At 36.2% G+C, this 211,487-nt stretch overlaps 2 protein-coding genes across 3 annotated transcripts; one reads left to right on the top strand and one right to left on the bottom strand.

The window, feature by feature from the left end:
• Positions 1–38,528: 38,528 nt before the first annotated feature.
• EIF3M (eukaryotic translation initiation factor 3 subunit M) lies at positions 38,529–62,060 on the top strand. Its single transcript, XM_042904671.1, has 11 exons — positions 38,529–38,655; positions 41,354–41,486; positions 42,640–42,778; positions 43,061–43,184; positions 43,345–43,439; positions 53,990–54,073; positions 55,050–55,149; positions 55,753–55,834; positions 60,300–60,443; positions 61,348–61,408; positions 61,866–62,060. Exons 1-11 carry the CDS (start codon positions 38,614–38,616, stop codon positions 61,984–61,986), a joined length of 1,125 nt encoding a protein of 374 aa, XP_042760605.1. The 5' UTR covers positions 38,529–38,613; the 3' UTR covers positions 61,987–62,060.
• A 103-nt stretch (positions 62,061–62,163) lies between these two features.
• CCDC73 (coiled-coil domain containing 73) lies at positions 62,164–204,046 on the bottom strand. 2 transcript variants are annotated; one of them, XM_042904669.1, is made up of 18 exons: positions 203,967–204,046; positions 188,642–188,794; positions 158,536–158,607; positions 148,036–148,107; positions 146,360–146,395; positions 145,401–145,475; positions 129,744–129,782; positions 119,537–119,672; positions 118,987–119,066; positions 95,520–95,648; positions 94,958–95,017; positions 93,712–93,816; positions 85,055–85,165; positions 80,728–80,862; positions 71,131–71,308; positions 68,126–69,622; positions 66,033–66,166; positions 62,164–62,678 (listed from the first exon to the last, which is right to left on the bottom strand). In XM_042904669.1, exons 1-18 carry the CDS (start codon positions 203,967–203,969, stop codon positions 62,457–62,459), a joined length of 3,237 nt encoding a protein of 1,078 aa, XP_042760603.1. In that variant the 5' UTR covers positions 203,970–204,046; the 3' UTR covers positions 62,164–62,456. The 2 variants fall into 2 exon arrangements, with proteins under 2 accessions (XP_042760603.1, XP_042760604.1); XM_042904670.1 differs by lacking the exons at positions 118,987–119,066; positions 119,537–119,672; positions 129,744–129,782; ... (4 more) ...; positions 188,642–188,794; positions 203,967–204,046 and adding an exon at positions 97,039–97,076.
• Positions 204,047–211,487: the final 7,441 nt, after the last annotated feature.

The following is a 211,487-nucleotide window of genomic DNA, read 5'->3' on the forward strand; positions in this document are numbered from 1 at the left end:
TTCCCAAACTAAAAGTGAATAGACAGTTAAGATTATTTTATCATGCATTTAAAAATATCATTGTGTTATCAATGCTTAGTAGAATTTTGTGCCATCTTACCATTATCCTCAAAGTTGGTGAGTTATATCATTACTGAGCTATCTGAAGTCTCAAACTCCTCAACTCCATCCACTGTTAATATTCATCACTTAAATATCAAAGATCTGCATTTGCCAGATATCAATAGAGTTCACTTTCAGAGACTCGATAAAAAATGGACTGGGTCTTTCTTAATTAACATCACTCTGGAAACGGTGAAGACATAACAAATTTTTCTCACTGGCTTTATACCAAAATTGAAAACAAAAGCAAAAAAAAAAAAAAAAGTTCTTCTGGCTTACAAAATGTTTTATGAGCCCAATGTTCCCTGAAAAGATTCTTAGGGAATAAATAAAATTAGAAGTCTTTAGCAGTTTGCTTGGCATACATCATTACTTCCAGTGGGTAAAAAATATTTGCAATTCTAAAATACATTTTCTTATGACTATAGTAATAAAGATCCTCCTTGTTTAGGGATAAAGGAGAATGAGAGGGTTACCCTGTTAAGGGGAGCAGCTATGTTTTAAAGAATTCATCTACCATGAAATCAATAGATTATTACATCAGCACTACAAACATGACATTTCTTTTTTTCAAGTTTTTATTTAAATTCCAGTTAGCTAACATACAGTGTAATATTAGTTTCAGATGTAGAATTTAGTGCTTATCACTTATATATGGCACCCGGTGCTCATCACAAGAGGTGCCCTCTTTAATCACCATCACCCATCCCCCCCCCCCCCGCCCCCCGACCTCCCCTCTGGTAACCATCAGTTTGTTCTCTATAGTTAGGAGTTTCAAACAAGACATTTCTTACCTTATTCAGGATCCACATCACTATCAGTAGGGGTTAGGGTTAGCAATTTACATAAAATATTACTAGAGGTAAGTTTTTTTTTTTTCTTAATGGCTTCAAGGTTAAAGTTGAAAATACCAACTTGAGGTTGTACAGAGATGTGGCCATGTTGAATGTCATTTCCACGTTTTCCAGTAAATCATTTCATTATCCATAATAATAATCTTCACCAGCTTTACAAAAAATTGCTTTGCTAAACTTAAAGGAAGTCTGATTTTAATTTGCTATCTACATCTACATTCTCATATTCTTTTTATAGATTTTTAACAAGTTATCAGTAGAATCTTCCTTCACTCAAACATAAGTGAAAGTTTTATCTATCTTGAGATATCACCAAAATAATTTATTGCAGGGGAAACAAAACCTTTTGTCTCAAAATATATTTCTTCCCGACAGCTGTGGTATTTCAGGGAAAGCACCAAAGCTATGATGGTCTGGACTGCAATCAACCGTTCTTAATAGGAAATTTTACAGACTTTTAATAAGATATCCTCAAATAATTTATGGGGAGAGGTTTTGAAGTGAAGAGGCATTGTTTGGCAATATGTTCTTCCTCTAATCTCAGGAAATTTAAATAAAAGAGTGCTCATTTCCTCTGAACTCAGCAGTTCTCCTTAAAAAAAAAAAAAAGATTAAGAAAAACACCTGCTACAATAGTCCTAAAAGCGTGGCTTACTTGCTTCAAACAAAATTGTGCTAAAACAAACAAATAAACAAATACTTCAGTACTACTGGAGACTTCTCTTGTAGACTTCCTGGTCTATTACAGGTTAGGAATTTCCACAAGCAAATCCACAAGGCCAGGGTTGTTTGAAAATCATCAGAGAAGTGTCCCTTGTTTACTAAATGTCTAGAGTAATCCCTAGGTCAGCCTGCTCCCTTGGACCAATGGTTCCAATCTGTCCCAAATCATGGCCCCCACTGCCCAGTTGGTTTTGTTGCTGTTGTTTTTGTTTATTTGGTTGGTTTTGGTGTTACCTTGATGCTACTCTTAATTCTTCCCATTAAAGTCATACATTACATTTATCTTCTTTGATTTCCCACCATTTTGTTGGTTTTGTTTGGTTGATTTTGGCTTAAAATTTTGTTGTTTTCCCACTTAAAAATGGAAATTTGAAGTGTCTTTACCTGTCATTATAATGATAATTTCACCATCTTAGGATTTGCCAACATTCACTCTATTTGGTTCCTGCATGGGTTAGGAGATGGACTAGATCCATGTCCCTCATGCTTTAGTGTACACACAAGTCACTTAAGTATTCTGTTAGAAAGGTAGTTCTGCAAACTGGTGGTTACCAGAGGGGAGATGGGTAGGGGAATGGATGAAATAGGTAGAGGGGATTAAGGGTGCACTTATTCTAATAGGTGTATGGAATTGTTGAATCACTATATTGTATGCCTGAAACTAATATAACACTGTATGTTAATTATACTGGAATTTAAAAAATAAATGAAAATTTATTAATTACTTTCTTTAAAAAGGTAGTTCTCACTTAGTAGATCTAAAGCGGGGCATCTCTGACAAGTCCCCCCAGATGATGCTAATGCTACTGGCCCTTGATCCACACTTTGAGTAGCAAAGATGATATTAAAGGTCTCTTCCAACTTTAATGCCATATCATGGGAGTTCCAGTGGGGTTCCTGGAAGGTCACTGAAGAGTCTATGAAATGACTCAAAATCCTGATCAGAAAATTTTTGAAAATTTGAAAGCCACATATATTGCCCTTCTTCAAGAAATCCAACCAAGAGAATAAAAATAAACCTACATTAGCAGATTAGCAGCAAGTGTGATGTTGAACTTATCTTTGTCTTGGGTCAAGAGAAAATTACTTTATTCGTTCTCTTGCTATCTCTGTCTCCTCCCCTCTCTCTTTTCTTCCAATAACCTTGACCTCCCTCCCACACATGCATTCAGTTGGGTAGCTCCTGTACTTACATAAAATTTGCTTTCATTCATCAACCATCCTCCGGAAACTCACAACTATACTGTTAAAAGAAAAGAAGAAAAGATACCAAGATATGCCTCTGATAAGATATACACAAATTTACTCAAAGCATAGTTGTGTTCTCAAGGAAGGATGGGAGGAAATGTGGATTCATCATATATGCTCTTAAGATATCCTGAGGCTTTAGCCACTAATCCAAGAGACTTCTTTCTCCAAGACCAGCTCATTTTTATATCATTCATACTGTATATGTAGCTAGAGATGGATGATTCTTAAACTTTCAGCCAAGATATAAATCAAAATTCACCCCAAGCTTAAAAAGTCATTGACTAGCATAGAATCTATTGTTGTGGACTGGATTTCGTGGATTTTTCTTCTTTACTCTTTAGAGTAAGAGATATCTAATTTAGAAAAATGAAAGTGTCTCGGTTTTCTTTGTTTCTGTTTTCTGTATTTTTTAAAATTGTAGATCAAGGGTGATAACTTCAATTTTTCACTTAACTTTGTACATAAGTACCCAACTAAATGAAAGGAAAAACTTTAGGAACATTCATGCTATATTGGATAAATGTTAAGTGGAAAGAATTGTTAAATCTTTCAAGAAATTACCTTTTATAAAATTTACAAATGTATTTGTGTATGATAAACCTTAGAGGTCAGTTGTTTGAGCTATTCAGAGACCAAAACAACTAAGATCTGACATAAATTCAAAGGCTTTCATCAAAAGAGCAAAGCAAACAAACAAAACGTTGGAGGATGGGGCAAGGGACAAGGAAGGGAAGAGCAGGCAAGAACTGAAATGGCTGTCTCTCCTTGGGAAGATTTCTCTTTGGAGAACATTTAGATCTATGAGGGGGGAAGGAAATATCAGCTTAGCCAGTATAATCAACCCAAGGGATCAACAGTATAGCAGATTATGCAGACAGATGATCTTCAGTTTCAGTTATTTATTGCTGTGTAACAAGCGATCCTGATATTTAGTGGCTTAAAACAATAGCTCTTCTTAATGTATCTTGTAATTTTGTGCTCAGGTTTTTGAGAAAGGTTTGACTGTTCCATGTGGTGTCAACAGAAGTCACTTAGGGGTATTTATCTGGTGGATGGGCTCATCTGTAGGATCCAAGATGGCTTCACTCCCACATCTGGTGACTGATAGGAATGGCTGTAAGGCTAGGCTCAGCTGGCACTGTTAACCAGAATGACTTCATGAGGTTTCTCCAGCATGGCAGTTTGAGGGGTCAGACTTCTTACAAAAGCCAGTGTCCAAGTGAACAAGGTGGAATCTGCATGGTCTTTTATGACCCAGTTTTGGAAGTGTACTTTTTTTGTCAAGACAGTCATAAGCCTGCCTACTTTCAGAGAAAGGGAACATAAGCCCTAACTCTTGAAGGGAGAAGTGCCAAAGAATTTGTGACCATCTTTAAAAACTGCTACACCCTCAAATCCATGAAATACTTCTAGAAATGGTAGAGGTCAGTATTTAACTACTGGTTACCATAGTGAATGCAAACTCAAACAAATGTGCCTTTTTCTCAGTGTATGTATAAAAGGATGCATTTGAAATGAAAGCTGTATTTCCTTATTCACATTATATTCACGTGTATGAAGTCAATCTTCTGAAACTTTATTACTCATTTTGGCAATAACTCAGTTGCTATTTTTTTAAATATTTTACTTTTAAGTTTCCTCTACACCCATTCAGGGGCTTGAACTCCACAATCCTGAGATCAATAGTCACATGCTCTACCAAGTGAGCCGGCCAAGAACCTCACCAGTTACTATTTTTTACATTACCCATTACTGGTATTGTATTCTATTGCTGCCTACTGTGTAAAAAGCATGCAGATATTGGTATCCATTGTCAACTACAAGAAAATTAAATTGTAGCTCTTGATAATAATAATACACTATCAGTATATTATAAGGTATTTTTTACATTAGGGTTTTACTCAATTCTGAAAAACAGATAATCAATGGTTTGCAAAGTCTTCTTTTTTCTAATTGAAGTATAGTTGACATACAGTGTTACATTAGATTCAGGTACACAATATAGTGTCAATAAGTCTATACATTGTGATAAAATCTTTTGATATCTATGAATTAAATATTATATGAGGACATAAATTATTATTGGTAGTAATGTGAAAATTAATAAAAGAAAATCTTGTTTGGAATGGGAGGCTGACAGGGGGAGCTCTCAGCCTCTCAATTGCAGACCCCACAAGAAGCCAGGGACCTTGCCTTGAATACTGCTTCACTACCCCAGCAGGAAGAAGAAAAGTCTTTTCCTCCTTGCCCTGGCAACAGCCCAGCCAATGAGAGACAGTCACAACTCAGCCAATGAAAAGCCATTATACTTTGAACTGCCAGTTTACTCCAATGGACCTTTTGTTTATAATAGTCCCTCCCCCTTTCCTCTATAAAAGGAGAGTTCTCGCCTTTGTTTTGCAGTCTTGCCTATGATTTTGTCGTGGCTTGCTTATGAGGAAATGTGTTTCTGTGCTATTCCCAAAGAAACCAATTTTTGCTAGTAAAATAATTAGCGGTTTTATTTTTTAAAGTTAATGGTAACAATAGTCATAGTTTATTTAGTGGCTCTGTGCCAGATAATATTTTAGATCATTTACCTACAATTTCCAAATTGCTGCCCACAAATTTGTAAGTAGATTATTACAGTTTTATTAGTAGTAGTAACTAATAAGATAAATAAAATCCAGGGAAATATTTTTAAGGGAGTGATATAAAATGATATGTAAAACTTTTTTCAAGCTGCTCGTTATCTCACACTTTTAATTCTTCACTGTACACTTTCTCTGTATTGGCAACAGCTGAGATTTGCATGCAGTTAAAAAAAATTAAATTGGCAAGAATCTGAAAAACCAAGGGCCTGGCACAAGCTAACTTATCAGAGAAAGTGGCACCCTCACAGGATTTAATTTTTTTTTTTAACATTTATTCATTTTTGAGAGACAGAGCTGGAGCAGGGGAGGGGCAGAGAGCGAGGGAGACACAGAATCTGAAGAAGGATCCAGGCTATCAGCACAGAGCCCACGCAGGGCTCAGACCCACGAACCATGAGAGCATGACCTGAGCCAAGGTCAGATGCTTAACCGACTGAGCCACCCAGGCACCCCACCCTCACACCATTTTAAAGGTATGTCTTAAGCACCTGATTCTAATAGATAATGTATTCCTGAACAACCTCTCTTATTTGTAAGTTAATTAAATATAACTACACTTGGGGAATTACTGCTAATGGGTAGTGGTGATGGTTGCACAAACTTTTGGGGGGGAAAACCCCCCACTGAACTGTACATTTTAAAACGGTGAATTTTACAGCATGTGCATTGTGTTTCAACAAAAATATAAATATACTACTAACAATATATGATCCTTATAGAAAAATTAGGGAAAGGAATATTGTTAACAACTGAAAACCTTAAAAAAAACCCTTAATTAGCAAGTGAAGTTATTGTATACAAGATATTGTAGAGCCTAATCTAATTTATATTTCCTATCATTGTGTTGACAGCCCCAGTGGTGTATTAAATTCTGCAGGCAGGCAAAATGAATAGTGAGTTAATCTTTGCCACTTGTCCCCACTTACTATTACCATACCAGCCACACTCCCTAAACTGCTCATTAAAATGTCATGGAAAGAATGTGACCCATCCTTTTCAGCCTGGCTCTAAGAAGACTATTAGGGCTACCAAATCAATATGTAAACTCACTCCATTTGATCAGCTATCCAAAGTAATGTTTACTTTGTAATTCATTTGAAGCCAACCCACCAAAAAACCCCCACCAAACTGAAAATTGCTACTCATGGTTATGAGGGTTTGTTTGTTTGTTTGTTTATTTGATATGGACATCTTCTCCACTTAATTGGTTTTATCCCTTATTCAGGCTCACACTATGTGAAAAATGCAGTTTTCATTTGATCCTTTATTCTAAGAAAAGGACCCAAAATACTTGCCAATAACTAGTACTTAGTGAGCATGACAGTGGTACTAAAGTACTAAGATACTACACACAAAATGTCTTTTAAATTTCAGGTATAAATTGGTAAAGAAAAATTCTTGCATGAAGTCACCAAATACTAGGGTTGCAGGTACAATTCAACAGCCCCCACCATATTCTCCTGCAATAAAAATATTGTCCTGGATTTTTGCTCCTGGAGATCAGTATGATGGATTTGGCTCTGAAAATAGCCACTGTGCTGATTGGGCACAGAGAGAGTAGATCAAAGTCCTAACAGAGCAGAAAAGAGAGCGTCAGCAAACACCTCCCTCTGAGTTCCGGGGTGCAAGACACTCAAGCAGTGAAGTCATCTGGAGCATGTTGTCCTTGGCAGTGTCTCCTCTCCTGGGCTTCGCAGGCCCCTGTTGGCCCTGAGGGCCCTTGTGATGCCTGCAGCTCTCTGGTGCATCTTTCCACTCCAGCTGTCACCTCTGACCATGCCCTCTGCTCCCAAATTAGTCCTCCCATATCTCTCCATCAGAGCTCCTATTTCCTCCCTGATCTTTCCTCATAGATGTTAGAAAAATTATATGGAATATCACAAGATGATGCTTTGAAAACTGCAGAGCACTATAGAAAGGACTTTGTTATTATAACTCAGTATGGTGTATTTGTATATTAACAGAGGCTGCTTGTGGTGATACTTTGGCCCAAGGTAATGGTAGAATGGAAAATGGGAGGAATGTTTTGGGAGATAGGTTTCTCATCCATCCATCCATCCATCCATCCATCCATCCATCCATTACATTGTATAGCTGTTATCTACTCTGTGATATTACTAAACATATAGGGTTTCTGAATTTCTCAATAGAGACTGAACTTTACATCTTTAATGCTAAATTTCTTATTGTATGTTTACAATCCATACGGCTGAGAAAATGTGAATCACTCACTTCACTGAGTTTCTATGTTTATCAAAAGCTTATCATTACACCAGGAGGTTCATTGTCCCAGGGGGTGCCTTCTACTCTGGCCATTTAAGTTGCCTAACCCCCCAGGCACCACACCTTAGCTCTTCCTGAAAAGAAGATACAAACAGCCTGCTGGACCCCCATGAGGACCTTTTCCCAGTTTCTTTCATCACTATGTTGTTCCTCTACAGTCTCAGATTCCTGGCTCTACACCCTTACTTCAGAATGTGCTACTCCCCTTTCTTGAAGACCCACCATGCTCTTTCCTGGCTTTTTGAACTTTGAATTTTCACTACATTCTAGACTCTGCTCCCTCTCCCAGTTTTGGTATCCCACTTAATTTCAGATGAGAACCTTCACCTGCATAGAATCTGACAGGGACCAGTTCAGTCTCCCAGCAAAGCGGTGGTTGAATTCCTACCTTCAACACTAGTAATTGCTGTGTAAGATAATAATTTGTTGTAGAATGGCTTACTTAGATTCAGTTTTGCTGGGACAAGCTGAGAAAAATGATTCTTTTATTTTGTAAGACTACAAACCCCATTTAACCAACTTTAGATAATGCTAGAAACATGACATATTCTTGCATGTCTTAAATAGAATGTTTCTTCCATGGCATGGTATTCTATGCCTCACACTTAACTTCAGGAGCCATATTGTCATGTGCCATCAAAGGTTGCTGTGCATACAACAGTAGAAATGAAAATTACCCAAGTTTTTGTTTTGCTTTGTTTTGTTTCTGTTTTTACAAAAATGAGATACCTTCTGATGCTTCATAAATCAAGATAAATTTGGCCAGTTTAGACTTGGCCCAAAAATCTTTAAACAGGCAACATTTTTTTAAATTAAATTAAATTTTATTTATTTATTTTTTTGGAAATATTCGATTTCTTAAAAATTTTTTTTTAACATTTATTCATTGTTGAGAGACAGAGAGAGACAGAGCAAGAGCAGGGAAGGGGCAGACAGAGAGGGAGACACAGAATCTTACACAGGCGCCAGGCTCTGAGCTGTCAGCACAGAGCCCAATGCGGGGCTTGAACCCACAGATTGCGAGATCATGACCTGAGCCAAAGTCAGACGCTTAACCAACTGAGCCACCCAGGTGCCCCACAACATTTTTTTTTGAAAGGGAGGACATTGCTCTTGGCATTGTACTTTATGTGTGTTTAGTTGGTATGGATTTATTTAAAGACATATACATGGAGGCTGGATCTGTAGACTTGTATTTTTTGGGGGTTTTTTTGGGTTTTTTAAATTTACAAATATTGATTTATTTATTCCACACGCGAAGCATAAGATGAACTTACTCTTATTATCCACTCTAAAAATAAGGGAACCAGGGGCACTTGGGTGGCTCAGTTGGTTAAACATCTGACTCTTGATCTCAGTTCAGATCTTGATCTCAGGGTCATGGGTTTGGGCCCTGCGTTGGGCTCCACGCTGACTTTTAAATGTAAATAAACTGATTTGAATTTAGGTATCACCAAACAGACATGCTCAGAAGAAATCTTTGTTCTACGGTGATCCATGTAATTTCTATTTCCAAAGGGTAAACATGGTAGTTAGCACTCGGCATCCATCCACCCTCCTTCTGGTAGTGTTCTTATATGGCAGAGGCTGGAAAGCTGAGGAGAAGGACACTTCTTAGAGTCACTTGAAGCTAGGCATATTATTTCCTAGGGTTGCCATAACAAATTACCACAAATTAGATGGCTTAAAACAACAGAAATGTATTTCTCACAGTTCTGGAGGCCAGAAGTCCAAACTCAAGGAGTTGGCAAAGCTGTGCTTCCTTGAGGCTTAGGGGAGAACCCCTCTTCCAGATTCTGATGGCTCCAGGCCTTCCTTGGTTTGTGGTGGCATCACTCACTCCCATCTCTGCCTTCATCTTCATGTGGCCATCTCTTCTCTCTGTGTCTTCTCCTCTCTGTCTCTTATAAGGACTTGTCATTGACTTCAGGGCCCATCCAGGATAATCTCAAGATTCTTAACATAATCATTTCTGCAAAAACCCTTTTTCCAAATAATGTAACATCCTCAAGTTCTGGGTGGACATATCTCTGGGGGAGCCCCCAGTCAATCCATTATGCAAGAGTTTCTGGATGTGAACTAGGTTAGATGCACTTTGTGGAAGTTGGAATGCAGAAGTGAGGAAGGAGCCATCTTTCCACTTCTTTGGCTGACGCTGTTGGTAATCACAGTTATGAACGTCTTAGGATTTACTGCAACAAATTGACAGGAGGCAGCCTTTAAATTTGTGAAGATCACGACAGTTGCTGTACAGTGGCTTCCTGATCTCTAGTGAGCAGCTCCAGCCTTGTATTCTTGAAGTCAACAAGAAGGAAGGTGATTCCCACTTTCCCAACTGGGGCAGAGGTAACAGTACTCCAGATGGGTCAGCTTTTTGGTGGTTGTTCTGGGAGTAATTCTGGGTGTCCAACCTATAACCTTATATTAAATTACTTTCTGCTTCAAATAGTAATTTAGGCAACTAAACTCCACCAATACATTCCTGTTTGGTCAATACATTCCTACACACTTTTGGAAAAGAAGATTTTAATATTTAAAACAGTACCATTTGAGATTGAACCCCATACTATCTACTATCTTTAATGTCTGGGTCATGGTAACTAGACTACAAAGTCATTTGAACAGTGAAGCACAAGGCATTTTTTTTTTTTTAGGGCAGTGAACTAGTCTGTTTGATATAGTAGTGGTGAATAACTGATTCTTTTAAAAAAATTTTTTTAATGTTTTATTTATTTTTGAGAGACAGTGAGAGACAGAGCATAAGTGGGAGAGGGGTAGAGAGAGAGGGAGACACAGAATCTGAAGCAGGCTCCAGGCTCTGAGCTATCAGCACATAGCCCAATGTGGGGCTTGGACCCAAGAACCATGAAATCATGACCTGAGCTGAAGTTGGATGCTTAACTGACTGAGCCACCCAGGTGCCCTGTGAATAACTGATTCTATACATTTGCCAAACCCCATAGAACTTCACAACACAAAGAGTGAACCCTAATATATGCAAATTTTAAGACTCATTTAGGAAGCTAGGGGATCCTTCTGAAGAATGTGAGAAAATTATCAACTCTAATACAATTGTATGAAACAACCTCAACAAAGGAGTTGGGGAGAAACGTGCTGACCCCAGTAAACTCTGGAAGTGAGTGGTCTAGAAGATTAAAGGCCAAAAGACCTTTTTAAAAAACATCACTTAAGTGATTATTTTCCTTCTTCAGCTACATAAAATAGGGTCTTCTGTATAGAAGATACAAGAGAATCCCGGCCTTTTCTCATAAATAACCTGCATATTCTCAAAAATGTGAAATTTGTTCTAAGCTAATGCAAAAGATGTAAAATGGTGGCTCAAGGGCCAGATGCAGCCTACAGACACACTTTGTTCAGTCTTTGCAATGTTTTAAGAATACTGGAATTAGTTGTTTACATTTCAAAATCAGGAGATTGCATATAAAAATATGGATTTCTGGCTTTTTAAAAAACTTCAGAAGCTCTAGCAAGACTAAGCCCATATTTGCATCTGACCATGTGCATGGTGACAATGGGCTGGAGCTAAGAAGATGTCCAGCTTCTTTACACAAACCTATTATCATTTCCCATGGTCATCACCACTCACTTATGCTACCTTGTGATGTAAGATGCCCCACTGACATCGGAGTTTGCAACTCCTGAGATAATGGAAAGATTGGGGGCAACCCTTTAAAATACTGTGAACAGGATTAAGTTTGTCCTTTCAGCTAACCTCATTTCCCCTTTCCACACTTTTCCCCATCTTTCAGCCTCTTTTCATCCCTACCTGCAAGGCTTCCTAACTGCCTCCTGTTCTCCCAGAGAAAAGTAATCTGACCATGTGTGACTTAACCTAGCACCCTTTGCATTTGCAGAGAAGAGAATCTAGAAAAGACTGATTTTAACTGAAAGCAGTTCATCTTTTTTTTTTTAATGTTTTTATTTATTTTTGAGACAGAGAGAGATAGAGCATGAATAGGGGAGGGGCAGAGAGAGAGGGAGACACAGAATCCGAAGCAGGATCCAGGCTCTGAGCTGTCAGCACAGAGCCCGACGCGGGGCCTGAACTCACGGACTGTGAGATCATGACCTGAGCTGAAGTCAGAGGCTTAACCAACTGAGCCACCCAGGCGCCCCTAAAGCAGTTCATCTTTAATCACAATATTCTAGGCACCATGAGGCATATATTTGCCAAAGCCTTTACATCAGTGTTTTACCTTTTCATAAAAGAGATCTTGAGCACATTCTTTGTATTAAAGCTTGGGGGGGTATGTCAATTAGAATTGAGATTCTTTTGTGGTTTTTTAAACATGGACACAGTAGCAGTGAAACATAACAAGCTAGTGAGTCTGTAGTGTTGAAAACTACTCATTAAATTTATTGGTTCTTTGATGTCCCATTTATGGCAAACTCTCATGGTTATTTTGCCAAAGATGTCAAAGTCATCAAATCAAACACATCAAGTTGTGTTTTTTAATGGGGATTGATACACTTTTATGAAAGGGACTTTGTGGAATTTTAAAAGGACATCCATTTCCCTTCTTCCTAAATACAGTAACCTTGTGATGGCCCCTTGAGACTACTCACCACCAGCATGAATTTGCTGCTCTTTCATGAATTTCACAACCGATCCAACAAAATGTTCTGACTTTTTCACCTAAGTATCAAAAACTTTCAGTTAGGCAAGAGAAGAAAACATCATTATCAAAAGCCTTTCTCATACTTGATTCTCTGGAAACCACTGACCATATATAGGAAAAATAGCAGGCAGCCAAAGTTTATATTGGGGCATTCATCTTCCCTTTGTGATAAAAAGTTAGGCTGGTGACTCGGGAACTCGCTGCACGCTTCATTGGCAGAAATGCTCTCTTTCTGCTTGAAAGCGTGGGTACTTCAGAAGTGCCTCCCCTCCCCAGGATGAGTAAAAACAATATCATTTTCCCTGATAGCTGCTGAATTGAAGTGAAGCATTATCTATTTAAACTTTTGAAGCATGAAGCAAAATGCAGCCAGTATGCACCGTGTCCGTCCTAGAAACCATAAGTCAGAGGGAAGAGTTTACGAAGCGTTTGGTCAGCAGGGTGATTCCCACTTTCTCGTGTAAACCACACATGCAGTACCAGCCTCTGAACGCCCATTAAAACAAAAGCGATAGTTTAGCTTCTTAGTTCCTACTACTGCACAATCCTATTACTTCTTCTTTCCTCACAAAAATATGTTTTGAATTATTCCACTGCTGATGGGTGATGAAAAGCTCTTTTATTGCTTGCTAACAGTCACTGTTATTACCAAGAACCATGAGTCTGAAAGCCTTTGCTATCCCTGCCTCCCATCCTGCTGCCAGCCCCAAGGAACACCATGGGTTTGCCAAATCCCATCGTGTTAGCACCTAATTGCTCCTGTGAGTTCTACAGGCTCCTTAAACCTGGCCAGTGGCTACCTGCAATTAGACCTCCTGCCCTGGGGCCTCCAAACACCTCTCCAGAGCTGTATGTTTGAGTTGATGAAACAGATGTGGAAGGTGAAGTTTAACAACTGCCCTGTTAACTAGCCCTTTTACTTTCATCTAAACACAAGCCCTTCCCCAGATCCTAGAGGCCCCCTAAGGCTTGCAACTTTTCTGATTTTCTTTTACACTTCAAAATATATGGTCTTACTTCCAATCTCATTTTCGGACGAGGCTCTGTGTTTGTTTCCTATTGTTGCTCTAACAAATAACTGCAAAGTCAGCGGCTAAAAAAAAAACAAAAACAAAAAAACCACACACAGAAATTATTCTCACAATTCTGGAAGATCAGTGTCAGGAAGGCCAATTCTTTCTGGAGGCTCCAGAAAAGAATCTATTACTTGCCTTTTCCAGCTTCTGGTGGCTCCTGGCATTCTTTGGCTTATGGCCACATCACTCCCATCTCACTTTTGTTGTCGTTTAGCCGTTTTCTCTTCTGTAGTCAAATCTCCCTTTGTCTCCCTCTTGTAAGGACACTTGGGATTACAGTCAGGGCCTACCTAGATAATCTGGAATAATCTCCCATCTCAAGATCTTTAATTACAGCAACAAAGTTTCTTTTGTCATATAAAGTAACATGCAGAGGTTCCAGGGATTAGGACACTGGCATCTTTGGGGAAGCACACCCATTCAATTTACCATAGACCCCAACTGTGAGTTAAAGACATTGTTATTATTTGCTTCTAGGTAGTATGTTTTCTTTCTAAATTTAGATGTTCTGACAATGCAGTGCTTGTCAAAATCATAACTCTTTAAGGGGAAAAATCTTAAGGAAGCTTGTGCTGCTTTAAATGGGTGGTACTTTAAATATTCAAAGGGTTTTGGTATTTGGATCTACAAAATTGTTGTTGTTGTTTTTAAATTCAAAGAAGTCCTGGGGCACCTGGGTGGCTCAGTCGGCTGGGCGTCCGACTTCAGGCTCTGTGCCAACAACTCAGAGCCTGGAGCCTGCTTCAGATTCTGTGTCTCCCTCTCTCTCTGCCCCTCCCCTGCTCATGCTCTGTCTCTCTCTGTGTCAAAAATAAATTAAAACATCAAAAAAATTTTTAAAAAAGATAACAACAACAAAAAAATTCAAAGAAGTCCTATTCCCCAGACTGTGGTTTCTAAATACCATTTCCCTGCGAGGTGACTTAGAGGTCCTTGGAAAAATAGTTGATGCCAGGTCTAGGGGACAAAATCTTCTAGATGAGCCTGAAACATTTCAGAGAAAAGCTAGAAAAGACTCCTGGAAAGGAGTCAAGGGACATTTTGCCAACGATCCCACTGGCCCCTAATCACAATGGATTGAAATATATCAAAGATACATAAATCCATGAGTTTAAACTGTTAAAAAATATCTCCTTTGTCATCATTGGAGGATCTAGGGAATCAACGTTCTGTTTTAAAATCTGATAAATAAAAGCAAAGAAGGATTTGTCCTGCTTTTCTTATGTGAGCTATATCCTAAGGTAATCAAATAGTTGATCAGAGAAACTTTCCCTTTATAGGATTATTTCATCTGATAAATAATGAAGGAATTTTAGAATTAGAAAAATCAGGGTAACCCCTAAGGAGTTAGTGAATTGTGCACCCCCTAAAGAATTAATGGATCTATGTAATGATGATCCTTGGTTGCTAACATCACGAAGACTAAAATAACCAAGTATAAATGCCTGCTGATAGAACATACTCATAAACCACTACTTATATCCCGCCAAAATGAGTCTAATCAAAACTCTAGATCTAATAACCATTTCACTGGAAATGGAAGGACAAAAAAAAAACCCATGTTAAACAATACTAGGTTAGATGTAATTTATAAAATCTACATGTGAGCTACTCTACAAAACCAAAATCACAAGATAAAAAACGATGGAGGGGATCCTGTAACTTGAGGGACTAGACTGCCATGTCGGTCAATCACAAGGTATAGAATCTAGTCGCATCCTTATTCAAGCACACTACAAAAATCAGACAATAATAAGGGAAGCTTGAACTCTGAATAGATATTTGGTGATGTTAAAAAATGATGATTAATATTTTAGGTGTGGTAAGTTTAAAAACGAAGTTCTTCTGGGGGTGCCTGGGTGTCTCAGTCAGTTAAGCAACTGACTCTTAATTTTGGCTCCGGTCATGATCTCACGGCTTCATGAATTGGAACCCTGCATTGGGCTCTGTGCACTGACCTCGAGGAGACAGAGAGATTCTCCCTGTCTCCCTCTGTCTCTCTGCCCTCCCCCGCTCACACTCTCTGTCTCTCTCAAAATAAATGAGTGAACTTCAAAATAAATTAATTAAAAATAAAAAAGAAGTTCTCATTTAGAGCTATATACTGAAATATTTATAGCCAAATGACAAGTGGGATTTGCTTTGAAATAATCTGGGGTAGAGTGAAGACCAATGGATGAAACAAGATTGGTCACAAATTAATAACTGTTGAAACTGAATGATAGGTGTATAAGAATTCATCATACTCCTCTCTCCACTTTTGTGTAGGTGTGAATTTGTTCCATAATTGCCTTTTGGTTTTGAGGTAAAATCTTGCTTTTGCTCTTGGCTTTAACCTAACAACAATAGCAATAACAATAATACTAAACACAGATTATTTAGGGTATCTTATTTTAAGTTAAACACAGTCAAATGTCTTCAGCTATAGTTGCTTAGTAGTCCAAAACTCCCCATGGACTTGTTAGTAAGGAACATAAGTTCCAAGTTCAGACACTGGGGCACTGGCTAGCCATTCTATGCACCTAGCATCCTACATGAATTTTTCTTGAATGTCCCACTGTGTTTTGTTATATATCAAGGCTAGACACAAGATTTAGACATGCTATAAATCCTACCAAGTTCATAGATTGCTCTTATTACTTGTTCTCAAATATCTTGATAATATTCAAGGCTGTAAATCTCATATTGGTTTCTGCCCTATTGCACCTTGCCACTTGAGAGAAAATTACAAGCAAAATTCAGCCTACCTTCTAAGGCAGACTTTTCTAGGGGGAAAGGATGAGAAATATACAAACTTTTAATAATAATAGCATGGTTATTAGTCTGTAAATATCTTCTAACTAAAGAGTTAGCGATCTCTCAAGAGCTACACAATTCTCTCGGTAAACCAGGCTCAACACTTTGGAGTCATCATTGATGTATCCCATGTGCTCTTTTGGGTGGATCCTATATGCAGGGAACCATGCTTGGCACTGAGGATTCAGGGGAAATACAACACATTCTTGTCCATGAAGAAATCAGCCTGGTAGGTGGGAGAGAATGAACATGAATGAACATATCTGGTAAATGCTCTGATGGAAGTCCTCAAGTTCTCCAGCTTTTGTGTGTCCTCTTTCCCTTCAGTTCCCAAAGTACTGTGCCTGAACCAGCATCCTGTGTGACTGTAGATGGCCTGGTCCCTTTCTAATGTTCAGGAGACGTTAGAGTTCAATGGTTAAGAGCACAGACCCAGCTGCCAAACTGCCTGGGCTTGAGTCCTAGTTCCACTGCTTCCTAGAAGTTTTGGAGGTATTAAGCTGCTCTGTCCCTCTGTTTCCTCATCCATAAACAAGGGTAATAACGTTGTTGCAAGGATTAAAGGAGTTAATGTCTATAGAAGTCTCAGAATAGTAGTACCTGGTATAATAAGCACCATATCCACTTAAGTGTCTTATCCACCTCTTCAGATTGCTATTTTTCCCATCCATCTATAGCACTTCCAGCAGTCATAACTGCTTCCCTTAATTCCACAAAACACTGCTAATAGGTAGTCTAGTGTTTATGAGAACATTGCTAGAACTTAGGGTCTGTTAATGATGCCCCTTTCTGGGAAGTCACTTACAGTACATCTCTCTGCTCAGTTGCCAGCCTGTTGTTAGGTTATAGCAGGCAGCTCTTCAACCTCAAGACAGATGTCCTCTATAGCCTGTCCTCAGCCCCCACCCAAGTCAAGCACCTCAACATCTCTCCCTTGGCCCCAGCAAACAAAAGCCCTGTTTAAATAATAATTTCTATAGCAACGCTCCCTGCTCAGTGAGACTATATTTTATATTATTCTGTAAAGTAAGCTACTCATCCTGAACGGCTCTACCACAAAGCAGGACTTGCTTTTACTTTTGTGAAACTTAAAAGGAACATAAGTTCCTTTCCTTGCAAGTAAACAAGGAATCTTCCCTTAAAGAAGAATTCTGCATGTGTATAAAATATTATAAGCACAGAGGACGTATCCTGCATGGAAATCCAAAAGGGCTTCCCAGAAGAGGTGATCTGTAAGCTTTAAATCATCTTTGTCTCAGTATTCTCCCCCAATACCTATGAGGGTAATGAATGTGGAGGGACTCAGAAGAAATATGGCAAGACGTAAGCAATGAGTATCTCAGGGGGAAGGACTTTGGGCAATTATTTTCTCCTTTATATTTGTATACTTCCCAAATTGCTATAATGCATGTGTTGCAGTTGGTATAAGAGGACAAAATGGTATCTCATATCTGGTTTTTGCTTTCCCTTTCCATTGTCGCTACCAGCTCCGTGATCTGTCACTTTTCTCTGGGCTCTCCCCAGCTCAAGACCTAACAGTGGCTTCCTCCTACTTTCTCCTCAAGCCCACTTAACTCTGCAAGGCTTTCAAGATTGTCCATAATTCATCCTACCGTACCTGCCTCATATACTTCCCCACTACACCCTCTCATCACCCAAGGATATAATCCTACCTTTCAGCAGGAAAATGATCGCTTTTCCCCTGTTTCTGAGGGCTCTCAGGAAAATACCTCACAATGGCTAACAACCCTTTCTTGGGTAGATGGTAAGAAATAGAACTAAACACAAAGATGTTGGCCTGCATATCTTCTTTCTAGGAATTGTTACTGTTTACAAGAGTCCTGATTGCTACTATTAATAGCTGCATTTCATAGATGGGGTTAAGTAATTGGCCCATGGTCATAGACTAAAAGGTATGAGAGACTGGTTAGGACCCAGGTCAGCTGGATGCCAAAGCTACACTCTTTCCATTACACCACGCCTTTGGCAAGGAGGACTAGTCATACTTTCATCCACTAGCGGTTGTACACATTGATACATCGCTGTGGAACAAAAAAATTGTTTTTAGCCAAGCTAATTCACTCCTGTAGGTCTTTTAGCTTGTGGCTCATAATTTTGCACATTTTATTCTGTATTTTTATTGTTTCTTTTTAAATGTTTATTTACTTTGAGAGAGAAAGTGTGCACACATGAGCAGGGGAGGGGCAGAAGGAGAGGGAGAGAATACCAAGCAGGCTCTGTCTGTTAGCATGAAGCCTGACGTGGGACTTGATCTCACGAACTGCAAGAGCATGACCTGAGCTGAAATCCAGAGTCTGATGCTTAACCGACTGAGCCACCCAGGCGCCATGCTAATTGTTTTTTGTGTATAAATCTTGTCTCCTTAACCAGATCATTGTTTTAAGGAGGTGGTGACCATGTGCTAAGCATATACTAAGTACATACTAAGAATTCACAGGGTAAGAACTTCATTTCAGTTGAAAGCTTGCTTTATCAAAATAGTATCTTGGGGCTCCTGGCTGACTCGGTCAGTAGAGCATGTGACTTTTGATCTCAGGGTTGTAAATTCGAGCCCCACATTGGGTGTAGAAATTATTTGAAAATAAAATCTTAAAAAAAATAGTATCTTAAAGATTATATAATTCCTAACTAAAAACCTTGAGTAAAAGGATAATTTACCAATGAATCCCTTATTAAGCTATTTATTATATCATCCTATCTCCATCTGTCCCAATCTTTCTGCCACTCTTACAAAGATATATACATTGTCATTTTACAATCTACAAAAGAAAATACAGATGGAGATAAAAATTTTAAATGCTGTATATTTATGGAACAGTGGAGGCTAGCTGGAGATAAAAAAGATACCACTCTAAATGGGTGAAACCAACTCAAACTTGCATTCAAGAAGGAGCCTAAAGAGGGGTGCCTGGGTGGCTCAGTCAGTTGAGCGTCCAACTTCTGCTCAGATCATGATCTCATGATTTGTGAGTTCAAGCCCCACGTGAGGCTCTGTGCTGACAGCTCAGAGCCTAGAGCCTGCTTCAGATTCTGTATCTCCCTCACTGTCTGCCCCTCCAGCACTCACGTTCTGTCTCTCTTTCTCAAAACTAAATCAACATTAAACAAAAATTATTTTAAAGAAAAAGAAGGCGCCTAGAGAAATAATTTAATATGCCTAGGATCTGTTTTTACCCAATAAATATCTGAGAAGGGAAAAGCACTTGGTAGACTGACCCAAGATATTTCTGTAACGAGGCTTACTGTGTTTGTTACCAAGTAACTCATAATTTTAAAAATGTCAAAATGTAATAATTTTTTTATTAGTGTTGCTGTTTAGAACAATAGGTTGCATGCTGCAACCAAATATGAAATAAAATTTCTACCTTGGTAAATAGTTTCCTGTTTCCTCTACCCATTTTGCCTCATAAGAGGGAGTGGAGTGACAGATGTGCTATGTTATTAGCAAATCATCATCTCCATTAAGACAAATTTCATGACTGCCTTTTCTTGTAGGGAGTCTCAACTCCTTCAATCTCTGCTCCCTTTCAGCATTTTCCTTTTGGATTGGATCATATTTTCTTCATGTACTTGTTTTCATTTCCTAGAAGTATTACGTCCCTCCAGGTAGATTATATGCTCTCCAGGGTTGATTTTCTCTATATTCTATAACCCCCCTTAGCCCTTTGTAGTGGAGTGCTGAAATAGGCATTCAACAAATTAGAGCATTATTGGATTTTATTCTTGAAGGGAGACAGAAGTGGGGTCATCCCTCTGCTTTGCTCCTTAATTCTTTGGGCTTCTCTAAAACCACATTTCCAAACACAGCACAGCTGAAATAACAACAGCATCAGCTTGCATTTTTACAATACCATATACTTATCAAAGTGTTTTCACATCTCTTATCTATTTCTCACCCAAATCCTAGGAGGTAAGAAGAGCAGATATGGCTCATCTCACTTGATAGATGGTAAAACAGAGGAAGAGGGAGGTTAAGTGACTTGCCCAGACTCTCACCACTCCAGTACATCTGCCAGAATTATCTTTTTAAAAATAAATATAAACATGACATTCCCCTGCATAAAATCATCAACAGGACCCCGGCTGTCTACAGGGTAAAGTGCAAACTCCTTAGCGGGGCATGCGAGTCCCTTCACATCCTGGCCCCATGCTCCTCACCAGCTTCATCTTCCACTGCTTGGGCCGGGCACTCCACACTCCTCGAACCACCCAGAGCTGCCCCCCACACACATACACATCAGCAGCACTCAAGACTGCATGCCTTTGGACATGTGGCTTCCGCTGCCTGGATTGCCCTTTTGGGTTTAAACCTCTCACTACCACCTTCCAGCCTGAGAAATTCCTATTCAGTCCCCTACGTGTAGGTCCAATGAGACCTCTTTTACAATTTTATTTCTGGCTTCCTTTCTGTTGGGTAAGTTGGCCACCCATTTACGAGTCACCAGCCCCTACCTGGTTGCTTCCTTTTATCCTACTCTATTTTTTTTTCTTTTTATCCTCAAGAACTTGTTACCTTCAAGCATACTGTGTGATTTGGTTATTTATTAAGTCTTTCTGTCTGTCTGCCTCTGCTAGAATGCACACTCCGCTAGGGCAGGGACCTTTGCTGATTTTCTTCACTGTTCTGTATGCCAAGCACCCAGAACAGAATCTGACACATATAAGTGCACAGGAGATTCTGGAAGCATTAATTAAGGGAACACTGTTCTGACACTGAGGCCACAGAGATGAAACACAGTCCCTAGTCTAGGAGAAAGAAAAGTGAACTTCAGCATTACAGTGTGCAGGCTGGGAAGTGCAGTGATGGTGGTATGTGCTGGGTGAGATGAGAACACAGATAAGGGGCAGCCAATGAAGCAGGGGCCTGGCAGGTGTAGATGAAAGCTGCAGACAGGAAAGGCTTAGGAAAGGCTTCATCCAGTGGGTGATACATAAAGAGAGCCTTGACAGCCACATGCAAGTTCACCAAGTTCAGAAGGAGGTGGGGAGAATCTTTGCAGTTGAGAAATTACAAGTCATTTTTTATAGCTTGATCTTAGGGTGCATATAGGAGTAGGATATAAGGCCAAAGAAGTAATAATTGTGGAGAAGAGACACAGAGCGTTCAAACATAAAGAACCCCATCTTTGCCTCACATTCAAATGCAACTAGGTTGTTTATACCTTCAAAACAACTATGTTTCAGAAGCACCCTTTTTCTGCAGTGAAAAATTGCCAGACATTATTAATTCTGAAGTTAATAGTTTAGAGAGGAAAATAGCCTGGAGTCTGGGCATTTCACCTCCATCTCCTGAGACTTTAAGAAGAAAATTCTAGAGTGTACACCTTGAAATATTAATCCTGCTCATTCACAGAGCTTCCGTATCAGCAGAAATTTGATATATTTTTCTTTATTAAGTCTTTTCTTTTGCCCTGTCAGAGTTTGAAAAGAATTTTTGTAGCTAGAGTATATCTAGTTACAGATGAGTTGTGGTGCTTGGCTTCATTTCAAGAGAGTAATATTTTTATTCTTTGAGTGGCTCAGTGTTTTAAAACATCCAATGAGTATCAAGCACTGTGCTAGGCCCTTTGCTACAAAGGCTAATAACGTAGGGTAACAACTTTTAAGGCGTTCATAGACTGGTAGGGATAGGTGGACTTACAATATTGTAGAGATCAAATATGGAAGTTTGTGTGAGATACAGAGGTCAGACAAAGAAGAGAGGGCTTTTTTTCTCTAGGGAGAGAGTGAGGGGAAGTGAGCATACAAGATTTCTCAAAAGAGATGATGCTTGATCAGTTTTGAAAGTTAGTGTGTGTTCATCAGTGGACATTGGACAATGGACATTCACGGCAAATGGAGAGGCATAAACAAAGGCTTGAGGATATGAAATAGGCTGGCAAGTTCAGGGAAATACAAACAGTTCAATATATCTGAACCTGGGCTGTGTGTGTGTGTGTGTGTGTGTGTGTGTGTGTGTGTGTGTGTGTAAGTTTTATAGTCAATGAGGCATATGATTCTTTATATGCCCTGGGAAGGACTTGGGGTTTCATTCAGTAGGCCAATGTTTCTCAAACTGTGATCCAAGGAATACCAGTCTTGGACTTTTCTGAGCTTCCTCATTAAAATGCAAATCCCTGGGCTCTAATGATTCAGAATCTTAAGAAGAATGATGGTTGATGTTGGAAAGACCCAAGAATCTGAAAACTCTCTAGGTGATTCCTATGTACAATAAAGTTTGAGGACTGCTATTATACGTATGTTGATCATTCATTCTCATGGCATATGATACAGTGGGAGACATTCAAAGGTTATAAACAAAGGACAATCAGACTTGTTTTCAGAAAGATTTTGTTGTTGTTGTTGTTAAGTAGTATCATGGAAGATCCTAAACACAGGAGCTTACATGTACTAAGCATGTGAAATCAGTGACTCAAGCAGGCCAATTGTAACAACAGGGAATAGTAGGACCTGTGGCAAACCCAGGAACATAAACCTTGGTTAAAGGTTCAGCCAAGGTGCAGTTTCAGTCAGTTGTTGACAAGTAGGAATTTTAACCCAATGCTGTCAGACTGTTCACTTTTCAAATAAACTGGATCACCTGTATTTTGATGTAAAATCCCCTAGTGTTTAAATGGCAACTATATCAATAAGGTCCTTAACTGCAAGGAGCTGAAACTGATTCTAGGTGAAAAGGAAGGAAATGTTTTTTTCAAAAAGATATTTAACACAGTAAAGCCACTTTGGAAAATACCTTGTGTTCCAACAAACCTCTTCCCTAGATATATACCTAACTGAAATGTGTAGGTATGTTTCCCAAAAGACACCTACTAGGATATTCATAGTAGCTCTATGAATCTAAGAAAAGATGGATATTACTCCAATGCCCACTAACACTAGAAAGGCTATTAGAGTGTAATATGTTTACACAATGGGATACTACGTACAGTGAAAATGAATGATCTGCAACCACGTGCAGCAATATGGATAAATCTTACAAACATAATGTTGAGGAAAGAAGCCAGAAACCAAGAGTACATATGGTGTGATTCCATTTATATTTAGCACAGAAACAGGCAAAACTAATCCATGCTGCCTCAAGTCAGAGTAGTGGTTACCCTTGGGAAAGAGTGTTGTTATTGGAGGGAACACAACAGGTTGAGGTTCTCAAAATATTGTCTTTTTATCTGATTCTGGATACACTGGTATGTTCAGTTTGTGAAGATTTATTGGGCCATACATGTATGATATGTGCAGGGGGGTCCCTAGCATATTTATTTTCCAACACCTTCCTCCTCTGCATGACAAAATAATTTTTAATAATGGTCATGAAATAAAACTAAAATAATAATGTCTATAAAAGAAACATAGACCATGAAACCTTTTGAAGTTAAATTTTATGTATGTTTGTGGGGGGGGGTATATGGGTGTATATGCACATACACATTTTATATAAATTTTTAAATAATTGTGATACTGTGATTTATAATAAGAAATACATGTCTTGGTCTTCACCTTCCCTTCTGGCACAGAGCTCCTAAAACTCTAGGAATTTCCCTTGATTAGAGGGATAAAGGTATCTCTTGTTACATTAATGAGGTGGCCCAGTGGCTAAGGGCTGGTTGCTCAGAGAACAAACCAAGTGATTAGATTGGAACTTCAGTGCCTCCACCCCCCTCACCTTCTGGGAGAGGAGAGGGGCTGGAGATTGAGTTAAATAACCAATGGCCAGTGGTGTAATCAATCTTGACTTTGTAATGAAGCTTCCAAAAAACCCCAAAAGGACTGTGTTCAGAGAGCTTCCGGGTTGATAAACACCCGGTGATGCTTGGAGAGTGTACCTTGCCCTATGCACGTCTTCATCTGGCTGCTCCTGAGTTATATTCTTTTATACTAAACCAGTGATGTGGTAAGTAAAATGTGTCTCTGAGTTCTGTGAACCTCTGTAGCAAATTGATCAAACCTGAGGAGGTGGCCCCTGGAAACTCCAGTCTTATGGCTGGTTCCTCAGCAGCAGAGGTGGCAACTTGGACTTGGAATTGCCATCTGGGGTGGGGGGGGGGAGGGCAGTCCTATGGGACTGAGCTCTTAACCTGAGGAATCTGATGCTGTCTCTGGGTAGGTGATTGGTGTCCAAGAATTGCTTGTTGGTATGGGGAAACCACACCCTCCACACACACACACACACACACACACACACACACACACCACACCACACCACACCCCACACCACACACACTGGAAATTGCTATCTGAATTCCATTAATAATTAATAATTTTTTCAAAAGAAATTTCAGTTTTAAAGATATTCAAATTCAGTAAAATATATTATGTATAAAGTAATATTTGGAAAGTAAAAATTTTTATGAAAGTATCCTGCAGTTCCCTTGGTTTTACAATTCAAATTTTGAATACAAAATAAAACTTGCAGTATTCATCTAGATTGACAAGATTGAAGTGATTTAAGTTCTGTTTCTTTGTCTTTACTATCACCACACTGTCAGTTGGTTTTTTTCAAACCCCTTACTTAAACACAGAAATATGTAGGACCCCAGGGGTTAGAAACACAATCTGTGTGGACAGCCAGCTCAAAAGATTTCAGAACTTTAAGAGTTACTTTTGAGATGTACACACATAGCTGAGTTCACATGTGTCAGGGCTCAACTGTATAATTGGATGACATCCGAGTTAAATTCTTTATAGACTATAATGCTTATTAAAAGATAAGAAATAGGGATGCCTGGGTGACTTAGTCGATTAAGTGTCCGACTCTTGATTTCACTCAGGTAGTGATCTTGATTCGTGAAATCAAGTCCTGCTTCAGGCTCTGTGCTGACAGTGCACAGCCTGCTTGGGGTTCTCTCTCTCTCCCCCTCTCCCTTCTCCCACACACACACGTGCTCCTGCTCTCTCTCTCTCTCTCTCAAAATAAATAAACATTAAAAAAGATAAGAAAAGTGTGCTAATTTGATTCTCATATATATGACATATACATATGATATATATTTATTTAACATATTAGCATCAGAATAATATGTGAATGTGTTTATATATAAATTAATAGTTAGTTATAAGTATATAAGATAGCATTGGTTTCCACAGGCTACTACATGTAAAATATATATTTTATATATTTAAAAATATTCTGTAGGCAGAATATTTATATATATATTTAATTGAGTAGTAACTGCACTGTTGTTTAAAACTTAACCATCATCTTGGGGCACCTGGGTGGCGCGGTCGGTTAAGCGTCCGACTTCAGCCAGGTCACGATCTCGCGGTCCGTGAGTTCGAGCCCCGCGTCAGGCTCTGGGCTGATGGCTCGGAGCCTGGAGCCTGTTTCCGATTCTGTGTCTCCCTCTCTCTCTGCCCCTCCCCCGTTCATGCTCTGTCTCTCTCTGTCCCAAAAATAAATAAAAAACGTTGAAAAAAAAATTAAAAAATAAATAAAAAAATAAAACTTAACCATCAAAAGATTTTTTAAGAAAGGACTATTCTATCCTTGACATTATTTAGAAGTAATTGTGCATGGTGGTAACAAAAAACAGAATCAGCTTTATTATTGTTTTTAAATGATCTACAGACGATGCACCTCCTTACTGTTTGCACCTGGGGGTAGATTGCTCCCACTACCCCACCCTTGGTGTGCCACCAAATATGTGTCCTTCCTTATGCATATTACATTTCAATAAAAAAGTAAAAAGAAATCAAAGGGATATCTGGGGCAGCTGACAGAAATGTTGAGTGCACTGGACAAATGGGCTTGAGACACCCCAGACTACATGGCCCACCTGGCCTATCAAAGCCATTACTGCTGCTGCTGCCCCAGGGAACATATGAGGACATGCCACTGGCCAAGCTGCCCTGAAAGCTAGAGCCCTCGGCCGCCACCTTTGCCCAGCAAAGAGATTATGCACAGTTTTCTTCTTGAAGTTGCTCGTTTGCAAATATTAGCTTCAAGTGGGTCTATTTAACTGATGGAGCCTAAGGTCAAATGTTGGGGAATTTGTTTCCTGAATTCCCCCTCAGGGGAGATGGCAATCAGAAGGCTGGAAATCACAAGGATGTCCAAAAAGTGATAAATAGCCAAAAAATATGAGAAAGTCCACTACAACATATTTCTTAGCTATTTAATATCGATACATCCTTGTTCTATACTAAATAACAACACATGAACAATCACAATAAAATTCTCCTAAGGAATATAATGCAAATATCTCTCATGCAAATAAACATGCTACCTCTCTGTCCAAAAGGGATAGAATCTTAAAAAAAAAAAACAACAAAACAGCAACAACAAAATTTCATCAAAGTACTGCATACAGTTCAGAATCTTAGCTCTGGATGATGTTCAGTTCCAGATGTGTCTCCTCAGGGCCCAGTGACCTTAGGACTAAAAGATATGGTGACTGCCTCCAATGCACTGAATATGCCATAGGGAAAGATCAGGATTTTGGTAACAACTTCATTTCAGGAAAGATGGGAATGGGAAACATACGGCAGTCAGAGCAAATATCAAACACTGTATCTGGCAGTGAGATTGAGGACTTTTTTGCCTTGGTGGTGGTAGAAGATCTTGGTTAGTACATCTAATAGCCTCTGTTTCTGTCTTCTGGAGAAATCCTAGCCCATTATTATCCATGACATCATGTGAGAAGAGCTTTGGAAAGGACACCTTCCCTTGGGGTTTCACAGAACTTCATAGCACACTTCTATCTAGTAGGTGTGAGTTTAAGGGCCTGGGGTGGCCTTAGGGGCTCAACAATTAGAGGCTGTTGCCAGACAAGTCTGGAGTTTCTTTGGCAATATACTGTTGTGAAACGGTTTTCTTTGGGGTCCTTGCATCTGACACGTCTTGTATGCAGAAGCACCGATGGCCTTTACTTTTCAACTATCTCTTCAAGGATGTTTGTGTAGAAAACAGCCATGGAAGAAAGCAATAGTGTTTCCCTCCAGAACAAAGTTCAAGCATGCTTACAGTCCCCTATAAAATATTTGGGTTCCTTAGGCTTGGGGCTCCTTTCCTGTGACATGCACATCTGACCTGGGCCCATCCATTAGTCTGAATTTGTAATGCCCCCGATTTCGAATCCGAGAGACCACCAAGGAGCCGATACTGATGCAAACACACGAGGGTTTATTTGCAAGCTCGAGCTTGGGCCCAAGTATACCCGACACAGCAGAGCAGGGACTTGGACCCCTAGGTTAAAAGGCATAGCAGTTTTATAGGGGCCAGTGGCCAATGAGATTGTAACACACACAGAAAGTTGCATAGTCATGTCAGTCCACACGCAGGTGGCCAATTGAATTACAATTTACCCTATAGTAACTGTTTGAACTAGCCTATCACTCTGGTCAGAATTGGCACGCAAGTTTGGCGGGCAAAAGGCAGGGTTTACATTCTTTGGTGGTTAGGGGTTCCGCATTCCTAAATGAGCTGGTTTCCAGTAAGGGTGTCCTCAGCGGCTTGACTAGGGTGGGGGAGTGTCTTAAGCAATAAGCAGGTCATGTGGGGGTTATACATGAGATGGTGGGTGTAGCACAAAATGGAGTTAGTCTTGCTCTGCTTGTCCAGGGGTAGGGGATTTTTGATAAATTCCTTGGGTCCCACAAATTCACTCCTATCCTTTAGATCTTTGCTGAAAATGGCAAGACGTAACCAGAATATGTCAACATGAATTATAGCTACTCTTTTCTCTAACACAACAACAACATAAAATACCAGGGTTTATGTCCCAAGGAACAAAAGGAGAGAGTTCTCCATGAAGAATGTTTCGACATCATGTAATAAGGCTCCTGCTCTTTCTAGCCTGCAAAATCTGTGTCCTCATTGTCAAAGCCTTCTTTCTGTAAGCCATTACCATATTTTAGGTTCTCTTAGTTGAAGCACTCTACTTCTGATACCAAATCTGTTGGTATCTGTTGGGTTAGATTGGCTCCAAGTAATAAACTAAAACGGCCATATAATGGCTTAGACACATAAAGGGTGAATTTCACTCACGAAACTAGAAATCTAGAGGTAATTTTCCCAGGGCTGAAACAGTGGCTCCATAATGAATCAGAACCCCGGTTTCCTCTAGCTGTCTCACCCAGCCTTTTTGGCATGTGGAATTCATCCTTGACTTGTCACCTTGGGGTTGCAAAGTGGTTGCTCTGCCTTCAGCTACATGTCTATAACCAAGGTAGCAAGAAGGCGAAAAACAAAAAGATAAAGGCTCCTGCTAGTTAGGTATGCCTCCATTTAAAGAGCTTTTGAGAAAGTCCCACATAGTAACTTTCATCTCATCTTATCAGCCGAAAGATGTCACATGCCCCCCTCCTCACCCCGAGCTGCACATAGTAGCTGGAAAACAAAATTCTTTAGGTGGCCATGATGTCATCTAAAGCAGGGTTCTGCTAGTAAAGTAAAAAGAGAAAACAAATATTGGATAAGTTACCAGCAGTGTCTGCCACAGCAATTTATTGAAGAAAATTTAATGCTATATAGGACAAAATATATCTTAAGCTATATCTATTCTGCAGACTCTCTTGAGTACAATCTTATGAGTGGCAAGACAATGAAATGGATATAGGGAGAAAGGAGATGCCTTCGATAATCTAGACAAGATATAATAAGGGTCTGACTAGAGATGTAAATAAAAAGGATAGAAAAGCTGTTCAGAATTGGGGGAGAGCATCCATCCGTAGGCCTGATGTTTCCTTCCAAGTGAAGAGAACTCTACAAAGGGTCCCCTTTGACACTCTGGTCTCTGCATATCTTCATGTCCCTCTGCCCAATGAGGAGTGGAGTGATTTTTCTCTGATCAGTGCATGTGGAAAGAACAAGAGGCTCATTTCACATCTCCCGTTTTCCACTTGGGTGTGGGCCCCCTGTGACATGCAACATTGTGCTGGGAAATGGGAGGTTTCTTTCCCCACTGGTCCTGCATAGTAAGGAACCAATCTACCACTGCTTATTTTTCCTCTTGGGCAAGCTGGCCACAAGAGCGTAAGTTCAATGCTCCCCCGTGGTGTAAGTCTTAGCATGTCTGAGGCCTCCCTATTTGGCCTTGCCTGCAGCCAGGTGGGTAAATCTGCCTAATTCTAGAGTTAAGGTTTACCCAAAATATTTAGTTAACAGGTCAAAAGCCATAGGACCTGCCTCTATCAGGAATGAAGATGCTGTTTGGTCCCCTATCTGCCTCTCCTGTGCATTATTTATTTCTTTTTAAAAAACAACTCTGTTGATATAATTCACATACCATATAATTCACCCATGTAAAGTATATATTTCAATGGGTTTTAGCATATATATTCACAGAGTTGTGCAGCCAATATCATAATTTGGGAACACTTCCATCACCCCACAAAGAAACATTTACCTTTAGTTATCACTCCCCATTCTCCCCCTACCCCTACCAAGGAGTCATACAATATGTGCTGTTTCTGGTTTCTTTCACTTAGCATAAGATTTTCAATGTATATTCATGTTGGAGCATGTATCAGTCATTCATTCCTTGTTACTGCCAAATAATGTTCCATTGTATAACACATTTGGTTTATCCATTCATCAGCTGATGATTGTTTGGCTATTATGAATGTTTTTGGTATTACAAATAATGCTGCCATGAACATTTGTAGACATGTTTTCATATGGACATACATTTTCAATTCTTGGCATACATACCTAGGAGTGGAATTGTTAAGTCCTATGATAACTCTTTGTTTAGCCTTTTTTTTTTTAATGAAATTGCCAGACTGTTTTCCAAAATGGCTGTGCCATTTTACATTCTCAGTGTATAAGAGTTCCAAATTCTCTATATCCTCATCAACCCTTGTTACTATCTTTTTTATCTTAGCCATTCTAGTGGATGTGCAAGGATATCTCATTTTGGTTTTGATTTGCATTTACCAGATGGATAATGAATGCTCTTTTGTTCACCTGGTTGGTGGTTACATGTGTATGTTCACTGGGATAATTCATCACAATGTGCACTTATGAATGGTATATTTTTCTGAGCATAATATACTTCAATTCATAAGTTTATTTAAAAGTACATATTCCACATCAGGTAAGGACTTCTTACATTTTGTTTTAAAAATGAAATCATAGCCAACCAACAAAAAAAGAAGAGATAAGAGCAGTGGGTTTTAAGTGAGAAAGACTCGGATAGGAATCCATGCTGGTTGATGCTGTGTCTCCTGGAAAAACTTCCTAACTCCTCTGGACCTCTGTTACTTCATCTTTAAATAATTTTGTTAATGATAATACTCCACAGGGTTGTGTTTAGTGTGGTTCATGTAGGAGCTCAAAATAAAAAGGTTTTTCTGGAAACATAACACTTAATCGCTCATAAAGCTAATCTTACATTTGCATTGTTTGTAGCTGATAAATCTCTTGACTAGTGAGTGCATTTTTCCCCCTCTGGTATAGACATGTCTTTCTGAAGTCATCAAGAAACATAAATGATGAATGTGTTTTCCTTAGAAACAGATTTATGAAAGTTTCGATAATTGGCTATGTCATGTGAAGTGAAGAAGTTAACCTCATGAGTTTTCTCTTACTACAAACACTAATGGGAAGATTAATGTTTTCTAATGGTCAAAGTGTTTGATATTTAAGGCATTTTATTTGTTTTATTGCTCAATCTACAGCTCAGGTGCAATATGTTCCAGCAAGTCACCACTCAACTGGCTTAAAAGATTGTTTCACCTATAAAGTCACTATAATCATACATTGCATCACTAGCATAAAATTTAATTATTAGCTGTAAATCTCCGAGATCCTAAGTTGATAGTTGCTTTGTAAATTCAGTGTTACACCACAACAGCACTAGAAGAGATTCCAAGATTCCCACCATAAATACACATTATAAAAATTTGTTAACTTGCACTTATATAAACTTTTTAGTTACAAAATTATGGCTTTGGATTTTTTATTTTTCTCTCTGTGTCAATCAGGACTAGGTTCAGCTGCATGTAAGAGAAATCCAATATAATGGAGGATTAAATAAGTTGGAGGTTTATTTTTCTCTTAAGTAAAACAAGTCCAGAGGTAGGCAGTCATGAGCAGGCACCACATCTTCCTGATGTTATGGGGGATATGGACTCCTTGCATCTTTACTTTCCATCATCATGGCTTCCATCATTAAGGCCACATCATGGTTTTAGTTTGTTTACTGCAGCTCCCACCATCAAGTTCATGTTTTAGGCAGCAAGAAGGAGAAAGGGGTAAGGGTAAAAGAATCAGCTTCCAGGCCAAGTTTGCTCCTTTATTAGGGCTTTCCAAAAAGGTCTTCTCAAAATTCCCACTTATATCTCATTAGCTATCCCTAGCCATAATAAGGCTGATACGCTTAGTTGCATAAAAGGGTACATTGCAGCGCCTATGCTATAGGGGGGAGGCCTTTACTACCAAAGAATAAGAAAATGGATAGCAGGTTGACAATAAGTAGTCTCTGCCACACTTCTTTTTATTTTTTTAACTCTTTTCCCTGTCTTTCTAGAATGTTATAATCATCTATTTTTCATTCAAGACTAAAATTTAAAGCAAGTATCAGATTAGTTAAATCCGTTTAGTTACCTTTTATAGTATCATTCACTAATGTAATAAATATTTATTGAATTTTCTTTGTATCTGACACTTTGATAAGTGAAGAGATGCAAGAATGAACACATCTCACCTCCTTAGAGGTCATTGTACATTGATTCAGTAAAAGGATGATGATTATTAATTTAAATGATGCCCATTTCAAATGGGTTACCCTTTATAATATATCATTACTATTTAGGTAATCAACTACATGTACTATTTTAACATAAAAAATATACTTTCCCTTATGAGATGAATAATTCCATAGTGTTGAGATTCCTGATACAGACTTGAAGAAAAATTTTAGGTATCAATATGCAAAGCATTCTCCTTACAGAAAAATTATAGTTTTGGCCCAATAATAAAATTTCAAGTGAATATACTAATATGGCTATTGCAAATAGAATAATTAAAAATATAACTCAAACCATGCTTTCCAGAATGTTTAATCAGAAAGAACAAAGAGATGGCACTAGAGGGAAAGCAGATAAACAATAAAGAAAAATTATAAATAATTGGTTGTATTTTTTTAAGTAAAAAATAAGCTAGGAGAATATTGTCTTGCAGAAGATTGGAGTCTTGTTCAGCTTCTTGGCAATTCATTTTTTGAAAGTTCTTAAGTATGCTTTTAAGAAACTCTGAAGAATATGGTAATGCAAGCTGGTGAAGCCACTCTGGAAAACAGTATGGAGGTTCCTCAAAAAACTAAAAATAGAACTACCCTATGACCCAGCAATTGCACTACTAGGTATTTATCCAAGGGATACAGGTGTGCTGTTTTGAAGGGACACATGCACCCCCGTGTTTATAGCAGCACTACCAACAATAGCCAAAGTATGGAAAGAGCCCAAATGTCCATCGATGGATGAATGGATAAAGAAAATGTGGTATATATATATACAATGGAGTATTACTCAGCAATCAAAAAGAATGAAATCTTGCCATTTGCAACTACGTGGATGGAACTGGAGGGTATTATGCTAAGTGAAATTAGTCAGAGAAAGACAAAAATCATATGACTTTACTCATATGAGGACTTTAAGAGACAAAACAGATGAACATAAGGGAAGGGAAACAAAAATAATATAAAAACAGGGAGGGTGACAAAGCGTAAGAGACTCATAAATATGGAGAACAAACAGAGGGTTAGTGGAGGGGTTGTGGGAGGGGGGATGGGCTAAATGGGTAAGGGGCATTAAGGAATCTACTCCTGAAATCATTGTTGCACTATATGCTAACTAATTTGGATGAAAATTAAAAACAATAAAATTAAAAAAAATTAAAGAAAGAGATGCAAACCAGAAAGAAAAAAAAAAAGAAAAAGAAACTCTGAAGAATATGATATAATAATAACATGTTGTTATTGTGGTGGTATAAATGACAACTCTTATTTTGTTGCCTTTGACACACTAGTGACTTGTATTTTATTTTGGGCATAGGATCAAGTTGAAATCAGCCAGCTGCAATTTGCACCGGCTGCAAATGTCTTCAATTTGCTCCAAATTTCTTTACCTTAAGTATTTGGAACATATGGAACATGCCATAGATAGAAAAATAGACAATATTTCTTGTACCCCTTGTCTAAGTTAAGGAGACTTAGGTGAAAAAGAAAAAAAAAGTCCATAAATACTTATTTTATTGAACAAAAATAAAGCTAAAAAATTTTCAATTCCTTTAAAAATTAATTTGACCTGAGATATAATTTTTTAGGTTTATTTATTTATTTTGAGAGAGAGAGAGAGAAAGAGAAGAAGAAGAAGAAGAAGAAGAAGAAGAAGAAGAAGGAGGAGGAGGAGGAGGAGGAGGAGGAGGAGGAGGAGGAGGAGGAGGAGGGGAAGGAGAAGAAGAAGAAAGAGAGGATGAGTGGGAGAGGGGCAGAGAGAGAGGGAGGGAGAGAATCCCAAGCAGGCTCCTCACTGTCTGTGCAGAGCCTGACACAGGGCTCCATCTTGCCACTGTGAGATCATGACCTGAGCTGAAATCAAGGGTCAGATGCTTAACTTACTGAGCCACCCAGGCACCCCATGACCTGAGATATTATTTTAAGTGACTATAAAGCATAGGAATATAAAATATATACTTTTCTCATGACGCTGGTTTTTATCACCCACTTGAAAGTAGTTCTCCTACCCAGTAGCTATTAGGAATGGAACCTAATTTCTTGTTTTGAAAATTAGCAGGCGGTGGGGGGGGCGGTGGGCACCTGGGTGGCTCAGTCGGTTAAGCGTCTGACTTCAGCTCAGGACATGATATCACAGTTCATGGGTTTGAGCCCCGTGCAGGGCTCTGTGCTGACAGCTCAGAGTCTGGAGCCCACTTCAGATTCTGTGTCTCCCTCTCTCTGCCCTTCCCCTGCTCACAATCTGTCTCTTTCTCTCTCTCTCTCTCTCTCTCTCAAAAATAAACAGTAAAAAATATATTTTGAAAATTAGGAGAAAAGTTTAGAAAAAATGGATTTCAAGCTGAGGCACATAAGCATCCTATCCCCATTCAAGATAGTTTATTTTTATTCTTTCTGGTATCCCAAGTACCTAAACAGTACCTGGCACATAATTCAGATAAATATGTATGAATGAATGAGTGAGTGAAAGGTTAAAGTTTCAAATAATTTTGTCCATATCCTTCCACCATCTCCCTTTCAAGAACTTCCATTGAAAGGATGTTCTTTTACTTCACAAGGACTGTAGAATGAAGAAAAGTAACAAAAAGGATAAGACTTTTAAATGTTTGGTGAAATGGTACGTGTATTCTTAGTACTTCTTAGTCTGCATTCTTAGAACTTTGCTATAATAAGGTGTCTTTGGCAGGGAGGAACTCAGGTATTGTTCCTTCAGGACGAACTGATATCTACTGACTGCCTGCTGGGTGCTGGGCACTGAGGTGGCTACAAGGAATGCAGTGTAAACATGACACATAATTTCCCTGCCTTCAGGTTCAGTGTCTACATCATCAAGGATATTCCATGCAAGAATGAATCCTTTTAAGTTTGGTCTAGCCAAATGTTTTCTGCACTTCAGCCCTCCTTTTTTTTTTCTCCTTCACCTGCCGTTTTAAAATATTGAGATATAGGGGCGCCTGGGTGGCTCAGTCGGTTGGGCGGCCGACTTCGGCTCAGGTCATGATCTTGCGGTCCGTGGGTTCGGGCCCCGCCTCGGGCCCCGCCTCGGGCTCTGTGCTGACGGCTCGGAGCCTGGAGCCTGTTTCGGATTCTGTGTCTCCCTCTCTCTGACCCTCCCCCGTTCATGCTCTGTCTCTCTCTGTCTCAAAAATAAATAAACGTTAAAAAAATTTTTAAAAAATATTGAGATATAATCATGATATCAGCAAACTGCACATTTTTCAAGTGTGCAACTTGGTAAATCTTGTATATGCTTACAACCATGACACAATCACTACAATCGAGAGAATGAACATAACCATAATCCCCCAAAGCTTCCTTATGCCCTTTGGTAATTCTTCTCTTCCTCTCCTTGCCTAGTCTGCCACACCCAGGCAATAATAATCTACAGTGCTGCCACTTTAGTTTGTGTTATCTAGAATTTTATATAAATGGAATCACATAGTCTGGCTTCTTTCATGTAGCACACTTATTCTTAGATTCATCCATGTTGTATATATCAATAGTTCATTTTTTTCTAATTGCAGAGTAGTTTTCTGTTACATCAATATATAATAATTTTTTTAATCTATTCAGCTGTTTAGGAACATTTATGTTGTTCCCCATTTTTGGTTGTTACATGTAATACTGCTGCCTTTTTGGAAACTAACTCCCCAAAAAGCTAAACATAGGGGCACCCAGGTGGCTCAGTCAGTAAGCATCCAGCTCAGGTTGTGATCTCATGGTTTGTGGGTTCAAGCCCTGCAGAGGGCTCTGTGCTGACAGCTTAGAGCCTGGAGCTGTTTTGAGTTCTGTGTCTCCCTCTCTCTGTCCTTCCCCCACTTGCACTCTGTCTCTCTCTCTCTCTCTCTCTCTCTCTCAAAAATACACATTTAAAAAATTAAAACAAAAAAAAACTAAACTAAATATAATTACCATATAACCTAGCGTTCCACTCCTAGGTATTTTCCCAAGACAGATACAAACATACATCCACAAATATTCTTGTGCATGAGTGTTCATAGAAGCATTATTCATAATGGCCAAAAAATGCAAACAACCTAAATATGCATCCCCTGATAAACAGAGAAACAAAATATGGTATATTCATAACAATGACATATTGTTAAACAATAAAAAGCAATGAATGACTGATACATACTACCACTTTGAAAGCATTATGCTAAAAGAAAGAAGCCAGATATATGGCACAGAAGGCCATATATCACATGATTCCATTTTTATGAAATGCCCAAAACAGACAAATTCAGAGACAGAGAATAGAGTGGTAGTTGCCAAGGGCAATTGTTCCAGCACTGTTTGCTTAAAAGACTAAAATGCCTTTGCATCTTTGTCAAAAGTCAATTGACCATGTGTGAGTCTGTTTCTATGTTCTCTATTCTTTTCCTTTCATCTATTTGTCTATCTTGATGTTAATACTACACTGTCTTGATTACTCTTACCATTCTGCATTCGTATCAGCAAGTCATTAGAGTTCAAGTTGCTGCTTCACATCCTTATAGAGCTTGGTATTTTCAGTTTTTTTCTTTTAACTAGCTATTATAGTAAGTATGTAGCAGTATCTCCTCATGTTTTTAATTTGCATTGAAATTGGGTTGTTCTTTTACTTATTGATCCTCCCATCATTAAAAAAAAATTAATTTCCCTTGTTTCCTAAAAAATTACCAGCTCTGGTGGGTGGCCTCTTTGTGTTTTCTTGCATTTTCAAGTAAGAGGATAATTTGCCCCAGAATAACGGAAGGCACTGGCTTGAATTCAGGACAAAACTTTGGAGTCACCTTGAATTTCTCTTTCTCTCACACCCCACATCTGATCTGTCATTAAATCTTACCAGTTTTATCACTAAAACATTTAGAATTCAGTTTCTCACCACCACTGCACCATTTTCTCTCACTCCACTTTCTGTAATAACTTCCTAACTGGCATCACTACTTTGACCCTGGTCCAACTTACCTCAAATTGCCATACACCTGCCAGAGTGATCCTTTACAAAAAACGTTAAGTTTGCTCAAAACATCTCAAAGTCTTGTCAATTCACTAAGAGTCAAAGCCAAAATTCTTGTTATGGCCAAGGAGACCATGACCTGGCCATGGCTATTTCATTTGTTCTCTCCTCTCCTCCGAGATCCAGCCCACCTGCCTGCTTGCCCCTACCTTGCATCCTTTCCTTGCCGTTGTTATGAATGAAACGCTTTCCTGCAGGAAAGTTTCTTCATTCATACTTTGCTTATTTCCTTCAGTTCTCAATATGAATTGAGCAATTTTCTTCCATCGCTCTATCTAAAAAGGCATGCACACACCTCGTTACACACACCACCCTTTTTCCCTACTTTGTTTTTTCTTCCCCTCCCCCTTCTACTTTTACCTTGTTGGTAGTGCTAGTTAACGTGTTACAGGAATTACGTATTTAGTAATAGTTAATACATTCAGTGCTCACTATGTTTTAAGTGCTTTATATATTAAGTTACTTAATCCTCACAACACCATAAGTACTTAATTGTTCTTTAATTTTTTTAATGTTTTGTTTATTTTGAGAGAGCATGAGCAGAGGAGAGGCGGAGAGGGGGGGGGGGGGGAGAGAGAGAGAATCCCAAGCAGGTTCCACACTGTCAGTGCAGAGCCTGATGCAGGGCTCTAACTCAGGAACCTGAGCTGAAATCAGAAGTCAGATGCTTAACCTATTGAGTCAGACGCTTAACCTATTGAGACATCCAGGAGCCGCAGTACTTAATTGTTCTCATTTTTCCAAAAGGAATCTGAAAACACATGTTTTCTAATGTTAAGCAATTGCCCCAAATCATACGTACGTGAAATGGTGCAGCAGGGGATTCCATCCCTAGGAATTCTACTCTGGAGGCCATGAGGTAAAATACGATGCCATCCAGGGCTGCCTTTCTAATTACTTTGAAATGTTTACGTTCTGGGCGCCCGCTGGAATGTAAGCTGCATGAGGGCGCTTCTTCTGGAAGCTACTGTTTATCCCCAGCTTAGAGAACACAGCCTGCTAGCAAGTCCCTCAATACGCTCTGAAAAGTGGGATAAATTTTAACTCGAAAAAAACTGTCGGGCTCGGCAAAAAAACTTAAAACTTGAAGCCTCTTTAGGACTGCCAAGAGCCAAGTCTTGGTGGCTGGAGGGAGCAAAACGCGAGGCACCCTTCAGTGAGGTCTGGGAGACTGGCTGGCAGAGGGGAGTGGCTGCAAAAGAACGACTATTTTGAGCACAAGTTTTATTGACCGAATAGATTTCAAAAAGGAGATGCGCTAAGGCGCAAGAGGGAGTTAACGCGAAGGGTAACAGGCGACACCATCCTAGAGGTTAGAAGCAAGGGCGCCGGGACGAAGACCGCGGGAGCGTGCCTATGAAACCCGCCCCAACGCGACTGCTTCGCCCCCAGAGTGCCATGGGATTGGCCCCGTAGCCCCGCCCATTCGGGTGATCCCGCCTCATAAGATCAGCGCAGGGTAACCCGGAAGCGGTTGTGAGGCGCCTCAGCGCGCTGCAGTTCCCTTTTCCGGTCGGCGTGGTTTTGTGAGCGGAGCCACCGTGGTGCCTGGGCCTTCACCATGAGCGTCCCGGCCTTCATTGATATCAGTGAGGAAGATCAGGTGTGCTCCCGGGCCGCGACCGCCGTCAGGGTGGGGTTGGGGGAGTCCTCAAGGATGTGAGGGGCTGAGTCAGGGCTGAGTCGGGGCTGAGCCGGGACCAGGCGGGTGGGACGCCGCCCCGCGGTGTCGCCGCGGAGCTGAGAGCCGCACATCACATCACACACGCGAATAGGGAGGCCGTGAGGCAAGGCGCTAATTTGTGGCCTGGAGTAGCATTAGCACGCCGGCCGCCCGTTCCAGCGCTTGGCCCGAGACTTTACACCCAGCTAGCTTCCTGGTTGGCGTCGGGACATTTCCAATCCGAGTCACTTCTGACGACACTACCTTTTGACTGACTGGGAATGGTGTCTGCTTCCGCCTCCCAAATGCAGCCACATCCGGAGTGGGAGGTGGCGAATCTTTAGACAGCATAAGCAGTCTAGAGTAAAGTAATTTTGTACTAAAGGTGAAAATGGTTTTATTATGCGATCACAGAGGCACAGGTGACCCTACTTTTATACATAGGCCGTATCTTTCTTGTGCAGGAGTGAGAGTTATGAAAGCTGAAAATAGAACGTCAGTTTCACCCTCACATCTGGTGAACCATCCTAATATTTAAAAATTTCCTATTTCGGGCTTGGTCTTTTGTATGCATGACTTAACATTTCTCAGTTTTTTTCCATAACAAAAGTTAAACTTTAGTTGGTGGGAGTTAAAATATACATGAAACGTATTTTCACGAAGTTGATTTTGTAGAACTGAAAACCGTATTCTGTGAAATCGCAAGTGTTTTGTATTTTTTGCTACTCCACTTAAATGGAAATTTCGTTTCCATAGAAGAAAACGCCATTACTGCCCTAAGATATCTCGTGGAATTACAGATGGGATTCCCACTCCCTCCCCCATGGTAAAAGCACATTCTCAGCCCTGAAGAGCAAAGAAAGGGGGAGAGGAGAAAAGACTAGGGAGGGAGTTGAGCACTTAGAAAGGAAAATGTAGAAGACCATGAAAAAAACCATATATGGATATTAATGGAGTGATATTAGCAACAAATTGGCTATTAGATTACCCATAAAAAGTATTTGATTTTAACATAGGAGGGAATTTGTAGCAGGGAACAGGAAGTTCTTGTCATTGCCCACATTTCAGTTTTAAAGTGTTTCTACTTAGGTTATGCTACTCTTGTAATACAACAGTTTGACACCAGCTATTCTTTTCAGGTAGCTAATGTGATTGCTTCAGAAATTTAACTTCAAATTCTATGTTTGATTAGAGTTCAGAAATGTAGTTCAGAATTTTGTCGTTCACTTGTACTTCTCTACAGCCACTTGGAGCCGGTGAGCATGACAGATAAAAACAATAAGCTGTTGATTGAACGATTCTTAGAAAAAATTTGCTTTGTATCAACAAAGCAGAAGCTGAACGAATGCTTTTTTTTTTTTTCTATTTTTTTGGACAGTTTCCTTCATAGAAAACATGTTCCCCAGTGGTGTTTTTGTGTTCTGTGGTGACATTTGTTTCATGAAATCTTGTTTATAATAGCAACTCACAGGTGAAGTTACTATGTTGTTATCTGAAAGGGTAGCACCATCAGACCTACAGATAAAATGTACTTTTCTTAGGCAGCCAAACATGTTTGTGGGCTTAGAAAATGTGATACCTATACATTTACTAATGGTATTCTTTCATCTCCCTGTTTCAGTTTTTCATTTTATTATTTTAAATACCGTCTACATTCATGTTTGGCTGCCATAAATACCAAGGCCTCAAAAGAACAACTTACTAAATATTATATGCATTAGAATAGAAAATGTCTGAATACCTGAATGCGAAACTGTAGTTCTGTTTTTTAGGTCCAGAGGTGCTCTCTGATCCAGATATGTATTTTGCATTCTAAAAGATTAGTTATAAAGTAGATCCAGTTTGAAAAGTATTATATTCGGGGCGCCTGGGTGGCTCAGTCGGTTAAGCAGCTGACTTCAGCTCAGGTCATGATCTCATGGTCCGTGAGTTTGAGCCCCACGTTGGGCTCTGTGCTGACAGCTCAGAGCCTGGAACCGGTTTCAGATTCTGTGTCTCCCTCTCTCTGACCCTCCCCCGTTCATGCTCTGTCTCAAAAATAAATAAACGTTAAAAAAAAAAAAAGAAAAGAAAAGTAGTATATTCAAGACATCATTCAAAGGCATCATGCTTTTATCTTTGTGTCTCCCAAAATGGTGGTCTCAGGTTCTCAGACGTTTTATTGACACTTGATTACCTACTTGCCAAGGTAATGGCAAATGTCTACCTTTTTAAGATAGCTGTATTATGTAGCAATAAAATTGCATTTCTTTAAAACAAGTTGAATTTTTACCACGTCAGATTAATTCTCCTCCACATACAGAACCCTCCTCAAAACAGCTCCTCAAAAAAGAAGTTTTTTATGCACTGGAAGTTCAACAGCATATAGGTGATAGAGAAATTCTGAAGGTGATCCATGTGGGCCATAGTGGGTTTGTGTAGTCTCTTGGGTTTGTCGAAAATCTGTGGCTCCTGTGGGGTTGTGATGAGGGCTAAGGTGGGGGAGAGGCACTTCAGCATAATAATTTAAAGTCATCATTAAGTATAGTATTTACATCCCCTCCCCCCCGCCCCCCCCCCCGAAAAAGAATGGTTTGGGATTTTGCATTTTGGCATTGCCGGTTTTATAGATGTTTATCAGTCTTACTTGATTCAATAGGCTGCTGAACTTCGAGCTTATCTGAAATCTAAAGGAGCTGAAATTTCAGAAGAGAATGCAGAAGGTGGACTTCATGTAGATTTGGCTCAGATTATTGAGGCTTGTGATGTATGTCTGAAGGAAGATGATAAAGGTTTGTTTTTAATTTTTTGTAATATTTCTTACTGATCATAAAGGATCTACTTTTAAATTTTTCTTGTAAGTTGTATTTGTTGTAGAACTGTTAAGCCTTGTTTGTTTTTAATCTTCTCTTTGCATATACTTTCGGTTTATTTTAATCTGTATACTTATGAAGTCGGCTATATTGATAAAACATCTTTTTTACATCAGTTGTGTATTTTGAATGTTAGGTGCATACACTCAATACTGATAATTTCAGGGTGAACTGAAGAAAAATGAAGCTCTTCTTTCCTTTTTATAGGTTTATATTAATATCAAATCGGATAGGGGCACCTGGGTGGCTCTGTCAGTTAAGCATCCAGCTTTGGTTTGGATTATGATCTCAGGGTTTGTGAGTTCAAGCCCTGCGTTGGGCTCTGTGCTGACAGCTCAAAGCCTGGAGCCTTCTTCAGATTCTGGGTCTCCCTTTCTCTCTGCCCCTCCCCTACTTGTACTCTTGTCTCTCACAAAAATAAATAAAACGTTGAAAATTTTAAATATCAAATGGGATATAATTTCAAGTAATCTAAAAGACATTTACTTAATTGGCTAGTTCCCTGTTTATTGACATAAATGGGAAATTTTGAACATTGGGAATTTTGTGATCTTTAGTTAAGGTTTGAGATTAAACTTGGTATATAGTCAGTATCTTACACTCAAAAATCAATGACTCAGGAAGTTGACAGGTTTCATTTCTTAAATAATTTTCTGTTTATATGTAAAAGTTTTTTTCAGTTGGGAAAGCATTCTAGCCTAAGACCTAACCAATAACTTCTAAATTATTGAATATTTTGTCAATAAAAATTGACGCCATATATTTGACATGTAAATCAGTCTTCTACTGGTTGAAAACCAAACCTTACATAATAATTTCTTTTTTCTTTAATAAAATGTACAAATTGCTTTCTGGATGTTAGCTATATAACAGAATTGGTTTCATTTGAATTCACATATAATATATTTTTAGTATAATGCACATTATTGAACTGTTTTACAGTAGCCAGGTCCATCTTCCTAAAGTGTCTTATGTTTAATGGTCTTTGGTGTTTTAAAACACTGGAAATATATATTTAATTAGACATGTTAAGTATGATAGCATTGCTACTGTGTTATCCATACATGTATAGATGTTGAAAGTGTGATGAACAGCGTGGTATCGCTTCTATTGATCCTGGAACCGGACAAGCAAGAAGCTCTGATTGAAAGCCTATGTGAAAAGCTGGTCAAATTTCGGGAAGGTGAACGCCCGTCTCTGAGACTGCAATTGTAAGTTAAGAACTGAAAGAGGGTTGGTTTTTCAAGGGTCTCTTTTTATGTCACTATCATTTAATGGTTGAAAGCAAGAATTCTGGAACTTGGCTGTCAGCTGTGACTCTTAATTAGTGTAACCTTGGACAAGTCATTTAACCTTCTGGGCCCCATTTCCCTCCTTGTAATGTGAAGTATTAATAGTATTTGTCTTAGATTTGTCCTGAGAGCAAATAATCTCAGCTTAATCATCATAATTGCTGATCTCAAACACTGTTTTATTATTTGTTTGTTAACCAGGCTAAGCAACCTTTTCCATGGGATGGATAAGAATACTCCTGTAAGATATACAGTATATTGCAGCCTCATTAAAGTGGCAGCATCTTGTGGGGCCATCCAGTATATTCCAACTGAGCTGGATCAGGTAAGTTATTATGTGGAATACTTGTTCTGCATATATGAAGTATAGATTTAATTTATAGCTAAAGTAAATAGCAAATATGTATGTTCTGAAGTTATCTTTTAAATGGTGAAAGTATGTTCAGCTGTGTTCACTAAATTTCCTGCTTTTGTCAATCTTGTAGGTTAGAAAATGGATTTCTGATTGGAACCTCACCACTGAAAAGAAACATACCCTTTTAAGGCTCCTTTATGAGGCACTTGTGGATTGTAAGAAAAGGTACTCAGAATTGGTGTACTAACTTAAAACTTCACAGGCTATATAGCAGTCGAGGCTGTTTTTAAAAACAAGTAGGGTGATTTTGCTCTATTTTATTCTTCACAGAGTTGCTGTAAATGTATTTCTGTAAATTTCATCTAAGTTAAACGTAACTGCAAAGTTTAAAAGTTTTTCCCGTCTTTCAGCTTTTTAAAAAGCAAAACTTGCTTTTGTTCCAAAAAATGGTACAGCTGTTCATCTGAAAGCTGTATATAACTTTAGACTAAGGTGTTTAATGATGCTTTGATGTCTTAGTATGGGATGTAGTGCTCCCACTTCTGTTTAATGATAGTGAGGGTTTATCAAAGTTTCCACAAAGTCTCTTAAATAAACAGTACTTCCGAGATCAAATTTTGCAATAGACTCTACTAAATGAGTACCTATTTAAATGGCTTCTGCAAGGTCTTGGGTTTCTAAGGCTTGTAATTCAGCCTAGCTAATTGCATGCCCAAAGTACTTATTCTATATACCCAGCTTTGGGATGCTTACCAAATGATAGGTTTGGCTCAGTTTTCAGAACTAATGTTGAAAGATAATCTTACTTTTTTGACTTAGCTTTTCAATTTCTCTTTTCACATAGTGGTTAAATACTTTTAGAAAAAGTAAACAGCCTTCCCTTTAGTTTTATTGCACAGTTTTTATACTGGCTTTTAGTGCTGGGTATTTAGTATATTAGAGAGGGTAAACAAGGTTTCTCTTATGTTAAGTAATGTAAACTTTTTGTAGTTTTTGTTAAATTTAACAATATAGAAGGAAATTTTTGTTGTGAAAGTTGGAACATTGTATAAAAGAAGAGAAGCAGGGGATCTTGCATTAATAGGCTGTTTCATTCTGATCAGTGACTACTGTCTGTTATATGTTCTCACACTTATGGCAGGATTCTAGCCTGTAGTCAGTAAAATGTTAAGAGTAAATAGTTAATAACAAACACCATTTCAAATGGAGAGAACATTAAAAGCTGTTAGAGAAAGTCTTTATTTTCATTCACATTTCAAATGTGCGGGCTGTGGAGCAAGACTACTAGGATTCAAGTCTTGGCTTTTCTACTTGTATGATTCTAAATAAATTACCTAATATCTCTGTACCTCAGTTTCCAGTTTCAAAGTGGAAATAGTAGAAGTACTTAATGTCTCGTGGGGTTGCTGAAAAGATAATAACATATCTAAAGTGCTTATTGAGGCAACACTCATTGAAAGTTGGATATTATTCTTCTCTCCTTTTCCTTTTTCAAGCTCACCTTTAAGAAGGTAGTCTTTTTTCTGGTAGAGTAATTTAAAATGATGAGTGTTAACAGTTTCCCTCTGAATGTCTAGCGCTTATCAGAGACGATGACTACTCACTGGATGATTTCTCTGATTGCTGTTCAGAAGGTCTTTAGTCTGTTATATGTAGAAGGGAAGTGACTAAGGTTCTAAGGAATTCCAAACTTAATTTTCAGAGACATTGAAATAGGACATATATGCTCCACTAGACTTGTCCCAGCGTTAACATACTAGAGAATACCTGCAGCATTTGTCAGAGATGATCATTCTTTCCTTTTGAAACACTGTCTTCAGTTGGTTTTTGAGGCTTCCTTCCTTCTTCCTTCCCGCTCTTTATTGAAGTGTAGGTGACATACCATATATTAATTTCAGGTGTACAACATAGTGATTCTACATTTATCTACAAGGGGCTCCTCTCTCTTGATTCTTCTCTTCGTTCACAACTTGTTTATGGGTTCCTTCTTCTCTAAACATTAGGATAACTTATTCCTGGGACTTTTTCTTTTCAGTTACATTCATTCCCCGTGCATGTTGTTTCTGATTTTGCTGTGATTTTGGGGGAGGCTGAGTACCAAATGTATTTTGAGTGAAACAGTTTTTGTGTTGCTAGGTTGTTAACATTCAGAGCAAGGCATTTCACAACCCTGGCCTCACCTACTAATATGCTAGTGGTGTCTCCTAGTCCTTAGAACAGCTGTAGTAGCTCCCATGCACTTGCAAATGCTTTGGAGGGCACCTGGTGGAGAAAGCAGCTGTGGCCTGAGTGCTCTCATTCAGTTGCATGCCTTTATTTTTACTTTTTTTTTTAAGTTTGTTTATCCTGAGAGAGAGAATGTGGGGATGGGGCAGAGAGAGAGAGAGGGAGAGAGAGAATCCCAAGCAGGCTCTGTGCCTTCAGCGCAGAGCCTGATGCGGGGCTCAATCCCACAAACTATGAGATCATGACCTGAGCTGAAATCAGGAGCTGGATGCCTAACCAACTGAGCCGCCCAGGTGCCCGTACATGCCTTTAAATACTGTATATATACTGGTGATTTTCACATTTATCTCCTCTATTTCTTCTCTGAACTCCAGATATCTATTCCTGTTAACAGCTTCATTTAGATACCCAAAAGACATCTCAAACAACATCTGCAAAAGTGAGCTATTGATTTTTCTTTCTAAATCTGTTTTTATTTTCTCCAACTCAGGAAATGCCATTTCTGTACTTCCAGTTGCTCAAAACACAAAGCTGGAATTTCTTCATGATTCTTCTTTTTGTCTTATACTCCATATCTGATCCAATATCAAATCCTGTCAGCCCTGATAAATCTAAAGTCAGACCCACTTCTCACTACTTCCATTGTTACCTTATGGTCCAAGCTACCATTATTTCTTACTTAGATTATTGAAGTAGCCTCTCAAATGGTCTCTCTTTGGGGTCTTGTCCCCCTACAGCCTTTTCTTAATACAGCTGCCAGAAAGTTTTGTTTAAAAAAAAATTTTTTTTTTTTAATGTTTATTTTTGAGAGAGAGAGAGACACACACACACACACACACAGTGCAAGTAGGGGAGGGCCAGAGAGAGAGGGAGACACGGAGTCAGAAGCAGGCTCCAGGCTCTGTGCTGTCAGTACACAGCCCGATGCGGGGCTCAAACCCACAAACCATGAGATCATGACCTGAGCTGAAGTCTGGCGCTCAACTGACTGAGCCACCCAGGCGCCCCTCGTTTACTTTCTAAATTAGTCTTTATGTTCCTAAGTGAGACATTTTGAAGTGTAATCTTTTTATTTTCTCCAGTCTGTAACCATGATTTTGTGAAACACAACTTCCAGCACATTTTCTTCAGGGTACATTACAAAATTCATAGGCATGCAAAACCTTTCTGACCTGGGCTCCTATCTGCTGAGGTAATTTGGGGCTGGTGGCATGCTATTTTTGTATGGTGCAATGACATACAAAAACTGTGCTTTGTTGATAGGGATATTCCCTCCTTGCATTTACCCCCAGCACGGCCTTCTTCTTGGTTATCACACCCGAGACCTAGTGAACCTGTGTCAACTGCAGAAGCACCTTTCTCTTTTGTAGTCTGGACCAGGGGCTGGCACCTTTTTTTTTTATGGTCCCCAAGCTAAAAATGGTTTTTATAGTTTTAAAATGGTTAAGAAAGAAAACCAAAGGGAAAATAATATTTTATAACATATGAACATTATACAAAATTCAAATGCCAGTGTCCATAAAATTTTAATGGAACATAGCCATACTAACTCATTTACATATTTCTTCAGTTGCTTTTGCAAAGACTTGAGTAGTTGCAGCAGAGACCATATAGCCTACAAAACCTAAAATATTTACTGTCTGTCCTTTCACAGAAAGTTTGCCTGCTCTTGGTCTAGACCTATACTCCACTTTGTTCCTCTGCCTAAAACACTACTGTCATATTTAGGTTAGGTGCCTTTCTTCTATAGCACCCTCTACTTTTATCATGGCATGTAACACCCTTTGTTGAAAGGTTTGTGAGGTTGTATACTCACTGAAAGCTAGGAACCTTATTTGTCAACCATTGTGTATTCCCCAGGTGTTTGGCACATTATGGGCATTGGATAGATAAATAGTACTCACCCTAAGGAAGGACAAGAGGATGGCCATTTTATTTAAACACAAAGTTTCTGTCACACTGCTCTTTTAAATTTTAAGATTTGGGTTTTGCCCAATACACGTAAAATGTAATTTTTTTTTCCTGCTTCTGAATTAGAATTCTTAGATTCACCTTGCCCTTTTATTTATATTGGTGGTTGATGAGTGCAAATCATGTAACATTTCTTGAGTCCTTATATGTCAGATACTATGTACTTTAAATGGATTATTTTATCTGATATTTGTGAAATTAGATTTCTTTAGCTGGTAAGATATATTAGATTGAAGTATACTGTGACTACTAAAACTGGAAAATGAAATGCACATGTGCTTATAGAGTGTCACAAAATAATGAACGAGTCGAATGCAATTTTTCTTTAAAATTTTCTTTGAATTCTTACAGTTCTTTCACTATATTTAAGATGCTGGTTACCATTTAACTACTTTTATATTTACACTTGTATGACTTAATAAACCTTAGGTTTGTAGGAAGTTTTAAAATACCATTTAACTTTCAAAAAAATAAAAATACCATTTAACTTTTTAAAATAAATGATACAGCTCCTACTGATTGTACCCAAGTTGAATCCAGATGTGTGGAAGTGTTTTTAGAAAACAAAGAAAAAAAAAAATGACTTTTCCCAATTAGCTTTCTATAACTGTCTGAAAATTCATCGGTTTAAAGGAAGAAATGAAGGGTGAAGATAAACATTTTCCAAGACTTCAAATTGAATGAATGCATTTTGTGCTTTTCACTGCAGTTAAAATTGCACAGTTTTAGGGATAATTTAATTGGAAGGCTATTTTTAGTAAAGTTACTTGAATATATGGTGTTGGCTCTACTACAGCTATGCTTTCCTAACAGTTTTGAGGGCATAAAACTTTTTTTCCACCTAGGGACTTTATACTGTACTTGGTCTTCCCTTTGCCTGAAAAATTATCTAACCCTCCACCTCCAGCACTTTTCATGGCCAATTATTTTATATCCTTTAGATTTCAGCTTCTGTATCAATCCTTCAGAGAGAGACTTTCCCTGTGTACTTTCCTGTCTCTGCTGTGTTGTTACTTTTACATCACCATTTATTTCCTTCATAGCACGTGTGTGTGTGTTCTGTCAATTTATGTTTTTTTTCATCATGGTAAGTGTACTCTTCAATCCTCACCCCCTATTTTCACCCATCCTTCTACCCACCTCCCCTCTGGTAATCATCAGTTTGTCTGTAGTTAAGAGTCTGTTTCTTGGTTTCTCTCTCTCTTTCCCTTTGCTCATTTGTTTTGTTTCTTAAATTCTGCATGTACATGAGATCATATGGTATTTGTCTTTCTCTGACTTACTTTACATAGTATTATTATACTCTAGCTCTATCCATGTCATTGCAGATGGCAAGATTTCATTCTTTTTTATGGCTGAATAATGTTCGATTGTGTGTGTATTATTTATATAACACACAATCGAACAGTATTCTATTATACACACATATGTATATGTAATATATCGTACACACACATGCATACACATATATCTTCTTTATCCATTCATCAGTTGATGGACACGGGCTGCTTCCATAGTTTGTCTGTTGTAAATAATGCTGCTATAAATATCCAGGTGCATGTATCCTTTGAATTAATGTTTTTGTATTCTTTGGGTAGATACCCAGTAGTGCGATTGCTAGAACATAGGGTAGTTCTCTTTTTAACCTCTTGAGGAACCTCCATACCGTTTTTCCACAGTGACTGCTGCACCAAGTTTGCATTCCCATCAGCAGTGCACAAGGGTTCTTTTTTTCTCCACATCCTCGCCAACACTTGTTTTTTGGCTTTTTATTTTAGCCATTCTGATGGGTATGAGGTAACACTTCATTGTAGTTTTGATTTGCATTTCCCTGATGATGTGTGATACTGAGCATGTGTTGGTTGCCATCTGTATGTCTTCTTTGGAGAAAGCCTTTTACCATTTTTTAATGGGATTTGTTTTTTGGGTTGTCGAGTTGTATCAGTTCTTCATATATTTTGGATACTAACCATTTAAAAGATAGGTCATTTGCAAGTATCTTCTCCCATTCCATAGATTGTCTTTTCGTTTTGTTGATTGTTTCTTTTGCTGTTAAGAAGCTTTTTATTTTGATGTAGTCCCATCAGTTTATTTTTGTTTTTATTTCTCTTGCCTCAGGAGACGTATCTTAAAAAATGTTGCTACAGTCACTGTCAGAAATTCCTTCCAGCGGTCCCCTCTAGTATTAGGGTTTCAGGTCTCACATTTAGACTTTTAATCCAATTTGAGTTTATTTTTGTGTATGGTTTTAAGAAAGTGGTCCAGTTTCATTCTTTTGCATGTAGCTCTTTTCCACAACACCATTTGTTGAAGAGACTGTCTTTTTCCCTATTGGTTATTCTTTACTCCTTTGTTGAAGATTAATAGACCATATAATTGTGGGTTTATTTGGTTATTCTTTACTCCTTTGTTGAAGATTAATTGACCATATAATTGTGGGTTTATTTGTCAGTTTCTGTTTCATTGATCTATGTGTCTATGCCAGTACCATACGGTTTTATTTTTTTATCATTTTTTCCCAATACCATACTGTTTTAATTCTTACCACCTTGTAATATAACTTGAAATCTGGAATTGTGATACCTCTAGTTTCCTTTTAATTTTTTTTTTTTTTTAACGTTTATTTTTGAGACAGAGAGACAGAGCATGAACGGGGGAGGGGCAGAGAGAGAGGGAGACACAGAATCGGAAGCAGGCTCCAGGCTCTGAGCCATCAGCCCAGAGCCCAACGCGGGGCTCGAACTCACGGACAGCGAGATCGTGACCTGAGCTGAAGTCGGACGCTTAACCGACTGAGCCACCCAGGCGCCCCACCTCTAGTTTCCTTTTAAAGATTGCTTTGGTTACTCAGGGTTTTTTGTGGTTCCATACAAATTGTAGAATTGTTCTAGTTCTGTAAAAAAAAATTTTTTCTGTAAAAAATGTTAGTATTTTGATAGGGATTACATTAAATGTGGGGATTGGTTTGGGTTGTATACATTTTAACAGTGTTTGTTCTTCTAACCCATGAGCATGTAATGTCTTTTCTATATCTTTGCATCATCTTGAATTTCTTTGTCAGTATTTTATAGTTTTCAGAATACAGATTTTTCACCTAACTTTATTCCTAGATATTTTAGTGTTTTTTGTATGATTGTAAATTGTTTTCTTAATTTCTCTTTCTGCTGCATCATTATTAGTATATATGAAAGCAATAGATATCTGTTCATTGATTTTGTTTCCTGTGGCTTTCCTGAATTTATTTATCCATCTGATAGTTTTTTCAGAGTCTTGTGTTTTCTATATATAGTGTCTGTCATCTGCAAATGAGTTTTATTCCTTCCTTACCAATTTGGATCCCTTTTATTTTTTATGTTGTCTGATTACTGTGGCTAGGGCTTCTAGTACTATGTTGAATAAAAGTGGTGAGAGTGGACATCCTTGTCTTGTTCCTGGCCTTAAGGGAAAATCTCTCAGTTTAAGTATGATGTTGGCTGTGGGTTTTTCATATAAGGCCTTGATTATGTTGAGTTACGTTCCCTCTGGATCTGCTTTGCAGAGGGTTTTCATGATGAATGGATGTTGTATTTTGTTAAATGCTTTTTCTGCATCTGTTGAAATGATCATATGGTCCTTATCCTTTCTCTTATTGATGTGATGTATCAGATTGATTTGCAAATATGAACCACCCTTGCATTTCTGGAATGTATCCCACTTGATCACGGAGTATGAGTTTTTTGTTTGTTTATTTTGAGAAAGAGTATGTGCATGCATGCACACGTGACCAGGGGAGGGGCAGAGAGAGGAGTGAGAAGCTCAAGCAAGGTCTGCACTGTCAGCATAGAGCCCTGTGTGGGGCTCAATCTCACAACTGTGAAATCATGACCTGTGCTGAAATCAAGAGTCAGGCACTTAACTGAGCCACCCAGGCACCCCCGGAGTGTGATTTTTTTAAATGTATTGTTGGATTCAGTTTGCTAATACTTTGTTGAGGATTTTTGCATCTATAGTCATGAGCAATATTGGCCTGTAGTTTTCTTTTTTGTATATGTGATGTCTTTATTGGTTTTGGTATCAAGCCCATAGAATAAATTTGGAAGTTTTCCTTTTTCTATTTTTTGGAATAGCTTGAGAAGAATAGGTATTAATACTTCTTTAAATGTTCAGTAGAATTCACCTGGGCCTGGATTTTTTGGTTTTTTGGGAGTTTTAAAATTACTGGTTCAGTTTCATTTCTGGTGATTGGTCTTATTCAAATTTTGTTTAGTTTTGGTAGGTTATATGTTTCTAGGAATTTATCCATTTCTTCAGTTATTCAATTTGTTGGCATGCAGGTTTTTATACTATTCTGTTACAGTTGTTTATTTCTGTGGTGTTGGTTGCTATGTCTCCTCTTAGTGATTTTGTTTGGATCCTCTCTTTTTTTTTTTTTTTTTTTAATGTGTCTTGCTAGATATTTATCAATTTTGTTGATCTTTTCTGAAAACCAACTCCTGGTTTCATTAATCTGTTTTTTTAGTTTCTGTATCCTTTTTTTTTTAAGTTTATTTATTTATTTTGAGAGAGCAAGTAGGAGAGGGGCAGAGAAAGGGGGAGAGAGAGAATCACAAGCAGGCTCCATGCTGTCTGTGCAGAGCCTGATGTGGGGCTTGAACTCGTGAACCGTGAGATCATGACCTGAGCCAAAATCAAGAGTTGGATGCTTAATCTGAGCCCACCAGGTGCCCCTATATCATTTATTTCTGCTCTGATCTTTATTATTTCCTTCCTTTTGCTGGGTTTGGGTTTTATTCTTTTTCTAGCTCCTTTAGTTATAAAATTAGCTTGTTTGAAATTTTTCTTGCTTTTGAGGTGGTAGGTCTGTTTTACTATAAACTTCTCTCTAAAACCACTTTTGCTGTATCCCAGAGATTTTGGACTGTTGTGTTTTCATTTTTGATTGTTTCCATGTAATTTTTGATTTCTTTGATTTCTTGGTTGACTGATTCATTGTTTAGTAGCATGTTATTTAGCCTCTATGTATTTGTGCTCTTCCCAGATTTTTTCTTACGGTTGATTTCTAGTTTCACAGTGTTGTGGTCAGAAAAAAATGCATGGTATGGCTTCGACTTCTTTTTAATTTAATTTGTTGAGACTTGTTTTGTGGTCTATTCTGTGATCTATTCTGGAGAATGTTTTGTGTGCACTTGAAAAGAATGTGTATTCTGCTGTTTTAGGATGGAATGTTCTGAATATGTCTGTTAAATCCATCTGGCCCAGTGTGTCATTCAAAGCCACTGTGTCCTTGTTGGTTTTCTGTTTGGATGATCTTTTCCTCGATGTAAGTGCAGTGTTGAAGTCCCCTGCTATCATTATTATTGTATTACTATCGATTCTTTCTTTTATGTTTGTTATTAATGGTTTCATCTATTTGGTTGCTCCCATGTTGGGTGCATACATATTAATAATTATTATATCCTCTTGTTGGAGTGTCCCATTTATGATTATGTAGTGTCCTTTGTGTCTTGTACAGTCTTTGTTTTTATTTTTTTTTTAATGTTTATTTATTTATTTACTTATTTATTTATTTAGAGAGGGAGAGACAGAGCGTGAGCAGGGGAGGGGCAGAGAGAGAGGGAAACAGAATCCGAAGCAGGCTCTAGGCTCTGAGCTGTCAGCACGTGGGGCTCGAACTCGCAAACCATGAGATCATGACCTGAACCATAGTCGGACGTTCAGCTGACTGAGCCACGCAGGCTCCCCCAGTCTTTGTTTTTAAAGACTTCTGTCTGGGGGTGCCTGGGTGGCTCAGTCGGTTGAGCGTCCGACTTCGGCTCAGGTCATGATCTCACGGTCCCATCCGTAAGTTCAAGCCCCGCGTCAGGCTCTGTGCTGACCGCTCAGAGCCTGGAGCCTGTTTCGGATTCTGTGTCTCCCTCTCTCTCTGACCCTCCCCCGTTCATGCTCTGTCTCTCTCTGTCTCAAAAATAAATAAATGTTAAAAAAAAAAAAAAAATTAAAGACTTCTGTCTGATGCTACCTTGGTTTTCTCTTGACATCCATTTGCATGTTAAAGGTTTTTCCATCCCCTTTCAGTCTGCAAGCCCTTGTGATCTGAAATGAGTCTCTTATAGGCAGCATATAGATGGGTCCTGTTTTGTTTGTTTTTTTAATCCACTGTGTCACCTTGTGTCTTTTGATTGGCTTGTTTAGTCCATTTACATTCAAAGTAATTATTGATGAATATGTATATATTGCCAATTTGTTATTTTCTGGTGGTTTCTACAGATTTTCTCTGGTCCTTGTTCTTTCATGGTTTGTTGGCTTTCTTCAGTGATCTACTTGGATTCCTTTTTCTTTACTCTTTGCGTATCTGTTACTGTTTCTTTGTTGTTTGTTTGTTTTGTGGTTACCATCATAGCACTTGTAATTTTTCCTTAGTTTTTGGTCTTTCCTACCAGAAGGAAAGTTGCATGATTTTTCCCATAGAGAGAGGGACCATGTCTCTGGGGCACCATTGTATTTATCATCAGCATAGTACTTGGCACATAGTAAATATTTTTGAGTGAATGGATGACAGTAAGATATTCTGAAATTCCTAAAGCAGTATTTCTTTTTAGTGATGCTGCTTCAAAAGTCATGGTGGAATTGCTGGGAAGTTACACGGAGGACAACGCTTCCCAGGCTCGAGTTGATGCCCACAGGTAATGTTAAACACATTCTGATGGGGGCTGCCTGGAGCTTGGAGGTTGAGCATCCGTGTTTTTCATACAGCAGAAATCATGTTTGCGTCTCTCAGCGATCCAGAGCCATTTGGTACTGTGTGCTCTGTGGTGATTCCACCAGAGCTACCAAAATTCATGGTTTGGTATTGGAATAACCATAGATCGCATGTGGAATAGCCACATGGTGTTTTCTGTTTAGGGTATGGCTGGTATGGGTGTCATCACCCCAACCTGAGAAGTAGAATTTAACCTAAGGTTTACCTTAATATTAAGGTCTGTAGATGAGGAAAAGTTGGTGGCTTGCTAAAAGTTAGCCCATTGCTAATGAGAATAAGGGCTTCAAACAATCCTAGGTCTATTTAGTAGCAATAATAATGGGATCAGTTTCTTAAATCTAGAAAACGGAAATAGCTTCTTTATAGTGTGTGGCTTCACAGGGATCTGTGCATGATAGGTATTGCTAGAAAGTATAGTTTGTGGATGAGATCTCTAACTGAGGTTAAGACTGCCTACATTCAAATACTCCATCTCTTAATGAGTACTTATTGGGTAATTTCTTTCTGAGCCTGTTTCATCATTGATAAAATGGGCATGATAATACTGTCTGCCGGGGTGTTGTGAGGATCAAGTGAGGTAATGCATGTAAAGCACTTAACTCAGTGTCTGGCACATGGTAAGATGCCACTGCTGTTTTGCTTACTCTTTGATTACTTTGGCCATGCTTTCTCTCCAGCTACATTTTTGTCTGCAACTACTTTATTATTTTTTTTTGTTAAAACAGATATACCTGATAAATAGATTTATTGGCCGGTTTTAATCCCAATCCGGTAACTTTTTTATGCTGTGTGTATATTGAACTCTTAGATATTTTACTGAATTAAATATATTTTGCAGTCTGTTGGCAAAAAGTTCCTGAATCTCAGGACTGAGCTTGTATTTTTGTTTTATAATTAAGGTGTATTGTACGAGCATTGAAAGATCCAAATGCATTTCTTTTTGACCATCTTCTCACTTTAAAACCAGTCAAATTTTTGGAAGGCGAGCTTATTCATGATGTAAGTACTTTAATATGGAAAATATTCTTTTCTAAATGTAACATACTAAAGCGGAGCTCTTTTTCCTTGTATTCATGAGCATGACTGTTAGATCTGGGAAGACAATTGTTTATTCTTTTTATATCAGGAACAGAATGAAATTTAGGACCAGCCTTTTTTTCCAATCACTGAATGTACCTGTTCTTTCTCCCTTTCCTTCATCTCCTTACTTGCCTGTTATGAACTTAAATAATACAAATTTCTTCTTGTATGTGGTGTCAGCCAGCCCCAGTTAGGAGCATAAATCTGATATTTAAACACACATGAACACACTTTTCAAGTACAAGTATAAATAAAGACAGTTTGGGTTAGTTTCCATTTATACTATGCCTTTACTACTCAGGGTAAATCACTTAGAGCTCACTGAATTTACTGATTCTTTCATCTAAGTGTGTCTTAATGAAAGCAAATGGTTTAAATGGTAATTTTATCAAATAGATTGATATTTCTGCACTAAAAGAAGCATATAGAGAGTTTTATTGCTGAGATTTAGTGCCTTAAAAATATCTTGAGTATAAATCTTGATTCTGTATTGAATATTATATCTTTATTTTCTGTCTGTAGCTTTTAACCATTTTTGTGAGTGCTAAGTTGGCATCGTATGTCAAATTTTATCAGAATAATAAAGACTTCATTGATTCACTTGGTAAGTTTTGGAGTTTATTCTTGGGAGGGGTATAAAGAAAAATGGGAACATGCTATTCTTGAGCTCACATATACGGTGAGATCCAGCAGATACGACTGTGGCCTTTTGTATAGATTATCCTAACCATGTATAATAGAACAGCAACAAACCTAGGTGGACAGTTTAAAAGATTACTCAGAATGAATTGGGAATTGGAAACCAAGGAGGTGTAAAGGGTAGCATTTGTGGTGGAAAGAACATGAAACTAGGAATCCGAGAACCTGGGCCTTTTTTTCTCTCCATAAGAACTTGTTGGACTTTAGGCCTTTCTTCTAGATCTACTAGACCAGCCTGCTTTGAGATAAAGTTCTAGCAAGAAGCAGGTGCTTAGAGGAGATTCAAATAGAAGTAGTTCCATTGATATATGTGTTTGTAAATGGTGGATGGGGATGGAGCAGAAAAGCAACTTCAGGGATCACCATTAGTTTGATCATAATGGCAACTTTTAGATGTACTCATTTTAATAGCTGACAAAATTTTGATGACTAAAGCTGCTTTATTTAAAATCAAATTATTTGTTTGTAAACGACCTTTTATTCCTTACATTTTGGGGGCTTTTTTAAAAAGAAGCCATAGTTACATAATTGAAACAAATGGGTCCCCCCCCCTCCCCCCCCGTCTAATATATTGTATGCTTGGTGCACACCCCCCCCCCCCCCCCCCCCCATTAACAAATTCTAGAAGTGTATGGTATTGTTAGGCAGATCTAAGTGAAGCTGTAGATGGAATTGGAAATGAAGTTACATGATGGGAGAAACTTTCTTTAACTACAGCTTGTTGAAGACAGCATAGTCTTAGCTTTATATGATTTTAATCTTTGAGTTTTCTTTCTAGATAATCAGAGCTTAGTGTTTGGTAAGTTGAATTGAATCTTACCCTCACTGAGCAAATTCTATATACATTCAGTATTTTATTTCCTTCTGGAGCATGATTTTAACATACTAAAATTCAAAGAGAAAAATTAGAAAATCTGTAGTTGAACAGATTTATATTGTTTTAAAATGACCATTTTTTGGAGAGTGAAGTCAACTATGAAACTAAGGTACTTTGTTTTTCTACTAGGCAATAATCAGAATACTTTAGAGGTTGGTTATAGTTTCCATGTTAATATTGAATTGTTAGTTTCCTGGTTTGGGACATAGATGAAAAATACATTTATAATTTATTTTGATTATATTATTAGTCCTCAATTTGGTAATCATTAATTTCTATCCCTTGTACATTTTTCTGCAGTCATTGGAATTGGGGAAGATTGAATTATTCCGAACATAATAAGGCATTTGAAATACACCAAGATAAAGTAGATGCAAGTGTGTTTGTGTAGAATGCTTTGCCAGGTGCACTAGACCCAGAAAACCACATTCTGTCCCAGTTAATTTGTTTTGTGGCATGAAGCTATGTGATGGAATGTTAATGTCAGCAACCTCTTTATTTACGCACCAAGGAAAAAGGAGTAGTAATTAACACTTTGACACTCCCCCATTGATGTGTAATTGACTGTTTCAAAGGAGCACTGGTTCATAAGCTATTGCATGCATTAAAATTACGTTTTCTATATTGCAGCATTTTAAGACAAGGGTCAGTGACAATGCAGAAATTGCTCAATGATGCACATTTTTTTATTACTGCATTAAGGTTTTGACATATTAGTAATGAATAAATGTTTCCATAAAATTAGATTTTTTTATAACTTTAAAATTGAAATATGACACAGAACACTGTGACTTCCTCTTCAAAGGTAATGTTCTAGTTTCATGAAACAAAGCACAGCTTTCTACAAGTCTTTAACTCATACTTCACTGGCTTAATAGTTTTGATTTTGAGAACAAGAGTTCTAATGGCTTTAAGTTTGGGTCTTGTTTTAAAGTATCATCAATTTGATATGTTTTTAAATGCCAGTTTCCACGTGTAAGACAGATCAGGTTTTACATAATTCACTCTAGAAATAATCTTCATTTATCTGATAAATGTTTAAATATATGGCAAGCTTGTAACTACACAGAGGGTAGCAGAAAAGAGTTATTTATATGTATATTTATGTCAAAAGATTTTAGAAACTTTAGGAGTGTCTATCATTTTATCATACTAAAAGAGAACTGTGTGTACCCAGAGAACTGGGAATGTTAAAGAATTTTCTTGTACTTGAAAATATTTAGTAGTAGTTCTCTGTGATAGGAAGAACATAGAGTAACGTTTCTAATTTATGGTGCCAACTCGAAATCAAATTCTCCATTTTGCCGTTAGTTTCTTGAACACATCTGCAAATTAGCGATCTTTTATTAGAAATTTGTAAAAGATACTTTAGGCAAAACATCTTATTAAATGTGTATTTTTGGTTTTACATGTATTACTAACATTTATTGCAAATCAGAGTCTGGTTACGAATATCTGGATTCTACAGGTGGCATCAGTTTATCAAAAACACTTTGTTTTATTAACACTGACAACTTGGGCCAACAGTAAGCATTATCTTGTGTCAACTGAATTGCCCTAACATGTCTACATGTAATCCGGTGTTACACAGTTGCTACCTTCTTGCTTCAGAAAGTTAATCAGCATCTAATTTGCATTTGTTAATTAGGGTTAATGTGCACTAATTGATTTTTTGATGCTTGTAGATTTCCATTAAACCCGGTTAGCAATACTTACTTGGATACCTCATTCATTTGAGTTATGATGATCATGTTTTTGTTGAATCTGTGCCAGATAGAAAGCCTGCATCATAATTACAGCTAATTAACAGATGATTATGTCCTATATTAATGGGCTTCCCTTGTCTTCTGCTAATATATGTTATAAATTTCAAGTTTATTTATGGAGTGCTTAGAACTTTTTTAACAATAGAAACTTGAGGCTCTTAATTATTAGAGGGTACATGATTGATCATTTGCTCAGTTTACATTATTTGAAATTTTAGAGAAAAGGAATGTGTAATTTTAGATTAATTTAGGAAGCTCGTTTTATATAATAAATTAGCATCAAATCAGCAAAGTAGGATATTGTGTTATAATTCCGCTTTTTCCACTTAGGAGCAGGTAATAATTAGAATATTCAGGATTTGTAAATATTTATTTGCTTATTAGTTGTTTATGTTATAAGCGAATGTATTTTTTAAGCCTAGTACTGTCACTTTGACTATACGTTAGTCATTTAATCTCTTCGCTTTTCACATTTTCTTGTTTTTTAAAGTGAAAGCATCAGGACTAGGTAATTTGTTAAGTTTCCTTTTGGGTTTCGCAGTTGTTTGTGATCTGAATAATTGTAACAGCAGGTTTCATTAGAAATTATAAGGCAGAATTTGAATTATTTGTACAGTTTTCTACTTCAAGTATCCTTGTTAATGGTACTGTTCCATTTCATCTAGTACTAATCAGTGTAGCCTGTAATTGTTTTTTTTTTTTTTTTAATTTTTTTTTTTAATGTTTTTATTTATTTTTGAGACAGAGAGAGGCAGAGCATGAGCAGGGGAGGGGCAGAGAGAGAGGGAGACACAGAATCTGAAGCAGGCTCCAGGCTCTGCGCTATCAGCACAGAGCCCGACGCGGGGCTCGAACTCATGGACTGTGAGATCATGACCTGAGCTGAAGCCGGACGCTTAACCGACTGAGCCACCCAGGCGCCCCAGCCTGTAATTGTTAAATGATAAACACACTTTTGCAGTTTTGACTTAAGTGTTAAATCCAAAGTGACCTAAAGGGAAATGGAATGTTTTTTGTAACTGAGTGTATATGAAAATATTTTAAGGCTTCATGTTTACTAGTAATACTGACAAAAAGTAGATAAGGAATCCTGTGTTTAAATAGAGAACAAAGAATAAAAATAAGTTTAAGTAAAAATGTTCTTATGAAATGAACTTTGTACATTTTATCTCCTAAAATGTATAACTAAAACGTGTAAAATGTGCAGAACTTTAAGGGCTTAAAAAATACCATTTTATAGCCCATTCTTTTTTTTTTTAATGTTTATTTTATTCTTGAGAGAGAGAAGACAGAGCATGAGCGGGGCAGGGGCAGAGAGAGAAGGAGATACAGAATCCTAAGCAGCTACAGGCTGTCCGCACAGAGCCCAACGCAGGGCTCGAACTCACGAGCCGTGAGATCATGACCTGGCCAAAGTCGGGCGCTTAACCAACTGAGCCACTCAGGTGCCCCTGTAGCCCATAACTTTGTTCCTATCCAAAGTTCTTAACTTTGAACCTATCACCTGTGGCAGTGTAGTAGTAAAGAAATGTGGTTCTAGAAAAATAATTGTAATATTCCACAATTTATTTATGGGGTCAGTTTATGGTTTGCAGATATAAGCAGCTTTGTCAGAATTACTCTGTAAGTGCTCTCACAGTGACTTCCACAAGAGTTTGATACAATAGTTGTGATTCTTCAGATCTTTAGTGTGGATATTCATCAGGCTTTACCCCTGTGTTATTCAGGTCTATTACATGAACAGAATATGGCAAAAATGAGACTGCTTACTTTTATGGGAATGGCAGTGGAAAATAAAGAAATTTCTTTTGATACAATGCAGCAAGAACTTCAGATTGGAGCCGATGATGTTGAAGCATTTGTTATTGATGGTAAGGCAGAACATTTTCATTTTTTTCCTAGAATTTCTCTTCTACCTTGCGGAATAGAAGAGTTTGTATCTTGAAACTGAGTCATATGCTAACAAAGCTAGAGTCTCTTACAGCAGATGTGTATGTTTTGCAGACTATTTTTGCAGCAGGGTGAAAATTCACTGGAAATACAAATTGCTATGTGATTTTTGGTGTTCTGTCCCTTGAAATCATACAGAATAAAGGCCTTTAGGCAGTATACTACAGTGGTTAAGAGCCTAGATTTTAAGTATCAGACCTAGTTTGAGGGCCAAGTCTTCTGTGAAACAGAAAAGTAGGAGTTACTACGTAGTTGTGAGGATTAAATGAATGAATACAGGTAAAGCACTTAGCCCAATGCTTGGCACATAGTAAATGATCTGTAAATATTGATCATTATCAGTTTTTTACAAATGGCCAGAAATAATTGCATTATAAAGTGATTTAATTGTTAGAAATTTCTTTCTGGGCTTTTTAAATTTGAAAGTTAGGGGAATTGTACGGTCAGGATTAATAAAACGTACAGAAGTGTTGACATGGTTTCTTTTTAATGCTCTAAGTCTCAAATGGTCCAAAAAGAAGTAATATTAGGTAGGAAATTAGTATTCCCCCCCCATATGTGATTGTAGGGGAGAACACTTAGAATTTGTAATAAAAACTGTACGTGATATTCAGTGTAGATTTGCCTGCCCAGCAACCATAGGACAAATGCATGACCTTCCTCTTGGTTCCATCACATTGCTGTGCTTGTTATTAGATTGAAAGAGTCAGTTTGTAAAATATTTGAAAATTGTAAGGTTTTATTGTGGTTTACTTAGTTTTATATCTTAGCTGTTTTTCTTGGGAATTTTCCATATAACATATCATGTAAACCATCTTTTTTCAGCGGTAAGAACTAAAATGGTTTACTGCAAAATTGATCAAACCCAGAGGAAAGTAGTTGTGAGGTAAGACACTTAAGATTTTGCAGCATTTTGTAGAACAATTTAGTTTGTTCTCATTATTTCAACTTAAATGTTTAGAGAATGAAGGTGGTGTTCTTACCAGTTGACTGTAGTTAAATAGTTGCTATTTATCATAATTTTATTAAAGTTCAGACTGAATGTGATTAGCTTATTTAATGAAAGAGTCCTATTTTCCAGCACATTTCATTTAATGGCTCAGCATTGGCTAGAATACTAATGACTTTTGTGTCTGGTGTATGTAGTTCAGGAAAATAGAACGTTTAGCATCAATATGGTAAAGATTTTTAAAAAATAATTTAGAAGCGTAAGAGAATTAGAAGCTTATGCCTTTTATGTATATTTAACCTTGTTTTTGGCTAGATACAAGTGTGTAGTATTGTAAAAGAATGCCAGAAGGATAAAAGATTAACAACTTTGTTTTTAATTTTTCAATTTTTAGTCACAGTACACATCGGACATTTGGAAAACAGCAGTGGCAACAACTGTATGACACACTTAATGCCTGGAAACAAAACTTGAACAAAGTGAAAAACAGCCTTTTGAGTCTTTCTGATACATGAATTTTTATGCTATATAGAAAATTTTGTTCTTTTTGGAAAAAATCCAAATCATAGTAAAAAAAACTTCAATTTGACTACAGTCTGGACATTTATTGTCTTAAAAGAAATGTAAAAAGTCACAAATTTCAGAGAATACAAAGTAATAAGTTACAAAGGGTCACCACCTATCTTGTATAATACGGAAGTTGTGTTCTGCAAGGAAAGGGGTTGAAGGTGCAACAAGAGCTTTTTGCTAAAAGGATGTACAGAGGAGAGCACATTTTCTTAAGGGGAATTGGATGCTACCAAGCAATCTTAGCTACCTTAGATGAAGCATTTGCAAAAAAACATAATTTCATCACATGAAAAGAAATTGGAAAAGTGTGTATAACTGTAAAGCTTGAAGTGTAACATTCTGTTCTAGTCAAAACCATATGATTGATATTTCAATTAAGTCCATTCACTACTTGAAAGCATTTATCAAAGTCCTTTTACTCTGTCATTTTTTCCAGCATCTCTTCTGTTTTTCTTTTCTTAGGGTGGTTGTCATTTTCTAAGCTTAGGAACTTTTCGATTTCATTAACTTGATTTGTTTCCAGGCTCTGCCAGTCCTCTTCACCAGGAGATGATGCAGCCACATTGGTAGTATCTTTAATCTTGATTGCCTGAAAATGGCTTTGTGGCAGAGTTGATTTCAGAGGCTTTATTTTCACCTAGGAAAGACCAAACTTATTTTACTTAGTGTTGAAATTACTCATTTTTTAAAGTCACCAACAAGAGTTAAAATCCTTAAGGCTGTGCAATTACGACTATGTGATAAAGCCATCATTTTTCTTGGCTAATTTTCAGCAACTACCTTAATTTGGCACAAAAAAACAATAAAATGTGAATGTGGAGGCTTAGGTCTATGTAGTAGCTCCTTAAGATCTCTAATAGAGCCCAGTACTACCATGAACCTTTTCTAAAAGGTCTTAAGCTTACACTGAAAGAAGATACTTAAAACAATTACAGATAAAAATCTGTTTTGTCTGCTACTCCCCTTCCCTTCCCAAACATGTCTATGTTTTGTATCTTCTATCAAAACCAGGAGAAAATTAAAAATGCTAACAGAGGTAGACTGCCTTATAAAAACTGCCTTTTACTTCATGTTTCCTCTCATGCTTCAGAGCACCACTGTTGGACAAACAGGAAAGAACAGTGAGGTATTTGGAAGTTGGCATGTTTCCAAGGCACTGCATTGGATCATACTTCTAATACTGTGTTTAAAAATTATGTAAGTTTTTAATTGTAAGATGTTTTTTCTGATAATTATTGGAAGTTTAGAAAATAGAGGAAAAAGTATAAAGAAATCAAATTCATTAGTAATCTATCCAGGGAGACCAGTCAACACATTTTGGTATTGTTTGCTACTATCTTTTTTCTATTTTTAGTGTATTTGATCATTCTATAGAATTTTAGATCTTGGTTTTTCCCTCGTGGGCTATTTCCTCAGTCTTTAAAATTTCTCATAAACCATTGTCAGTGGCTGCACAAAAATAAATTTGAGTTAATTTCCTGAAGAAAAATAAATCTTTGATGGTCTTCTTGGATTCCAGATAAAATCTTCTGATAAAAAGTCACATATTTTAGAAATGAAGAACAGGATAAGAATGACATTAAAATTACCTAAAATCCCAAGTACCATTAAACATTTTGATGTAAATATTCTGATCTCTCTTCTGTGTATATATACACTTTTAAAATCTGGATCATATTTCTGTCTTTTTCTGTTTTGTGTTAAAAATATTTTTAGTATTTTTCTCTGCTCTTAAAAGGTTAACAACATCGCTCCATTATATTCCATGTTCCATAATTTAATATGTTGAACATTTAAGTTGGTGGGAAAAGCTCAGTTATAAATTAGGCTATAATGAATGTCATTTGTTCATAGATCTTTGTGAAGATCTTCGAGTACTGCCTTACATTAAAATCTCCCACTTTGACTGGAAAAGGTGGCATATGCATAACGTTTTCAAAGCAAGATTACAGAGTAATAATTCTTAAATGAGCTTAACTGTTTACATTTAACCTCCCTTTCCCAAGAGTTGCTCCTTCTGGATGGGTCTGTTTGGCCCCTGAGAATTCTACAGTCAGCCACCAGTCCCCTTGTAATCTTAGCCTTTGTTCCTTGCAGTGACGCTATGTCATAGTTTGATTGCCTATGTTTTTATGAAATAACATATGAAAACAAAAGTATCAGCACAGGACTGCCAGGAGACCACAGGCAAGTCATTTAAGTTTTGTGGCCTCACTCTTAGCACCATTTAGTTGCAAAATGCTACTGTAGAGTAACTGGTAATGGATAAAAAAAATGTACATAAATGTGTATTTCTGATAATGTCTTGAATGTAAAAGTGCCCAACATATGTCATTTAGCTCACAGGGCCAAAATGACTGTAGGTCATCCATGCAATACAGAGAATAGATGCAGAGAAAGCAATCAAATTTAAATTTAGTTGCTGATGTTGAGATAAACTCACTGATGGTACCTAATTTTAACCTGTTCTTGCCATCACAGTGTGATGCAGTTTGGTGCATTTGTCATCAAGTATAAATTACCTGATTTTCGTTATTCTTTGACTTTTTATCTTGATGATGGAGAGGAAAAAGACATTTACACATAACTACTTTAGTTTCTTTCCCCTTAACTGCCTACTTGGTGGGAGGGGCAGGAGCAGGGATAGGCTGGAGAAGCAAGATGGAGCGTAAAGTTTACATTTAGCAAAACTTGTCCGAATTTGACTTACAGAGGTTTTGCAGCCTATAGCAGTAATTCTAGTTCCAGAGATGTTGCTACATATCTTTACTCCTTCCTTTCCTAAAAAATCATTACCTTTTTACCTCCTCTTTCTGCCTAAAAGATCTACTCTTAGGCCTAAAATTGCCCTGAGCCAGATTACTAGCCGCCTTTTTCAGCCTGGGCTCACTTTTTAAAATTTAAATAATTTAATTAAAAAAGGAAAGTAAGGGGCCCCTGGGTTGCTCAGTCAGTTGAGCATCCACCTCTTGATTTTGACTCAGGTCGTGATCCCAGGGTTGCAGGATTGAGCCCTGAGTAGGGCTCCTCTCTGAGCATGGAGCCTGCTTAAGATTCTCTCTCTCTACCCCTCATGTGCGCACTTTCCCTATTTAAAATAAAAAATAAAATACATTGTTAAAAGTTGTTACTTGTTAATGCTGTGTTAGTACTACAATTTTTAGTTTATAGGTGCTAAAGAGAAAGTTATTTAATATGTACTTCTAAAATTAAAAAATACACGATGGTTTTAAAATCTGTCCCCATGTAGTTGATTTTTTTCTGTAAGTGATCTTGCCAAACCTTTTTACGTTATACTTTTTAGGGGTTAACACCTAGAATTGCCTGTTTTTTTAGATTTTGAACAATACAGCCTTTTTCATGCTAAAGTTTTGTACTCTGAGATAATAGTAACTTAAAAATTTTGCCCCAAAACTGGTCAGCTGTGCTTGCTTTTCATATGACAAATGGACTCTTGGAGCCATGTAATGTCTACAAATGTATACGCATACACACACATACATATTCCTATTTGATATTATATATTAAGGATATTTGATCCTTTCTCCTACTGTCTTCTAACCGAAGTAATTTAAAAGAAATTCCTTTGCAGTAGTTTCTCAAAATGATGTAATTACTTAAGCAGTGTCAAGAACAATTGAATTTAATTGATTGGATTATTTTAAGGCATCTTTTATTAAGAAAATTTTAAATGCTCAAATGCCACTACTCCTAAATTTAGGTGACTAAAAAAATAGAAGTAGATACATAATACACTACCTCACACTGTCCTTCCCCAAACAGGCTGGATTATATCTATTTGATTTATGCACTGTGACTTTTTCCTGCTGTTTTCCATCAACCTTAATTGTGAAAAATGGTGCCATGTTGCCCTCTTGATATTATTTTGGAGATCAGTTAGGTCTTAAAGCATCCAGATGCATACAGTTCTACACATATCTGTAGAATTAGCTCACTAAGGTCTGCTCAGCAATATTTTTAATTGACTTACGTGTTCTGTGGGAAAAGAAGAATCGTAAAAAGTCTTTGCAATTGCATTCCTCTCTTTGCTGGGCTCTCCCTTGGGATCTGGATGGATACTTGAGCTATTCAAAGTGTCAGCAACTCTGTTAATGCTGGTAGTATCTGGTTGACAAAGAGGAAATGGCAACAACTGAATTTTATTCTCCAGACACTCGTTTTAGTGACTGAACTTGTTTTTCTCTGATCCTATCTATGCTTTTGTATTTAAAAAGTAACTATTTCTATTTTGTTTTTATTTTTAACATTTTATAGTTTACATTGACTTTGCTGTTAATACACATAGGCATTTCATTTCAGAAAACATTTTTTATTGCTGCTTTCTAAAACCTGATTTCATGTTAAAATGTGTGAAATGGCATAAATACCTTCTAACATAACTCACATAAAACGTTATCCTTCTTCCACTGGTTATTGCATTGCCACAGAGGTAAACATTTATATGAAGTGAGCATCTTACAATTCAGATTAATGGGAAAAGTCTGAATCAACTAAAAGTCGTATTTATGAAATATATTTAAAGAAATGAGCCACAGTAAGAAGCCCAACAAAGGGCTGTCTAGTAGGGATCACTGGAATTTAATAAATAGGTAAAAATGATTTAGAGAGACATGTCAGCTTTGAAGGTTAAAAGACACTTGTATCTTTTATGAGTGGACATTTTACAAGCTGAATTTCTACAGAATTTTAGATCTCTCCCATTCCATCCTTATTGATATCACAGAGATTGAAGATTAGCCCCTTCACTAACAGCACTTGACTAATTGCAGCATTCAACAGATTCAAAATTAATGGAATCTGAAGTTACTACATTTTATTAGGAAAGTAGGAAGTGTTTACAGTTTTTGGTGTTTTCTGTTTTTCCCTACATTACTTCTCCATTTATGCTGGTAAACCTGATACACTTCATTTTGCTTTTAATTCCCAATTTTTCTTCAAAGTTCTATCAGTTGTCTTTTTAAAAGAAGCCTATTAGCTAGCTCTGAGGGCCATTCAGAGCTTTCCTTGTAATCTGCATTACTTTAATGGGTCTAAATGCATACTGTTAAACCAGCAAATAAATTAGTTTATATTTACAAATAATTCTGAGAATATCTTTAACAACCTCCGTAACTTTGATTGTGAGATTGCTGTTAGCAAAAGATTTTTTTTCATAATCTTAAACTATCGTTCAAATTACATTTGTACAGTACTTATACATGATATGTGGTATATTTCTATTTTTAAATATTTTTAGTGGGAAGAATTTCAGATACACAAAAAGAGTATGAACCTCGTACCATCACCCGGCTCCCAACACCCGTCACTATTAAGTCATATGTAGTTCATCTACCTCTCCCCTATTTTTTTATTCTAGAATATTTTTATAAAGCAAGACTTGGACATAATGTTATTTCATGTGGTGGTTAGAATACACTATTCTCTGAAATAACGTTTGAATGTTTTAATATTGGTACATAATTAAGGGATTCCATTTAAAGTGTTTCAGTGACAAATATCAATGATCTGAAATGTATTAATGTTATACCTCAACAATACTTGTAAAATGAAGACAAAGCTGGATTCTAGTACTAGTGAAAGGACAGCTAAAAGAAAAATTAAGGAAAGCAGTAGAAAATTCGGGGAAGCAAGCGAGGGAAGGAAGTTTTTTCAGTATAGAATGAAAAGGAATAAACATGCCCACTGGCAGAAGCCTTAGGAACAACTTGACTCCAATTAGGTAGTTGTTCCTAATTTAAAATTAATGACCAGGGCCTGTGTTCATTTCTGCTGTTTCCAGTTCCTTGAGGACATTTTTTTTTTAATCTGCAATATGTGTGTGCACCTCAGTACCTGTTGATACTAGTGGCTCAGATTTAGGTGAAAAGTCCCACTTATGTTTAAGGAAAACCTTTCCCACTTTTACCTATATACATATATGGAGTATTCTGTATTTTAGGTTTAGGCAGTTTTTAAACGAAATGGTTTCATTTGAAACATAATGGTTTGGAGACTATCAAGGATAAGGAGTAGAAATTCAAATTTTAAGAGAAAACCTAAACTTTTTTTTTTTTTTTTTTTTACCTGGGCCAGTATCCTTCCTGATATCATCAACATTTTTGCAAGGTGTCACTGAAACCATATTTTTGTTTTCTGATGGGCCTGTTGGTCTCTCCTGCAGCAACAAAGGAATGCTAGAGGTTGAAGTGCTCAGTGTTTGACTTTCAATTTGATTTACTTTTGACCAAGGACTGGGGTCTAAAAAATTCACATATACTGGAATTTTCTCAGTTTTTTTATCTGAAGTTGAAAGATCAAAGGCTGACCTTCCACTTCTGTTTACTAAATCTCCAGATGGCTTTATGTGAAATGAACATGATTCTTCCAGCTGTCCTTCACTGTAAATTTCTCCTGAAACGATGTCATTTAATGACTCTGTTTTCTCTGTATTATTTAACAATGTATGCTGTCTTTCATTAACATTCACAAAAAGGAAGAGGTCATTTTTTGTGGCTTCAGTTATCTGATTCTCATCAATCTGACTCTCTTTATTGGAAAACTGTATTTCTGTGGAAGTTTTTGTAGGAATAGCCGTTTTCATGTCTTTGGCTTGTGAAGTATGTACGTTCTCATTGTTAATCTGGAGATGGGAAATGGTGACACTGTTTTCTAAACATCCCAAACAGTTCTTTAGTTGACTAGTGTCCATATCGTTCAGATTTTTCCATACAGTTCTTTCCCTAGGGCTTGAGTTGGGTTTCACCAATGTAGGCATAATATTAACATTTTTATTTGCATTCTTAAGTACTTTCAAATTATCACTGAAAGCAGATGAAATGGGGTGGTTAACTGCTGTATCAAAGGAAATATGTAGTTCTGGTTTCTCTGAGGTATCATTACAGATTTGCCGAAAAACTGAAGTTTGTTTAAATGGCAATACACTGCACTCACTTTTTTTACTTAACAGTTGCATTTGGTTTATTTTACATTGTTTATCATCTAACATAACATTACTTGAATCCTGCAAACTGTATTTCTGACACTGAACAGGATTTTTTACATTTAGAGATGAATCCAGATCTGCTCCGGTTTGGTCACTATTTGGAATTTCCTTCTCCGTGGCATTTTCTTGAATCCCTGGAAGCAATATGAATTGTTTGAATGGTTCATCTTCAGAACCATCTTTCTTTTGATTTGTATGGTGAGACATCTCATTTAAGATATTGTTAGATGATGTTCTGGTATTTTCAACCTCCAGGTGGATGTCTGCATAGTGAAGATCAGATCTTTCAGTTCTTTCTAGGTGTATCTTTTCTGTTTCTGTCGATCTATCTGCCATTAAACATGAATTGTTTGGTGACTTAAATTCTGTACAATCATTGTCTTTTTCCAAATGCACCTTGTCTTTTTTTTCTGAAGTAACTGCTTTTCTAAGGTCTGTAACATTTAAGGTTTGTCCTTGACTGATTAGTTCTTTTTCTATGCAGAGGGTTTTGCTTAGGGAGACTTCACTTTGATTTTCATCCTGAGGTATAGCAGGATCACTTTCATTCTTGGAGCTTTTTTCAAAAAGCTGTAAATCTGTCATGATGAGAATACAGTAAATTTTTATATTACACACTAAAGCCTGCTTTTATAAGACAAAATGTATGACCTATTTTTATAAAAACATATTTAGTCTTAAATATTTCATTGGCCATTACACAAAACACCAGTTTTACCTAAATGTTGAGTTATCTTTGTCATATATTTAGCATGCTAAATATTTTCGGCTCTCCTCATATTAAATTTTTATTTCATAACAACAAAAGCATTTTTGGTTTAAAAAGGGGCAAGTAGGTTGAGGATATTACAAAATGGTTTTTAGTTCTCTAGTCTATTACACTTCCTTTTGAGCATACAGTACAATTCCATGTACACACAGCTGAGTCGATAAAAATGAATTTATCCTAACAAGTTAGACTCTAATTTCTATTACTACTGTCAAACAAAAATTTAACCAAGGAAGTCTGAAGATCTAACTGGCTTCATTAAATGATCCATTCAATCAGCATTCCACCTAGCAAATAGAAGCCCCACTGAGCTATAGAAAAGGAAAGGTTTTAAAAGAGAATGAGTGGAAAAAAGAAAATTATTACCAAAGAATCCATTGTTTTAGGCAAAGTCACTCTCCTAATGGCAAAGGGGCCTACCAGATTTCTTATTGCTGACCAGGAAATTCCAGGTTAACTGGTTAAAGGTTATATTCCTGGGGGTTGAAACCACAGTTTGCTTAGGTACTGAAGGCTTGCTGACATTGGGTTCTTAATACAAGTGATTCCATTTTAGGCCTGTGGTTTTCTTTTTATCACTATCTACGATCCAGAATTGCTAGCTGATTTCTTCAAGACTGTCAGTTGTCACTTGATCATTACCTTCTAAGTATTTAAAAATTTTTGGATACTTTTGGGCAAATGTTGAGAATACTTATTTTATTCATCTGGGTTTTAACCATAGATTTTAAATTTTCTGTATAGTTAAAATAACCTAGAATACAAAATTCAGGATTTGAAGGATTTTAGTCCATTCATTCTCTCTACAACATCTCCACCAAGTGGTTGTTCAGCCTAGGTTTGAACATGTTCATACAGTAAGTTTATGGTCTTTAAACAACTCTTTTTCAAGACAGACAAATTAGTAAATTACTTCAATGGTTACAGAAAGGTCTTTTGAACTAAGGAAAGTGTTCCAGGTCTGATTATCAGAAGGTTATGGGTAGCCCAGAGAACACACTCCCCAAGGCAGTGAAGGCAGAAACCATAATGCAAAACGCCATGGAGTAAGTGATTAAGGAAGACAGGAATGTAATTTCCCCCCAAAATATTGACTGTAAATGACATCTCAAAAGAAGCCTGTCTTAAGACCTACACAAATGAAAAAGTATTTCTTCAGATACAGTACAAGATCCTCAAAGACTATACAACTGATGTTCCCCTAAATTCCATACATGGCCTAGCACAGCACTTTGACAGATCCTTTATTTGTAGGAGAAAAGGTGGGGGTGGGGCTCTCAATACATCAAATTAGAAAATAGCAATGTGTTAGGTTACCTTCTATTATTTCTATAAATGTGTCTTCTTTCTTCTCCTCTTCTCTGTAGTTAGTATCTGAACAAAAACTCATAGTGTCTGTCTTTATTTCTTGTCCAGAATTACATTTCTGTATGATAGTATTTTCTGGTTTTTCCATTGACATTTCACTGTTTTTAGTATTTACTTCTGGAAGATTCTAAAGTAACATGGAAAAAATACCTCTAATGTAAAAAACATATTGTTAAAAAGTATAAGACATTTGAACAAATTTTGCTGGTAAAAGTGGAATCTGTTTCAAGTCAACCATTCAGCAATTTCTATTTAAAAGCCAAATTATTTTTTTTACTAAGTTTAATATACTACTTTTTAATTTTTTTTAATGTTTATTTTTGAGAGAGAGAGCACGTGTGCGGGAGCGCAAGAAAGCAGGGGAGGGGCAAACAGGGAGACACAGAATCTAAAGCAGGCTTCAGGCTCTGAATTGTCAGCACAGTGCGTGACGCAGGGCTTGAACTCACCAGCCTTAGAGATCATGACCTGAGCTGAAGTCAGACACTTACTTAACTGAGCCACCCAGACGCCCCAATAATACTCTTTGTAACAAGATCACTTTAACTACATTTTGTATGGTCTATCATATTTAAACAAAATTGAGACCCTTTGATGTTTTCAAACATGCATTCCACATTATTATGAAATTTCACATATATAATAAAAGAACCACTCTTATTAAAAGCAAAGTAGTCATGGCAAGCAAATTGTTTTGAGTGTTTGGTATTTTTATGCATCTTTAAAATAATGAATCAATTCAACCCCCTGTATATTCAGCACTTGTTCCATGGAAGCACTGCACTAGGCTTTGGGATACAATGATGAACAACATAGTCCCTAGCTTCAAAAAACTCACAATCCAGTGGGGAAGATAGGAAAAGAAATAATGTAGATGGGAATAAGAAGGCACTCCAGGGAAAACATGGCATACACAGATGCTTAAAAGCAAGCAAGAGTATAGTCTTTACATGGAACTACTCATGATTTACTTCAGCTAGAGCTTGGACACTGGGAGAATGGAGAGAAATGAGGCTTGGGATGTTATGCCCAGGTCATTAAGGGCCAAATATAGGATGCTGAGGAGTTTTAGGAAGACAACTGAATGGTTTTAGACAAGTAACATCTGACTGGAAAGACCATTCTGGCTGCAGCATCAAGAATAATGTTTCAAACTCATTGATTAAAACCTGCAATGAGAAATAAATGTTTTACAACAGCAAGCACACCAAGTAATGTCTACTCTTAATGTGATGCATTATGTTTCATATGCACTTTATTTCATTTTTTAAAGAGTACTGGCCACAAATCACTAATTTCCATGACCACTAGTAGGCTGTGCATAGAAGTCTGAAAAATACTGAATTAAAGGGAGACAACATGAGACAGAGATGCATCAGAAGAGTGTCATAGTGTCACAGTCCATGTGATAGCAGTAAAGATGAAGAACTGAATAGATACAAGAAGTATTTACAAGCTAATCAATAGGACTTGATGAATGATAAGAAGGAGAGTCCAGATTGATTTACAGAGTTCAGGTTACAGAATTCAGATTCACCATAGGTGAATGGATGTTATTTACTCAGCTAGAAAACAGGAGTTAGTAGCAGATTTGGAGGAAAATATCATGGGTTGTTTGAACCTGCTGAGTTTGAAGGGTTAGGAAGATATTAAAGTAGGGAAGTCTAATGAACATTTAGATACATGTATCTGGAGTTTATGAAAGAAAATTTACCTGGAAGTGTATATTTGAAAATCATGGATAGACAGATGGCAACAGAAGATGTACAAGTTGATGAAACTAATAAGAGTATATTTTGAGGGGGAAAAAGGGTATAGGATAAAATGCTAATGAAAACCATTGCAGGAAAAATCAGCAAAGGAGATTGACAAAAAACAATATGGTAGTTAGGAGAATAAATTCAATTCTGTTTATAAAGCATATAACTCATGGTTGCTTAATTAATGGTAAGAATATTATTTCCACTTTAAAGAGAAGCTTGAGAGGGAGAAACAGAGGAGTAAAATATGGTAGAAGAAAAGGAGAACGGGTATTCAAGAAGGAGACCGTATCAATGTATTATCAAAAGGACTGAAAAATGTCCATTGGAAGTAGTGTCCATCCATTGGATGGGGTGGGAGGGGTGAAGCCAGATTGCCCTATGTTGAAGGATGAATAAATAGGAAGGAAGGAACTAAAGGGTATGAGTTTAGACCACTCTTTGAAGAAACTTGACTCTACAGGGGAAAACAGACTTGTATTTAGAGATGGACATAGGATCAAAAAGTTTTTTTGTGTGTACTTGTAAATGGGAATATATACACTAGTAACTCAAATGTAACTGACACACATGAAAATATGTTTAATAAAAATGTAAATAAAAACTGATAAAAGTAACAGGGCACCTGGGTTGCTCAGTGGGTTAAGCATCTGACTCTTGATTTTGGCTTAGGTCATGATCTGACAGTTTGTGAGTCTGAGCCCTGCATTGGGCTCTGCACTGTCAGTGCTGAGCCTGCTTGGGATCCTCTTTCTGTCTCTCTGTCTCTCTCTCCCTTCTCCCCCCCTCCCCAAATAAATTAAAAACAATTTTTTTTAACTGATAAAAGTATTCGAGTTTGGGTACACAGGTACTTTTATATGTGGTTGGTGGGAGTATAAATTGGTATAATCTTTCTGGAAGGCAATATGTGTCAAAACTATAAGTAAACAAGCTCTTTGACCCAGCAAAACTGTTTCTGGAAATTTATCCTAACGAAATAATTGCAAAAGTACAGAAAATTTGTACAAGGATGTCCTACAGTAAAGGGCTGTATAAATTAATTATGGCACAGGAACTGTGATATGTCAATTTCAACTGACTTAGAAAGACATCCACTCTTTGAGTTAAAACAAGGCAGTTCCTCAAAATGTTTATTATAGAATTGCCATATGACTCAGCAAATCCACTCCTAGATATATACCCCCCAAAACTGAAAACAGAGACTCAGATGGTTGTACGTCAGTGTTCAAAAGAGTGTTATTCACAATAGCCAAAAGGTGAAAACCCAAGTGTCATTAACAGATGAATGAATAAACAAAACATCGTGTATCCATACAAGGGAATATTATTCTGCTGTAAAAGGAATAAAGTTCTAATACATGCTGCAACACGGGTCAACTCTGAGAACTTTATGCTAGGTGAAATAAGTCAGACAAAAAGGAAAAGTATTACACAATTACACTTACATAAAATATACAGAATAGGCAAATTCATAGAGTTGGAAAGTAAACTAGAGGTTATTAGGAGCTGGGGAGAGAGGGAAGTTGGGAGTCACTGGTTAATGGTTACACAGTTTCGGTTTGGGATGATGATAAAATCCTGGAAATGGTGAAGATTGCACAACTCTATACTTGTAATTAATGCCACTGAGTTGTAATTTTAAATGTCAACAGAAACAAATGACAGAGATGATGGATTTAGCAAACAAAATTTTAAACTATTATAAATGTTCAAGGATTTAAAGGACAACAACATGAATATAATAAAAAATATATACCCCCCCCCACACACAAAAGAAGTGGAAATTCTAGAGATGATATATACAGTATCTGAAATAAAAACTCACTGGATAGGCTTAACAACAGATTAAACAAAATAGAACAAAAGATAATTGGACTTCAGGACACAGAAAAAATAGAAAACCCCAATCGAAGAAGTGAGAGAAAAAAGACAAAAAGATGTGCAGTACCTGGTAACCTGTGGGATGTTTATCCTGCTAGTTTAACATGTGTAGTTGAAGTCCCATGAAAGGAAAGGAAGGGGACAGAAAAAAAATCTGAAGTAATGACCAAAAATCCTCTAAATTTAATGAAAACTATAAATCTACAGATTCAAGAATTCATTCCATAAATCCCAAACAAAATAACCAAACCAAGGTACTACATCAGAGATAAAAAAAACAAAAACACTTACAAAGAGGATGTGAATATAATAACTGTAGACTTCTTGCCAGATGCAACGTAAGCAAGAAAATAGTGCAACAGCATCTTCAAATTAATGAAAGAAAAGTATTGTCCATCTAGAATTTTATATCCAGTGAAAATACCCTTTAAAGATTAAGGAGAAATAAACATTTTTCCAGACAAAAGCTGTGAAAATTCCTCACCCAGATGCACCTATGCACGCACACACAAACAGACACATACACACACACACACACACAATTAAAGGAAGTTCTTCAAACTTAAGCAATAGGATACCAGGTAGAAACCTGGATCTACAGAAGTGAATAAAGAGGGCCGGGAATGGCAAATATGAGTGAATATAAAAGATATTTTCTCTGATTTTTTGGGTGCCTGGCTGGCTTAGTGAAGCAGTGACTCTTGATCTCTCAGGGTCGTGGAGCCTACTTAATTAAAAAAAACAAAAAGACATTTTCTAATTCTTAATTTTCTTAACCAGGTAATTAACAATTAAAAATGAAATAACAGGGCTGTGTGGGTCAGTCGGTTAAGCATCTGACTTTGGCTCAGGTCATGATCTCACTATTCATGGGTTCAAGCCCCACATCAGGCTCTGTGTTGACAGCTCTGAGCTGGGAGCCTGCTTCAGATTCTGTCTCTCTCTCTCTCTGCCCCTCCCCTGCTCACACTCTGTCTCTCTCTCTCTCTCTCTCAACAATAAACATTAAAAAAAAATTGGGGCACCTGGGTGGCTCAGTTGGTTAAGCGTCTGACTTTGGCTCAGGTCATGATCTCATGGTCCGTGAGTTCAAGCCCCGCATCAGGCTCTGCTGACAGGTCAGAGCCTGGAGCCTGCTGCTTCAGAATCTGCATCTCCTTCTCTCTCTGCCCCTCCCCAACTCGCATTCTGTCTCTGTCTCTTTCTCAAAAGTAAATAAACATGAAAAAACAATTTTTTAATTAAAAAAATAAAATTAAACTAAATAAAATAATATATGGTGGAGTTGATAACATACATAAAAGTGTATTATAAAAATAACACAAAGACTGAGTAAAAGAAAATGAGAATACAGTATTGTAAACTTCTTACTAACCAAAGAATTTAACATAATTTTGAAAACAGACTATGTTCAATTAAGCTCTAGAAAAGTAGTTGACAAACTATGGCCAGTGGGCCAAATCTGGCCTACTGTTTTTGGAAATATAATTTATTAGTACACAACCATGCCCATGCCTATTTATTTATGAACTTAATGCCACTGAACTGCACACATATAGTTTTAGTAAATTTTATGTATATTTTACCACAATAAATATATATATATATATACATATATATATATATATATATATATATATATATATATATATGAAACAGTTCTCAAAAAGAAAATATAAAAATTCCTCATGTTGATTTTTTTTTTTAATGTTTATTCACTTTTTGAGAGAGAGTGTGAGCAGGGCAGGGGCAGAGAGAGAGAGGGAGACACAGAATCTGAAGCAGGCTCCAGGCTCTGAGCTGTCAGCACAGAGCCTGATGTGGGGCTTCAACTCACAAACTGTGAGATCATGAACTGAGCCGAAGTCGGACACTTAACCAACTGAGCCACTCAGGCACCCCAGACTTTCTCATGTTATTACTCAACATAAAGAAATTATGAATATTCCCACTGAAAAAGTAACAGGATGAAAAGGATATATAATGCAAACACTACCCATAAAAGATGGAACAGCTGCATTAATATTATACAAAATAGACTTCAAGATAAGAAATATTACTAGGATAAAGATGGATCAGTTAATCAAGAAATAACAATCATAAATGTATATACACCTAATAATAGAGCTTAAAAACACACAAAGTAAAAACTGACAGTACTAAAAATGGAAAGATAAATTCACAAAGATTTCAATAGTCTTCTCCCACTAATTGATAGAAGTACACAAAAAAGATCAGGACAGAAAAGACTTGAACATCATCATCAACCAGCCTGATCTGACATTTATAAAACATTCAACTGACAAATAACAGAATATGCATTCTTTTCAAGAGCACATGAAATATTCACCAAGATAGGCAATATGCTTGGCTAACAAGTCTTTTGAAAAAGGATATTTATATTTAAAAGGATATATTTATATTGAAAAGGATAAAAGTCTTACAGAAAATGCTCTCTGACTACAACTATATTATATTTGAAAACATTAACAGAAAGATACTTGGAACATTCTCAAATACTTGGAAATTAAACAACAGTTATAGGTCATACCCATACCATGGTTCATACCCATTCCCACGGATCAAGGAAGACCTCACAAAAGGAATTTTAAAATATGAATAAGAATGATACCACTACAGGGGCACCTGGGTGGTTAAGTGTCCGACTCTTGGTTTCAACTCAGGTCATGAGGTCTCATGGTTTCATGAGTTCAAGCCCTGCATTGGGTTCTGCGCTGGCAGTCCAGAGCCTGCTTGGGATTCTCTCTCTCCCTCTCTCTCTCTGCCTCTCCCCCACTTGTGCTATCTTTGTCTCTCTCAAAATAAACCAATAAACTTAAAAAAAGTTAGAATGAAACCACTACATATCAGAATTTGTGGGACAAAGCTGTAACAATGTTTAGAGGATAGTTTATAGCTTTAAATGCTGATACTAGAAAAGAAGAAAGGCCAATAATCAATGATCTAAGTGTCCATGTTAAAGAGCTGAAAAAACCACATCAAATCCAAAGTAAGTAGAATGTAAGTAAGGCTCCATAATAAAGTTAACAGCAAAAGCCAATGAAATAGTAAATGAACAAACATGAGACGGATATCAATGAAGTCAAAACCTGGTTCTTTGGAAAGGCAAATAAAGCTGAGAGTCTAGCTAAATTGACGAGAGAGAGGAAGAAGAAGAGGAGATGGAATGGGAGGAAGGGAAAGGTGGGACGCACAAATGAAAGAGAGGACATCAGTATAGATCTGATAGAGAAAGGGAACAGTAAAGGAATATTATGAGCAACGCTTTGCCAATAAATTTGACAACTTAGATGAAAAGGACAAGTTCCTTGAAAGACAAAAATTACCAAAAATGATTGTGTTGTAAGTCTCCAAGACTACCCCCAGGTTCCATGATTTGCTAGGAAGACTCACAGGACTCAGTATACAGTTGTGTAGTAGGGTCTCCTCCCTAAGGAAAGGAAAGGAGAGGGAAGGGGAGGGAGAAGAAAGAAAGAAAGAAAGAAAGAAAGAAAGAAAGAAAGAAAGAAAGAAAGAAAGAAAGAAAGAAAGAAAGAAAGAAAAGAGAGAAAAGAAAGAAGAGAGAGAAAGGAAGAAAGAAAGAAAGGAAAGAAAGAAAAAAGAAAGAAAAAAAGAAAGACCTCAAGGTATGCATACATGACAATATCCCTCACGACCTTGTAACCTAACACCACTTAATCAGACTACATGTTAATGTGTGACCATATATGGGAGACAAAGAAGTAAAAATATATAAAAAAACTATGCCACTTGGCGTTCAAGGCTCAGTTCTTTGGGAATGAACCAAACTGAGAGGTGCCCACACGAATAAAGTTGCTTCCTGGAAAGAAAAGCCTCAGTGTCACAACTCTCTGTGTGAGAATCCTGCTACAATTGTACTAATGACTAAGACTTACTACAGCAAAAGAATACACAGCAAAAAAACATCACAAGGAAATATCAACGTGAAGTCTGGAGCAAACCAACAAATTCTATCTAATATTTAGTAAAGAAATAAAACCAATTCTACACAATACTCTTTCAGGAGGAGAGAACACATTCTAGCTCATGAAGCCAGTATTACTCTAATACAAAAACCAGACCAAAAGAATACAAAGAAAAAATAAGCAAAATATACAAATCAGTATTCCTAATCAATGCAAAATCCTTAATATACCATTAGCAAATCACATCCAGCCATATATAAAAATATAATACATATTTCAGGAAAGCATATGAGGGAGGGAGACACAGAATCTGAAGCAGGCTCTAGGCTTTGAGCTGTCAGCACAGACCCTGATGAGGGGCTTGAACTTACGAACAGTGAGATCATGACCTGAGCTGAAGTGGAATGCTTAACTGACTGAGCCAACCAGGTGGCCCAGGAATGCAAGGTTATTTTAACTTTGGAAATCAATTAATATAATTAATTGGTTAATATTAACATATTGACAGAATAAAGAAAAAATATGATTATCTCAACAGATACAGAAAAAGCATTTCTCAAAATTTAATACTGATTCATTATAAAAACTCAGCAAACTAGGAAGAAAAGGAAACTTCCTCAATCAGATAAAGAACACGTACAAAAAACCTATAGCTAACATTATATGAAATGGTGAAAGACTAAAAATTCTCCATCTGAGATAAAGCAAGTCCACTGTCATGACTTTTTTTTTTTTTTTAGTGTTACTTATTTTGAGAGAGAGAAGAAGAGAGAGAGAGAGAGCACATGCATGAGTTGGGGAGGGGCAGAGAGAGAGGGAGAGAGAGAATCCCAAGTGGGCTCCAAGCTGTCAGCACAGAGCCCAACACAGGGCTCAATCCCACAAACCTGAGCCAAAATCAAGAGCTGGACGCTTAATGGGCTGAGTCACCGAGGCACCCCCACTGTCACCACTTTTATTCTACATTGTACTAGAAGGTCTTAACTACTGCAATAAATTGAGAAAAAAATAAAATTCATACAAAGCAGAAGGAAAGAAAAAAATATCCTTAAATTCACAGATGACATAATGTACGCAGAAAACCCAAAAATTAGGTTTGGGTTTATTGTAACTACCATTACAATAAATTTAAAAGGTAATAGGATACAAGGTCAATGCACAAAAATCAAATTTTATTTCTATATACTAGCAAGAAACAATTAGAAAATTAATTTTTAAAATACTGTTTATAATAGGATCCTAGAACATGAATTATTCAGGGATAAATTTCACCAAACATTTTAAAGATCTACACAATGAAAATGACAAAGCATTCCTGCGGGGTATTAAAGAATGTCTAAATAAATATAAACATATGCCATGTTCATGAATTGGAGGACTCAATAGTTAAGATGTCAATTTTTCACAAATTAATCTATAGATTCAACACAATACAAAGTCCCACAGACTTGTTTTTTAGAAAATGACAAACTGATTCTAAAAATTATATGGAAAGCAAAGAACTCAGAAGAGCCAAAACAATTTTGAAAAAAAAAAAATTGAAGGATTTGCACTACCACATTTTAAAACTTCTTACAAAGCTATACTAACAAAGGCAGGGTTGCATATTGACTTAATGATGAACATATAATCAATGGAACATAATAAGGCATTCAGAAATAGATCTATACATATATTAGATCAATTAACTTTCAAAGAACATACCAATGTAAAATGAGAGAAAAAAAATGTCTTTTCAAAAAATGTACATGTTGGAACTGGAAATCCATGTCCAAAAAAATGACCCTCAATCCTTATGTCATACTGTACACAAAAATTAACTGAAAATGTATTATAGACCACATGCTTATACTATTTTAAAATTTGAGACACTTAAAATATAAAGCAGGAAGAAAACCATCAGTGATGGTCCTAATTTCTTTCAGTTTTGTAACGACAAAACACTTGAATTTTACCTGAAAGTTCTCGTTTTCCTCAAACTTCTTCTGATGACGTAATTCATTGTAATGTTCTTGTAACTTAATATGAGTTTCTTTAAGTGATGATAACTCATTTTTAATCTCATTAATTTCTCCAATAAGTTCTTCAACCTAATATAAAATTTAACCAAAAATAGTTGTATAAGTGTGTTTTATATGAGAATGTTTTATTAACACAAGTTTTTGGAAAAAGTAAAAAATAAAAAAGATGACAAAAGTAATTAATATCAAGAGCTACCATTTATTGAATTGTGCTGAGTACTTAATAAACATAATTTTATACTTATAAAAATCCCCAATTTACAGGTGAGAAATGTAAAGCTCATAGATGTTTAAGTAATTTGCCTAGATCAAGTGGATATAGTCAGGATCCAAACCCAAAGCTAAATCTAGGGTTTGTATTCTTAACTACTATATTAAACTACCTCTTGTTACAAATGAAAAAGTATTATTCTTAATCATAAAAGCTCTATAAAAGTTATGCCTTTATTGCTTTTTCGAAGTTTTATTTTATTGTTGCAAATTAGACATACAGATTTTAACTCTACTGAAGAGTACTGAGCATTAGTACAACAATAACTGACACTTCAGCCTAATATTTACATCTATAAACTGGGCTTTCACTAGCTATTTAAAATGTCATAATCTTTTTCTTGGGGGAATACTCTTTCATGGGAACCTCAAATATAAGACAAAGTAAGTGCCACTGAGTCCCTACAGAAGCTAACAGACATGAACTCACCTATTACTTTCCCTTCGTCTCATCTGTTGTTAACCTTTTAAAAATCTATCTGTGCAAGGTACTTCTCTTCCAAGGCTCAACTCTCCATGAGTTCTTTATCCCATCCTTTCCAATCTCCCTCAGAGCCTACCTCCAGCACTAATCTCCTCTCTGCTGCTTATTTACAATCCTTCCCAATATGCCAGCATGTTCTCCTCAGCCCACAAATATGCTCTTCTCACATTCCTAATTTATTTTTATCCTTGACCCATTTACTGTCTCTCTCACTTCTTAAAATAAAAATCCACACTTGCTACTTTCAAATTCTAACCTCCCATACTCCTTAACAACCTGACTTCTATCCTCATTGGTCTATAGATCCCTCCCCCCAGCCCCCGCTAGCAGATATCACCTGCAAATTAGCAAAAGGATTTTTCCCAAGTTTCATACCATTTAACAGCTCTGTAGCAGGACTACGTTGCCTACTTGTTCTTGGAACAGCCTCTTTTGTTTTCATGGTACTATTCTTCCTCTTTCCTCCAACGTTGCTCACTGTTCTTACCAGGCTCCCCGTCCCGCCCTGCCCCAACACACACCCACCCTACTCTTTCTTCCATAGGATTCGTCACAAGTCCTCCACTCCTTCCATAGATGATTAGAACCATACCTTCAAATTTCATCTTCATGCTAATAAATCTTAAGTCTGTATCTCATCTCCCAACCCCTCTCCTTAGATTCAAGTTTTCTAAATGCATGGTATGCATTTCAGGCTAGATGTCCTGCAGGCAGTATAAATTCAGCAGCTTCCAAATTAAACTCATTTTCATCTACAAATCTTCTTCTCCTTCCACCTTCCTTATGTCAATGACATTATCATTCTACTAGTTATACTAATCACAGAGTCATGTTTGACTCCTTTCCCCTTCTAATACTTGTATGTAAAATGTCACTTAACTCTGCCAATTCCACTTTTAAATGCTTTTCGCATCTACTCCTCTTCTCTGTTCTCACTACTGTTGTCCTCACTGACACCATCATAGGCTCAAGGTTAGATTATTTACAGTGTTCCTCTTACTGGCCTCTTTCCATAAAGCCATCTTCCATTCTGTTGCAAGAGTTATTTTCCTAAAAGATCTATGTCGCTTCTCTGCTTTAATATTCTCAATGGCTTCCCTTTACTTACAAAATTCAACCTCCTTAGTAAGGAGCCTTTTGAAAGATGATCTCAACCTATTTTCCAATGTCACATTTCACATATCCTATGCTTTATTCAAATCAGATTACTCATCACCCTTGAAGATACAGTTTCACACCTCCATGATTTTTCCCATTCTTTACTAAGTGGAATGCCAGCAGGATGGAAAGAGAAGTGTAGGAAATGGACACATATTGTGTGGTGAAACCCTATTTATCTTTCCAGGCCAAACTCTAGGTGTCATCTTTTCTCTAAAACTTTCTCCAACCTAGCTAAGTGATATGATTTATTTTGTACTTTCACAGTAATTTGTTAATACTACTTAAACTACTCCATGTTACTGTGGTTAATTTCATAGTTATCTGTCCCTTTTAGAGTGTGAGCTCTTTATTAATCTAAATTTATTTTGGGCATTTCTGAAAATCCAGTACCTGGAATGGTACCTAACACAGTAGATGCTCAACAAATGTTGTGAATTGAATTCCTTTTATAACCAACCCCTTCCACTAAGTATTTTCTGAACAACCTCATTAATTGTCTTTTGTCTATGTATATCCATTAACTATATAACTAGTCAAATGCAAACAGATGCATACAACATGTTCTTTATAAATTTCAATGAATTTTAACTGTACTATCTAATAATAGTCACAAAGTTTTATTTGTACGGTATTTCTTTTACTGTTGTTGTTTTGGAGAGGGGTGGAAATAGCAGTTTATATGATTCCATCTTATTTTTGCCAGTATCTTTTTAAGTTTTTAAAAACCCATCTTGATACAATCCTCTAGCAACACCTGCACTGTCCTTCACTCAAGAATGGTGAAAAACTTACAAAGAGATAGAAATACAATTAAAGAGTAGATCTGACCTCCCACTCAAGAAAACTCTTATATAGAACCATAGCAGCTTTTTCTTATTTAACTATGTTTTGTTTAGTACTAAAGCATATGGAAGTGAAATGATTGTAGAAACTAAAGAATCTTAAGACAAAACCAATTTTATACAAATTTACAGATGGAGGCCTCACCTTATTGAAACTGCTTATTTTTTGGAATTCAATTGATTTTTCCCTGTGAGAAGGGCATGGTTATAGTTTCAGGGAAAAGGAATGTCTTATTTTCTTAGGGCAACTAATCTTTTTGCGGGGGGAGGGGTGTGGTTGACATAGTTAAGTATATTCTCTTTTCACTTTACAGTTTTCCTTATCCCAACGGTATCATTTCCAAGGTTTCTAAACATCAGGAATAATAAGGAAGTGTTAAGATGAAATGTGAATTCGCTTAAGCTAAAATGAATGTTACTATGCTTCTTGCTTAACAGTAAACTTTACTTGTACAGAGAGCAAGCATTTTTTAGTATTCTGATACAACTAACTACAAATACTTTTTGAGATTTGGATAAACCTTATTAAATTCATCAGTGAAGACTTGATCTCTCCAAAATACAAATTAAGAGAACATGTTAGCTGCAAATGAATTGAAAAATCAAGAGTTACTTATATAACAATTTATATCAAAATCTATAAAATGTTTATCAACCTGGTACTCAGATATATATATATATATATATATATATATATATATATATATATGTTAGTATAAAATATATTACATTATTATAGTATTAGAAAAGTATAGTGTAATTAGTATAATAGTACAAAACATAATCTTTCTTTCCCAAAATATAGTTTCCATAAACTCATCATGACTTTCTATTGTGTGAATTCTTTTGAAAGAATTGAATGGAAATGAAAATACATATTAAAATAGAATCATCAGTTTTGGGGCCCACCAATATTTAAAGTGAACCTTTATATTTTACAATTTTAATTTATACCATTTCATACTTTTATTATCTACTTTACTAAAATGAAAATTTAGTGTAAAATAAATGGATGTGGTTTAAGGAAATATCTATGTTTATAACATATCAATTCTTTATGATAAAATGTTAATACTATAGAACTCAAATACTGTACACGTTCTAAACATGGTTTTAATACATCTCAACAAAACTGCTACTAATAATAGTACCTATATAATTATTTTAATAATTTACTAAAATACTATGCAATTATTTTATGAAAAGGTAATTAATTTTTCTCTGTCACATATGGGAAGTCAAATTATATATATCAATATTTATATATATATAAATATACACACATGTATATGTGTGGTTTTTCAGGCATGAAAGCATTACAGGAAATTTTATTAAATTTAGCTTTTCAACAGCATTCACTTCTTGGAAATACAAGTGCAAGAAGAACATGTGTCTGATTTTATTCCTATATGATTTTTGCAATATTTTCTTAGTATTTAATAGTTATTTTAAATGTCTACAACTATTTAAAATATTTTAATATTTTACTATTTAATAAACCTACATGCTTTTTCCAAGTTCCCAGTGCTTTCTCATGCTCATTTTGAAGATTAAGGAACTTTTCTTCATTTTCTTTTACCTTCTCCCTTTGCAGCTCATTATCTCTTTCAAGGGTCTGCAATAAAATTAATTATCCAAAAAATAATCAATACCACATTAATGAATTTTGATGTGTTTTATGTTGCTTGGACCTTTGCTTCTAACATGCTGAAAGTGCCATACAGATCAGTGATAATGTGCTATCTCAACAATAATTTTCATAAATTAACAGAAAGGTGCTTATAGTTTAGTTAACAGGAAATAGGGGGAGGTTATGAAAAAGAAATGGCTATAAAAGGGTATAAAAACATTGCCATTATTCAGTTTCACTGCATAAGTTTTAATGTACTGAAAAAGTAATATAAAGTACAGCACTGAAAAATATGAAATGTAGCATAATCCAGCCCAACTCTACTACAAAATTTTAACTACCACAGAACATTTTTTCCATATCTATTTATTTTAGAAATTAACTAGCTAAAAAACCCTTAAATACAATTTTAATTTTTAATTTAAAATTAACACATTTTTAGTACAGCTTCAATATTTACCATATGAACTCATTACTTCATAAATTAACATTAATATAATCACTACACCCCCTCCAAAAAAACCTTTAAGACTAAAAAATACTGTTTTCTAAGACAAGGATTTGAAACGTATTAAATTATTGTCACCAATATTATTAGGTTTCTTCAATGTCTGCTGATAATCCAAGTAAACTTCTGTTAAAAAAAAATAGTTAAGAACTCTACCTACATGTCTAATACATCTGGAATTTTTAAGTTTATTTATCATTAGGAAAGCTATGTATGTTCAAAGTAAACATTTCAAGCCACACAAAGGATATAGAAAGAAAAGGTAAAGTATTCCTCTATCAGCTCTCCAATTCTCCTCCCCAGAGGTAACCACTCTAGCAGTTTTTTGCGTTGCCTTCCAGAAGTTGTCTCTAAGCATACTAGTACATAAAATATGTCTTTTCAAATACAGATGAGACCATACCATACATACTGTGTTCTTCTGCAATCTGTTTTTTCTTAAAAAATGAATATTTCTTGCTTACTTTCCATGCCATAAAGTACAGATCTATCTCATTTTAAAGGCTTCACAGTATTCTATTTAAATGGTATCCACCTGTTCTCAGTTGCATCTAGAGTATCAATACACAATGACATTATTATGCAAAATTATGGAAATAGCTAATAAAAAGCATTTTACAGTTTAAACATCAAAATTCTCCTTTAGCACATAAAGAGCATAACTGCACTTTAATAACTTTCAATGAATACCTATTTTGACTGCCTCTACCTCAGGCTACTGTAAATATATATATTTTTAAAGGTTTATTTTTTATTTTTGAGACAGAGAGAAAGAGAGTGTGTGCCTATATGCAGGGGAGGGGCAGAGAGGAGGGTACAGAGGATCTGAAATGGACTCTGTGCTGACAGCGGAAAGCCCGATACAGGGTTCTAAGTCACAAACGGTGAGATCATGACCTGAGCCAGTCAGACATTTAACCGACTGAGCCACCCAGGAGCCCCGATAATGTAAATATTTTTATAGAAGTCATGTGTTCCTCTTAATTTACATGGAACATAATAATAGAACAGTTTCTGAATATTTACAATGCATATATTTAATAGATGCTTACTATTTTAACATTCTGACAAATACAGTATCTATATTGATAACTTTCAACCAGCTTTTTAATACTTCATTCTTAATATGAATATGTAGTTAAGGATCACTGGGCACTTGAAGAAAGTGATATTTTAGAAGATATACAAATCAAAGTTTAGAAGAGATGTGAGAGGAGATACTACAGTATCTATCCTAATAATAATAAATGACCAAGAGCATTATGTTCTTAAAACAGTGTATTACATATGTCAATCATTTCTTGTCCCGACCCATACCCTCATCTAAAAGAAACTACCTATATCAGATATTTTCTCGGTTTCCACTCTTTGGAGACTTTCCATTCTTTCATTACAATTTGGACCTATTGCTCTTTCAGTCCACTACACTGATCAGGTGATCACTGAGGATTTCCTTCTCTCTTCTGGGATGGGTCTCCAGTTTCCTAGATCCTATTGTTTCCTCTTTCCTGGTTTATTCTCTTGTCTTGGTAAAGAAACTTTCCATTACTTCTTGATAAGGGAGATACAGGATGCTTCTTTTGTTGAGGACTTAAATGTCTGAAAATATCTTTATTCTACCAATACATAGTGATTTGTTTGGCTGAATACAGTACAATTCTGCTTTAGAAATCAATTTCTCTCCAACCACTGAAGACATGGTTCTATTATCTTCTATCTTTCAGCACCGCCAGTGAGAAGTCTAAAGTCATTATGTTGCCATTCCTAGTCTTAATCCTTTGTATATGACCTACTTCTTTTTTCCACAAAGAGTTTTAGAATCTTCTAAGTGTGTATTCAATTTCATAATGATAGGTATTGGTGTTGAGCAAAACAAACTCAAATTCTTCAGTTCTAGGTTACATTCTAGTAATTACTTCTTTGGTCATCCCTTCTTCATTTTCTCTGTTCTCTCTCAAACTCACTAAATCTCAGGGACTGAACCCCTAATATTCTTTCCTTCCTGTTTTCCATCTTCTTGTCTTTTGGTTCTACTTTCTAGAAGATTATCTCAATATTATCCTCCAAACTTTGCACTATACTTTTTATGTCTCCTAAAATATTTATTTTAAGGGTTCTCTTTTATTCTATCAGTGTTTCTTTATAGACTCCTAATTCTTGTTTTGTGGATTAACAAATATATTTCTCTTTACTGAGTAAATTTTCTTAGTTTCTCCAAGTTTTTTTCTTTTGTTTTGTTTTCTTTTTTTTCCATCTCCCTGTTTGTTTTGCCTGATTTGCATGGTGGAGACTTTCTTCACTATGCCTAGTGATCCTTAACTGCATGTTCGTATTAAGAATGAAGTACTGGGGTGCCTGGGTGGCTTGGTCGGTTGGGCGTCCGACTTCAGCTTAGGTCATGATCTCACGGTCCGTGGGTTCGAGCCCCGCATCGGGCTCTGTGCTGACAGCTCAGAGCCTGGAGCCTGTTTCAGATTCTGTGTCTCCCTCTCTCTGTGACCTCCCCCGTTCATGCTCTGTCTCTGTCTCAAAAATAAATAAACGTTAAAAAAAAATTAAAAAAAAAAAAAAAAAGAATGAAGTACTAAAAAGCTGGTTGAAAGTTTTGCCAAATGATGGGCTTCACTGTAGGTTGATCTGGCCGAGCTAGTTCACTGGGAGAGCTTAACTGCAGTAGCTACAGTCTTTTCTCTTGAGCAAGTTAGTTTCCCAAGAAAGGAATCTTCCATTCTCCTGCCTGGAAGTGATAAGGCTAGCTGTCCTCTAAATGGGGAAACAGAGCAGGGAGGGCTCAGATATCAGTATTTAGACTTCCCACTCTGTTCTCAATATAACAGTCTCAGTAGCATATTGGTACAGCATTTGGCACTTTTAAATATTCCCACCACGGGCAGATTCAAAACTACCATTAGTTTAACAAGCAGCTCACAAATGACAACAGCTCTGACAACCAGCAATCCCTACTATAAGCGGTCACCAGCAAACCACTGGATTTCCCAACCTGTTGTCCCTCAAACTCTCCAGTGTAAATCTCCAATCTTCTGTCAAGCAGGAGACAGGCAGTGCCTTTTTGGGCAAGGTAGGAAAGAGAATTTGGAGGTATGATAGCTTCTAGCTTCTTATATAGAAGCCTTTGGCTTCGGGTGCACACCAGTTTCTAGAGGCACACGATGCTTGCAATTCCTTAGCATTTTTGCACCTTTGCCTTGGGTTTCTACTTTCTTTCCTTTGCTAGGTAAATTACAAATTTTCCATCTGGTTCCAACTTTCTTTTTAAATTTTTTTTTTTTAACGTTTATTTATTTTTGAGACAGAGAGACACAGAGCATGAACGGGGGAGGGTCAGAGAGAGGGAGACACAGAATCTGAAACAGGCTCCAGGCTCTGAGCTGTCAGCACAGAGCCTGACACGGGGCTCGAACTCATGGACCGCGAGATCATGACCTGAGCTGAAGTCGGCCGCTTAACCGACTGAGCCACCCAGGCGCCCCTGGTTCCAACTTTCAAACCTTAATTTTTATTGTTTCCTTATATACTTGTCCTTGTGGATTTACTGTCATTTTATTTCAGTTTTAGAAGGAAATAGAAGTGAATGTGTGGGTTCAATTCAACATGTTTAACCAGAAGCCTGGATCTGGCAATATCTGAACTTACAAAGATTCTGAATTTATTCATTGTTAATCATTCATTAATTTAATAAAATTTAATGAGCTCCTACTCTGTGCCAGATACTCTTTTAGCTCTTATGCTAAATGCATGAAAATGTTACTGTTCTCATGGAATTTACTCTTTCAGAAAATTATTTGTTATTATTTGCACCTGGATTAACAAATCTGAAAAACATTTTGAAAAACTCGATATTGTGGAAAGTCAAAATAAACCATCTGTTAATATTTTACTATACCAAAAACTAAGTAACTTATTCTGGTTAATACTACGACTATAGGAGCAAACTAAGTAAACTATTCTTGTTAACGCTAGGCCTATAGCAGTATAACTAGACTCATATCTAGACTAAACTATGATTAAATTATAGTAGGAAATATTGTCTATCATGGGAATTCAGGTCTCTATGCTCCAAGCTACTATTAAAAAATGAGACAGATGACAGCATGATTGCAGAGCACTGAAAAACAGTAGGCCATTATGAAGAGTAATGATCCCTTTTAATACAGGTGGAATTAGAATGCTCCTTGAGAAAACACTTGAGATATCTATGCAGCATAATCTGCAGCAACAGTTCAACATTAATATTTTGTTATACTATATATCAGTGGTTCTCCAACACCAGTCTGCAAACAAGTACTGACCCATGACAAAATGTCACTAGTTTATGGCAAAAAAAAAAAAAAAAAAAGTCTTTATAAATCATCAAATGTCTTTTCCTATAAAAGATGATCTTTATTCTGAGATCATATCCTTAATATGTGGTGTAAAAATATTCTTTTTTATAAAATGAAAGTGATGGTAGATGGTGTTTATTTTTAATATTGTTACTTATAAAAATAAAAAGCTGACAATTCTATCCTGTTCTTACCAATACTTTGCATGAAATTTCTGTATGACATCTAGTTTCTCTACATACTATCAAGGCTCAAATAATAATGGTACTAGTTACAGAGAGAGGCACCTGGATTATCTAAGATATTAGCACTTATAGTTAAAAGATCTTGGAACTATAGTTAAGGTCATGATTAATTCAGTGTATATATATAAAAATATATTAGTATATATTCACATGTTTCTTATACACACACACACACACACATACATATACACTTCACACCCAACAAAATTAAGCAACACAAAAACATTGCATTTAGAACTCATGAACAGCAATTTAAAAGTTGTAGTTTTCAAATAACTGATCTAACAAAAGTGGCAGCTCTCATTGATCTAGGAAGAATACATTAACAATGTAATGTAGAGATAGTGCTGGAGCAGAACTCGGACAAAAATTTAAATTGAAGATTGCCACTAATTAAGAAGCCTTGAACTATATTGCTTACACTTTCCGGACCTCTAGTTCATCATGAAATGAAATGATTGGATTGGCTGATTACTAATATTTTGTTCATTCTAAAAATCTGTTTCAACTCCTCTAAATGGACTAGAAAACAGTCCTGGTAACTGCTACTCATAAAGAATTTGGGTAAATTCTATCCCATGTTTCTTGCGATAAGGTTTAAAATACTAGAGAAAGTCCCAGCTATCTATCTGTAGATAAGTAAAGGAGGTGGGGGATACTTGCTTATAGCTGGACTTTCAGAGATTTTTCACTAGTCTTACTGGAAGAGGTAAAGAGGTTACGAGGAAGGAGGAGTTTGACTCTGGCATACCTCTTCCCTCTCTCTCTTCCAGGTCTAAATTGTTTTTGTTTTTGTTTTAAGTTAATTTATTTTGAGGAGGGAGAGGTGCAGAGAGAAAGAGAGAGAGAATCCCAACCAGGCTCCGTGCTGTCAGCTCAGAGTCCTGCAAGGGGGCTCAATCTCATGACTGTGAGATCATGACCTGAGCCAAAATTAAGAGTTGGATGCTTAACCGACTGAGCCACCCAGGCGTCCCTCCAGGTCTAAGTTTTATAATATTAGGGGCAGGCAAGAGAAATAAAAAAGCCAAAACTCTCTTTACATAATTAGTCATAGAACATCGATGAGGAGACAACTCTGGCATTGTTCAGGTTAAGTCTGGCTCCAGTCAATGATGATGAATTCAACATACTTTGTGGGGCCCAGTGCAAAATTTAAAAAGCACAGAAAAGGTGCTATTGAAGATACGAAAATACAAAACTTTTTCCTTCCTTCATGGTCACTCCCCCTTTCTCTCTCTCCCTATGAGCTTATCATGTCATCGTGCTTTTTACTTTCTATTTAATGTCATGGGCCCCTGGGCAAAGGGGTACTCATAGGGCAAATTCAGATCCTCACAGATGCCTGAGGGCCACACCATACAACTCAACACTAGTAGATCCACCAGCTACTGGGTTCTACCTCCTGCAAGCTGCTGGACCCATGTATGTCCTGGCTGGGGGTGAGGAAGTCAATCTTCCTGTCCCATGGGACCTCTGCCCCAACTCATGGCAGATGGGTAACCCCCAACAGATTGCAAATGCCAGGCAGGGATACATCTCAGTACCTGGATTGAGGACTCACCCCCTGCCAAGTCACCTACCTAATGTGCCAAGGTATTGCCAACCTGAGACAGATGATGCTGCAGACATATGCAATGGACCCAGACCCTCCCTGCTATATTTAGCCCTCCACCAAACATAAAGAGCAACAGTAGAACACAAACCTCTCCCCAGGAACGTGACCACAACAGTGGTGGAACAGAAGCAGAGAGGATGAGGCCAGGCAGGGCCTAGCATACCAAAGTATGGCAGAACCAGCAGCCAAAAATTCATCCTGAGAGGCAGTAGGAGACACAGCAAAGCCTGAGCTGAGGCTCCAAGACTCCAGTGCATGCTCCATTTTCCCATCAGACTTAATTTACAAAACATAAATTTAAAGATGAAAATTTCAAGACAGTGAACACAGAACATTAAACCTGAAGCAAAAAGCCCTTCTGAGTATGGATCCCTATGCAACTGCACTGCTTATATACCCAGGAAGTTGGCCTTGGCCTCTGCTGATGGTGGTCTTTCCATGGGAAGTGATTGTAGTTTTCTCTTTTTTTTTTTTTTTAAGCTTATTTTTAAGAGAGAGAGAGAGAGAGAGAGAGAGAGAGAGAGAGTGAGAGAGGAGGGGCAGAGAGAGAGAGAATGAGAGAGAGAGAGAGAGAGAGAGAGAGAGAGAATCCCAAATAGGTTATGCACAGGGCTGGAACCCACAAACCGTGAGATCATGACCTGAGCCCAAATCGAGTCAGATGCCCAACTGACTGAGCCACCCAGGTACCCTGTGATTGTAGTTTTCTTGAAAAATGTTCAGCTTTACCTTCATTTCCAAGATTTCCTTCAGAGGAACACAAATATCTTCCACTGGCCACCCCAGTGGAACATGTCCTCACCTCCTTCTCTTGACTTAGACATCCAATCACTTGGCCAGGGGGACACAGAGCAATTTCTGCCCTTCCACTAACCTCCATGTTCCTTCATGTGGAACCAAGAAACCACCAAATGTCTCTCTTCTGCACCCTTACTGGGCCATACAGTATTGGAACAAGCATAATACACTTCAAGCCCCATTGGTAAAGATCACTTCAAAAACTTTCCTCCTTGAAATTTCTGGAACATAACTGTGCACTAGTCTATATGCTCTTGGTATAATTCCAAACTTCAAAAAACATATGCCAGTTCTTCCACATGAACTTATCACATTTTATTCTACTGCCAACACCAGAGTGAACCTTCAAGTTTTTACAGCATCTCAAGCATCCATCCACAAAACAAGATGGCACTTTCCCCTTTTTGTACCCCAATCTTTACATGATTTTCACATAGACTCCTTCACTTAGCTTATTAGGGGAAATGTATGACCCCTCCCAACTAGGGATGTAATAGAAAAGCCTCTCTTATGGAACTGTTACTCCCAAAACATCAGTGACCATAATTTCTTCCTCTCTCCATTTTTTTTAAAAATATGGAAATAAGATGATGGTGTGATTGCTGTGATAACAGGGCCAGTTCTACCTAAACCCATGAAGAGGGGTCTGCCTCAATTTCTGGGAGTTCACTGACTGTTCTCTTAGAATATGGTGACACTTATCACCTTCTATTTTCAGTTTTGGTCTTTGCCACAATTCTAAGACAAAGAAAAAAAATCTCATCCAATCTGTTACAAAATTAAGTCAGATACTTGATAAAACTTAACACTTAACTAGTGACTTAAATTTAAAGAAATATATATATACACACATATATTCATTACTTTAGACATTGATACCAAGTTGGTGAAGAAGGCCGTATCTTACCCCTAAAATTCAAAATGATCCCAGATAAAGTTGGGCAGATAAATGCAACTAAACAGGTAAAGCTCATTAGATATAAATATACTATATCTATATCTATATATCTATATACAACCTCATTATTTTCTTTTAACACCTTCAACTCTGCTTCCAGTTCAGTATTAACTTCAGTTTGATGCTGAAGTAACTGCTGCATATGTTGGAAAGAAGTGATGATATCCTTTAAAAGAGTATAAATATATTAGTTGAAAAAATTTTGTAGGTATGTTTCTAAATTCATTCTTAAAGTACTTTTTCTAATTTCTTAACTTATTATCTTTATAGTTTAATTTAAATACCATAACAAGATACTGAAATAAACTAATAGCATATTTTACTAACTTAATATCTAAAATAACTTGTATAATTTCTTACAAAGTACTATTTCCAAGAGTTCTTCAAATAATTAACAAAGTTTTTTGAAATGGACCATGGATTATGAGACACTACTGAAAAATGTGAAGAATTCAAAACAAAAATTATTGTTGGCTTGTCTTAAAAAAGGTAAACATATCACTACTAAAATGTCATACTGCCAACGGGCTAAAATGTCATGATATGCATTCATAATGAAATGGAAGAAAAGCAGAAAAGAAAAAAAAGAAACAGAACTTTTCTTTCATGGACATTTTTTTTAAATAGAAAAATTATAAATATCAAATAGATTTAAATGAGAGTATAACATCCTGTAAATGTATGCTCTAAGCATACACACATTTCAGTAATTACCTGCTAGGGTACCAATGGTCTAAACTATCAAGGAAAAAACTGATTTATTTTTATCCTTTTTATTAATTAAATATTGTAATATTTTCCCAACTTTATTAAGATATAATTGACACATAACATTGTGTAAACTTAAGTTGTATAACATGATGATCTGATACACGTATATAGTGCTAAATAATTACCATAAGATTAATTAACATCTCTACCACTTCACGTAATTCCTATTTGTGTGTGTGTGTGGTGAGAACACTTAAGATCTACTCTCTTAACAACTTTCAAGTATGTAATACAGTACTGTTAACTAAAATCATCATGCTGTACATTAAACCCCAAGAACTTGCTCATACTATAATTGGAAGCTTGTCCCCTATGACAAACATCTTCCCATTTCTCTGATTTGTTTTTTAATGGGAGCATATGTGAGACCTGATTATAAAGGTTCACATGTATCCATTCAAATGACCCTGAGTGCTTACTATGTGCTAGCAACTGACCTACACATGATTCCATTTGTTACTGAACTTGTTTATTTCTCATGTTATATCAGTTTTAAAAATATTTACTGGCTTCCAAAATATCTTATGATTGCTTGCCTGTTTTTCTTCTTGAATATGTGTAATCTCTTCATTAATCTTCTTATTTAATTCCAATTCCTTTAAAAAATTGAGTAATTTTAAAGTTATGACATAAAATTCAGAGAATTCTACATTTAATTCAGTGCTCAACAAGTTTAGGAGTGTCATGACCCCTTACCACCCCAGAGTACCAACATTTGTTTGCTGGGGAAGTAGTGGTTCTAGTGAAATAAAGACTGTATTAGACACCCAATACAGGCTGGTGTACAAATTTATAAATATTAATGCTAAAAAAACTACAAAATTTCTGATCTCCAAAAGCTTTTCTGGAGACACCACTGTACCATAAGATTACCTGACACTACATTAAAGTGGAAATAAAATGGTTATAGACAAATTTTATTGTCTTAAATTCTTGCTGATAATGGCAAAAATTACCTAGAGTGAAAAATAATTCATAATACCTTTTTTTTACTAGATATATTAACTTTACAAAGGAATGCTTTTATATTATAATCCTGAAATTCTCATAAATTTTACAAAAACAATTATATAAACATGAATGCATTTAATTAAATACCATGTTGAATCTTTCTTGAAGTTCTTGAAATTTTTGTTCTTTAATTGTTAAATGGATGTTTTCTTCTCCTATCTCTTGTTGACATGTGACCTTGGACTTTATCAAGTCTGAGGTAACTTTTTTAAGTTCCTTAACATAAGAAATATAAACAGAAAATTCAGTATAAACATTTCATCACAGCAAGGTACTTTTCTGACAGTTTTGAAGACCATTTTAAACCTATCATTTAAGACAATATTACTGGTCCATCAAGGTCTATTTCCCCTAGTTCTGTTGCAAGATAATTAGCCAAGGTGGGAATGCTATTTTGTGGCTATGACCATAGACACAATGATACAAGGATAGAATGCAGGATTTTTTCCTCTTAAAAAGAGCACACAAACCAAATGAACTAACCAACCGGAAGTACGGTGTTTTTATTTATTACTTATTTAACAAAAATCTTCTGAGATAAAAAAAGGAAATAAAAGATTATCAGTTTCCAAGTTTGTTAGCATCTAATAAAAGTTTCTGTAAGAAATAATCACAATATGACGTGATGATTGCTAAAGTATAGGAATGCACAGAAACATAAAGAAAGAAGGAGTTTGGTTGAGGGCATCAAGAAGGCACTATTAGGAAAAGCGGTTTCTGAATGGAGTCTTCAAAGATGAATTTGCAAAGAAGGCAAAAAAGGAGTACACATTCTAGACAAAAAGATTCTACACGTACAAACATGCAGAAACATAAAAGATCATGGTATTTTTCAGGGAACCAGAATAGGATATAGTTGGAGCTTATATGTTATGGGTAAGGGGGTGGGGTAGAGTATTTGTGATTGTGGCTAGAAATTTGACAAGATTCAAATTTTGAAAGGGATTTGTGGGCCAAGATAAAAAGTTTTAATTTTATCCTCTAGTCAATGAGGTAATAATTGAAGGATTTGGGGGCACCTGGGTGGCTCAGTCAGTTAAGTGTCTGACTCTTGATTTGGGCTCAGGTTATGATCTCAGGGTCATGAGATCTAGCCCCATGTTGGGCTCCATGATGGGCATGGAGCCTGCTTAAGATTCTCTCTCTCCCTCTCCCTTTGCCCCTCCTCCCTCTCAAAAAAAAAAAAAAATTGAAGGATTCTGAGTAGGAGAAAGACATAAGATTTGTAATTCAAAAAAATAACTCTAGCATCACTGCAGATTATTAGAATCGCAGGGGATATAAAAGAAGTCTTCATTTGTGAAGTTACATATCCATTGAGCTTAACAGATATCATCCAAACACATTATAATTCTGAAATACCAACTTCTGAATTGGTGTATAATTTGTTATACTGCTGTTCTGTGTATACTCACTATATTAAAACACTCAAGAATGTGATTTTCACATTCTTAACTACACAGTATCTGAACTCCCTTTGAATTCTGGAGGAATTCTACAAGAGTCCACATGAAGCCAGACATGGCAGATACTAGCTTTATGAGCATGAGGCCAGACTGTGCTAATCAGATACACCTGTCCTGGATATTGGATCAGAAACTAATACCACAAAGAACAAGAACTGTTGCAAATCCATCTGTTGGCAGTCTGCAGGGGCAATGCTAGTAACATCAAGTTTCCATGGGCAACAATGACACCACAGTAGCGTAGCAGCATCATTACAGTCAATAGTGACAACATACAATACTCAGGACTGGAAGTTGATTTTATGGCATGCTCTTCAATACTGCATAGGTTCCCTTTCTGACCATTTTCTAAGTCTGAGATGACCAACATCTAAATTCCTTTGCTGGGGCAACTGGGTGGCTCAGTCGCTTGAGGAGCTGACTTTGGCTCAGGTCATGAGCTTGCACTTCGTGGGTTTGAGCCCCACATCAGACTCTGTGCTGACAACTCAGAGCCTGGAGCCTGATTTGGATTCTGTGTCTCCCTCTCTCTCTGCCCCTTCTCCACTCACTTGCATGCGCATGCTCTCTCTCTCTCCTCTCTCTCTCAAAAATAACCATTTAAAAAAGTTTTAAATTCTTTTGCTGACAAAATCAACTTACAGTTAAGAATCCTAATACACTTCAACTTTTAAAAGATGGCATGTAATGAAAAATGCTCACCATCACTCATCATCAGGGAAATACAAATCAAAACCATAATGAGATATCACCTCACACCTATCAGAATGGCTAAACTCAGGCAACAACAGATGTTGGCTAGGATGCAGAGAAAGAGGAGCCTTTTGCACTGCTGGTGGGAATGCAAACTGGTGCAGCCACTCTGGAAAACCGTATGGAGATTACTCAAAAAAATAAAAATAGGACTGCCCTATGACCCAGCAATTGCATTACTAGGTATTTATCCAAAGGACACAAAAACACTGATTCAAAGGGATATGTGCACCCCAATGTTTACAGCAGCACTATTGACAATAGCCAAAGTATGGAAAATCCCAAATGTCCATTGACTGATGAATGGATAAAGAAGATGTGATACATACACACACACACACAATGGAGTGTTACTAGGTTATCAAAAAAAATGAAATCTTGCTATTTACAACAACATGGATGCAACTAGAGTGTATTATACTAAGCAAAGTAAAAGAAAGACAAATATATGATTTCACTCATATGTGGAATTTAAGAAACAAAACAAATGAACATAGGGGAAGGGAAGCAAAAATAAGATAAAAACAGAGAGGGAGACAAACCATAAGAGACTCTTAAATACAGAGAACAAACTAAGGTTGCTGGAGGGGTGTTGGATGGGGTGATGGGCTAAATAGGCGATGGGCATTAAGGAGGACACTTGTTGGGATGAGCAGTCAGTGTTGTATGTAAGTGATGAACCACTAAATTCTATGCCTGAAATCATTATTACACTATATGTTAAGTAACTTTGATTTAAATTAAAAAAAAAGAATTTGTTAAAAAAAATTAAAAAACAAAAGACTGTAAGAACTGAATAAATAATAACAACTCTTCTGAAGGGAAAAAAAAGTTCATTAGGGTGGTAAGACTACAGGAAATTTTTATTTTCTTCATTGTACTGATTAGTATTTTTTTCAAAATAAACACATTTCTCACATATCAGAGTACAGTATATACATATATGTAGTATAATATAGTATATAATAGAATACAAAGCCATGGAAACAGGTGCAATCACTTAGAGTTATTAGTTAGAAGACAGAAGATGGCAAATGACTGAGTCCTAAAGAACTCCAACACTCATGGATTAGAGAAGAAGCTAATATTAGAAGGAAGTACAGTCAGCTGAGGTAGGTGGAAAATCAAGAGTGTAATATCAAGGAAGCTGAAAAAGGAACAGCAGAAAATAGTGCTGCCAAAACTTCCAGAGTTCTTCATGTTATAGCTTCAGCTGCCCAGAGAAAACTTCACCCAATCATAACTCAATACCTAGTTCAAAATCCAGAAGAAAGGATTAACTGGTCTTAGTTCACATGTCCCTTTTAGATATGTGCACTGCCTAAAATGACTGCTAAAGTAAAACATGGGTCAAGAGGGGCGCCTGGGTGGCTCAGTCGGTTGGGCGGCCGACTTTGGCTCAGGTCATGATCTCGTGGTCCGTGAGCTCGAGCCCCACGTCGGGCTCTGTGCTGACAGCTCAGAGCCTGGAGCCTGTTTTGGATTCTGTGTCTCCCTCTCTCTGACCCTCCCCTGTTCATGCTCTGTCTCTGTCTCAAAAATAAATAAATGTTTATAAATAAATAAAAAAATTTTTTTTTTAAAACATGGGTCAAGAGACAGGACTTCATGCTTAGAAAAGCAGGCAAATTAATGGCTGGTACAAAGAGAACAATCAGCATATACTGAATAATGAAAGAAGTCTGAACAAAGAAGGCAGGCCTTGAAGAATGAGTAATATACTGGATTTTCTCCATTTGTCTCTCCTGACTCACTCTCCACCCTTTCCCCATACTGCTCTGTCCCCTGTGTGCTGATATCTGTGGATGTAGCAGTTTTTCTTGCTTCTGGCTGGGTTCAATCTCTGGAAGGCACCAGTAAATCAGTATCCTGGGAAGACAGACAGATAGAGGTATTTCCCCAGTTTTCTCCCTATATGGCCACGAAATGACAATAGCTCTGTACCTTTGCCAAAGGTCACAGCTTCTGAATTCAGCTTTCTTCTACAGCTGTGCCTATAGCTCTCTCCAGGTTCCCAGTAGCTGCTTCCTTCCCTTTCCCCTGGGGTTTATGTGGTATAATCATTCCCCCACTGCTTCTATCGCTGTGGTGATTCATTATCCCTGTTGGTTCCCCTGAACCCTGCCCATAACTTTGTAAACAGCTTCTTCATCAAACTTTTCTCTTTTACCTATTCCAATGTGCCATCTGTTTCCTGACTCAATCCTGTTTAATACAAGTAAACTGAGAGAAGGCATTTCGAGTGTGGACAGGAGAAATGGAGGGGAGCAAAGGCAAAAAAAGAAAGGCATAGTGAGGAATTATAATAATTGCAACAAAGATTTTTTGCATTAAATAGAACAGAAGATGCTTAATAAATAGTAGGAAACAATGCTGAAGATGTAGAATGTGGCCAGACTTTGGAAGTTCTGGAAGGTCAATTAAAGAAGTATGGGACTAAATCATATGTTGTACACTTATACTTACATAATGTTATATGTCAATTTGTCTCAATAAAGTAGAAAAAATTTGGGACTTGATTCATTAGGCAAAAGAGAAGTTATTCAATCTATCGTTCCTTCTATATATACTAAATATCTAGCATGTCCAGCACATAGAAGCAATGCATTACACTAGTAACCTAATAAAGTTAGTTTGACAACAAAAGTGAATAAAAACCAGATAAAAGAACTTTGGCTAAGGGGCTGTTTTATTAATCCAGGCATGAGATGATAAATGTCTATATTACTGAGAAATGGAGAATGGAATATATGAGATATTTTAAGATATAATTGAGTAGACAAAGGGAATGAAGGGAAAAAATTATTCCAGAATATCTAGGTGAAGCTAGGAGAAATGAAAATAAAAACCATAAAATGTGGAAGAGAAAGCATGAAAATGGAAAAGAAATGGGAAGTCTACTTCACTGATGAAATAGATGAAAATGTATTTAAGACAAGAAACAAGAGGTTAACGATCTGAGACTATCAAGCAAGCGAAAAAAGCACAAATCACTAAGCCTGAGCCAGAGGTTATTATTTATATTGATATCTTTATATCTATATATAGATATAGATATAAAAGTCTTTCATTCATGTTTTTTTTTTCAAATTATAAAAGGCTACCCATGATAAATTCCCCGAAATGAAGTTCCAATGTCCTAGCAATGGTTCATCTTCACTGTCAGCAAGAAGATTTCCTTTGAAAGGAGAGTTGTATGAATTTGGGGGATGGCCGGGGCAGAGAGGAGGGATGTTGAGAATGAAGAATCAATCCAATATGTACTCTGCTGACCCTGAATTTACAATAAGTCATAGAAGGAGATGACCCTTCAGGTAGCTGAAAATATAGAACTGATATTAAGGGAAATGTGAGGCTGGAAACGTAAAGTCATCTGCATGAAGTGAATCACTGAATCACAGAATATGAGCTAACTCAAAGAGATAATACGAGAAAAGAATAACAGAAACCTTAAGATAGAACTTTGGAGGAATGGAAGAAAAACGATGATCAGGGAGCCAAAGGCATTTGTAAAGAACTTTAAAGGGCACCTGGGTGGCTCAGTTGGTTGACTGTCCAACTCTTGATTTCAGCTCAGGTCATAATCCCAGGGTCATGAGACTAAACCCCACATTGGGCTCTGAGCTGAGCATGGAACCTGCTTAAAATTCTCTCTCTCCCTCTGCCCTTCTCCCCAGCTTGCATTCTCTCTAAAATAAAAATAAATAAATAATTCTTTTAAAAAAGACACTTAAAAAGTGAGTTTATCACACAGATGATATAAAATGAACCCATTTTACATTTTAGACATCCAATATTTTGCAAAACACAATATTCTGTAATTAAAACACAAAGTGTCAGCGGTATCAATTAGGATGCTTTGGTTACAGGTATCAGAAAACCATATTTAAACCATCAAATACTAAGGACATTTATTCTTCCACATAACAGGGAGTCCAAAGTTGAGCAGGTTCTTCACTTTTATTCAACATAGTACTGGAAGTCCTAGTCCCAGCAATTATACAACAAAAAGAAATAAAAGGGATCCAAATTTGTAAGGAAGAAATAAAACTCTCACCATTTGCAGATGACATGATGCTATACATAGAAAATCCTAAAGACTCTACCAAAAAACTACTAGAACTGATAAATGAATTCAGTAAGGTCACAGGATACAAAACAAAAACAGACACAGAAATCTGCTGCATTCCTATACACTAACAATAAAGCAGCAGAACGTGAAATAAAGAAAACAATCCCATCTAGGTGCATCTGGGTGGCTCAGCTGGTTGAGCATCCAACTTCAGGTCATGATCTTGCAGTTTATGGGTTCAAGCCCCACATTGGGCCCTGTGCTGATAGCTCAGAGCCTGGAGCCTGCTTCAGATTCTGTGTCTCCCTCTGCCGCACCCCTGCTCACACTCTGCCTCTTTCTCTCTCAAAAAAATAAATGTTTAAAAAAAAAAAAAAAAAAGAACAATCCCATCTACAATTATACCAAACACAGGGGCACCTGAGTGGCTCAGTTGGTTAAGCGCCTGAGTCTCGATTTCAGCTCAGGTCATGATCCCAGGGTGGTGGGATGAAGCCCATGTTGGGTTCTGCACTGACAGTGCAGAGCCTGCTTGGGATTCTCTCCCCCTCTCTCTGCTACTCCCCCACTCCTGTCTGTCTGTCTGTCTCTCTCTCAATAAATAACAACTTTAAAAAAATAGACACATAGATCAATGGAACAGAACAGAAAACCCAGAAATAATTATATGGTTAAGGGGCTCTTGGGTGGCTCAGTCAGTTAAGCGTCTGACTTCGGCTCAGGTCATGATCTCACAGTTCGTGGGTCCAAACCCCATGTTGGACTCTGCACTGAAGGCTCAGAACCTAGAGCCTGCTTTGGATTCTCTGTCCCCCTCTCTCTCTCTCTGCCCCTCCCCCACTTGTTCTCTCTCTCTCAAAAATAAATATTAAAAAAATAAAAAATATATGGTCAAGTAATATTTGACAAAGCAGGAAAGAACATCCAATGAGAAAAGTCTCTTCAAAAAATGGTGCTGAGAAAACTGGACAGATACATGCAAAAGAATGCAACTGGACCACTTTCTTACACCATACACAAAAATAAAATCAAAATGGATTAAAGACCTAAATGTGAGACCTGAAACCATAAAAATCCTAGAAGAGACCACAGGCAGTAATGTCTCTGACATCAGTTTTAGCAACATTTTTCTAGATATATCCCCTGAGGCAAGGGAAATAAAAGCAAAAATAAACTATTGGAACTACATCAAAATAAAAAGCTTCTGCACAGCAAAGGAAACAATCAACAAAATTAAAAGCCAACCTACAGAATGGGAGAAAATATTTGCAAGTGACATAATTGATAAAGGGTGAGTATCCAAAATATATAAAGAACTTATAAAACTCAACACTCAAAAACCAAATAATCCAATTAAAAAATAGGCAGAAGACATGAACAGACATTTCTCTGAAGAGAAATTTAGATGGCAAACAGACACATAAAAAGATATTCAATATCTCTCATCATCAGGGAAATGCAAATCAAAACTACAATGAGCTATCACCTCAGGCCTGTCAGAATGGCTAAAATCAAAAACTCAAGAAACAACAAGTGTTGGCGAGGATATGCAGAAAAGAGAACAGTAACCATTGTTGGTGGGAAAGCAAACTGGTGCAGCCACTGTGGAAAAGAGGCGGGGGGTGGGGGGAGGGAGGGGGAGAGAGAGAAAGAGAGAGAGAGAGAAACTAAGAAACAGACTCTTAACTATAGAGAACTGATGGTTACCAGAGGAGAGTTGGATGGGGGGATGAGGATGGGGATAGGTGATGGGGGATTAAAGAATGCACGTATGATGAGCACTAAGTAATGTGTATAACTGCTGAATCACTATATTCCTGAAATATGACACTGTGTAGTTAACTGGAATTAAAATTAAAAACTTATTTAAAAAAATTAAAAAACTAAAAGTTGGGCAGGTTCTTGTGTTGGTTGATTCAGGGACTCAATGACTAGGATATTTATTAAAGACTAGGTATTATCAAAGACTAGGATATTTTTATTTCTCCACTTTCCATTCCTGGGACTGTCCTCATTGTTCCACTGTTGAGACTATAGGAAGAGGCCAATATAGGTACTGCATAGCAACTGTGTCTTCCTGGAACCCCTGAAGAGTAAGAAAATTTTTCTTTGAACCACTTCCTGCTGGCCAGAACTAGATCACAAGCTCATTCGTGAACCAAACACTGGCATGGAAAATGGAGAGTATATTAAGTGCCTTAGAGACAGACTGATCATATAAGGTGGACTGGATATTGGGGGAATTGTCACAATGTCCACTACAAGAAAAATTTCAGCTACATTGTAAAATATACAGGTTGTTTAGACTATTACTTACTACAAACATTACATAGTACAATAGAGGATAAATGGAGAGTATTTTTTACAAGCTGATTGACCTTAAGTAATTCACCTACTCCCTTGAGGTTTTGGTTCCCTTTCCAAAAAAAGGAGAGATTGGATCCAGTTAATGGCTTTTAAATTGTGCTCTGAGAAGTCCTAGAGGTTCCATGGAGACCCTTCATGGCTACTAATAGAGGAGAAAGAGCCCCTGGTATATGTCCAGTGTTCCTCCAATGCTTCCTTCAATCACAACAGCTCTACCTTATTTATCTTAATATTGATCTTCCACATCTCGCACTGAGGGTTCTGCAGCTCAAATAACGACAAAAACCAGATTAGATGATCCATATGATTCCATGAAATTTAGAGACGATCTGAAGAAGATAGTCTGGAGAGAACCAGATGTTATAGAAATAGAAAATAGTTCAAGTGTGAAGGGAGAAAGAACAGTTGATGAGTCAGAAGGAATTTCAGACTTTATTATCTGATAAAGGAACTTAGAGGCGAATGATGCTGTGTTTCAGTGGTCTTGAAAGGCTATCCAAATAAACCACCTATAGTTTGTAGTACAAAAAAGCTGGATCCGTCAAAACTGTCTTAATCCTTACCAAGTAACAATAATCCCATAAATTTCTATGGTGTGTTGGACTTTCTGAAGTGTTTTACCATGCATTTATTGTTTTATATTTATTTCACATATATAAAATAAGAAAGGCAGAAATCATTATGCTCATATTTAAAAACGAGAAAATAAAAGGGGGAAAGAGAAAAGCAACACCCATCCATATACATCTGGGTCAAGTACCTCTTTGAAATGACTATAGTTGAAAGGTATAGTTTTTTTTTTAATTTTATTTTAACGTTTATTTATTTTTGAGACAGGAAGAGACAGAGCATGAACAGGGGAGGGTCAGAGAGAGGGCGACACAGAATCTGAAGCAGGCTCCAGGCTCTGAGCTGTCAGCACAGAGCCCAACCTGGGGCTAGAACTCATGGATCGCAAGATCATGACCTGAGCCGAAGTCAGCTGCTTAACCGACTGAGCCACCCAGGCGCCCCGAAAGGTATAGTTTTAAAGAAAAAGATAATATGATGAATAAAGATAAATAGAATAAATGAGAAATATTATGCAGGGTATTATGTGTTGGCAGGAGGAGACAAATGGACTGGGTGAGGTAGTGAGGACTGAAGGACTAGAGGTAAAGAGAACAACTTTGAGAGTGTAATAGTACAGATGATAGAAAACAATGCTCTGACTGGAGAAAGAGGAGGGCCAAATGAAAGAGCCCAAAGGAAGCAGTATTTAATGATAAAGTTTCAAGGTAAGGACATACAGGTCTATAGATCTTTATAGTCAAGGCATATAAGGAGCTGGTATTTCAGGAGTATTAATAGTTAACAATTTCCTCTTTTAACAAATATATGATTTCTAACGGGGAATAAGAAAGCGAAGAAACTTATGTGAATAAATTGCTTATACTGCCATTACTATCAGTAAAATGGTTCTAATTGTACATTCTGTAGCCAAACAGGTTCCAATCCTGGCTTTAGGTAACTTATTTAACTTCCTTCTGTATCAAGTTCCTCATCTGTAAACTGGGAATATAATTTTTTAAAAACTAACAAAGTGCCTGGTATGTAATACTCCATGCAATGTGTACGTTGAGTAGCTACTCTGTGCTAGACACTGTTACCTATTATTACTACTAAGGTGAATCTAAAGGATTCTAGGATTATTTTCTCTACTTTTAAAATAGTCTGAATTCTTAATAATGGTATAATTAAATATCTTTTTATTTATTTAAAGAATTAAGGTTCCTTCTTTCACAGCTAAAAACAATAAGAATTTTCCTGTAGACCATGAGCTCCTCAAGGAAAGGTGCCATGTTTTATACTTATCCCATAGCAGCTTAATACATTCAGGAATCTAAAGGGAACTAAACAGGGGCACCTGGGTGGCTCAGTCAGTTAACTACCTGACTTCAGCTCAGGTCATTATCTCGTGGTCCATGATTTCAAGCCCTGTATCAGGCTCTGTGCTGACAGCTCAGAGCCTGGAGCCTGTTTTGGATTCTGTGTCTGTCTGTCTGTCTGTCTGTCTCTCTCTCTCTCTGCCCCTCCCCCACTGTGCTCTCTCAAAAATGAATAAATGTTAAAAAAATTTTTTTTAAATAAATAAAAGGAACTAAACATTATAATGACTCTAATAAGAAAAAAGTGATAAACATGATTATGAAAAAATTGTGACTTATCTTTACCTAAAATAAGATTTAATGAAATCAAATGGGATCAGATGGGATTGAGCCCTGCATCAGGCTCCTGGAGCCTTTAGCCTGCTTAAGATTCTTGTTCTCTCTCCCTCTGCCCCAGTGTATTTTTTTGGCTAGAAAATAACCTTGACTGCTGTAATCAACAGCCCTAAATTTGTGACCTTAAAATAGGTTAATTCTTCACTATAAGTACAGATCCAAGAATACGCTAGAAAACAACAATTAAAGAAATAAGATGGTATAATAAAACATTACTCTAGAACTAGAGGGTCTTTGACTTAACAAACTTATTGAACAAAACAATGTATTGCTCTTATTATTTCCACCCTGGATAAACATTTAAAAACAAGGGTTGGGAGCTAAACTGACTATGGTTACTGAAGGGTATTAAAAAAAAAAATCTAGTAATTTCAGCAATTAATTTAATTTCTTAAAAATTTATGGGATGCCTGAGTTAAGCATCTGATTTCGGCTCAGGTCATAATCTCACAGTTTGTGAGTTCAAGTCCCGCATCGGGCTTTGCACTGACAGCTCACAGCCTGGAGCCTGCTTCGGATTCTGTGTCTTCCTTTCTCTCTCTCTGCCCCTCCCCCACTTGTGCTCGCTTGCTCACTCTCTATCAAAAATAAATAAACATTTAAAAAAATTAGGAGATTAATTCAAAGGAAAATATCTGTTAGAGGACCTTAAAGTTTTAATCTCAATTCAGATTTACAGGATATTTGGCTAATTTTTATATTGTTACTCAGTATTTAGTCAAATATCATCTGAATGTTAAAAGCAAATCTTTTGGGGCATCTAAGTGGCTCAGTCGGTTAAGCACCCAACTCTTAATTTCCACTCGTGTCATGATCCCAGGGTCATGAGATCAAACCCCAGGTCAGGCTCCCTGCCAAGTGTGGAGCCTGCCTGAGATTCCCTCTCCCTCCCTCTGCCCCTCTCCCTGCTTGCACCCTCCCTCTCTCTCTGAAATAAAAATTAAATAAAATTAAATAAATACAAAATAAAAACAAATCTTTTGTGCTCAATTGATTCTTTTTAAAAAAGCCACCAATAATACTGGATTTAAAATAAGGTACATCTTTACAAAATGGTGTTTTTAAAAACTTGCTTTCAAGCTGCTTTTTTTGGTGCACTAAAATGATAATTTTTAAAATTTGAAACAATTTTTTAACTTTTAATTTTTTATATTGTATTTTCCTAAAGCAAGACACACTTATAAGAAGTAAACAAACATTCTAATAACTTAGAAAGTAAATTATTGGATGCCTTTTAATGCTAGTTTCACACTAATGATCTAGTCTAGTTTTACTCCTAAGACACAACGTTCTACTGATAAAAGTATAATTAAACTGAAGTGTATGTCACTAAAACTTATATTCACATGAAGTGGCTTACAATTATCTGAATTAATAAAGGAAAATCCTTTTTCTACAAATTATTTCTTCTGTCAAGGTTATAAAGTGCAACAAACTCCTATGGCTTTCTACGCTTTTCAACTGAAAACATAGAGCTGTTGTAATTAGCTAAGTTTTATAGGAGATACTCTAAAATGCATCAATTCCTATTACAATAATTGTTCTGAAACAAGAAAGTGGGAAAGGGGAGGGTAAGAGTGAAAATCCAGTATATGGCTGACAAAAGTAAAAGCTAATCATTTCTTATGTCTTTCTTTTTCTTATATTAATTACTTAATCTTAAGAACATAATAAATTAAAATCAGAGACCTCCACGAAACGATTTTCCACTGAAAATATGCTTTTGATTTTATAGCCTTTATAGCTTTTAAATATCCTGAACTTTTAGTACATTGTCTGTTTTCTAACCATTTTATTCAAAGCTGTTAGCACAGCGAATAAACAGCACAAGCTTTGATCTCATTAAATTACAACTTATAGTTCCTAGAGTCATAAATATTGTGCTCTTTTTTCCTTTACCCCTCCTTTTCTGGTACAGGGTAGTCTGTTAAATATCACTATCTCCTTGAGTGCTCTGACGTTTACTCAGACAAATACCAGAGGTTATGAATGCTGCTCATAGATAGTATCAGGAATTCTTCATGATTGCCATAATAGTGAACCCAGCATTCAAAACTGTAATATCTAGTTTAATCTAACAGCTAAGTTTGGTCTATTTAACTTTGCTTCCCCCCCAAAAAAAAATCCATCTCGTCACAAACCAATAGCTTAACTGTTCTAAATAAAATCATAAAACAGAATAAAAAAATAAAAATTATCTTTGGGAAAATGATTAAAAGTTTTAAGTGAGTGATATAGCCAATGTTACCAGACTTGATTAGCTTCTGAAAAAGAAAATAAAAAATGAAAAAGCTTTTCTGAAAGTTAAAAATTAAGACTACATAAAAAATACAAAATTCTTATACCTAGAATGTCTGAAATATTACAAATGGCTATTAAAATGTATTTTTAAATTTTTACTCTTTCAGCTACTCAGACTTAAAACTCTCAATGTACAAAAATCCTCTCACTTTACCCGTTTGTACACTCTCTCTTCCAAGAACTAGTAGGTACAACAGCATGGTCACTGACTGTAATGCTCTCTAGAGAGATAGGCCACCACTGCAGGACACATCAGTACATTTAGTTAGCCCTGGTAGGGCTCCAAGACCTGGGAAAAATGGGTAAGTGTGGTCATGAGCAACTCTATTCTACCTGTGCAAAGAAAGAGACATTCTCTTTAACCTAATCCGCCAATGGTTTTACAAGAGCCTCGTCTCCATCTACAGGCCAGTCTTAAACTATATGTTAGAAATATATTATTATTATGCTATAATGAAACATTTGTCCTTATTTAATGAAAAAAATGCATATAACTTAATACAGAAACTTATGAGGTATAATGTAGTAATGTAAATAATGTAAAAACTGAACAAAAGCATATGAATATTTTAATATAATCACTAAATTAATGTGATTAATCAATTAACTCACTGAGAAAAATATTAAAATATAAATGAATCAAAGAGACATCACCAAAAATGTGCTTATGCACAAGTAGTCAGTATTTAGTTATTTATATTTATTTGCATTCGCAATTAATATTGACAAAAATGAATGGTCCTTTTAACAATCCTCTGATTTGAGACTACAAATTTTTAAATTACATATTTTCTCCTTATATTAAAAAAGCCATCTTTAATATTCTAGGATGTGACTGAAAATAAATGTTCTTTACATAAAAACTGTCTAGTTTTCTAGATAGACTTAAAACTTTCAAGGGCTAGGAACATACGCTTCTAATGTTTTATACTGAGCTACACTATGCGCTTCCTTTCTGATGCTTCAGGTATAAGGATAGAATCCAGGGAATATAAAACCATTTTCTTGGCTTATAAGAAAGTTGTAAGACCAAAGAACTAGATACAATAGTGTTACAAATATTAATGGCCCTTGGGCTCTGACTTAGCATTTAGAATCCACTTCAATCTTTATTTTAAGTAATCCTGCTTTCCTTGAAATGATGCTAAAACAGAAAGTAACAAAATTTCCTGATTTCTTGAGTTATGCTTTAAACTATATGTTATTTATCTCACAGCACAAAACACTCCTCTTCAAAACTTAGGTCTGTCACTCTAGGCTTAGTTTTAATTTCAGTAAAATTAAAACTAAGTCCGTCAGTAAAAACGGAGGGCTTCTTATTTCCAGTCAAACAAGTAAGGAGTTTAAACTTCATCCCGACAACTTTATCCTGACAACAAATAAAAGCTGAACAAACTGAAAATCAACAACTCTTCTTAGATCTGTCAGAGAAATGAGGTCATAAAGGAAACAGCTACCTCAATGATTGGAGAGACAGACGGGTGAATATGGAGAATTATAAACTACCAGAGCAGAAATCCACAAACAGAAACCTCTGCAAGAACTAATGCCAGTACAGGAAAAGCTGAACTGTGACTGACTGACTACCAGAGGCCCAGTGTGGAAAACCCTGAGAGTTAAAACAAAAAAAAATTTAGGGGGACACAGTCATGGGGGAACCCCCGGCCCAAACACTTTTATGAATTTCACTTCCAAGTCTTCTCACAGTGAATATCAGAAAAAAATAATTCCTCCTGCTTCCAGGAGGAGGAGGGGAGAAGGAACCATTGTGAAATATGCCAGGGCATTCTGTTCTTCTAACAAGGGCTGACCTCAGGAGAAGCTACTGGACCTGAGCCTAAACTACCTAGGGAAAGGGTAATACCCAAATCCAGCCCCCTCCAACCATCCTGTACCACTCGAAAGAAAAAACTGAGAAGTACTGTGAAGTTCACAGTCCAGTAAACTGTATAGACCACTGCATCCAAAAACAGCAGATTACAAATCCTTCTCAAGCTTACATAGAACATTCACCAGTCTGGACTGTAAAACACACCTTCAAAAATTTAAAAGACAAAAATTATATAATGTCTGCTCTTAGACTACAATAAAATTAAACTAGAAATCAATAAATGGTAGCTTGAAAATACTTGGAGCTTAAACAGCACACTTCTGAATAACACATGGGTCAAAGAAGAAATCTCAGGAGAAATTTTAAAATATTTTAAGCTAAACGAAAATACAACTAAACAAAATTTGTGGAATGCAATGGAAGCAATGGTTACAGGGAAGTGGATAGCATTGAATGCAGATGTTAGAAAAGAAAAAATACCAAAATGTGGAAGGAACCGAAGTGTCCAATGACAGATGAATGGATAAAGATGTGATATATATACACAACGGAATATTAGTCAGCCATAAAAAGGATAACACCTTGCCATGTGCAAAAACACAATGGGCCTAGAAGGTATTATGCTAAGAGAAATATGTCAAAAGAGAAAGATAAATACCAGAAGATTTCACGTATATGTGGAATCTAAAAAAATAAATAAATAAAAAGCAGAAACAGACCCATAAATACTGAGAACAAACTAATGGTCACCAGAGGAGTCGGGTTAGGGTATGGACAAAATAGATGAAGGGGAGTAGGGGATGCAGGCTTCCAGTTTTGGAATAAATAAGTCACGGGGATAAAACAAACGGCATAGCGAATATAGTCCATGGTCTTGTAGTAGCATTGTATGGTGACAGAGAGTAGCTACAGTTGTGGTGAGCAGAGCACAGTGTATAGACTTATTGAATCACTATGTTTTATACCTGAAACTAATGTAACATTATATGTCAAATACAATTTTAGAAAAAGAAAAAATCTAAAACATCTAAACTTTAAACTTAGGAAACTAGAAAAAGCAAAGTAAAATCAAAGTAAACAGAATAAGTAATAAAAATTAGAGAGAAATAAATGAAAATGAAAATGAAAACAATACATCAATAGAGAAAATCAAGGAAACCAAAGGCTGATTCTTTGAAACAATCAATAAAATTGATAAACCTCCAACCAGGTTAAGAAAAAAAAGGGACACAAATTACTAATATCAGAAATGAAAAATTGGACGTAACTATAGATCCCATGGACATTAAAGGGAAAAAAATTTTTAAATACTATAAACAACTCTATGCTCACAAGTTTGATAACCTAGATGAAATGGACTAATTCCTTGACACAATCTGCCAAAACTCACACAAGAAGAAATAGACAATCTAAATAGACCTAAATCCATTAAAGAAATTGCATCAATAAGAATCTTACAACAGAAAGGACCATGCCCAAATGGGTTCACTGGTGAATTCTACCAAACATTTAAGGAGGAAGTTATACCAATTCTGTATAATCTCTTTCAAAATATGGATATAGAAAGAATACTTTGAACTCATTCTACAAGGCCAGCATTATTCTAATAACAAAACAAGAATAGGACATTATAAGAAAACTACAGACTAGTATTTTTCATGAGCATAGATACAAAAATCCTCAACAAAATAACAGTAAATTAAATCCAACATTATATAAAAATAATTATATACCATGACCAAGTGGGATTTATCACAGTTATGCAAGGCTGGTTCAACATTCAAAAATTAATGTAATCCAGTATATCAACAGGCAAAAGAAAAAAATCACACGATATCAATAGATGTGGAAAAAGCATTTGATAAAATCCAACACCTACTTATGATAATAACTCTTAACAAACTGGGAATAGAGGGTAACCTCCTTGATAAAGAACTAGGAATAGAGGGGAACCAACTTGCTAAAGAACATCTAAAAAAAATCCTACAGATAACATCATACTTAATGATGAGAAACTTCACACTTTCCCACTAAGATTATGAACAAGCCAAGGATATCCCCTCTTACTAAAACTTTTCAACACCATACTGGAAGCCCTAGCTAGTACAATAAGAAAAGGAAATTAAAAAAAAAAAAAAAAAAGGTACACAGATTTAAGGAAGAAATAAAACTATCTTTGTTCACAGATGACATAATTGACTATGTAGAAAATGTGAAAGAATCAACAAAAACCTCCTGGAACTAATAAGTGATTATAATAAGGTTGTAGGATATAACATTAATATACAAAAGTCAATCACTTTCTGTACTGGAAAAACCTACAGTTCTTCCCTCTGGTACAGGGAAAAACCCAGTTCTTCCTCCTGTGTTTTTTTCCTGTGTGTCTCCTTTACACAGAACACTTCACTTCTGATGCTTCTGGTCACCAAGGGTTTGAGGGTGTTCCCCCCCTGCCCGGCCCCAGGCAATTCTCTGCAACATCAATTGAGTGTCCTACAATTTAATTCACTTCTGACACTATCTACTTGAAGGCTGTGTCAGATCCTGTAAGTGAAGAGCTCAGTCCCATAAGACAGCTCCCATCCCACTTCAGATGCCAATCTCAAGGCCAGGTGTTTCTGACTAATTGACTATAAATAGAGGTCCCACTATCCCCTCTTAGGTTCCATTAATTTGCCACACCAGCTCACAGAACTCAGAGAAATACTTAAGTTTACCAGTTTATTAACAGATGTGATAAAGGATATAGATGAATAGCCAGATAAAGATATCCAAAGTGCAAGATCTGGGAGGGTCCCAAGCATAGGGGATTCTGCCCTGGTGGAGTTGAGGTGTGTCACCCTCCCTCTGAGATGGGCACTACTGGGATTTTATGGAGACTTCCTCATGAAGGCATGATCAATTGCTAATGCCATTTCCAGCCCCTCTTCCCTTTTTGGTGTAGAGGGAGGTGGGAAAGAAGCAGGGCTGAAAATTTTAAGCTTCTAATCATGGCTTGCTCTTTCTGGTCACCAGCCCCCATTCAGGAGCCCATCCAGAGTAACATTATTAGAACAAATGATGCACCTAGTGCTTTTATCACTTAGGAATTTATAAGGGTTTTAGCAGCCCAGTGTCAGGGGCAGGGTGAAAGACCAAATATTAGAACAAGAGATGTTTTGGGGCACCTGGATGGCTCAGTCGGTTAAGTGTTCAACTCTTGATCTCAACTCAGGTGTTGATCTCAGGGTCATGAGTTCTAGCCCCACACTGGGTTCCATGCTGGGTGTGAAGCCAACTTAAATTATACAGATAGATAGATAGATAGATAGATAGATAGATAGATAGATAGATAGAGACAGAGAAATAGATGATATAGATACAGATATATCTTAAAACAAGAGATGTTGTTAGTGCTTTTATCACTTAGGAAATCACGAGTGATTGAAAATGGGAGTAGATAATATTTTCTATGATCTCACAATTTGCTATACACTAGCAATGAACAAATATAATTTGAAAATAAAAACATGTTACCATTTACATTAGTACCCCCCAAAATTAAATCTTTAGGTAAGAATCTAACAAACTATATAAAAGATCTATGTGAGAAGAAATACAAAACTCTGATGAAAGATATCAAAGAAGAACTAAACAAATGGAGAGATATTCCACATTCATGAATAGGGAAACCCAGTATTTTCAAGATGTCAGTTCTTCCTAACTTGATCTTAGATTCATTACAATCTAAATCAAAACCTCAGCAAGTTACTTTGTGAGTGTCAGCAAAGTGATTCTATGGAGAGACAAAAGACCCAGAATAGCTAATTCAAAATAAAGTCAAGGACCTTCAGTGCCCAACTCTAGGACTTACTATAAAGCTACAGTAATCAATACAGTGTGGTATTGGTGAAAGAATGGACAATTAGATCAGTGGAACAGAAATGAGAGCCCAGGAAAAAACCCACTGATAGTTGACATGGAAGCAAAAGTAATCTTTTCAACAAATAGTGATGGAACAACTGGACATTCACATGCAAAAAAAAAAAAAAAAAAAAAAAAAAAAAAAAAAAAAAAACCACATCAACAAAAGCACAACTATAGACCAAGACCTTAGATCCTTCACAAATTAACTCAAATGGATCACAGACCGAAATGTAAAATGCAAAACTATAAAGCTGCTAGAAAATAAGACAGATAGAGAAAATCCAGCTGACACTGTGTATGGCAATGACTTTTTAAGTACAATGCCAAAGTTAAAATCCACATACTCAAAAAATTGATAAGTGCACTTCATTAAAATTAAAACCTTCTGCTCTCTCTTCTGCTTTGGATATTTATCTCCAAAATATCAAGAACATGAGAAGTCAAACCACAGACTGGAAGAAAATATTTTATTTATTTATTTATTTATTTATTTTTAATGTTTATTTTTGAGAGAAACAGTGCAAACAGGGGACAGGCAGAGAAAGAGAGGGAGATACAGAATCTGAAGCAGGCTCCAGGCTCCAAGCGGTCACCACAGTGCCCCATGTGGGGTTTGAACCCATGAACCGTGAGATTCAGACACTTAACAACTGAGCTACCCAGGTGTCCCTGGGAGAAAGCACTTTAAAAAGATACATCTGATAAGACTGTTATCCAAATTATACACAGAACTACTAAAAGCCAACAATAAATGAACAACCAAATTAAAAAATGGATAAAAGGTCTGAACAGCCACCTCACCAAAGAAGATATACAGATGGGAGGTAAACGTATAAAAAGATGCTCAACATCATATGTCATTAGGGAATTATAAATAAGAACAACAGAGAGATACCACCACACAACCACGTAGAATGTGCGATTGCTGGTGGACATGCAAAATGATACAGTCACTTTGGAATATGGTTTGGCAGTTTCTACAAAATGAAACATACTCTTATCATACAATCCAAACAATCATGCTCCTTTGTATTAATCCAAAAAAGTTTTAAACACGTGCACACAAAATCTGTACACAGATATTTATAGTAGCTTTATTCATAACTGCCAAAACTTGCAAGCAACCAAAATGTCCTTCAACAGGAGGATGGATAGAGTTTGCGGTACATCTAGCCAATGGAATATTATTCAGTGCTAAAAAAAATAAAAATTAAAAAAATAAAAGAGCTACCACGCCATGAAAAGACATTAGACAAAACTTAATGCACACTACTAATAAAGCCAATCTGAAAAGACTACATTCTATATGATTCCAACTCTATAACAGTTTGGAAAAGGCAACACTATGGTGATAGTAGGAAGATTAGTGGTTGCCAAGGGTTATAGGAAGGGACAGATGAAAAAACAGAGCACAGAGGATTTTCAGGGCAGTAAAACTACTCTGTATGATACTACAATGGTGGTTACAGGTCATTAAACATTTGTCCAAATCCAGATAAAGTACAAAACCAAGAGTGAATCCTGATGTAAATAATGGAATTTGGATGATACTGATGTGTCAATGTAGGTGCATCAATTGTAACAAATGCACCATTCTGGTATAGAATGTTGACAGTGAGAGAGACTGTACATGTGTGGGTCAAGGAGTATATGAGAACTCTCTATACTTTCCATTAAATTTTGCTATGAAGCTAAAAATGCTCTAAAAAAAATAAAGTTCATTTTATTTTTTTTAGAGAGACAGAGCATGTGCAAAGCAGCAGGAGAAGAGCAGAGAGAGAGGGAGAGAATTGCAAGCAGGCTCCACACTCAGCACGGAGCCCAGGGCAGGGCTCAAGCTTACAACCATGAAATCATGACCTGATCTGAAATTAAGAGTCAAGCTTAACAGGCTGAGCCACCCAGGCACCCCTTTAAAAAATAAAGTTTATTAATTTAAATCAATAAATAAAAATAGTGAAATTCAATGTATACATATAGCTATAAATGCTTGGGGTATTTTTCTTCCCTTTTAAAAGCAGAATCCATTTAAAACCGAGATGAAACACTGACCCAGGGGCACCAGTCGGTTGAGCGTCTGACTTCTGCCCAGGTAATGATCTCATGGTTTGTGAGTTCAAGCCCCACGTTGGGCTCTGTGCTGACAGCTTGGAGCCTGGAGCTTGCTTCGCATTCTGTGTCTCCCTGTCTCTCTGGCTCTCCCCAGCTCATGCTCACACTCTATCTCCGTCAAAAATAAATAAACTTAAAAAAACAACAACAACAACACTGACCCAAAATTTAAAATTTCCTCAAAAGTAATGAAGTATCTGGATAATATCATCCATATTCATTTATTTATTGAGTCCAAAATATGTACTGCAAAAATGATTTATTGAGGTTTGGGGTATAATCCTTGTAAAAAAGAAATTTCTTTGTACTAAATCAACCAATCAGCTTATACAGAAACTGAATTGGGGAGCTTGGCCTCACTAATGTTAACACTCTGACCAAGTGTATAATCAGTATCCCAACAAGAAACAGATGGTACACATAAATCAGGATAATTTGAAGATGATTTATTCACAAAACTGTAGACACAATATAAAGGAGCCATAAAATATGGCGCAAGTTCTAGGGGCCAGCAGCAATGGAGATGTCACTACACTGGACCCAAAAAACAACAAAAAGGTAAGTTACTGGAACCCAGAAAGAGAGCATTACACAGAGTAGGCCAGTTTAAGAGAACTAGTGATATACTGAGGGACAAGGCCACACTAAAGTGACCTCACATAGAGGGAATTCCCTCTAATTCATTCTCTTTCCTCCTATCTCCTGTCCAGGCTGCTTTCCACTGGCCTAACTCAACAGGAAGCCAGAAGATATGGGAACACTGATGCAATGCACATAGGTAAGCCTTACAAGGAGAAAAGGATGGATACATCTGAATCTGGAGGGACAAATGGAAGGTATTTTGCACATTGATAAATAATTACAAAGTGTAACTTACTAGTAAATATTTAAGTGACACTCAGTAAAAGTTTAGAGCATTTACCGAGCGTCAGTAAAGATAGGTATCTCTCTCTGTCTGTCTCTCTCTCTCTCTACACACACACACACACACACACACACACACAAAATATAATACTCTCAGGGATAGGGAGGTGGTCCAAAGTGGCATTATTTCAGATGGGGCTTTGAAGGCAGTAGGGAAAGGAAACAAGAGGTCATTTGCTGAGAAAATAAGAATAAGACCTTCCTACTTCTCCCTCCTCTCATACCAGTCTTACCTTGTATGAGTGAAGGTATTTTTAGTTGCAAATAATGGAAAATTAAACTGGTCCAAACCAAACTAACTTAAATAATAATGGGGATTTATTGATTCACATAACTGAAAAGTCTAGAGGTACAGAATGGTAGGGTTGGTGGATCCAAGGACTCAAAAATGTCATCAAAGAACAGGTTTCTTTACTTCACACCAGTCTGACATCCACATTGTCAGGTTCCTCCTTTTTGGTTTCTCATGTAGAGAAATGACTGAGAGCCACAGTGAGGGTTACATTCTTATTGGTTTATAGCCACTAGCTAAGGTCATCTGTCCACTTCTGAGCCAATGACTGTGATATGAGGAATAAAATATGTTTATGGCTTTATGCCAATTTAGAGTTCAATGTTCAAGTACTCCTTCACTCATGATACTCCAGCCATACCAGACTTCTCCAGTCCTTCACATATACTAAACTCTTTCCTATACCTAATCCTAGCCAAAAGTCTGAGAAGCTATTACTAAAAATCTTCCCTGTCTCAGGGCTTTTGCATATGCTATTCTCCTTGCCTGAAACATTTTTCTTTTCTCTCCCCTACCCCTTTACCACCAACATAATAAATTCACCTATTATAATGTCATCACATCCTTTACTTTTTCTTCATATCATTTATAACAGTTTTAAATTGATCTGTGTGATTATGTATTTTGTGTCTAATTCCTCCATTGGACTATAAACCTCAAAAAAGCAGCAAAATGTGTTATTTTCTTCAGACTTGTACCCGTAGTGCTACATTACATAGACTTGACACAATCAAATACTAAAGAATGAATGAATAAATGGTGCTGAGATTGACATATAGTAAATGTTTATTGGCTACTCATGTCACCATAAAAATGCATGCAACTGGTGAGAGTCAAACAATATTTTTTTAAGTTTATTTACTTTGAGAGAGAGAGCATGAACAGGGGAAGGGCAGAGAGAGAGAGGGCAAGAGAATCCCAAACAGGCTCTGCACTGTCAGTGCGGCCCCAATGCAGGCCTTGAACTCACTCACAAACTGCAGGACTGGAGCTCACAAATCATGAGATCATGACCTGAGATGAAACCAACTGATGCTTAATCAGCTGAGCCACCCAGCCGCCCCAAGGAACAATATTTTGAATGGTTTAGAACAAACTCATTCATTACATTTACAGGAATCATAACTCATAGTTTATGAATCTATATTTAAAACATTTTATTTTTCTTACATCAAAAAATATCTACCCAACTTTTTCTAGTAATATTTCATAAAACTAATTATTTTACACTGTAATTCTAATACTATGCAACTGTATCAATCATACCTTCTTTAAACTGCATATTTCAGATTCTTGTTTTTTATTTAAAGCTGAAAGTCTGTTGTTTAATTGTATTGCTTCCTGTACTGCAATATGAAAAACATTTAGAAAATATTATATTCAACATACATTTTAAGGAAAGTATCACTACAATGGACAGGGAAAGCAGCCTCAATGCAATATATATAATTATTGTTGAACATAAATAATATTTATTAAAATGTTATTTACTATTACCAGTAGCAGATAATTTCAATTTCCTCATTATAAGTAAGCCCTTTTAATCACTCCTATTAAAACTATAAGTTTAGGGGCTCAGTCGGTTGAGCTTCCTACTTCGGCTCAGGTCACAATCTCACCGTCTGTGAGTTCGAGCCCCGCGTCGGGCTCTGTGCTGACAGCTCAGAGCCTGGAGCCTGCTTCGGATTCTGTGTCTCCCTCTCTCTCTAACCCTCCCCTGCTCATGCTCTGTCTCTGTCTCAAAAATAAAATAAAACATTAAAAAAAAATTTTTTTTAATAAAAAAAAAAATAAGTTTAAATAAGGTAACACCTACCATTTTGTTCTAATTTTCCATGATTCTCTTTTACCAATCCAAATTGACCTGTTATTGTGGCATAATATTTCTCAATTTCATTCAGTTGCTTCTGATGATCTTCTTTAGCCAGAAGATGTAACTGGATTTTTTGTTCCTATTTTGAAGTTATTTTAAATGTTATAAACCTATAATACACCCACACATAAAAATGTACTGTTTTTAGTAACTATTGTTATGAAATAGGCCATGAAAAAGTGCTGAGAACACAACAAGGAGGAAATGTTAGGAGATATTTCTAAACCTGTGTAAAATTAAAGCACATTTTTTTTTCTTGTAACAAAATGGTCACTTAAATTTATGCTGCCCCTATTTACAATTTCTTTTTTAAAAAGCAACTGGTTTCACTTATAGAAAAGATAATCAGTCCAAGCCAGCACTAAGCAAAATCACGAGAATATTAATACTCTTTATAATTAAGGAAAAGAATTTGTTTTTCTAAATTTGGGGGCATAATTATGAGTGCATTATCAAAACTCAAGTATTTTTAATTTTAATGAGTATAGCACCTTCTCACTGCATTAAAAAATTGAATGATGAGGAGAGTCTGGGTGGTTCAGTTGGTTGAGTGTCTGACTCTTGGATTTGGTTCAGGTCATGATCTCACAGTTCATGAGTTTGAGTCCCACGTAGGGCTCGTGCTGATGGTATGTGACCTGCTTGGGATTCTCTATCTGCCTCTCTCTCTCTCTCTCTCAAAACTAAACTTAAAAAATTGAATGATGAGGATAATATCTATCAGAGGCAGGGAGGCAATACAGTATAGTAGAAAGTCTACTTAGCTGAGAGACACAATTGGCAAAAATTGGACCCAAGGTATAATATGGGCCTTTACTACTTTCAGCTAAAGATTGTTTTGTCACACTTAGAAATATGACTTTAAATTTTAAAAAGAGGGATTGCCTGGCTGGCTGGCTCAGTCAGTAGAGCATATGCCTCTTAATCTCAGAGTTGTGAGTTCAAGCCCCACATTGGGTGTGGAGTCTACTAAAAAAAAAAAAAAAAAGGTCATTAATAAATTTTAAAAAGAAATATAAGGTTAATAGAATGAATAACATTTTTTAAAGGTTTTGATCTTGACTTGGTACTAGTAGACTCACTGATTGGTTTCACAACTTTCCTTCATTTATGTCACATGCTTCAGCACCTATGATGATAAGCAGTGATAAAAACCAGTGTATGTCTATGGATGACACTCAGTAATTGTTTTATGAGTGAATTGTTGTTGTCCTCTGGGGCTCCAACAGTGAAAATTTGTTAGATATACCTGGCCAGTAGCTGTTTTCCCTATCCAATATTATCACAATTTCAAGTATTTACTTCAAATATTTCTTCCTCATTATAATCTAGGAGGATTAAAATTTGCAGGTTCTCTTCTCCCCTAGTCAAGTGAAGGGCATATTGCTCAAAATAAACCAACTGATTTCTACCTTTTTGGAATCTGAAACTCGAGCAAAAAGGACTATAAAACTAAAGTTTGGCAGTGATCCTATCCAGCTGATAAGACTTCTGTCCTGGGTTCCTACATCCTGCTTCACAAACTCTGGAATTTCCCTGATCCCTGCTCTTTCTCAAACCCATTCTTCACTCTCTGATTGATTATGAATGCCTCCACTAAATTCTCTTTCGCATAAAATAAAGAGCCATTTCCTACTGCTTTAAAATCAAAGTACAGGCAGTATAGTAGTCAAAAGCTAGTTGGCCTGTGTTTAAATCCTGCCTCTGTAATTTAGTTGCTGTGTGACCTTGGGAAATCTACCCTATCTTTAAAATAAAGATTCTAAAAGTATCTCCCAGAGAGGGTTGCTGTGAGGATAAAATGAAATAATACAAATAAAACACAAAGAACAACGCCTGTCACTGAATAAGTACAATATGTTTTGTTATTACTCCTTAACCAATAAAAGTGCCTTCAATAGTTTTATTTGGAATAATATTAGCCCTCATATTAATAGAGAATACATACATAAGTTGTACCTAACTATATTATCTTGGCAAATTTGATAATAATCTTAACTTTTTCAAAGATACCTTTTAATGATTTAAAAAAATTTTTTTTAAATGTTTATTTATTTTTGAGAGAGACAGAGACAGAATGCAAGTAGGTTAGGGGCAGAGAGAGAGGGAGACACAGAATCTGAAGCAGGCTCCAGGCTCTGAGCTGTCAGCACTGAGTCCAATGCGGGGCTCAAACTCATGAGTTGTGACATCATGACCTGAGCCGAAGTCAGACGCTCAACCGACTGAGCCACCCAGGCACCCCACTTTTTAATGATTTTAAGCAAAGTGATAATATCATTGGTAATGATCACAACGGATCAATTGAAAGTTTCTTATGCACTTCTATGGGCTCTTCAAATTCACTATGGAGTCATCTGAATTAATCACATAGCATTTATTAACGCAAAAAGCTGACAAGTATACTTACCCCAGAGATCTTATGTCTATCTGGGTAGTTACTATGATTAATAACTAAATAATGAACAATAATAAACCAAATTCCATTACTCTAAAATATCACTTAATTGGGGCCCCTGGGTGGTTCAGTCAGTTAAGCATCTGACTTTGGCTCAGGTCATGATCTCATGGTTTGTGAGTTCGAGCCCTGCATTGGGCTCTGTGCTGACAGCTCAGAGCCTGGAGCCTGCTAAAGATTCTGTGTATCCCTCTCTCTCTGCCCCTCCCCCACTTGGGATCTGTTTCTTCTCTCTCTCTCTCTCTCTCAAAAAAAAAAATAAACATTAAAAAAAATTTTTTTTAAAGACACCACTTAATTCTCTAATGTAGAGAATTATATTTGCTTTCAGAAGATGGGTAGAAACCTAATACAATTTCACTAAAATTAGTCTAAAAGCATTATTTTAATTCAAGGAATTTTTCTTTAAGTTTTTACTTTAATTTCAGTTAGTTAACATACAGTGTAACATTAGTTTCAGGTGTACAATACAGTCACTCAACAATTCCATACATCACCTGATGCTCATCACAAGTGCATGCCTTAATCCATATCACTATTTCACCCATCCGCCCTACCCACCTCCCATCTTGTAACCATCAATTTGTTCTCTATAGTTAAGAGTCAGTTTTTTGGTTTGTCTTTTTCCTATGTTCATTTTATTTCTTAAATTCCACATATGAGTGAAATCATACAGTATTTGTCTTTTTCTGGCTTATTTTGCTTAGCATTATATTCCCTAGCTCCATTCATGTTGTTGGAAATGGTAAGATTTCATTCTTTCCTACGACTGAATAATATTCCACTGTGTGTATACACACAGACACATAAATATATACACACACACATTTTTTTCTTTATCCATTCACCTATTGGTGGACATTTGGGTTACTTCCATAATTTGGCTATTATAAATAATGCTGCTATAAATATACAGGTGCATATTTCCCTTTGACTTTGGGGGATAAATAGCCAGTAGTGCAATTGCTGGGTCATACAGTAGTTCTCTTTTTAACTTTTGAGGAACCTCTGTACTCTTTTCCACAGTGGCTGCACCAGTTTGCATTCCCACCAACAGTGCATGAGTGTTCCCTTTTCACCACATCCTCACCAACACTTGTTTCCTTTGTTTTTGATTTTAGCCATTCTGACAGGTGTGAGTTGATATCACTGTAACTAGCATTTCTCTGATGATGAGTGATGCTGAGCATCTTTTCATGTGTCTGTTGGCCTTCTAAATATCCTCTTTGGAGAAATGTCTGTTCATGTCTTCTGCCCATTTTTTAATTGGATTATTTGGCTTTTGAGTATTGAGATTTAGAAGTTCTTTATGAATTTTGGATACTCACCCTTTATCAGATGTATCATTTGCAAATATCTTCTCCCATTCTGTAGGATGCCTTTTAGTTTTGTTGATTGTTTCCTTTGTTGTGCAGAAGTACTTTTATTTTGATGTAGTCCCAATAGTTTATTTTTGCTTTTATTTCTCTTGCCTCAGGAGACAGATCTAAAAAAAATGTTGCTACAGCTGGTATCAGAGAAATTACTGCCTGTGGTCTCCTCTAGGATTCTTATGGTTTCAAGTCTCACATTCAAGTCTTTAATCCATTTTGAATTTATTTTTGTGTATGGTGTAAGAAAGTGATTCATTTCTTTCTTTTACATGTTGTACAGATTTCGGAACACCATTTGCTGAAGAAACTGTCCTTTTCCCATTTTCCCTGCTTTTATGCCAGTAACATACTGTTTTGAGTACTACTGCTTTGTAATAAAACTTAAAGTCTGGAATTGTGATGCCTCCGGCTTTTTCTTTTTCAAAATTGCTTTGGCTATTCAGGGTTTTCTGTGGTTCCATACACGTTTATAATTATTTGTTCTAGTTCTGTGAAAAATGCTGTTGGTATTTTGATAGGGTTACATTAAATCTGTAGACTTCTTTGGATAGTATAGACATTTTAATAAAATTTGTTCTGGGGTATCTGGGTGGCTCAGTTGGTTAAGTAAGTATCTGACTTTGGCTCAGGTCATGATTTCATTGTTCATGGGTTCGAGCCCTGCATTGGACTCTGCACTGACAGCTCAGAGCCTGGAGCCTGCTCTCTATTCTGTGTCTCCCACCCTCCCTCCCTCAAAAATAAGTAAACGTTACGTATTTCTTCTTCTAATCCATGACCACGGAAATGTTTTTCCATTTCTTTGTGTCATCTTCAATTCCATTCATCAGTGTTTTATAGTTTTCAGAGTATAAGTCTTTCATCTCTTTGGTTGGGTTTGTTCCTAGGGATCTTACTATTATTTGTGCAATTGTAAATGGGGTTGTTTTCTTAATTTCTTTCTGCTGCTTCATTATTGGTATATAGAAATGCAACACACATTGATTTTCTATTTTGTGACTTTACTGAATTCATTTATCAGTTCTAGCAGATTTTTGGTGGAGTCTTTCAAGTTTCTACATATGGTACCCTGTCATATGCAAATAGTGACGGTTTTACTCCTTCCTTACCAATCTGGATGCCTTTTCTTTTTGTTGTCTGACTGCTGTGGCTAGGACATCCCACACTATGTTGAAGCAAAGTAGTGAGAGTGGACATCCTTGTCTTGTTCTTGACCTTAGGGGGAAAGCTCTCAGTTTTTCCCCATTGAGGATGATGTTAGCTGTGGGTTTTTCATATATGGTCTTTACTATGTTTAGATATCTCTTTAAGCCTAACTGTTGAAGTTTTTTTTTTTTTTTTTTATCATGAATGGATATTATACTTTGTCAAATGCTTTTTCTGCATCTATTGAAATGGTCATTATCCTTTCTCTTACTGATGTATCATGTTGATTGATTTGCAAATATTAAACCACCCTTGCAATGCAGGAATAAATCCCACTTGATCATGGTGAATGATTTTTTTTAATGTATTGTTGAATTCAGTTTGCTAATATTTCATTGATTTTTGCATCTGTGTTCATGAGGGATATTGACCTGTAGTCATCTTTTTTTGTGGTGTCTTTATCTGGTTTTGGTATCAGAATAAGGCTGGCTTCATAGAATGAATCTGAAAGTATTCCTTCCTTTTCTATTTTCTGAAATAGTTTGAAAATAGGTATTAACTTTTCTCTAAATATTTGGTAGAATTCACCTGTGAAGCCATCTAGTGCTGGACTTTTGTTTGTTCAGAGTTTAATTACTTATTCATTTGCTGGTTATTAATCTATTCAAATTTTCTATTTCTGATTTAAATGTTTTGGTAGTTTATATGTTTCTATGAATTTGTCCATTTCTTCTAGGGTGGCACATAGTTTTTCATAATATCTAATTGTATTTCTGCGGTGTTGGTTGTCACTTCTCATCTCATTTGTGGTTTTATGAGTCCTTTCTCTTTTTTTCTTGATAGGTCTAGCTAGAGGTCTATCAATTTTATTGATTCTTTTCACAGAACCAGTTTCTGATTTCATTGATCTGTTTTATTGTTTTTTGTTTGTTTTTAGTTTCTAGATCATTTATTTCTGTTCTAAAATTTATTATTTCCTTCATTCTGCTGGTTTCAGGTTTTGTTTGTTCTTTTTCTAGCTTCTTTAGGTATGAGGTTAGGTTGTTTGAGATTTTTATTTCTTGAGGTAGTCCTGTATTGCTATAAACTTCCCTCTTGGAACTGCTTTTGCTGCATCCAAAAGGTTTCTGACCATTGTATTTTCATTTTCATTTGTTTCCATGTACTTTTTAATTTCTTATTGACCCATTAATTGTTTAGTATCATGGTATTTAACCTCCATGTATTTGTGGTCTTTCCAGATTTTTTTCTTGTGGTTGACTTTTAGTTTCATAGCATTGTTGACCAGGAATTTTTCAATTTTTCAGTTTAGATCTATTTTTATATAGCCTTTATGACTACTGTCCACTACATAATATAGGTTTCCTCAATCTTTCAGTTAAAAAGTCATAATAGGCTGTCAATGCCTGCAAAAATTAACAATCCTGATAACTAAAACTAGAGCAAAGATTAAAGTGATTTCATAGGTTTTCTCTACATAAAATAATTTGTGATATACTCTAATCCAACATCCTTTGCTTGAAGCCAAAGTCAATTCAAGTAAAATGCAGTTTCATTTGTTTGCATGACGTAATTTCCAAATATATTAGCCTATTCAGTTGCTGTGATAAATACTACAAAGACTTTCAAATTACATGAGCACCTACAGCTCATTAGCCCACACAGGCCCATATGGGACTGTTCATATGAACCTAGTTGGCTGCTCTGATTTAGTTTTGATAATCAGATGAAGAAACCAGTTGTCAAGTTTGTCACTGATTGCATGCCAGCAAATAGCTTAAATTCTTTGGGAAGCAACAACAAAAACAGATTGGTGACACTTGCATGAGAAACCCAAGAATAGAATTACTCTGTTTAAAGACTAATATAAATAACTTTATAGTCTTATTATTAAAACTTTAGGGGCGCCTGGGTGGCTCAGTCGGTTAAGCATCCAACTTCGGCTGAGGTCATGATCTTGCGGTTTGTGAGTTCAAGCCCCGTGTCGGGCTCTGTGCTGACAGCTCAGAACCTGAAGCCTGTTTCAGATTCTGTGTCTCCCTCTCTCTCTGACCCTCCCCTGTTCATTCTCTGTCTCTCTCTGTCTCAAAAATAAATAAGCATTAAAAAAAAAAATTAAAAAAAAAAACTTTAATGTTACACATGATATAATAAATAAAGATAATTTTATTGAGATGATTAAGAAATAGTTAAGAACATACTGTTTTTGGTTTTTGGGTTTTTTTTAACTCTGTGAATTGATTCAAGCTATTTTCTTCTTTAACACAATTTTACTACTAAATTCAAGGACTGTGTCCCTAAGAAAATGTTAGGATTCACTGCTTTCCAAATACAAACTTAAATTTTAACAAACTTAATCTATGAATATCAAGATTAGAGGAAAAAAAGACAGCTCCTGCATAATTAAGAGCATGTGTGCGTGTGTGGTCTAAAAGATTACTTTGAAGCCTCAAGACATTTAAAATAGGAATAATTAAAAAATAGTATTTATACAACTGTCTTTACTAATTACAACTTTTTACAACTATATTTACTAATTAAAAGCATAATTGCTCATTTTCCCCCTTTCTTATTTCCTTATGAAGACCAACTTGAAAACCTTTATAAAAACAATTTCCCTTAAAATAATTAACTTTAAGTTAATTTTAGGGAAAAAGATAAAAACACAAAAATAAACTTCATACATTCTTCAAAACTATTTTGCAACTTACCTTTCAATTTCTTCAATATGAACCCAAAATAAATCAATTTGGGGTTATAAAACTCATTTTTTAAACATTTTAAAAGATATTTTTACCTTTTTTAGTCACAAAGAGAAGGTATATACTACTTTAAAAAACTAACTTAGGGGTGCCTGGGTGGCTCAGTCAGTTGAGCGTCTGACTTCAGCTCAGGTCACGATATCACAGTTTGTGAGTTCAAGCCCCGCATCGGGCTCTGTGCTGACAGCTCAGAGCTTGGAGCCTGCTTCGGATTCTGTGTCTCCTCTCTCTGTCCCTCCCCTGCTCATGCTGTCTCTCTCTCTCTCTCAAAAATAAATAAACATGAAAAAAAAAACTAACTTAAAGTTACAATAATACTTTGTGTGTACAGATATACATAATATTTATAATTTTTCCAGATAAGTCTTCATTCTAAAAACATTCTACTATGAAAGAAAAAAATGTAGTAATTTTAAATCATATGAAACCTTCAGTATGTAAACTATAATTTAATAAAGAAAAAGAAATCTTTCTTATAAGTCTTTTCTTTAAAGGAAAGCAATACACAAAAAAATAAAACATAAATAAGAGCCAGCTAGGTAAGTTCTTACTTCATTTACTAAGTCCTATTAGCTACTCGTTATACAACATAGTCACCTAACGATAAGAACACAACCGGAAAGATTTTCACCAATGATCAAATTACAATAACAGTTAATTTGATGTTCTACAGTTTACTTTTATTATTTTTTGTTGCATTCTTTCTATTCGTAATGATCAATGTGATCACTTGCTCCACAGAAGGCTAGGGTACTTGTAGAGATAGGTAAATCTTTCAATTCATAATTGTGTTAATTTATCTAGAGACATATCACCACCTCTACCACCTATACACAAATCAACTTATTGAATTCCTAAAAGAAATTAGGAATTAAGTTACATAATAACACAGAGTTAAGTTACATAAAAGAAAAATGATTTGAATAAAATAAGATTAAGTTAATTACCGAATACAGTACTTTGAATACAGATCATCTGAATCATATAAAAATAATGTAAAAAGAATAATGTAAGAATGCTTATAAAAAAAGATTATTTTAAACTCTTTAATCAATTATCTAAAATACATTTAATACTCTGCCAGAATGGACATAAAATATTAAATGTATGTATCAATATATAAAATTACTTTAATGCAAAATTATTTAATGCTTTGAACTGTTAGAAAATAACATTATAACTATAACTCAAATATCATTTTAAAAGGTTCTTAAGAGGTTGTCATTCATATTCACAAAATACTCAGAAATTACTAAAAACTTGTTTCCATTTTTTCTAAGACTATAAGTATCTGATGAAATTTTCAAGTGGAATAAAATAAATACATTTTATGTTGCCTTTGATCTTTAACTTGTAGCCTTATCTCCCAGGTCAGAGTGCACATTATTCAATTTCACTATATTTTGTGTAAAACCACTGTAGCGTTGAAGATGACTTTCAGTACAAATGTCATGGTACTTAAAGCTAAACTGGAATCTAGTTTTTCAGCTTCTTAATTAAAATCATAGTTTAAAATAGTCTGACAATATTATCTTTATTCTTTCCAGTTGAACAGCGACAGAATTTTCACATCTTTTATTCAATCAAGCTTAGCAATCTTTCTATGCTTTTTTTTTATTTTCTAACACACCAAAAACATTTTCAAGAAGCAAAACAGTTACTTTATTTTTCTGTATTTAATAAGGAGTGATATCTCATTTCTTACTTCTCATATATATAATATATAAACCTTACTCAAAAATTACTTTACTTGCCTTACAGTCTGCTCCAAAGATGACAACTGAAATAGCATAAGCCTATCCAAAAGCCCTCAGAAGATTTCAGTGGATATGGGAGAATTTTGCTTAATCAAAAATACAGGAAAAAAGTCCTTCTGAATCAAAGAGGGATAGAGAGAGTATCAACTAAATATTCCATAAAATACTATGCTGTAAAAATACAAATATGAATTTTTAATATATAGAAGAGAAATATGTGAAAAACACTTGTTGAAGAGTAAAGAATGAGTACCATAGCCCAAGTGTTGTATTCAAATGTTACTTCATATTATTTTTTCAGGCAATCGTTAATAATTATGTTTGTATAAATATCTAGAAAAAAAATAAAATAAGAGGTTTTGTTATTCTTATTTCCTTGTTGTTTGATATTGAAATAAGACCTCTATTAGTAATCTGGGACTGGGTTAAATTTATTTTATAATATATAAACAATTTATGTAATCTGGAAATAAATTTGTGAAATACATTAATTTAAGCTATATTTGAAATTGTAATTCAGTTCTTTAAATGGGATATTAATATCCAATTGCAAATACTTTTTTTTACTATAAATGCCACATTTATATTGACAAAAATACAACACATATGATGTGCTAATCTGGAGAGTGGGTGTATATTCTATAATTTCCTTACCATTTCACTTACTTTCTTCTGTAAAGAATATTTAGAAACCTTGAAAAAACAAAGAGAAAATTCATTATAAATCTTTATCTATTTTAAATTCTGCCTGAAATTAAAATTGTATGCCATTGGGTGCCTAGGTGGCTCAGTCAGTTAAGTGTCTGACTCTTGATTTTGGCTTAGGTCATGATCTCACAGTTGGTGAGATCAAGCCCCATGACAGGCTCTACAGACAGTGCGGAGCCTGCTTGGAATTCTCTCTCTCCCTCTGTCCCTCCCCCACTCATACATCACTCTCTCTCTCTCAAAATAAATAAGTAAACTTTAAAAAAATAAAATAAATAAAACCGTATGCTATAAAATGTGGTGTTCATTTCCCATGCAGTATTTTTTTCTTAGGACATTTTTTTCAAGATGATATTTACCATAGCTTTCTTCCTTAAAACAAAACCAATACATTCATTAATTATTCAACACATATTTATGGAGCACTTACTATATACAAGCCACTTTCCTAGCACTCTGGGATACAGCACTGAACAAGACAAAGTCCCTACCCTTTAGAATTTGTCTAGTGGGGGTAATGGTGAGATAGTCAATAAAATATAAGTAAAAAGTACAGAAGTTAGAGAGTGACAACTCTGAAGAAAAATAAAGCAAGCAGGATAGCAACAGCATTTCTAGGAGAGTTTCCTTTTTAGTATCAGATCTTTGTTGAAAATCTGATAAAATGGAAAAGCATAGGGAAAAAGCTGTTTTAAAAAAAATCATCTCAGAAACCAGAAATAACAATCATTAATACTTTGGTACTTCAGTTATTTTGCTATGCATTTACACCTTAAAAGAGGGTGAGTGGGGAGTGGAATAACAATATATGAACTATTTTGTAGCCCATTTTTTCCTAATATATAACAAATACCTTTCTATGAGTTAATCTACAACACAACTTTTTAATGGTTACATAGTATTCCACTTTACCAAATCACTCTCATTTTTGTAGGTTTACCCAGTTTACAGTTTTATGACACTACTATAAGATAAACATGTTTGTACTAAGAACTGTAGTTATGTATTTTAGCACAATAAATTCCAATAAGCAGAATTCCTAATATTTGTTCCTTTTTATAGACTTTTAACAATTCTTACATAGTCCTCTAGAATGTCTGACCAAGCTAAATTCCAACCAGCTGTGTATGAGTACTTATTTTTCTTAAACTGTTTATATTTGTTAAATTTTAAGCAAAAATAAATTACTTCACATTTCCTATGAAATCAATTTTTTAGCATGCTGCCTTGAATAAGCTGATAATTTTATTTCTTTTTTTTTTGGAAGAGGTTATGTGTGATTTATTTCTTCAACAAATATTGAATGCATACTATAAGTAAATAATTAATGTACACACAGGGGGTATAATATTGAACCCCCCAAAAAAAATCTCATCCAGCTTAAATTCTGGATATTGTAGAAAATAAGTAATATAAATAAGTTAAAATATAAGTTCTATTAAATATTGATAAGCAGTAAAGAAAAATAATAAATCAAGGAAAGAGATTACATGAGATACGCAAGAAAATTCTTTCTAGGTTGACATTTTTTGAGTCCAGATTTGACAGGAATGAGGAAGAGTATTTCGGCAAGTGCAAAGGCCCTAAGGTGGGGAAAACATCTGGTGTGTTCAAACCACAAGAAAGTGTGGCTGGAAGTGAATAAGCAAAGAGAAGAACAGCAATAGAGGAGTTCAGAGAAAAGTAAGAGTGGGGAGAAGGCCAATTCATTGTAGGTCTTGTAATGCAGGATATAGACTTAGGTTTTTATATTAAATGAGACAGGAAGACATTGAAAAGTTCTAAGCACAAGTATAACATAGCCTGACTTACTTTTTTAAAGGATCAGTCTGAGTGTTAACACTAACACGGAACAAAAGTGGAAGCAGGAAAACCAGTTAATAAGCCACTGTGATAATCCAGATGAAAGAAGATAATGAAAGAGGACTAGGGTTTTAATAATGGATGTAGTAAGACGTCGCCAGAACTGGATATAATCTGAGTGAAATATTGACAAATCTGCAACAGGAAAAAAAAGGAGTCATAAGGGCCGCCTGGCTGGCTCAGTCAGTTGAGCATCCAACTTCGGCTCAGGTTATGATCTCACAGCTCGTGAGTTCAAGCCCTGAGTCGGCTTCTGTACTGACAGCTTGGAGCCTGTAGCCCACTTCGGATTCTGTGTCTCCCTCTCTCTCTGCCCCTAACGCACTCATATTCTGTCTCTGTCTCTCTCAAAAATAGTAAAAAAGGGGCGCCTGGGTGGCGCAGTCGGTTAAGCGTCCGACTTCAGCCAGGTCACGATCTCGCGGTCCGTGAGTTCGAGCCCCGCGTCGGGCTCTGGGCTGATGGCTCAGAGCCTGGAGCCTGTTTCCGATTCTGTGTCTCCCTCTCTCTCTGCCCCTCCCCCGTTCATGTTCTGTCTCTCTCTGTCCCAAAAATAAAAAATAAAAAAACGTTGAAAAAAAAAAAATTAAAAAAAAAAAAAAAAAAAAAGTAAAAAAAAAAAAAAATTAAAAAAAAAAGGAGACATAATTACTAAGGAAATAAAAGAAAAAGAAGTTAGTTTTTAGGAGTGGAATATTTTCTATCATTTATTTATTTATTTTTAAATGTTTATTTTTGATAGAGAGAGAATGCGAGCAGGGGAGGGGCAGAGGGAGAGGAGACACAAAATCCAAAGCAGGCTCCAGGCTCTGAGCTGTCAGCACAGAACCTGATATGGGGCTTGAACTCACAGACAGGGAGATCATGACCTGAGCCGAAGCTGGATGCTTAACTGACTGAGCCACCCAGGCACCCTGGTAGGGGAATATTTTCTAAAACAAAAAAATCATGTTTATGATTTTGAACATACCATGTTTCATGTCAATCTAGGCTGGAGATATATATTTGAAAGTCTTGAACATACGTCCCATTTGAAAGACATGAGATGGGATGAGATCAGAGTATTTTTTAAGGCATTCCAACAAAAGAAAAGTAAAAGGATAGAAGTCATCTGGAAAGATAAGAGAGAAACACTTTCACTCTAACCCTGAATTTCATATCTGCTAATGTGATAATTTTATATGGCAACTTAACTGAAACAAAAGACTATTTCTGAGTGTATCTGTGAGGGTGTTTCTGGATGAGATCAGCATTTGAAGCAATGGAATCATTAGACTATCGCACTTCTCTGCTTCCATAATTGGGTGACTCAATTCCTCATAATAAATTTCTCCCAATATATATATGCTATTGGCTCTGTTTCACTGAAGAACCCTAACACAGCTACCATCTGCTAAAGATAAAAGCCATACATCTAGAGCAAATTTACAAAATTCTTTCTGGTCACTATTCTTCAAACATTAATTCTTTCTGAATCATGATTCATAGCTCTATTTTATCAACATCTCTAGAGCACTTTCCACCTTAAAAAGCTACCACATAGTTGTGTTCCAATAAAACATAAGAAGAATTTGAAAGCAATATAATTAGGCTGACATGAAATCTTTTTATGCAGGCTACATATATATATATATATGATTTTTTTCATGTTAAAATTACACTGAATTGGGGGCGCCTGGGTGGCTCAGCCAGTTAAGCATCCAACCTCAGCCCAGGTCATGATCTCACGGTTTGCGAGTTCGAGCCCCACATCAGGCTCTGTCTGTGCTGACAGCTCAGAGCCTGGAGCCTGCTTCAGATTCTGTGTCTCCCTCTCTCTGCCCTTCCCCCGCTTGTGCTCTGTCTCTCTCTCTCTCAAGAATAAATAAACATTAAAAATAGTTTTTTTTTAAATTACACTGAACTGGATTATAGTATCAGATACAGACACCTTTCTAATACAGGAACTATACTGACACTAATTATTAACTACAGAAGCCAATTTCAAAGACAGAGTACAAATGTTTTGCTATTATAGTTATCCCTTACTTTATAGAAAATATCATGAAAAACTGACTGTAAAGTACCTTTCTTTACATCACACCTTATTTTCCCATTAATTTTCCATTAACTGGCTTTATGTTACTTGGGAATAAAGTCCCTCAAAACTATGTTAAAAAGTATTTAACCTTTTCCCTTTTCCTGAACAATTCAGTCCTAAGTCAATGGGGGTAGAGTAGGGCAAGGTAGGTATCCATGGGAAAGGGGTGAACAGGTCGTAGTAGCACCATTCCAGAACACGGTATCAGGCCTGAATGGGGAAGACAATCCCAACTGAGGGAAATCTATTGTGAGGAATCAGAAGCTGAGTAGGGTACTATTTGTAGATGACATGATACTATATACAGAAAGCCCTAAAGGCACCTGGCTGGCTCAGTCCAAAGACCATGTGACTCTTGATCTCGGGGTCACAAGTTCGAGCCCCATGTTGGGTGCAGAGATTACTGAAGAAAAAAAAAGAAATAAAAGAAAACCCAAAACACTCCGCCAAAAAACTACTAGAACTGATAAGTGAATTCAAGATGACACAAATAAACAGAAGGACATTCCACGATTATGAATTGGAAAAACAAATATTGTTAAAATGCCTATACTACCCAAAGCAACCTACACATTTAATGCCACCCTATCAAAATAACATCATCATTTTTCACAGAGGTAGAACAATTCTAAAATTTATATTGAACCACAAAAGACCCTGATAGCCAAAGCAATTTTGAAAAAGAAGAGCAAAGCTGGGAGTATCACAATTCTGGACTTCAAGTTATATTACACAGCTGTAGTAATCAAAGCAGTATGGTACTGGCATAAAAACAGACACATACATCAGAAAAACAAAACAGAAAACCCAGAAATAAACCCACAATTACATGGTCAATTAATCTTCAACAAAGCAGGAAAGAATACCCAATGGAAAAAGGACAGTCTCCTCAACAAACAGTGTTGAGAAAACTGGACCACTTTCTTACACCAATATACAAAAATAAACTCAAAATGGATTAAAGACTTAAATGTGAGACCTAAAGCCATAAAAATCCTAGAAGAGACCACAGGCAGTAATGTCTCTGACATCAGCTATAGCAACATTTTTCTAGATATGTCTCCTGAGACAAGTGAAACAAAAGCAAAAACAAACTGTTAGAACTACATCAAAATAAAAAGATTCCGCACAGCAAAGGAAACAATCAACAAAACTAAAAGGCAACCTACAGAATGGGAGAAGATATTTGCAAATGACACATCTGATAAAGGGTGAGTATCCAAAACATAAAAAGAACTTATAAAACACCCAAAAACCAAATAATCCAATTTAAAAATGGGCAGAAGACATGAACAGACATTTCTCCAAGGAGGATATTTCGATGGCCAACAGACACGTGAAAAGATGCTCACCATCACTCATCATAAGGAAAATGCAAATCAAAATTACAATGAGATTATCAACTCACACCTGTCAGAATGGCTAAAATAAAAAACACAAGACACCAAGTGCTGGTGAGGATGTGACGAAAAAGGAACACTCATGCGCTATTGGTGGGAATGCAAACTGGTGCGGTCACTGTGGAAAATAGTATGGAGGTTCCTCAAAAGTTAAAAACAGAACTACTATGTGATCCAGCAATCACACTACTAGGTATTTACCCAAAAAATACAAAAACACTAATTCAAAGGGATACATATAATAGCCAAAATATGAAAGGAACCCAAGTGTTGTATATATGTGTAAGTGGGATATAATTCAACCATAAAAAAAAAATGAAATCTTGCCGTTTGCAATGGCATGGATGGAGCTAGAGTATAATGCTAAGCAAAATGAGTCAGTCAGAGGAAGACAAATACTATATGATTTCAATCATGTGGAATTTAATAAACAAAACAAATAAGCAAAGGCAAAAGAGAGAGAGACAGAGAGAGAAAGAAACCAAGAAACAGACTCTTAACTACAGAGAACTGATGGTTATCAGAGAGGAAATGCGGGGCTGGGGGGGGGGCAGGGAGAGATGGGCAAAAAAGGGGATAGGGATTAAGAAGTGCACTTGTTGTAAAGAGCACTGAGTGAAGTACAGAATTGTTGAATAACAATATTATACCCCTGAAACTAATATAACACTTTATGTTAACTAAGCTGGAATGAAAATAAAATAAAATTTAAAAAGAAGCTGAGGAGGGTGAGGAGGGCAACACTGAAAAAGGGCAACCCAGCTCAAGGGGTCAGAGTCCAAGTAGGGAAAAGAAGGCATTCATTTAGGAAGGAAGGCACGGCAAAATGGTAAACTGGTTTACACAGGGTAGTTTATTGAACAAGTAAATACGTTAAGGATAAAGAATGTCATATTTCTCACTGTAAGAGGAAAGAAATGTACACATACAGGGAGAAAATAAATGAAAATTAACCTTGTGGTTTTGTATTAAAATTAGAGATAATGTGAATTCATGGTTTTTTATATACCTAGGTTGTTAGAGAAATAAACATTATAAGTTATAAATAAACACAAATATAAATGATATCTGTGTGTATGTAAATACATATGTAGATCTCTGTCCACCAAGAAAATCTGAAAGCAGTGACATATCAATAGTAACAAGTGTAATAGTGCCCAGATCTTTGCTTCTACATATTATTTTCCACTAAAAGGAACCATAGCAACATAGAAAATGGAAAAATGGCTCATTCCAGTGTGAGGTCAGATAAATTATAAAATGATCCTGGCATATTTGTTTTTATCTAAAAGCAGGAAAATGCTGAAAGAATGAAGGCATATCCAAAAGACTCAGTAATCAGCTTTATAGACTCCCAGTAGCCAAATCAAGGGTAATTTGAGCAACGAAATAAATGACAGTCATAGATTTTAATCCACTAAATAAAATAAAAACTATGAGTCTATACTGATATAAATAAATGAATATATTAAAAGTTTGGTGAGAAAGAGAATATTTACATAATTTCAAAGTACCTCCCTATGAAATACTGATTACAAAGAGGAAAAGAGTACCTTTCCAGTGAAGAAATTTGTCAGATACTACCTTAAACAAATAAACAAAGTTAACATCATCAATAGGGAAATTAAAATTATGAACTGATAGGATTCAATTATAAGAACAATACATTTCTTTGTATATTACCACCAAAGATATATAACTGATCTAATCATGAGGAAACATCATTATAAACACAAATGGAGGGACACTCTACAAAACAACTGGTCTTTAATCTTCAAGAGTATCAAAGTCATAAAAATCACACAAAGACTGAGGAACTAGTCTAGATAGAAGAGATTAAAGAGGTATGACAAATAAATGCAACACAAGATTCTAAACTAGATCTTTTTGCTATAAAACACATTATTAGGACAACTAGTAAAACCTTACTGGGGCCTGAGAGATTATAGTTATGTGTTAATGTTAACTTGCTGATTTTGATGATGTTGTTAGGGTTTTTTAGAAGAATGTCCTTGATTGTAGGCCAGATAAACTACAGGTTTGGGGGCAAAAGGGTATTAGATTGGCAAAATACTCTTAAATAATTAAAAAAAAAAAAGTTCTTTGTATTGTATTTTCAACACCTCTGTAAGTTTATGACTCTCCAAACTACAAAAGTACCCAAATGTCTAAGAAATCCTTATGGATAAATGTACACACTACTATAATTTAATTCCCTTTTGTCACTGTGGTTAGGTAAGGCCTAATAAAATTGTGTTTCCAATAGTACAAATAATACATTATGTGTTAAATATACCCTCAGTTCTGTAGGAATAATTACTATCCTAATTTATAAAATTCAGTAAGTTTAAAATTTAGTGAAATAACATGACATCATAGAGCTATAGACCTGAAAACGTGACAGGTCATTACTCCCAACCCAACTTTTACCACCTTCTATCTATGTTCTCTTATTCATGTCTCTTTTGGGTGGATGAATGAATACCTCTCCCAAAATTCCTTATTCCTGACATCCAGAGCAAATAATGTAGATATGCTACTGGTTCATGAAGTGAACTTATTTGAGAAATTCTGATATATTTCAATTTCTTCATTTTACCTGAAGGAAAATTGAGGCTCAGAAAGACAAAGTGTCTTACCACAGGATCATGTAATAAGTCATTAATAGGAAAAAATAATTTACTTAAAATCTATAGATAGAAAATTCCACAAAATCAGGAAAATATATGTATAAAATGAAGTTCAATAGACACAGAAATCATTTTTATTAAAAAAAAATTTTTTTTAACGTTTTTATTCATTTTTGAGACAGAGAGAGACAGAGCATGAATGGGGGAGGGTCAGAGAGGGAGACACAGAATCTGAAACAGGCTCCGGGCTCTGAGCTGTCAGCACAGGGGCCCGATGTGGGGCTCGAACTCACGGACCGCGAGATCGTGACCTGAGCCGAAGTCGGCGCTCAACCGACTGAGCCACCCAGGGGCCCCCAGAAATCATTTTTAAAAGAACTAAAAAAATTGTAGAGATGGAAAATGCAATTAATGAAATGAAAAAAAAAAAAAAAATGCAACAGAGAGCTTCAAGGGCACATTGAATCAAATAGAAGAAAGAACCACTGAACTTGAAGACATCATTTGAAATTATTCAATCAGAGAAGAAAACCAATTGAAAGAGGGTGAAGAAAGCCAACAAAATTTACAAAACAGCATCAAAGGAATCAATATAAGCATTACTGGAGTCCCAGAAGGAGAAAAGAGAAAGGGGCAGAAAGCTTATATAAAGAAATAATGGCTGGGGCATCTGGGTGGCTGTTGGTTGAGCTTCCGACTTCGGCTCAGGTCATGATCTCATGATCTGTGAGCTCGAGTCCCGCATCAGGCTCTGTGCTGACAGCTCAGAGCCTGGAGCCTGCTTCAGATTCTGTGTCTCCCTCTCTCTGACCCTCCCCCGTTCATGCTCTGTCTCTGTCTCAAAAACAAATAAGAACATTAAAAAAAAAATGGCTGAAAACTTCCCAAATCTTGGGAGGGAAATGGATCCCGATTCATGAGACTCAGAGGACTATATACAATGAACCCAAAGAATACAATAAGACACATTATAATCACGTTGTCTAGGTCAAAGAGAGAATTCTGACAGTAGCAAGAGAAAAGCAACTTGTCACATTTAGGGGAACTCCAATAAGATTATCTATAGACTTCTCGGCAGAAACATTACAGGCCAGGAGAGAGTGGGAGGATATATTCTAAGTACCAAAAGAAAAATCTGCCAACCAAGAATATTATACCTAGCAAGAAAACTATACCTAGTTTTTAAACTATCATTTAAAAACTGAAGGAAAGATAAAGTCTTTCCAAAACAGACTAAGGAATCAGTTACCACTTGACCTGCCTTATAAAAAAAAATATTTAAGGAAGTTCTTCAAATTGAAACAAAAACATGCCAAGCAGCAATGCAAAAGCATATGGAAGAATAATTCTCATTTGTAAAGGTAAACATATAGACAAATACAGAATAATTGAAGACTGATATGTTAGTACATAAATTATATGTACTTAAAACCCTTATATAAAAGTTACAAAAATTAAAATTTGTTCATGAATACACAATATAAAAAGAAGCAAACCCTGGCCTATAAGAACACAAAGTTCAGGGGTAGTCAAAGTGTAGTGTTTTCGTATGCAATTAAAGTTGTTACCAACTTAAAGCAACTATAACTACAAAATATTTTATGTAAGTCTTCATATAAGCATAAGAATAAAAACCTACAATATATAGACAAAAGATAAAGAGAAAAAAATCAAAATCACTACAGAAACATCACATAACAAAGGAAGACGAGAAGAAGAGATACACAAAACAACTACAAAACAGACAGAAAACAATTTATAAAATGACATCAGTAATTCTACACCTAGCAATAATTACTTTAAATGTCAATGGATTAAACTTTCCAACCAAAAGACATAGAGTGATCGAATGGTTTCAAAAAATGAACATGATCAAGTGATATATGGCAGTCCCCACTTATCTGTGATTTCACTTCCCATGGTTTCAATTACCCACAGTCAAATGCAGTTGGGAGCAGACGATTCCCTTCTGATGTGTCATTAGAAGGTTAATAGGAGCCCAACACTATGTCACTGATTCCCACATCATTCACCTCACTTCATCTCATCCCATAGGCATTTTATCATCTCACATCATCACAAGAAAAGTGAGTTTAGTACAATAAGACATTTTGAGAGAGGAAAAAAAAGGGAAAGAAAGAAATCATATTCACATAACATTTATATTATTATAATTATTTTATATTATTAGTTATTTTTGGTAATCTCTTACTGTGCCTAATTTACTTGATTATGGGTATTTATGTGTAGAAAAAGAACATAGTATATTTAGGGTTCAGTACTCTCCACGGTTTCAGGACTCCACTGGGGGTCTAGAAACATACCCTCCATAGATAAAGGGAGACTACTATACTACTTACAAGAGACTCACTTTAGATTTAAGGACACAAATAAGCTGACAGTACAGAGATGAAAGAAATACCAGACAGAAACCAAAAATAAAGCAGGGGTGGGCTATATTTATATCATACAAAATAGACTTTAAGTCAAAAACTGTCTCTGGAGACAAAAAAAGGTCATTATATAATGCTAAATGGTCAGTCAATTCAACAAGAAGCTTTAACGATTATATATGCACTCAGCATCAGAGCACCTAAATACATAAAGCAAATATCAACAGACCTGAAGAGAGAAATTGACAGAAATACAATAATAGTAGGAGACTTTACTACCTCACTTACAATAATGTACAGAACATCCAGACAGAAAATCTATCATGCAACAGTTGACTTAAACCTCACTATGGGTCAAATGGACCTAACAGATATACACAGAACTTTTCACCCTACAGCAGAATATACATTCTTCTCAAGTACACATGAAACATTCTCAGGATAGATCATGTTGGGTCACAAAATAAGTCTTAACAAATTTAAGAAGATCAAAATCATACCAAATATCTTTTCTACCCACAGTGGAATGAAACAAGAATCAACAACAGTAAGCAAACAGGAAATTCACAACTATGTGGAAACTAAACACTCTTGAACAATCATGTCAAAAAAAAAAGAATTTAAAAGTATCTTAAGATATGCAAAAACAATAACACAACATACCAAAACTTATGGGATGCAGCAAAAGCAGTACTAATGGGTGTTTTTATAATATAAATGCCTACCTTGAAAAAAGAAATATTTCAAATAAACAATCTAATTTTACATCTCAAAGAACTAGAAAAAGCAAGAACCCCAAAACCAGCAAAAGAAAATAATACATATTAGAACAGAAATAAATAATAAATAGAAAAACAATCAGAAAAAAAATCACCAAACTAAGAGTTATTCTTTTGGAAGGATAAATTAAACAAAAAGAGAGGAGATCCAAATCAATAAAATCAGAAATGGAAGGAGACATCACAATGGATGACTCATAAATAAAAAGAAACAACCACACATCAACAAACTGGATAACCTAGAAGAAATGGATAAATTCTTAGAAACACACAGTCTAACAAAACTGAAGAAAGAGGAAACAGAAAGCGTAAATATAGTGGTAACTAAGAAGGAAATTGAATCAGTAATTAAAAATCTACCAAGATGGGGCGCCTGGGTGGCGCAGTCAGTTAAGCGTCCGACTTCAGCCAGGTCACGATCTCGCAGTCCGTGAGTTCGAGCCCCGCGTCAGGCTCTGGGCTGATGGCTCGGAGCCTGGAGCCTGTTTCCGATTCTGTGTCTCCCTCTCTCTCTGACCCTCCCCCGTTCATGCTCTGTCTCTCTCTGTCCCAAAAATTAAAAAAAAAAAAAAAAAAAAAAAAAAAAAAAAAAAATCTACCAAGAAAGAAAATCCCCAAACCAGATAGCTTCATGGATGAATTCTACCAAACATCTGAAGAATTAATACACCAACCCTTAAGTTCTTCCAAAATACAGAAAAGGAGGGAATACTTCCTAACTCATTTTATGAGGTCCACATCACTCTTATAACAAAGTCAAAGACAACACAAGAAAAGAAAACTATAGGCCAATATACCTGATGAACACAGATGCAAAAATCTTCAATAAAATTCTAGCAAACCAAATAACAGCATGTTAAAGTTTCATACACCATGACCAAGTGGGATTTATCCCTGAGCTGCCAGATGGTCCAGCATATGCAAATCATTCAATGTGATATATCACATTAACAACAACAACAAAAAAAACCCACATGTTCATCTCAATATGATATAGAAAATACATTTGACAAAATTTAACACCCATCCATGATAAAAACTCTCAATAAAATAGGTACACAAGGTAACACCTAAACACAATAAAGGCCTACAAAAAGTCCACAGTAAACATCATAATCAATTCAGTATAAGGCATGGATGCTCACTCTTACTACTTCTATTCAAAACAGTGCTGAAGTCCTAGCTAGAGCAATTAGACAAGAAAAAGAAATAAAAGGCATCCAAATCAGAAAGAAGTGAAATTATCCATTTGAAGATGACATGATCAGATATGTAGAAAACCCTAAAGACTCAACAAAAACACTCTTAGAATAAATGAATACAGTAAAGTTGTAGGACACAAAATCAACATACAAAAATCAGCCATATTTCTAACACAAACAACAAACTATCCAAAAAGGAAATTAAGAAAACTATCTCATTCATAGTAATTAAAAATTTTTTCAGGAATAAATTTAACCAAAGAAGTAAAATGTTTGTACACTGAATATTATAAAACATTGATGAAAGAAATTTAAAAAGACAGGTAAGAAGAAAAACATCCTATGTTCATGGATAGAAGAATTAATATTTAAAATGTCCCTATTACCCAAAATGATCTACCAATTCAATGGAATCCCCATCAAAATCACAATGTTGATCTCTACAGACATAGAATAATCCTAAAATTCATACAAACCACGAAAGGCCCTAAAACCAGAAAATCATAGCTGAAGCAATCCTGAGCAAGATGAACAAAGCTAGAGGCATCATGCTTCCTGATTTCAAAATCCATTTCAAAGCTATAGTAATCCAAACAGTATGATACTGCTACAAAAACACACATACTGGTTAATGGATCAGAATAGAGAGAATAGAAATCCATGCAACTACAGCTAACTGATCTTCAACAAGGGTACCAAGAATATATAATGGGGAAAAGATATTCCTCAAAAAATGGTACTGGAAAAACTGGATATCCACATGCAGAAAAATGAAATCAGACCCTTATCTTGCATCATATACAAAATTTCATACTATATACAAAAATCAACTCAAAATGGATTAAAGACTTAAACATAAGACCTGAAACCATAAAACTACCAGAAGAAAAACCACAGGAGAAGAACTTCTTGGCATTAGTCTAGGCAGTGATTTTTTTTTAATTTTTTTTTTTTTTAACATTTATTTATTTGTGAGACTGAGAGAGACAGAGCATGAGCAGGGGAGGGTCAGAGAGAGAGGGAGACACAGAATCCAAAACAGGCTCCAGGCTCTGAGCTGTCAGCCCAGAGCCTGATGCGGGGCTCGAACTCACGGACCGCGAGATCATGACCTGAGCCAAAGTCGGACGCCCAACCGACTGAGCCACCCAGGTGCCCCGGCAGTGATTTTTTGAATATGACACCAAAAGCACAAACAACAAAAGCAAAAACAGACTACTGGAATTACATGAAACTAAAAAGCTTCTGCAATCAAAGGAAATAATCAACAGACTGAAAACTCAACCTACAGAATGGGAGAAACATTTGCAAACCATGTATCTGACTGGGGTTAACATCCAAAATGTATCAGGAGCTTGTACACTCCCCAGCAACAAAACAAAACCAATTTAAAAGACAGGCTAAGGACATGAAAGATTTTTCTAGAAGACTAATGGCCAACACATATATGAAAAGGTACTCAACATCACTACTCATCAGGGAAATACAAGGTCAAACCCAATGAGGTATCACCTTACACCTATTAGAATGGCATGATCAGAAAGACAAGAGATAACAAGGTTTGTGAGAATGTGAAGAAAAGGGAAACTTTGTCCTACTTTAATCAACTAAAGAAAGAAAGTGTATCATATGTTTAAACAAATCCACACTATGGTGTGAATTACCTGATTAAGGTAGTGACCATCAGGATCCTTCCATCATAAAAATGTATTTTACTCTTTGTAATTAATGTTATCTATAAGGTGATACTTTTTTTTTCCCAATATATGAAGTTTATTGTCAAATTGGTTTCCATACAACACCCAGTGCTCATCCCAAAAGGTTCCCTCCTCAATACCCATCGCCCACCCTCCCCTCCCTCCCACCCCCCATCAACCCTCAGTTTTTTCTCAGTTTTTAAGAGTCTCTTGTGCTTTGGCTCTCTTCCACTCTAACCTCTTTTTTTTTTTTTTCCTTCCCCTCCCCCATGGGTTTCCGTTAAGTTTCTCAGGATCCACATAAGAGTGAAACAATATGGTATCTGTCTTTCTCTGTATGGCTTATTTCACTTAGCATCACACTCTCCAGTTCCATCCACATTGCTACAAAGGACCATATTTCATTCTTTCTCATTGCCATGTAGTACTCCATTGTGTATATAAACCACAATTTCTTTATCCATTCATCAGTTGATGGACATTTAGGCTCTTTCCATAATTTGTCTATTGTTGAGAGTGCTGCTATAAACATTGGGGTACAAGTGCCCTATAGGGTGATACTTCAAAACCAGGTATTTTCTCCCCCAACAATCTTCGTTTTTCCTTGTCTCTCATTTTATTGCTTATCTTTCCCCCTAGAATGGAAACCATAAAAGCAAAATTTTTGTCCCTTTTTATTCATTGTTATATCTCCAGGGCTTAGAACACTGCTTGGCATACTGTACACCTTCAATAAATATATTTAATGAATCATCATTAGTTGATAATTGATGAGTTGATTACCATCAGTTGATATCATCTATATTCTGTATGAGGCTGTGAACAACCTAAAGGCAAATGTGATGTTTTTGTCATCTCAGTATTGGCAGAAAATAAGCACAGTACTGAGAAAGTAATGATGACTTGCTTAATGCTATTTTATTTTAACTTTTAAGGACCACAGATAATCAGTTTTAATATATAGGCCTGACTTGGTTTTTTCATCTACAGAGTGTTAAAAATAACACACGTCTATTTAATTATATTATAGTAAGAAATAATGAAGTTATTTTAATGTTTCTTTTTCATTTTTTACATTTTTATTTGAGAGAGAGAGAGCAAACACAACTGGGGATGGGGGGGAGAGAGAAAGAGAGAGAAAGAGAGAGAAAGAGAGAGAGAGAGAAAGAGAGAGAGAGAGAAAGAGAGAGAGAGAGAAAGAGAGAGAGAGAGAGAGAGAGAGAGAGAGAGAGAGAGAGAGAGAGATTAAGCAGGCTCCACACTTTGCATGGAGCCTGACATGGGCTCAATCCCACAGCCCCGGCCGGGATCATGACCTGAGCAGAAATCAAGAGTTAGACACTCAACCCATGAGCCACCCAGGTGCCCCTAATATTTCTTTTTAAAATAAAAGATGAGGAAAAATCCTAATTTGAAATTCAAGGCTTTCAGGAAAAAATTACCGTTGTATACGAACTTTTACCAGCTTTGTTTTGCTAATTTACATGTTTAGTGGACATTTTACTAATACAAAGCTAAAATACCAAACTATTTTTTAAAGCAATGCTCAGTTACTTTACCTGTAATGCTTTTAATGTTTCTTTCAATCCTTCTATTTCTTTCTCTTTTATTTCTGTAGCAAGTTGATATTTTCCCTTTAAGTAAAAAAAAAAAACCTATATTTCAGTATTTTCCAGTGTAAATGAAATATTATTAATGGGGAAAATACAAAAGCTCAAGAACCAAAACCTCTACTTTAAAACTAACACCTCGCAGGCTTTAAACCTGGATCTGCACCAAAATTTACATTTCTAATGACTTCAAAATATCACGAAATTACCATAAGGCCTTTACAAGATGACAAATATCATGAAATGAAAAATCATAACAAATCATTTTATCATTAGAGCATTCCTGAGAATTTATGGACACTATATAATTATTTAATTCATATAGCTAGAATAAATATATCCTAATTAATAAGATACATACAAGTATATTTGTCTTATAAAGATATAGGAGAATTTTTTAAAAGGTGTTTATAAATAGTATGTTCACTGATATAATAAAAACATATATTAACTATTAAGTAGGGAAAATATTTAATGCCAGGTGAGTTTCTAGGATTGCTCAGGGTGGTATCTTCTTTTCCAGTTGCATCTGGTCTGCATCCAGATGAAAATCATTTTAATTTTTTTTAAATAGGTAATTACATTGATAAAGCACTAAAAATATGGTTAACAGAAACACTGCAATAGAGCATAAAGGGCATTAATTCGGAGGCTGAAGAGATATGGGTTCTAGTCTCAACTTTGCCACTTTAAAATGGGAGCTTCAGCAAGTTCTTTAATCTTGCTAGGTTTCAGTATTATCAACTGTAAACTAACAGGTAACATGAGTTCCTTGGGTCTTTCTGTTTCTAAGATTTCAAAGAATTAACATTCTCCATTTGTCTATTATTAATGTTTTTCATTATGGTGCACAACTAATAATGAATGCATTTAACTATGGTTTAAATTATTAAAAAATTAATAAGTACCTTTTCTTCTTCCAAGGCACACATCTTCATTTTCAACTGATAAACAATTTTAAAAATTAAAATACAGGTAAGTAAACAGTTAACAGTGATTTACACTGGTCAGTGAGACTACAAAAATATTTTACACATCTATATTGTTTGAACTTAATACAATGTGAATGTGCTACTTTCACACATGAGAAAATAATGAAATATATAAAAGGCGGCAAAAAGCCAGTCACCAAAAGAAATGAACAATTTAATCAAATTGATTAGAGACATCAATCACCCTTGAAAATTTAGTTTTTCCTTCCAGAAGTTTTTTTTCTTTGATGTTTCAATATTTTGCCATCTACTCATAAATAATGACATGCAACATTTTCTGAAGGCACACTTTTATGAAATGACTATCATTTGAATTGGCATTGACATATTTTCTGAAATTTTTTAAAAGATGCATGTAGCAGTCTAATAAATAAATAGGGATATTCTAAAACAGAGGAACCAAAGTCAACATGACAAAGAAAACTAATTAAATATCCCAAGCAACACAAGGATACCAGGCAAGACTGTCAAGAAATACAATTTTCCTTGGAATTTCTCCATCTCATTTTCCATATCCCTTACAGTGCTCATTCAAGAATCAAGAAATGGAGAGTGGTAGGTAGGGGAGAAGAGGAGAAAAAACAAACAAAAACATAGGAGAAAAAGAACCCAAGAGCACTTTTAAACTACCATTCAGATATCTGGATATTCTTATCTTGCCCAAAGTCCCCTATGATAAGTAAGAGAGACACAAACTTGCCTTCTCCTAGAGAATACTATGTGGTATATTTGGCTTAGTCTTCAAATAAAACTTCCATAACTTTGGTGAGGCCATCTCAGACTAAAAGGAAGAAAGTTTATCGTCTGCTTAAACAAAACCACACTACAGTGTGAATTACAAATAACTTTGGTCAACTAGTGACTTACTTTATACAGGATGTATTTCTTTTTATGCATTTCTCTTTCTAAATACACACACACTTAAAGACAAAAGAGAGGGAAGGAAAAAGGGGGAAAATGGTGATGCTAGAATGGCTATAAGGAAAAACACTTCCTGAGAATATTTTCCATGAGCACATTTGAAGTAGTAGAGCTATAAAACTCAAAACAACTGAAGGAGTTGCTATTCATTTTTTAAAAATCTTTTACATACGTACATACATACATATGTATGTATGTACATATGTATGTATATGTTTTTCTCTGCTCTTTCTTAGATGCTGATAGTATTTATGGAGATTTCGGTGCATAATAGTCACATCTGCTCATCTTTCACATCGCTCTACGTGCATCTCATTCTATTTCTGGCCTGGATACAGGAAGAAAGCAAAAAAGGTAAGATCCTAGGATACTCTAACCAAAGAGAAAGGGAAGAATGGAGAGAAAGAAGAAGAGCACACAAAAACTAACCTAATTTACTTAGGACAGATGAAAACATATCTCCAAAGAAAACAATTTTCTAAGTTGTTTCCTTAACTAGCTCTTTCTAACTACATTACTCTTTATTGTCGGTTGTGATTCAAAATGACTTTATTTCCTGCTTCCATTAGTACTCTTTTGTCTTCAGTGAGTATGCAGAACAACTTAGCATAATATTCATATGGGAGCACAGGAGATGAAATATTTGAAACTGGTGTTTGTCTATCCTTTACCTGCTTTTTAAAAGCTGCCATTGCTTCTTTGTGTTGCTTTGCTAATGTTTCCTTTTGATTCTGAAGAGTTTCCTATTTTAAAAATTATGAAAAGTTAAAACATAAATTTGAGCAACTGAAAGTTTTAACTTTTAATTGAATTCACAATTTAAATAAAAGTTAAACATATTTATTGTATGTATTATTGTATGCTCTTGAAATGCAACTTTAATCCAAGTCTATGATTTTTTACCTGTCATGGAATCAGCATACAATAATTTTGCTTCCAGTTGCTTTTCATGATAAAACGCATTGATTTAAAATTGTTTAAACAACTCTAAACATGGCTGACTCCAAAGCTTTCTTCAAGAAAATACCTTTCATCAAAAGTTATTAAAATTAATAGTATACAATTAGTCTATAATCCTTTAGAGTTCCCAAAGAAACCCATTTTATTATCTAGGCACAAATGTTCACATGACGACATAATTCTTTAAATTCACCAAAATAATTTTTTATAAAATCAAAACTACTACAGGGCATTTTTTTAAAATACACATATATGATTCCATTTCTTTTTTTTCCTTCTCTCCCTCCTTTTTTGATAGAAGTTGTGTTCTGTCCTTTAGATTCAAGATGACTTCAAACTTTCTTTTTCTATGTTATTGAATAATTCTCATAATTTAAAGCCATTAGATCTAAAAGTGGGAACCACTTCAAATGTTTCTGTTATTTGACTCCGTGTTTCTAAATATATGTTGATTTATCTACTTAAAAATTTTATCTACTGACTTCCTATTATGATAGGTGGGAGTTTAGCTTTCTTGTACAACCATTACCTAACATCTGCTCCCTCTATTCTTCCAACAGTTACTAAAAATTGTGACTTCACTTTTCAGTAATTATACTATCATGACTGTGCAATTTTTATTCAGTGCTCAGCCATATAATATACCATAATTACATTTCTATCTAACACAGCTTTTTATTTTTTCTAAAGTTAGCAATTACTTTAAAATATTTTAATTATTGGGGCACCTGGGTGGCTCAGTCGGTTAAGCGTCCGACTTCGGCTCAGGTCACGATCTCGCGGTATGTGAGTTCAACCCCCGCGTCAGGCTCTGTGCTGACTGCTCAGAGCCTGGAGCCTGTTTCAGATTCTGTGTCTCCCTCTCTCTCTGACCCTCCCCCGTTCATGCTGTCTCTCTCTGTCTCAAAAATAAATAAATGTTAAAAAAACATTTAAAAAAAATATATTTTAATTATTGGGGCACCTGGCCGGCTTAGTCAGAAGAACATGTGACTTCTGTTTACATACTAGATTCCTTTCTCCAATGCTAATGGGAGTGGTGACCTACAGGAGAAAATAATATGTCTCACTTGAGAATCCAAGGGTAACAGTTGTAGGCTAAAACAGTAGGGAGTATCTCTGGATTATTAGAGATATTCACTATCTGAGTAGCTCTTCAGCTTTGGGGTCGTGAGTTTGGGCCCCACACTGGGTATAGAGATTACTAAAAAAAAAAAAAAAATTAAAATTAAAAAAATATTTTAATTTTTATAGGCTAAATTTTAAAAATAATACTGCCAGTTCCCAGATGTGTACCAATGATTCATATTCTCAAATGAAAAAGTAAATTGAATGGAAAAAGCAAAGTGAGAAGATCCCAAGAATGGCTTAGGAAATCACAAACTGCACAGGAAACCAGACAGGTTTAGACAAGCTGTAGATGTTGGACAAAATCTTTCAGAGGCTGTTGGCCAGTTTTCTGTGAAAATAATTTACACTCTAAAGCACTCCCGCAAGCAAGGAAAGAATTTATTGAAGACCTCAGGGACAGTTCGTTGAGGAGTACATTCTGAAGTACATGTGACCTCTAGCTTTCTCCTCACTTTTTTGTGAACAGCCTTAAATCTGGAAATAGGAGATTTAATGCGCAACCAAAACTAGAATGGGAAATAGCCCCATCACTAGATCTCCAAATCCAGCTGTTCAAAAAGCCTTACAACAAAAGCAAAATGAACTGGAAGTCTTATAGATAAAACAGCTTAATGTTCCCACTTCAGTCATCAAGCACTGAAGGAGTGAGCATTTTGGTAAAGACACTTGTAGATATTTATTATAATCGGAAAGGCCACTGGGGAAAAAACTCTCCTGAACTAGCTAAGAAAATGAAGGGGGAAAAAAATCAAGTGGACAAATCAATGATACTGCTCTGAGGGAAAATCATGTATCCAACTTCCCATTTTATCCTCAAACTTGCAAAGAGAAATTTCTCTAAATATTAAAAGAAACCTTGCAAACATTTTACTCATACCATCAATCCTGCCATCATCACATAATCTCTTCCTCAGAGTCAATGAACTACTCAGATAGTGAATATCTCTAATAATCCAGAGATATTCCCTACTGTTTTAGCCTACAACTGTTATCCTTGGATTCTCAAGTGAGACATATTATTTTCTCCTTTATGTCACCACACCCATTAGCATCGGAGAACGGAATCTAGTATGTAAACTAGAATTGCAAAATTAAATTCTTGCCTGATTTTTTTTTTTAGATCTCTGAGGATTTTTCTATTTGTAATCAGATTACAGCTATATTTGAATATTGACTACTGGTACCTTTGACATGATCAAACCAAATTAAGATCTCTATGAAGTGGCACTCTTTGTGGGCAAAATGTCTTACTGATATTAGCAGCAAACCTCCACCTAACTTTACATAATATCTCTAAAACCAGAAGTTAAGAATTAAAATGAATAGTCCAAAACCTAAGAGAACGGATAAATCACACTTTATGCCAGTCTTTGAACATTGTTGTTTTCCAGTCAAGAAACTCAATGGGTGAAGATAAAGATCTGTTCAAGACAAATAAATAAAATAACCGTAGCCCCAATTCTTTGCAGTAGTAAGCCCAGATACTATTTTATCTTCAGTGCTACCCGACTTTACATACTTTACCACTATAAATACACATTTTGCTTTCTATAGTGTCCCTTTAGATCAAGATGGTGTGACTATTTTGTCTTGGGAAAGTCAACAATTTATCTAGATAGCTATGCCTCAAGGGTTTACTGAAGAAGCTTAAGGAACTTAAATTTCTCTGTAACTCTACTCTTATACAATATATGGGCAAGTTTTCATTATTCTAAAGATGAGAAGAGCTCTAAAACTAACTCCATTTAACTACTTACTGCTTTAGCTCAAAAAGGACATGCAAATTCCAAAGAAAGTTTAGAATTTTGTCAGAATAAAATACATTATTTAGGGTATGATTTATCCAGTGGGGATAAATCTATCATTCCTGATAAATAAGAAGGTGATTACTAACAGACAATTAAGTTTTCTGGATTTCATTAGCCACTATAGATACTGGGTTCCAAACATTTCTGAAACTGACATCTCTCTATATAATTTAAGTCCTCAATAATGGAACCTCTCCCTTAGGAATGGGAAAGGATGGACAGGAGACAGTAAGTCAAAGGCATAAGAAGAAATAAAGGTCTCAGTAAAGGTAAATACACGGGCAATTTAAAAAGCTAGTTTTATTATAACTTTGGTTTGCAAATCCACACTTTGCTTTCTACATAATTTAAGTGACGAATGCATTTTTAAGATTATTAATTTATGGTGACACTGCTGCTGTTCTTGCTTTGGCTCATGCTGCTGTCATCCAATGCAGCCATGCAGCCCCTACCCAGCTGCCACCTCCAGGAGCTGCTGCACTGCGTGGGCAACCAAACCGCTGGGCGAGAGGCAGTAGGGCCCCCGGACCTTCAGGGCCAGCTGCTGCACCTCCTGCAGGCCAATGGTAACCATGCAGCCAGCATCTTGACCAAGGGCTGCCGTGCAAGCACAGAGCCAGCCGGGCGCTCCTGCCCCTGGTACAGTTGTCCCGCAGCAGCTGCCCTGTCTGTAGCGCCCAGGGCAGTCTGGGGTCTGAGCCCTTGCTCAGGCCCCGTCCTAGCCTGGCCCTCTTCCTCCTGCCTGCCCAGTGTCAGCCCCTAAAATAAGGGCAAAAAAGACAAGTCTCTGTTAGTGTGAAAAAAAAATTGTTTTTAATTTATGCTATGAGGCACACAATATATAAAGATGTAGTATCAACAACTGGATAGAGCTGTAAAGAAGCAGAGTTCTTTTATGTTGTTGAAGTTAGGCTGATATAAATTCAAATTAGAATGTTGATGACAGATGCTAACTATAATTCCCATGGTAATCAAAAAGGAAACGGCGACAGAATATACACAAAAGGAAATGAGAATTAAATTTAAATGTTTTACTACAACAAATAAACACAAAAGGTAACAGTAATGCAAGAAATGAGGGACAAAAAAGCTGTAAGGCAATTAAAAAACAAATACCAAAATGAAAGAAAGCAGTCACTCCTTATCAGGAATTACTTAAATGTACATAGATTAAATTCTCCAATCAAAAACCAAATATTGGCAGAATGAATAAACAACATAACTCAACTATAAGAGATTCACTTTATATCCAAAGACACAAACAGGTTACAAGTAAAAGTATGCAAAAAGATATTCCAAGCAAATAACCAAACAACAGAACAAAAAGACACAATGGAAAATAGACTTCAAAAAGGGGTGGGGTGCCTGGGTGGCTCAGTGGGTTAATCCTCTGACTTCAGCCCAGGTCATGATCTCATGGTTCATGAGTTAGAGCCCCACATCTGGCTCACTGTTGTCAGCACAGAGCCCTCTTTGGATTCTCTGTCCCCCTCTTTCTCTGCCCCTCCTCCATGCACACACACACGTTCTCTCTCTCTCAAAATAAAAAAAAAAAAAAACATTAAAAAATTTTTCAAAAGGTGACAAAAGACAAAGGATATTATATATTCATAAAACCTTCAATACAACAAGAAGATATAACAATTACAAACACACACCTAATGACAAACCTATAAAAATAGGCAAAAATGGACAGAATTGAAGGGAGAAACAGACAATTCTACAATAATAGTTGGAAATGTCAATAACACATTCTCAATAATGGATAGGACAACCAGACAGAAGTAAAGGAATAGAGGACTTAAACAACAGAGTAATCCAACTAGAGCTAACAAATATAAAAAACACCCTACCCCAAAACAACAGAATACATATTCTTCTCAAGCGCACATGGGACATTTTCCAGGATTGATCATGTTAGGCCACAAATTAAGTCTCAACACATTTGAAAAGATATATATCATGCAAAGTGTCTTCTCTGACCACAATGGGATGAAGAAATCAATAGAAGAAGGAAACTTGGAAAAATCTGTAAATTTGTGGAAGTTAAACAACAAACTCTTAACCAATGGATTAAAGAAAAGCTCACAAAGGAAATTAGAAAATATTTACAGATGAATGAAAACAAAAATGCAACATACCAAAAGTTATGGGATGCAGCAAAATCAGTGCTTACAGGGAAATTTATAGCTATAAATGTTTACATTAAAAAAAAAAAGGAAAGATCTCAAATCAACAATCTAACTTTATACCTTAAGGAACTACACAGAAAGAACAAATTAAACTCAAAGGTAGTGGAAAGAAGAAAATAATAAACATCAGAGCAGAGATAAATAGAAAAAAGAATAGAGAAATAGAGAAAAGCAGTAAAACCAAAATTGGTTCTTTGAAAAGATCAAACTGACAAACCTTTAGCTAGATGGACCAAGAAAAGACTCAAATTACTAAAATCAGAAATGAAAGTGGGGACATCATTATTGATTCTGGAGAACTAGGCAGGTATATGAGAGTGCTGTGAACTGTACACCAAGAAAGTGGATAACCTAGATAATACGGACAATTCATAGAAATGCAAAACCTACCAACACCAAATAACAAAGAAAAAATCTGTATAGGCCTTTAACTAGTATGGAGAGTGACTCAGTCATCAAAAATATCCCAAGAAATAAAAGTTCTGTACTTAATAGCTTCACAGTGAATTCTATCAAACATTTTAAAAAGAACTAACAGGAATTCTCTAACTTTTCCAAAATTTAAATAGGAGGGAACACTTCCTAACTCATGCTTTGAGACCAGTCTTACCTTGATACCAAAGCCAGATGAAGACACATCAAGAACACTACAGACCAATATCCCTGATGAACATTGATGCAAAAATTCTCAACAAAACACTAGCAAAACAAATTCAGCAGCATATTAAAAGTATCATACACCATGACCAAGTGACTTATCCATGGGATACAAGGATGGTTCAACATATGAAAATCAATCAATGTAATACACACCACATTAACAGAATGAAGGGGGTAGCACATGACCATCACAAAACTGAACACCCTTTCATGATAAAAACAGTCAACAAACTACGAACAGAAGGTAATGACCTCAACATAAGCTATATATGAAAAACCCATACTCAATGAGTATGAAAAACATCATACTCAATGGTGAAAGACTGAGAGCTTTTCCTTTAAGATCAGGAACAAGGCAAGGATGCCTGCTTTCACAACTATGTTCAACACAGTACTGTAAGTCCTAGCCAAAGCAATGAGGCAAGAAAAAGAAATAAAAGACATCCAAATTGGAAAGGAAAAATTAAAATTATCTGTTTGCTGATGATATGATCTTAAACATAGAAAACCCTAAAGATTCCACAAAAAGAAATGCTAGAATAAATGGGTTTAGCAAACTAGCAAAACCTACCAAGAGACAAAGTTACACAGAAATCAGTTATATTTCTACATACTAACAATAAATGAGCTGAAAACAAAATTAAGAAAATAATTCCATTTACAATAGCACCAAAAAACAAACAAACAAAAAAAACCCTTAGGAATTAACCAAAGAAATAAAAGATGTATAAAATGAAAGCTACAAAACACTGCTGAAAGAAACTACAGAAGACACAAATATATGGAAACAAATCCTATGCTCATGGATTAGAAAACTTCATACTGTGAAGATGTCAATACTACCCAAAGTTATCTACAGATTCAGTGCAACCCTACCAAAGTCCAAATGACATTGTTTGCAGAAATGGAAAAATCCATCCTAAAATTCATATGAAATCTCAAGGGACCCCAAATAGTCAATCTCAGAAAAGAATAAAGCTGGGGGACTCAAACTTCCTGATTTTAAAACTTTCTAGGATTCTCAAGTAATCAAAACAGTGTGGTACTGGCATAATGACAGACACATCCACCAACAGAAGAGAATAAAGAGCCCACAGATAAATCCTTATGTACATGGTTAAATGACTATTCAGTCTTGGAAAGGACAATGGGGCTGGGAAAACTGGATATACATATGTAAAAGAATGGAGTTGGACCCTTACCTAACACTGCACATAAAAATTAACTCAAAATGGATCAAAGACCTAAAGGTAAGACCTAAAACCATAGAACTCTTAGAAAAAAACATAGGGCAAAATCTTTTGGACATGATGCCAAAGGCACAAGCAACACACACAAAAAAGACAAATTGGACTCCATGAAAAATTTAAAATCTTGTGCATCAAAAGATACTATTAACAAAGTAAAAAGGCAACCCATGGAAGAAAGGATGTGCAAATCATATTTCTGATATTAATATTCAAAATATATAGAGAACTCCTAGAATGTAACAACAAAAAACAAACCCTATTCAAAATGGGCAAGAATAGACTTTCTTCAAAGAAAATATGTGAATGGCCAAAAGCACATGAAAATATGCTCAACATCACTAATTATTAAGGAAATGCAAAGCAAAACCATAATAATATACTACCTCATACCCATCAGGATGGCTATTACCAAAACACAGGAAACAAGTGCTGGCAAGAATGGGAGGAATTAGAACCGTTGGGCATAATTGTGAGAATTTAAAATGGTACAGCTGCTGTGGAAAACATTATGGATGGTCCTGAAAAAACTAGAAATATTATTGCCATATGATCCAACAATTCTACTTCATAGCATATAGCCAAAAGAAATTAAAGTAGGGACTCAAACAAATATTTCTGTATCCATGTTCATAACAGCATTATTCACAAAAGCTAAAACGTGAAAACAAACCAAGTGTTCATCTATGGAAGAATGGATAGGCAAAATGTGGCATATACATACAATGGAATATTATTTCCGCCTTAAAAAGGAAGAAAATTCTGGGGCATCTGGGTGGCTCAGCTGGCTAAGCATCTGATTCTTTGGTTCGGCTCAGGTCATGATCTCACAGTTCTTGGGTTTGAGTGCCATACTGTCAGTGCTGAGCTTGCTTGGGATTCATTCTCATTCTCATTCTCTCTCTCTCTCTCTCTCTCTCTCTCACTCTCTCTTCCCCTCCTGTGTGCTTGTGCTCCCTCTGTCTCCCAAAATAAATAAATTAAAAAAAAAAAAAAAGGAAGAAAATTCTGACATATACTACAACATGGATGAACCTTGAGGACATTAATGCTAAGTGAAATAAGCTAGTCACAAAAAGATAAATACTGTATGATTTCACTTATTTAAGAAACTTAGAATAGTCAAAATCATACAGAGTATAATGGTATTTGCCAGGAACTGGGGAGAAGTGAAGGATGGGGAGTTTAATGAATGAGTATAGAGTTTCAGTTTTACAAAGTAAAAAGAGTCATCTGTAGATGAATGGTGATGATGGCAGGACATTAAAAATATATTTAATACCACTAAACTGTATAATGGTTAAGATGGCAAATTTTATGTGTATTTTACCACAATAAAAAATATTGGGAGAAAAAGATCTTCCTGAAGCCACTTGGGCCTACACCCCAATAACCTGTTATATATCCCAATTCTGACTTACCCCTTTTGAGACATACTAAGACTGTCAAGGTAATGTTCTCACTGCAATGAGTTCTAATAAAAACAGTTTTATTTTATTAGGAATACAACAAGGAACTTCTTTTTTTATTATTTTTGAGAGAGAGAGAGAGCGCGCAAGTGGGGTTGGAAGAGAGAGAGAGAAGGTAAGAGAAGTTCCCAGGCAGCCCCCCCAGCCCTCCCCTCACCACCCCCCCCATGCTCACAGCAGGGGCTCAAACCAACTAACTGTGAGACCATGATGATCGGCTGAAATCGAGTTGGATGCTGAACTGACTGAACCACTCAGGCATTTCTAATTTATACTGCCAACAAGAATATATATATGAAAGTTCCTATTTTCTACAACTTTGTAAAGTAAGGTAGGAATTTGGCTTTATTTTTCTTCAGAAAAAAGCAGTTCTAATACCATTTCTTGAATTATCTATTTTCCCCTCACTAATTTGCAATGCCACCTCAGTCACTAATTTATCCTATGATCTGGATCTATTCTGAGATTCTATTATGTTCCAAGGAATACCTATCCAAGTACACAATTAAAGTAGCCAAGTAATATCTATCCACGTAGACAATTAAAGTAGCACCAAGCTCCTTTAATTATTATTATAGTTTATAATAATATATTTAAGAATCTAGCGTAGCTACTTCATCCTGTTCTCTTTTAAAAACTTCCCAGACACTCCTATATGTTTATTCCCACATAAACCTTAGAATCAACTTAACTACCACAAATACACTCTTGCATGTTTAAATTGGATTGTATTAAACCTACTAACTTAAGGACTTGGATAACTTTATATTGTTGACTCTCTCTACCCAAAAGCAAGATATGACTTTACATTTTGAAATCAGCATGGAGTTTGTTTGTATTTGATGTTTATCTGTTTTTTTCTCTCCACAGACCGGTTTCAGGCCTGTGCCTCATAATATCCAACTCTAGTTTTACTCCCAAATTCTACACACCTGTGGGTCTGTCTGGTTTCAAATTCCCACCATTTCCAATTTGAGCTATCCTCTGTCACTTGAATTCTGATTCTGATATGCTACCTCCAAATTCCTGTTTCAATATTGCCAAACAGTGAAAAGAGGGGGCCATCAAAATTAAGATTTCAATTTTTAGCTATTAAGATTACTTTGGTGGAAACATATGAGAAGCACTATCAAAACTGCTTCTATATACATCGGCTAAAAGAGAATTAGATTTGATACTGTTTTTTAATATTTAGTTATAGCATGTAACGACAGCCTGTGAAAATAAAGTACTATTCTGAGGTTTTCTTAAAAAACATTTTGACTCCTCTATAATACATGTGTTTCTCGGGTATTAAATAGATCATAGTAGATTTTAGCAATATCATCAGAAAGCCTGAAAATAACTTTCATTCGCAGTGTTCTGGAGGCTCAAATATTATTAAAACAATTTTAATGAGAATTCTCTTGAGACTTTTTTTTTTTAATTTTGAGAAGGAGGGAGAGAGAGAGAATCCCAAGCTGGCAGCACAGAGCCCAACATGGGGCTCAATCCCACAAACTGTGAGATCATGACCTGAGCCAAGATCAAGAGTCGAATGCTTAACTGACTGAGCCACCCAGGCACCCCTGAGACTTTGTTTAAAATGATGCACAATCCCCCAAATATGTTTAGGAAATTTAAAAATTAATTTTGCTATTAAGGTAAATACATTTTTAAAGATGTTAAAAACACTAATCTGAAATAAAAATTAAAAATACTTACCTTTTGCCATTTAAGTTCTTGTGTCTCCACAATAATTTTACCAATCTGCTCTTCATACTGAGTTTCTGTTTCCTAAATCAAAAAGAAAAATGCTAGGAAAATTAGGACTTTAAAACTTTTCATTTCAGCTCTTTCTAGAGAGATAAAAAAAAAAAGAGCATCATCCCACACTTAAAATATCCTCCCACGTCTGGACAAACTGCAAATTAAATAGACAAGCCTAACAGAGAACTGAGGCTCCAGATCATTCAATTAATCCAAGCTCTGGATAACTCTCTCCCGCAGGAAGAACAGAAGTAAAGCATTTACTTACCTGGGATGTAAACCACTGAGTAGTGATAAGAAAATTCAGCTACAAGCTCTTCATGAATTGCTAAAGGCAAAATGTGTACTAGTTTAAGAATGTGAATTCCCAGGGACCCCATAAATAAGGAGGTGTTATATCTTTTATCAGGTTTTTGTTCCAGGAAGCCCACCAGGTGCTTACAAGGAAGGATGGGAAGAATCCAACAACCTGAGAAGCTCTGCCCTGTGGTACTAGCTGGGGAAGAGAAGAGCAGTCACAACCCATCTTCCCTATTTCCCCTACAGAGCAAGAATCTTAATCTGCAAGGGAAAGACAATAACTATATCTAAGAACACTAGTGGAAACCCTCTGCAGCTGGTAAAGGGGAGTAAGAGCCACCATTGAAAACTCCACCTAGACAGCCCTGTCTTCCTCATCTCCCATAAGGAAAAAAAGCCTAATTTACAGAAGGAGGGACAATAAAAACTACAGTAGGAGAGGACCTGTGGAAAACCATTGTAGATGGAAATAGGCTAGGAAAATAAGAAAACAGCTCTATCATTGGGGTAGGAGCAGGAATACGTGGGAGGTCCAGCATTAAAAACAAAGGAGGGATCAGAACCCCTGTGAAGACCTCACCCTGAGACGCAGAACCTAAGAACTGAAGCTTAATAAAATCAGAGAATTCCCCTACTCCCCCACCTGCAGCCACCATCTGAAGAACAAGCATCAAATAAAAAGAACAGGGAGATCAGTTGGGAGGGCTGCAAAGACAGATTCTCTCTGGGAAGCAGCACAAAAGGAAGACCCAAAGCCAAGCAGGAAGTAGTTATTTAGAAAAATTCTCTGATTTTGTTTAAAATCACGTAGTAATACTCATGAATTAGCCTACCCCATAAACACAAGGTATCACAAGAGAAAAAGTGCCTGTAGTGTTGAAGATACGCCCCAACACAGAGAGAAAAACACTTCTGTAAAAACTGGGAGTTTTTTACTTTTGGTTTCGGGTATTTAAGGAAATCTCCACCAAACAAAGCACTAGATGATCATTAAGTTAGGAGCACAATGGCCTCAATGGCCACACATGACAGAAACAGCAGACTTTACAAAATTATTTCAGAAAAGTCACTAAAGCAACAATAAGCAGCAACCGTAGGGAGGGGAAAATACCTGATTTTCAGAGCTGCCACATATTCAAAATGTCTATGTCCAGTTCTCAACAAAAAATGCAAGGGATGCAAAGAAACAGGAAAGTGTGATCCCTATAAAAGCAAATAAAAAGTTAAAAAGAACGGTCTCTGAGCAAGACAAAGACTTTACGTCAACAATTTAAATACGCTCTAAGAGCTAAAAGAAACCGCGTACAAAGATACTGCAACATTAAAAAGTTAATAAGGAAATGCTACAAACAAGCTTATGCTCATAAATTTGACAACTTACAGAAATGGATCAATTCTTCAAGCCTCAATATAGACAATCTATATAGCCCTATAACCACTAGTTAAAAAGCTCCCCAAAAATAAATGTCCAGGCCCACATGGTTTCATTACTAGAGAATTCCACCAAATACATAAAGAATTAACACCACTTTTACACAGTCTTCCAGAAAAATAAGAGGAAGAAACACACCTCAACTCATTTTATAATGCCTGTTTACTATGACACCAAAACTAGACAAAGACAGTACAAAAACAGAAAACTAAAACCAATACTTCTCACAAGTTTTGATGAAAAAATCTCAGTAACATATTAGCAAACAGAATCCAACAATGTATAAAATGTTATACACCACGACCAAGTAGAATTTGTTCCAAATATACAAGGCTGATTCAATGTCAATAGTAAGTTCATGTTTTTCACCATATCAATATCCTACAGAAGAAAAATCACATGACCACATCAATTGTCACAGAAAAGGCAACTGATGAAACCCAACACTCATTCATAATAAAAACTCTCAGGAACAGAGAGAATTATCTCAATTTGATAAAGAGTATTCATAAAAACATTACACTGAACATCATATTCAATGATAAAAGACTGGATGGATGGATAGACAAGGAAAGGGAAAGAGGAAAGAGAGGCAAAGAGAGAAGGAGAGAAAAAAAAAGAAAGAAGGGAGGAAACAATCAGAAGTAAAATTGTCTCTATTTATAAATAACATAATTGTATACAAAGAAAACCAAGGAATCCATAAAATATCTCCCAGAACTGATAACTGAATTCAACAAGGTCTCAGGATACAAGAGCAACACCTAAAGTATCAATCACGTTTCTATACACTAACAATAAAAATACAGAAAACAAAATTTAAAACACAACACAACTTATAATCACTCCAGAGAAAATGAAATACATAGGTGTGTACTTAAAGAAGATGTTAAGGATCTGTATGCTGATAGATACAACAACATGGATGAATGAGAAGCCTTACCTAAAAGAGTACATACTGTATGATTCCATTTATATGAAATGTTAGGGGGAAAAAAAACTAATTGACTGTGGGAAAAATCAAAAGAATGTTGCCTCTTGGGGAGGAAGTAAAGGTAGAACTGGCCTAAGTAGGGGCATGAAGGAATTTTCTGAATGGATAGAAACATTTTATATCTTCATAAGGGTTTACATTATCAGATGTATGCATCTCACCAAACATACAGTTAAGATTTGTGTCTTTAATTGTATGTAAATTTAAAGGGGGAAAAAGCTGTAAACAAATATTGAACTCCACTTAATGATACGCAGTCTGAAGTACTTGGAAGAACACCAATGTCTGCAATTTACTCTGAAATCACAAAAAATTAAGTTGAAAGAGGGATACATTGATGGATAGATAGGTGACAAAGCAAGTAAAGTAATATGTTAATGGTGTTTGAGTGTTCACTGTCAAATTCTTTCAGTTTTGCTGTATGCTGGACAATTTCCACAATGAAATGTTTCAGGGAAATCAAAGAGAATGTTAACATATAAAATACATGTTTTTGTTATGAAATATTTTCCTTATGACTCTCTTTTTTTTTTTTTTTTTTATTTTACACAAACACACTTACTCATGCTATGGTATTCAAAGATAGGCTTTCACAAAAGTTGTCTCATTTATTTAAAATGCTTTCAGCAGATGGGGCGCCTGGGTGGCGCAGTCGGTTAAGCGTCCGACTTCAGCCAGGTCACGATCTCGCGGTCTGTGAGTTCGAGCCCCGCGTCAGGCTCTGGGCTGATGGCTCGGAGCCTGGAGCCTGTTTCCGATTCTGTGTCTCCCTCTCTCTCTGCCCCTCCCCCGTTCATGCTCTGTCTCTCTCTGTCCCAAAACTAAAATAAAAAACGTTGAAAAAAAAATTTTTTAAAAAATAAAATAAAATGCTTTCAGCAGCAAGGAGCAACAACAAACCCCAACTCACAATGGCTTACCTCATATGACAATGACTTTAAATGCAGAGTGCTTCTAAAACTGACTTTCAGTGGTTCAACAATATCATTTAGGACTACGATTCTGCTCATCTTTTCATCTTGCCATTATCTAAGTGATTTTCCTTAGGCTTTACATTCCGTGGCTGCTTTAACTGAAAGCATTATGGACAGAAAGGACATTAACCCGCAGTAGAAAAAGTGTGACCTCTTAATAAAAGAGTAACAGGCGGGGCACCTGGGTGGCTCAGTCGGTTGAGCGTCTGACTTCAGCTTGGGTCATGATCTCACAGTTTGTGGGTTCGAGCCCTGCGTCGGGCTCTGTGCTGTCAGCTCGGAGCCTGAATCCTACTTTGGATTCTGTGTCTCCTCTCTCTGCCCCTCCCCCACTTGTGCTGTGTCTCTGTCTCTCAAAAATAAATAAATGTAAAAAAGAAAAATTAAAAAAAAAAAGAATAACGGGGGCGCCTGGGTGGTTCAGTTGGTTAAACATCCAACTTCGTCTCAGGGCATGATCTCCTGGTTTATGAGTTCAAACCCTGCATCTGGCTCTGTGCTAACAGCTCAGAGCCTGGAGCCTGCTTTGAATTCTGTGTCTCCCTCTCTCTCTTTGCTCCTACACCACTAGTGCTCTGTCTCTCAAAAATAAACATTAAAAAAAATAAAAAAATAAACTTTTCCCAGAAACTTTCAACACATCTTCTAATATCTCATTGGCCATAACCTGGTCACATGCCCACTCCTAAACCAGTCATTGGCAAGGGGAATACACTGGACCTTTATGTGTAGTTAAGATCAGTCAGGATCTACCTGACTCACATTGGTGAAAGGTGGACCCTAAGACACAATCAGAGTTCTTCCAACATGGAATAAGGAAGGGAATATATACCAATAGGGTATGCAGTGCAATAAACAAAGTGATGAGAAAATAGAAGCTCCTGCAAAATACGTTATCTATGGTCAGAACATACTGAAAAATAAAATAAGTATATACACATTTGTTTGGAGATGGGGTTCCTATTACATGTGTATCTTCCCAAAGCAGCTGGATTGAAAATGTGCAAGATACTGCTTTCTTCATGTGGGCCTGGTTATACACTTCTCTCTTAGTGGCTAAATGGGTTCTGTCATCTTACTGTGATTTAGATATTGTTCTAAGCACTTTTTATATATTGATTAACTTAATCTTAGTTATAATTTTCTGAAGTAAGTACTCTTATTATCACCATTTTATAGAAGAGGAAGCTGGGTTAGCAAGAGAATAAGTAATTTGCCTAAATTCACATAGCAGGTAAACATCAGAGTCAGTATTTGAACCTATATGATTTGTCTCCAGAGTCTCTTAAACATACCACTTTATTACCTTTAAGAGACTGTGGGTACTGTTGGACAGCAGAATTTAATCTTCACGTCACACAGAAGTTAGCAAGACACTCAAGATCATATTACGTATTTTATTTTTAAGTTTATTTATTTATTTATTTTTTTTTTTTTAATTTTTTTTTCAACGTTTTTAATTTATTTTTGGGACAGAGAGAGACAGAGCATGAACGGGGGAGGGGCAGAGAGAGAGGGAGACACAGAATCGGAAACAGGCTCCAGGCTCCGAGCCATCAGCCCAGAGCCTGACGCGGGGCTCGAACTCACGGACCGCGAGATCGTGACCTGGCTGAAGTCGGACGCTTAACCGACTGCGCCACCCAGGCGCCCCAAGTTTATTTATTTTGAGAGAGAGAACACACAAGCAGGAAGGGCAGAGGGGAGAGGGAGGGAGGGAGGAAGAGAGGGAGAGAGAGAGAGGGAGAGAGAGAGAGGGAGAGAGAGAGAGAGAGAGAGAGAGAGAGAGAGAGAGAGAATCCCAAGCAGGCTCCACACCAGCAGTGCAGAGCCCAACACAGGGCTCAAACTCACAAACTGTGAGATCATGACCTGAGCTGAAACAAGAGTCAGGTGGCTTAACTGAGCCACCCAGGTACCCCCATATTACGTATTTTATTTGGTAAAACATTATTAATTTGGTAGAACATTTCAAAATAACAACCAGAGATATTTGTTGAATGGAAAAGCAAAAAATTTAAGAATTCCTACAAATATTCTCATATTAAATATTTTCTATTTCTTTGTAATAGAAATCTTTGTAATAGGCTAAGTTGAATAATATGAAAACAGTAGCTTAAATTCTGATTAGGAAAGAAATTTTGTAAAATATGAACTTTTAAGCTATTCCCTGCCTATTAGTGATATTTATCTCGAATACTTTTTAGCTAATCAAAGAGAGATTAGTATTTTATTAAACAACATGAGAAACTGAACAGGGCAATTTCGTAGGAGGTGGATTATGAGTCTGAAAACGAGAATAAAAGTACCCAGTTACAGTTTGGGCTGCTTGGACATGTGCCTGCTGTATGTACTATGTCCCTAAATCTGTTCAGGGTCAAGAATTGAAGAGGCCTGACCAATACAGAGCACATCTTGTAAAACTACAGCCTGAAGCAAGCACTTTAAAAAAACATGACACTTTCTAAAGGTTATAAAGAGTAAATAAACCATCAAATTACTCCTCTTTTATTGTTTTTATAAAAACACTTAAATCCTTGTAGTCCTAAGGCAGATAATAAAAAATAAACACTTTTAAGGTTCTATATTCTTGGATACTTTATTGAAGTTACAGATAGGATTTTCTTACCAAATTTAATACATTTTTCTCATTGACAGTAAGAATTTTTATTAATAACTTTTGAGAGCTGCTTAAAGAATAAAAGATACAAATGAAAAGTTCCAATAAAAAGATACTTTTTAATTATAAAGCATGAAGTTAAGTTAGAATCCTAATAGAGTAAAAGTGTATTATAATGTTACCTTTCAGTATTGTAGATAACACCCATTTTATCAGTTTTCCATGTGGTGTAGAGATATATATTCTACAAATCATTATAATTACAAACAGGTATGATTCTATTCACAACATAACTAATTTTATGGGGCACTAAAATGCTACTTAATGTTATTTACCACACACTATGCCATTAATTATACCCAGTTTTCCTTTACAATTTCCTTAGCAAATCATTGCTATTTTAGAAAACCCAAATTTCCACTGCCTTTTATTTATTGCTAATTTAAACTTCTAAACTTTCCTTCTATTCAGATATCTAATATATTTAATGTGTGCTTTCTCTCAACTCCCATACTTTCTTCAAAATTCTATTACATACATAATATATACTATGTGAGACTATAGTAATTAATTTGCATGGTATGTCATGATGATTAAATTTTAAATTCTCTTAGGGCAAGACTGAGTACAGGTTTTTCAAAGGTTATCAAATGAATGCATATTTTAAAAGTGAAAGTTCTAGATAGAGATCTATTTATCCTCATTGTATAGATGATTTGGCCTAGAAATATATTTTGTTCTGGGGCGCTTGAGTGGCTCAGTTGGGTAAGCATCTGGCTCTTGATTTTGGCTCAGGTCAGATCTCATGGTTCATGAGTTGGAGCCCCACACTGGGCTCCACACTGATAAGGCAGAGCCTGTTTGGGATTCTCTCTCCCCCTCTCTCTCTGCCCCTCCCCTACTCTCTCTTTCTCTCTCCTTTCTCTCTCAAAATAAATACATTTAAAAAAAGAAATAATTTTGTTTAAAAACTTTCAACTCACTTCCTATTTTTAGAATCTAATAGATTTCATATTAAAATCTAGATTTCTAGTTTCTCTTCAATAATTAGAAGAAATGATAGTACAGAGCCCATTTTTCTATATGGCAACACATTTTGGGAGCTGAACGACAAATATAGGTTAAACTGAAGACAGAGCCTCTCTACTTCAACACAATTCCTGCCCTATTGGTATCACATATCAACTATCTAAAGGAAGCTGAATTTGTGACCCCTCTGCTATAGATTCATCTCTATAATCTGGTAAAAGAATCACAAGAATTGTTGTCTAACTTCTAAAAAACATACATTATGGATTCAATATAAATTTATCTGTTGACTCAGATTATTTATTTAAAGATCATTATTTTATGGGCACCTGGGTGGCTAAGTAAGTTAAGTGTCTGACTCTTGGTTTTGGCTCAGGTCATAATCTCATGGTTTGTGGGATCAAGCCCCGCATAAAGCCTGCTTGGGATTTTCTCCCTCTCTCTCTCTCTGCTCCCCACCCCCAAAATAAATAAACTTAAAAAAAAAGATCATTAGTTTAAAACATTCGAACTTTTAAAAAATATCATCACCAATTTAGATCCATATGTAAAAAAAAATGAGTAACTTTGTTAATTACAGCATAGTTAGGTACTTAAATACAGTTTAGTGGAGTAAGAAAGTCTCTTTCTTCGACTTTATTTTATTATCTATTGTATTTTGCTTCTTTAAAGAAACTTTACTGTGGCACCTGGGAGGCTTAGTCAGTTAAGCGTCCCACTCTTGATTTTGGCTTAGGTCATGAACTCAGAGTTTTGTGAGTTCGAACCCTGCATCTCTGCTTGGGATTCTCCCTCTCTTTCTGCCCCCCACCCATGGCACTCTTTCTCTTTCTCAAAATAAATAAATAAACTTAAAAAAATAAAGAAACTTTACTATCTAACCCTTTATGGTATGGCCTAATTTTATGTTCACTGCATTATTCACTCCAGTTAATTTATTATATATATTAAAGAAAGAGCTTTAGACAAGGAGTAGAGAGGTCAGAGTACTAGTCTCTTAAAAGCTCTGGGTTTTAGGTTGGACTAGAAGCTATCTCAAGTCACTTCCACCTCTAAAATTCTATAATTTCATGATCCTGAAAAAAAGACTAATCATTAAGAATACACCTCTAAGATCATAGAGAGAAGAAAGTACAGAAAGATGACCCTGACAGTCACCATTTATCAGATCACTAGAGGTTGAGAAATTGAGGCAGATTCACCAGCAGTCTTATGGGGACTGACTGACTTAGTGTTCAGGACCCACCAAGAAGGAGTGATTCTGGAAAATACCCTATGATTTTACTTGGAAGCCCAAGGAACTACACTCTTAGAACAGAAGATAGAAATAAACTATCCCTCACAAGGAAACAACTTCCAATAAGCTCAGTCTCTGATGGGTAAAATGATCTGGCCCATCCTAATGTCCAAAAGCAAAAATGAAACTCTGTAGATGAAGATGACATCATCCAAAGCCTCAAATTTTCTTTGCAATATTTCATGTACAAATGAAGTCATTCAATCAAAATTTACCCTACATCCCAGGAGGTAAAATAAATGACCAAGAGAAAAAAAAAGACATAATAGAAATGGATCTGTAAGAGGTCCAGATATTGGAGTACACACAGACTTTAAAATATATAAAACTAATATGCTAAATAAATTATACGACAAAATTAATTTCAGCACAGGAATGAAAATTATAAAAGAAAAACCAAATAGAAATTTCAGAATTGAAAAATACAAGTGCAGTTAAGAAGTCAATAAACAGACTTTATCAGTAGATTAAATAAACTGAAGAGATTAGTAAATTGACAGAAGAAAATAACCAGACTGAGGGTACCTGGGTGGCTCAGTCAGTTAAGCGTCCAACTTCAGCTCAGGTCGTGATCTTGCGGTTCATGAGTTTGAGCCCTGCATCAGGCTCTGTGCTGACAGCTCAGAGCCTGGAGCCTGCTTCGGATTCTGTGTGTGTGTGTCTCTCTCTCTGCCCCTCCCACGCTCATACTGTGTCTCTCTCAAAAATAAAAACATTTAAAAAAAAAAAAAAAAAAGACTGCAACATGGACAGAAAAGGAAAAAGAAAAATACAGACAAAACACTCAATAATGACATAAGAGATTTGAACAAGATTGACAAAGTTGCCCAAATTCATATTCATAGAACACTGCATGAAAGAAAAAAAGAGTATGTGTTGTTTTCAAGTTCATTTATGCTGGCATACTTACCAAAATTGATTATATGCTTGGCTAGAAAGCAAAACTCCACAAATATTAAGTGACTGAGATTATATAAAGAACATATTATCTGGTATAACAAAATTATGCTTGAATCAATTGTTTAAAGTTAACAAAAAAGAAAATATTTGTAAAAGAAGTAGTATATTTCTAAATAAATCATGAGTCAAAGAAGAAATTACAATGGAAATAAGAAAATAATTTGAACTGAGTGATAATGAACATAAAATATATAAAAATATGTGGGATTTAACTAAAGCCATATGCCAAGAGAGAAGGTTTTAGCCTTAAGTGCTTTATGTTAAAGAAAAAATGTTTAAATTAATTAACTAAATATCCATCTCCAAAAGTTCAAAACAGAATAGCAAATTAGAGACACCTAATGTCTAGAGACACCAAATTAGAGCCACTAAGCCTGAGTGGCTTAGTAGGTTGAGCGCCCAACTCTTCAGTTCAGGTCGTAATCCCAGGGTCATGGGATCAAGTCCCACATTGGGCTCCATGCTGAATGTGAAGCCTGCTTAAGATTCATTCATTTATTCATTCATTCATTCATTCCCTCTCTCTCCCTCCCACCCCTCTCCCCCACTTGCTCTCGCTCTCTAAAAAAAAAAAAGAAAGAAATTAGATAAGGAAAGAGCAAATATTAATAAAAGACAAATATGCAATAGAGAAAATCAGCAATGCCAAAATTTAATTCCTTCAAAAGACTAACACAACTGATAAACCCTTAGAAAGACTGACCCCAAATTCCTACTCATTCATAATCTCTGCATGAGTTACTCCTTCCATGACGCTTTTCTCATTACCCACTTAGTAAAGTTAGCTATGTCCTTATCCATACTCTCCATATAATATATTGTGCACTCCTTGCTTATAAGGTTTTATAATCTCTAAAACCTGGCACAGTAAATTCATAGTAAATGTTAAATGAATGACCAAATACAGTCTTACATGCTTAATATCTCTTTAAAATAAAAAAAGAACCCTTAATTTGTACTACAGTGTTTCTTGACTTTCAGTGTTTCAAAGTCTGAATTTTTTTTACAAAATTTTTATTTTGAAATAATTTTAGATTTACAGAAGACTTATAAAGAAAGTAGAGTTTATATATACCCTTTACCCTGCTTCCATAACATTAAAATCTTACATGAGTAAAGGTAAGAAAATAACATTGTTACAACACCATTAATTAGACTACAGAGTTTATTCAGATTTCACTAGAGTTTATTCATTTTTCCACCAATTGTTCCAGGACAATATGGGACACCACGTTGCATTTAATCATCATGTCTCCTTAAGCTTTTCTTGTCTATGATAATTTCTCAGTTCCTTTTTTTTTTTTTTTTTAAAGACTTTGACACTTTGACAAGTATTATTGAGATACCTTGTAGAATGTCCCACACATGGGGTTTGTCTGATATTTTTCTCATTATTAGAATACATTTGGGGGAAGAATAGTATAGAGGTAAAGTTTCCTTCTCATCATATCATGAATATTTGATATTCACACAAATTGTTGACACCACATGAATTATTTCTAAAGACATTAACTTTAATCACTTAGTTAAGGTGGTATCTGTCATGTTTCTGCACAGTAACTTATTTTCCCTTTGTATCATCTAGTCATTAGAACTTAGTGCAAGCAAAACAGGGAAAATTAAACTACACTTCCTTGAAGGACAATTATCAAACAATTTGTGAACAAGTATAAAACCACCACACTAGGGGTTAGATCAGGAAGATGGTGAGGTTGGAGGATCCTGAGCTCATTTCATCCCAACCCACACAATGATAACAACTACATCTGACCAACTAACTCTGAAAACAACCTGAAGACTGGCAGAAGAGACCTTCCACAGCTAATCACAGAAAGAAGCCACATTAAAAAGTAGAAGAGGTGGAGACAAAGATGGGAACAAACCCTCAGCAAGACTAACCACAAATGGAAGGGACACTACAGGCATGGAGAAGCAAGAGGATCAGACCTCATACCAGGCACCCCAAGCACTGGGGACCTGCACTGGGAAGATGAGTCCCCATAACACCTGGCTTTGAAAACAAGGCAGGTGCTTAACTACAGAAGCTTTTAAAATCAGTGGGGCTTAACTCTGGGTACTTTAAAATCAGCAGGCTTACCTCCAAGAAAGCCAGAGGGCAATAGGAAACGGAGTGTCTACCCTTAAAGAGCCAGTGTAATGAATAACTTGCCCAAAACACAGCACAGAAGTAGCATAAAAAGCACATGGCGTATAAGTGAAGAAGATTTATTTACTAATCTCAGGATGTACACTGAGGGACAGAGATCTTCAGGAGCTTCTCCAAGAACAAAAATGCTCATGGGCACTATTTCCCTTTCCCTCCCTCAGTCTAGACAGCCAGTCACTTTTGAAAACCAGCACTATCACTCTCCACCTATCTTGCTAGAATGCCCCCCCCCCCTTCCTCTGAGGACTCACCCAATCCAACTCACCCTACTCAAGAGACATCCTTCCAAAGCAGCTCCTGACCTGCCACACCCTGAAAGCAGCCCTGGCAGGGACTTGCACCACTCCAAAGTGACTCCTGCCCTGGAGAGATGGGAAGACAACTACACACACCTTTGTATCTGTAGTTATAGCAGCTAAGCCTTTTAGCTGGCTGTGCAGGGAGAAAGTCCTGCCATTCTGAGTGCCCACAGCTGTGGCAGAGAGACTAATTGCCAACAACTAGCCTGACCGCTGCTCCTGCCACCCCTACAAGCCTGGGACAGCCTCAGACATGTCCCTCAATAGTGTAGGGACCAGGAGCACCTGGCTGGTTCACTCGGTACAGCATCTGACTCTTGATCTCAACGTCTTGAGTTTGAGCTCCACAATGGGAATAGAAATTACTTAAAAAACAAAAAAAAACAAAAAATGAAAAACAGTGCAGGAACCGAACCTACCCAGTGTACTCACAGTGAGCAAAACAGGTCACTACAGCCAACTGGACTAAAGACAAATGCAACTCAGCCACAACAGTAGGGCAAATGTAGCCCACATAGGAAACACCCTAGGAATGACTGTTCTGGTGAACAGTGGGCATTGTGCTAGAGGGTACCACAGGACCTTTTCTACACAAGGCCACTAAATTCAAGACCTGGAGATGTATCTGAACCCCCTAATACACAGAAACAAATACAGAGAGTTAGACAAAATGAGGAAACAGAAGAGTATGTCCCAAATGAAAGAATAGGATAAATGACAGCAAAAGAGCTAAATGAAATTGAGATAAGCAATATCCCTGATAAAGAATTCAAAGTAATAGTCTTAAAGATATTATTAGACTTGAGAAAAGAGTGGATAAACTCACTGAGAACTTTAATAAAGAGAAAATATAAAAAGAATCAGAGAGGAAGAATTCAGTAGCTGAAATTAAAAAAAAAATACACTACAGGGAATCAACAACCGATCAGAGGATGCAAAATAAACAATCAGCAATCTGAAGACAAGGTAATAAGAAGCAACCAGGCTGAAGAGCAAAAAGAAAAAATAAAAAAATGAGAATAGATTAAGAGAACTCACAACGTTATCAAGTGTAAGAACATCTGCATTATAGGGATCCCAGAAAGAGAAGAGAGAGAATGAGGAGAAGAAATAATAGCTGAAAACTTTCTGAACTGGGAAAGGAAACAGACATCCACATCCAGGAATTACAGACAGATTCTAACAAGATTAACCCAAAGAGGTCCATACAGAGATATGTTAATAATTAAAATGGCAAAAGATAATGATAAAGAATTTTAAAAGCAGCAAGAGAAAAGAAAATAGATATATAAAAGAGAAACCCCACAAGGCTATCAAATGATTTTTTAGCAGAAACTTAGCAGGCCAGAAGGAATTGGCATGATATATTCAAAATGCTGAAAGGAAAAAACCTCCAAGCAAGATTTCTCTACCCATCAAGATTGTCATTCAGAATAGAAGGAGAAACCAGCCTTCTAAGAAATGTTTAAGAAATACTTAAGAGTGGGGAAAGAAAGGTCATAGCTTAGAAGAAAATTACAAAAGAAAAAATTTTCAAACATATGATAAGGTAGTAGAATTAATCACGTATAAAACTAGTATGAAGGTTAAAACACAAAAGTAGTAAAATCAATTATATCTACAAAAATCAAAGGGATACAAAGAATAAAAAGACGTAAAATATGACATACATAAAATGTGGAGGAGGTAGTAGAATTTAGTACTTTTAGAGTGTGTTCAAACTTAAGTGACCATCAACTTACTGTAAACTGCTATACACATAAGATGTTATATATGAACTTAATGGCAACCACAAGTCAAAAAATCTATAATTATAATAGATACACACACACACACACAAAGAAAGTAATCCAAGTAAAACACTAAAGAAAGCCATCAAATGACATGGGAAGAGAGCAAGAGAAAAAGAAAGGAACAAAGAACTATAAAAAACAACCAGAAAACAATGACCAAAATAGCAATATATAGACAAGTATCAGTAATTACGTTAAATGTAACTGGACTAAATGACCCAGTCAAAAGATGTAGAGGTGACCGAACAGATTAAAAAACAAGACCCATTTATATGCTGCCTAAAAGAGACTCACTTCAGACCTAAAGATACATACAGACCAACAGTGAAGGGCTGAAAAAGCATAGTACATGCAAATGGAGGGGGAAAAAGGGTCAGTGTAGCAATACCTGTATCAGAAAAAATAAACCTTTTTTTAATGTTTATTTTTGGGACACAGAAAGACAGAGTGGGGGAGGGGCAGACAGCGAAGGAGACACAGAATCTGAAGTAGGCTCCAGGCTCTGAGCTGTCAGCAGAGCCTGATGTGGGACTTGAACCCACAAAGCGTGAGATCATGACCTGGGCCAAAGTCGGATGTTCAACCAACTGAGCCACCCAGGCGCCCCTCAGACAAAATAGACTTTAAAACAAAGACTGTAGCAGGGGAGTCACACATTATGCCACAAGTCTCAATAATTTAAAAAAGACTGAAATCATATCAAGCATCCTTTCCAAGCATAATATTATGAAACTAGAAATCAATTATAAGAAAATATCTGGGGGCACCTGGGTGGCTCAATCGGTTGAGTGCCTGACTCTTGATTCCTACAACAAAAGAGGCAAGAATATACAATGGAGAAAAGACAGTCTCTCCAGCAAATAGTGCTGGGAAAACTGGACAACTATACACAAAAGAATGAAACTGGACCACTTTCTAACACCATACACAAAAATAAACCCAAAATGGATTGAAGACCTAAATGTGAGATATGAAACCAGAAAATTCTTAGAAGAAAACATAGGCAATAATCTCTTTGATATAAGTCTTAGCAACATCTTTCTAGATATGTCTCCTCAGATAAGGGAAAAAAGCAAACTAAACTATTGAGACTACACTACAATAATACGCTTCTGCATAGTAAAGGAAAATCAACAATATTAAAAGGCAACCTACTGAATGAGAAATGATATCTGCAAATAATATATCTAATAAGTGGTTAATATTCAAAAGATATAAATAATTATATTGTATAGTGACAGATAGTAGCTACACATGTAGTGAGCAAAGCATAAAGTAAACTTGTCAAATCACTGTTAGACACCTGAAACTAGTGTAACATTAATTACATATATAATCCATATATTTATAGATTTATTTTAAAAGAATGTATATAACCCAAAGCCAAAAAGAACACAAATAACTCAACTAAAAAATGGGCAGAGGACCTGAATAGTCATTTTTCCAAAGAAGACATGCAAATGATCAACAGATACATGAAAAGCTGCTCAACATCACTAATCATCAGAGAAACACAATCCAAAACCACAATGAGACATCACCCTACACTCGTCAGAATGCCTAGGATCAAAAAGACAAGAAATAACAAGTACTGGTGAGGATGTGGAGAAAAAGGAACCCTTGTGCACTGTTGGTGGGAATGCAAATTGGTGCAGCCACTATGGTAAACAGTATGGAGATTCCTCAAAAAATTAAAAATAGAAATACCATAAGATCTAGTAATTCTATTACTGGGTACTTACCCAAAGGAAAAAAAAAAACACTAATTCAAAAAGACAGATGCACCACTATATTTACAATAGCCAAGATATAGAAGCAACCCAAGTGTCCACTAATAGGAAGATAAAGAAGATGTAAAAAAAAAAAATTAAAAAATAAATAAAGAAAGCAGCAACTTATTACTCAACACATCTCCAGAGGTAAGGGAAACAAAAGCAAAAGTGAACTATTGGGACCTCATCAGAATAAAAAGTTCTGCACAGCGAAGGAAACAATCAGCAAAACTAAAAGGCAACCAAGAGAATGGGAAAAGGTATTTGCAAATGACATGTCAGATAAAGGGTTAGTATCCAAAATCTATAAAGGACTTACCAAACTCAACACCCAAAAAACAAATCATCCAATGAAGAAATGGGCAAAAGACATGAACAGCCACTTCTCCAAAGAAGACATCCAGATGGCCAACCAACACATGAAAAAATGCACAACATCACTCTTCATCAGGGAAACACAAATCAAAACCACAATGAGATACCACCTCACGTGGTCAGAATGGCTAACATTAACAACTCAGGCAACAACAGATGTTGTCCAGTATGCAGAGAAAGAGAAACACTTTTGCACTTTTGCAAACTGGTACAGCCACTCTGGAAAACAGTATGGAGGTTCCTCAAAAAATTAAAAATAGAACTACCTTACAACCCAGCAATTGCACTAGTAGGTATTTATCCAAGGGTACAGGTATGCTGTTTCAAAGGGGCACATGCACCATGTGTTTACAGCAGCACTATCAACAATAGTCAAAGTATGGAAAGAGCCCAAATGTCCATCGATGGATGAACGGATGAATGGATGAATGGATAAAGAAGATGTGGTGTGTGTGTGTGTGTGTGTGTGTGTGTGTGTGTGTGTGTGTGTATAATGGAGTATTACTCGGCAACCAAAAAGAATGAAATCTTGCCATTTGCAACTACGTAGATGGAACTAGAGGGTATTATACTAAGCAAAATTAGTCAGAGAAAGACAGATATATGACTTCACTCATATGAGGACTTTAAGACACAAAACAGATGAACATAAGGGAAGGGAAGCAAAAATAATATAAAAACATGGAGGGGGACAAAACATAAGAGACTCTTAAATATGGAGAACAGAGGGTTACTGGAGGGGTTGTGGGAGGGTGGATGGGTTAAATGGGTAAAGGGAATTAAGGAATCTACTCCTGAAATCTTTGTTGCATTATATGCTTAGATGTAAATTTAAAAAATAAATAAATAAAAATGAAAAAATAAAGATTTGATATGAATATACAATAGACTACTACTCAGCCATAAAAAAAAGAATGAGATCATTTGGGACCGCGTGAATGGGTTTGAGGGTATTATGCTAAGTGAAGTAATTCAGATACCAAAAGACAAGTACCATAGAATTTCAGTTATATGTGGAATCTAAAAAACAAAACAAATGAACAAAGAAATAAACAAATAGACTCTTAAATACAGAGAACAAACTGGTGTTTTCCACAGGGGAAATGGGTGGAGGGATAGATGAAATAGATAAAGGGAATTAAGATGTATTAAACTTCCAGGTATAAAATAAGTCATGAAGATGAAAAGTATAGCATGAGGAAGATAGTCAACAATATTGTAATAACATAGTATGATGACAGATGGGGACAACACTTGATTGTGGTGAGCAATGAGTAACATACAAGACTGTTGAATCAGTATATTGTATACCTGAAACCAATATAACATTGTATGTTAATTATACTTCAATTTAAAAAAAAGTAAAAAAAAAAAAAAACAGTAGGGGCACCTGGGTGGCTCAATTGGTTGAGCGTTCAGCTCAGGTCATGATCTCACAGTTCCTGAGTTCAAGCCCTGCATGGAGAAGGCTGCTGTCAGCACAAAGCCTGCTTTGGATCCTCTGCCCCCCTCTCTCTCTGCCCCTCCTTTTCTCTCTCTCTCTCTCTCTAAAAAATAAATAAAACCTTGGGGAAAAAAAAAACAGTTAACTTACCAAATCATTTGGGGAAGATATTGTGTGACTATACAACTATTCTGTTTCACCTATAAGTTTCATCCACTAATTTTAGCCTTCATCAGTGGATCCTGCCTGCAGCAATTATTACTGTAATGTTCTTTTTCTTATTTTTTTATGGTTTACTTACTTTTGAGAGAGAGAGAGAGAGAAAGAGAGGGAGGGGCAGAAAGAGAGGGGGACAGAGGATCCAAAGGTGGCTTTGTGCTAACAGCAGTGATCTCCATGTGGGGCTTGAATTCAGGAACTGTGAGCTGAAGTCGGATGCCTAACCGACTAAGCCACCCAGGTGCCGCTATTACTGTAATGTTCTAAGGGCAATTTTCTATCTCTCTCCTTTCTCCTACGTTAATTGTAATCTCCCATAAAGAAGATTTATTGTCTCCCCCATTTATTTCAATCATTTATTTCTATTCGTAGGAAATAATGGATATTTAGTTTATTCTTTGGGTTATAATCCAATACTATTCTTATTTATTTCATTGCCCAAATTGTTCCAGCTTTGTCCATGGGGAGCTCTTTCAGGCTGGCCTCTGTATCCTTCTGACATGTTATTTCATACTTTGCAGCACTACAAGATGCCCAACCCTAGAATAACCATTTCTCCAAGAAGTCCTGGTTGCTTTTATTAATGATATTTAGAACCAAGATCTGGGCACTATATATAGTTGCTGATACTGAGTTGTCACTATTTTTAGGCCTTTCCAGCAGAATATACTAACCCATGTACCTTTTTGGTTTTATCCTTATAGTATCTAGTCAAAATACAGTTTCTCAAAGTTACTTAAGTCAACTTCTTTTCTCACCCATTTCTTTCCCTGAAGTGATGTCATATGTTAGTGAAACAGTTACATATATTTTCACAGTCTGCATTCCATCTTGGAATTCTTCTGAATCCTGACTGAATTTTTGCATACTGTATAGTATTTATGCATACTGTATAGTATCACTGTTTGCGGTGTTAGTTTTACAGGTTTTGACAGATGTGTGGAGTAATGTTTCCACCACCACTTTACCATACAGAATGGTCTATCACTTCTCTTCTCTTATGCATTCCATTTATAGTCAATCCCTATCAACACCTGGTAACCACTGATTTGTTTTCATCCCTATAGTTTTGTCTCTTCCAGAATGTCATATAAATGCACTGGATAATACAACAGCTTCTTGAATCTGGCTTCTTCCACTTAGAAAAAAATCATTTAGGGACGCCTGGGTGGCGCAGTCGGTTAAGCGTCCGACTTCAGCCAGGTCACGATCTCGCGGTCCGTGAGTTCGAGCCCCGCATCAGGCTCTGGGCTGATGGCTCGGAGCCTGGAGCCTGTTTCCGATTCTGTGTCTCCCTCTCTCTCTGCCCCTCCCCCGTTCATGCTCTGTCTCTCTCTGTCCCAAAAATAAATAAAAAACGTTGAAAAAAAAATTTAAAAAAAAAAAAGAAAAAAATCATTTAAAATGTAATTCACTTAAGATTCACACTTTCATTTTGAAGATATTTTGGAAGAATAGAATTCTATGTTGTTAGGTATTCTTTTAGCACTTTAAATTCTCATTTGTCTTTTGGGCAGAATGATTTTTATTGAGAAGTCCACTACCAATTGTATTACTGTGCCTTTGAAACTAATGGATATTTTACCACTTTGGGCTGCCTTTAAGATTTTCCATTTGGTTTTTCAGTAGTCCTATGATACATCTGGGAGTGATTTCCTTTGTATTCATCACACTTGGGTTTTACAGAGTTTTCTAAATCTGCAGGTGGCATTTTACTATTATCTACTATCATCCAGTTCTCTAATCTTCTCTTCTGCTGTGTCTAAGGAGCTGTTAAATCTATGGGGTTCTTAATTTGGAGTATTGTATATTTTACTTACAGAATTTCCATTTGATTATTTTTTTTTAAGATTTCAAGCCTCAGATAAAATTCTCCATCTCTTACCTTTTTTTCTCAATTCTAATTTCTTCAATGTATTAATTATAATATAAATTTCCTTTTCTATTTAAAATGCCCATTTTCTATTTAAATTCTAATATCCAAATCACATATTGTTTTTTATTGTCTGGTTTTTATATTGGTGTTAAAAGATAACATACTATCTCATGGCATGCCAAATACTTTATATAATGATAAAAAATTTTATTTTTTTATTTATTTAAAAAATTTTTAATGTTTTATTTATTCTTGAGAGAGAGAGAGAGAGAGAGCATGAGCGAGGGAGGGGCACAGTGAGAGAGGGACACAGAATCCGAAGCAGACTCCAGGCTCTGAGCTGTCAGCACAGAGCCCGACATGGGGCTCGAACTCACAAACTATGAAATCATGACTTGAACCGAAGTCAGACGCTCAACTGACTGAGCTACCCAGGCGCCCTGATAAAAAAAAAAATTTTAATGTTTATTTATTTTTGAGAGAGAGGGAGAGTGTGTGAGTGGAGGAGAAGTAGACAGAGAGGGAGACACAGAACCTGAAGCAGGCTCCAGGCTCTGAGCTATCAGCAGAGAGCCCGACGCGGGATTTGAACTCACATACCATGAGATCATGACCCGAGCTGAAGTTGGGTTAACCAACTGAGCCACCCAGGCACCCCTATGATGTTATATCTTTTACTGTAAAACAGCCTCAAATTACACAATGGGTACAAGAACACTATAAAGAACTTTTACTCTTCTGAAATAACCATAGTTAATGGTTAAATATATATCCTTCCAGAACTGCTTTCTGTGACTATACATTTACTTTTATTTTTAAAAAAACAACTTGCATTTTTCACTTAATGATATACAAGCAGCCCTCAAAATTCCAATACACACAAATTTCAGTTGCCTTATTTGGTCAAACACCACCAGTTCCCCAGCAACATGGTTCAAATTTCAGTTGAACAAGACTGTGAGTAATTGCACAAACTTCACTGCTAACTCTTCAATCCACAAACTGCTTCTAAATAACAGATCATGATCCGTGATCAATCATGTCACTTATCTCACAGTCTGTCAATGACTAGTCATGTGTGTCTGTTAGTCAGTCTATGCCAAGACAGTAAAGCATGTAAGGTGTTTTCCTTTCTTGTCTCCTAGTGATAAATCCACATAACATTTTATAAAAACAGATAATCCAAAAAGGGAATTAGCCAAAAAAACGGAAGTGCAGAAAAAGAAAAGATAACATTGGAAGTAAAATTCAAATAAAATATAAATGGAGTTACAGAATAGCTACATTGTCAGTCCATCAATGGGATATATTAATAAACTTACAATTATAATATAGTTACATATCTAATAAAGGAATGTGATTCATATTACCCTGTAAGTTTTATTATAATTTGAGCAAAAATATAATATGGTAAGTTTTAGATTTTTAAAACATACTGTAAAATTCACACTTAATACTTTCAATAGAAGAGAATACTCTGAAAGAGAAACATGAAGTAGAAGTGGGGAAAATACACATAAGTTAATTCTGACTGCAGTGATATCTTATATATTAATTATTAACCTTTGGTTATGTAAGACTACTTTGGTTTCACAGAGTTTATTCTTAATACTTTTCATTTGGGTTGTGAATGTTCATTTCTCGCTAATTTTTCAAAATAAAATTAGATTTGTCAACCCAGTAATATTCTCCAAAAAAAGCAGTTTAAAACATTTTTAAAAATTAACATTTTATTTATCTTTTATTTCTCCATGGAAAGGTGAAATTTTATGGTACTATATATGTACCTTTAGAAAATCTCTATGGTCAATTGGCCAGTTTGCAATACTATTTTCGTGCTCCTTTCATTTTGGTAGACACAAAATTCAATACGATCATATACCTCTCTATTTTAACTTTGACTTCAGTCTTATTGAGAAAGACTATCTGATAGATACCTGAGCTGAATTCCATTTTTGTGCTTTTATATTTTACTGAATGATTATCTGTAATTATTTCATGTGAAAAAATATTCAAATTTAAATGTAGAATATGTGTCAACCGTTTGTGGAATTTTTCTTAAGTTTAAATATGTTCCTCTGGAAAGCTTTTTTTAATAAAATTATTTCATACATCATTGCATATCCATTCAAATATATATATTATACATTCTAAATACTGGAATAAAAATCAGATTGCTATAAGAGGAGGGGGAGGACAAGGAGGAATTGAAGGAGGAGAAGGAGGAGAAGGAGGAGAAGGAGGAGAAGGAGGAGAAGGAGGAGGAGGAGGAGGAGGAGGAGGAGGAGGAGGAAGAGGAGGAGGAGGAGGAAGAGGAGGAGGAGGAGGAAGAGGAGGAGGAGGAGGAAGAGGAGGAAGAGGAGGAAGAGGAGGAGGAGGAGGAGGAAGAGGAGGAGGAGGAGGAAGAGGAGGAGGAGGAGGAAGAGGAGGAGGAGGAGGAAGAGGAGGAGGAGGAGGAAGAGGAGGAGGAGGAGGAAGAGGAGGAGGAGGAGGAAGAGGAGGAAGAGGAGGAAGAGGAGGAAGAGGAGGAAGAGGAGGAGGAGGAAGAAGAGGAGGGGGAGGAGGAGGAAGAGGAGGGGGAGGAGGAGGAAGAGGAGGGGGAGGAGGAGGAAGAGGAGGGGGAGGAGGAGGAAGAGGAGGGGGAGGAGGAGGAAGAGGAGGAGAAGGAGAATAGCTAACCATAATAATGTTAACACTACTGCCATTTGAGAGACCCTAGAAACGAAGCCAGAGGAACAAAGATAGACATATCAACATAAATGAAAATTGACTGTGGAAGGGAACTGAGTGTGATAAAAAGGATGAAGATGTCCCAGAATTAGTAATGCCAGCAAAAATAGCACATTGAAGGAGTTCTCAAAGATATGTGACAATGTTATAAATGCAAAAGGTAAAAGATGGGAAGCTGATCCAAACCTGAACAGGAGTATTATAATTTGCAAAGGCAGAGAAATAATGCTAACTCCATATTGTGAGTGACACAGCAATAAGGTAAGCACTGTCCAAGTTATCATGATCAGTTTTTCACAAAGAAATAAAACACTTTAATCCTCAATGTATCTAATGTTTTAAATTATAGTATACTAAATATTTTTTTCATTTTTCTTTATTTATAATAGAAGAGAGTATATAATGTTTCCAAAAATATTTTTAAGTCACAGAACAATCACAAATTTTAATTTTTTTTTTAAGAAAAAATTTTTGCTTGCAGAGTCATTTTTATGGTCCTACACTACCATGTACCATCTACATCTCCCATGTTAGTGCATATGTACCTCCCTTACTCTTTTTAAGAGCTACATAATATTCTACATATCTGATTCAGTCACTAATTCTGCATATCAAACCCTAAAACCTAGTGATTTAAAATAACAATTTATTGGGGTGCCTGGGTGGCTCAGTCAGTTAAGCATCTGACTCTTGGTTCTGGCTCAGGTCATCATCTTGCAGTTTGTGAGTTCAAGCCCTACATCGGGCTCCGTGCTCATGGTACAGAGCCTGCTTGGGATTCTTTCTCCCTCCCTTTCTGCCCCTCCCCTGCTCACTCATTCTCTCTCTCAATTGCAAAATTAATACATCAACTTAAAAAAATTTTTTAAATAACAATTTATTAAGCCTCACAATTCTATACATTGACTGAGCTCAGACAGTTCTTCCGCTTCATGTAATATGGATCAGGTTACTCATGCAGAGGCATTCACCTGGTAGCTTGGCTGGGGCTGCAATGATCATAATGTTGTCCCACTCCAGTGTCTCTCCTCATGTACCTTCCATCATTAAATAATCTGTTCTGAGTTTACGGCATGGCAACTGACTTCCAAAAGGGTATCTTCCAAGAGAACAAGCTCTAATGTACTCATCGAGTCTCTGGTTTGTTTCATGCTTATGAATGTATCGTTTGCCAAAGCAAGTCACATGACCAGGACTAAGATAATATGGGAGTAATCTACTCAAGGGTATGAATACCAAGAAGTATCACTTATTGAAAGTCACTAATGTAATAGTATCACTTATTTACCCTCTGTTAGTAGACATTTATACTGTTTATAATTTTTCCCATTAAAACACTATAGGATATTATCATTGTAAAAATCTTTACCCAATTAAGCCCACACAAGATATTATCCTAGATAAAAGTATAAATTCTTCATACTTAACAATCAGGAAATTCTACATTTTAAATTTAGAGAGAAGTTAATTTCTATTTATCATATGTACTAATTCACATCAGTAAAGAAAGGATAGAATAATACTCCTAAAAAATCTTGCCAACACTGGGGATTGTTCATCTTTTTTATGTGTTTTCACTAATTTGCATTTATTTTATTAACAGTAAAGTGAAGCATATTTTTGTATATTTTATGATTATTTATGTTTTCACTTTTTATTTTTCTATTGTGGTATTTTTGATTTGTATGTTTGTAAGTAAGATATTGATCCTTTCTTCAATTTTGCATGATGCTAATATCTTGTCTCAACCACTGGTTTTTAAACTTTGTTTATGGCAGATTTTATCCCATAGAAGCTAATAATTTGTATGTCATCATATCTAGCCATTTTTTCTTTCAGGTAAGCTAATCTCTATTCCTTAGACTACAAAATTTATGTCTTATATTTTCTAGCATATATATACTTTTCTTGGCATTTTACTTTTTCTCCTAAAAGTTATTTTTGCATGTGAAGTATTATGAATTATCCAAATGTCATTTATTGACTGACTATCCTTCTTTTCTCCCACTTGATTTATTCTTTAACTGATTTACTTATTCCTACAACAGCATCACATTTTTAATTATTATAGTAGAGCATGTTTTAAATATCTAATAAAGCAAGTAGCACTTCATTCTTATCTTTTGAAAAGGTTCTTGTCTATACTCATACTTTTTTATTTTTCCAGTTACATTGAGATATAACTGACATATAATGATGTATCAGCTTAAGGTGTACAAGGCAATGATCTACATATATAATCATACATTTTTCTTATGTATATAACTTTAGAATCATCCTGTCAAATTCTGAAAAACATCCCACTGGGTTTTGATTGACATTACTTTAAATTTTTAGATGCTATCTTTATCTGTTCAATCTGCTAAAACAAAATACCACAGACTGGGTGCTTATAAAAAACAGAAATTTATTTCTCACAGTACTGGAACCTAGAAGTCTGAGATCCGGGTGCCCACATGATCAGGTTCTGTTTCTGATGAGAGGTGCTCCCCTGTTCATAACCTCACATTGTATAAGGGGCTAGGGAACTCTGTTAGGGCACTAGCCCCATTTATGAAGGCTCTATCCCTCCTGACTTAATCACCTCACAAAGACCCTACCTCCTAATACCCTCATACTGGACATTAGGTTTCAACATTTGAATTTTTTTTTTTCAACATTTTTTATTTATTTTTGGGACAGAGAGAGACAGAGCATGAACGGGGGAGGGGCAGAGAGAGAGGGAGACACAGAATCGGAAACAGGCTCCAGGCTCCGAGCCATCAGCCCAGAGCCTGACGCGGGGCTCGAACTCACGGACCGCGAGATCGTGACCTGGCTGAAGTCGGACGCTTAACCGACTGCGCCACCCAGGCGCCCCATTAGGTTTCAACATTTGAATTTTGGAGGACACAAATATTCAGACCATAGCAGATTCTTTTTTTTTTAATGTTTGTTTATTTTTGAGAGTCGGGGTAGGGGCAGAGAGAGATGGAGACACAGAATCTGAAGCAGGCTCTAGGCTCTGAGCTATCAGCACAGAGCCTGACATAGAGCTCAAGCCCACAAGCCATGAGACCATGACCTAAGCAGACGTCAGACGTTCAACCAACTGAACACCCAGGCTCCCATAGCAGATTCTTTGAAGGAACCACAGAAATGAAAAATATAGTTATTGAAATTTAAAACTCTAAGTAATTAGCTAGCAAGTAAAAACATCTGAAGAGATAATTAGGAAACAACAAAATGAATTACACAGAATGCAATAGAGAGGCAAATAGATAAAAAATATAAAAGAGTTAAGAATCATAAAAGATAAAATGATGTGGTCCAGTATGCTATCTAATGGGAGTTCCAGAAGAAGACAACAGAAGATAGGGGAGAGTCAGTACTCAAAAAGATCATGGGTGAAAATTTTCCTAAGATTCAGGAACCAAAATGAGTCTCACAAAATGTAAATAAATTCTCACCTAGACTCATTAAAACTGGAGCCAAATAAAGGGGAAAAGAAGCTCTAATGAGCAAATAGAAAGAAACAGAGGGGCAATTAAATGAACATCAACTTTCTCAACTACAACAAAAGAATTCAATAATCTCTTTAAAATACTGACAGAACATAAATGGCAATCCACAAATCCATGGCAAAATAAAGACATTTGAGGGAGAAAGGAAAGAGAAAAGAAAGCCTTGAGTTTACTATTAACAGACCTGTCAGTATTAAAACTAATTAGAAAAATGTAGATTAGCTGGGCCAGTTTCTGGAATACACAGAAGACAGCATCAACATTTTTACCAGGATAAAGCTTCAGAGACAGCTAAAACCTAAAATTATTCTTTCTTTACAGCTATTTGCAATATCAAATTGAAGATAATTTATGATTGCATATTTTCTCTCTACTATTTGGGATGATACAAACCCTATTTCTATTGATTTGCTGATTATCCTGAAAACTTTAATATGCCTACATAACTAAAAGTCTACAGCTGGTCAATGTCTTATTTCCTAAACAATACAAGGACCTAACAATCAATTCCATCCAAGCGCATTAATAATTGTAGTTCAGTATTTTAGTTCTCCCTTTTTTAGCTTTACAAATTAAATACAATTATTACCTTTAGTTGCATATTTTTTGCTTTCTTTTTAAAATGCTAAACAAAAATATTTCTTCAGACTACCATGGGGAAATATTAAAATTTTTCAATAAAGACTGAAGAGAGCAGAGAGGGCATGTGAGGTAATCAACATCCCATAAATAGTTCCCAAATAAGATCTCTTGCTTAGTATGTCATACATGCCTCCCAACATTTTGTACAAAAATATTCCCATAGCTTTATTCATAATAGCCAACAACTAGTAACCACCTAAGTAACCATCAACAGATGGACCAACTGTATTACATTTATACAACGGAATAGTATTCTGCTATAAAAAGGAAAATCTACTGATATGTACAACACAAATTCATCTTTAAAATATACTGTGAATAAAAATAAAATAAATAAAATATTATACTGCATAAAATAAGCCTTATACATAAGAACATACATTATAATGATTCCTTTTACATGAATTTCTGGAACAGAGATAAACTAATCCATGGTGGAAAAAACTGGAACAACAGTTGACTCTGAATGGATAAGGATGAGGAATAAGTGACAAAGGACATGAAGCAACTTTCTGGGGGAGTTAGTAATGTTCTATATCTTGACAAAGAATCAGATGACATTTGTTAAAACTCATGAAATGGTGCAGTTAAGCACTATACACTTCATTGCACAGTTGACCTTTGAACATGAAGGTTAGGGGAACCAACCCCCAGCACAGTTGAAAATCTACATATAACTTTCCACTACCCCAAAACGACTACTGATAGTCTACTACTGACCAAAAGCCTTACCAATAACATAAACACTTTATTAACACATATTTTGTTTGTTACATGTATTATATACTGTATTCTTCCAATAGTTAGCTAGAGAAAAAAATGTTAAGAAATTTATAAGACAAATATGTTTACAGCATTGTACTGTATTTATTGAAAAAGAAACTGCATATAAGTGTACTTGTGCAGTTCAAATCCATGTTCAAGGGTCAACTGTATATACACCTTATATTAAAAGAAAAATACATAAATGCTGAACTTCAGTTAATGATATACATACTAAAGTATACTCATTTCAAACGTACATGGAAATGCATCAAAAAAATAAGACCAATGATAGAAGAATATATATGAGACCAAGAGTAGAATCTGGGCAGTGAGTGTATTAGATTCCCATTACTGCTGTAACAAACTACAGCATATTTTTTGGCTTAAAACAGCGCATATTTATTCTATTACAGTTTGGGAAATCAGAAGTCTGATATGTTCTTAACTAAAATCAAGATGTTGTCTGGACTGCAGAGCTTCTGAAGTCTCCACAGAAAAATTCCTTGCCTCTTCCATCTTCCACCTGCATTCCTTGACTCATGGCTTCCTTCTGCCATCTTCCAAAGTAGCGGCATAACACCTTCAAATCTCTTTCTGACCATGCCCCTACTTCTGTCATCACATCTTTTTCTCTGATATTGATTATCCTGCTTCTTATTCTAAACCTTTGTGAAGACACTGGGTCCACCTGAATAATCTAGCGCAATCCCTCCATCTCAAAATTCATAATTTTATCACATCTGCAAAATCCCTTTTGCCATGTAAGGTCACATATTCAAAGGTTCTCAGGATTAGGATGTGGACATCAGTGGGATACCATTATTCTACCTAGCATGGTGGGTATATGGGTGTTTACTATGCAATTCTTTCACCATTTATGTATTTTTGAAATTTTCCTAATAAAATATGAGGGAAAAGTTAAAATCCAGCAATAGGGATAAAGTGTTGCCACCATACTAAATCAACATGTATCTTCTTCCAATAAAAAGGAGGAATTTTTCCCCTTCTTACAAATAAAGTTCTTTCAATAAAGAATGTTATTAAAAGTCGTATTTACTGGGGTGCCTAGGTGGCTCAGTTGGTTGAGCATCAACTTTGGCTCAGGTCATGATCTTAACGGTTCCTGAGTTAGAGCCCCACATCAGGCTCCATGCTGTCATGGTTCCTGAGTTTGAGTCCCGCATCAGGCTCACTGCTATCAGCATGGAGCCTGCTTTGGATCCTCTGTCCCCATCTCTGACCCTCCCCCCCACCCTCTCTCTCAAAAATAAATAAAACATTTTTTTAAAGTAGTATCTAGTTCTGCATTTAGCTATTAAAAACACCATTTCTATTGCTACCCTGAAATTTTCAAAAGATTTTTAAGGGAAGTTTATTTTTTTTAAAAATGGAAATAGAAACAGACCAAATATAATGCTTAGAACATAGTAAAACATGAATATGAGGTTTTAAATTGTTACCCAGAGTTGCTTTAACTTAGAAAAGATACCACTTTAAGCTATTTTTACAAAAATCACTTTTTAATGCTTATCCAACACACCCTTTTTAAGCAGGATTTCTTCTTTATTAAATAGGCTTTTGTTATACAGATAATAAATAGCTTTTATATAGGATGATCATGGTAATTAAATTTTCTTAATATAACAAATTTCAATATTTTTAAATCCTAGAACAAAGTTCACATAATAAAAATGTTGTTTCAGATCTTTTCTCACAGCTCATTTTCAAGAAATCACCAAATTCTATTGATTCTCCTTCCTATCTCTCCTGTTCTATCTTCACAGTTATATATAAATCCTAATGACCTCATCCCTAGATTATAATAATTTTATAATTTATTTTCTTCTCTCCAAAATTGTACCAACTCCAATCTATCTTACAGAGAGTTAACAACATATGCTTCAAATTTAGACACAAAGAGTCTCAGAAATGTAATGCTTTTAAGGAGTTTTGAACAATACATATCTGCTGAAACCAAACATCTTTTACAATTTTATGCAGATATGCATGTGTCCCTTGGAAACAGCACTCCTGTACCCTTTGGGTAAATACCTACTAGTGCAATTGCTGGATCCTAGAGTAGTTCTATTTTTAGTTTTTTGAGGAACCTCCATACTGTTCTCCAGAGTGACTTCACAAGTTTCCATTCCCACCAGCAGTGCAAGAGGGTTCCCCTTTCTCCACATCCTTGCCAGCACCTGTTGTTTCTTGTGTTGTTAATTTTAGCCATTCTGGCAGGTGTGCAGCGGTAGCTCATCATGGTTTTGATTTGTATTTCCCTAATGAGGACTAATGTTGAACATCTTTTCATGTGTCTGGTAGACATCTGATGTCTTCTTTGGAAAAGTATTTATTCATGTCTTCTGCCCATTTCTTGACAGGGTTGTTTGTTTTTCAGGTGTTAAGTTTGGTAAGATCTTTATAAATTTTGGATACTAACCCTTTATCAGATATGTCTTTTGCCAATATCTTCATGAGCTGTATTGTGAGATCTTGGGGTGCCTGGGTGGCTCAGTTGGTTAAGGGTCCAACTCTTGATTTTGGCTCAAGTCATGATCTCACAGTTCATTAGTTTGAACCCCACACTGGGCTCTGCACTGCGAGTGCAGAGCCTGCTTGGGATTCTATCTCCCTCCCTTTGTCCCTCCCATGATTGTGTGTGTGCTCACTCTTTCTCTCTCAAAATAAATAAGTAAACTTTAAAAAAAGAACCGTAAGATCATGACCTAAGAAGAAATCAAGAGTTAGATGCTTAACCAACTGAGCCACCCAGGAGCCTCAATCCTACTTCTGAAACCAATAGTGTACTGTATATTAACTAAAATATAAATAATAAAAAAAATTTTAAAGCATTATAAAAATGAGCTTACCCTTCTCATACGTAATTCTTCTAATGCTTCCAGCAAACTTGTTTTGAAATCTAGTAGCTGAATAGAAAACATGGTCTCTGAAGAACTTTGAAGAGCAAAGGTAGAGGATGATGAATCAGTCTTAAAATGATTCTCCATATTAACATTTACTTCCTGTAATATAAAAAGGTTTTAACTGAAAAAAATCATTTATCTAGGTTTTTCAAGTAAAAGTACATTTACCATAAAGATATAACCACCTGTATCCCATAATACTTCAGGTTTAGCACTGAATAACAGTTTTGTCATCAATACTATTCTAATCTTGACACCACTTGTGTTTTGTGATGCATCCATAGTTTCTGTGGCTGAGGCTTTTTGTTACCTTAGTACCTGCACAAACTAAATTTTCTTCCCCTAAACACCACATCTTAAAAGCTGGATTCCTAAATTGCAGGCAAGGTGTGACCCTTCAGTAACTGCTTCATAACAAGGCTGCCAGACCATGTGCTTCCTAACTTTGCCTTGATATATCGCATTTTGTAAGGATGCTATGAATACTAATAGTATTTCAATCTTTAAACCCTACAGAGTTGAAAGAGAAAGAATGACGTAACTGCCTTTTACTAAAAGCCAAGACTTAAATATCTTTCTCAGTATGAGTCAGGCTACAAGAAACTTCTCTTTTCAACTTTTCATAATAATAAATATCAATTCACAGGTAGTTGGAAAGAAATGTACAGGGTGTCCATACACCACTCAGCCTCTTCCAATGTTAAGATCTTGCATATTAATAGTACACTATAAAAACTGTATATCTGACTTTGGTACAATACACAGAACTTATAAAATTCTTCCACCTATACATTCACTCATTTGTGTGTGGGTGTGTGTATAATTCTGCGCAAGTTTATGTATAGCTTCATGTAGCTACCACTACAATCAAAATATAGTACTGTACCATCAACAGTAGCTCCCTCATGCAGCTTGTTTCCATACCCACTACACTACTCTGTTCCCTATTTCTATAATTGTTTATTTCAACAGCATTATACACAAAATGGAATCCTACATCACGTAACCTATTAAGATTGAATTTTTTTCAGGGGTGCCTCACTGGCTCAGTCAGTAGGGTATGTGACTCGGTCTCAGGGTTGTGAGTTCAAGCCCTACGTTGGGTGTAAAGATTACTTTGAAAAATCAATGAATCAATCAATCTCATCTAATTTAAAAAAAAAAGACTAGATTTTGTTCACTCATGATAATTACCTTGAGGTTCATCCAAGCTGTTGTATCAACAGTTCACTCCTTATATTGCTGAGTAATATTCCATAGTATGGACATACTATGGTTTAACCATGCACTCACTGAAAGACATCTGAGTCATTTTCACTTTGGGCTTTTATGAATAAAGCTACCATGAACATTCATATACAAGTTTCTACATAAGTTTTCATTTCTTAGAGATAAATGTCCAAGAGAACAATTGCTGGGCTGAATGAATACAGTCCACTTTTAGTTGTGAAAGAAACTACCAAACTATTTTCCAGAATGGTAATACCGTTTTACAGTCTCACTGGCAATGTATCAGTGATCCAGCTTCTCCAAATCCCCACCAGTGTTTGGTGTCATCACTATTTTTTTTATCCTAGCCATTCTGATAGGTATTATATTAGTAAGCATTATCTAAAGAAACAGAGCCAGTAGGATGTATATGTACAGAGAGAGAGAAAAAAAAAATTCATTTTAAGGAACTGGCTCATGTGAGTGGGAGTCCAGCAAACCTGAAATCCTCTGGGCAGGACAGTAGGCTGAAGACCCAAATAAGAGATGATATTTCAACTTGACCAAAGGCAGTCTCAAAGCAGACTTCCTTTAGGAACATGAGTTTTTCCTCTTAAGAACTTCTACTATTTGGATAGGAACACCCACATTATGGAGGATAATCTGCTTTACTGAAAGTCTACTGATTTAAATGCTGATCTCATCTAAAAATTACCTTCACAACAATGTCTAAACAGGTGTTTGACCAAATACATTTGATCAATATATTTTTTTGTATTTTTTTAAAATTAACTTACCCTAGGGCACCTGGGTGGCTCAGTTGGATAAGTGTCAGACTCTTGATTTCAGCTCAGGTGATGCTCTCATGGTTCATGAGTTCAAGCCTTGTGTCAGGCTCTAAGCTGACAGTGAAAAATCTGCTTGGGATTCCCTCTCTCTCTCTCTCTCTCTCTCTCTCTCTCTCTGTCTGCCCCTCCCCTACTCTCTCTCTCAAAATAAACATTTAAAAATAATAAAATAAAATAAAATAAAATAAAATAAAATAAAATAAAACTGGCTTACCCTTCATAGCTTAGCCAACTTGACACATAAAATTAACCATCACAGGTGTGCATGCAAGAAACTTTCTAAAAGGGAAATTTCCATTCCTGAAAACGATGGGCTACATTAGTTGGATAAACCCTCCAGCTAAAAACAATTACAATTTTAATAAAATATTTTTAAACCTTCCTAAAAGTATCAAAGACCTAGCAAAATAGTAAAAAATTATAAAGCCAAATTCTAAATTCTAAAAAGACCATGAGCCAAGAACTAAGCTGAACAGAGAAAGCCATGTTCATCCTGTGGGTATCTGCCAAATTGAGTAAAATTAAATAACAACACTGATGACCTCTGGTGTGAGAGACAGGGAGTGCAAACCTAGGGTCTGACAAAGTATGAAGTCTAATAAGAGACCTATTATAGTAAACAGAATTCAGAAGAGTTAAACTCACTTAAGGTTGAAGCAAAAATAACCACCTTCTATAGGATAGCTGCCCAGGTGCCAAGTAGATAAAGCATAAAAGAGAAGAAAGGGAGGCGGAGATATGAAGAAAGTAAAAACTGTCTCATCCCAGAAAGATGCCATTAACTTAATTTCAGATAAGTCTGTTAACAAAGGTGGTTTCATAGGACTGTGAAAGAAACCTCAACTTATGAATAGGATCTCAAATGTTTTCAAACTGGTAGTGCCCATAAGAATCTAGCAGAAGCAAATAAAAATTCTTTCTAGAGAAATGTAACTTTATTGTAGGTACTCAAGAAATCTTTAAAAATTATTTTTCAAGGACAATGAGCAGCACATAAAGATAATCAGGCATAGGACACAACACTGCATTATGAGAACAGGCAGAAAAACATTGATAATAGAAACACACACACACACATACTGCAGATTTTTCCATTATCACACAAAATAACTTTAAAACAGCTATGGTTACTATGTTTAAAGAAATAAAGTCAAGGTTGAAACTATTTGCGAAGAAGAGCAGATTTTTAAAATATCCCAGTATAATCTCTAGATAGAAAAAGTATATAATCGACAACTGATAACTCAATATGTTTGGCAAAGACCGTACATAGCTGAAGAGAGATTTAGTGTACTATAAAAAAGATTAAATACAATATCAAGGATGCAGCAAGAAAATATAAAAATGGAAACTACAGAAAAAAAGGTTAAAAAAGAATATAAAGTTAGAGGGTGTAACAGTTCCAGAAAGAAGAAGAGAGAAATAAAGAGACATAAACTATATTCTGAAGAAATAACAGCTGAGAATTTTCCAGAACTAAAGTAAACACCAAGTTTCAGATCAAGAAGCTCAGTGAATCCAAAAATACTTCATTTGATTTAATCCTGACTGAAAAGAAAACAGCATATGGGATGCACTGAGAAACTGAAGAGAAAGGAGTCACCAACATCTTTGGTTCATGCGAGTCTCCATCCTTTAATACTGTTTTATTCTTTTTTATGCTTGCTTTCTAGTTCACTCCCAATCTTTACAGATCACCCCTAATGCTTTTGATATGCATCCTTAAATCTATAGTTATCCTTTTAACACACATAGTGTTATGTGTGTATTTAATTCACATAAATTCTATTATGCTATACAGGAAAAAAAAAGAATTGTAGTGAATCCAAAATGTATTTTAAAAACCCATATCTACAGATATCACAGTCAAGTGACAGAAAAAAATATGAAAAAAAGAAAATATATGAAAAAAATCTTAAAAGATTATAACTAAATCTCAAAGGACTTAAGGCATATAGATATTACCAAAACAAGGAAGCAAAGAAAATATGAGAATGAAAAATTACAGGCCAATATAGTTCACAAAGTAAATCCTAATAATACATACACAAAATACACAAAATACACAAAATAATAGCATACTGAAAGTGACAACAGATAAAAATAATATATCATAACCATGTTGGGTTTCTCGCAGAAATCTAAAGTGTAACATTAAAAATCAATCATTATAATTCTCTACATTAAGATGGTAAAAGAAAAACAATTACATGATAATAAAGAAAAAGCATGTGAAAATACACAACTGCTCAAAATATTAAAAAAGAAAACTCTCAGGGAGTTCCTGGCTGGCTCAGTCAGTAGAGCACGTGGCTCTTGATTTCAGGGTCATGAGTTCCAGCCCCATACTGGGTGTGCAGAGACTGCTTAAAGAAATAAACTTAAAAAAATAAAAAGCTCTCAGAAAACAATAAGCAAAAGAGAGCTTCCTTAATTTGGTCAGCAGAATCTATAAAAAAAATGTTCAGCAACAGTGAAAAGTTGAAAGCATTCACCCTGAGATCAGGAATAAGGCAATTTTCAACATTTTATTAAAGGTAACACAATAAGAAAAAGAAATAAAAAGTACATAGACCAAAAAGCAAGAAATAAAACTATAATTAATTAATGAAATAATTGAGAATACAGGATATCTTTTTAAAACTACAGATTAAGGGGTGCCTGGGTGGCTCAGTCAATTAAGCACCCAACTCTGGGTTTCAGCTTGGGTCATGATCTCATAGTTCATGAGTTCGAGCCCCACATTGGACTCTGTGCTGGCAGTGTGGGGTCTACTTGGGATCCTCAATCTCTCTCTTTCTCTCTCTCTCTCTCCCTCTCCCTCTCTCTCTACCCCTCCCCTGCTCACATCTCTCTCAAAATAAATAAATAAACTTAAAAAATAAATAAAACTACGGATTAAGTATTAGAATTAATAAGAGGATTTAACAAACCAGAAAGAAACAGAAACAATATACAATAAGTCAACTATATTCATATACACTAAGAAAAAAGCTTGGAAATAAAATTTAAAATAACATTTGTGGGGCACCTGGGTGGCTCAGTCAACTGAGCATCTGGCTTTTGATTTCAGCTCAGGTCATGGTCTCATGGTTCATGAGATCGAGCTCCGCATCAAGCTGTGTGCTGCCAACACAGAGCCTGCTTGGGATTCTCTCTCTCCCTCTCCCCCTTCCCCTACTCACGCATGTACTTGCTCACTCTCTTTCTCAAATAAACATTTTTTTTCAAAATCAAATCAATCAATAAAAAACATTTGCAACACTATAGCATTTATAACACTAGAGCAATCAAGACAGTGTGAAGATAATGCAGGAGAAGGAAACAGACCTATGAAATGCAACAGGAACATATATACAGGGGTCTGGGTTCCTGTTGCATTTCACAGGTTGCATTTCAATTACATAATACTGAATGGTGAAAAGCTGAAAGTTTTTCCATTAAGATTAGGAACAAGACAAGGTTGCCAACTCTCACCTTTTATTCAACATAGTATTGGAAGTCCTACCCAGAACAATTAGGCAAGAAAAAGAAATAACAGGTATCCAGATAGGAAAGGAAGAAGTAAAACTGTCACTATTTGCAGATGACACATATATATAAAACCCTAAAGACACGACCAAAACATCATTAGAACTAATAATTCAGTAAATTTGTAGGATATAAAATCAACGTACAAAAATCCGTTGCATTTCTATATGCTATAACCATCTACTAGAAAGAGAAATTAGGGGGCACCTGGGTGGCTCAGTCAGTTAAGCGTCCGACTTCGACTCAGGTCATGATCTCACAGTTCATGAGTTTGAGCCGGGTGTCAAGCTCTATTCTAACAGCTCAGAGCCTTGAGCCTGTTTCAGATTCTGTGTCTCCCTCTCTCTCTGCCCCTCCCGGCTCGCTCTCTCTCTCAAAAATAAATAAGCAAAAAATAAATAAATAAATAAAAAGAGAGAGAGAGAGAAAGAGAAATTTTAAAAATCTCATTTACATTTCATCAAAAAGAATAAAACACTTAGGAATAAATTTAACCAAGGAGGCAAACCTGTACACTGTGTATCTGTACACTGAAAACTATATGACACTGATGAAAGTAACTGAAGAACACACAAATAAAAGCAAAGATATTCCATGTTCATGGATTGAAAGAATTATTATTAAAATTTCCATACTACCCAAAACGATCTACAGATTTAACACAACCCCTATCAAAACTTCAGTAGCATTTTTCACAGATAGAACAAACAACCCTAAAATCTGTGGAACCACAGAGACCCCAAATAGCCAGAGAAATCCAGAAAAAGAAGAACAAAGCTAGAGGTATCACACTTCTTGATTTCAAACTATACCACAAAGTTATAATAACTGGGGTGCCTGGGTGGCTCAGTTGGTTAAGTGTACAACTCTTGATTTTGGGTCAGGTCATGATCTCACAGTTCATGGGACTGAGCCCCAAATCAGGCTCTGAGCTGACAGCGCAGAGCTTGCTTGGTATTCTGTTGCTCTCTCCCTCTCTGCTCATACTCACTCTGTGTCAAATGAACATTTTTTTAAAAGCTATAATAAAACAGTATGGTATTGGCATAAAAACAGACATACAGCTCTCTAAAGTTGAGTCAGTTTCTTAGTTTGCCTCCCTCTTTTTTTTTTTTAAACAGACATATAGGTCAATGGAACAGAATAGAGAATCCACTCAGATACGGTCAATCAATTTATGACAAAGGAACCAAGAAAATACAATAACAACAGTCTCTTTATTAAATGGTGCTGGAAAACCTGGACAGCCACATGCAAAAGAATGAACCTGGACCACTATACCACCATACACAAAAATTAAAATAGATTAAAGACTTGAACATAAGATCTGAAATGATAAAACTCCTTGAAGAAAACAGGTGGTAAGTTCCTTGATGTGAGTCTTGGCAATAATGATTTTTGGATTTGACACCAAAAGCAAATAAAAACAAATGGGAATGTATCAAACTAAAAAGCTTCTGCACAGCAAAGGAAACCGTCAACAAAATGAAAAGGCAATTTATCAAATGGGAGAAAAGATTTGCAAGTAATATCTGATAAGGGATTACTATCTAAAATATATTTAAGGGGCGCCTGGGTGGCTCAGTCGGTGAAGCGTCCGACTTCGGCTCAGGTCACGATCTCGCGGTATGTGAGTTCGAGCCCCGCATCGGGCTCTGTGCTGACTGCTCAGAGCCTGGAGCCCGTTTCAGATTCTGTGTCTCCCTCTCTCTCTGACCCTCCCCCGTTCATGCTCTGTCTCTCTCTGTCTCAAAAATAAATAAATGTTAAAAAAAAAAAATTTTTTTAATATATTTAAAAACTCATACAACTCACTAGAAAAAAAAACAATATAATTTAAAAAAATTTTTTCAGCACAAAGCCTGACGCAGGGCTCGAACTCATGAACTGTGAGATCATGACCTGAGCTGAAGTCAGACGCTTAGCGACTGAGCCACTCAGGCACCCCAGAAACAATCCAATTTTTAAAAAATGGGCAAAGGATCTGAATAGACATTATTCCAAAGAAGACACACACATGGCCAACAAGTACATGAAAAGATGCTCAATATCACCAATCATCAGAGAAATGGGTATCAAAACCAAAATGAGATTATCACCCCACATTTGTTAGAATAGCTAAAATCAAAAAAACAAGAAATAACAAGCGTTGATGAGGATGTGAAGAAAAGGGAACTTTTGGGCACTATCAGTAGGAATGTAAACTGGTGCAGCCACTATGGAAAACAGTATGGAGGGACCTCAAAAACTAAAAATAGAACTATGAAATGATCCAACAATTTCACTTGAGTATTTATCCAAAGAAAATGAAAACACTAACTCAAAAAGATGTATGCATCCCATGTTCACTGCAGCAGTATATACAACAGCCAAGACATGAAAACATTGTAAGTATCCATCAACAGATGAATGGATAAAGAAAACAGTATGTTTTTCAGCCATAAAACAAAGAAGGAAATCTTGTCATTTGCAATATCATGGATGGACCTTGAGGATGTTAGGTTAAGCTGAAATAAATTAGACATAGAAAGACAAATACCATATGATCTCACTTATATGTGGAATCTAACCAACAACAAACAACAAAAAACAGAGATACAAAGAACAGATTAGTGGCTGCCAGATATGGGGGTGGGGGTAGGTGAAATGGGTGAAGGAGGACAAAAGGTATAAACTTCCAGTTATAAAATAAATACATCACAGAGATGTAATATACAGCATGGTGACTATAGTTAATAATACTGTATTATCTATTTGAAAGTTGCTAAGACTTGGGAATGCAAGCTGGTGCAGCCACTCTGGAAAACAGTATGGAGGTTCCTCAAAAAACTAAAAATAGAACTACCCTATGACCCAGCAATTGCACTACTAGGCATTTATCCAAGGGATACAGGTGTGCTGTTTCGAAGGGACACATGCACTCCCATGTTTATAGCAGCACTATCAACAATAGCCAAAGTATGGAAAGAGCCCAAACATCCATCGATGGATGAATGGATAAAGAAAATGTGGTATATATATACAACGGAGTATTACTCGGCAATCAAAACGAATGAAATCTTGCCATTTGCAACTATGTGGATGGAACTAGAGGAGATTATGCTAAGTAAAATTAGTCAGTCAGAGAAAGACAAATATCATATGACTTCATTCATATGAGGACTTTAAGATACAAAACAGATGAACATAAGGGAAGGAAAGCAAAAATAATACAAAAACCGGGAGGGGGACAAAAATATAAGACTCTTAAATATGGAGAACAAACAGAGGGTTACTGGAGGGGTTGTGGGAGGGGGGATGGGCTAAATGGGTAAGGGGCATTAAGGAATGTACTGAAATCATTGCTTCACTATATACTAACTAATTCGGACGTAAACTTTAAAAAATAAAAAATAAAGTAAAAAAAACCAAGATTTTCTTCTGAATATTTTTTATTAGAGAATTACGATAATATAAATGATTGATTTCACTGTTGATTAATGGGTACACTGCTAAGGAATATAAACATTGCTGATTAACTTACCCATAAATAATATATAGTGCAATATATTAAATTACCCACAAAAATAAGGAAATAATAAATCTTAGCATTTAACATTATAAAAATATAACTCAATATTAATTTCAAGATATGTTAATAAGATGGACTTGGTAGTGAAAAAAAAGGAAATTCCAGCTTTTCCAGAATAGCTGAGCTCAGCCCCATGCAAACCCACCAACTGGATAAACGTGTATCAAAGAGCCTATATGAAACAAGTAGATAAACACCCCTAGTCAATCCACATAATTATGAGGAATAATCAATTATTGTTGTTTTAAGTCACCAAGTTTGGGTTGGTTTGTTATTCGGCAATAGGTAAGGTAACTAACAGAAATCAATATTGGAAATGGAACGATGCCAAACAGTGATTTGATAGTTCTGCATGTTATGCTACATTCACCACAAGTGTACTTACCATCTGTCACCATACAATGCTATTACAATACCACTGACTCTATTTCCAATACCATGGCTTTCATCCCCATGACTTACTCATTCCATAACTGGAAGCCTGTAGCTCTCATTCCCCTTTACTCATTCTGCCCATTCCTCCATGTTCCTCTCCTCTAGCAATATTAGTTTGTTCCTTGCAATATCTTTGCTTCTGCTTTTTTTGTTTTGTTCATTCTTGTTTGTTCTAATGGTACTGGTAGAAGCACTGCCAGCTTAGACTAAAAAGGACTGAGATAATTCAAAATGAAGAGGATTCTAGGCCACCAAAGTTCTACTTGTAGGAAACAAGACTGAAGCAACTACTCAGTTGCAGATCATTCCTTATTTCGTTTGCTTGTTTACATTTATTTACTTATTTAATTTTTTTTAATGTTTATTTTTGAGAGAGAGAGAGAGAGACAGAGCATGAGCAGGGGAGGGGCAGAGAGGCAGAGAGAAAGAGAATCTGAAGCAAGCTCTGTGCTGTCAGTGCAGAGCCAGATGCGGGGCTCAAACTCACAAACCGAGATCACGACCCAAGCTGAAATCAAGAGTCAGATGTTCAACCAACTCCGCCACCCAGGCGCCCCATCAGAGACCATTTCTTAAGGAAAATAAAGAACCTTTATAAGAGCTGAGCTAAGAATCCAGAGGTAGAGCCAAGAAGAAAACAATGGACTAGCAGAACACCTGGAGGGAGCAGAATGGCGAATGCTCTACTGTCTCCATGAAGAACAACTCTACTGCCTTCCTTTACACTACACACAATACTTCACTTCTAGTCATCAAATGCATGGAGAGTGAGGGAGAACCCACACCAAGCTTTTCTGTGACACCAGCTGGGTGACCTACATTTCAACTTAATTCTGACACTATCTACCTGGAGATAATATCGGATCAGATCCCAGAGGTTAAGGGTTCAGTTCTACAAGACTTGCCCCCATCATGACTTCAAATGCCAAATGCAAGTCCAGATTGCCACCTGTACCTCTAAATGACTGGCTACAAATTGGAGGTTTCCATGACCCCCTCCTCAGGTTTGATTAATTTGCTAGAGCAGCTCACAGAACCCAGAAAAACGACTTACTTACTAGATTACCAGTTTATTACAAAGGATATTAAAAGTTACAAATGAACAGCCAGATGAAGAGATACATAAGGAGAAACCTAGAAGAGTTCTAAGCACAGGAACTTCTGTTCTTATAGAGACTGGAGTGCACCATCCTCTTGGCACAGACATGCATTCTTGTTCACCAACCCAGAAGTTCTCCAAACCCCTGCAGTTCAGGGATTTTTTTTTTTTTTTTGAGTCTTCATTACATAGACATACTGATTACATCATTGGCCATTAGTAACCAAGTCAAGCTCCAGTCCCTCTCCTTTCCTAGAGGTCTGATAAGAGGGGGAACCTGAAAGTTCCAACTGTCTAATATCATGGTTGGCTCCCCTGGCAACCAGCCCCCATTCTTAGGAGCTTTCCAAAATTCACTTCATTAACATAAACTCAGTTGTGGTTGGAAGGGCTTGTTATGAATAACAAGACATTTCTTTTGCCTTTATGGCTCTAGAGCTATTTTCAGAAACAGAAGACAAAAGACCAAATACCAACAAAAGATGTTCCCATTGTTCTTATTGCTTAGAAAATTCCAAAGGTTTTAGGAGTTCTGTGCCAAAAATGAGATGAATATCAAGTTTTTTAAAAAAAAAATTTTTTTTAACATTTATCTATTTTTGAGAGACAGAGAGAGAGTGCAAGCGGGGGAGGGGCAGAGAGAGAGACACAGAATCTGAAGCAGGCTCCAGGCTCTAAGCTGTCAGCACAGAGCCTGATGCAGGGCTTGAACCCATAAACCGCAAGATCATGACCTGAGCCAAAGTTGAATGCTCAACCAGCTGAGCACCCAGGTGCCCATAAATACATTCTTATTATAAACCACAATATCATAGAGACCTAATCAGGGAACATTCCATGCCCATCATAACATAACATGCCTACATGCATTTCAGAATTGCTATGTACTAATGACTACTAAATGCTCTTTCTCCTCTTTTTAAATGAAAGTCTATCATGGTTATCCTATCCCTGTCTCATCACCGTATATTGGATTGGGAGGCAGATGATTTGTTTTTTAATCGGCAGGTCTCTGAATCAAGAGGAGCTGTATCTGAGAAGCTGCAGCCCAGGAGCCTCAAACCACACTTATACCTGGTAAAGATAAAATGATTCTGGACACTGAGCCTGATACTGTTTTGGAGTGAGATTTTTGCAGGTCTCTGGAGGGGGTGAGCATATTTTGCTTGTGTGAAAAATATAAAACAGGTAAACTGTGCTAAACTGCTTAATGGACACAAATTCTTCCCATCATGCCCATTTGAAATGTGATACAGTCACTTCTTCCTTCCAGAGGTGGAATCTATTTCCCCACAAGGGATTGCCTTAGGATTCACTTTAACCAACAGACCTTGAAATCTTTGCTCTCTCAGAATGCTGCTCTGCACCTGCCTTGCTTTGCCTTGCCATGCCAGGAAGAAGCACAAAACGAAAACCTACACGGAAACAGAGAGGCCCAATCCTCCACAATCTACAAGCTGAACGCAACTGCAAGAGTAAGCCTAGACAAGACCAGCAAAAAAAACCAAAAAAAAAAAAACAAACAAACAAAAAAAACATAAAAGCTACAAAATTATAAGAAATAATCATTGTTTTAAGCAATTAATTTTGGAGGTGATTTGCTATGCAACCACATATTCAATATTTTTTGCTATAACACTTAAAAATTTTTAATATTTTATTTATTTTTGAGAGAGAGAAAGAGTATGAGCAGGAGAGGAGCAGAGACAGAGGGAGATACAGGATCCAAAGCAGGCTCCAGGCTCCTAGCTGTTAGCACAGAACCCGATGTGGGACTCAAACCCATGAATCACGAGATCATAACCTGAGCCGAAGTCAGACACTTAACTGACTGAGCCACCCAAGCACCCCTGTTTTAACATCTTAATTCTGCATTGTCTCTTTTCTACAAGTTTCTTTTTTCTATTTCATTTTCGTCCCTTTCATGTTTTTCTCAAATGTCTGCTGATCCCTAGCTGTTCACATTTAAAAGTAACACAAATTTTTTTAATAAAAATAAAAGTATTGTGTGGTCAGCAAAGAAAAAAACGCAGGGAGACAAAAAAAAAAAAAAAAAGACTACCAAATGCAGTGTGAACTTTGGTTCCTACAGTGAAAAACAGAATAACTATAAAAAAGAACATCTGAGAGACAACTGGGGAAATTGGAATGTTGAGTGTAGTAGATAATCTTCCTAGGTCAGTATTAGATTTCTTGGATAACTATGAAAGAGAATGTCCCTGTTCTTGTTTTAAAGGAGATCTATGCTAAGCATTTCAGACTAAAGTATCAGGATGCTTGAAACTTACTTTCAACGGCTTCAGAAAAGAGAGGTATATAGAGATGGAGATACAACATATGTAGCAAATTTTTAATAACTGGTGAATTTAGGTAAAGGGTAGAAAGGTGTTGATTCTTCCATTATTTGAATTCTAAAGTTGGAAATATGTGAGGATAAAATATTAGGGAAAACAGAAGGACACTACAATAAAAAAGACAGATATTAACAAGTGTTGGCAAGGATGTGAGAAACTGGAATTTTCATAAACTCCTGGTAGGAATTCAAAACGGTACAGCCGTTTTGGAAAACAGTTTAGCAGTTCCTTAAAAGGTTAAACATAGAGTTACCATATATATGATCCAGCAATTCCACTCCTAGATACTCAAAAGAACACTGTACATGAGTGGTCATAGAAGTATTATTCATAATAGCTAAAACATAATCAAAATGCCCATTAGCTGATGAATGGATAAACAAAATGTGGTACATCCATAAAATGGATGTCAATCAGCAATAAAAAGGAATGAAGTATCGATACATGCTACAATATGGATGAACCTTGAAAATATTATACTAAATGAAAGAAGCCAGTCACAATGGGTCACATACTGTATTATTCCATTTATATGACATGTTCAGAATAAGCAAATCCATAGAAAGTAGATTAGTGGTTTCTTGGGGCTGTGGGGTAGGGAGATTGGAGAGGAACAGGGAGTAACTGCTAATAAATTTGGGGTTTCTTTTTCAGGTAATGAAAATATTCTAAAATTAATTGGGGTGATGGTTGCACAACTCTGAATATACTAAAAACCATTAAATTATACATTTTGAGTGAATGAACTGTATAGTGTGTGAACTATACCTTCATAAAGCTGTTACATTTAAAAATGGAATAATATGCTAGAAAGCTGACTGGAAGCTCTGGGGGAGGGCTTATTGACTAATAGCCTTCACAACCAGGTGATCAAATGGCAAGACAGTCTTTTCCTTAGGGGACTGCCTGCCCACCATCAATATGTAGACATCTTTTCTCTCAGGCCTTTCATCTTCTCGAGAGAAAAACTCTCCATTCTCCTGTCTTGGAGTGCAAGAGAAGAGGGTATTGGATTTTATCTGGCACATCCATTCTGATAGAAGTGTGGCAAATAGGAGGTAAGAGTTCCACAGTTCAGCGGGTAGATTTACTCAATATTTATTTGCAAGCCCTTGACTCACCCCTGTTCTCCACTGTGTCTGGTGTACTCCTGACTAGAACTGCCATGGTCCAGTGTTTTACAGAAAATTTTAAATTTCCCATATTCTGTGGGGAAAGAGACCTAGGGAAGTTCAAGTAATCTACATATAGATTTTCAAATCTTCTTTTTTATGCCCAAGCCTTATTCCTGTTTTTCAGACTATTTGGTATTTCCAAGTGCTCAGTATATTTCCAAACTTTAAAGTCAATCACTAGTCTTCTATTTGCTTTCTGACAGACACAGCTGAATCATCTCCCATTCTCTTATCCCCGTGAGTCAATACTCTTTTTATGCATTTTAATGACAGTGAGAAAAACAAATGTATGTGGTTAATCCATCATGTTTAGAAGCCTTAAACAAGATTTCAAAACCCGCCTCCTATGTAATTATATAAATTCTACTGCGCATGGAACAATGTTAGTCCTAGAAATAAAAAAGATGAATTGCACAGAGTAGATGATTAAAGAAACTTTATAGTTGGGTTCCCAGCATACTGCAGAGCACTATGCAAGTTTCTCGGGATATGAGCTTACAACCTGGTTGGAAAGACAGGCACAGAAACTAACAGTGTCAAAAACAGAAGCATATACAAAACACCCATGCAAGTGATTCTATTGACAGGACTTAGAAAGAATGTTACAGAAAAGATAGTATCTATGCTAGACCTTAAATATGGCAAAGACTGGCAAAGACTACAGAGGGAAAATAACGTAAGATGATAATTATGTGTTTCCATTGTTTATCAACTTACCAATAGAAATGTCTATCAGACAGTGCAAATCTAGATGATCTGCTACTCAGTTTTGGGAGCCAGTATTGCTATTTTATTCATTCTTATCCCCCATTATGTCTGGCACATAATGGTACTAAACATATCTTCTATCAGTCAAAAACATAGCAAATTTATTCCAGCTTTAATGCATATGTACTTGCTGTTCCTTCTTGAAGGAATGTTCTACATCCACATTTACACAGAATTTCCTTCATGTTTTTCAGGTCTCAGGTCAAATGTTACCTCTTCAATAATGACATCTCAATACTCTTCAGTATATCATCCTGTTTTATTTTCTTCACATCACTTACCATTAACCAAAATTATCTGTTAATTATCTGTTAACTTTATTATATCTTCTCCTTTAAAAAATAAGCTTTGTGAGAATCTCATCTGTACTGGCCAGGGTATATGTTCAGCACCTAGGACAGGGCCTGATAATAAAGTAATATCAGAGATTACATAAATATTTATTGAATACTGAATGAACTTAACTCATTTCCCTAGTTCTTGAAGGTATTTAGTGACTTGCTATAAGCACATAATCATTCAAAGAGCAACAGACTGATAATCAGTTGATATTAACATATCTATTCATAGGTAGTCATGTGATTGTGGACAAACTGCTTGACCTTTCTGGATCTACTTTCTTACTTTATCTCTAAATTTACTTCCAGCTACAAAGTTCTATGTGGTGACTACCATGTGAACAATTTCCAACAAATCTTCAGTCATCTCAAAAGCACTCATTTTTTTAACCTCTGATTTAACAAATCAAAATTTGTACTTTTTCTCCCTCAAATATTTTAAACTCCAATTCTGTCAGTAGTACCACATATTTTATTGAAATTTCCATGATAGGGGTGCCTGGGTGGCTCAGTTGGTTAAGTGTCTGAATTTGGCTCAGGTCATGATCTCACAGTACATAAGTTCAAGCCCCACATCGGGCTCTGTACTGACAGCTCAGAGATTCTGTGTCTCCCTCTCTCTCTGCTCTTCCCCTGCTTGCTCTCTCTCTCTCAAAAATAAACATTAAAAAGATTAAAATTAAAATAAATAAATCTCCATGATAAACATTCACAAAATCTTTGATCTCTTTCTCTCTCACTCTTTCACTCCCCTTCATTCCCTAAATCTAATCTCTAAATGGACCTGCTTGTTCTTCCTTCTAATTGGCCCTTAGATTCATTCTGCATCACTACTCCTACTGCTATCAATCTAGTCAGACCCTCATTACCTCAGACATGAGTTATAATCACTTTTTGCTGTTATCCTTTTATTTAATCTTCTCCCCCACTTCAATCTAACCTGCGTATTTTCTCCAAAATTATTTTTCTTTTTTTTCTCGATCAATATTACTTTTTATTTTTTTTAATTTTTTAAATTTTTAAATTTTTTATTTTATTTTTTTTCAATATATAAAATTTTCCAAAATTGTTTTTCAAAATAGCACTTAAATTTCATTAATCTCCAAATTCAAGCGGGCTCCTCTTGTCTAAACTAAGTCTAAATGCATCTAGACATCTAGGCATCTAGACTAGACAAACTAAGTCTAAATGCATCTGCCTGATTTTTAAGAGTTCTCCACTTTCTCGTTTCATTCCCCTTTTCAACTTTCATCTTCTGCACACAGTAGAGGTCCCAACAGAGGACCAAGATGTTCTCTACTCTAATTTTCTTATTGTCTCCTACCTAATCCATGCTCATTCCCACCTCTAAACCTAGAATAAATTTTCAACTCCCCCCTTATCTAAATTCTATCCATGTTTTTTTTTAATTTTTTTTTAATGTTTATTTATTTTTGAGGGAGAGAGACAGAGCACAAGCCAGGAAGGGGCAGAGAGAGAGGGAGACACAGAATCTGAAGCAGGCTCCAGGCTCTGAGCTATCACCACAGAGCCCAACATGGGGCTGGAACCCATGAACCACAAGATCATGACCTGAGCCAAAGTCAATGCCTAACTGACTGAGCCACCCAGGAACCCCAATTGTGTCCATGTTTTATGCCCAATTCAAAACCCCTTTTCTCCAAGAATCCTTCCCTGACCACTCTGAACCATTCTGACCCCTCCATTCTCTAAGTTCCTGTTGTGTGCTTAAATTCAACACCACAAAGTTTAATAAGAATTCCCCAGTTGTTCTATCTGTGTCCAATCTGCCTCTTCAAATGGGATGTTTTTTAAGTGCAAGAACTATTCCATACTTCTTTCATTTACTATTCTGTAGCATTTAGTACAATTCTAGGCACAAAGTAAGAACTCAGTGAATTAAATGGCAATAAGAAGAGCTCATTTTTATACAATTTCTTACATATTACAAAGCAATTTCACCCGTATTTTCCACTTGATCCTTAAATTGCTTCTCTGAGGTATTCAGGACTAGACTTAAGTAAAAACTTGACCGCTCTGACAACTATGAAACCTTGGAGGAAAAAGACTAATTTTTCTGAGATGCAGTTTCCTAATCTGATGATAAATTTCAAGTTTATCCCAAAAAGATAAGCTCATATTTTAAGAGATCATCACTGTTGAAAGCTTGAAACATATTTTTATATGAGTTAACAACCCCAATCAGTTAAATTAATAAATGTGAATATAGGAAAAATCTATAACTATCTGATTTCAATTTCTACACTACTGCAACTTTTAAAAATATTATACATAATATGTTTTAAATACTATAAACATTTTACCAAAAAGCTGTACTTCTTTAAATACATCTTATCTATTATTTACATCCTAACACATCTCAAGAGATTTAAGGTACTGATTTCAAGAAGCTTGCTACACTCTGGAGTGCCTGTGTGGCTCACTCTAGTTAAGAATCCAACTTCAGCTCACATCATGATCTAGTGGTTCAAAAGTCCAAGCCCCACATCAGGCTCTGCACTAGTAGTGAGGAGCCTGCCTGTGATTCTCTCTCTCCCTCTCTCTCTGCCCCTCATCCACTTGCACTCATGCTCTCTCTCAAAATAAGTAAATGAACTTAAAAAATATTTTTTAACTTAAAAAAAGAGGCTTGCTACATTTTTATTTGTGATTTTTATTACCAGAGAAGGCTAAATTATTTCCATCAGAATACTCTTTCTATTTTACATGGGGAGTCCATGTCAAAATGTTATTCATTTATTGGAAATACACTTTAGTTACTCAGTTCATTGCTAAATATAACATTATTTATCTTAAATACTCAACGCTCAAAATCATTAGCCAAATATCTATAAATTTGGGAATAGTATATGTTAAAAGCAGAAAGTTATATTACCTGTTTAATAATCACTAGTGTTAAACAAGAGTAATGAAATAAATCACTGGTTCTCAAAGTGTGGTCCCTGGATCAACCATATCAGCAACACCTGAGGACTTTCAGAAATGCAAATTCCAGGGCCTCAGGTCTATTGAATCAAGAACTGAGGATGGGACCCAATAATCCTGCTTTAATAAAGTCCACTACGTGTGAGAACCACTAATATAAATTAACCTAAGCAAGCCATAATTACTTGGTCACTGAATATTTTCTAAATAGATAGGAAATTTAGGTCCTATCTAGGAAAGTATTTTTTTTTTTTGCTTCCTTGTTTTAAGTTATCAAATGATGATTTAAAGGACTATATAAAATGTTGAGTGCCATAATCAGGGCTCAACAATGAAAAGGAGAAATGTAGTGACTAGTCTAATCTTTTACATTAAAAATCAGAGAAAATTAATGCTAAATACCCAAAATATGCAAATATTCCCAAAATCTGAATCAGGGCATACGACTAAAAAGATTTAATTGTTTCCCCATTTGGTACACTTAAAATTTATGATCAGAGTCAGAAGTGTTGTAGAAGAAGCAAAATAAGGAAAGCATATGGGAATCAATCCCAGGGTCCTAAGTTTATAAATATTCTGTTCTAACCCAGAGATTTCCAACTAGTGCACTAGGACAGTGTCCTATGAATAAATTACTGGTTTGAGAGTAATTATTACTCTTCTCAGTTGTGCAGAAGGCTGGGCACAGCATGGGAAAGCCAAACACCCACAACCAGGATTTTTTTGTCCACATGCTCCTCTACACTGTACAAATACTGTGCTATCATTTTCCAATTACTCCATGATGTGGGCTGAAAAAAGTAGGAAGCACACTTCCAACCATTTCTGCTAACTCAGGGAGTAAAATAACTTCAGTTGCAGTTACAGAAAACACTACTCATATTGGCTGTAAAAAGAAAAGGAGGGGTGCCTGGGTGGCTCAGCCAGTTGAGCATCCTGACTTAAACTCAGGTCATGATCTCATGGTTCGTGGGTTCGAGCCCCGTGTCAGGCTCCGTGCTGACAGCTCAGAGCCAGGAGCCTGTTTCAGATTCTGGGTCTCCTTCTCTGTCTGCTCCTCCCCCATTCATGCACTGTCTCACTCTGTCTCTCAAAAATAAATAAATGTAAAAAAAATGTAAAAAGAAAAGGAAATTTACTGGCTTTTCTGATGTAATGGTCTAGAATTAGGTTTGGCTGCAGGCAAGCAATGTAACCAGCACTGAGACTGTTATTACCTTGTTAATTTTTGCCTGTTAACATTCTCAATAGGCTATCACTTCATAATGCCCAAACGGCTGTAAGCAGCTACCAAAGCTACATACTTCCTTGTTCCTTCTTCCCCCAAGAAAAAAAGAATCTGTGTCCTGATAAAAGTCCGGAGGTTACTAATTTGGGGCTGCATGGGTTACCTTTCCACCCCTGAACCAATTACTGAGCTGGGGATTGATGGAAGCACAGTTCAACAAGCTCCATCTCTGGAGCTGGAGGTGAAGTCAATCCAGGTTAATCTCACAAACATCACATGCCTGAGAAAGTGAGGATTATATAGGGAAATATCAGGTATTGTTAGCAGAAAAAAGGAAGAATGTATGTGGGTCAATAGAAACAGCTTTCCATGATAGCTTACCACACATCTCTAAATGGGCTAAAATACACGATAAAACTGATTGCTTTTTTTTCTTTACATGCTAGTAATCTAAAAAAAAAAGTATATTAAAATAACGTATTTACCTATCAAATTAGCACACGTTTAAAAAAAACTATTTAGTACTAGTAAAGGAATGGTGAAACAGGCATTCAATCAATTCTGGTAGAAATATAAATGGAAACAATCCTTTGAAAAACAATTTAGAATGTCTCAAGAGTCATAAACTATACAGATATATACTTCACTTCTGAAAATCTATTCAAAAGAAAAAACACCTAAATGCAGAAAAATTTTCATATTAACATATTTACTACTACTTGTTAATAAAAACAAGACAGAATAAAAACAAACAACCTAAATGTCCAGGAATAAGAAATCATAATCAATTTAAGGTATCACTACCTGGTGAAATATATGCAGCCACTTAAAATGAAAATAATAGGGGGTGCCTGGGTGGCTCAGTCAGTTGGGTGTCCGACGTTGGCATGGGTCGTGGTCTCATGGCTCTGTGGGTTCAAGCCACACGTCCTGACAGCTCAGAGCCTGGAGTCTGCTTTGGATTCTGTCTCCCTCTCTCTCTGCCCCTCCCCCACTCACACTGTGTGTGTGTGTGTGTGTGTGTGTGTGTGTGTGTGTGTGTGTGTCTCAAAAATAAATAAACATTAAAAAAAATTTTTTTTAAATAAAATAAAATGAAAATAATAGCTAATATTTGTTGAGCACTTATGATATACAAGACAGTCTCTTAAAACCACATTCAGTTCTCCAGGACACTTTCTGAAATATTTGCTATTAGTATTCCCATTTCAGAAATGAAAAAACTGAGGCATAAAGAGATTAAGTAACTTGTCCAAGGTTACACACAAGGTATGGAACCTTCTAGATATGAACCAAATAATCCAGTTCCAGGCTTGCAATCTTTACCACTGCATTATATTGCCTCTCAATATCGTGTTTGTGTAGTTTATAATAATAAAATGTTTACGTTATAATGTTTTATAAAAAGTGAACAATCAACAACAACAACAGAACTCAGTCTTCCAGTTAAAAGACAGGAGGTCCAACAGAGGTATTTAGTTTAGCCCCCACTAAAGTAACAGTTGGCAATTTAAGAATAAACCTTGGGCCAAGAGACTGAGAATGTAACAAAAACAAAAAATATTGTTTTCTGTCAGGCAGATACAGGAGCCTACTTAGCATTCTCTCCTTCTCCCTCCCCTTTTGCCCCCTCCCAAATAAACTTAAGAAAAACAAAAGAAACGGGGCGCCTGGGTGGCTCAGTCTGTTAAGCATCGGACTTCGGCTTAGGTCACGATCTTACAGCTCTTGGGTTCAAGCCCCACATCAGGTTCTGTGCTGACAGCTCAGAGCCTGGGGCCTGCTTCAAATTCTGTGTCTCCCTCTCCTTCCCTGCCCCTCCCCCACTCATGCTCTGTCTCTCTCTCTCAAATATAAACACTAAAAAAAATTTTAAAGAAACATCTTTAATATTCTCACTAAAAGATCATATATTGCACTTATGAAAAAAGGAAGATGCTACAATAAAAGGAAGATTCACTGAAATAGTAGATATAAAGACAAAATTGAAGAAATCTTACAAAAAGAAGAGCAAAAGTCAAAGAAATACAGAACTGAAGAAAAAAGTATTAGAGGATTAATTCAGAAGGTCTAACAGAAATTAGAGAACAGAGAAATACAGAAATTAGAGAATAAATCATGAAAAGTTGTCAAGATTGATTTTCTCAGAACCAAAAAAATACGAGTTTGCAAAGAGCTCATTAAGTGCTGGCACAAGACATATTGTGGTGAAATAATGGAACACTGGAGAAAAGGGAAAGGTCCTATAACCTTCCAGAAAAAAAATAAAAATTTTTTCCACACAATGAAAATTTAGTCTTCAATATCTACAATAAAATCTACAATAAAGAAGTTAAGTCTTCAAACATAAAGGAAAGTTATTACCAAACTGGAATTTTATTGCCATGCTAAGTGTGGAGGTAAAAGATATTTTCAGACAAGCAATGTCCAAAACAATTTACCTTCCATACATCCTTTCTCAAGAAGCTATTTAAGGATTTCTCCAAGGAAGAGGAAGACACGGAATCTAGGAAATGGGGGATTCCAAGTGAGAGAGAGAAGAAACAAATGTCTGGGATGGTAAAGTGAGATACCAAGATGACACTTGCACAGCAACCAGTCCAGATTGGTGTTGTCTAGCAGAGTTTGGTAAAAAGCTCCTCAGTAGAATGAAATGAACAGATTACCAACTGTTTTTAAATCTTAATAAGAGTTTTACATAAATGAGAAAAGTCTGGGGTTGAATTAGTAATGAACACATCAAAAAGTAAGCAATGGAGGAAGCAAAACAATGGTTAGGGGTGGTGCTGTACAGGAAAGGAAAAAAAAATCATAGCGTACTACAATGGTTTAGTTATGAACAGCATTCATGCAGTCTTAATAATACAACTATAAATATTGAATAGTCAAGATTATGATATAACTACATGGGGAAGATAGATAATACGTGAAGGGAGAGGAGTTAGAATACAAGATAAAAGCAAGTTAAATCCTCACCTCTGATTATGGATAGTCATTAGATAATGTCTAAAACTGGAAAACCAAGAATAAAATAAAATAGTTTACAGTAGCTGCTCTGAAGAGGAGAAAATGGCAGGGTAAATTCTACTTTTCTGAACAAATCTTGTAAAAATTTTTAATTACTTACATTGGGTCACACATAACTAATGAAAATACATACTAAATTTTAAAAATTGGGATTCAGGGACACCTGGGTGGCTCAGTCGATTAAGCTTCCGACTTCGGCTCAGGTCATGATCTTGCAGTTTGTGAGTTCCAGCCCCGCGACGGGCTCTGTGATGACAGCTCAG

Source organism: Panthera leo, chromosome D1 (genome assembly GCF_018350215.1).
Source record: "Panthera leo isolate Ple1 chromosome D1, P.leo_Ple1_pat1.1, whole genome shotgun sequence".
Classification (NCBI taxonomy): Eukaryota; Metazoa; Chordata; class Mammalia; order Carnivora; family Felidae; genus Panthera; species Panthera leo.

What these genes read in the sequence shown, in the direction of transcription:
- EIF3M (XM_042904671.1), top strand. Translation starts at nt 38,614, where the DNA reads ATGAGCGTCCCGGCCTTCATTGATATCAGTGAGGAAGATCAG. An exon ending in AAGGCGAGCTTATTCATGAT is followed by an intron (nt 55,150 to 55,752) that starts GTAAGTACTTTA and finishes TTCTGTCTGTAG; the next exon opens with CTTTTAACCATTTTTGTGAG. An exon ending in CAGAGGAAAGTAGTTGTGAG is followed by an intron (nt 61,409 to 61,865) that starts GTAAGACACTTA and finishes TTCAATTTTTAG; the next exon opens with TCACAGTACACATCGGACAT.
- CCDC73 (XM_042904669.1), bottom strand. An exon ending in AAGAATTACGTATGAGAAGG is followed by an intron (nt 158,608 to 188,641) that starts GTAAGCTCATTT and finishes TTTTTGATTTAG; the next exon opens with GAAACAGAAACTCAGTATGA. An exon ending in TGGAAAATTAGAACAAAATG is followed by an intron (nt 119,067 to 119,536) that starts GTAGGTGTTACC and finishes TTCATATTGCAG; the next exon opens with TACAGGAAGCAATACAATTA.